The sequence below is a fragment of the Sphaeramia orbicularis genome, chromosome 22 (genome assembly GCF_902148855.1).
Source record: "Sphaeramia orbicularis chromosome 22, fSphaOr1.1, whole genome shotgun sequence".
Lineage (NCBI taxonomy): Eukaryota > Metazoa > Chordata > Actinopteri > Kurtiformes > Apogonidae > Sphaeramia > Sphaeramia orbicularis.
In genome coordinates this window covers 50817424-51065589 of record NC_043978.1, presented here as the reverse complement: position 1 = coordinate 51065589, position 248166 = coordinate 50817424, and the positions used below count along the sequence as shown (strand labels likewise).

Here is a 248166-nt window from a genome sequence, read left to right as displayed (position 1 = left end):
CATCTGTAACCCTGAAATATTGCTTGTCTCACTGGGGTGTGGGTAAGGCAGGTTACAATGGTATCCTTGGTGTTGATATGTTTGGCTATCTTCCATGCTAATAATCACCAAACAGCAGGACAGTTTCTGCAAGCTTTATTGCCAGCAGCTCAGGACAACATACGCTGCCTGCGCTCCACCATGGACTAACTCTTGTGTCACGCCAAAACAGGTCGTACCACAAACAATAGGCAGGAACCAAAATATTAAGAAAAGCAAGAAGAAACATAATTAAAGAATATATAATAATACAAATTGACTAAATAATTAATGAAATAATATGTAAATTACAACATAAACAAATGTCAAAATAATAAAAATTAATAATTTGGAAATAAAATAATATTCAAATTAAATGTTACACATCACAGGTTCCTCATGCCTCCTACTGCAGCTACTTACTTAGTAGTGATGGGACTTTGGGCTCTTTGAAGGGAGCCGTTCACTGAAAAGAGCCGTTCAAAAGACTGGCTCTTTTATGTTTTTTACATTATTTTGAAACACCAATGTTTTAATGACTAAATAGGCTACATGTGATGACTGACATTACATTTTAAAGGTGTTTAATTGGCGCTGCAGTAAATACTATTTTACCGTAAAAAAGAATAGTTTGTTCAAATGTGTGGAATAAATCCATGACTTGAGAGGTGACATTAGGCAAATGATGGAATTTGACAAAAAACATCGCGTCACATTATGTGGACTAGTCTGTAGGCTAAAATGAAGTAGAAAATAAAACATTTTCTCATGAAATAACATTTTATTCTCCTCAAAACAAGAACAATAAATGTGTGTAAACATACGGGAAAAAATTGCACAAAACAACAGTGATTAATCGCTGCAGTTACTTAAATACCTGAACTATAGTGCAATTCTCAGAACAAGAACAGTATGTTGGTAAACATGCAGAAAAAAATGCACAGAAGACAAAAGCGATTTATTATTGCAATTACTTAAATACCTTAACAACTGTAGTGCATTTTCCCTCAGAACAAGAACAATAAATGTGTGTAAACATACGGAAAGAACTGCACAAAACACAACAGTGATTAATCACTGTTATTAATAAAAAAAAAAAAAAAAACAAAGAAAAAGAAAAAGAAAAATGAACGGCTCTTTACAAATAAAGATAAAACAAATATCAAACATGATTCAGTTTTAAAAAAGATATAAAAAATTATTCTTGAGAGGTACACTATTTAATATTGACAATAAGGACTGTTTGTTAATGGATGATGTTGTATTGATAAATCTGCTGGAATTATTGAAGAAAATGGTTGAATTGTTGAGTCTACTTGTATGACTGGACTGCCATGATCATATTGTTGGGTGTAATTCAGTTACTGCATTATGTATTTGTTGTGGTTTGATGTTAAAATTTGAGAAATATTATTGTTTGACTCTTGTATCAAGTCAGCGATAAAGGTGTAAAAGCACTGAGGGGTAGGATTAAATAAGTTCATACTTCTTCCAACTCCTTTTCGACCATGCAAAATTCAGACTTGTATGTGCTTGGAGATAGATTCTGTCCATTTGAATGTTTTATTTTGTTTTTATTTTTATTTTTTTGCATGTTCGAAATAAATCAATCAAATCAAATCAAATCAAAGACTCAGTTTCCATCGTTCATTTCAAAGAGCCGTTCAAAATATTCGATTCGTTCGTGAACGTCACATCACTATTACTTAGTCCTCAGTCGTTAGCCTCATAGCATCAGAATTCATTTTTCATCAGTGGTTATGAGGCTGACAATCCAACATTGATTACCAGGCAACAACTGAGAACTGAGGAGTTTAGGAGATGGAAATAGGGAACTGGGAAGAGCCTCTGGTCACTATAGTTACTTAACATTTCCAGTGCATGGTGCAGGAGGTAGAGCAGGTCTCACATTGTGCTGGAACTGTACGGTTGGCAGTCATCTCCTTCTTTGTATCTTTGGGGAAGACGCTCAACCTCACGTTGCTCATGGTGGCTATTCCTGCTGGTGTGTGAGTGCATGGGTGAAAAAGGCCCAGTGTAAAGCATGTTGATGAGTAACATTCTTGTTTTTCACCTGTCCCAGGGCCACCACAAACTGATTACACCTTATGTATTCATCATAAAGTACTCCATGTGCCCCCCCCCATCCCCCATCCCCCAGTCTCTCTATATCTCTATCGCTCTCTCTTTTCTCCTCCTTTACTCTCTCTCTTTAACCCCAACTGGTCGAGGCAGACGGCCATCCTCCAGGAGTCTGGGTCTGCTCCAGGTTTCTGCTGTTAAAGGGAAGTTTTTCCTTCCACTCTCACCAATCACAAGTGTTTGCTCCTGGAGGATTCTGTTGGGTCTCTGTAAACTTGATTTGATTCTGATTTGACTTGATAAAGCACTTTGTGACTGTCTGTGAAAAGTGCTCTATAAATAAAATTTACTTACTTTCTGACTTACTTATAAACTGTAAATCTATTCATTCATTTTCTGAACCCGCTTTACCCGCTTTTGCTTCGTGTGCGTGCATGTGTGTTTGTTTGTTAGCAAGATAACTCAAAAAGTTATGGACGGATTTTCATGAAATTTTCAGGAAATGTTGATACTGCCACAAGGAACAAATGATTAAAGCTCTACCGTATGATGTGGCATTTTTACACTTTTCTTTTGTCATCTTAAAATGCTCCTAATAAGCGTGTGTCAAACTAAAATATAAAAGGAGGTTTTGAAACTCAAAAATGTTTAATTCTCATATATTGCTCATATTTGTGATAAAATTCTGACCAATCATTTTATTCGGTCCGAATGAAATAACTGGTTGAACCTGACTGAGCCTCCTGTCAATCATCCATTACGGCCGTCCAGCATCCGATATGGGTACCTCTGAATCTGACGCTTCACTCGCGCTGCTTCTCCGTAATTATTATTACGATTGTGGGGATTTATTATGTTTGTGGGACAGTAAAAATCTTCAGTTCCCAAAACTGTAATAACTTCCCACAAATGTAATAAATTAGTACATCACATACATTTAAGTCTTGCATGCATGAATATTTACTCATCTTTCTTTTTCTTCCATTTATTCCTGTGCTTTGGATACTTGCTTTTTTAGAATGATCAAATTTTGCAGTTACACCACATGGTACTAATTCCAGATTATTCATTCATTCATTCATTCATTCATTCATTTTCTGAACCTGCTTTATCCTGACTAGGGTCACGGGGGTCGCTTGGAGCCTATTCCAGCTACATAGGGGTGAACGTGGGGTACACCCTGGACAAGTCGCCAGTTCATCGCAGGGCTGAACATATGGAGACAAACAATCACTCTCACATTCACACCTATGGGCAATTTAGATTAACCAATTAACCTATCAGTGCATGTGTTTGGATGGTGGGAGGAAGCCGGAGTACCCAGAGAGAACCCACGCAGACACGGGGAGAACATGCAAACTCCACACAGAAAGGTCGACTGGTGTTGGAATCGAACCCAGGACCTTCTTGCTGTGAGGCACGAGTACTAACCACTGCACCACCGTGTCGCCCTGCAAATCTATTTTTAACTCAAAATATATTGTGAATGTTGGACTTTTGTGACTTCAAGTGATGAAATGCAAGTCACTCCAAGTTACTCTGTTATGGAAAAATAATACTCTACTAATTCGTCTTCAATAAAGAAGGATAAGTTCAAACGTTCAGTGTCAAAGAAATCACTTTATTTGGAGCTCTATAGAAAGAGTTATCACTCCGACAAAAGACTGAGATGGTCTGAACCCAAAAATACAAATCATAATGTAGTCTTCTGTCTCCCATGAGAAAATTATGATGTGTAGAAAGTGTTTTGGCCAGTGTCAGGACCCCTGTGAGAAATCTTCTCTATGCTACTCAGGTGTTGGCCTGACCTTCTACTCTGGACACAACACAGAAGAAGTCACACTATCTGAAATAAAGTTACAAACCTATATGATATATGAAATACATGAATATATAAATGAATATATATGGATATAAGTAATTTTGCCATTACAACTCCAAGTCACTGAGGTCAGGCATCTGTTTTATGAATGGGAGGAGCTGAAGGCAGCTATAATATCTCCTAATGAGCTATGAATGGGGGAGCTAATCTGTGCTGATGTTTAGCCTCTTTACGCCACAGTGACAGTAGAGAAGCACTGGACATCAGGATAATCCTTTTACCAGGAATCAGTTAGTCAACTTCCTCTCTCTCTCTCTCTCTCTCTCTCTCGCTCTCTCTTTGACTTTTCACTGTCAGAGTGTGGTGACATTTGATCAGATCCACCGGTGACTTTGCCACACATCAGACCTTGAGGAAAAACATATACCTCACTCAGCAGGAGAATCCACTGGATATTTATCTTTGATTATTCTGGGGAGGGGGGGGCTCTGGCCACAGATTTAGAGACTCAAGATGGAGAAGTTGAAGAATTCATTGAAGAGTATGGTTTCGATAAAAATCAGGGTATACGTAAAGGACTACTGCAAGAGGAACGGCCTGTTGACCCTCTCCGTCTTTGCTGTAGTGACCGGATGTGTGCTGGGGTTTGTCCTCAGGTCATTTAACCTGTCCACACAGGTAAGGCTGAGAAATGAATGAATTTTTAACAAAAACATAATTATGATTGGACTTAGTTTCATCACTTCATTAACTTTGGAGGGAATTATCATTTTAACCCTTTCATGCATACTGGTCACTCCAGTGGACAGTTCTTCTCCAGCTGTTCTCTTGTATATTCATGGGTTTTGTTGTTTTAGTTCCATATCAGCCGACACACTGGACGATTATGCATCATCCCATAATACACTGCAATTCATTCCATTACTGTAACTTTGCTGTTCTAGATAAACCTGATCTGCACTAACATGTTTGAGTGTAAAAATGTTATTGTTATTAGATTGCAATGAACAACCAAAAGTTTGGGTTTTTTTTTTTTGCATATTATCTCCATAAATTGAGTAATAACTAGTATTAGAGTATGTTAAAATGTGACAAAACATCCAATTAGCAACGTTAAAAAAATAAAAATAAAAATTGGATATATTTCATAGTTTTCACACAGTATATCAGTAAATACATGGTTCTATGCTTCAAAAACTAAATGCATGGTAACCAGCTGAGTGGACATTTTTGCAATTCCATGAAAAATAGGTTAATAAAAAAAATTTCAGTCACGTTGTTTTTTCGAGATTTTTTTCCCCCCGAGTGTTTTTATTCCTCTTTAGGCATGAAAAAAGCACTCAGGAAAAAAATCTCGATAAAGGTTCTCATAAGTCATGTATGACAGGGTTAAACAAAGTATTGTGGTTACAGTTAAAACCAGTTATGTAAAAGGACAAGGGATATAAATACAAGTACAAACTCAGAGCATGCACAGCTTTGGTAAAGAATGTCTATTTAAAATGACTACAGACTAGAATGAATAAAAACACATCTACACTTAAATATATGAGTCATAATGTGGTTTGTAGAGTGGAATGAGACTGAGATTGTTTTCAATAAGACAGTGGTTTCTGCTGAACTATGTGCACAAGTATGTTTGATAATACCGCTGGCAGCCACTACATATATGCTGGCTTCCAAAGACTTACACAGAATTTCTCTATAAAAATTGTAAGCCTTTAATTTTTTCGGAATCAGTCTGGTCTCATTAATTTTATTGCGACTTTCTAATAACACTGGTCTACAATTTTTTAGAAATGATTTGCTTCAGAGATTAAATGTGCTAAATGTTACGTATTTTATTAAGATTAGTTGGAAAATAAATGACAAAAGTGCCGGTTTGCTGATGTTTTCAAGGTATATGATTAAGTGTTATTACACATATATATTGGTTTATGTACATTTATATAATAGTTTTATAAATCTTCCACTAAACAGAACCTGTAAAGTGAATGTATTCTAATGTGCAGACAGTGTTTTGAAGTAGATCTTGTAGCTCTGAGACAAATATTCCTTTTGAGTCAAACCCATTCTCTCGTTAATTCTTGAATTTCACATTTTGACCCAAGGCTGTATCTTGGAAAGTTCAGCCAACCAGCATTTTTGACTTGTTTTTTCTTTATCAGTGACTCTCATGCAGTAAAATTTCATTACTTTTATTCTGGAAGCATTTTCCTTGTAGACCAGTGTAAGTGTTCTGGTGGGCCATGGTTAAATCATTTCTTCTGCTGGTGATTTTAGTTGAAAAAGAAGACTTGATATGTTAGTATAAAGGTTCACTCACATGTTGAGCCTGATTAAAGAGTGATTGAAAAGACAGAGAGCTCAGCTGTAGTTGCAGTTATTACAGTAGCATTGCCATCAAAGGATTCTGTAACTCCTCATGACATTCACTGTTTTATTAATTTAGCCCTATCAGCCCGCCTGCAGGCCGAAAAAATTATATTAATATTCATCTACTATAAAATATAATAAATCAGGACAATTAATTGTTTTTTTCAACTTTTGCTCAAAGTTTAGACCCTAATGTTAATAAAAGTACATCAAAAGTGTATTTTAGTGCAAACTTTAATGTTCAAACATGATTTTTAATCTTTGTGGGGTGAAATATACGCTATTAAAAATCTCAAACATGAACAATTAATTTATGCATATCATCGTCAATCCAGCCAAAAAAAAAAAAAACAGGCGAGGATAAAAAAATTCCAATTTCTCTTTTAGTTTGTTACAGTTTACTCAGGCATAGGAATAGATACAATATTTTAGACAATGGGAATAGATTCTGTGAGGTCTGTAAATGTCCACAGACACCAAGAACATCCATATGAACCTTATTATTGTGAAGTAATTCTTCATTTACTTTGGGTATGTCTGTTTAGGCGTTTTTCCCCTGAAAATATGGTCAGGGTTTAACAGGTTAAGTTAGTAACAGAGTAGCATTTAGTATCAGTGCATCCATCATCCCTTGCACTTCTCTAGCTCTGCCAAGAATTTAGCATGAGGCAAGACAGCAACACTTAAAATGGAAAGTCCTGGTTTCAAAACAAAAGTCCAAAAACCAATGGAAGACATCATGGTGGCTCCATCCACACTACATTTCTGGACTTCAAATTCTTCAAATATACGTACTGTAGAAATGTTCTTTTATTTCGATTTATCTAGTGCATCTCACCCATTTAACTGATGGTTCAACTGATAAATTAATCAAATCTCTGGATCGTTAAGTCTGTTATGGTTTTCAGTAGCGGAGGTGAGGCATAGGTGTTAGGTTTAAGATAGGTTTTAATAGTTTTATAATGTTATTTACTTGGTGTCTGGGATTAACTCGTTGACGGCTTATCAGTGTTTTTTTTTTCACAAATCTGTTTTCTTTCATACATCACTGTATTTGTATCTGCTCGTTTGTGTCTTACTGGACTCAACTGAAATAGAAAAGAGGTTTTATAAGTTGTTAATTACATATAAATGTTTCATCAAACATTTAGTTGCTATCACTATTCCTCAGCTACAGGTTCTCCTGACACTGGGCTCCTGTGATGTAAGATGCTCTAAAAGGATCAAGTAGCATGTGCTCTTTGGCAGTCGAACAATTAATTAGTGTAATAAGTAATGCACATAAGCTGGCAAGTTACATTACATTATGTTCTATTTAGCAAAGAAAAAAATATCTGTAACAACCAAAAGCATTAATAATGAAAGGCATGCAAAACATCATGCAGAAAATAAATAAATAAATAAATAAATAAATAAATAAATAAATAAATAATAATAATAATAATAATAATAATAATAATAATAATACATCGGTTTTATATAGCGCTTTTCTAAGTACTCAAAGACGCTTTACAATAAACAACCAAGGGACAAACATACATCAAACGGGTAGACAGATACAGAGTTAATACTAAATGGTAACACTGGGTTACAAAAAAATGTTTTTTGCAAGTTGTCTAGGTTTTTTCAACTGAATTAGGACCATTTTGCACCGCTAAATCCAAAAATGACATCTGTTTTTCTCAATCAGGTCAGGTTTTTTTGCTAATTTGATTTAGAAAAATTTGATCTTCTCACAAAATTGATTACGTTTTTGTGACTTTATCAGTTGATTTTTTATATAGTTCTCACCCAAAATAGGTTTTAAGAGAAAAAAAATCATTTTCTAACAGGATGTATTTATTATTTATTATGTATTCACCGCAGATGTAGCAGAATACGTCAGGCTTATTTTTGCAAGATCTTCTAGTTGAAGCCATTTCATTCACCTGTAATATTAAAAAAACATTAATCATAAATTGGCAAAAGTAAAATCTTCAGAACTTGTTTATTGCAAGAAATATGAAAGAATTTTGTATCATATGATGTGAAAATGCCCAGAAATGTAAGCAAAAATGTTAAAAAGCCAATATGTAGCATAGTTCAGAAAGTTGACCTGATTGAGCAAAATTAATGTGATTTTTGGATTCAGCACACCAAAATTATCCTAAATCAGCTCAAAAAACTGAAACAATAAATTTGTTGTTGACCAGTGTAATCAAAGAACAAATACAGAGACAAATACGGACAAAAGAAAGCACACAAGAGAAGGTAGATGAGAGTGGATGAGATTGAACAGGCAGTCCTTTTCTTATGCTCAGGGTCATTATATCGAAGATGTTACAGAGTAATAGTAAATCCCTGTTGAACATACACTGAAATAGAGCTTGTTTCATGTGTTTCTCTGTCTCTCGTAGGCAAAGATTTACTTCTCCTTCCCGGGAGAACTTCTGATGAGGATGTTAAAGATGTTGATCCTGCCTCTCATCACCTCCAGGTATGAAGACTCATGTACAGCCCAGCGTCTGTTTGATTAAATCTGCGATCTTTTATGATGCTCTCAACAAAGCTATAGGATCAGAGAACCATGATAACATATCCCATGACTGAGTAACATCCTTAAACTGAAGACAATTAGAGATATATCATTCATAAATCATACTATTATGTTTGATTTATTCCATACACTCACACCCACAGTTTGTTTTCAGTTTGTACATTTTCTCACTTGAAGTTCTTCCTGAAAAAAGGTGCAAAAACGTCATTTTCTGTAGTTCTTACTTTTTCCATAAGTTAGAGAAATAATTATTTTTATTTGATCAAATTTTTCCGATTTTGATTTTCTTCCAGTTTTTGATTGAAGAAAAGAGACTTTTAATAACATTTTTATTTTTATTTTTATTTTTCTGCCCTTGAGGATTATGAGCTATGCAACAACTGGGACCCTTTAAAGGACTCAAAAGACTGAACTGATGGGATGAGGGTGAACAACCGGGATGTGATAGGAGTAAGAAGTTAGAGGAAGTTTAGTTTTAGATTCAGAGCTTCAGTTTATAGATTTATTATTGATTGAAAGATAATTCATGCATATGCTTTGCTTTGCTAAAATTGCCTACATTAAATTTATAAAAAGTAAATTCTAAATTCTCCTTGAATTATTCCCAATGTGTTATATTATGTTGGTGAATGTAAAACATTAGGTTTATGTGTGCATAACATCTAAAGGTCCTAAAGGTATCTTAACCTTAGTCCACCTACCATTTATGTGTCCCTAGGGCCTTCCATTCCTGGCCTTTAAATTACCTGTCGTGTAACAAGTGCACTAAATCCATGTGAAACAGCTACCACAACCAACTGGGCTGGTATTATTACTGACCACAGAGTGGGTTTCTCCTGGCAGTTCTGGTACCAAAGTTAGCAGGGCAGAGGTTGGAATTAAAGGTAGTTAGAAGACAGGCGAGTGTTTCAAAATTTGTTCAGCTAAGTAGTATCTGTACGGGTTAGTGCGTGAGGGTAAGACCCCAGTTTAGCTACGTGAGATCAGGACCCTATTTAAACGGAGAGCTGAACCACAGTAGTACCGAGGATTTAACAACTTGAATTGCAAAAACAACACAGAGAAATTTGGCTTGTTATTATGGTAGTCTTCGAAAGGTTAGAGCCATCCCTGCACAGACTGCAGTGTTAACATGTAAGTCATGAAGATGAGAAGAAAAGCCGGCTGATGACTTGACTCAGCCTATTCCAGTGTTTGTGACGGTATAAAGCCCCAAATGTGCCTGTATTTTAACATGTCCTGGTACATTTTAAGCTGTAATAGCTCAGTAACAGGTGATTTTTCTATTTATTCTCTAACTGTTTGGTATGAATGATATGTCAAAGAGCTAATCTGCTTCTTAAAGTCAAGTATTCCTTCTTGTTAGTCAAGGCTTTCCTTCAAAACCCCTGAAATAGTGTATCCAAGAACAGACCAGTTTCGTGAACATGCATGCTGTGTCACTGATCCCACTGCCTATTTCATTATTAACCCTTTCATGCATAGTGGTCACTACAGTGGACAGCTAGACTACAGCTGTTCTCTTGTATATTCATGGATTTTTTTTTTTTTAATTAATTTTTTTTTTTTTTTTACACATATCTTTATTAAAGTTTTAAGACACTACATATCTTTTCTGACATGAATTGGTAACATTATGTAGATCTCTCCTGAGCATAAACCCCAAGAATCACAACCCCTCCCCAGAGTTTTCACACAATTTATCAGTAAATACATGTTTCTGTGCATCAAAAATTAAACGTGTGGTGTCCAGCTGAGTGGACGTTTTTGCAACTTCGTGAAAAATAGGTTCATTAGATGTTTTTTTTTTTTCATTATTATTTTTTAATGTATTTTTTATTTATTTATTTAGTTAGTTAGTTATTTTTATTATTTATTTATTTTTAATTTTTTTTTCTGAAGAAAATTTTCAATCGCACTGTTTTTTTCATGCCTAAAGAGGAATAAAAACACTCAGGAAAAAAAAAAAGTGATTAAGGTTCTCATAATTCGTGCATGAAAGGGTTAAACAACGCCTACATTTAACTATCAGTGCCTCACAAACTGAATCAGATAATGTAATGAATTACTATAAAGTCACAGTGACAGGATTTAGGATTGATAAAAGTGATGTAGTGTTTTCGTTTTTATATCCAGGTTGTAGTTCTATTTTCATGTACATATGATTTCAAATTTGTGCAAACACAGTATAAATCTGACTTAATTCTTATTATAAGTCTTATGTGTCCTTTCCTTCTCTTTTACTATGATTTCATGTCCTCTGTACTTTCTTTTCTTTATTTCTATCCTTTCTTATTCAAGCACTTGGTATAAATTTTCCTCCATTTAATCACAAAGAAGCACATTGGATTTACGTTGTGTACAATATGTGCTATTTTCCATAAATAAACTTGTCAGACCAAATAACACACCATGGTTATATTTAAGGGCACATTGCACAGTGGGATAGGTTGACTTGTTGTCATTTAGTAGGACTTTTAAAATATGTGTGTATATAATTCTGGGTGCTTAAAAAATAGTGAAGTGGATTTGTAAAAGCGTCCATCAAAATTCTCTGAGTGATGTGCTCAGTAGGATCCTTGACATTGGAATCATCCTTCAGCAAAATTTGATGATGCACCTTTATATAAATGAAGCTTTTATGGATTCTTCCGTGACTTAGAGAAATGTCCTCTGACTAAAAATGAAGTCCAAACCCCACAGTTATAACAGCTACCATGTTGCCTGTGTGACACAATTTGAGTCTGAATTTGCAGATGCAAAGGGATGGATGGAATCTGGACCGAGATTTGTCTTTATAGCTGTCGTAATCACCTGTTTTTTTGAACATCAAATAACTTATTGAAACCAAATCTGATCAGAAGGAGGATGATCTGGATACAAATGAGTCTCATGAAACGTACCTTAAAATCTGAAATAATCTTTTACAAGTTTTTAGTTTAAGTTAAAGTGTTGTAGAGGATAGGAGGGAGGATGTCTGACCTGTTCTGGAGCTATGAGTCACCATGAGAGGGTTTTGCGTCCATTTTTATGTAGAATCTATGTTCAAACAATAAACATGTGAATCAAAAGTTTTAATATTTCTCAGCAGCAGATGTAAAAATGAAATGTTTTAATCTAAACAAATGAAAATAAAACTCTCTATAAAAAGTCCATTTTAATTGACTTATACAATGACTGAACTGATTGAATCCAAATGTTATTCCTCTCCTGTTCTCTCATCCAGTCTCATGTCTGGCCTGTCAGCCATGGACACAAAGGCAAGTGGTCGACTCGGAGTGCTGACCGTCACCTACTACCTGTGGACGACCTTCATAGCTGTCATTGTCGGCATTGTGCTGGTGCTCATCATTCATCCAGGAACCGGCTCTGAGAAGGAGGGACACCATTCAAGCTCAGGGCCTGTGATGACGTCCGCCGACGCGCTACTGGACCTCATCAGGTACGACGCTCACACAAGTACTGCAAAGCTAGTACAGGAAATGTGAAATTTACCTCCTTAAAATGCCCAAGGACTCTGAGTCTGACCCCACGGCAGCCGATATATTACGTCTATATCTGACCTCTGACCTTGAAACAAAATGAATTAAGACGTCATCCTCTGAAAAGAACAGTAGAGTCCGACAGCTTTTTTCCCCTTCTTCAATTTGCTACATGTGTCCCAGGGGATTTCCACTCAAGTTGCATCACTGAGGTCTTCAACCATTCTTGGAAAAGTATTTTATACCTACAGTTTTGGGTAGGATGGCTTTGGGAGATTACAGATTTTCAACTTTATCTTCTTAGTGTTGTTTTTCATGACTAGGATTTACTTTGTAAGACCCTTTCAAATCCAACTAAAACCAGCACAGACCTTTTAAAACCAGAGTATCAGGTCAGACCTAATGACCTCTGGTTTCACTGGAACAGGAAAGAACAGGATGGAAGTACACTGATTACATTTACATGCAGTAATACATGCATGGCATATATATATATATATATATATATATATATATATATATATATATATATATATATATATATATATATATATATATATATATATATATATGTAGAGAGAGAGAGAGAGAGAGAGAGAGAGAGAGAGAGAGAGAGAGAGAGACAAAAGAGTCCCAGTTGAAAAGTTTCAGAGTGTTTCCACTGGAGTCCACTGTGTGAATAAGCTTGCCACTTTCATTTCTTCAAAAAATCTTCTAGAAAAAGTTAGCTTTTCCATATTTGCTCAAACCCACCACCACCACCCTGTATCCAGTGTCATAATCTTTAAAAGCAAGTGTTCTTCTGATTGGATTTTTATTTTGACGTACATCTCTGTATCTACACCTACAATAAAACCCATAAATGAGATATTCCCAATGCACCGAAGAATCCTCTTAAAATAGAATATTACACATGTGCTAGTTGGAAAAAGGACTAAGTCAAAATATGCAAACAGAATACACTTAGTTCAGCATACTGTATTTGGGTAATTCAGAATAAAAGTTGAATATTATTGTGCAAGTGAACACACTGAATGTAAATAACTCAGAGTACCCGTAAACACTTCACAAATGCAGCCCATATTACTCCATTAACACCACAACATGTCAGTTTTAATTATCTCCTTAACATAGAAGACCCATATTTAGTCATGTCTTACATATTCTCCCTTCTCTCTGTAAAACTAGGGGAAGATCTACCCCAGCTTTCTTTTTTTAGACAGGTAATGATAAAGAAAGTACAGGAAGACAAATCAGGCTCAGGTCACAGAGATCAAGATCAGGGTCTCTGCTATTATTAGAAAAGACCCAGTGCCTGGGAAAAACATTTTCCACACAAACCTGTGTAAGAATTTTGCAGGAAGGCAGCAGGGGATTACAGATTTCCCCTCTTTATCTTGTTAGTGTTGTTTTTCATAAACTGGATTTACACAGTAACATCCTCTATAAGCTGAGGAAAACCGGTGCAGACCAATTAAAACCAGTAAAAATCCAGTTCAGACTTGTTCAAACCCGAAGTATAGACTGATTTAAAATGTTTCATAACTTTTGAACCACTAATCCTATCGACACATGTATATAATACAGGTAAGATGCAATTTCTCAGCTTTTCAGCGCCTTCAGATGTGTATTATTTGGATGTTTAGAGGCTCCATAGTGAACATGGAAACACTGTCATCTTCTACAGCATTGATTCACTACTAAAACCAATGTACATGTTGAATTGATGATAAATTTTGCTGAAAAGGAATTTTTTCGGTAACACTTTACTTGAAGGTCTAGCTTATAATGCATGAAGCGTACATTCATAAGACATTATAATGCATTTATAATACTTTATAAAAGTCATTACAACAGTTTATGATCATGTATGAAAACTATACCAAGGTTAATAAAGTATTATAAGTGTAGGCCTAATGTATTATAAATTCAGCTTTCATAATGTTTTCTACATCCATACCGAAGTGACAAGTGTTTGTGGGAAGAATCTCCAGTCCTGGGTTACAAAATACATTCTAACCATCATAAATCTAGCCAGTTATAAAGACACAGAGAACTGCTGTGACATGTAGTTTCTGAAACTGAATAATGCTTTATAAAAATCAATAATAAGTTACAGGAGGACTGATGATATTATAACACAAGTATGATGACTTATGAGCAGTGTCTGCTGGTTCTAAGTAAAGTGTAAGTCCAAAATTACACATCGAAGTGTTCTGAATAACTATTTTGCAAAAACAAAACACTAAAAGAACAGAGTAAATAGAAGTGTTACATGTTGCTTTGTACATAAATAAAAAATAATGTGGCAGTTCTAAATCTTTGTAAATTCAAACACATACTTTTTTTTTTTTTTTTTTTTTTTTTTTTAAATAAATATGAAATCCCTAAAATAGATGGGTATAGAGACCAGTGACAAAACCTAATGAAAGTTCCCCACCTAAAAAAATAAATTCCTTCACACTGCTTTGGTGTGGATGTATAAAACATTATGAAAGCTGAATTTATAATACTTTATGCCTACACTTATAATACTTTATTAACCTTGGTATAAGTTGTTGTACATGATCATAAACTGTTGTAATGACTTTTATAAAGCATTATAAATGCATTATAATGTCTTATGAATGTGCGCTTAATGTCACATGTCATCCTTTCCCTCTGACTGCGCACCTTCAAACTCACATGTGACAGACAGACAGACAGACAGACAGACAGACAGACAGACAGACAGACAGACAGACAGACAGACAGACAGACAGACAGACAGACAGACAGATAGATAGATAGATAGATAGATAGATAGATAGATAGATAGATAGATAGATAGATAGATAGATAGATAGATAGATAGATAGATAGATAGATAGATAGATAGATAGATAGATAGATAGATAGATAGATAGATAGATAGATAAGCTTTATTTCAGACTCATGGTCCACATTAAAAAACAAACAGATAAATACAAACACAATTTAAAAAAAAAACCTCTATACTTTCACGAGGCAGTCGTACCAGTGTTTCCAGGGAAGGTGTTCGGCCCAAATCCCAGAGTGCAGCGTCACTCTTACAGCAGCAGGTCAGCTAAGAATAGAGTTGTCAATTAAGTGTGATCAGTTAATCCTGTATTTCCTCCGTGGTCCCTGTACACAGAGGCTGCTCTGCGTCTGCTCTGTGGACTCTGGCTTACCTCAGCACCATTCATGTCAGAGGTCCGCTAATACCCTCAACTTAAATCTGATTATTTTGGAGATCCACACACTGATGTTGGTGTGTCTCTGCTGCTGTGAGCCAAAGGTCAGGTGTATATTACAGTCCTCTTACGTGGTTTTGCACAGTGGGTTTAGCTTCACTGCTGGTGCACTCTATAAATAACATCCTTCCCTCTGACTGCGCACCTTCAAACTCACATTAACATATGAGCATCTGTTTCTGATTCATCCACAGCAGACCTCAGATTTTATCAGGTTGCCATTCCTCTTCTGAGTGTCAACCAGTGGCGATTTCTCACAGACTGCAAGGGAAGCTCGGCTTCCCCTAAAATTACGAAAATTAAATGGTTAAATATCTAGACCTAAAAAAACTTCAATGCATTTCAGCTTCAAGCCTTCATCAGGAAGTCAAAACCTAGGTCTAGATATGACCATACCATGATAATAAAGGCATTTTAATGTTGAAAGAGAGTGCCTTGGATTTTTCTTCCAGTGGGATACATACTTCAACTTAAGTTGTGGAAAAAAATGCCATATTTATTTATTTTCTCTCCCTCCCTCCATGAGTCTATTACAGTGTGGCAACTCTACTGAACAATTTTGAAAACTGCACATTTCTTTCAGCTACAAACAATGCTTCATTTACGCATCGGTAAATGCTGGCAAAATCAAGGCATTATTTTATCGGTTTTAATGATAGGCAAAAAAAAACGATAACGATATTCACCGATACTACATTTTTACGCCAATATCGGGTCATCCCTAATTAATAGAATAAGAGACTAAAAGACAGAAATAAAAATTACCGACTAGTGTTGCACAGGAATAAACATTCTTCAAATAACATCTATAAAATATTAAAAAGAAGCTAATATAATAAAACATACACAACAAAACCTAAAGAGTATTATCAATATTAAAATATGCTTATATTCTTTTTAACCAAAGTTTTACAATCTAATATTTTGTCTTACAGGAATATGATCCCATCAAATCTAATAGAGGCAACTTTTCAGCAGGTAAGTTATCAAAGTGATGACACAAGCTGCATCTTAAAAGCATCAAACTTCTAAACCGTACAATTATTTTGATAAAAAACAAAAGTCAGTCTATAATAATCCATCTCTGTGTTGTTCTTTCTGTTCCCGATGTAGTATCGAACAGACCTGGTACCCATTGTGCAGAACGGTAACGGACAAGACTCTCAGGCCAACTATGTGTATGTCATGCCTGACTACCACAACCCCCGTCTGGGCCACCCGGTCTTCCTGGAGATCACCCCTGCACCGGACATCAAGTACAAGATCGTCCCCAGCACCAGCAAAGGCATGAACGTACTGGGGATAGTCATCTTCTCAGCCACTATGGGTGAGACAGCTGCAGCGGTTATCTATCTATCTATCTATCTATCTATCTATCTATCTATCTATCTATCTATCTATCTATCTATCTATCTATCTATCTATCTATCTATCTATCTATCTATCTATCTATCCATCTATCCATCCATCCATCCATCCATCCATCCATCCATCCATCCATCCATCCATCCATCCATCCATTCATTTATGGAACATTAGAGAAAATTACTTAATTACATTCTCTGTAACTCTTATTTAACTGGCAAAACTACAAAGGAAGTATTTTCAGTGTTTGTACCAGTCATTAAACAAATTTAGATCTTGATGTGTGCAACGCACTCAAAAGGCAGTAGGGACAGAGAAACAATCAGACCAAAAAGTTTTTAGGATATACAAGCAACACTGTTCTGTCAAACTCCACCAACAGCAGGATGATTTGTAACAGATGAATGGATCATGATTTGACACAAAAGCATCGTTTACCAAAAGCTGAATCTTTAACAAAGTTGAACTGTGCCTCAGTACTTTGTGACACACGTCATGAGGGATTTGCAGTCACTTCAAAAAGAATATTTCTCACCTCAAAAATGTCAAGAATTTTAATTTTTCATCATCTACTGTACATACTATTATGAAAAAATTCAGAGTCTCAGACAGTCTGAGAAAAGGTAATATGATGTGATGTAAGACACATCTTTCACACAACTTTTTTGAGTCTTGTTCAGGCCTTAAAGTGTGAATTTCTTCCATAATACAATGAAGTTGGTCAGTAAAACTTTGAAAATATCATCACTGCATTGCATGTTCCTATAGGGTTTGTAATTGTTTGATGCTAATTGGCTTCATTAACAGTGTACATGACATACTGTTGAATATGATGCTTTCAGGTCTGCTGCTGGGGAAAATGGGAGAACGTGGAGCGCCACTAGTCAACGTGTGCCAGTGCATCAACGAATGCGTCATGAAGATCATTAACGCAGCCATGTGGTGAGTAAAATGTGCACCTTCGAAAACATTCTACTGTGCCACATACGTAAGTCTGATGTTCCCGACGTCCAGGCAGATTATATCTAAAAATACACGTCACAGTAGTACACTGTCACTGCTGGTGTGGTGTCCTCACTCCTCGACATGAGAGCTGATTAAGACAGGAAGACGAGTTGACTGTGGGATTACACTTGTGTGAATGGAGCACTGAGGCACTTCTACAAATGAGATTAGTTAGAGATGATCTGATCTGCAAACACTGCTGGTGGGGAGGTTTCCTGTATTATTTTTGCCACCACCTTCATGAGAAACCTGTACTGATGGTGTTGATGCCACTAAAATGGAGTGTGTTTTATGAATTCCAAGTCGTCCTCCCATTGGACATGACATGTGACTGTTGATGTCCTGAATACTCAAGATGCTAAGAAAAGTCAGAGTACATTTTGCGCCACATTTTCACACATTTGGATGTGTGATTTGTATCTCAGCTGAGGGACATGTTACGTGTTGACATTTGTAACTTAGAAGAAAGAGATGCAGAAGGATGAAAAACCAGTTGAATATGAATGTGTTTGCTTTTACTTTCAGACAGGTGCATAATCATATCTGAGACATAAGTGTGTTAGCTCTTTTACCCAGCTGTATCTGCTATGGGATGGTTTAGAGCAGGGGTCACCATCCCTGTCATCCATATGTACTATCCTGCATGTTTTAGATGTTTCCCTCTTCCAGCATACCTGACGGTCTCTATCAGGCTTCTGCAGAGCTGGATGATAGGCTCATCATTTGAATCAGGTGTTTTGGAAGAGGGATACATGGTCGGTGGCCCCTGGTTCCGAACATGGATGTCAAACCCACTTTAGTTTAGGAACCACATACAGCCCAATTTGACCAAAAATACTAGTATAACTAGAAGCACTCAGAGAGTGCAGACCTCCGCCAAGGCAGATCAGTGTTCCAGATTTGGAGGAAAATTTCAGGAAATGTTGATACTGGGACAAGGAACAAATGATTCAATTGATTCAATTTTGGTGGTGATGGGGGGGGCACTAATCTGCCTTGGCGGAGGTCTGCGCTGTCTTTTCTAGAAAAGCACTCATAGGGCGCAGACCTCCACCAAAGCAGATCAGTGGTCCCCCCCACCCCCACCCCCGATCACCACCAAAATTTAATCATTTGTTCCTTGTGCCAGTGTCAACATTTCCTGAAATTTTCATCCAAATCCGTCCATAACTTTTTGAGTTATCTTGCACACAGACAAACAGACAAACCAACGCCGACAAAAACAGAACCTCCTTGGTGGAGGTAATAACTTATAAATGATGACACACCAACTTTTTCTCTTTGTTTTAGTGCAAAACAAGTAAAGTTGCAGCATGAAAATATTTATATTTATAAATTATCCTTTTGTGAATAACCGGAACATCCATGAACAGCCTGAAATTTCTTAAGAAACTAAGCTCAGTTTTAAAAAATATTATGCCTCAGTTTATCACTTACATATGTGCATAACAACAAATCACAGCAGATCTACAAAGACATAAAACACTTAGTAGCAGGCATCTGGAACTGAAAATATAGCATTTGCCTGTAGAATCAAAACAAGATGACAAGACTCAGTGTCTTCTGTGTGATCTTTGGACTTTATAAATTCATCCTGTGGGCTGGATTTGAAGTCTTTGAAGACTTGGTTCTGACCCGCAGGCCATATGTTTGACACACCTGGTTTAGAGGGAAAAGATGTTTGCACATCTGAAGGAAAGGCTGTTATAATATTAGGGCTGTGTCAATTCAAAGTGTATGACTTAACAATGAACGAATAAGGAAAACCTGTGACTTAACATCTACACTGTATTGTAGAGGATCTTATTCCAAAGCAAAAACATGAGGGTTCAAAACTTCACCATTCCAACCTGATTTGAAAGTCAAACCTATTTCCATGCCTTTCTTCTCTGCTTCTTCATTCAGGTACTTCCCATTTGGCATTGTGTTCCTGGTGGCAGGGAAGATCCTGGATATGCACGACCCGGCCCACCTGGGAGAGAAGCTGGGCATGTACTTCATCACAGTCCTGTCCGGTCTGTTTGTGCATGGCCTCATCCTGCTGCCAGCCTTCTTCTTCTTCTTCACCCGCAAAAACCCCTTCGCCTATATCAGAGGATTGCTTCAGGCTCTGGTCATTGCTTTGGCCACTTCATCCAGGTAAAACACATCAACAGTAAACATTATACTTCATGAATGCAGGTTGAATTAGCCTCCTTCAAAGTGGGTTCCATTTTCTTGTAAATATGAGCTATAAGCTTAGACATATATCAGTACTTTCTACCCCTACATTGTAAAAACAGGTTTATTACTTGTAGGTTTTGTTGCTTGTTAGTTTGCATTTGAGCAGAATTATCAATATACCGCCTCAAAATAGACAATTTCAAGCAAATGGAGCCAAATGAAGGGAACAATAATACACAGAAAATATGATCCTGTGGTGTATATGACAAGAGAAAAACACAGTACAAGACATAACATGATGAAAACAATAAAATGGGGGAAAAAAAGGATGTCAGTCACAAAAAGAAGGATGCAAAAAGATAATTATGATGTAAAAAGAAGACAGTGTAACAAGACAAAGATGAAAAGTTATTGTCAGAATCGTCTTCACTTTATATGAACATAGTAAGTAGTTCAGTTAACTTTTCACTTAACTAGCCGGTAAAAACGTACTTTTATTGACACTGTGCTCCATTTCACAGCCTGTACTTTTTCACTTTCACAGTAGTCCATTACCTCTTCTTACTGTCTGTATTTCTTCTGGAGTAAAGAATGTGTATATGTCGAGGCCCAAAACGGAATCTGGCCCGATTCAGAATTGGGCCGGCCCAGAATGGAATTCCATTCTAGGCCGGTCTAGAATGGAATCCTGCTGCTATAATGTTATTTTTATACCATGTTTAGTGCAAATGATCTAAATTATTACAAAAATCAATACATGGAATTTGCAAATATGTGAAAAAAAAATGAAACAAACAACATTTTAATTGTAAACTATAATACACTTTATTTACAAATAGAACCTAGTGGTACTCCCCACCAATATATGGTACAGTGAAATCGACTGAAATTGACAATAGTTACTCAAGGTATGTAAGACTGAAAATGTAAAATTACGACAAATTATGGAATTATGGATCATTTGCATTAAACATGGTATAAAAATAACATTATAGCAGCAGGATTCCATTCTAGGCCGGCCTAGAATAGAATTCCATTCTGGGCCGGCCCGATTCTGAATCGGGCCAGATTCCGTTTTGGGCCTCGACATATATATTTGTTGCCTCCAAACATCATTTGCTGAGTATCCTGTCCGCTTATGTCCTTTTCCTCTGCAGCTCTGCCACTCTGCCCATCACCATGAAGTGTCTCTTGGAGAACTGTGGCGTGGACCGGCAGATCGCTCGTTTCGTGCTGCCGGTGGGAGCGACCATAAACATGGACGGGACTGCTCTGTATGAGGCAGTTGCAGCCATTTTTATCGCTCAGGTCAATGAATATGACTTGGACTTTGGCCAGTTGGTCACGATTAGGTGAGAATAAAGTCTGCTGCTCACTCCCATCCTGCTCCTTCGATGACTTTTGTGATCTAATGGTAATTTTTTTTTTCTTTGTTTTAATCAGTATTACAGCAACAGCTGCCAGCATTGGTGCTGCTGGAATCCCTCAAGCTGGTCTGGTTACCATGGTGATTGTCCTGACATCTGTGGGGTTACCGCCTGCTGATATTTCACTAATTGTGGCCATTGACTGGGTTCTGTAAGTCCCACTTTAATTATTCTGGCATTATTTAGTCCCTCCATAAGCTGCAACTGGTCCACAACTCTGCCCCCTGCATTATCACCAAAACCCCCTCCTACCACCACATCACCCCGATCCTCCAGGAACTACACTGGCTCCCAATCAAACAGAGAACTGAATTCAAACTCCTCCCGTACACATTTAAATCCATCCACAATCTCGCTCCTCAGTACCTGTCAGACCTCCTCCATGTCGCCACTCCAGTCCGTTCCCTCAGGTCCTCCTCCTCTATCCACCTCACCGTACCCCTGTCCGCCTCAGCACCATGGGAGGCCGAGCCTTCAGCCGCTCTGCTCCTCAGCTCTGGAACTCCCTCCCACCATCCATCCATAACTGTGATTCTCTCCCCACATTCAAATCCAGACTCAAAACTCACCTTTTCAGAATAGCCGACCCCCCATAAGCTCTACTCTCCATTCTACAACTTCATTTCTATATATAGTAATTATTTGTTTTAATCTGTTTATTTCCTTGTATTTTATGGATTGTTTGTTTTATCTTGTTGTACAGTGTCCTTGGGTGTCTTGAAAGGCGCTTATAAATAAAATGTATTATTATTATTATTATTATTATTATTATTATTTAGACATCTGTACGCTGGAAGATCTATTTAATTTATCATACTTTTCCTGTTTTATTATTAGTGATCGGTTCCGGACGATGATCAACGTTCTCGGTGATGCCTTAGCTGCTGGGATCATGGCTCATGTTTGTAGGAAGGATTTTGAGCGAGCAGCTAATTCTGCAACCACCGCCAATGCAGCCAGCAACGGAGGGGGTCCCAAACGGGTACGATCTGCATTTATTCACATTGTGGTACACATTGGTGGACACGTTCACACGAAAACCATAAAACATGTTTCAGTAAAAGTGGTGGTTCATAACATGTCTCCAGAACAGCTTCAGTATACTTTGGCAATGATTCTACAAATCTGTGAACCGTATGGAAAAAAGAATACCATTCTAGTAACAGATATTCCCTCATTTGATGATGATCTTTAACAGAAGTGAACCTGGTTTAAGATCTGATGACTATGAAGGCCAGATTATAGTGTATGATTTAGATAATGTTCACCTTTATTAAACAGTTCAATGACCTCTTAAGATTTATGGATGGATCATTTAGATAGATAGATAGATAGATAGATAGATAGATAGATAGATAGATAGATAGATAGATAGATAGATAGATAGATAGATAGATAGATAGATAGATAGATAGATAGATAGATAGATAGATAGATAGATAGATAGATAGATAGATAGATAGATAGATAGATAGATAGATAGATAGATAGATAGATAGATAGATAGATAGATAGATAGATACTTTATTCATCCCATAGGGAAATTGACTTGCTAAATCCAAAAATGACATCTGTTTTTCTCAATCAGGTCAGGTTTTTTTGTTAATTTGATTTTGAAAAATTTGATCTTCTCACAAAATTGATTACATTTTTGTAACTTTATCAGTTGATTTTTTTTTATATAGTTCTCACCCAAAATAGGTTTTAAGAGAAAAAAAAAATCATTTTCTAACGCCATGTATTTATTAAGTGTTACAAACTGTAGCAGAATACATCAGGCTTATTTTTGCTAGATCTTCTAGTCGAAGCCATTTCATTCACCTGTAATATTAAAAAAACCATTAATCATAAATTGGCAAAAGTAAAATCTTCAGAACTCGTTTATTGCAAGAAATATGAAAGAATTTTGTATCATATGATGTGAAAATGCCCATAAATGTAAGCAGAAATGTTAAAAAGCCAATATGTAGCATAGTTCAGAAAGTTGACCTGACTGAGCAAAATGAATGTGATTTTTAGATTCAGCACACCAAAATTATCCTAAAGCAGCTCAAAAAACTTAAACAATAAATTTCTTGTTGACCAGTGTAATCATATCAAATAATAAAGATTTATGAATTCATAAAATAATCCAGTAACTCATATCAAACATAAATACAGCTGGGATGGGTGTTATTTTTTACCTAATCACTTTTTTTTTTAAACATTCTGGCCCTAAACCTCTGTTCAGTTGATCCTGCAGTGTTCAAAATCTCAAAGTTTTCTGTTGTTTTTTTTCTTCCACAGAGAGACACAGTTATCTCCTTCGGCAATCAGAGTGTGGCGCTGTCCGAGGCTCCTCTGATGAGTCACCGCTGCGACTTTGTGTTTGAGGTGGATGGAGACAATGTAACGGAGCGACCTGTGGCCTCTTACAACCTCTGCCAAGTCTGACAGGACAACTGCCTTCTACAGCGCACAAAAAAATCCACCTCTTGACCGACAAATCCAGTCTGACTGAAAGTTGTTGAGATGACAGGGGTTGGCGGCTAAACTGGACTTCTGCTTGTGCCATGGCCAAAACCTGCATTACTTGATATTTACTGCATGTCTCCATCTAGATTTGACAAGCGTTTCACATAAATCCACACTGATTATGGTCTCAATGTAAACACAGCCACAATAATGTGACACAATTATGCCCAAAAGATTAATGTTTATCAGTGGAACTTGATGAAGATTAATACATGTTTAGATTTCAGTCAAGGTTTTGAGTTGCCTTAACACAATCGCAGATTTTGACAGCAATGCTTGAAAGCTTGAAAAGACTTGAAAATCACATAAGCATGTAGAGAGCAAATAATATGTGTTAAAAGAATATGCATCAGATGAGGTACTGTATTTATCAATAGTAGCATTATGATATTTATTTTATCTTTGTGCAGGTGTTATAGGATGGTTCTTCATGTGAGTGTGTACTTTTTTTTTTTATAACCAATAATGTCATGTTCTGTTCATGTTTTCTAATAAAATCCTGATATTTTCAAAGTTTGGTCAATAAGTGGTTTTCTTTTAGGCTTCATCAGACAAAAGATGAAGCAGATCCATCTGTTTGTAGCCACAGTAATCTGCCTGATGATGAGCTCAATGATAAAACATCATGCTTGGAAGTCTTCAGGGTGGAGGCATTTTTCATACACTCCATTTGGTGTTGGTCCACTGGTGGTTCTGGGAAGTGTCCCGTTGCTTTGCTCTGGGGTAGCAAAAGGTGTTAGCAGGGTGGCATGGGACAACAGTTCATGGGAATCTCACATTTATGTTAACTCTTTCGGTGCCAGACAGCTGAGGGGCTAATAAGCCTTAAAAGTGCCACAGAATTTGGCCGTTTTTCAGTATTTCGCATTGTTTTTATAATCGAAGTCTGAATCATCATCAGAACTCATTTTCTAGCAGATGGGACTGTTTTGACAGATCGCTGTGTTTACGATATTACTACAAAATGGCCATCTAATTTGCATATGATTTCATTCATAAATTCATTCATAAAATTTCCCAAGCAGAAAACGAAATGCGAGCTCTTCCTTGGTCAAAAACCGCTCGGTAACATCCGACCGATTGCTACTTAGATTCAAAACGCACCGGACGCAGCCGATTCATTATTGATCGTAATTTGCAAGAAGATTTGAAAGAATGTCATCGAAATGTGAGAAAGAAATGGGGGTGGATGGTTTGTTTGTACACAAATATGGCGTGTTCTCCAAAGCCGATCTGATCGGCCCGTGGCACTTTAAAGGTTGTATTCGTAAAGCCGATTTAATCGGCCCATGGCACTGAAAGAGTTAAAGGATTCAACAGAAGATCAACAAAACTACTTTTAAAGTTTTTATTTTGCATCGCGAACATAATAAAACACAAACATAATACCACATTTCCCACAAACGTAATTATTATTATGTTTGTGGGAAATGTGGTATTATGCTTGTGTTTTATTACCTCCACCAGGAGGTATTGTGATCTCTTTGCTTCGTGTGCGTGCGTGCATGTGTGTTTGTTTGTTAGCAAGATAACTCAAAAAGTTATGGACGGATTTTCATGAAATTTTCAGGAAATGTTGATACTGCCACAAGGAACAAATGATTAAAGCTCTACCGTATGATGTGGCATTTTTACACTTTTCTTTTGTCATCTTCAAATGCTCCTAATAAGCGTGTGTCAAACTAAAATATAAAAGGAGGTTTTGAAACTCAAAAATGTTTAATTCTCATATATTGCTCATATTTGTGATAAAATTCTGACCAATCATTTTATTCGGTCCGAATGAAATAATTGGTCGAACCTGACTGAGCCTCCTGTCAATCATCCATTACGGCCGTCCAGCATCCGATATGGGTACCTCTGAATCTGACGCTTCACTCGCGCTGCTTCTCCGTAATTATTATTACGATTGTGGGGATTTATTATGTTTGTGGGACAGTAAAAATCTTCAGTTCCCAAAACTGTAATAACTTCCCACAAATGTAATAAATTAGTACATCACATACATTTAAGTCTTGCATGCATGAATATTTACTCATCTTTCTTTTTCTTCCATTTATTCTTGTCCTTTGGATAGTTGCTTTTTAGAATGATCAAATTTTGCAGTTACACCACATGGTACTAATTCCAGATTATTCATTCATTCATTCATTTTCTGAACCCGCTTTATCCTCACTAGGGTCACGGGGGTCGCTTGGAGCCTATCCCAGCTACACAGGGGCGAAGGTGAGGTTCACCCTGGACAAGTCGCCAGTTCATCGCAGGGCTGAACATATAGAGACAAACAATCACTCTCACATTCACACCTATGGGCAATTTAGATTAACCAATTAACCTATCAGTGCATGTGTTTGGATGGTGGGAGGAAGCTGGAGTACGCAGACACGGAGAGAACATGCAAACTCCACACAGAAAGGTCCCACCCCCTGTCGACTGGTGTTGGAATCGAACCCAGGACCTTCTGTCTGTGAGGCACGAGTGCTAACCACTGCACCACCGTGTCGCCCAATTCCAGATTAATAGGTGTTTAATTACAAATACAAGAGGAGGAAGAAAACAGAACGGGCAGAATATAAAGTGTGCACATCATCCTATTTACAGTAACAGCAGAAGTAGAGTTTGACCATGTTCTTCTTTGATCCATCTGCTGAAATTATTTCATTTCTTGAATTTGTTTCTAATGTACAGGGTGGGGAAGCAAAATTTACAATAAACATTTAGTTGTTTTTTTCTCAGCAGGCACTATGTCAATAGTTTTGAAACCAAACATATATTGATGTCATAATCATACCTAACACTATTATCCATACCTTTTCACAAACTTTTGCCCATATGAGTAATCAGGAAAGCAAACGTCAAAGAGTGTGTGATTTGCTGAATGCACTCGTCACACCAAAGGAGATTTCAAAAATAGTTGGAGTGTCCATAAAGACTGTTTATAATGGAAAGAAGAGAATGACTATGAGCAAAACTATTACCAGAAAGTCTGGAAGATACTATTAAAGAAGAATGGGAGAAGTTGTCACCCCAATATTTGAGGAACACTTGCGCAAGTTTCAGGAAGCGTGTGAAGGCAGTTATTGAGAAAGAAGGAGGACACATAGAATAAAAACATTTTCTATTATGTACATTTTCTTGTGGCAAATAAATTCTCAGGACTTTCAATAAACTAATTGGTCATACACTGTCTTTCAATCCCTGCCTCAAAATATTGTAAATTTTGCTTCCCCAGCCTGTACATGTCTCCTTTAGACACCTGAGGACTTCACTGAGGACGACTCAGTATATTTCAGTCATACACCAAATGGTGGGTTGGCACAGTAGTGACACTTAGTGGTGACGTTGCAGACTGCACTACCCTCACACTGATCTAAAATGGCCAAATAACCTGCTTGACTCTTTCTTCATAGCAAGTGTTTTGTCCATTCTGAGCTTTTTAGTGGACGGATATCAACTCTGTTCCACACGATGTAATCCACAAATACAGCAGATGACTGTAATACAAGACACATGAGGTCCAGGTGATGAAGAACCCCAAATAAAATTCTTATTTTAACCCTTTCATGCACAAATTATGAGAAACTTAATCAAAATTTTTTCCTGAGTGTTTTTATTCCTCTTTAGGCATGAAAAAAAAAAAGTGATTGAAAATTTTCTTCTGAAAAATAAAAAAAAGAAATAAATAAAATAAAAATAATTTTAAAAATTTTAAAAATACATTAAAAAAATAATAATGAAAAAAAAAAAATTCCAATGAACCTATTTTTCATGAAGTTGCAAAAATGTTCACTCAGCTGGACACCACACGTTTAATTTTTGACACAGAAACATGTATATACTGATAAACAGTGAAAACTATGGGGAGGGCTTGTGATCCTGGGGGTTTATGCTCAGGAGAGATCTACATAATGTTACCAATTCATGTCAGAAAAGATATGTAGTGTCTTAAAACTTTAATAAAGATATGTGTAAAAAAAATAACAAAAAAATAAATAAATAAATAAATAAAAAACAAAAAGAACAACAAAACCCATGAATATATAAGAGAACAGCTCTAGAATAGCTGTCCACTGTAGTGACCAGCATGCATGAAAGGGATAAAGTAATGAAAAGACTGGGTTACTTTTTTTCAGGTGATTACAATTACTGAAAACCTAAGTTTACCTTTCACCTATAAGTAGATCCCCCTAAATTTAAGTAAACTTTACTCTTACCTTAATGTGAAGACACTTGCATTGTATTGTTTGATGTTAAAGTACAGGGTGACCACAAAGTCTCCTTTATGATTTAAAAAAACTTATTACTAAAGCAATTGATGAGATGTGTTAATCAGATTTGTTCTATGTACTCAGTGGTAATCAAAGTTTTTAATTACACTATGGGATCATGTGCAATCGAATCATTGGTCCATTTTTCTTCAATGAGAAATCAATTACAGCAAATGTTTACCTTCACCTTTTGACTGAATACACTGGTCGACAAGGAAAATGCTTCCAGAATAAAAGTAATGACATTTTACCACGAGAGTCACTGATAAAGAAAAATCCAGTCAAAAATGCTGGTTGGCTGAACTTTCCAAGATACAGCCTTGGGTCAAAATGTGAAATTCAAGAATTAACGAGAGAATGGGTTTGACTCAAAAGGAATATTTGTCTCAGAGCTACAAGATCTACTTCAAAACACTGTCTGTACATTAGAATACATTCACTTTACAGGTTCTGTTTAGTGGAAGATTTATAAAACTATTATATAAATGTACATAAACCAATATACAGGGTGGGGAAGCAAAATTTACAATGAACATTTAGTTGTTTTTTCTCAGCAGGCACTACGTCAATTGTTTTGATTGATGTCATAATCATACCTAACACTATTATCCATACCTTTTCAGAAACTTTTGCCCATATGAGTAATCAGGAAAGCAAACGTCAAAGAGTGTGTGATTTGCTGAATGCACTCGTCACACCAAAGGAGATTTCAAAAATAGTCGGAGTGTCCATAAAGACTGTTTATAATGGAAAGAAGAGAATGACTATGAGCAAAACTATTAGGAGAAAGTCTGGAAGATACTATTAAAGAAGAATGGGAGAAGTTGTCACCCCAATATTTGAGGAACACTTGCGCAAGTTTCAGGAAGCGTGTGAAGGCAGTTATTGAGAAAGAAGGAGGACACATAGAATAAAAACATTTTCTATTATGGACATTTTCTTGTGGCAAATAAATTCTCATGACTTTCAATAAACTAATTGGTCATACACTGTCTTTCAATCTCTGCCTCAAAATATTGTAAATTTTGCTTCCCCACCCTGTATATGTGTAATAACACTTAATCATATACCTTGAAAACATCAGCAAACCAACACTTTTGTCATTTACTTTCCAATTAATCTTATTAAAATACGCAACATTTAGCACATTTAATCTCCGAAGCAAATCATTTCTAAAAAATTGTAGATCAGTGATGTGTGTCACCACAACTGGATGACCTTCAACCATCATGTTCCAGGTAGATGGTGCACCACCACATTGAGAACTGCATGTTGGTGGGTTCCTAAATCAAACATTTCCAGACCCGTGGATTGGAAAGGATGGCCCAATTCCCTGGACACCTCGTTCACCAGATGTCACTCCCCTGGATTTCTTTCTATGGGTTTATGTTAAAGATATTGTGAAACTAACAAAGATACGGAACATCAACGACCTGACGCAGAAGATCACTGATGCCATTAATGAGGCCAACATGGCAAGAAATCCAGTACCGTCTAATAGAGATGTATTAAATGAAGCAAAAAACCTTTTCATTTTGTAATAATTTCCAGATTTGTCTTTTCATTTGCATTTGTAATAAATTTGTTATATTGTACAGAGACTTTATGGACACCCTGTACATTTGTAACATCTACATATATAAACACAGAATGCATATTTAGCTTTGGATGCAATATTAAGACAAAAATGAAAACTGGAGAAATTAGGCCTTTAATACTTTACTGTCCCTACCATTTCTGAAGTGTTACATCTGCATTTTCTTTAAGTTTATGGCACTTTTAAAATTAGCTGGCTTCCTAAAGGCAGTAAATTTCAAACAATGTCTCAGACAAATGCACCCTACATTGAAAAATATGTGGGTAAAGTTGTTGATAAAAGCAGCAATCAGGTCCTGAAAAGACATATCATTCGATTTTAAATATTCACCATGTTTTTATTGAAATGATCCAATGTTAAAAGACATTTCACGGATTTCAACTTAGTGCCTGTTCAAAACCAAGAACACAAAACTTGAGAATCCATTTTAAACACTCCATTAAGTAACAAGCATGAACACGTACATTACCAAATAAATACTAAATACTAGTTCGTCCGCCAACTTCTCAGATAAATTAAGGCAGAATGCAGTTTATCCTGACTGCCCTTTAAAAACACCTCGCAACTTTCTATGCGACTGGTTTTCTGAGGGAAAATTCACCAGCAACATATAACATCAGTAGAAAAACGAAATTATAAAAATGACAGACTAAAACAAATTTATCTGCTTGTTTAAGTTATTATGAAATATTGCACAAAGTTAAGGATTGTGACAAAAACAAGGAATCCAAAAACAAAACAAAACAAAAAAAAAAAGCACTTAAAAACTGGAATCTGAAGCTTGTGATGGGAATATTCCTTTAAGAGTGGAGACACTTGTTTAATAAGCATGTCACGACGCATCAGAAAAATTATTGCTGGGGGAGGGGGAGACATGTACTGTTCCCACACATCACTTGCTTCGATACAAAGAGGTCGCAGATTTCTCTGTAGATGAGATAAAAAGGGAAGGATTTCAGTGTAAATGTTGACGTTTCAGTTTAACCACCTCACAGGATAAGCAGTTATTCAGCACTAGAACAAAAAGCTGTGATATACTGATGATTGTGTTTCAAAGAGCAAAGCTGGGACAAAGCTACATTTACACCTTTAACATCCTCATCGGTTTAAGTAATCCCCCCTCAAATACCACAAGAGATCTAGGTCTAAAAAGCTTTAACATGGAATCAGCTGCAGTGTTGGAACGTTAAACATGGCTGATTCTGAATAAATCTGGCACCACTCTGCACAGCTACACACAACACTGTCAATAAAGTCAGTCTAAATGTAATAATGCTCCAGAATTAAGCAGACTTATTTAAGAACCTGATAAATAATCCCCACAAAGATGCAAGTCAAGTATCTCTATAAAAGGTTAAACACTCTTACCTCAACTAACATTGGTCCATACTTTCATTTCTCAAACTGCTGTGATCTATGCTAAAAAGCTTTTTTTTTGTAAGAGCCTGTTTTCTATTTAAGGAGGTCCACCCAGGGTTGTTTTATCTGGACTGATGATTTGCTGCGAGGGGGAAAAAAACAAAATAACAAAACTCCAAATCAAATCTAAGGAAAGGAAAAAAGGAAACAAACCAAACAAAATTTTGATCAAAATGAAATAAAATTTAATGGTTTATGGTCAAAGTGAAAACAACCAAAAACAAAAGAAAGGAAAACTATAGTGAAATCAATAACAAAGGCAATTAATTTATTTTTTCCAAACTTGAGATAAGCACTCAAAACAAGTTTGTAACTTACACTGGAACAAATAAAAGCCTAAGCCTCTAGTAAGAAAGAAAAAAAAAGAACTCAAAATGAAACAAAAACAAAACAGCAAACTGAGCCAGAGTGAAATTGCTCTCAGTCAATGTCAGATAGAACTTGAGTACCTCTACAAAAAAAAAAAAAGAAATACCATCTCTTCCGGGTTACTGGATCAAAATTCTCCCTGCCTTTGGTCCATCTCAACTCTCTACTCACTGTCTGGGGTCACCCTCCTCTGCAACAACTTTTGTCAATAAAAAAACAAGAAGAAAAAACACTTTACACAGGGGTGACAGTTTCCCTTCGGAGGTTACGGTTTTAAACTGGGAACCTGGTAGAAGGGTGAGTAACGTCACAGATTCACATCAAAAAGACTGATATTCATATTTAGTGAAAACACACTTATTAAAAGTGTTTACTCTAAGATTGACTCGAGACAGCATGTGGTAATGTAGGTCTGTTTCTAAATGATAATTTAAGGCATCTACTTCTACGTGAAAAGGATCCTTGACCAAGTGTTCGTAATTTAAGTTCCCATAAAATATCTGACTTTAAAAACATTTCACATCTGTCTTTACAGTGCACCAAGATGCATTTGCCAGCCAAAACTGCTCACTCTTGTTTGTATGCATTTTGATTTTATCTTAATTTCACAAAAAAAGTTTGCTTGGAATTATATTGGGGTTCTTGCCCTCTCCATTCCCTCTCTAATAAAAATGAAAACTACTGAGTGTCCTCAAGCCCCACGCATAGGAAAACAGAAAAAAAAAAAAAAAACAATTACAAAAAAGATTGTGTCTATACACGTTTTTAGACAAGTACAAAGGTGCAGAAGATTGAACATCTCATTGAACTCATAACACATTAAACCCAAACTGATAGCGCTGCACTTTGCAAACTTCTACTTCTGCAATCAAAGCCCAGCGCTGGTTGTTTCCCCACCATTTAACACTTGATTGTCCAGATGTCATTACTTGTGGCCCTTGCTGGTCTTGAAGGACACTTGCAGTATCTTGTCTCCAAGCCTGTAGCCGTTAAGGCTCGCGATAGCCATGGCCGCCTCCTCGTAGTTTGTCATGGTGACGAAGCCGAAGCCCTTGCACTTGTTTGTGTTGAAGTCGCGTATCACCTTGACGTTTGTGACGGCACCGAATGGCCCAAACATTTGCCAGAGGACACTCTCATCTGCGTCTTGGCCCAGGTTGTAGATGAAGATACACCAGCCAGAGGTGGAGTTCCCAGGGACGCCGACTCCTCCCATTCCACCCATGTGATCAACACCCATGGGAGAGAACCTGCAAATGACAAACTCTGACTTAAACCAATTCATATTTGAGGTAAGGCCATGAATTTTGACCCTCACATGAATTTTCCATGATCAGATCCAAAATGGCCACTCTACTGCCAAGTGTCAAGATGCACTGAAATCAGATCACCATGACCACATGTGTAGGTGGTCCGGGACACTGAAGCAATGCACATAAATGTGTCCCAGGACACAGTAAAGGATAACCTACTGAGCTGACAGTGTCACATTCAAGTGTTGTAACTATAGGTTGACTGGTAGTGGATTTTTGAAAAACAGATATTATAGTTTCTTCCGTAAGTACGAAAAATCCTGTTAAACCCAGGTCTGACTGGGATCGTGTACAAAACTAGATGGGAGCGTCCCTCACCTGAACCGCTGGGCCTGGTGGTGTAAAGGTCCTCCGAAGCGCCTGGACTGGTTGTGGTACAGTTGTGAAATGAGCTGCGTGTTCTTCACCTGGTTGGGATTTGCAGCAAACTTCACCGTGATTGGCTCTGAGGCTCCAGGGGGTTTGTGGCCGTTCAGGTTTTTGACAGCTTCCTCCGCCTCAGCCCTCTTGTCAAAGCGGATAAAAGCAACTCCACGAGACGCACCTAGATATGATGAAGCAAATGGTGAGAACCTTGACTTACATGCACAAGAACTGCTGCTGGTATTTGTATCCAGGTAGCAAATGACGAATTTGTCTGGTTATTTTGAAAGTAAGGAAGCAATTTACCTGTCGTACCTGTACCCTGATCAACAAGTACTCGAGAATTAATGATGCGTCCATAACGTGAGAACATGTCTTCCACATCCTTTTGGGTCATAGACTTAGGCAGGCCGCTGATATAAAGGTTGGCATCCTTTATTGTATCAGAGCTGGGCCGTGCGTATGAAACCTGGACAAGAACCAACAACAGTGTAAGAAACACTAGTATGATACATTGGTGATAAAACTTTGAACAACTGGAACTATCAAAATGAGGACATTTAACGATATCTGTGATGCGCAAAGGAAAATCTCAGGATTAACTTCATCCATTTTAATATTTGTCATTGTCATAAACACAAATTTTAAAGGCCATTAAATGCTCTGTGTGTGTGTTTTTCTTCTATACAAAACAGACAAGTGTGGTCTAGATATTACATCTTCAATCTCAGCAAAAATGAGTGGAGTCAGAAGCATAAGGAACATTACAGCAACAAAAAATAAAATTAAAACTGATCAGAAGATAATTTCTGGGAATTAAATACATGGAGTACATTGAAAACAACAGAATGTGTCAAATAAAATAAGTAAAATTAAAGTCAAACTCAACAGACATGTCAGATAGGGCATAAGTGAGCTGTGAAAGCAGTATCACTTCCTCGGGCTGACATACACTAGCTAGTTAGCGGACAGCACAGGAGCCACAGGAGAAGTTATATGACATGACATCTTTGCTTTGAGAATTGTAGAACACCTTATTGCACATTACCTTGATAGTTTTGGACTGTAGCCTTAGTCCATTCAGTGTATTGATAGCTCTGTCTGCATCACTAGGGTTAAGATAGTTAACAAATCCGTACCCTAAACTGTGGCCTAGAGAAAAAAAGGAAAACAATAAAATAAAACAAAAAAACGTTGTATAGTTAAAAAAAATCTGCAAACAAATAAATACTTTAAAACAAAAACAAATCTCAACATTGCATGCTACTCTAAACAAACAAAGAAGCTATCGACAGTCAAATAGGGTTGAGCTGGTTGGAATAAACAAAACAAGTCTATTGGGATAAAAGCTTTTAGAAAAACTAACTCAAGCACAAAACTCTCTTGGGATACATTTAAAATAAAAATTGTTGTAAAGTCAGTAAGGACAAAGGACCCAGATAGAGGTCCACATGTAGATATCCTGCTATTTAAGATGAAGTTGTTTTTACTCAAATTACGAAGTCACAAAGTTGGCCCATTAAGTGCCACCTTATGATTCCTTTTCCATTAAAACAAAGTCTTGTGTTTAAGCGTCCATCTGGCTTGTCACAGTCATTGCTTCAGAATGTGGCCTACCTGCGACTTTGTCTCGGATCAGCTTGGCCGATTCCACCTCCCCGATGCTGCTGAAGAGGCTCCGCAGCTCATCCTGCGTCATGCTCTGAGGCAGGTAGTTCACAATCAGGTTGGTTTTGGCATCCTTCCCCTCATCCCCTCCCATGTGGTCTTCATAACCGTTTGACATGTCAAACACCTCCTGTTGGTCGGCCAGGTGAGCCGAAAAACAACAACAGATAAGCACATCGAGTATAAACAGAACAACGGCCATTACTACTTACAACTCTGTGCATTCTAGAAGCCAAAATGTGTACTGTGCCCATCCTGACAATGTGATACTTTTCCATTTTTATACCACAATAAACAAAATATTTTGACCCCTGTTAATCAGATTAAACAAATTAAAAATGGAAAATTATAAAGAGTATTAATTCATTCGTGAAGGTTGAGGAGGATATGAAGGATATGCCTTTTTTTTCCCCCATCCTGTACTTAAGTGATGCTAAAAACAAAAGACAGGAAAGTAATTTAGAGTCTTTACTAGCCTCAGATATGTGTAATTGATCTACAGGCTATTAATCTGTCTGCTTAAAATCAACAACTAGCCAAAACAACCTGCTACAAGCATTTTCCACTAGTTAGGACACTGCAAGACAGCATCAAGAAGAGTTACATTTGATTAACATTTCCTTCCAATCAGCTACATTCAGCATCTCAATTTTTGTAATGACAAGTTTCATCCATTCAAGACTATTAACTCAAGACTTCAACAGGCAACTATAAAATCATTAGGATACTTTAATACATCCTGTACCAAATTAAACTGGATAATTTGTAATAAATACCATTGCTAAAGCTAGTGATGTCCCAATCTGGATTTTTTGCTTCCGATCCGATTTTTTTTTTAGAATTAGTTTTGCTGATACCAAAACCAACTTTTTGCCACTGCTGTAGCCGGTCTATGGACAGGTCCATCCAGGTATTATATGGGGGTGCGTTCTGCATTGTACACTAGTGATGCACACATTCGTGGGTTATTCGCGGAGTGGGTTGAGTCAGGTTCAAAAGAATGTCAGTTTATTTGCGGGGCGGGTGGGGTCGGGTCAAATAATTCCACAAAAGCCCCGCAGGTTGAAAAAAACCCGACTCACACATCACTACTGGACCTTAAAGTAAAAGTGCAACCTGTAGACGTTTTACTAATTCCTCTAAGCCTCCCGCTGTCGTGCAGTTAATTTTCCTTTTCCCTACCTTCAGAAGTTTTAATTTGAGCAAGCAAGATGTGTGTTTACCCCCCACCCCAGAACCAGATCTGCATCAGCCCAATCTTGTGAGTAAATCCAATCCTATCTGGTCTTCTAAAAAATTGCCAGATCGGCAGTCGATACCAATCTATAGATCAGATCATCCCTAGTTAAAGCTGTCCATGCTCCACTGACCTCATCTCTACCTTGTTACCTCAACCAATCAATTATGTCACTCAAATGAACAAAGTGAAATAATTAAAACATGTAGATTTACAGAAATACATCTAATCATGCCATCTGAAAATCCAACTTCTTTACCCTGGGCTTCAGGTGGTTGTTTTTTTTCCCCCCTTTCTTTAACTGGGAAATTTCCCAAAATGTTAAACTCATGCAATAGTCAGTATATACACAAACATGTGATGCTACTTAATTTGTAAATTGATCTCTGGTGACTTACAAAACTATTTTAGACCATATTATATATTACAAAGCAGGTAAATAACTAATTTGTTTTACATTGTAGTCCCCGTCACATGCTGGTCTGCAGTCTGATTTGATAACAAGAGTCAAGGGTCTGAAGTTTCAACAACGCAAGGTTTAAACAAAAAAGTTGTATTTCATGTTTTTTGTTTGCCGTTTTGCTGAGATTGTTTTGCTACCACAGCGTTACTAGTGGCTGAAATAGGATCCGTCTTGGAAGGGGGAACAGTCCAGCAGTCAACCTGACAGGCTTCCATTCATGCAAAAGAAGGGTTCTGATTGTGTATTCTGGAGGGTTAGATGCACAGTCACAGAGAATGAATGAGAGTCCTGTATTAAACCAGCAAGCATGGGCAAAATCTTGTGAGAGTAGCTATGTGTGTTCTTCATTCTCCTTTGTGCCATTTATCTATTAAATATTAATTAATAAATGTAGCCTAATATGTATATATGCGTCACATTTTCAAATTAGCACATTTTATTAAATGAAAGTTGGTTTATTGGGTAAGGTCTGAGCAACACCTCAGGCAGACATATCTTAAGGCAGAGACAACTGTGATTAGCATCATGTGACTGGAACAGAGTATTCACTTCACTACTAACATCCTGAATGGGGGCTTGGCAATGTAACAGTCTTAAAAATGGGACTGACTGAAAAAAAAGCTTTGGACATTTATTTGACATGAATAACCAAAAGGCCATCATACAAGACTGCTGAGTGCCTACTGTATTTGGTTTGATTTACCAACTTGTTTCTTTTCCTGCAGCTGTCATTGCGTGACAGATGCGCAGGACTGGAGATGCATTCAGTCCTCTTCGTAAAGTCTAAAATTTACTACACATAGTGGTCTCACAACCCTGAGAGAAAATATATTAATATTTATAATTTTAAGTTTTGGCACCAAACATGCTGTCTTCAACTTCCAGACATTAACCATGATACACTTCATATGAGTTCTGTCAAATTGTGTAAGACAACAAATTTCCACATTGTTCCATGTAAGGAAAGAGTCACGATCTTATTTTCTGCAGTTGCACCCAGCACTTCTCTAAATACTAAGACCATGTTCATTCTGTCATAACTAGATTGACATCACAAGTTGAAAGTCAGAGCTAGGATCTCATACTCACTTTCATGTACTTTGAGTGTCCTCTACGAACTGCCATGAAGACACTTCACTGCTCCGAAGCTGAAGGGGAATAAACCATAAGTCAATCAAGTTGGGTAGTGTGGCCCAGTAAATATAGCATTAAGAAAATGTAGGGTCCGACTTTTACAAAGTATATATCTGACAAAGATGTGGCAAATTAGTTGTTTAAGTATTATTAATGAGTAAACCTTTCAAAGCGGGCATGCTGCCATGCAGGTAAAATTGCATGAAGGGCTCTTCCATGTAAATCAAGTCTGACAATCAGTCAATTTACAAAACAAAGTGGACACATAGTATTAGGCTGCACTGACACACCATAATTTAAAACTTCTGTAAACATCGTTTACAACGGAAAACATCTCCAAACTCAGAATGCCCTGATAGTTGTTTCATAAGTAGGCTTCACCTTTTTGATTTTTCCAGTTCTAATTAAAAGATGGTCAGCCTTTTACAGTGGTCGAAGTTAATTAAAACTGCTTGTCTTTTGGAAAAGCTGAACACAACAGCTTTGCTGAGTATATTTAGCTATCTAGTCTGAAGGCCACATTAAACCTTGCTGCTCTAAGTACAGCGTGATCTTAGTAAACAAAAATGGTGGAAATTTGTATGTATTGTGTGCCACAGACAACGCGAGAGCGCAGCCACCAAGACTAGCATTCTTCTAACAAGATACATACTTGTTCCATTAACCCTGTATGAATGATGTAAAACGTGTGACGCTGAAGTATGATGGACGTATGATTGAGAAGCAAGACATAAATACGTGTTTACAAGTAAAGCACCTTTCTCGGGACAAAGGACGACTGTCTGGCATCTTTCATTAGAAGCTCAACAATGTAAACAGCATTACAGAGTAGCCATTTGTCACATTAACGGCGAAAACGAGCAAATTCGCCTTGGCGGTGGTTCCACAGTATCGTCGTAACATGGCCGTCGACGATAAACTATTTAACATTTACCGTTTCTGGGCCAGCAGCTCGATCACAGCATTAAAATGATGATCTAATTTCTATTAGATTTTGATTTCAGTCACCAGTACAAATCAACATATATCAATCGTCGGGAACAACCTCTAAACGGAAACGTGCAGAGGCCTACTTACCACTGCTAGCATTAGCCAGCTAACCAGCTACGGCTACTTCAATTCCCTCCGCGGTAAACGACTATTCAGTGAAATTTGAACGAAACAGTGAAAGCAGTTTGCATTGAGAAATTAAATACAAAGCGACACACACAATCACAGTTACGTGAAACAAACAAGGTCGCGTGAGGACCGAGTCGTGCAGGTTAGCTAACGGTAAGTCCTGTGGCCCAGTTCTGGAGCGCGTCATATCAATGCAGTTTTGTCCACGCGCCTAAACCACTGCGGCCTGTTAATAGGCCTACGCAGGCTAACGTTAGCCGCCGCTAGCTAAGCCGCGACTCGAAGGGCCGCATGGCCTTTTCTCATTCAACCGAGAAAATAATTTTAACTACGAACACTTTTCAGCACAGATTAGTCGAAAGTCTTACCAGCTGTTTTTGATGGTAGTTGCTGTTTTTGCGGTCTTCTGCTTTTTCACTCTCTCGGAGACGTAACAGGTAACGACGGTTACTTACCTCCAAGACGGCCTTACGTAGTCAAGACACCGACGAGGGCGACGTGACCGTACGCGCCACGCCCACAGCCACTCCGCCACGCCTCTGCAGAGGACACGGTGGTTTAGTGGTATCCACAGTCTGCTGTTCAGAGCTCCATTCTTCCTACTCATCGTCTTTGAAGTAAAACCAAATTTAAAAAAAAAAAAAAATTTCAGAAATATTATAGAGATGCCACAGCCTACAGATCAAAACAAACACACTATGGAATCTAATGGTTTATTGTACTGTCATTATCATTTGTTCTTTTAGCAATCCCAAATACAGACAAGTAAAAATGATACATAGAGTAAAAAAGGGTTGTGTATACAATGATAACACAGTAAGACTTGATAATTACGTTACACTAAGAGTGTAACGCAAGGTGTAATCACACACACACACACACAATCCATCATATCACAGAACTTGTCTTGTACATTCTACTCAAAATACAGTGACTTGAAAGAGTGATCAGTAGAGGAATAAAATAAACACAATAAAAATGTGCAAATGTAATTCAATAACTGTAAGAATAACTGAGATCATTCAAACATAAAAATACAAAGCAAATTACTTGACTTAAAGGAAATGTGATAGAATAAAGCTCCACTAACCTTAAAACAAAGTGAGTTTAAGATGATTTTGTAGTCTTGAGTGAAAAAAAAAAGTCAGGTATATGGGCCCAGGTTTTCTATTCAGTATTATTAAAGATACAGCAGATGGCAGTACCAACAATTCACACTCAGAGGATGTAAAACTAAGGTTTGTGTCATATTTCACATATTGCGCCACAAAGTGCAAAATCTGGTAAAATTCAAAATTTGGTTAAAGAAAAAAAAATAATTTAATTTCAGTAGATCTCAAAAACAATAACAATACAACTGCATTATACACTTTATTAGATGTAGTGCTCTGGAGGGAAACTCTTAACTCCATCCATCCATCCGCCAGAGCCTATTATGGCTGCCTATGTCCAAAGGCTGGTAAACCCTGGTTGTGTTCCGGTTCATTGCAGGGCTCCTGTTTTAACTCACACAACTAAATGAAACTATGCAACTGTCCTAAGGGCAATTATAATGATTATTTGGTTCATGTATTGACATTACAATATTGCTGCAGTATTACTGTATCTACCAGTCTGTCCTGTCTGTCAACATTGTCTTTAGTGTTTGTCCAGTCTTTGATAATCCATAAAGACTCGGTTCTTCATCAGCTGGAACACTGTTAACAGCACAAATAACTGCATGACAGGAGGGAGAAAGAAGAAAAAAAAAAGAAAAGATTTTGGTTAACAGCTAATGCCTGAACTTTTCAAGAATAATTTCACACCATTGTGAAGTGTTCAGTTAGAAATGTGTTATAATAGACAGCCCTGTATAAACGCACACAAACCAAATAGATGGTTTGCTGTTTTATTTTACTTTACTCATGTATTTTCAGTTATACATTACAGTTCCATGAAAGAAGAAGAGGGACGCCATCTTTTACACGCTGTTTCAACTTTTACATAGTTTTTGTACCTTTTATGTAGTTTTCATCATGTTACATCTGTTTTAAAGCAATAAATAATATATAATCTAATTAATATAAGATTAATATAACTAAATTTGCCAAAATTCTGATAACTGATAACATTTTCAGCCGTATTATCCAGTTTTACTATAAACTACAGGAGACGACAGACAGACAAACAGACAGACAATTGTTGATTAGTGGTATTTATCAAGAATACATTTCAACAGCATACTTAATATGAGCAGTTTTACAGCTTTTAGCAGTTCAAGAATTTGAAAGAGTTCATTTTAGGGTTAATGTCACTGTTCACAGCCTTTATCTGGTTTTCATACTATGGTCAATGCTGTGTGTGCACTGTGATCAAAAATCCGGATGAAGACTTGCCTACCTCAGTCATAAATACTAATGGGCATCCCCAAATGATTGCATTCAGCACAGACTGTAAGGCCTTCTCAAGCTTCACCTGGCAGCCCTGAGAAAGAGACAGGAAGTTAGAGGATCAGAAGGTAATCAGACATCCAGATGTATGCTTGTTCTGCATTTGTATGAACCTCTGGATAAAGCGTCCGTGGCAAATTGCCAGGACAATAGGGGAACGTGGTGTTGCAGCAGCTGCGGGGGACAGCGTGTCTTCCAGTAAGGTTAAACCAGGGGGTTGTCAACCAGTCCTTGTAGTCATGTACACCACAGCACTTGAACTAGAAACATCAGAAGACAATAAAGGCTTAGCATTAATATTACAGTCACAAAGATAGATGTAGAAAAAAAAGAGCTCAGTCCATATGAGACTAAGCTGAGGCTTCAGGAATGTAAATATTTTTTATATATTTAATATAAATATATTTTATTTACGTTAGTGTTGGCAGGAATTTGATTTAGTTTTTTCTGTAAAGCCATCTGACTTTTCTAAATGCAAATTTACCTTTTCTTGTGTAGCATCCACAGCTCGAGACCTGGAGTCCGTGCTGTTTCCTGTGTATTCATAAAACGCAGTACTAAGAGGTGCCATCTCTGAATCAAGCTGAGCGGAGAAGAAAATAAATAAATAAATAAATAAATACATAAATAAATGATCTACAGTGTAACAAAAACACAACTGTTGAGTTCAGGTATATTTTGGCATATTTTATATACCTTAATGGAGTGGTAATAAGCCAACGCTGAAGTCGTGCTTTCCAGACAAAAGATCACAACTAACAAATAAACAAACTGGAACAGAAAACATTTATTAATGTGTATGGTACATGTATATGGTACTTATACAGATACTTATACTGTTCATATAGATGCCTACCAGTCCCTGAAGGAAGACTGAATCCCTACAGCTCAAGTAGGAACCGAGGCACCCGCTGACCACCAGAAAGGCAGCACTGACAAAAGCGACGATGGCTATCAGGGTGATGTAGCTGTGAGAATAAAATAAGATGCTCTCTCTGATCGTCATCAGCAGGTAGCGTCCACACAGGCCAACCATCACACCCAGTATCTGGTGATGTAAAAAGAAAGGGAAAGACTTCTGCTATACATGCACAAATGGTGCTCATAAAGCTTATGAGTCTGTAACCTAACAGCCTCTCATCTAAGAATTGGTTTGCTTTTTTGAGGGGGCTTTTATATAAAGTTGTAACTTTGATCTGATAGATGATTCTGCTTTGATCTATGGTATAGAGTAGTATAGCCACATCTGATATAATCATAACAGCAGCTGATAATTACAGTTCAGCAATTTATTTTACCTCAAATCTGACTGAATATGAAATCTATGATGAGAGGTTTTTACAACTCCACAGAGTTGTCCACTTATTTTTTACACCCTGAAAACAGAGTCCAGAGAAAGATGTTGGTTTCTTATCTCCTCTTAGACCACTAGAATTACATTTTACTGAAAGGCAATCGTTGAATTATTTGACTCAAAACCTACTCAGCACTGCAGCTTTATGGTCCATTAGCATGTGTTACTTGAAGGCCAATAGTGGTAAGTGGATAATCTCGGACTTCTAAAAGGAAATATTGGCTTTGAGGGGAAAGTAATACCTCAAAAGATAAAACATGACTCCACTTTTTTTTTTTTGTTAGTTCGATGTTCAGTTCCACATCATTGATTAACTGATATTGACTGATAAGATAAGATAAGATAAGATAAGATAAGATAAGATAAGATAAGATAAGATAAGATAAGATAAGATAAGACTTTATTCATCATCCCACCATGCGAAAATTACAGTTAACAGCAGCGAACACAAAAATAAAGTGCAGGGAGGACAGAAAATATACACTTGTAAAACAACAAATATAAAGGTGAAAAAAGAAAATCTACTATTTATATAAACATTGATAAGAATATTGATTTAAATGTAAATATTGTATATATATTTGCAATATATTTGGATGTTGTTAAGATGAGATTGTCTGTTTCTTTCTTTCTTATTGAGGTATGTATTTCTTCGTTTAGTTCAGCAGGTAGCTGGTTTCTGATAGACAAACATAATGTATTTTCACTGTCAGCTTTTTTGGGAGAGACGTGGGGATCATACTATTATTATTGAACTGGCCCTTATTTTTAGGATATTATGTACTCTCTGGTAATTGTATTTGTTTACATTCTGATCTCTTATCGCTTAATCCCTTTGTTTTTGTTTTCCTCAGAATGTTGTCTTATAGCCTTGCGGTGAACTGGTCATGGTTCCAGGGCGTACCCGGCCTTTGCCCGTTGGTAGGCTCCAGCATACTCACAATCCCTTCAGAGAATGAATGAACTAGAAGCACTCGGAGAGCGCAGACCTCCACCAAGGCTGATCAGTGGCCCCCCCCGTGGGCCCCCCCACCCCCGATCACCACCAAAATTTAATCATTTCTTCCTTATCCCATTTCTAACAAACCCTGAAAATTTAATCCAAATCTGTCCATAACTTTTTGAGTTATGTTGCACACTAACGGACAGACAAACAAACAAACAAACAAACAAACAAACAAACCCTGGCAAAAACATAACCTCCTTGGCGGAGGTAATAAATAGTCTTTTATTTGTGTAACGCACAAAGACTTACCTTGTGAAGAACAATTTAAATAAACTTGCCTTGCCATTAAAAATCCACTCAGTGGTCTTTTTCTGTGACTATTTGTGAACATATTAAATGCTTTATTACCTCCGCCAAGGAGGTTATGTTTTTGCCAGGGTTTGTTTGTCTGTCTGTTTGTTTGTTTGTTTGTCTGTCTGTCTGTTAGTGTGCAACATAATTCAAAAAGTTATGGACAGATTTGGATGAAATTTTCAGGGTTTGTTGGAAATGGGATAAGGAAGAAATGATTACATTTTGGTGGTGATCGGGGGTGGGGGGGCCCACGGGGGGACCCATTTCCAACAAATCCTGAAAATTTCATCAAAATCTGTCCATAACTTTTTGAGTTATGTTACACACTAATGGAGAGACAAACAGACAGACAAACAAACAAACAAACAAACCCTGGCAAAAACATAACCTCATTGGTGTGGGGGGGCCCACGGGGGGGGCCCTGATCAGCCTTGGCGGAGGTCTGCGCTCTCCGAGTGCTTCTAGTTGTTCTTGTTTTGAGGAGAATAAAAATAAAATGTTATTTCATAAGAAAATGTTTTATTTTCTTCTTCACTTTTAGGCTACAGACTAGTCCACATAATGTACTGTGACATTTCTTGTCAAATTCCAGCATTTGCCTAATGTCACCTCTCATGTCATGTATTTAGCCCACACATTTGAATTAACTATTATTTTTTATGGTAAGATAATATTTACTGCCGCGCCAATTAAACACCTTTAAAATGTAATGTCAATCATCACATGTAGCCTATTTAGTCATTAAAACATTGGTGTTTCAAAATAATGCAAAAAACAAAAAAGAGCCAGTCTTTTGAACGGCTCTTTTCAGTGAACGACTCCCTTCAAAGAGCCAAAAGTCCCATCACTACTTTTAATCCTTCTCCCATCAGGCAGGAGACTACGGCACATCCAAGCTCGGACCACCAGACTCTGAAACAGCTTTTAACCAGAGGCAGTTAGAATGACGAACTCCTGCTGAACTTGAGCCCAGAATGCACTTTAAATTGGCACTTTACTGCTGTGCACTTTATAAATAAAACTTTTTTAGTTATTTATAAGTAATTTTTAGGGGGGCTGTTATTGTTATTGTTACTGTTATTGCTATTTTTATATCAGTATTTTATTATTTTTATTATTTTATCAGTAATTTTATACTATTTTACTAATGCTGCTGACAGTTGGGGACCTGAGTACAATATTTCGTTTCTGTGTATTTTTTATAAGCTGGAATGACAAATAAACTTGAATCTTGAATCTAAATCTGTGATGTTTGATAGTGATAAACACAACTGAACTCACAAATCTAAAGATGATGATGTTTGTACAACTAAAAGTGAGCACTTGTTCAAAAAGGACCCAATTCAGGAGTTACATATAAATATATTTAAGAGGGCGTAAGTGAATGTGTTTTTACTGTCACAGGTAAAACCCTGAATGGAGAAGACCAGTGTAAACCGACACTTCTCAAGTTACAACCTCTAGGAAATTACTATATGAGGTAAATCAAAACCCTGCTTCTTGCTGACAGAGGTTTTTTTTTTTTTCATTGTTATGACCCTATCAAAATCTCTGTTAACACACCTGAGGTCCTAACTCATATACACTGAAAGAAATAAACCTAATTTAAATCCAAAATCTCATAAGCTAAATAAAATACATGCAACACCTATCCAATACAGTGGATATGGTTTGAGTACAGTTCACAGCCACTTCCTCTGCTAACATGCGCATACATCCTGGACGAGAAGTCACGTGATCCAAGTGAAACTCAGTAATAGTCTACACAGATTGTAGAACCTAATGAACGGAAATACAGTTTAAAATATATGTAAATATATATTAAAAAATGTTTATTCTGTTTTGCTCATTTTATATTAAGTCCGTCATTAACTCTTATGAAGGTCATTATAGGTAATTTCATTAATAGATGTAACATTACAACACAATAGACGAAGATTATTCTACAAAGGAGAGTAACTGGTTGGAAATATAATGCAGTAAGATGTTAAATATGAAAAGACTAAAAACAAAAACTCCTACCTACCCACAGGAATTGACACGTCACCCGAAGGATTGTTTTTAAAGCTGTTCTCTGATCGTTCATGTTTTTTTTTATCCACTTCACAAACTGCGAGGAACACGAGTGCAAATGTGACGCAGTCAGCGCCTGTAGACGCACTGAGAGCCAAAGAAAAAGAAAGAAACAACTCAAAGTAAAACAAACTGTATGTGGTAAGGAGATAAAAATATATTATTTACATATTTATATAGATATTTTTTTAAGCGGCGGTGAAATATCAAATGAAAGCTTCCTCTCCGTAAGAGCCGTGGGCAACTTCTCCAAAAAAAAAACGCGGAAACCTCCTGGTGCTCAGTGTAATTACAGAGCCAACTATTGCGATATCATCTTGACTGGAGAAGAATACGACAAATATGACGCCATTGAAATATATAACAACAACATGGAATGTAATGTTACTGAGCGGATTTATATCTGTAAAATGAATTAAAAAGTAACATATTGTAAAAACTTCATCAAATGTGATGATAAATGCTCAGATCTATTTTTATGCTGACTTCATCATCATTTTTTTCCCCCCTATACCTTTCTTAACTGTTTATTAAAATATTTTCCTCTATCTTTGGAATGTTTTCAGTGAAAATTATTTTCCTATATTTAATTTACTGATTATAAAGATATTCAGAAAAGTGCGGACTAAATTCTAATGTTATTATATCAAATTGGAGAAAACCCAAGAAAAGGTTTTTTTTTGTTGTTGTTGTTGTTTTTTTTTTTTTTTTTTAGCGAATTATACCATTAAGAAAACTGTCACAGTCTAACAACAATTAGCAAATGATTTACACTAAAGCATGTTAGTGCAGATCAGGTTTATCAAGAACAGCAAAGTTACAGTAATGATGTGAATTATAGTGTATGTGATGATGCACAAGTGTCCACTGTGTTGGCTGATATGGAACTAAAACAACAAAATCCATGAATAATGAATATGCAAGAGAACAGCTGTCCACTGTAGTGACCACTGTGCATGAAAGGGTTAATACTTATACTCTAGATCAGGGGTGTCAAACATGTGGGCCGGGGGCCAAATCCGGCCGCCAAAGGGTTCAATCCAGCCCGTGGGATGAATTTGTGAAATCCAAAAATTACACTGCAAATATTAACAATCAAGCATGTTAAAATAATTTTTGGTCAATTAATTCTAAAGTGGATCAGAACAGTAAAATACTATCATAATACACTATAAATAATGAAAACTGCAAATTTTTCCCTTTGTGTCAGTGTAAAAAATGTAAAATTACACAAAAATGTTCACATTTACAGACTAGTCTTTTACAAAAAAATGTGAATATCCGAAATGTCTTAAGAGAAGTATGTGAAATTTTAATAATATTCTCCCTGTTATTTAATGTTTGGTGTATTTGTAGATCCACTGTGATCTCTAAGTTGTGATGTGTAAGTGATAAACTAAGGCATAATATTGTTAACATTGCACTTATTTTACTAAAGAATTTTCAGGTTGTTCATATTTGTTCATGTTATGTTCAAGTACAATTTGTAGATGCAAACATTTTAATTATGGAATTTTAAGTGTATTTTTGTGTGTGTTGTAGGATATTTAGGCATATTTAAGTGTATTTTTGTGTGTATTGTAGGATTTTTGAGCATATTTAAGTGTATTTTTGTGTGTATTGTAGGATTTTTGAGCATATTTAAGTGTATTTTTGTGTGTATTGTAGGATTTTTGAGCATATTTAAGTGTATTTTTGTGTGTATTGTAGGATTTTTGAGCATATTTAAGTGTATTTTTGCGTCTATTGTAGGATATTTAAGCATATTTAAGTGTATTTTTTATTTTACGGAATTTACTTTTTTTCACTCAAAAGTTCTTATCCTATTGTTTATATTACTTTACTGGTCCGGGCCAATTTATATCAAATTAGGCTGGATGTAGCCCCTGAACTAAAATGAGTTTGACACCCCTGTTCTAGATACTGTAAGTAATATGTATAATCGTACTGTATTTATATGCTGTGATCCTTTTAGATATCTTCATAGTAAGTTTATACATGAACCTGCAGGATGCTCTGTTAAGAGCTTTACACTTTTAACACAGTCAACATCTGGGACATCTGGGTGTAAAGTCTTCCTCAGCACATCCCAAACTTTCTCGATGTGGTTCAGGCCTGGACTCTGTGGTGGCCAATCCATGTGTGAAAATGACATCTCATGTATTTGGCTGGAGTAAGACAAGGTTCCCTTGGGCGGCAGAGGTCAGATCTGTCTTTGCAGAAGCACAACTTCAATATGTATTTCACAACAACCTTTCATGTAGTATTAATAAGATCAGAGCTAACCTAATGTCTGCTTTAGAAGAAAAATGGATGAGTGGGATCTTGACTAAATCGAAGCTGCGGACATACATTCAACTAAAAAACACATCTAAAACAATTTTATGTCAGCGCAAATTTGACCAGGAACCAAAGGTCCCTAATTGCTCAGTTGCGAACAGGAATCCTTCCCTTGGCCTTAGAAACTGGGAGATTGACCCAAACCCCAGAAGAAAACAGACTTTGTGGACTGTGTGATTTGGGGGAAGTGGAAAATGAACCACATTTTCTTTTGTATTGCCCTCTATATGATGAACTGAGAGCCCCTTTGTTTGATGACATGTGTATCCAAAATCCTGATTTGTTCTGGAGCACTGATGATGACAAGATGAAATGGTTGTTTAGTTCTAATGTGTATAAATTAGCATTATTTGTTTGTAAAGCTTGGAAAAAGCAGCAGATGTGTTTGTTTAAATAGGTCAGTATTTTGTTTTGTTCATATCTATTGTGCCTATTGTCTGGTGTTTGATTTTTGGTTTGTATTTTTGGTGTCTTATAAGCCCATGTAAGGGCTGGGCATGTTTTTTATGCAAGACACAATAATAAAAACAAACAACAACAACAACAACAACAACAACAACATGCTCCCTGAACCACTCATTCACAATTTGAGCTTGATGAATTCTGGTAACGTCATCTTGGAATAAGCCAGTGATGTTCAAACCTGGTCATCTGTCACCAGAAAATAACCAGTGATCTGAGAAGTTTGTGGAAGTAGTGGCAGTTTATTCTGACAAGTAATACTGGTGCCTTTTTAACATTCAGTAGGCTATTCAGCTTGGAACAACTTACAGAAGTAAAACTAGTGTCATCAGCACATTTAGAAAAGTATACATGACGACACAGCAGAAACACTCCTGTCAGTGGTGTATGTTTAACTTTTCGTTAATCTTTACTTAACATGGAAGTTGTTAAGTAATGTTTTTGGAAGATAACCTGGTCAAGAAGGCACACCAGTCCATATGAAGATGACAAAGAGGTCTAGAATAACTGATAAGAGCAACAGGTAAAAGCAAGGATGAGATAAAAGAGAAAAAAGTACATAAGGAAAGGCCATTATATGTACATTATTATTACTGTGCATTATTACTGTACAACTCTTCACTCGGGGGGGGGGGGGGGAAGGAGATAGGACAAGGAGGACAATATTAGGCTGAGGAAGAGCAAAGGTCTGTTGCTCCATATATGATATATATTGTTGTTAAGAATATTACTAATGTTGTCACTTTATCACTTTTATCTACTCTCTCTCTCTCTTCTCTCTCTCTCTCTCTCTCTCTCTCTCTCTCTCTCTCTCTCTCTCTCTCTCTCTCTCTCTCTCTCTCTCTAAAAGGCCAGCTTCCACAGACTGACAATGGCATACAATGATGCTCTAAGACTATTATTGAAAAAGCCCAGATGAACCAGCACCAGTGAATTGTTTATGTCTAATCATGTAAATTCATTGCGTGCTGTGCTGAGAAATCTGATGTTCACATTTACGTGTCGCCTGAATCACTCGGAAAATACTGTAATTTTATTGCTGACAAATCTTGCATATAGTGCTGTACGTTACGCATCTGTTCTGGAAACACTGTTATGACTGCCTCTGGAAAGTATAGAGGGTTTTTTTGTAATGTTTTTTTAGTGTTTTTTATTGTGTTTGTATTTATCTGTTTGCTTTTTAATGTGGACCATGAGTCTGTAATAAAGCCTATCTATCTATCTATCTATCTATCTATCTATCTATCTATCTATCTATCTATCTATCTATCTATCTATCTATCTATCTATCTATCTATCTATCTATCTATCTATCTATCTATCTATCTATCTATCTATCTATCTATTTATCTATATTTACTGAGGTCAGTGTTGTCCATAAATCTGCCAGCACTACAGTTGAGGAGGAGCTGTAGTAATATTTGGAAGCTCCTCCACTGTCTCTGTCAGAGAACCCCCTCTGCTGGTGGAGGACCCATGAGGCAGATTTCCCTCTCTTGGCCAGATAGGCTAAACATTACTTGTGTATCCTTGGTACTAGTGTTGGAGCTGACAGAGTATTCTCCACTGCTGGGGATATAGTGACAGCTCAGCGAAGCAGTCTTACACCAGAGCATTTGGACCAGCCTCTTTTCCTACAAAAGAACCTGGATGTTGCACCTGCAAATGATCAGTGATCTTAGACACAGTTCATGTCCAGTTTTCTTCCATGATTTGTTGAAAATCACAGAATCAGTTGCACAGTTGTGGACAGTTCTGTTGTTGCAAGAAGCACTGTCATGAAAAATTCAGAGGCAGGTGTCTTCCAGTTACTGTTTTTCTTTTTCTTTTTTCTTCTTTTTTCAGCACTTTTTTACTTTCATAACTTGTTTATCTTAAAGCTACTGATCAAGAGTTTTGTGCCTCTGCCACAAAAGGATCCATACTGCCCTCTAGTGTCAAACAATGACACCAGAGTTACATCTCAGTAGTTCATATTGGAACAGGTTCAACTTAAAGGCAGTGATGTGCAGTGAGGTTCATGGCCGGTGAGGCACTGACTCTTTCAGAGTCAGATCTACAAATATATGAACCCATAAAAGTATCTTATTCACCGTTTGATTGGCAACTGTTAACAGGTTATGTTTCCTATCTCGAATCAGCATTCTTTACACATACATATGTGACACATATTTCATTTAACCCATAAAAACCCAAATATCCACTGGTGACCAAAAGCATATACTGATCTAAACTGTTTAATACCTGTTGATCCAATGATCCTATCAATCCATGTAAATTATTGGTGTAAAATACAGTTTGTCATCTGTTCATGGTCATCAGATATGACTCATTTGGGCATTCAGAGGCTCTGTAGTGAACATGGAAAGACCGTTATCTTCTACAACATTGATTCACCAGTAAAACTCATGGAGCTGGATCAGTGACAGAGGATGGACACACTTGTTTTTACATTCAGTTATTCATATATTTTCTGAAAAATTAACTTTTTCCTCAATTTTCTCTGTTTTGATTATAATGACCTTTGAATTTACCCCGAGTTTTCATGAATAGCTATATTTAATGTAGAAAATTAAATGTAGGGAAATAAAAGATTTACAGTAAAAACTGCTAAATACAGAGGATGTTACAATAAATTGGGTTTAAATCACTTACGAAAAGGTTAAACAGAGAAAAATTCATTTGAGAACTGCTAATAAAGTAACACTGGGTCCTCATGGGTTAAGTTCAAAATTGAATTTTAAATCAAAGTATGTTGGATATGTACAGTAGTCTTCTGTTTTGAGATTAAGGCGGGGTGAGAAGGAAGAATAAATGAATCGCTGCACTTGACTTGCTAATTGTAACCATACATGTAACCATACCTGTGAGCCTTCTGCCATGAGGGAGGAGTGCAAAGCTTACAGCTGCATTAAAAAAAAGAAGCATGAACACGTGCTTTCCACTCAATCTCTCTCACTGACTGCTGCTTGTTTACTCACACTCCATCAACTGGAATCAACAAGGGTACGTCACTTACATCCAGCAACAGCTGCTCCCAATAGGTTCTGCCCCCTGCCCATAATTCAAATAATAAAAGGTCCAGTGTAGTGCATTTATGGTAAGTTTTTACCAAATTTGCGCTTCTCTTGCTTGTACGTAATACACAAAGCACAATTAATGTCGTAAATATGACCAGTACAGGTCCACTTTAAGACACCTATGATAATCATTTACAAAGTCCAAATCCACACTGTATGATGTTTAAAGTTATTTATTTCCATTAATGAACAAACCCATTTTCAGTATCTCAGGAATGTGTGATCAGAAAGCCTCACAATAATATATTCCAGCTTGTCAAAAGTATTTCAAATACTCAGTTTTGTTGAATTCCTTATTCTTATACGTACTTATTTGTATCATTCTGCTAAATGCAAACTCATTCCAGACTGTCTAAAGTTCCTAACAAATGAGGTAAGTTCATATTTTAGGCAAGCATCCTATGCCAAGGCAGGTTAAAAACTGGGTTTCATTTCTACATACTCCCTTGCATGAGAATCTTTGGCTTTTCAACACAATTCATGGCTTGGTGTCAACAATTGCACAGTTTAAGAGAGATGATGATTGGACATCAGAAATATGTTGGGAAAAAAAATTAGACATCAACTGTCAACTGTTGTGTTAGTTACAAATATAAAACAATGATATACAGACTCTTCAAAAAGCTGTTTAAAAATACAGGACATCACCGATACATAATATACATAGGATGTTGATCCAGTTTGACACATACAGGCAATTTCGTACAGTATTTGTGTACTCACACCGACACACTGACAGTAAGGCAGGAAGGAGGAGAAAACAGAACACGCTTTTTGGCAAACAAGGTTTTAAGGCAATTTTTTAAGCATCTGTCAACATAAATACTGAGTTGGACTTGTATAGTTTGTAAGAGAGACTGTGGTTGGTGAGAATGTGTTTTGGTACCTGGTAACACACAGCACTGCCACCAGAAGGTTAAAAAGCTGGATGACTGGATTGAATAAATTAAAGTTTCATGTATAAACACACACACACACACACACACACACACACACACACTGGGAGATGTTCACCACTGTACTGTACAGTTCATTTTAAAGGTTCAATGTGTGGTATTTAGTGACATCTAGTGGTGAAGTTGCAGATTTTAACCCTTCACCCTAAGAGACATTAAGTATGTTCCACCCTTAGATATTACTCCACCTTCACATTGAATGCAACCCAGAAAAAAAAACAAAAAAACAAAACAAAACATGAAGTCCATTCCAGGTAAGCAGAGAAGTAAAGAGGTGAAAGCCCAACATTGCAGAGGTGTAGCTACACACTGAACTCAAAATTTAGTTTCAAAGTTTTTAGTTTGCAAAGTGGACAGACAAAAACATTTTAAATGGATGGAAAAATAAGAAATCCTGGTGCTTTTAGTCCAAAATAATACACACTCACTGGCCACATTATTAGGTACACCTATTTTGCACATTACAAATGCCACAATTACCACCAACTCTAATAATACTCTCAATTACCAGCTCTAATAGGCAAATCACATAGGCAGCAACTGACTGCATAAAGACATGGTCAAGAAGAGCTCCTGAAGATGAAACCCAGCATTAGAATGGGGAAGAAAGGTGATTTGAGTGACTTGAATAGCTCATAAACTGCTAATTGGGTTTTTCACGCACGATTATCTCTGAGGTTTACAGAGAATGGTCTAAATCTTGAATCTGGAGAAATAAATCCAGTGAGTGGTAGACATCTGCTTGAAAATTCCTAGTTGATGCTAGAAGTCGGAGAAGGGACTAACTGGTCTGAGGTGATAGCAAGGCAACAGTAACTCAAATAATCACAACCAAGGTATGAAGAAAAGCATCCCTGAACGCACAAGAGATCGAGTCTGAAGCACCTGGGCTACAACAGCAGCATACGCACTCACTGACCACCGCCTGGTGTACTTAATAAAGTGGCCGGTGAGTGTCAAATCTTTGGTGCTGCTGTAAAAAACGTGGAGTTGAAATACAGTAGACTCATTCACTACAGCTCATTCTAAGGTCATAAAAAATAGATGATTGTCATTTTAGCGTGATTATACACTATACACTAATGAATACTTTGTTGTGACTATTATATTCTGTTTATGCAAATTGATCCTGCCAAGTCTTTCTCATCAGACCTTTAAGTGTTCTCGTGCTAAATTAATGCACATCTGTAGATTTTACATTCGTATGGTGATTACCTGCAAATGTTCCAGTCTCTTTACACACCAAGAGCCAGTTTGCAGAGGTGATGTAATATAAATGTAATGCAGGTTACAATTAATAGGGACTGACTGATTAGCTACAGAACCCAGTCAGGGACACCTCCTAACCTGTGGCACCAAGTAATGCACGACCAAAAGAGGAGTGAGGGAGTATTGGCAGCCTCCACCCACTGCTTATAACATCTTTGACTTCTAAATCTATCCTTTTTGTACTGTTACACTATTGACTGAATTTTCCCTTTAAAATCTTCTTGCAGCTGTTCAGTTCCTCCAGCTGCACTGAACAGATTTCCCCCCAGTTTTCAGAGATCTCAGTTTTCATATCGAATATCCTGCTGGTGCTGTGAAACTCAAATACCCACACGTTTCCCTATTCACAAACATTCTAAGGCGCCAAGAACCTAGCTACTACCTTGCACAAATGGTCGTTAATGGTCCAAATAATTTAAACAGTGGAATTCCTCAGCCCTTTAGGAAAATTTTGATCTCACTGGCTTTGAGAACAAGACTATGGACATTCAGCTACTTCCACTCTAATATGTGTTCATATTAGAACTGTGTTTTAAAACGAAAATGATACCTGTCCACAGGATTTTAGTGAAATTTCAGAAATAATCTCTGAACGTTCTAACAACCTTTACACACCCATCATGCACACAGGGGCTAATAACACCAGTGGACATGCCAATTGTCAGAAACTGCTCAAATAACATCTCGTCTGCTGTGAATGTAGTCAGTAGTATCATGGAAAAAATGCAGAATTCAACAGCTGCAGAGACAACAGGAACAGAAACAGCTGTTATTCAGTGTCCATGTTGAGCTGGTTTTGGTGATGTGTTGTTTTCTTCTGGGAAGTGTCACATGAAAAGGCTCGACAAATCAGGGAAGGATACAAAAGTACTTATAAGACCCAATCGATCAACAAACAAGGGTGTCAACATCATCATTTTCCACAGTTTCTGTGTTTGTCTACACTGCATAAAAGGCCCAGTGAATCCAAACTGAAACACAATCAGCAGCTTTTCAGAAAGTCTTAAAAACACTAGAGTAGTGTGGACACATGCAAAGGAAAGTCATACGTTTCAAACAAAACCGCTTTAGTGTGGACGTGGCCTAAGTTTAAAAAATTCAAGGATTTCAAGTGATAACATCAGAATGTGTATGAATTTGTGAATTTGGTTTTTAGCGTGCAGAGAGTCCTGAAACGATCCCATAATTCAGATTACATAGTATCCAGTGGCTGCAAAAAGATAAAAGAGCACCTTAAGGCTTTAAAAACAAGGCACAGAGGTAAAAGAAATCTTGCATCAGTACAAAAACACTGGGCAAAGGAAAGAGGCATTTTCAAAGGGCACAAACTCTCAGCGTGTTGCTGATGATCATCATACGCAGACGGTAAAAGAGTCTTTAAGGACTGGAATTAGCGGTTGCTCCTCATGGCTTCCTTGGCTGCCAGGATGAGGGGGGTGAGACTGGACAACGGCTTGGCCAGCTTCAGGAATGGATGCTATAGACAAAACACGGACAAACAAGTCCACATGTGAGAAATAATAAACCTTGTCATCTTAAGCTTTTATAAATATCTACAAATACTGAGTAGAAAAGAAAATGACTTTAAATGTCTATTATATGCCACACATTCAGCTTTTTTGTCTCATGTACTAATACGTTTTATATATTTAGATCATTGGTGAGACAAAATAAATAATTTGAGAACATTTGCGATAAAATCTGGTTGATATTCTTGAAGTATTTTTATATCCATAAGTCGTTTCATTCCAAAGCATATATATTTTTCTCATTTATAAAATAAGTCAAAAAGGATCAGAAAGGGGAGTAAAAGAATAAAGGTCAGATTTACACAAATATATTTAGAGCTCAGTCTCTTGTCCAGATTAAATATCTACTATAGGGGTGTCAGACTCATTTTAGTTCAGGGGCCACATTTAGCTAAATTAGATCTGCAGTGGGCCGAACCAGTAAAATAATAACATAATAATATATAAATAATGTCAACTCCAAATTTTTCTCTATGTTTTAGAGCAAAAAAAGTAAATTTACATTATGAAAAGGTTTACATCTGCAAACTATTCAAAAGATGTGAATAACATGAACAAACTGAAAAAATTAAGTGTAATATTAACAATATTCTGCCTCAGTTTATCATTTACACATGTTTATGTTTATGTTTGTGTTTATGCATTTTGCAGATGCTTTTTTCCAAAGCGACTTACAGGGGAAAACCAATCAAATCACTCAATCAATCAAATTTTATTTATATAGCGCCAGATCGCAACAAAAAAGTTATCTCATGACACTTTATACACACACACACATATATATATATATATATATATATATATATACATACATGTACATTATAGCTTACAGATCACAGTGGATCTACAAACACACAAAAACATTGAATAACAGGGAGTATATTATTAAAATTGTACTTACTTTTCTTAAAACATATCAGGTTATTCACATTCTTTGCAAAATTATACTTTGTTTTAGTGTAAATACATGAAAATATTTACATTTACAAGGAGAAAAGTTTGGAGTTGTCATTATTTATATGTTTTTATGATAGTATTTTCTGGTCCTGCCCACTTGAGATTGAATTGGTCTGAATGTGGAACCTGAACTTAAAGGATTGTTAATATCTTAGTGTAATTTTTGCATTTCACAAATTCATCCCAAGGGCCGGACTGGAGCCTTTGGCGGGCCGGATTTGGCCCCCGGGCCGCATGTTTGACACCTGTGATCTACTATGTCATCCTCATTTGCAGCCCTTCAGTTGTTGTTCAAGGCATTAGTAGTTTGAGGTAATATACGGTAAATATAAACTGTAGGCCTGTTCTACCTGCAGCAGTTCTCTGCCTGATCCTCGTTTCTCCACGTCCATCTCCAGACAGCGGGACAGGAAATTTCTGAAGACCGGAGACAGCTTCTCTGGACTCTGCAGCTCAGGGGTTCCGTTGGTGGCGATTAAATACAACGCCTAAGACCAACACAACAGCACAATAAGAAGAGAAACAGCTTAATACAACCTGCTCACTGTTATACTGAGTAAATACAACCTAGTGCCATCTACAAGCATGCCATCTGACCTTTATGTTATTATTATCATACAACTAATCAAATGTATAAAACTAAACTGGGGACGTTTCTTAGATATCATCATTATGGTTATTTTGACCAGTCTAAATCAAATGTTTCTTGCATTGTCTAAACGAAGTTGTCAGTCAACAGGAAATTTATCACAGAAAAGTTTTGCAATGATGGGATTTGTATTGGCTGTCTTTAGGTGGTTTTGTACTGTTTGAGGGACATACTAGCACAACATAAAACAAACCACAATCAGAACTTACATTTCATGACAATTTCATCCATGCCTCATTTGATCTGGACTTCAAGACTTTTCAGTCGGATTCAAACAAAATGTGCACATGTGAAACCTCTCTCAGATCAAGATGTGGATCAAAAATCAAGCTGACCTAAGATCTGAGCCATTCATGTGATGTCGGCCAGATTAAACTGAACTGTGTTTTGGTTCATTTACAGTTTGAAAAAAACTTCAAGAACAGTTCAGAAATACAAAAATTACAAGTAGTTACACATTCTGTTTACTCATGAACAAAATGAACTGTACCAAATGCAAACATCAAAAGAAAAAAACAAGAGGCTTGCTTTGGCATTTAGTCTGTGATCATGTCCAAAATCTCTGGCTTTTTATTTTTCTTTGCAGTCAACACTCACCCTGAGGGGGTTCTCGTTGAGATATGGAGGCTCTCCCTCCACCATCTCTATGGCCATGATCCCCAGAGACCAAATGTCCACTTTGGGTCCGTAGGCTTTCCTGGTCACCACCTCTGGAGCCATCCAGTACGGAGTCCCCACCATGGTGCTACGTTTGCTCTGCTCAGGAGTAATCTGAGCACAGAATCCGAAGTCAGCTGTAAAGAGAGGAACAAATACTTATGTTAATGATCAAAGATAAGAAACAAACAACAAATGCAGCTAATAAACAGTGTGTTATTCAATCACATATCGTTAACCTCATTGCATAACTGACCAAGTCAATGGTTCCCAACCTTTTTTGTCTCGTAACTCCATTTTAACATCACAACTTTCTGGTGAGTCCAAACATTCAAGACAAGACTTTTTTTTTTTTTTTTTTTCTAAAATTAATTTGTTTTTAGTTTGCTATACTATGTAGCAGATAAACATTAATTTTAGACAACATTTAGTCTACATAATGTATATTATTCTGGACGGAGGTAGAAAAGCCAGGTGTAGATTACTGCACAAAATGAGAATTTTATTTTCCTTGGTCAGGATATGTACAGTCAGTCCAGTTTGGATTTACAAGGCTGACAATTAATACTGAACAAATAAGAACTCAAACTATGAATTATGAAAGAGCTGCAGCATCTGAAACTGACCTTAATGAACATTTGACAGATAAACAGAACCACAGTGCTTCAGTTTCAGCTTCACAGTTTGTCATGTCTTTTATGTATTGTGATTGTTTCAGTCAACTCAACATATATTTTTCATTAGTAAGTTTTTTTTTTATCAATTACAAGAAATTTCAGGTGACCCCATTTGAATTCCAGGTGACCCCATGCGGGGTCCCGACCCCAAGGTTGAAAAACACTGGCCTAAGTCATAGACTATATGGACAGAAATATTTGGACACGTTGAATTCAGGTGTTTCTTTTCTAACAGGGGTCTGGGATACGAAACAATAATGACAAATGCCATAATATAGATTTATACTGGGATAAATGTCATATTGACTATTAATATTAAAGTATATATCTAAAATCAGCATGAACAGGACATCTTATGAGCTATAGCCATGATGTGTCCCAACATTTTTGTCCATATAGTTTAAAAACATCAATATTTCCTCAAAGTTTAGTGAAATATGTTTATGTGAAGAAAGTATATGCTTAGTTGTGATAGAACATTATTATTTACAGTCAGAATACAAAAAATATTTTAGAAATTTAGAGGTAGAGCATTTTAAAACCATAGTAATTGATAAAATCAATGTTGAGAGAAATTAAGTAAAAACCATCTCTGAGGCATTTTGGAAGCAAAGATAATACATTTAAACAAAACTAATCAATGCAATGTAATGATATTTATTACAACACAAAACTATATTATGACATTTGTCATTACTGTTTTATATCCCAGACCTTTGTAGAAAAGAAACACCTGAATTCAACGTGTCCCAATACTTTTGTCCATGTAGCGTATGACTTAGACAATTATGCTATGAGGCTAACGGTATGTAAATGAGTGTAACTATGGATCTGTGCAGCTGTGAGTGTGTGTTTCCTCACTGAGTTTGACTGAGCCGTCCATCCCCAGTAGTACATTGTCACTCTTGATGTCTCTGTGGATGACTTGGTTGGCATGAAGAAACTCTAGAGCTTGGAGGACCTAGAAGGAAGAAGATCAACATTCCCAAAGGTCAGGTACTGTACACAGAACATGACTATAACTCCAGTTTTATTTAACTACATAGATTCAGGAATGAATGCAAGAGATAGACGACTGAGTAGGATCGGAAGAAAATGGACCTCTCTGCAGACGGCTGCAATCTGAGCCTCATCCATGCACGTCTCTGTCACGACATCAGTTAGAGATCCACCAGCCAGGTACTCCATCACCACAAAGAGCTCATCTCCCACAAGGAAACTAAAAAACACACACAATGAGCTCACACATGTTTCTCTGAATACTGACCGAATGTTTGCCTGTACAGCAGGGGTGTTAAACATATGGCCTGTGGACCAAAACTGGCCTGTGGGAGGAATTTGTGAAACGCAAAAATTCAACAGTCATGGGATGTCAAACTCATTTTAGTTCAGGAACCACACACAGCTCAATTTGATCTAAAGTGGGTTTGAACAGTAAAATTATCCTCAACTTATCACTTATCCTCAACTGCCTCCATGTGTCTCCCCCTACCCCCCCCTTCTCCCCCTCTCCCCCAGTCTCCATCTCTATCGCTCTCTCTTTTTCTCTCTCTTTACTCTCTCTCTTTAACCCCAACTGGTCAAGGCAGACGGCCATCCTCCAGGAGTCTGGGTCTGCTCCAGGTTTCTGCTGTTAAAGGGAAGTTTTTCCTTCCACTGTCACCAGTCACAAGTGTTTGCTCCTGGAGGATTCTGTTGGGTTTCTGTAAATTGGCTTAGAGTCTGGTTTGGACCAACTCTATATATAAAGTGTCATGAGATAACTTTTTTGCTGTGATCTGGCACTATATAAATAAATTTTGATTGATTGAGTGATTTGATTGGTTTTCCCCTGTAAGTCGCTTTGGAAAAAAGCGTCTGCTAAATGCATAAACATAAAATAACAGCATAATAACCTATAAATAATGGCAACAAATGTTTCTATTGTTTTAGTGTAAAAAAGTAAAATTACATGAAAATGTTTGCATTTACAAATTATCCTTTCACACAAACTGAGAATAACCTGAGCAAACATGAACAACCTGAAATGTCTTTAGAAAAATAAGTCCAGTTAAAAAAAAATAAAAAATAAAAAAATAAGTCCAGTTTTAACAATATTATCCCTGTTATTAAATGTTTTGTGTCTTCGTAGATCCACTGTGATCTGTAAGTTGGAACGTACATGTGTAAATGATAAACTGAGACAGAATATTGTTAAAATTGCATTCAAAGGTGGGGTCCGAGATCTTAGAAAAACGGTTCAAGCAAGCTACATTTTGAAAATATTCAGTTTAAAAGTCCAAACCCCTTTCTTCAGACATCCCCCCGAAGCCACGCCTCCAGAGTACTGGCACGTGCAATGCTTGTTCCCGAGGATTCACGAGCACTGCACAGCAACAATTCACCAGCTGAGGCTCTGCTCCGTCCCCATACGGTCCCAACTTGGGCTTCGACACCGGTTACAGCCCCGACCCCAGCTGAGGCTCTGTCCCCGGCTCAGGCTCCGACGCCGGCTACAGCCTCACCCTCAGCTCCGACCCCGGCTGAGGCTCCGGCTCGCATATCCATGCATACCTCCAACCCCTCTGCTCTTACAGAACAGCCCAAGTTCAAACCTATATGACTAACGTTATATTTCCAACTGATTTATGTTAGTGACAAAACAGTTTACTGGTGAACTTTCCATCCTAATATAACTAATATAGCCAAGCTCTGGCTACGTTTTCTGTACAAGCGCTTTCAGCCTCTGAGAATGCACGATTCATGCTCGAAGAGGGGTACGAACAGAAGGGGGAGGGGCAAATGACAGCTGAGTTTGATAGACATAACACCGTTCAATCATTTCGAGTGGGCACTCAAAATGATTGGGTGGTGTTTTTTCAGTCCTGTCTGTTCCACAGGTGACTAAATTTTTTTATTTTTGTGTTAGAGCATTTAATTAATTAGTTGTAATCAGGATGTAAAGGGGATTTTTAGCAATATAGTAAAAAATGCTCCAGGAAAACATCTCAGACCCCACCTTTAGGAAAGTTCAAGTTGTTCACGGTTGTTCATGTTACTCACATTTTTTAAGGATAGTTTGTAGATATAAACATTTTCGTTATGATATTGTCATTATGTTATTATTTTAATGATCACTTGAGATCAAATTGAGCTGAATGTGGCCCCTTAACTAAAATGAGTTCGACACCCCTGCTGGTCAGCATGTGTCAGGTCAGCGTTACCTGTCTAAGAAGTTGACAATGTTTGGGTTCTTCAGCTCCTTCATGACCAAGATCTCATTGATGATTAACTCCTTCTTCGGCTGCTTCTGCAAATTAATCTGCTTGATAGCCACCTGTGGACCACAACATCCTGTAAATGCAGCACCACAATCTATGCAGAAAAACCCACAATTCAAGTTGTAACCTTGCAGTGCTATCAGTATCACCAGGACTTTACAACTGATGCAAAATTCATAAGTAACTGAAATGATACAGTAGATGTAAGTTAACTATTTGTTGTCAATGAATTATGGTTTTAATCTATTTTGTCACATACTGACTATAATATCTTGTGTATGGTCTATGATCTACATGTGAACTGAGTGATAAATTGGGTTTTAAATTTCATTTGTTAAAAATTAATGTGTCATATTCCTGATATTACTGCTTTTTACTTTGCAACACAATCATGTGACAAGGAGAAAATGATGAACTATAATGAGACTTTTGCAGCAACGGATATATAAATGAATAAAGGGAACTTACCTCTTGTCCTGTGGCAACATCTATAGCTGTGTAAACTGTTCCAGATGCCCTAAAAGTAAAAAAAAAAAAAAAAAAAAAAAAAAAATCACATTTACGGTAGTGATATGTTTGGTTCTCTCAGTTTTAATGTCCATCCTGTGTTGGTCTGGACAGGGATTAGTATAACCTGTGGACCACCGCTGATTTGGAAATCAACCCCCGTGTTTGTGTTTAATAGGATGCATTCACATGGGATAAGTGACATCTGTTTTTAACTGGAATTTGTGTTTCTGATGTCAAGGGCAGGCTCACCACTTACAGACAACTGTTGAAAGATTAAAAAAAAAGAAGTTCCTACCAAGGTTATAATAGTTTTGGATTTTTCATTATAGTTTAGTTTTATTTAGTTTTGACCCTGTTTTTTTCTCGAATTCAGTTAGTTTTAATTAGTTTTTAGAGCAGGTTTGCTGCTTTTTATTCGTTTTCGTTTTTTCTAAATGCTTAGTTTTAGTTTTTTCATATCTTTTATCTTCCTCGCCGTCGTATTCAAATGAATCCCAAACAGGACTCTGCTGCTTTAGTCTCCATGTTTCCAGGTAGAGTGGGGACCAGACGCTGACTCTAAACGACAAGTGACCAGAAGCGACGGATCGTCAAGTTCCGCACGATGCCACCAGCTACAATTGTTCAAGTGAAATAAATCTATTTCATATCAATCCGACATCGACAAAGACGAAAACGAAGGGAATTTTATCCATAATTTTTATATGTTTTAGTTAGTTTTGTAAGCACACAATACAGTTTCAGGTAGTTATAATTTTTTCTTTTAATTATAGTTTTTATTTATTTCAGTTTGCGAAAATGCTGCACGATATTGGAAAAAACTGACATTGCAATTTTTCTAACCCTGTGACATATATTGCAATATGGAAAACTACTCAGAAGGATATAATAGCTGTGTGGTGCGGACGTAAATGGTCTAACTAATTACCTCTGCCAGGGGGTATTGTGATCACTTTGCTTTGTGTGTTTGCGTGTGTGCGTGTTTGTTTGTTTGTTAGCAAGATAACTCAAAAAGTTATGGATGGATTTTCACGAAATTTTCAGGAAATGTTGATACTGGCACAAGGAAGAAATGATTAAATTTTGGTGGTGATCGGGGGGGGGGGGGGGGGGCGGTGATCTGTCTTGGCGGAGGTCTGCGCTCTCCGAGGGCTTTTCTTATTTATTTATTTTATTCTTTAACTTATCCATGCTGCTATACTGATGAATGGTGGAACACTGAGCACTTTTTGTCTTTTCGTCCTGTTTGTAAGCGTGATCAAGCACCTGTCTTACATGTTCAGTGTATGTACTGTTGTAATACCAAAGCAATCACCTAGACTGCAAAACAAATCTGCCTACGGGTACAAATAAAGTAACCTTGACCTTTCTTGTTAGTTGTGTTTCCTTTCGTTGTGTCGACAGGTGTAAGGCACTGTCGACACAGAACACATCCTTCTTGTAGCTGAAATAATTCTAGGTAACTCTAAGTACGTCTTCAAGTCTACATTTTCTGTGAGTTTCTCTTGTTCGTTGCTCATTTTTCAGTGTCGTTACCAGCGACTCACTCCATGTGCAGGGGCGTGGTCTGCTTTGGCAAACTGATTAAGAATGAATGTGATTGGTGGATCGCCATGTGCAGTGTGTGTCAGGTACCCAGGTTGAAATTACACTGGTCTACAAGGAAAATGCTTCCAGAACAAAAGTAATGAAATTTTACCACATGAGAGTCACTGATAAAGAAAAATCAAGTCAAAAATGCTGGTTGGCTGAACTTTCCAAGATACAGCCTTGGGTCAAAATGTGAAATTCAAGAATTAACGAGAGAATGGGTTTGACTCAAAAGGAATATTTGTCTCAGAGCTACAAGATCTACTTCAAAACACTGTCTGCACATTAGAATACATTCACTTTACAGGTTCTATTTAGTGGAAGATTTATAAAACTATTATATAAATGTACATAAACCAATATATATGTGTAATAACACTTAATCATATACCTTGAACACATCAGCAAACCAGCACTTTTGTCATTTATTTTCCAGTTAATCTTATTCAAATATGTAACATTTAGCACATTTAATCTCTGAAGCAAATCATTTCTAAAAAACTGTAGACCAGTGTTAGATGAGAACACTTCGAGTTCATTTGCCTCCTACATTGCAGGACCTGCGATGTGACTATTGCACACACATACATTGCAATGACGATGCTCAAACGATATATTGTGCAGCTCTAGTTTAAAAAGTTAAACACCTCCACTGAGGGGAGTAACTCATCCCCACCCTACTGTGACTATCTCACAGTTTAATTGTCATCCCAGCCACTTTACACTGCAAACCACCTCTGTGCAACCTGTCAGTCACAGTACAATGAACCGATCCTTGCTGTGCCTAATGTTGTACCATCCAAATCGTGAACAGAATCCGTGACAAAGAACAGTCCTGAAACAGTCATCAAACAAATACCAAACCAATCTCTGGATCAAAGCGTCAGAGGAACCTTGCTCTTCTCCTTGTGGTCTTCAAAGCTGCCACTCTCTTAACATTTTCCATTAAATTTCTGTTGTTAGCTCATGAGCTATTGTGAAGGTGCTGTGCCTGGCGTTGTTTTCACCGTCGTCGTCTTCGTTAGCAATTTCTTCAATATCTTCTCTGATTAAATTTCTGGTCAGATTCATTTCACAGTTTTGACATATTTAGATTTTTGAATTTTGATGAATTTTTGAAATATAAAAATGTTGCCTTTTTTTTATAATGTGCCATATTTTGATAGCTTATGACATGGAAATGGTTACAGATATCAATATCAATGTAGTTACAGTAATCACTGATAGGAAGTCATATATGGACTTTCATTTAATTAGTTGAGTTCTCCTCCAGTGAAAGCACCATCCACTTCTATTGGGAGATTTATCTCCTGCATCAAGACCACAGGACTCTAACAGCAACAGAACCTGACATCCTCACAAATTCAACTTATTGAGTCTTGATAGAACATGATGGTGACAATCAGGGACACTGGTCCTATTTTTTTTTTCAGTGTAAAAATTGTGACTCACCCCTGACCGATCTTTTCATAGCGGGTGTATTTCTTCTTAGGATCGCCAATACTGACAATAGTTCCTATGACATAAAGAGAGCAATAAGTAAATAAGCTTTACCTTAGATAGAGCCTTGTATGTGTAATTTACAGAGTGTGTATTTGTGTGTTTGACGCACTAAGCTTCTCCATGATCTCCTCATCAGTCATCTTGCCTCCCTTCTTCTTCTGCTTATCAGCGGCCCTTGAGGCTGCGTCTCCATCTGGAGCTGGGATTGGGTCGATCACTGACCTGGTGTACATCTGCCAAAGCACAAGAAAAGAAGTGTATTTTTTTGACTTGCTGTTCTTTTATTGTTTTCCGTGGAATACTGAACTTCACTAACATTGCCCTTCTGTAGTTGCATGTACAAATTGCAATGGTTTTTAAGGGGCTCACTGATTTTGTGTGCTCTGGCCGCGGTGCCACAACAGGAGGTGGTGTATCATCATCGTCGTCATCGTCTCCATCCTTGGCGCTCGTTGGGGTGGTGGCCATACCTGGCTTGCCTGGCTGAAATATGAAACATGAAAACTTAAATTTAGGAATTACTAACCATATTTAATGTAATGTTGTGGAAAAAAAAGACCAGTGAGTCACTCACCGATTGCGAGTCCTTATCTAAAAGAGACAAAATAGACAAAGAGAAAGCGTTAGGACAAAAGAATGAGGCTGCACTCTGACAAAGTTTAAATGATCTGTTTGAACTGACCAGAAGCGGAAAAACTGAGGTATTTCTGTTTTCCACTGGTGGAGTCATAGAACTTGAGAATGTCGAGGACAGCCTGAGGATTTTGTTTCTGCTCTGATTTGCTGATGTTTGAGGTTTGGAGGAGACGGGCCCACTGCTCTGGCATTCCCTACACAAACACACAGACACACACAGACATTCTGACAAATGCAGTACACACAGCTAACAGTAAAAGCACTTAATGTGGCCAAATCTTGAGCTTGGGCAGCCTGGTGTCAGTTCTGTCCAGTTGGATAGCTTCCATGGAGTCTTACTGTCCATCCAAACTCAATGGTTTCCAACCTTTTTTCCCTTGGAGCCCCCACCACTGCATCTAAGAACTACTGAGCCCCCAGTCTGCATGCATATATCAAACCAGTCACAGTTCCAGATCTTTACTGGAAAATTAAGGCAAGGCAAGTTTATTTGTATCGCACATTTCAGCAACAAGGCAATTCAAGGTGCTTCACACAGGACATTGAAATACAACGACAAGGGAAAAAGAAACATATTTAAAATATTATAAAAGAAACATGTAAAAGGTGATTAAAAACAGCAAGTCAGAAAACAACACATAAAACCCAAAAATATAAAAACACATACATATTAAAGTAACAGTTGCAGTGCAGAGTTTCGAAAGAGAATATAAAATTTAAAAAGTAAAAAGTCTTTTAGTCAGCGGCAGCAGTGAACAGGTGAGTCTGTAACCTTGACTTAAAAGAACTCAGACTCTCAGATATCAGACCTGATATTTTCTGGTAGTTTGTTCCAGATATACGGAGCATGGAAACTGAACGCTGATTCTCCATGTTTAGTTCTGACTTCTGGAACACAGAGCAGACCTGCACCAGACGACCTGAGTGGTCTGGATGGTTCATACTGGACTAGAGGGTCTATGCATTTTGGGCCTAAACTATTCAGTGCTTTATATGCTAGCAAGAGAATTTTAAAGTCTATTCTCTGAGCCAATTGCCAATTATGGTTTTCCTTTCCTTTTCTTTTTGACTTGTCCCAGTTATCTTTGATTAGGTACGACTCCATCAAAAGTTTGCTCCCTGCTGTTGTTGCGTTTAGCTTCATACCATCTCTAGCTGGAGTGTCACTGTAGATGACACATTCTGCCTGAATCCAGTCCAGTTCTCCGGTAAATTCAGATTTACAGTAAATTTTGACATACATACTTACATACTTCTTTTTAAATACTATAGATGAGTCATCAACACTTTTAAGTTTCTCAGAAGAGACATGTGGATCAGTTGGAGATTGCAAAAAATATCGGTTTTTGCATAATTTTGTGGCAAAAATTGCCAAAAGAGCACTGATCTGCTGGAGGTCTGCGCTCATCGAGTGCTTTTCTAGTTTATTAACTGTTTTTTTCTCTATATTGTATAACCTTGTTTTTACTTCTAGCCCCCCCACAACCCACCACCCACCCCTCAAGGAGCCACTGCTCTTTGATCAGGCTGCATTTGAAAATAAGAATCTCTTCTTAATTGCTTACCAGGGTAAATAAAGGTTAAATAAAATAAATAAACTAGAAAAGCACTCAGAGAGCGCAGACCTCCGCCAAGGTAGATCAGTGCCCCCACCCCACCCCCATCCCCACCCCGATCACCACCAAAATTTAATCATTTGTTCCTTGTGCCAGTATCAACATTTCCTGAAAATTTCATCCAAATCCGTCCATAAGTTTTTGAGGTATCTTGCACACGGACAGACAGACAGACAAACCATCACTGGCAAAAACATCACCTCCTTGGCGAAGGTAATAAAATACACAGTGGAACATCTGCATTTGTAAAAGGGGCAAGTGTGAAAAATATCAACTTTTGCTAATCTCTTTCAGATCTGACTCTCAGAAAGCCCTGCTTCATGAAATGTCAGTATTTACTAGGTGAAATAGCCCTTTAGGAGAAGATACTTACAGTGAACTCTCCTGTGACAGCATCAAAGCCCACGTGAATGGTGTGCTCAAAATCTGAGGGGGAGGAGATCTCAGGTCTGTCCTTATCCCGGTCCTTCTTCCTCCCTCCTGCAGGTGAATACATACGTAATGTCATCTGAGCTCTCACTACATGTGTATTCAAACTGTATGTACATAATGTGTGTATTCAGTGCATCTCTCACCTTTTTCAGAAGCAAACATAGAGATGATCTTGTTCCTAGATTTCCTCTCCTCTGGTACAGACGGCAGCGGTCGAGAGTTGTGATTGGCTGACTGGGGGTCCTTGGCTCCTCCTCCTTGGCTGCTCATCCTGACAGGGGGGGCGGGGGGCTTGTCCTCACACACTCCACTGTCACACATCTACACACACGTAGACCTACACAGCCAGGATGACACACACAAAAGTAAATGCATATTGTTGGTCTGTGTCACTTCTTCCTGTTTTCTTTTGATTCACAATGCCTGTCAAAGCATCGTACGTTAACCTAAAAACACACAATGAAATGCGTGTTTCCCCTTAACAAAAGAGTAAAGCATAACCTGCATTTTACAGATGACAAAACAAGAAACACTCACACAGATTTAGCTAATCCATCCATTCCAGTCTGTCGATCAGCACTGAGTGTTGGACGAAAGGAACAGAGAGTGTGAACAGGAAGTAGAGCTCAGTGGCAGAAATGACGTGTTGAGTCTCGTTCATGATTACAACACGAACAAGGAAGAAAAGAAATCAGAAAGTCAGAGAGAGGAGTCTGAGAGCAAGTGCACGGCTGAGAATAGTGTGAAACAAAAAGGAATTAAGAAGAGTAGAGCTAATAAAAAGTAGTATGAATCCCCAGAAAACATGATGCATGTTCTGTAAATATGATCTGTTGTCCTTATATGGTGAAAACTGAGATTGTCGACACGTGCCACACACACTCACACAACTTAAACCACAGTCGCATCTCAACTCTAATGTTACAGTGCAAGCAGTTCAATCAAAGCCGGTGTTTCAGGCGACGTCACAGACAGGAAACAGGAAGCAAACAAAGGTTTCCTCGCTTCTTGTGTCTTACCACCAGTGACATAGCGCTAATTAACATATGAAGCCCATTGTCGGGGTCAGGTTTGTCTGTCTCTGACCTCGTAACATACACACACACCCTCCCCCTTCAGCAGCAAGTGGTGGAATTTAACTCAGTACTCTACTGAATTTCAAAGGAAAATAATGTATTTTCCAATCTATTCCATTAGAGATATAACAATATGAAAATTTCATATCACGGTTATTGTGACCAAAATTATTACTGTTATCATTGTTGTTGAAATGTGCTCAAAATGTTCAAAAACTACTTATACAACCACTGAAGTAATTTAATCAAGTTTTATTTTGAAAAAACAAAAACAAATAAAATAACACGCACAACGCACTTTCTGTTGGCATAAACATTAAAAATATTAACATGTAAACATCAAACATACAAACATGCATTGAAGATGGCACCGTATGGCCATAAGAGGTAACTGCGCTTTGTGCAAATTCTAGATAAGAACCAAGAATACTTTTCTTTACATTTAGTGCTGGAGACTAGATCTAGTCTTACAGAATTCAGAACTGGTACAGAAAAAACACTTTCACTGTTTCATGTACCTTCCCCTGTAAGTCGCTTTGGAAAAAAGCTTCTGCCAAATGCATAAATGTAAATGTAAATCTACAAATCAAATGTGCATATTAAAGCAACACGACCATTTGTGTGTGAAGTGTTGCCCCCCTTCGCAGAGACTTTTTTTCTGCATTTTCTGGAGACAGGTTGACCCTCTTCAATTAGTTTCCCCTCAGCGTCCTCTAAAAAACCAAAGTACATCCAGATTTCTAACTTTGTCCTTTTAGGGGGGAAAAATCTCTGGAGCGCTGTCCGTGCGAGCAGAGTTCTGCACCAGGTCAGGTAGGGTAACCCCCAAAAACATGCTGGGACGGGCTAAAAAAAAAAAAAGACAAGAAGTTTCGCTGGTACAGGCACGAGTAAAATTAAACAAAATACGGACAGGTAGAGGGCAATGAAGTTAAAAAATAGGAGAAGATTCAAGGATGAAAATCATTTGCAGGACATTTAATGATGATGATCATCTAATTTCACTGTGGTTGATCCACAACTGATTTGTTTTATTTCGAAGTGAGCTTCACATTTGTTTACATCCGCCCACAGACGTCACTGAGCAGCACATACTAGAGATGTATTCATGGCGTGTGTTTTAGCCAAAAATAAAGCCCTTAAAAGTGAGTTACCGTGTAGACAATGAGTTTAATCACAGGTCTGGTCGGGTTGTGGGTCTAATGTAGACAGGTACAGGTGAGTATGGATTGGACATGAAACAAAATGCGGGTAGTGGGTCGGGTTGTGGTACTCAGCTTTGTGGGTATGGGCGGGTGTGGGTTTGGAAAAGTGGACCCATGCAGGACTCTGCGTGTGGGCAAACTGCACATGTGCGCCTGGAGGGCTGCTGCTTCTCCAGGAAATGAGCAGTATCACAGTGAGTTTTTCAAAGTGCGGTAATTAAACACGTTTTTAATGATTATTAGAATTTGACACAGTAATACTAACCGTCGGGAATTTTACCAAGGTTCATCATTATACTGGTAATCGTTACATCCCCACATTCCATCAATGTTGGACAGCTTTAGTTACTTTTAAGATGACAAATATTAACATATTGCTAAAAATTAAACCAACCATCCATCCAACCTTTGAGGCCTCTGACAAAATATCCAGGAACAGTTCTCTGAAGGAAATTTCAGCTTTTCACCATAAATGATTTTTCCTCATTTGTAGAGTGTAAGATTTCCAATAGTTTCTTTATCCACCAATAGTACACTTAACTGGCACTGAACAGTGGACTACTAACATAAAACTATAGTTGGGCTGGTGTAACATCTCTGAACCCAGTTTCATGTCATCGAACTCCAGACTAAACCAGTATGCCAGATTTTACCATCAGATGTTGCACTTGCACTGAATAAAAGAGAAGAAATGAGACTACTAAAGCCCATGACTGATGACCACTTCACTAATGATGATGATGAGATGAACTACAGGAGTGAGGTGAGCCACCTGGCCACGTGGCGCACAGACAACAATATCTCTTGGAATGTGGACAAGACAAAAGAGATTGTTGTGGACTTCAGGAGAGCGCACACCCAGCGTGCTGCTCTGACCATCGACGGTGCAGCTGTGGTGAGGTGAGCAGCACCAAGTTCCTGGGTGTGCACGTCATGGAGGACCTCTCCTGGACTAACAACACAGCAGCACTGGCCAAGAAGGCTAGACAACATCTGTACTTCCTCTGCAAGCTGAGAAGAGCCAGAGCCCCAGCCCCCATCATGTGCACCTTCTACAGAGGCCCCATGGAGAGCATCCTGACCTGCACCGCATCCTGCACAAAGACCCCCAGTGCATAGTGAGAGCAGCTAAGAAGATCGCTGGTGCCTCTCTCCCCTCCCTTCAGGAAATTTACAGCACCTGTCTCACCCGAAAAGCCCTCCACATTGAAAGTGACCCCACCCGGCCGTCTCACAGCTTCTTCAGTCGGCTGCCAACAGGGAGGAGACTGCCGAGTCTCCAGGCCAGGACCAGCAGACTGAGGGACAGTTACATCCACCAGGCTGTCAGGAAGTCAGGAAGCTGAACTCCCTCCCTGCTTTGTCCCGCCTTCTAACCCTCACAGACTCAAACCCTGGACTTTGACAACCCCCCCCCCCCACACACACACACACACACACACACACACACATACACACACACACAGATCTCAGGGACTGCTCCAGCTACATGCCACTTTATTCCATATTGCCAGTGTTGGGAAAATTACTTTTAAAAAGTAATTAGTTATCGCTACTAGTTACTTTCCCAAAAAAAGTAATTGAATTAGTAATGGAATTACTCCTTCATGAATGTAATTAGTTACCAGGGAAAGTAATTATTGTGTTACTTTTTTGAAAAAACCTTCAAATATGTAAAAAGAAATTGATTTGTGAGTGGGTTTCACGGAACAGTTTCATAGAGTAGAACAGCAGACAGGTACTGAATACCATGACTGTGGTGAGGCTGGGGTCCACCTGGGCCCGGCTTTTCCAGCACAGAAGTACATATCTACATTTATAGGAAGGAGATGCTCCTCCAGTTAATCACACATCTCTTTTTTCAGTTGCTCCTCCCTGATCCAGCAGTAAATGTCCCCAGTCCAGTCACTGATAAGTCCTCCCCTAAATTAGCTGAGCACGTAGCTGCGTTCAAGTGGCTGTGCTGGGACAACTCAAACTTGGACATGTCACTAGTCGTTCAGGTGACGGCAGTGTGGACAACTCAGACTCATGGGCACAGAGGTGAAGTATGAAGGCAGTGTGGGTAATCTGAATAGAAGAACGGCTCGCAAACAAACGGCTCACAACGAATCAGTTCTTATTGTTCACTGAAAAGAGCCGTTCAAAAGACTCGACTCGTCCACGCATGTCACACCTCTCGTGCCTGGCTGAGCGAGCCAGGACGGATAACAGCTGTTAGATATCAGTGCATAGTAACATGCCACATTTCACTGCTGGTAACGGTAACAGCGTTGTAACGTTTCAAATAGTAATTCATTAGATTACCCATTACTGGAAAACAATAACGGCATTAGTAACACCGCTATTTTTAACGCTGTTATTCCCAACACTGCATATTGCACACTGCATATGTCACTTTAAATCAATAACCTTAACATTTAACAATACCTCATCAGTTTAACTTCACTGTTTGCACCTCTATTGTCTATTTATTGTCTCCTCAAACCCCTGCTGTTTATTGTTGTATTCTATGTCTATAGTTATATTGTTTAGTGTTTATAGGTTATAGTTATATTCTATTCTAGTGATGTGACATTCATGAACGAATTGAATCTTTTGAACGGCTCTTTGAAATTAACGATGGGAACCGAGTCTTTGTAAAGAGCCGTTCATTTTTTTTTTTTTTAATTAATAACAGTGATTAATCACCGTTATGTTTTGTGCAGTTCTTTCCGTATGTTTACACACATTTATTGTTCTTGTTCTGAGGGAAAATGCACTACAGTTGTTTAAGGTATTTAAGTAATTGCAATAATAAATCACTTTTGTCTTTTGTGCATTTTTTTCTGTATGTTTACCAACATACTGTTCTTGTTCTGAGAATTGCACTATAGTTCAGGTATTTAAGTAATTGCAGCGATTTATCACTGTTGTGTTTTGTGCAATTTTTTCCGTATGTTTACACACATTTATTGTTCTTGTTTTGTCATAAGAAAATGTTTTATTTTCTTCTTCACTTTTAGGCTACAGACTAGTCCACATAATGTACCGTGATGTTTTTGGTCAAATTCCATCATTTGCCTAATGTCACCTCTCATGTCATGGATTTAGCCCACACATTTGAACTAACTATTCTTTTTTATGGTAAGATAATATTTACTGCCGCGCCAATTAAACACCTTTAAAATGTAATGTCAATCATCACATGTAGCCTATCTAGTCATTAAAACATTGGTGTTTCAAAATAATGCAAAAAAACATAACAGAGCCAGTCTTTTGAACGGCTCTTTTCAGTGAACGGCTCCTGATTGAACGGCTCCCTTCAAAGAGCCAAAAGTCCCATCACTATTCTATTCTATTTTTTGATATTTTTTTTCTATTATGTTCACTTTGCACCATGGGGCCTTAGAGTTTTGTAATTTCAGTTTTCTGTATGCGTTTTTGTATGTCATCAGGTTTGTGATATCTTTTTTCCTTCCGTGTATACATGTCGTGCCATTTGTCCCTTTTGGCTCATCTCTATTGTCTGCATCAAATCCTGTACCAATATGTTGCCAAATCTTTGCAGTTTTAGTCTCACATGAACTTATAGTAAAAGAACATGACACATATCATGCACATTTTCCCCTTTCTTCTGCTGAAATGTGATTTTCTTTTTTATCGCTGGCTTCGGCTCGGCAGTAAATCACTTATGGTTCATCAGACACTAAAGACTCTTACAAACATAATACTATGTTCATCTCATTGTCATGTTACTTCTTACTAACAGGTTGGATTTAGCACAGTGATGCCCTCTGCACAAGTCTGCTGGTGTAGAACATATTTTACTTTGTCACAGCCCGTCATAATGATAAATGTCCACTGAGAATAAATCAAACTGGTCTCAGCTTCTACACCAGACCACAACCACATAGAAATCCACCCAATGCAAAGGTAAAAGGTACAACACGCATTTTTTTTTCCTTTGGGACTTTGGAAACAAAAACTGCACACAGTATTTAACATTTCCAAATAAGACAAAGAAGTTACAGATAATGAAAACAGGTACTAATAGACAGGAAGTGACCTGAGATGAAGTGGCACAACAAGATGATGTAAAAGGGCGCCATTCAAACCTCAAGTCATGGAAAAGGAAGCGGAAAGAGTGATGAAACATGACATTTCTGTTAGTTTCACCCAGTTGTTCTGATATAGCTGAATGGAGCCGATTATCACGGCTCGGCTCGAATTAGAAGATGACTATGTAAGAACTATGACAGGCCCTGTACAGCTCACAGTTCAGATTTATAAAAAAAATACTTCAACACTGGTATTTCTCACATACTTTTCATGCATTTTCATGAGGCTGTGGATTTTTCAAGACTTTTACATGTTGTTGAGTATTTTTACATAGCTGTGTTGGCAATTGCAAGTGTCTGAATACTTCTTAGAGCACCGTTGGCAGCTCTGTTCGTCTCCAAATTAGCCTTCATCCACAAAAACACAAATGAAAAGACATCTCCTACACACAATCTGAGACTGAGGTTAACAAAAAAAAAAGCCATTTTAGCCGACCTGATTTGTCTTCGGTAATCACAGACTGGCTAAAAGATAATAGCCAAGCCCTCAGACCACAAACAGGGGACACGTCAGCACTATCCTGAGTCAGGGCTAAATTATTACTCTCAGTATAAGTTCAGAAATGCTCACTGTACTGTCCTGTCCTGTCCTGTCTCACTGAGGGTCCACACTGAACCCAGTCCCGTGCTACTTATTCCTCATCTCTAAGCTGGAGTCAAAGTTCGGCCGAGTGCTGCCTGTGACGGCTGACCTTAAACTTGACACTTCATACATGCAACATGACAGTCACATCATTATCAAAACATGACCCAATGAGCCCGTCCACCTACAGAAAATGTGGACACTCCCCTAGCTCTCTTTACGCCTCCAAACTATTTTCCATGCCTTCACCCACTCTTTCATCTAAACCACTGAGTACTCACCCCTTGTGTTGCCTCTTCTGTGTCTTACAGAAGATCTTGTAAACAATAAAAACTGTTCTTTTCCCACTAAGGATGTGCACGTTCCTCCCTAATGCTCATTTATTCTCGCTTTATCTCTCTCTGTGTCCTTACCCCTCTTTCTCTCTTTTCACCCGTCTTGGGGCAGGTCTAAGCAGGCTGTCTCATTCCTCTTTAGTCTTGGGTCGGACAAGTGTATTCTTGCCTTGGCTGGATAAAATTAGACCCAGTCCAGCCTTAATGTGCATTTTCAAAGCCTGTGTGTATATGTGTGTGTGTGTGTATATGTGTGTGTGTGTGTGTGTGTGTGTGTGTGTGTGCGTGTGTGTGCGTGCATGTGTGTTGCACTGAATGCAGGGTGCAGGCTGGTCAGGTTTAGACAAGTTGTCTCTCTGCAGGAATTTCATAGCTTCAGGGCTGCTGGGGTTGGGCGTTTTCTCCTGTTCATTGCATGTACGCGCACACGCACACACACACACACGCACACACACACACACACACACACACACACACACACACACACACACGTAAGGCTCCTCCTCATGTAAGCCCTGTCTCTCACACACACCCTGCCCTTAAACACATCACACTCCCCTTTGCCAACAGGAGCGCTATTGTGAACATCTTTCATAGCTTCCAGCTAGGAAAAAAATGTCAAGGGGAGCAGGTGCATACTTCAGCCCTGCATGGTACAAGTTTTGTCTTCATATATCTGCATATTCCTTATCACTGCTGGAGTGATTCATGTATGAATGTATGTTTTTTGCTGCAGGCTTTTAAACCCTGACCATATTTTCAGGGGAAAAACGCCTAAAGAGACATACCCAAAGTAAATGAAGAATTCCTTCACAATAATAAGGTTCATATGGATGTTCTTGGTGTCTGTGGACATTTAGAGACCTCACAGAATCTATTCCCATTGTCTAAAATATTGTATCTATTACTATGCCTGAGTAAACTGTAACAAACTAAAAGAGAAATTAAAATTTTTTATCCTCGCCTGTTTTTTTTTTTCGGCTGGATTGACGATGATATGCATAAATTAATTGTCTGTGTCGGAGATTTTTAATAGCGTATATTTCACCCCACAGAGATTAAAAATCATGTTTGAACATTAAAGTTTGCACTAAAATACACTTTTGATGTAATTTTATTAACATTAGGGTCTAAACTTTGAGCAAAAGTTGAAAAAAACATTCATTCTCGTGATTTATTATGTTTTTATAGTAGATGAATATTAATATTATTTTTTTGGCCTTTCATGCATGAATTATGAAAACCTTAGTCAAGATGTTTTTTTCCTGACTGTTTTTATTCCTCTTTAGGCATGGAAAAAAACAATGTGATTGAATTTTTTTTTTTTTTTAATGAACCTTTTTTTTAAAGAGTTACAAAAATGTCCACTCAGCTGGACACCATTGTCTTTAATTTCTAAAGCAAAGAAACATGTATTTAAAACGCAATATCAGAAAGTGATATACTGTGTGAAAACTATGAAATAAAAACATTTTTAATGCAGCGAATCTGATGTTTTTTTCACATTTTATCATACTCTAATACTAGTTATTACTCACTTCATGGGGATAATATGCAAAAAAAAAACTTTTTGTTTAAGAAAACTGTTAATTACAGTCTAATAACAACTAGCAATTCATTAACACTCCAACATGTTAGTGCCGATCAGGTTTATCAAGAACAGCAAAGTTACAGTAATGATATGAATTACTGTGTTTGGGATGATGCATAAGCATCCATTGTTTTGGCTGATATGGAACTAAAACTACCAAACCCATGAATATACAAGAGAACAGCTGGAGAAGAACTGTCCACTGGAGTGACCACTGTGCATGAAAGGGTTAAGTATAAGACAGCAGTGCTTCCCTACCTTTGCCAAGACTGCATCATACAAACTTCACATCCATTTTATTTGAGCCTTAACTTAACTGTTAAAAGCACAACATTTTTCTATGATTGAATTCAACACAAACAACTGCAGTTAGAGTTTGATGCCTGCAACACATTCAGAAGATTGCTGCTGTTTCCAAAACCTTGAGCAGCTTAACAGTCCATGGTGGCTGCTATCTGATTCTCCTCTTCATGACATCCATACATTTTCAGTAGAAGCCACGTAATATCATGACTCGCGTAAATATACTTGCCACTTTTAATTGTCGCGTTATCTGTACGCATTATAAGCTTTGTATGTTGTAAGCATATGTTAACAATGTTATAGCCTCCTGTCCAACCTGAGTCGATGCATCAAAAATAGGACCAATAGCCCTGTAGCTTACCGGCCAATTTAAAAGCTTTGGGAAATGTATCTAGATGCCATTTATTATCACCCAGTTCTGTGTATTTATTATATTATAGAAATAGCCCATGTTTTGGTCATATTCCAATCAGATCTGTAAAAAATTCAAATTCCAACTTGATATCATTGATACTGATTTACTGGATCAATCCACTTCCTATCTCTTATAATGGGAACATTTTTCAAAATCGCACCAAATCCAGAATCAGATCTGGATCTAAATAATTTCAATACCTTGTGTTGACATCATCATACAGAAGCTGTATACCAAGTTTGAAGTCAATCAGAACTGGAGTTTCGGAGAAGATGACGATTGAAATTTTTTCCCCATAAGAGCCCATGTTAAATTTCCCGTAAGTTCCCGGATCCAGAGGAAGATCCTGATCAGCATGTGGCCATTATGTTTTGGTCATCTCCCCATCAGGGCTGGACTGTACAAATTTCAACTTGATATAATTTATGTTTACTGAGTTATTGCATCGATCCACTTCCAATCTCTTATAATGGGGACATTTTTCAAAGTCGCACTAAATCCAGAATCAGATCTGGATCCAAATAATTTCACTAATTTTTGTTGACATCATCATAAAGAAGCTGTATACCAAGTTTGAAGTCAATCGGTATTGTAGTTTCAGAGAAGAAGACGATTGAAATTTTGTAATGGACATGATGACAATAGCTTACAGCCTCTCGGCCGGTAAGCTAAAAACCACGCAATGAGGGTTAAGGTAACGGTTAGAGTTAGGGGTATGTGAACCGGAGATCTTGGCATTAATTGACATGCGATCAAATGGCGTTGAATAACACGCAAAAGGTCGATAATGCGTAGATATAGCACGCCAAATGCCATAAGAACTGCCGTGACATACAACGCCATTAATTGAGATCAGTGTGATAGAAGACAGATGTTGACTAGACGGTCCAGTGTACGCTCTGTTGAAATAACCGCAGACTCCAGCAACATGTTGCAACGTAGGCTATGTCAGTAAAATTCCAATCAATGCCTTCACATACATGCAGGTCAACCATGTGGACGCTGATGCAGCCCCAGACCATCACAGATGCTGCTTTCAGTTCTCCTGAGCTCCTGTATCTATATTCATCACAGTGGCGTGATAGTTTCCCATGCCTGAGGGTCAAAGGTCACAAACATTCAACTGTGGTTTCTACCCTTGGCCTTTAGGCTACACAAAGATTTCCCAAGGATCCCCCAAATTTTTGAACATTATTATGTACTAGTAGTTGTAGTTCATCCAAGGCACAAAGTCTTTGTATTTTTGCACTGAGAGATAAACTTGGATCTGAATGAATTAATGAATGAATGAATTCTTACAAAGTGTTAAGACACAACTAACCACAGGTGAGTGGATTACTCACCTGTTACCACCTAACCTATTAATTGTGGAATCTGACCGAATAATGTTATTTGTGTATTTTACAAGTATTTCAGTCTCTTTTTGTCTCTGTCCCAGACTTCCTGTAAATGTGTACAGCTATCACAATGTAAACAAACTTTATAAATATAAAAGTCAGGCCCTGTCGTTCAGGGGTTAGAGCACTGGTCTTGTTAAACTGGGGGATGTGAGTTCAATTCTCACTGGGGCCTGATGGTCTTTCCTTTACCTGCAATGAACTGACAACAGGTCCAGGGTTAGGGGTGTTAGAAAATATCGGTTCAGCAATATATCAAGATATTTCATTTCACAAAACTGTATCAATATTAAAAAGTACTGTATGGATATTTTTAGGTATTTATTCAAATGCAGATATTGTGGAGGTTCATTTTTGTTTTTTTGTTTTACTTTTTGTTTATATTTTATTTATTATCATTTAAAACTCGCTTATTAAAGAATGTTAGTTCCTTTGTTGGGATTGCACAAAAATAATGTTATGTTAGTTATGAACGAGTAGAATATGAACATTTGAACAGGATCTTTAACTGTCATGTCTGTAAAACATAATTTCAGTTTGAACACAGGAACATTTTGTGATATAGCATTAGATCCTGTTCTGATCAAATAAAAATGTGTTAAGTATTTGTGCAGATTTCTGGTGCAATTCAATTCTTCTAGGAAATAATCATTAAAAAAAAAAAGAAACAAACAAAAAATTGCCTTTTTAACAGTATCATGATATATCGTGATATATCGTATTGTGATCTTAGTATTGTGATTTGTATTGTATCGCCACTTTCTTGCCGATACACACCCCTATCCAGGGTGTACCCCGCCTTCACCCAAAACTTTGCTAGGATAGGCTCCAGCACCCCGCCAACCCTCTTGAGAGTTAAGCGGTTCAGGAGATGAATGAATTTATATTTAGAAAATCCAATCAACTTGGTCCTTGAGAACCAGAACTTTTCTTTGTGCCTTTGTCAGTTAAAATATTCAAGCGAATGATGAATCTGTATCCTCTTCTGTCAGTGTCTGCATGCTTCAGTTCCAAACTGTTTTCCACCCAAAAGGCCTCCAGCTCTGTCTTCCCTTCTCCTTTCATAGAAACTGTGTTCTCATTATTGCTGAGTCTCACTGTTCTTCATATTTTCTATTCCCCATTCTTCAGTCTGTGGCTGCATCAGAGCACTTTCTACTCCCTGTGGTTGGCTACCATCAAGGGAAGCCCACTTCCTCATCCTGGAACTCCCCGAGCCCCAGAGGGTCACAGGACCAGTTTGACCAACCAGAACACAGCAAGCGCAGCCACCGAGCTGTTTACAGGAAGTGGACAACAAGTCTTTTGTGTTTGGCTTCTATAAAAGGAAATTCTGTGGAGGACTTCCTGGAAGGAGTGATGAAGCCGACACACACACACACACACACACACACACACACACACTCTAAAGCAGCCAACCTCCACCCCTTTCATTCAGAGAACCAAACAGATTCACACACAGAGACAAGAAAACAAACACATACACACTATATATTTACACATGGTCTGAGTTCATCACCTCCTACGGTCACCTCAGTGATTACAGGTCTGCCAGTGAACGCAGAGTAAACATGGTGCCCAGCTGCACGCCCACAGTGACTGAACACCTTATCCTGTTTTTCAAAGAGCTGCCTCACCTCTGTGTCAACATTTCAACGAGTCAAACCTGGCAATCCAAGTTGCTGACATAACTTGACTATGAAATGAAACTAAGTTTGTTAGCTTCATGGTAGAGTGCATGAATGCCTGGTTCAGTGTACCTGCAGGATATCCAGTCTGAACCATTTCCTTTAAGCGAGTAAATCACAGTCACTTACTTCATTTGCAGAGGCACAGCTTTTTAGAAAGGCTGAGGTTATGAATAGGGCCTGGCAACACATTACATGTCAATGTATTGCAACTTGTTCTATGTGGGATGAGCTAAATGGCCCAATTATAAACATTGAGTACGACTATAGACTTGCTTTGTTGTTTTATTTTTCTCATCATTTTATTACTCAACCACTTTCTGCCTCGCATAGACACATAAATGTAAATGAGTATTAGTTTAGTCTGTGGCATTGATGTTGCTGGGCTGGCAAATGCAAACTCTGTAATAAGGAAGGAGCCACAGCTATTGGAGGTCAAAGAGTTTTTACTAGTCACCATGTTGACTATTTGGAGGCAGAAGTGACCATATTTGGACAGAAGGCTGGAGCTGGGGGTAATGTGTACAGCGATGGGTGAGTAAATTCTGAATGCTAGCTCACTCACACAGTAAACTTCATCAAATTGTTGAATACCAACGTTAATAAAACAGTCTTGTTAGTGTAACTTATTAACCACAACTACAGTCGAACTGTCAGGAAAAATGATTTATTCAATAAACAGGAAACTTAGAAAGTCTGACTCAGCAGGTGAGCACACCTCAAACACACCTGTCAATCCAACAGGTCAACACGGCAGTAGGGCTGGGTATCACGGCCAATTTCCATAATCGATTTGATTTCAGTTCATAAGGTTGTGAATCGATTAATCACGATTCAATTCAATCCAATATCGATTCGATTCAGTATTAATTGATTGATTCAGATTAATTTAGTGATATCAAAATACAATTTTGAGTTGTAACCTGATTATTTGAGTACCGCAGTCATGCAACACATCAATACTGGTATCAATATTGATATTAAGGAATAATAAAGGAAATAAATTTAACATTTCAGCAGGAAGTAGATGAATCTGTTCTTAGATAATGAATGGGACAGAAACAGTACCATGTTTCTACAGTGGATCAGAACGGACTTCTTCGTCATCTTTATTTTTTTTTTATGACTGGTGGCTTCTACTCACGGTGGGGGGGGGGCTCCATGATTGTTGGTCGGGGAGTGAGGGGGGTGGGTGGTAGCGTAGCGGTCGGACATTGTGGCTTTCCTCTTCCTCTAACTCCATACTCAGCCATAGGTGATAGTATGGATCCAAGTTATTATTCCAAGAACGACCGGCTTCCACAAGTCGCCTCGGAAAACCTCCGGGTGCCCAGTTCCTTCACACTGCGGGTTGGAGTTTGAGCCAGGAGGACCTCCAGTGGAGGGGTTTTCCCCACCCTTTCTCCGCGTCTTTTCCACGCCAGAGCCATCACGAGCGACATCGAGGGGGTTCCCCAGGGGTTCGCAAGACAGAGCCACCCACGCTTCCACGGACTCCCGATCCCACTCTGAAAAATCGATCTCATCCACTATTAATCGATTCCGCAAAATTAAAATGAAATCGATCTAAAATCGATTAAATCGATTTTTTTACCCAGTCCTACATGACAGACATCAAATAAGCAAAGTTATTTAAAGATAGACCACCAGGACACTCGTAGGAGGGTATTTTGTGTTTGTGACTCAGTATTTTTAGTGAGCAATAAATATGGGAGCCAGGCCTTTTTGGAGCCAACGTCTACTGGCAGTCAATGGTCTTACACTTTAAGATATATATTCACTGATTTAACTGTAGGGCTGAGGCCCTTGCCCTTTATGAGTTAGCATATTAACACTTAAACTTATTCTTTAAAATCTGTCATCACTAAAACTGTTGAGTGACTTCACTTTAAACTGCAGGAGTTTACTGCTACAGTAAAAAAAAAAAAAACAGCATGTTTTTGTGGCCTTGGGTTACAAGAGAAAATGTAAACCACTTCAAAAACAAGAGCTAAATATAGGCCTATATTGTCATTAAAGCCAAATATGCTGTGTTATATTTGAGTCATACTGGCTGATTCTACTCACATATAATCACTTAAGACACAGGTGTTGAACATGCGGCCCGTGGGCCAAAACCGGCCCTCCAAAAGTTCCTATGTGGCCCGCGGCGCAAAAATTCCACTGAAGATACTAACAGTCCAGGGTGTTCAGCTGGTTTTAGTTCAGGGGCCACATTCAGCCCAATGTGATCTCAAGTAAAAGAATAAAATAAACAATAAAATGTAAACCTGAAAATGAAGTACAATTTTAACAATATTTGAGTAATTGTTTTGCGCATTTTTAGATCAGATCTGTAAGTTGTTAATAATCTGACACATGATATTGTAGAAATCATTCATTTTTAAGGTCCAAATTCCAAACTTGAAAATGTTAACAACATTCTGCCTGTTACCAAAATATTTGTGTAACATTGTGTGTAATGCACATGTACAAATGATAAGTTGAGGCATAATATTGTTAAAATTATACTGATTTTTCTTCAGAAATGTCAGTTTTTCTGGTTATTCACATCTTTTTTGTGAAAGGGCAGTTCATAAATGTAAATATTTTCCTAATTTTGTGTTTTTTATTGCACAAAAACAAAGAGAAAAACTTGGAGTGGTCATTATTTATAGGTTATTATGCAGTTATTTTAATGGTTTGGCCCACTTCAGATCAAAGTGGGCTGAATGTGGCCCCTGAACTAAAATAAGTTCGACACCCCTGACTTAAGGAGTATAAACCTCCTGCTGTTTCTGTTAATTTTGATTGTATTTCATCCAGAACTACTTTTAAAATACCTTTTGTGCCTACATTTTTGTGTAACTGCAGAATTTTGGCTCCTCAATGAGACGTTAAAATGTAAGACTGCAGAGAAACAGAAGATGCAAACTCATCCCTGATCAGTGCTACATTACAACCGTATTACCCAACTTTTTATGAGTTTAACACATGTGCAGACACATGTTCTGACCTGATAAATGGGATTTTAGAAGATGATTGGGATGAGGTTATAACAGTAATCACTTCCCACCAGAGGTTTATCCATTAAACCACAAAGAAACCATAACCAGCCGCAACTTTAACATATGTAACACTATTTGTACACTGTATGTTGTTGTATACCAGACCTGGGCAATGTAAGGCCCAAGGGCCACATGTGGCCCAACAGCAGACCCTGACTGGCCCACATGAGGTCACTGGCAAATTATAAGTCAATGCAAATATATATCACTGTAATAGATGCAACCAATACAATGACACTGCTTTAATTTGGAAGGATCTGCTAAATTAATTTAGCATAAGGCTAATGCACTGATCGGTCTGTTAGTCAGTTTCAGCCCATGAAGATGTCAGCTATCACAAAAAAAACCAAACAAACAAACAACTGATTCAGAAGCAGAGTTTTTAACAAGACATAGACTTCTAAGTATTTCTTCACTGAAGTCAGAGGTAAAGAAAATGAAAAGGAACTGAGTTATGCAAACAAACAAAGCTGGATACATTTATTGTTTTTCATGTAATGTCAATGTGGAGCTGGTTTTGCACATTTTCAAAAATGTTTTTTTGAATATTCATTAACCCTTTCATGCATAGTGGTCACTCCAGTGGACAGTTACTCTACAGCTTTACTCTTGTATATTCATGGGTTTTGTTATTTTAGTTCCATATCAACCAACACAGTGGACACTTATGCATCATCTCATAAACTGCAATTCATGCCATTACTGTAACTTTGCTGTTCTTGATTGGTACTTGAGTGGAAATCAATTGTTAATATTTATTTTTTTAATATTATCTCCATGAAGTGAGTAATAACTAGCATTAGAATATGTTAAAATGTGAGAAAACATCAGATTAGCAGCATTAAACATGGTTTCATTTCACTGTTTTCATATCACTTTATGATGATGGGTTTTAAATACATGTTTCTTTGCTTCAAGAATAAAATTCATGGTGTAGCTGAGTGGACATTTTTGTAACTCCATGAAAAACAGGTTGATTAAAAAAAAAAAAAAAAAAAAAAAAAAAAAAATCACATTGGTTTTTTTTTTCATGCCTAAAGAAGAATAAAAACACTCAGGAAAAACAAAATCTTGATTAAGGTTCTCATAATTCATGCATGAAAGGGTTAAATATTTGTATTCAGTACTCCACAGTTTAATTGTATTGTTTCATTTGCTGTTTTATAGATATATATATATAGAGAGAGAGAGCAGAGCTGTGAATGTATAAATCTGGCACTTAACAACTGTCAAAGTTTCTCATGTGGCCCCATAAGAAAATTAATTGCCCCCCCGTTGTATACAAAAGGATATAACCTGAAGAGACAGTGTATTTGGTTTCATTCACTCAACTGCTTCATTGCTTGTTAGATGTTTTAGTCTCATTCAGGTCATGAATGTCAGATGTTCCTGTTTTCACACAGATTTTGTGTTTTTGTCATGTTCTTTTATTACTACAGAGCTTTGTACTAGAACACTGTCATTATTTTCACTTAAATTAAAAAGAAAGCACACCACAGATTCCACCAACATCAGGACCTACATGTTTTAGTTGCTGTTCTTTATTTTTATCCTCTTAAAGGCAGAAGAAGTGTTTCCGTTTCCTAGAATATGTTCAAATTACTCAGAGGGAATGTTTCCTCTGCTAAAGACGCAGAATTATGACCACATCTGCAGTATGTGTGTATGTATACATGCATGGATGGGAGCAGTGACTGTACATGAGTGAATAAAAACTTACCAGTTACTGTCACCCGCAAAAAAATCCAAAACACTCCGAGGATGTAGACGCAGTTAAAGGCGCAGATCTGAAGCTGAGATTTGACAGAAGTTCAGCTGAACTGTCTGCTTCTGTCCCGGACTACTTTCACCCTGACTGTCTGCTTGGACCGGGGAGGAACCTGGCGAAGAGGAAGCGGAACGTCGTAGCAGAAACAACCCGAGCGATTGGAACATCCCGGCCTCCGTAGCTCTTCGCACAACCGGCGGGTAAAAGGCGGTTGTAGAGTCTGCTGTTCTGTCAAGTAACCGAAGGCCCCAGTGGAGTTTATTTTCAGAATAAAGCTCTATTTCAAGTAGCGGTCTGTTAGAAGTATATAATTAGATTTTTCTTACATAGTATTTTTCCTGGAAAAAAAAGAAGAAAATTTTACATATACATATATATATATATATATATATATATATATATATATTTTTTTTTTTTTTTTTTTTTTTTTTTAATTAATTAATTTATTTATTTATTTATTTATTTAAAAAATACGACACATTAACATGTCAAAACAAAAGTAATAAGATTTTCCATCCACATACTAAAAAAAAAAAAAGCAAAAAACAAAACTTATACGTTTATGCTTATTATAACCTTACTGGATAATGTACGGAAGCGTATTGCATTCACACAAAAAATAAAATTCGGCTCTGTTTTTCCAAATTAACAAGATAATTATCTCATAATTACGAGAAAAAATAAGTTTTAAAAAAATTCGTCTCTGTTTTTCTGAATGAATGAGATACTGTTTTCTGAAAAAAATAAAAATTTGGCTCTGTTTTTACAAGATAATTATTTCGTTAATTCAGAAATTCAGAAAAACAGAGCCAATTTTTTTTTTGTTTTACTTATTTTTTCTCGTAATTACGAGATAATTATCTCGTTAATTTGGAAAAACAGAGCTGAATTTTATTTTTTCATCTGAATACAATACGCTTCTGTAATAATGTCACATCTTAAAAGCTAAAATATTTTTACTGATGACATGCTTAAAAAAAGTGGTTGTTAGTCATTAGTGCACAAGTATTTTGATTGAGCAGATATTCACTTTGAGCATTTCACTGCTAATAGATACATACATACATACATACATACATACATACATACTTAAAGATCATATAGATTAGACAAGCTACTGAAGCTGGTTGATTTTTCTTAAGAATGTTTTTATCTTTAAAATGTTTTCTCTCTCTCTGTAAAAGGAATTCTAGTCTGCTTTAACAGAAAAAAAAGAAAAAAGAAGAAAGGAGATTTTTAAGTTGCTCTTTTTCTGTGACAGTAAACTAAATATCTTTGGCCAAGCAATACATTTGAGGACATCATGTTGGCTTTGGAAAACAATGATTCATGTTTTCACCATATTACAGATCAAACAACTACTCAACTGACAGAGACTAATTGAATAGTTTAATTAATAGTCTAAAAACGCTCTTTACTTACATTCAAAAATATGATCAAAAGATATATAAGATGCAATAGTTGTTGTGGAAAGGACAATTATTCTGAAAAGCTTTGTTTTAGTTGCAGTAACAGTTGTAATAGCAGTAGTAGTTATGATTGTACAGTTTGTAAAATTGAATGAACTGTCGCATCTTTTATTTTGAAGGTCACGGGCGGATGTTTCTTAGTTCCGTCATCTGACTTGCTACTTCCGGATTAGCTTTTTGAAATACGTATCCTTGCCAAAGTACATACGTGGATTGAATCAATCAAACAAACAAACAGGTAAGATCTTTCTCCTGGATCATTATTACAGTGAATAAAATGTGTCAGGTGTAAACAGCTGTAACTGATGCTGTGAGTAGGAGTTCATTTCTTAAACATCTGGTGGTATGTGTGCAGACCTGCTCTAAGGCTGTGGAAACGACCTGAACTGTGTCTGAAAAGCAAACAACAAAGCAGATTACTGAAACTGTTAACGGTATTAGCCCTTTCATGCATACTGGTCACTAGAGTGGACAGCTATTCAAAGCTGTTTTCTTCTACACTGCTCAAAAAAAATTAGAGGAACACTTTTTAATCAGAGTATAGCAACCTATCAGTCAAACTTCTGGGATATTGATCTGGTCAGTTAAGTAGCAGAGGGGGTTGTTAATCAGTTTCAGCTGCTTTGTTGTTAATGAAATCAACAACAGGTGAATCAGAGGGGCAACAATGAGACAGCCCCCAAAACAGGAATGGTTTTCCAGGTTGAGGCCACTGATACTTTTTTTCCCTCCTCATCTCTTTTGGCTGATTTTTTACTGACTGACTTTCTACTGCTGTAGTTTTTCATTTGGCTTGGATCAACATCTCTGTTGATAGCATGGTGCGGTACCTGGACGCTACAGAGGTTGCACAAGTAGTCCAACTCCTCCAGGATGGCACATCAATACGTGCCGTTGCAAGAAGGTTTGCTGTGTCTCCCAGCACAGTCTCAAGAGCATGGAGGAGATTCCAGGAGACAGGTAGTTACTCCAGGAGAGCTGAACAGGGCCGTAGAAGGTCCTTAAACCCTGAGCAGGATCGCTATCTGCTCCTTTGTGCAAGGAGGAACAGGATGAGCACTGCCAGAGCCCTACAAAATGACCTCCAGCAGGCCACTGGTGTGAATGTTTCTGAGCAAACAATCAGAAACAGGCTCCATGAGGGTGGCCTGAGGGCCCGACGTCCTGTAGTGGGCCCTGTGCTCACTGCCCAGCACTGTAGAGCTCGATTGGCATTTGCCATAGACCACCAGAATTGGCAACTACCCCACTGGCGCCCTGTGCTCTTCACCGATGAGAGCAGGTTCAACCTGAGCACATGCGACAGACGTGAAAGGGTCTGGGGACGCTGTGGAGAACGTTATGCTGCCTGCAACATCATTCAGCATGACCGGTTTGGTGGTGGGTCAGTGATGGTCTGGGGAGGCATATCCCTGGAAGGACGCACAGACCTCTACAGGTTAGATAATGGCACCCTGACTACTATTAGGTATCAGGATGAAATCCTTGGACCCATTGTCAGAACCTACGCTGGTGCAGTGGGACCTGGGTTCCTCCTGGTCCACGACAATGCCCGACCTCATGTGGCTAGAGTATGCAGGCAGTTCCTGGAGGATGAAGGAATTGATACCAATGACTGGCCCCCACGTTCACCTGACCTAAACCCAATAGAACACCTCTGGGACATTATGTTTAGGTCCATCCGGCGCTGCCAGGTTGCTCCTCAGACTGTCCAGGAGCTCAGTGATGCCCTGGTCCAGATCTGGGAGGAGATCCCCCAGGACACCATCCGTCGTCTCATTAGGACATGCCCCGACGTTGTCAGGCATGCGTACAAACACATGGGGGCCACACAAACTACTGAGAATCATTTTGAGTTGCTACAATGACATTTTGGCAGAATGGACCAGTCTGCTGCATCATTTTTTCACTTTCATTTTTGAGGTGTCTTTGATTTCCCCCCTCTATAGGGTGATCATTTTCATTTCTGTCAAATTATGTGGCATCATTTTGTTACTAATACATCACCTACTTATTATCAGGAAAGATATTCAAGATCATTTTTCCCCCTGTTTAGATCTGATGTGTTTTCGAAGTGTTCCTCTAATTTTTTTGAGCAGTGTATATTCATGGATTTTATTGTTTTAGTTCCATATCAGCCAACACAGTGGACGCCTCTGCATCATCCCATACACTGACATTCAGACCATTACTGTAACTTTACTGTTCTTGATAAACCTGATCTGCACTAACATGTTTGAGTGTAAATCAATTTGTTGTTGTTGATATTAGACTGTAATTAACAGTTTTTCTTAAACAGAAAGTTTTTTTTTTTTTTGCATCTTATTTCCGTAAAGTGAGTAATAACTAATATTAGAGTATGTTAAAATGTGACAAAACATCAGATTAGCAGCACTAAAAAAATGTATTGTATTGTATGTGAATACATGTTTCTTTGCTTCAAAAATTAAATGCATGGTGTCCAGCCGAGTGGACATTTTTACACCCCCATGAAAAATAGGTTCATAAAAAAGAAAAGAAAATTCAATCACATTGGGTTTTTTTTGTTTGTTTGTTTGTTTGGTTTTTTTCATGCCTAAAGAGGAAAAAAATCTTGATTAAGGTTCTTATAATTCATGCATGAAAGGGTTAAATGGGCAAACAGCTGTCCAGTACTTGATAAAATCTTAGAAGGATGGAGGTACAAGGAAGGAATGTGGTGGGTTTGAAGCTAAAGGTGGTGGCATCACAACAGATAACAAAATCAGAAATAGAATTCTGAGTCTAGAATAAGAGTGAATGTGCAAACGGATAAATGACACACTTTGTAACCATTTATTCTCACAGGCATAGGATAACGTAAAGAATAACAAACAAATTCACCTGAAATCCATTTAAGACGCAATTGTGTTTGATGCTATCCCTTCAGGTTTAAAAATTTTGATATCTTCTACTATTAGTCCTTCAACAACCATTACCCCTTAAATTGCGCAGTCAGAATTATACATTTGGTTGTTTTGTTTTGTTTTTTTTTGTGTTTTTTTTAAACCATTTTTCTTCCTGTTTTACTGTTCTATGCACTGTTGTGGTGATTTTCCCTTTTTTTTTTTTTTTTTTTTTTTTTTACTGTATTTTTACCAAGTTTTGACCATGTAACTGCTTTTTGGAGTTCAGCCAGGTACCAAAAAGCAGCTGGACTGATTTACAAAAAAAAAGAAGAGAGAGAGAGACCCAAAACAAAAACTACTGGGCCAAAATTCAAATCCTTGTTGTTCAATGTGTTCCAGTTCACAGTTCATGTTCAACATCCTGAATCTCTTATTGATGTACATTCTGAGTGCTTCGTTTAGTAAAAACTTGTCAAACTTCAATTCCTCTCTTTGTCTTTTTCTGTTATTCCACTCTGTTTTGACCCTAAAACACACAGTAAAACAAAACCACTGAAGAAAAGGAACACCAGCACATACTCACAGCGGCTTTTATGACACCGACGGACAGACGCAAATTCAGTTGTTTCATTGAAATAATGTGTCAGGGGTTAAAGGGTTTTTAAAGTAAACTACCTCAACTCTTAAATGTCAAGCTTAACCTGCATCACTCCTGTGTGTTTTACATGTGTTGCCCTATATTTTCAGGTGTCATGTTCTTCAACAGATGGATGTCCTCTTGGGCCAGGGCCAGTGAGGACCTCTTCACAGATCGCAATGAGATCAATTCAGAGACTCTCTCCCAGGCCATCAGGGCTGCAGCATCTGAGGAGCCGGACGCAGACGGCAGTGTGCTGTTCGGCCAGCTGCAGGGCACTGTGGTGGGCCTCAGATATTACACAGGGGTGGTAAGCATCACTGAGCCTTACATGTGTTCCTCTAGTGCACAAAAGGTCCCATAAATGGTGTAATTTCCCTGTTTGGGATCAGTAATGTTTGTCTATCTATCTATCAATCTGGTAACAATGGTGGTTGAGTGTTCAAATGTGGTACCATACCCTTAAATCAGTGGTTCCCAACCGTTTTTGGCTTGTGACCCCATTTTAACATCACAAATTTTTGGCGACCCAAGATATTCTAAACAGAGACTTTCTTTCTTTTTTTTTTTTTTTTTTGCTAAAATTAATTTGGTTTTGATCATGTAGTAGTTTGCTATACTATGTTGCAAATAAACATTCTTTTTAGACGACATTCAGTCAATATAATGTATATTATTATGGACGGAGGCAGAAAAGCCAGATTGAGGTATTTACAAGGCTGCAAATTAAAACTGAACAAACAAGAACTCAAACTATGAATTATGAAAGAGCTGCAGCATCTGAAACTGACCACAATGAACATTTGACAGATAAACAGAACCACAGTGCTTGAGTTTCAGCTTCATAGTTTCTCATGTTTTTTATGTATGTGATTGTCTCTTTCAACTCACCATATATTTTTTATTAGTATGTTTTTGTTTTTTTTGTTTGTTTGTTTGTTTTATCAATTACTACAAATTTCAGGTGACCCCATTTGAATTCCACGCGCCCCCACATGGGGTCCTGACCCCAAGGTTGAAAAACACTGCCTTGAATCTTTTAGGTTGAACCTTTAAGTCTTATATTTTTCCTCAAGTGCATAAATAGTGCTTATTGGTGGTTGAATTATTCAGATCCATTATGAGTCCAGAGCAAGTTCTTCATGGAGAATCCCTCAGAAGTTAAAGCAGATAAGCATTAGGAGCAAAATCTGGTGCAGTCCCCCTAAATTTTACTCAGTGGACTTGGATAGTTTTTTTTTTTACCTTTATTTTACCACTCGAGATGATTTATTTATGTAGCATAATATCACAAATGAGAAGTTCAGTTCAAAGCATGTTACAGTCTGTAGAATATACAACACTTTCTGTGCTTTAACCATTGGTTTGAGTGAAAACTGATCTGTAACCTGGAAGACATGGACTTGACTTGAAGAACAGCTTCTTACTCATAATGTCAGTTTGCTGTGTTGGCTGTAAAATGGTCCTCTGAAATGAAAGAAAGTGGTTCCTGAAACTGTTAAATAAGTAAATGTAGTGGAATAGACGGTACAATACATCGATTGTACAAAATCGCATAGAATGGAAAGAGTCAAATAAAGTATAAGTTCTGCAGAATCATCCAGTACTTGAATTTATGAACTGTGTTATGTTCCACCACTGCAAAAAATGCCAGGATTTTATTTTGTCTCCCTCTCTGTGCAGGTGAACCAAGGGGAAATGGTCGGTTTAGTGAGGGAACCCCAGAATCCATACGATCGTAACGCAGTGATGGTTGCCAACATTTATGGCAACCAGGTAGGACACATAAAGCGAGAGCTGGCAGCGGCTATGGCGTACGTCATGGACAACAAGTTGGCTAAAGTAGAAGGGTGAGTTACTGGCCTTTCAGTGTCTTCAGGAGACGTGTAGGAATCCAGATTAAGATTTTATTTGGATTGTTTGGGAATAGATGGTTCTCATTGTTGAGTTATGCTATGATTACTAGGGGTGTGAGAAAATATTGGCTCTGCAATATATCATGATATTTCATTTCACAATACTGTATCAATATTAATAAGTACTGTATCAATATTTTTTTTGTTTCATATTTTTATTGATGAGCATACAAGAAAACCAACCAAACAATACAATGAAAGGAATACTAAGACATTGTCTGGATAAAATAATGAAACTAGTGACATAAACATAAGAAAATAAATAAATAAATCACTAAATAAATAAATAAGTAATAAAGAAAAAAAAAAGAGGGCGGGGGAAGGGAATTACATTGTTTCAAAAAAATCCATAAACGCTTGCCATTTATTATAGAATTTGTTCAAGTTTCCTCGCTTCGAATATCTAATTTTCTCTACTTTTAAAAAAGACATTACCTCATTAATTCATTGTGTACTGGAAGGGGCTATTGTAGATTTCCAATTAAATATTTTAAGGTATTTATTCAAATGCAGATATTGTGGAGACTTATTTTTGTTTATTTATATTTTATGTATTATTATTTAATACTCTTTTATTAAATAATGTTAGTTCCTTTATTGGGATTGCACAAAAATAATGTTATGATGTTAGTTCTGAACTGATAGAATAAGAACATTTGAACAGAATCTTAAACTGTAATGTCTGTAAAACATAAATTAAGTTTTAATAGAGGAACATTTTGTGATATAACATTAGATCCTGTTCTGATCAAATAAAAATGTGTTTAGTATTTGTGCATATTTCTGGTATAAATCAATTCTTCAAGAAAATAATCATTTAAATTGTATTCTTGCCGATACACACCCTTAATGATTACTTAAAAATAACTGTTATATTCGTGTGTTTGTTTATTTCAGGGTGGTGCACTATGGAACAAAAAATAAGTTCAACATGCCTGTGATGTTGTCCTTCTGGGGGAAAGAAGAAAACAAAAACACTGTAGTTGAAAGCATGTTACGTCGTGGATACAAACTCAACACAGGTGGAATCAAATCAGCAGGTACTTACATACTGTTAGGAATGTAATAGTACAAGATACTGTAACTTCAATGGCTGTCATTAATCTATTTTGTTTATTTCCTGTGTAAATGCATGTATATAATTTCAGGTGCTTATCAGACAACATACAGCAGTTCAGGTGCTCGTGCATTTCCAACCAAAAAAGGTGTGACCATCCCACTTACTGCAGAGGAGGTAAACTACGATTAGATCACAGTGTCTTCTTTTAAATGTTGTTTATCTCAATTAAAGCTGCAGTGATCAATAGATTAACTGGGCAAGGCATTTTTAAGCACAGTATTAAAGGCTTGCAAAAAAAAATAACTGAACTGACTGGCTTCTGAAGGCAAATGACAAACATTCACCATTTGTTGAATGTGTAATCATATCCAAAAGATCGATGCAGTAAATCTCATTATCTACCTCAAAGTGTTGAAAAGGTATTAATTCCAATTCAAGTTCCACTGAATTAGTGAATTATAGGCCTGTAACGGTACACCAAATTTTCGGTTTGGTACGTTTTCGGGTTTTCAAAGCCACGGTTCGTTTTTTTTTCGGTTCGGTACGGGAAGAAAGAAAACCCCTCAAAATGACTATTAATGTATTTATTAATTTTTTAACGTTTTTCCCCCAACTTTGGAGACAATAGAATATAGAAAAACAGGAATAATGTAATTCTGCTGCTACAAATCAAATAGAAAATAAAATAAATTATTAATATTACTAAATGTATTTTAAACATTAGTATTGCACTTTTCCCTGAAAGGTAGTTTCGAACAAACAAGACAAATCTGATCACAGTTCTGTCAGTTCACATTCTGCATAAAAATACCAAAAAATTCCACATGAAGTGCAAAGTTAACAAGAGGGTAAACTGGTGTTCTGTTTAAACAAACTGAAGAGAAACACTGACAACACAATGAACCAAATTATTTATTTTAGGACAGAGAACAAACTGTTTAGGACACTGTGTGTATTTGTGTGAGCCTGTGTGCACGGGGGATTTTTTTTTTTTTTTTTTTTTGTCGGAGCCAGGGGGTAGGGGGGGGCGCGCAGCTATATACCTGGGGGTGCGGTCCATAACTAACGTAACGAACGCTGTCGTGAAACGAAAGTGAAACTTTACATACTTTCAACGTTCTATTTATTCCTCTATTATACAGCGTGCGTGATAGACAGACAGAAAGACACACAGAGAGACAGACAGACAGACAGACAGACAGACAGACGGAGCTAGTGTCAGTGTTTTAGAACTACCGTAGTTCCCAGGGGCCAAACAACGTCCGTCTTATTAACGTCTCTTTCCTCGTTGTTGTCTTTCACCTGAACCTGAACTGATCCAAACTGGACTGGACTGATGGTGGAGGGTCTGCAGTCTCTTCCTTCCAGGTTCACATCATATTTGTTGTTTTTTTTAACCTTATATCAACTGCTATTTCATATTTTGGGTCAATGTGTGCGTCCTTCCATATGTCCGTGTGAAACTTGCGCGGATTTAAAGTTCCGCATCGAACGATGTCTTTCGTTCCTTTTTCTTTTTCTCATCATACTGTGCCGTTTCGGTACAGTTGTGTACCGAACCGAACTGGTGTGTACCGAAACGGTTCGGTACGTGTACCGTTACAGGCCTAGTGAATAAAGGTCACATCTTCTCTGTGTTTTGTAAACTTTCAGTTGTCGTTGGCCATTATTGGACCAAATGTCTAATATTGAGCTTCTAAACTGGAGTTATTAACTTTGAGGGGAAATAGGAGTTAAAACCATTTAAATTCACATCTAGAATTAACTATTAACTGTCAGTTTGTTTGATATTCAGTTTTAGCTTCATGGTTGAATTGCCTTGACATTCATGGTAACTGATAGAGATTGATTTATTTAGTCAGTACATTGATTGATTGATTGATTGATTTGATATCTTTGTTTCAACCATGTAAATGACAATTTAAAAACAGAAATACAAATAAATGATAATCAAGAGAATGAGAACAAAACAAAACGGTAACTTAAAACTGCAATGTCTTAAACCTCAAAATTTCCATGAGCGAAAAGGAGTAGGAAGAAGTATAAACTTACCTAATCTTACCCCTTCAAACTTTTCCATGCTTACTGAAAACAACGCTGTCCCAAATTTATCAGCAATTTTGAAACATGTACATTTAGTCACTCATCCGTATTACAACACATTCACCGACACAAATAACAAACAAACATCTTATGGAGTTTATTTATCAATGTACCTCTGGAAAATCATTTCTCTATGCTTCTTTTTAAACACAATTATACTGGCAATTTGTTTTAGTTCTGCACTCAATCTATTCCACAGTTTAACTTGATGCCTGGTTCAGAAGTTTGGTTTCAGCATTACTGTACAGTTATGTTCTAGATATAGTAACTAAAGAAGCTTTTCTTTGCTTCCAGCTGAAAAATGCATTCGATAATCTGTTTGAAGGGTTAATGGAGAGTAAAGATGGGGAGAAAGAAGCTGCCAAGGTATGTATGTGTTTGTTATCATCTCTGTTCTGTCTTACTGCAAACTTTACAGTCAGATTTCATCATTAAGTCTGCTAAAAAGGAAAACTGCTTTGTGTTATCCACATCGGACACTTTGCATAACATCAGCAGCACAGTGTCACAAGTAGATTTTATAAATTGCACTCTGCTGACCCCTAGTGGCCACATGAAAGGTTAAATAAAAAGTTCTCCTTTTAATATGCCATAGCAATACTGTGTCATATATTTAGAACTGCACTTATTATTTAATAATCTATTAATATATCGATAATTTCCTTTGATTCCTAGAAATAATTATTTGAATAGGCAAAAAAAATTTGTCTGAAAATGACAATTTGTCCTTTTTTCCAGAACCAGCTGAAATAGTAACCACAAAAACTATAAAAGGAAAAGATATATAAAAAATATCTATATAGAAATAACAGTATAAATACTTATAGATATAAATGACAAAGTCAAACGACATCTATAAACAATATATGCACTTCAGTCTTCAACACATTTGGATCCAACTTAAAAACAATTTAAATGAAAGTAACATACAAGTGAAAAAAATAAAGACAAATATTTTATAATGTTTGTGTTAATAATAATAATAATACATTTTATTTATAGGCGCCTTTCTTGGCACTCAAGGACACCGTACAGTAAAACAGGAGAGTTAAAAACAAACAATAAAGCAGAGTAAAAATAAAAGGCAGGTTAAAAATTTGGACAGGTTAAAAAGTTGGACAGTGCAATTGTGTTCACAAAGAGAAAGAGGTCCTAAACAGATGGGTTTTGAGTCTGGATTTGAAGAGAGGAAGTGAAGTGGTGTTTCTGAGATCCGGTGGCAAGGAGTTCCAGAGCTGGGGAGCAGAGCGGCTGAATGCTCTGCTCCACATGGTGGTGAGACGGGCAGAGGGAACAGTGAGGTGGATGGAGGAGGAAGATCTGAGGGTACGAGAGGGAGTGGCAACATTAAGTAAGTCAGACAGATATGTGTTAAAGTTTAAAGGGGTCATATTTTGCTAAACCCACTTTTATTAGTCTTTGGTTCATTTATTTGTGTGTTTGTGGACCCGAACAGTTCAAACAATTTGAATTTGAACCCTCCAGGTGCTGCAAAGTTATCTTTATATTCATTTTGGTAAAAATCGAGTGGATTTCTGCAACCTGTTTTAATTCCTGCTTAATTTATTACGTCTATAACTGGTTACATCACAACATTTGCACATATAAGGTCAAGACTTCCGATGAACATTTCCCCGCGTATGACATAATTGTTTTTCAGCAGCAGCGGTTGTAGTCCATACTGAAAATATGTCCAAACTTTGAGCGGATAACCTAAAATGTTCAGTTGTTGGTGGAATGGAACAGAGCAGCACAGTAAACAACCTGGAGGGGGTGGGGCCTGAAGTGGCTCATGTGCATTTAAAGGGCCAGCGCTCAAAACAACCTTTCTGGTGTCATTACTCAGAAATAGGGTTGAAGATGGACCTGTGGAGTTGAGTTAATAAAGAATTCAGACCCAAGCAGAGCATTTACAGTTTATGTAGACCACAGGGAAATGTTTTAAAATGCATAATTCCATTTAAAAAAAAGCAAAATATCACTCCCTTAAAACTTTAACCTCCTCAGACCCAGCTATGGGTTTTCTGTCCAGGTTTGTGGATGAGAGTTTCACCACTTTATACAAAAAAAAGAAAAGAAAACTGTCCACCACAAAGGACATTCCATAAGTTTTAAAAACTGCATCTGAAAAAACTGTTGCATCATGATGTTTCCAATATAGGCACTTATTTAATAAAAAACAAAAAAAGCTTGTACTTTGCTGACATTTCCTGGGTCTCAGGAGGTTAAAGGAGTAAATGATGTTTCCAGTGTAGAAAAGTGAACATGTAATATTTTCTGCCTTTTTTTCCTTGTCTCCATGTTGTTTGTGTTGATTCTGGCGTCATGTGTGTCACAATAAGTGTGCGGTGAAACACAACAGTGGAACCAATGTTTAGTGACAGCAAAATTAAGGAAATGAAGAGTCAATTCAGGAAAATTGTAATTGAATAATTTTTAGAATCGGTTCAAGTTGATTAATCGATTAGTAGTTTCAGCTCTAACGTTACCAGTATTGTTTTGGGTTTTTTTTAAAAGATTTTCTCACCCCTGCAGTGTACACATTTACTTCTCCTGACCCGTGTATTTGTTTAATCCATGTGGTAGTCTAATGCACAGGTGTCAAACATGCGGCCCAGGGGCCAAACCTGGCCCGCCAAAGGTTCCATTCCGGCCCGTGGGATTAAAGTGCAAAAATGAACCTGAACAGTCCAGGTTGTCATCATTTAGGTTCAGGTTCCACATACAGACCAATGTGATCTACAGTAAAAATAACAACACAACAACCCATAAATAATGAAAACAACAAATTTTCTTTGTGAAAAATTATGTGGAAAAAATTGAAGTGAAAAAAATAAGACTACACTGTGAAAATATTTACATTTACAAAACTATTCTTTCACAATAAAATGCAAATAAATACATAAATAAAACCAAAGATGAACAACCCAAAATGTGCAATTTGAACAATATTCTGCCTGTTCCTAAATGTTTTGTGCATTTATGGATCCACTGTGATCTGTAGTTGTGTTAATAATAAGAGATGGAATATTGTAGAAATTGTTCAAATTTTAGTTCCAAACTCCAAAATTTTAACAATATTCTGCCTGTTACCAGATGTTTATGTAACATTGTGTGTAAATGTACATGTATAAATAATAAGTCAAGGCATAATATTGTGAAAATTGCACAAATTTTCCAAATGAAATTTCTGTTTTTTCAGGTTATTCACATCTTTTTTTGTAAACTGTAAACATTTTCATAATTTAATTGGGGTTTTTTTTGTACTAAAACAAAAAGAAAAACTTGGATTTGTCATTATGCGGAATCAGTAACATCTTTTAAATCACTTCTTAAAACACATTTTTATAGACTTGCTTTTATGTGATGTCTGTCCCCTTTTTAACCTTAACTTTTTAATTTCAATTTTTAAATTGGATCCTGTTTGATAATCAACTTGTTCATACATTTCTAACTGTGTTGCTTCTGTTTTAGTGTTTTTACTTGCTTCGTGTATCCTGCTGTTGTGCCCTCTGACAAAGCACTTTTTAAACTTTGTTTTTAAAGGTGCTATACAAATAAAGTTAATATTATAAAATAAAGTTATTATTATTATTTATAGGTTATTATGTCATTATTTTACTGGTCTGGCCCACTTGAGATCAAATTGGGCTAAATATGGCCCCTGAACCAAAATGAGTTTGACAGCCCTGCTCTAATGTTTCTTCTGTCTCTGTAGTCTGTAGCTACTCCTCTCCTGCTCCACCAGAAACAGGCTCTGTCCTGGATGTGCAGTCGAGAAAACAAGTGCACTCTTCCACCCTTCTGGGAGAAGAGAGGTGATCTGTACTACAACACCCTCACACATTTCTCTGCTAGAGAAGTACCGGAGAGGGTGCGTGGAGGGATACTGGCAGACGATATGGGACTGGTGAGCAGCAGCAAATATGCTCAGTATTTTATATAAGGAGGTATTTGACGTCATCATACAAAAAACATTGTTAGTACCAGGCGATTCAGTGGGTTAAAAAACACAAACTATGGACGTGAATAAAACAATCAGGGGCTCATTAAAGAGAGGACAGCGATAAAATAGTTTTCTAGTCAATTAATGAATATTCATGTTTTTGTTTTGTTTTTTCACATAGTTGATTTCACCTGCATCACCCTGTCAGTGTCTAATGACCAACTAATTGTAAAAATGACGTTAACCTTTTATCTTATTCCATATTTAGGGTGTCAGGCTATAAATAAACAGCTATTTTCTGTGTGTTTCTGTTAAATAAACTGATTCTAGATATTAGATTAGATTAGACTTTATTGATCCCACAATGGGGAAATTCCCTGGTCAAAGCAGCAACAGAAAAATAGAGTGCAAGAAAAAATGTGGCCCAAATACACAGTCGTACAAAAGACATATTATACAAAAATAATGATAAGAGTAGTAAGTAATGAAACTCTGTAGGGACACCCAGAATTACACAAAAACAAAGTAAATAAATAAAGGTTTTTATATTTATTAAAATTTACTGTGTCTACATTTATTGCAAAGAAGACTGGTGTAAAAAAAATTACTTTTTTGTCTTTTTCAGGGAAAAACTCTGACAACTATTGCGCTAATCCTCACTAACTTCCACAATGGGAAGCCTCTGCCCGTGGAGATGAGTGTAAGTGTGAACAATATGAAACAGTGTAAATGTGGTGAATACACTAATCAGAATGCTGTATGAGTGACGTATCGGTTATTTCATATAAGCAGAAGTATTATTTATTTTTATATATATATATATATATATATATATATATATATATATATATATATATATATATATATATGTATATATATATCGTGCGAGCAGTTATTAGGCAAATGAGTATTTTGACCATATCATTATATTTATGCATGTTTTCCAACTCCAAAGTGATATAAATTACATTTCTTGTAGGAATGAATTATTCTCAGGTGATATACTGTATATGTGTATACTAAGAGAAAGTATGGCCTGAAATGTTAACACCTTATATTAAGGTGTGCAGAATTATTAGGCAGCTTCTTTACTCTGGAAAAAGTGGATAAAAAAAAGGGATTTATCTAACAGTGAAAAGCCAAAAATGCTCAAATTTCCTTCAGACAAATGAAACAACCTTGAAACAGCTTAACTATTGAAGCATGAGCACATGATTATCATGTGTTTTATAGCAAATAGTCAACAGGGTCACAAAATATGCAAAGAGAAGAAAACACTCAAATTAAAGCTATACCATATGATGTGGCATTTATGCACTTTTCTTTTGTCGTCTTAAAAATGCTCCTAATAAGCATGTGTCAAACTAAAATGTAAAAGAAATCCACCAGGTACTGAAATTGAAAAATATTTAATTCTCATATACAAGGGCCGTTCAATAAGTTCATGGCCTCACTCAGAAATACTGGTTGTTATAATACAGGATGTTACATTCTTTCGTGATGGGATAGTGATGCTTGAACATCGATGGACCAAGTGCATTGCTGTAAATGGAGATTATGTTGAAAGATAAAATATAAATTATCAGTCTGTGTTGTTCTGTTCTGGGTGAGGCCATGAACTTATTGAACGGCCCTCGTATTGCTCATAGTTCTGATAAAATTCTGACCAATCATTTTATTTTGTCCGTATCCAGTAAAGTCTTTAAAGGACAAATAATGACAGGGCCGCCTTCCTCATCTAAACCTAAAACCCTGTTGAGATCTTGTCCTCCCTTCTTAAACAGGAGAGTTATGGTGAAGATGAACAGTTCACTTCTCTGAACAGAGTCTGAGAGGATGTGGTTGTTGTTGCACAAAAAGTTGATTGTCAACAAGTCCAGAATCTGACAGACTCAGTGAAAGGAAGACTTATGACTGAAAAAAAAAAACAAAGTGTTTTTTATTACATATTGAGTCACAAAAAATATAATACAGTCATAGTTTTTTGTTTTGTTTTGTTTTTAAACCCAAAGCCATGAACATTCCCACCCTGTTGCACCAAAAAAACGATAATTGACAATAAGAATAATAAATAAATTTGGAATACAGATATTAAGTAAGTAAGTAAATTTTATTTATAGAGCACTTTTCACAGACAGAGTCACAAAGTGCTTTACCAATTCAAATCATAATCAATCAATATTAGTCACAGACTTGTATTAATAAGACTATTGTGGAATAAGTGAGGGATCTACCTTTTTTATGTGATTCAGAACAGCTTGCCAGGTACTGAAAAACTTATTGGCACATCCTCTTGTAGAATATCCGATTTTTTCCAATGTTAAATGATATAAAAGATCTACAAACCAAGATTTAAATGTTGGAGGTTGTTTATCTTTCCATTTTCGTAGTATTAGTCTACGAGCTAGAAGAGTTGTGAAGGCAAATAGATTTTTAGATTTTTGGGTAAAATGAAAAGAATGTGATGTAATGCCAAATATTGCAATTGTTGCCTCAGGTTCAATATGAGACCCTGTTACATCAGAAAGAAATTTAAACATAGACTGACTTATGACTGTTTTTGAATGGGAAGCTGACTATATTGGTCAGTTTTTTTTTGTTTGGTTTTTTTTTTTTTTGTAAATTTAGAGTTGGTTGTTCAGTATTTTCCCTTTAACAAATGAAAATAAACAAGTGAGATGGGAAAATATTTGTTTTTCATTTAGTTGCCTAATAATTCTGCACACCGATATTTGCCAAATGATTGTGCACACTGAAGAATTCTCTCAAGAAAGACAAAACCTGACTTTTACTTTCTTAGATATTCAAGTTTGAGTATTATGAACATTTTGGATTGAACGAGAGCGCTATAGTTCTTAAATAATAAAATGAATCCTCAAAAATACAACTCGCCTAATAATTGTGCACACGGTGTACATTAGTGAGTTCTGCATTTGTTTGTTTGCAGGATGGGCAGTCTTCTTCTAATAAAGCCAAAGTTAAACCACAGACCTTTAAACCTGAAGGTACACAGATCATTCAGTCAATTTGCTGCTCCAGTTTTCTGTTGTCAGTCAACCATGTGTGTGTAAATGTGCAAACGCTCTCATGCATGAACAGAAAACACATTAACAGGAGAAATGTCTTTTCAGAGAAGAGCAGTGGAACAGCGGCGAGTGAGACAACAGTTAAATCTGTACTGTCAGACCCAGAGTAAGTGTGTTTTATTTAATGTAATCATATTAGAAATTATATGTTTTAGTTTATTATGGCACTGTTTTTATGGTTGCATTGAAAAGACAAAAAAAAAAAACAATCTCCTATTGCAGGTGCATAGTTTATTCATGTAGAAGGGGACAAATACATATTTCCACCTGAGGATTTGCGGAGAGTATATCTACACTACAAACTAAAAGTTAAGGATATTTTTAATTTTTGAGCTTTTTTTTTCAGTTGGGATTCTTGCACAACGCTTTTTACTTTTTTCTTTGTGAATTGAATTGAAACATTTTTTTAATGACCGGACATAGTTGTATTTACAAATGGCAAAAATGACCCCAAAAAAATTAAATATCCTTAACTTTTTGTTTGTAGTGTATATATGATGCTTGACTCACACACACATTTCAGCTATAGGGGCTGTTTCAGTACAAATATGATACCTATTATTAGTGATTAATAAGGGTGTAAGAAAATATCGGTTCTGCAATATATCGCAATATTTCATTTCACAATACTATATCGATATTAAAAAGTACTGTATCGATATTTTTAGTTATTTATTCAAATGCAGATATTGTGGAGGTTCATTTTTGTTTTTTGATTTTCTTTTTTGTTTATATTTTATTTGTTATTATCTAACACTCTTGTATTAAATAATGTTAGTTCCTTTGTTGGGATCACACAAAAATAATGTTCTGATGTTAGTTATGAACTAGTAGAATATGAACATTTGAGCAGGATCTTAATCTGTAATGTTTGTCAAACAGAATTTAAGTTTTAACAGAGGAAAATTTTGTGTTATTGCATTCGATCCTGTTGTGATCAAATAAAAATGTGTTTAGTATTTGTGCATTTTTCGGGTGTAATTCAATTCTTCAAGGAAATAATCATTTAAAAAAAAAAGAAACAAAAAATTGCCTTTTTAACAGTATCATGATATATCGTGATATATTGTATCGTGATCCTAGTATTGTGATTTGTATCGTATCACCAGATTCTTGCCAGTACACACCCCTAGTGATTAATGCAACAAATAACTGATGTTTGGAACCACTATACATGTGCAATAAATCTTGGTGCCAAATTTTAGAATAATATGAACTGTTACTGACAAAAGTACAAAATTTCATCAACATGTATGACTTTTCACCTAAGGCCGATGGGATTATAAATAATAATAATCACTGTTAAATAGCTGATTACACTGGGTTACAAAAAAATGTTTTTTGCAAGTTGTCTCGGTTTTTTCAACTGAATTAGGACCATTTTGCACCGCTAAATCCAAAAATGACATCTGTTTTTCTCAATCAGGTCAGGTTTTTTTGCTAATTTGATTTTGAAAAATTTGATCTTCTCACAAAATATAATAATTAATACCAAAATCAGATTGGTAAGCACACTTTATGAAACTTGTGACTTGATTCCTGTTAGGTACAATGGTGTATTCACCGCAGATGTAGCAGAATACGTCAGGCTTATTTTTGCAAGATCTTCTAGTCGAAGCCATTTCATTCACCTGTAATATTAAAAAAAACATTAATCATAAATTGGCAAAAGTAAAATCTTCAGAACTCATTTATTGCAAGAAATATGAAAGAATTTTGTATCATATGATGTGAAAATGCCCATAAATGTAAGCAACAATGTTAAAAAGCCAGTATGTAGCATAGTTCAGAAAGTTGACCTGATTGAGCAAAATTAATGTGATTTTTGGATTCAGCACACCAAAATTATCCTAAATCAGCTCAAAAAACTAAAAACAATAAATTTGTTGTTGACCAGTATTATTCTTGTCTCACATCACTGTCAGTCGTATATTACTTGTGACACGTAACCAGACTGTGGTCTTGTGTCATATCCTGGTCACACACACAGTGACCACAGACACAGAATGAATGTGTCTTAATGGACAGAAATAGATTTTAACAAAAAAATAAATAAGAATATTAGCAGTGATAATTGGACATGCTGGATTATCACTCCCCTCCAACCTTTGTTTCATTGGTTGTTATTTATTTTTATCATTATTATTTGTTTGGGTTGTTTTTTTGTCTCTTCTATTCTTATGAGCTGATCTTTCAACATCAATCAGTAAATTTCGATTTCGGATTTTACTGTAAAGCACTTTGAATTCTTTCTGTGATAAATGCTATGTAAATAAACTTTATTATTATTACTATTATTTTTAACTTGTTCCTGTGTTCATCCAGCCCACAGATGGAGGTCAGGAGCGATACAGATATAGTTGTGGTCACAGACAAGTCAGAGAAAAGTAAGATACAATGACCTCTATATACTATGTAACTCTGTTTGTTAGATTATAATGCAGATTAAGACATTTGTATATTTTACAGATGCGGGCAAAGGAAAGGCAAAAGCCACCAAGCGCAAGTCAAAAGGTGCAGTAGTCTTTGTGTGTTATAATGTGAGCATGTCTAGCAAATCTAAACTTTAAGGAGAAGCCTCATTTATGTAACTCAGTACTTTAACAGTAATGACAGTTTAATTTCAAGTATACTGTTTGAGAGTAATCTATGTAATTTTTCATTTTGTTTTTATTTATTTTGATCATTTACAAAATACATGCAAATTCAAAATTCCAAAATCATGCATCTACACTCGAAAAGGAGTGGAAAGAAGAAAAACTTATTTAATCCCACCCCCATTAGGGCATCCCATTTTTGGGACTTCTTTTCCGATCAAGCTCTTAATTTGACCAGTTAATCTCTTATATATTAGTAACTCCCAAAAAAAAATTTCAGCCCAATCCGTAAAGTTTTAGACCCCCCCCCGCCATCTTTAGGGTGCCCATCAGCCAAGTGCAGAAAACCCATTTTTCAATGGAAAATCATGCATTTTTTTGATTAGTTCTGCCATATTTGCTCATGCAAATGTCATATTAGAGGTTTTGGGGGATGCTACTGTCGTTTATGAAGGTCTGAAATCATGTACAGGTCAAGGTCACATGATTTTAGACAAGATCAAGGTCATTTGACTCTGAAAAATGGGTAAAATCACACGTTTTTGCTGATTTCTTTATTGCCTAGTTTTATTTCAAAGATCTGTGCTCAAGGCTTTCACTGGAGAACATTTTATCCGCGATTACCCATCTGGTACCCTCCCTTTTCTTCAGTTCAGCAGGTACGTAGGTTCGTGTAATTTTACCCATTTTTCAGTGTCAAATGACCTTGACTTTGTCTAAAATCATGTGACCTTGACCTGTACATGATTTGAGACCTTCATAAACGACAGTAGCTAGTGATGTGACGTTCACGAACGAATTGAATCTTTTGAACGGCTCTTTGAAATGAACGATAGGAACCGAGTCTTTGTAAAGTGCCGTTCATTTTCTTTTTATTCTTTTTTACGGTAAGATAATATTTACTGCCGCGCCAATTAAACACCTTTAAAATGTAATGTCAATCATCACATGTAGCCTATTTAGTCATTAAAACATTGGTGTTTCAAAATAATGCAAAAAACATAAAAGAGCCAGTCTTTTGAATGGCTCTTTACAGTGAACGGCTCCTGATTGAACGGCTCACTTCAAAGAGCCAAAAGTCCCATCACTAACAGTAGCATACCCCAAAACCTCTAATATGACATTTACATGAGCAAATATGGCTTAACTAACCAACAAATGCATGATTTTCCATTGAGAAATGGGTTTTCTGCTCTCAGCTGATGGGCACCCTAAAAATGACAGTGGAGGAGGGGGTCTGAAACTTTATGGATTGGGCCAAAATTTTTGGGGGGAGTTTCTAATATATAAGAGATTAACTGGTCAAATTAAGAGCTTGATCAGAAAAGAAGTCCCAAAAATGGGATGCCCTAACCCCCATTCTCCTCATTAAATAACTTAACATAATATCTTAAATACTCACTCTCATCCTTAGACTTCAAGCCAGAACAATGAACAAAATAGTAATAGTAATCTATGTAATCTGTGTCCTTATGATGCAGAGAGCACAGTACTGCTGGAGGATTTGGATTTTGCTGCAGCACTGAGTGGTTCAACATCAGATGCAGGTTTCAAGAAGAAGAAAACTAACAAAAGTGCCTCTTCCTCTAAAAGTGAGTGTATTTACAACAGATTTATTGAACACTGCACTTGTGAGATTCTCTTAATTCATTATGTGGTGATACTGGTGGACCATCATGTGTGCAGGTGGAGAGTCCTCCATCACTGAAAGCCCAGAAGACTTATCAGCGAGAACAACACTTATCATCTGCCCTCTGTCTGTGCTCAGCAACTGGCTGGTAGGCATATATTCTCACACACTCAATGAGACATTTTGTCACACTGCTGTTTCTGTGCCCTGTGAAATATTAACTAATGACCAACTTGTTAATAATATTGAGTCGTTGAGGGTGTAAGGAGTAATTTATTAGTTGTTGTGTTATTTCAGTGTAATGCAATGTTTGATATATCCTCCTGAGACCCAGGAAAGTGAACATTTTAACTTTTTTATATTAAACAATTGTGTTGATTGGAAACTGCATAATGCAACAGTTTGTTTCATATACATTTTTTAAATTATTATTATTATTTATTTATTTATTTTTTAATGGAATGTCCTTTGCAGTGGACAGCATTTTTGAAGTACAACTGTCAAAGTTTCGTCCCCTACAGAGGACAAAAAATGCATTGCTGGATCTCAAGAGGATATTGCAGCATAATCATTCACAATACATCATGATGCTTATGTATTGTATTTATTTGTTGCAATTAGGGATGAAACGATATGAAAATTTCATAACACGGTTATTGTGACCAAAATTATCACTGTTATCATTATTATCGCGATATTCTTGAAATATGCTCAAAATGTTCAAAAAGTACTTATACACACACTAAAATAATGTAACCAAGTTGTATTTTGAAAAAAACTAATAAAATAACATGCACAATGTACTTTCTGTGGCAGAAACATTCAAATATTAACATGTAAACATCGAACATACAAATGTGCATTAAAGATGGCACCTTACGGCCAGAGATATCTGCACCAGGGGTGGGAATTGGTAGGATTTTATCAATATTAATGCCATTGTCGATTCTGTTTACCAATCCAATTCCTTACACTGGTCTACAATTTTTTAGAAATGATTTGCTTCAGAGATTAAATGTGCTAAATGTTACGTATTTTAGTAAGATTAATTGGAAAATAAATGACAAAAGTGCCGGTTTGCTGATGTTTTCAAGGTATATGATAAAGTGTTATTACACATATATATAGGTTTATGTACATTTATGTAATAGTTTTATAAATCTTCCACTAAATAGAACCTTTAAAGTGAATGTATTCTAATGTGCAGACAGTGTTTTGAAGTAGATCTCGTAGCTCTGAGACAAATATTCCTTTTGAGTCAAACCCATTCTCTCGTTAATTCTTGAATTTCACATTTTGATCCAAGGCTGTATCTTGGAAAGTTCAGCCAACCAGCATTTTTTACTTGATTTTTCTTTATCAGTGACTCTCATGTGGTAAAATTTTTTTAAATTTTCCTTGTAGACCAGTGTTATCAATTCTCCTATTGATTCCTGAGTGGTTTTTGAGTGGGAAAAAAAGGAGTTGGACAGGTCATAGTGGAGCTTGTTTGATCATTTACATATCAAGTTTTCTTAGTGCGGTAATTGAACGCGGTTATCATGATAATTAGAATTTAAACGGTAATACTAACCGTCAGAAATTTTACTGCAGTTTGTCGTTATACTGGTAATCATTACATCCCTAGTTGCAATGTGGTGTAATTTGCACGTAATTTGAAAACTGACATGAAACAATGTGCCGAAAAGTTCATTCAGTCTGGGCCAGAGTTGATAAATACCTGAAAACAGACCTTCTCCATTTGCTGATACCATGCTTGAATGACTGTCTGCTTCTTCTGTCCTCTGTGAATCTGCAGGACCAGTTTGAACAGCACGTCCATGCTAACGTGAAGCTCAATGTGTATCTCTATTACGGATCTGAGCGTAACAGGAGCAAGAAGTTTCTGTCATCTCAGGATGTGGTGATCACCACCTACAACGTCCTCTCCGCTGACTTTGAGGTGAGCAGAGGCAGGCCACATTTAGATCAATATCTGTGAAGAAAGTCAAGGATTTTACTCAGAAAACGAACACGGCGAACAAAATGTCATTCAATCTGACTGCATATTTAGCCTTGACATTTACAGCTAATTACAACGAGGAAACCCACACTTTACTGTTCAACAAGAATTATAGCTTGTTCTTTTTCCCTTGCAGAATAAAAGTCCTCTACATGGGATCCACTGGCTGAGGGTGGTGCTGGATGAAGGACACACTATAAGAAACCCAAATGCACAGATGAGCAAGGCCGTTCTGCAACTGAAAGCGCAGCGACGCTGGATTCTTTCAGGTATAATCTAATCTTAAACACAAGAGTCTGACACAAAGAAGAATGAGACTGGAAAATCAGGTGTTAATATTTTGACTCCCACAGGTACTCCCATCCAGAACAGTGTGAAGGACCTGTGGACGCTGCTGGCCTTTCTGCGTCTGAAGCCGTTCGATGTCAGAGAGTGGTGGAACAGAGTGATCCAGAGACCTGCCATGCAAGGAGACAGAGCTGGCCTGCAGTGAGTAATACACATTCAGGCCGAAATCTACAAAGATGCAGTTCTGGAAAAACAGGGAGCACTGGTTTTAGTTCTGTTCAGTTCACATTTTATTTACAAGTCATTTAAAATATGTATGCAACTTGTATTCATAATTTACAGTAGCGGTTCTCAATCTTTTTCTGTCGGGCCCCCCTTTGGAGGACAAAAAATCTCCAGCCCCCCCCTCCCAACCCTAGCAACATTGTAACAGTGGTGCGATTATAATTGATTATAATTTTTATTGAAAGAAACGCTACATTTAACCCAAAGGTGTCAAACATGCGGCCCAGGGGCCAAATCCAGCCCCTGGGATGAATTTGTGAAATGCAAAAATTACACTAAAATATGAACAATCCTTTTAGTTCAGGTTCCACATCAGAACAATTTAATCTCAAGTGGGTGGGACCAGTAAAATACTACCACAATAATATATAAATAATGACAACTTCAAATGTTTCTCTTTGTAAATGTAAATATTTTCATGTATTTACACTAAAACAAAATATAATTTTGCAAAAAAATGTGAATAACCTGAAATGTCTTAAGAGAAGTAAGTGCAATTTTAACAATATTCTGCCTGTAATTAAATGTTTTGTGTGTTTGTAGATCCACTGTGATCTGTAAGTTGTAATGTACATGTGTAAATGATAAACTGAAATATTGTTAAAATTACACTTATTTTTTCAGTTTGTCCATGTTATTCACATCTTTTGAAAGGATAGTTTGTAGATGTAAACCTTTTCATAATGTAAATTAACTTTTTTCACTCTAAAACATAGAGAAAAGTTTGGAGTTGACATTATTTATGTATTATTATGTTTTGTTTTACTGGTTCGGCCCACTGCAGATCAAATTTAGCTGAATCTGGCCCCTGAACTAAAATGAGTTTGACAGCCCTGATTTAACCCCTCCTCCCTCCCATCTCCATCTGCCTCACAATATTCTTCCTCTCTTCCTGTCGCCCTCCCACAACCGAACCCATTGAAAAAGTTCCATCACATGACCACGTGTACTGTGTTTATAATGTCTGATGTCTTATGTATGTGCTTGCATTATCTTCACTGTAATTTTTTTGAAAAAGGAGGTTGTGGCGGCGCACTAGGTTTGTAGCGGCCTGATGCCTGACTTACATCGAACGTATTTCGTTTGACTGTACGGTGCTGTCAAATGACAATAAATGCTATTCTATTCTATGTTGGTCACAGGAACCTTCAGACCCTGGTGAAGTGCATCACCCTGAGGCGGACTAAGACCAGTGAGGTCAATGGACGTCCACTTGTGTCTCTCCCTGAGAAGATGGTCTGTGTGGAGCAGGTCGAACTAAACCAGCAGGAAAGGGAGGAGTATGAGCTGGCGCGCAACGAAGGACGAAGTACCATTGGAAGGTGTGTGGTTGTAAGACTGATTGGACAAATCATAAATGATGAAAATGGGCATTGACTTAAGGAGAATGAGTTGTGTGAAAATAATACTGATTGTAGTGGCTGTACCTTTAGCTACTACAACGGTGTGGAAGGGTTCAACCTGTTGTATTTTCGACACGTGAATGAATGAATGTCCGGCTGGGTTTCTTTGTGTTTGGACATGCCAATCTATTTATTTTCCAGTGTAAAGTCCAAGAGTTCATCACAGTTCACAATTGTCTTTCCAAATACTCTCCACATATAAACAAAATAGGCTTCTTAATACAAAAGAAAACATTCCAAACGCCGACCAACTCAATCTCTCACTTTCACGGTCTGAAAATTGTTTGGGGCTGTCCTCACACACACCTCACCCACCTCACACAGCAGGTATATGCAAGTTTGCCACACCCAAGATGAGTTGCACCTGTACCAATCATCACAGCCACACCCACTAAACAATTATTAAATTAAGGTCAAAACAAAAAAGAGAAATAAACAAACAAAACTGTATTTTGGCTCCAACACTGATAACTGACCAAATGTGGATCAAATGAAGTCCTCCCCCTTCCACTGTCCTCTATGGGACCTCACTTCAGAATGAATATGAATGGTGGTTGTTACACCCCCCCATATAGAGATGTCAAGGAGAGGGAGGGGTGTCACACCTCTTCCGTCTCCAAAAGCATCAGACAAAAGGTTTCTTAATAAAGCCGATTTATTCAAGGGCTGCTTTTCTTTAGCAAGATATTTACAAAAAGAAAACAAAGTAATCAAGGTGAGTAAAGTTGAACAAAAGGTGGTACCAGAATACATCAAAGAACTCAGCAAACCAAAACCAAACTGACTGGTGACCCCTGTACTAACAAAAGAAACTGGTGGGACAAAATAAAACGTCTATCTCCTTACTCATCCCAAAATAAAAATACAGTGAGTGGCACCAACCGACTAATCCAGTGTACATAACATAAAACAATACTAAGTGCAATGTATGAGGTACCCCGTCTTAACTAGATCCAACTCAACTCACCACAGATGAACAAAAGTAGGACACAAAAGAGCAAAATGGCTCTGATACTGCATGAGCAGAAGCATGAGCAGCAGCAGAGAGGTAGGGGTGGATTTAAAGTCTGTGGCCAGTCAGGATTGGTCTGCTCATCCTTCCATCACCTGAGCCGGCCCCTTCAGGTACAGCCCTGGAGGAGGTCCTGGAACCACGCCCACACCTTGATGACTAGACCATCCTTGACCTGGTGAAGCAGAAGGGGAGGAGAAACACACACACATATACATACACATGCCCTCAGGCATGTAACAGTGGTCAGTGGAGGGACTCAAATCATTTTTTGATACTATTTATCCCATAAAGATCCAGTGCTACCTTTGTGGCACTTCTAAAATATTTTTTCACCATATTTAACTTTTTTTTTTAACCTTCTGTTTATTGGTTTTTGTTATTTTTTACATATAAAAAAAAAAAGAGAACATAGTTCTGACACATCCCCTCAAATCACAGGAAAGATAAAAATAAACAAATAAATAAACAGTAAATAAAATACAAAATAGAGGTACAAAATTTCCACTTTAAATGTTACAGAAAAACAAAACAAAACAAAAAAAAACTGTATATCAAAATACTCAGTCAAGAGAAACACGACAGATTGCACTGTTAACATAGATCAGAAAAGGAGTCCATGTCTTTTCAAAAGTGTTCGAGGCTCCAGCTAATGTCAAACGAATGTTTTCCAGTTTGAGAAAATAAAGTACTTCCTTGATCCATTTTGAGAAAGCTGGTGGAGATGAGGATTACCACTTTAACAATATAAGCCTCCTGGCCAATAAAGATGTAAATGCAACTTTTCTTAAGCAACTGATTACCATTTATTTTAATATTATCCTTTGTATTTTGTGGTTTTTCAGTGAAAATCAGGTATTTTCCTATATTTAATTGAACATGTAGATGTTCATTAAAGCTCAGATTAAAGTTGATGGTTATTACATCAGACAGAGAAAACTGAAGAAAAAGTGACTTTTTTTGTGAAGATATCAATAACTGAACATAAATCCAGTGTGTCCATCCACTGTCACTGATCAAACTCCATGGGTTTTACTGTTGTACAATGTTGTAGAAGATGACAGTATTTCCATGTTCACTACAGACCCTCTGAACATCCAAATGGGTCATATCTGATGACCATGAAAAGATGACAAACTGTATTTTACACCAATGTTTTCAATGTATTGATAGGTTTAGTGGTTCAGAAGTTCTTAAACATTTTAGATCAGTAGATGCTTTAGGTTGCTGGTGACTGTTTGGGTCTTTGTGGGTTAAATTGTCTCCATTTACACACACATTGCTTGTCAATTTAAGAGATAATTTACATCAAGATAAAGATAGTAAACAAACATCTAGTTTTATGTGGAAACAGCTCAATGGACTGCATCTCTTGTTACACATGATCCATATCACCAACACCCAAAGGGCTGCTGCCTTGGCACATTTTATCTTAATCATCAAAAGCGAGGTGAAAAAGCTTTAAAGCAGGTGAAAATCACATTTCAGTCATGCTGAAACTGCAGAGACATCTTCAGCAAAACTGGGCATGCTTCAGCTCTCAGTAGTATCCATCGAATGTCTTTAAGCTTTCACAGTTTGAGCATCATCTGAAAGAATAATCCTCTGGTGTGTTGGTGTAGATATGTAGCTGAGGGAACAGTTCTGAGGAATTACGCTGATGTTCTGGCCATTCTGATGAGACTCCGACAACACTGCTGCCACCCTGATCTGCTGGCAAAGATATCCTCAGATTTAGGTAAAACCTTCACTCTCTTATGATAGTAATGGGATTTATATGATGTGACTGATACCTGGTTCTCTTTTAGTACATGTTCTGATCCATCACAGAAGATTTAGACCTCATTTTCTCTGCTAGCTGAATATAATGACTCTGTTTTCATTAGTGTAAAATCAAACACAGAAAAATGAAAGTCATTGTTTTGTGTCACCTTAGAATGAGTTGTTTATATCTACAGATGGAGTGGGTCATCCACCATGTGGTTTCAGTGGCTCAGAACAGACTTACTCTTCTTCTTTTTATCTCACCAGCTGATAGGCCACGAGCTGTTGTGAAAGTGCTGCGTCCAGCTCTAGAAATTTCTTCAAATATCTACTCTGACAAAACTACTGGTCGGATTCATTTCAAACTGTTCACAGTTTGAGATTTTTTGATGAATTTTTGAAATAATAAAATTTGCTTTTTGCTCATAATGGGTCATATTTTGATAGCTTATACCACGGAAATGTTTTGAGATATCGCTATAGTTACTATTGAGCACTGATTGGAGGTCTTATGGGCTTTTATTTAATTAGTTGTTCTCCTCCAGTGAAAGTACCACCAACTTCTATTGGGAGATTGATCTCCTGCATCAAGACCACAGGACTCTAACATAGCGGCAGAACCTGACAACCTCACAAATTCAACTTGCTGTTGATTCTTGATAGAACATGCCAATAAGATACAGGGACATTGGTCCTATTTTTTTCCTTTTTACACCAGGTGATGTCTCATATTAATGTGCATTACCATCACCTATTGTATCTGAGTGTGGACCAGAGTTAATATCCCCTTAACTAAAAAGCCCAGAACAGCTAGAACACCGGGTCCTTATTAAAGCGTACTATGTAGATAAGGCTAATGATGTTCATTTTGTCTTCTGTTTATGTAGTTATACTTTTCTTTTTTCTTTTGTTCAGACAAGGTATAGGTTTTAGATGTTACCTTCTCGACAGTTTCGACTGTGACTCCAGTCTTCCTCAGACGCGTCATCCAACGTGCTGCTGACGTGTCATTTATCAACTGGTCGGCTCGACAGACCAATCAGAGCCCGTCGAACCGACCACGCCGACCAGACGCTTCTGAGGAAGACTGGAGTCACAGTCGAAACTGTCAAGCAGGTAACATCTAAAACCTATACCTTGTCTGAACAAAAGAAAAAAGAAAAGTATAACTATACTATGTAGATGTTGTTGATTTTGAGGTTGGCAACTGATCAGTGCATGTTGAACGTCCTTAATGCACATAGGTGCTGCAGCCACACCTGCAGAGCTGAGGGAGCGTCTGGTGGAAAAGCTGCGCCTGGTACTGGCTAGCGGCTCTGATGAGGAATGCTCTGTGTGTTTGGACTCGGTGTGTCTACCCGTGATCACACACTGTGCCCACGTTTACTGTCGGCCCTGCATCGCCAAGGTCATCAGCACTCAACAGGTACACATGATGCCCTCGGCAGGATACAACTGAGGAGTTATTTGCTGGTGCTCATTAATAAATCCACCTTTCCCCTTCACTCTGTGGGGGTGCATTTATGAATAGGGGACGGCCCGCTGTCCTCTGTGTCGCAGCGACATTAAGGAAACTGAACTGGTGGAGGTTCCACTGGAGGAAATGGAGGATGAGAGCAGTACACACGCTAAGAAATGGAGGACAAGCTCAAAGGTGGAATACTTAAAGCAGTGAAATTAACTGAGGGATAAAAACTCTGAAATCAGTGAAAAATGCAATGAACATTAAATGCAAATGTTTTTTGCAGGTGCAGGCACTGATGGGAAACCTGCTCAGGCTGCAGAGTGAGGACCGCAGCATTAAATGTTTGGTCGTCTCTCAGTTTACACGCTTCCTCTCCATCCTTGAGACTCCACTCAGGTAACAGAGGCAGGGTTTTGAGTGGGTTACACTGTAGTTGCTTTGTTTAATTTTTGATTTATGTTGTCTTTGCCTTCATTAGAGAACATGGGTTTAGTTTTGTCCGTTTGGACGGCACCATGAGCCAAAAGAAGCGGGCTCAGGTCATCCAGGATTTCCAGAGCTCTGCAGCCAATAGCCCATCCATCATGCTGCTGTCACTCAAAGCCGGGGGCGTGGGGCTTAACTTGACCGCTGCCTCTCATGTTTTCCTCATGGACCCTGTAAGTACAGCTTTCAGAAGGAGCCAGGTACAGAAACTTCTGAGGCGTGGCCACATACTTTATGATAAATAGTATTAGCGCTTAAAAATACAAAGTATAAAAGAAGTCTAACAGAGTGACCAAAAGTAAAAAATGTCGCTTAAATGTGTGTGTGGACTCGTCACAGGCGTGGAATCCAGCCACTGAGGAGCAGTGCATCGACCGCTGCCACCGCCTGGGCCAGAAGAGGAAGGTTGTTGTTACTAAGGTCAGTGAACTTGTCTACACACAGGCTCATTTGTATTGAAGGCTACAACTGTGCATGACGTCACATTCGCCCAAAATCACTCACTGAGCAACATCATTCAGCTTTAGTGACGTAAATACGGAAAAAAACACAACAAACACAATGAAGAGCTGTTGTGTGATTGAATGGAAACACATGCTTGATCTGCCATGTGACTGAATTTACCTCTACATATTCGTGCCAATAAAACAGTTAGTATAAGTGTATTTTTATGTACTGTAAACCATTATTTAATAAATAAATATAGTAGCAGCTGAACCAGACAGTTCAGTTATAGGGGATCTTTAGCTGCACACCACCCTCGACTGTATTGATATAGGTGTGATGTAGCTCAAATTAATTTCAGTAATAATAATAATAATAATGGATTAGATTTATATAGCGCTTTTCTATGAATGCACACTCAAAGCACGTACAGTGGATCCATTATTCATTCGCTCACACATTCACTTTCTGGCGATGGTAAACTACATACACTACAAACAAAAAGTCAAGGATATCTTTAATTTTTGGGATATTTTTTTTTTCATTTGGGATTCTTGCACAGCGCTTGTAACTTTTTTGCGTGTGAAGTGAATTGAAACGCATTTTTTTAATGACCAGACATAGTTTTATTTCCAAATGTGCAAGCGTGCACTTTGTACAAGCTCAGTTTTTGTACAATCAAGCTAATAGCTAGCAGTCAGATACTTAGGGTAATTAATGTTCTGAGTCTAATACTTTGAAGTTAAAATGCTATTCATTAACTACTGATAAAAGATAATGTAATATATTAATATTAATACTGTCGCAAATAACATAACTTATATTGACCAAGACTTATGCATAAGGTGTAGGGCATAATGCATTTTGAGTGAAAATTTAACTGTTTACGCCCCAACCCTCTGGAACTCCCTACCCATTCACATCCGGAACTCCGACATACTCGCCTCATTCAAAAGCCAACTCAAATCCCACCTCTTCAGATCATCATTCGAAAACTGACTGCCTGTTCCACCTCATCCACTCTCATCTGCCTTCTCTTGTGTGATTTTTTTTTTTTCTGTCCGTATTTGTCTCTGTATTTGTTCTTTGATTATCATTTAGTATTAACTCCGTATCTTTTTACCTGTTTGATGTATGTCTGTCCCTTGGCTGTTTATTGTAAAGCGTCTTTGAGTACTTAGAATAGTGCTATATAAAACCGATTTATTATGATTATTATTATTATTATTATTATTGTGGAGAAAAGTATAAAACATCAACTTCTATGCTTTCAGACTTCGCTTAGTGTATTTCTATGACACTGAAAACAGGCAGCTACAGCTAAATGTCAGGAAACCTACGTCCTGTCACATGTCAGTGGCCCTGACTCACTGGTTCTTGTTAAAGCTGTTATGATCACCATCAAGTCTTGCTGCTTTCATTAAAGCAGAGAATTGTTTATTTTACTACCTGTTTCATAGTTTTTCTTGTTCAAACTGAGGTGTGTTCAGGTTGGTCCAGACCTTCTATTGATATCAGAATGTCCTTCTTTGCAGACTTGACTGAAAAATTTTACTTTGTTGCTAAAAAAAGACATCTTAGTTAACATATATAGCTTTGTATATAAAGCTTCCATTGTAGTTATTTGTCCAAAGGGGTGAAATAAATACACATTAAGTTTCACTGATCTGATACTTCTCCCTTCTGGTCAAGCTATTGCCGCGTTTCCACTACATGGAACCAGCTCGACTTGGGTACCAGGTCCTATTCCTGAAGACCGTTTCCATGACAGGCTACTACCGACTTTACAGTATCTGGTCGTCATAGTGATGCGGTGCGTTACTTCTGTGTTGTCTGCTCAGAGTTGCTGATAAACTCGCTCGTTACGTGTTCTCTCATCAAGCTCACGCTGAATTTTTACATCTGAACCTCCTCCACAAACCATGGTGTAGTTTTACAGACTGTCATCATGTGGATTAACCTACCGCTATATTTACTGTAAACTACCGCATCTGTTTTTTGTAAAACGGCGGGTCACAGATACAACTGTCTGACCAATCAGTGGTCTGCAGTGTTTACACATCACATTTTACTATCTGTTCCCCAGTCCTGGAACCTTGGTGGAGGTGATACAAAACCAGATTTCAGGACCTTTTTCGTAATGAAAACGCAAAAAGGCCGAGTCGAGTCAAGTCGAGCCAATACCACGTAGTCGAAACGCGGCATACGACACGTTCCTCCTGGTCAGGATTCATCATTAGATCTCAAAGGTTCTGTGTTCAGTTGTCTGTCATTCTGTCCATGTTTGGATTTGTGAGTGTATGTGTGTTGTTTCAGTTTATTGTGAAGGATTCAGTGGAGGAGAACATGGTGAGAATCCAGAGGAAGAAGCAGGACCTGGTGGAGAAGGCGTTCGGCTCTGCAAACACCGATAAGAAAACATCTCGCATTGATGACATCAAAGCCTTGTTGGAGCTGTAGACGTCAGAAAATGGACTCATCTGAGTGATTTGTTCACATGGAAAAAAACAGTTGCACCTAGTTGTGTTGAGTTATCTGTTCTTTTTTGGAGTCAGACACTGGACGTCAGCAGCCTTCAGTTACATTTGCACTTGTTAACATTTCATGCTTTTTTGCAGCAAATAATTAATCTTGAAATGTAATTTTAATGTCTGTTGCCTTGTAAATGTTACATTTCAGTACTGATTCAGTCACAAGAGACACCGCTTCCAAAGCTGAAGAATGACATTGGACATAAGACTTCCATTGGGTTTAGTGTATTTCACTAACAGAGATGCAAGTAACAAAAAAAAATATATGCCAGTATTGTACTTCACCCAAGTATACATACTCATTACATTTTTAAAACCAGGTCATTACTTTGGCTTTGATGCATTTAAGAGGAATTGTCCATTATTTGTCTTCCCTAACTTACACGAAAAGATGGCAAAATATATAAAAGATGAAAATGGTATGAAAGGTGAAAACCCCATCCTGTAATTTCAGATTTTGTTATTTAGGACTTAGTGCTGTACGTAGAGAAAGTACAAGATGCCTTTTGCAACAGTAAAATAAAACTACTGCCATCTGAGTTCCCATTCAAGATGGAGATGACATAATAGACAAATGGGTTGAAGATGCAACAAGACTAAAATAATGTACATTTTGTGTATCTAAATGAAAACGTAAGACCAAATCTACATAAAAGATGTAACTCCATGATATAAATGACCAAACAGTCGACGGGTTCTGGATCCTGTAGAATAGGATCCACTGTTTGACACTGAAAAATGAGGAGTGAAGTTAATGTTCAGTATTTTCAGTCTATTTGAAATTTGACCATGAACAGTTTGCAACATGTTCAGTTCACATTGCGTGTAAAGCGGTAGTGAAGTAGAAACGTCTCTAAAGGCCTGGTTTTTACTGTTACACTTTGAGTTTCAGCACTTGTACATAATCATTCTCACTGCAGTTCGGAAGCTGAATCAGTACTTCAACCACTCTTTTTTTAAGTGTCTGTACTTCTGCTTCTGTAAATAAAATATGTATATTTGCCACCTCTACACTAATTTAATTACTCTTTGAAAACCGCACATCTGCACATAATGAATGACAATAAACCATGGATAGCATATGATAGTAAATTTATGCCATCTAAAATTGACCAAAACTATAAATATTGGGTAACCAAGGGAGTTACATCCTGGTGTGTCCTGGAAAATAATGGGAGGATGGAGAGTTTCCAAACTTTGGCACAAAAATATCAATTTGAGAAACATGATTTTTTCCGTTATCTTCAAATGAGAGACTATTCTAGAGGGGAAATACAGGTGGGAGCCTCCATGGAAGAGAGCGATGTGGTTCAAATCATGACTAAAGCATGTAAAGATAGTAAAATTAGGATAATGTCAGCATTATATAAAGCCTTAATAAATCTCGATAAGCAAACAACTTACTATGTAAAAGTGAAATGGGAAAGAGAATTTGACATAGAAATTGATGATATAGATTGGCTAATCATGTGGAAATTACATCATACAACTACTAGCTCTCGGACATGGAGGGAATTTGCCTGGAGAAACCTTATAAGATTTTTTTATTCCACCCAAGTTTAAAAGTAAACAGTTCCAGAGGCATCAGGAATGTTGGAGAGAATGCGGGGAGATGGATGTTGACCATTCTCATGTTTTTTGGAAATGTTCAAAACTTTCGGAATATTGGGAAATGATCTGCAATGTCCTATGTCAAGTATTAGGATACACAACTCTGAAGAAACCTGAAATTCTTTATTTATGCAACTTTGGTGATGGCACTATACATGAATACCATAAATATTTGGTAAAGGTGACGTTGATAGCTGCAAAAAAAATGTATAACAAGGAATTGGGGGAAGATGAACGTACCATCAAAGGATCAATGGATAACTACGATCGAGGACATATTTCTAATGGAAAAAATAACACGCAGATTGAGACTACAAGAACCACAAATCAACAAAAAGTGGAAAAAATGGACATTATATAAGCAAAATAATTGATAAGATTGTGCTACCCAGACTTATTTATGTTGTTGTGTTTTCTTTTTGTTGTTCTTTTAAAACTAATAAAATATGTTACAAAAAAAAAAAAAAAAAAAAAAAAAAGAATGACAATAAACCCCATAAGGGGAAGGAGAAATGAAACACATTTTTTCATCAGTTTTTTTTATTAGCTCTTAGTCAGGGATGTACAGTTAATAGATGAGCAGGACAGATCTGAATTAATTTGATACCACAACATTATATTCCACGTTCACACTCATGCATTTGTAGGATTTTGCAAACTGTCAAGGTCAGAAATCACATGACTTCCTTTAAACCTTGGCGGCTTATTGCAAAGGAGGAGTGTGTTTGCAGTAATTAAGGAGTACATGCTATTGTTAGGAGCTGTACAGTTAAGGTCACACATTTGGAGTGAAATGCTAGAGGTATTGGCTATAGCGAAGGAGGAATTGATCATAGTTTTGTGCTACTAGCAGCGGTTACAGTGAGGTTTTGTAAACAGTGAACGGCAATAAGGCAGCTGGTTACACACTACAGACGGGAAGTGATGAAACGAAGGTTATGATGGCACAGGTGCGCTGAGGGCGTGGGTCTGGTAGGGTGTTCACATGCAGGACACGGGTACAGATGTTTGGGGAGCGTACACAATAAAACTACCCACATCACTTCATCATGAAAACAGTTACTGACCCACATTTTTAACTGTGCCGTGCAAATACAACACAACTGGCGTAGACTCGTAACACAATACCAGACATTACGAAGCGGAAGTTAACGGGGAGCTGGTGAGAGTTAAGAGGCACAGGCGGGGATGGTTCTTCTGATGAGGTGAACACAGTGTCAGATTAAAGCGAGATTGTCATAACTGGCTAAAACGAGAAGAGGGAAGAGCCAGTTGCTGCATATCTCCTTCAAAGTGGTTCAGAGACTTATTGCAGGATAGGAGTTGTTTTGAAATCCAGAAACAACCACAAAACACATTTACTTAAGGTTTCAGTCGCCGCTGATTCTGAAATTTCCACAGGTTTAGGAAGACCATGAATCCATCTCTATTTAAAACACACACTCAACCAAAAAGATAATAACAGCAGTTCAACATTTGGGAAAATACAGCTGCACTTCATGTGGGATCGTCCTGATAGTTAGGAGAAAAGATTTTTACCCCTAAGTTAACCTGCTAAACTCCTGAAAACTTCATAATTATACAGGGTGACACAAAAAAACGGGAACTTTTTAACAATCCAATAAAACCAAGAGTGATGGAAGAAAAATATTTTATTCATAGTAATTGAAACCTTAAAACAAGCCATTTAAGAAACAATGATGGAATTTTCATTTTTTTTAAATTACAGGGTGACCCAAAAAAATGGGAATTTTTGAAGTTTGTATTGGCAGACATGTGCAAGTGGCAGCACTATGAGACAGTGACCTTGAGCAAGTAAACACACCCCCATTTTAGTAACCATTGGCGGCTGTGCGAGAATTGTTCGGTAACCGTGTGATCTCAAAATTCCGTAACGTTCCCTGGCCCCCGAGATCGCCAGATTTGTCCGTTTGTGATTTTTTCTCGTGGGGCTATCTCAAGAGTAAAGTGTACACGACTCGACCAAGAACTGTGGATGAGTTAAAACAGAGAATTCAGGATGAAATTCACAGTATCCCAGCTGAGATGTTGTAGCGGTCAATGAGGAATCTCAACAGCAGATTTCAAGAATGCATTCGTACAGGAGGACGCCATCTACAGGAAGTCATTTTTAAAAAATGAAAATTCCATCATTGTTTCTTAAATGGCATGATTTAAGGTTTCAATTACTATGAATAAAATATTTTTCTTCCATCACTCTTGGTTTTATTGGATTGTTAAAAAGTTCCCGTTTTTTTGTGTCACCCTGTATATCGTTAGCCTCGTAGCATAATTGCCTCAGTCATATTTTCAGCCAAATTGTAATATGTGCTCAACAGTTGGCCAAAATGCTATGAGGCTAACGACAGGTAGAGAAGACTGGGTATGGTTGTAACAATAATAATTCTGACGTCCTTTGGTAAAATGTAACATGTATTTCTCCTATTTTCTAATCCCTGCACATACAGTTTAACAGTGGCTGGTGAGATGGATGGTAACACATGCTGAAAAAACAATACAATAATCTCTGTGCAGATTTCTACACATGTAGACATATGCCACAGGTGTCAAATATGCGGCCCGTGGGCCAAAACTGGCCCTCCAAAGGTTCCAATCTGGCCCGCGGCATGATTTTATGGAGTGCAAAAACTACACTGAAGACATTAACAGTCAAAGGTGTTGAACTGGTTTTAGCCCAATGTGATCTAAAGGAAAAATAATAACATAATAACCCTTACAATAAAATGTGAACAACCTGAAAATTAAGTACAATTTCAACAATATTGTCTGTTACAAAATGTTTTGTGGATTTGCAAGTTGTGACAGATAATATTGTAGGAATTCTTATTTTAGTTCCACATTCCAAACTTCAAAACTTCAACAATATTATGTTTGTGTAAAATTGTGTGTAATGCACATGTAGAGGTGATAAGTTGAGGCATAATATTGTTAAAATTCAGCTTATTTTTCTTAAGAAATTAAATTTTTTTCTGGTTATTCACATCTTTTTTGTGAAAACATAGTTTGTAAATGTAAACATTTTCATAATTTAATGTTTTTTATTGCACTAAAACAAAGAGAAAAACTTGGAATTGTCATTATTTATAGGTTTTTATGCTATAATTTTAATGGTTTGGCACGCTTGAGATCGAATTGGGCTGAATGTGGCCCCTGAACCCCTGACATATGCAAACAATACTGCCAAATGTGTTTTTCTAGTCGGAGGTAAAATGTCACCACATGAAATTATGGTTTGCAAATGAAGCGCTGCAGAGCTACAGAGATGCTCCAGCCTACAAATAATGCTCTGTATCTTAGGGAACATGCAATATAAATGACAACATCATTTTTATATATTTTTGAGTGAAAGTCAACTGCAAAAATTATCATTCACACTAGAACTGCTACTCATCACAACCTTTTGAACAGCACTCAGCCCTTGTTGCAACAGTATTTAAGTATTTATTAAAAGGCAGTTTGATCTAGAACATCAATGCGCTTCTTTTTGAGGCATATCACAGTGTTGCATTTTTGCTTAATATTTATTCAACTGTTACAATCTACCCATGCACTCCGGTTAGTTAGTTGTACCAAAGGAATACTATGCATTTCAGATGAACTCATAAGGTCTGTGAAATTGCTGTAGAAGTTTGCATTAGTGCCACTTGTCACTGCAAAAGTAAATCAAGGATGAAGCGTAACAGCCATACCCAGTTTCTACATCCACGACTCGTAGCTACTGTCAACAACCAGATAGGCTAGTGTAGTACAAAGTTCAGAAATGGGGTGAATGACCGCCCAGACTCTGCCTTTCAGCAGCCTATTTTTAACACAAGTTAATTCATTAGCCAGTGTGACAAATCAATACTAGTTAAACTGCAGCGTACTGATGAAAGTCTATTGGGATTGTTCCTTAGCATTAACGGCTACTTCTTTGCCATGAGCAGCTGCCGGACAACCAGCAGAACATCAGAGAAGTTGGATTTAGAATCCAGTAACAGAGAAGTTGTTGAACAGATTAATTACACTCAATAGTACGCTTTAGGTTTATTTTGTTACTTTTACATAGAACCACATCATTGGATATATCTCCCTATTTAAGTGTTTCTCCTGGACTATGTTATATAACCTCAGCTACATCCAGAGTGCAGCCAAAACTGTCCCAGATCGGATTTTTTTTCCCCCCTGATGTAACAATGTGATACAGTGAGAAGAGCACCAATCACATAAAATCTGATCTTTTCAATTCACAACTGATTTTTCACACTGCAACTCTCATCCAAAACAGTCATGTCAGAAATCATGTGACTTTTATGCCACTTCAGATTGACATTCATCACAATGCTAGACTAGCAGAGTGTCACTGAGGAAAAAAAAAATTGGCTGTGGTTTTCTTCCTCATGCACATCTTTGCAGTCATCTGAACACAAATACGCAGGTTTTTGCTGCAGCTTGAATTATAAATGAAGCTAAACCGTGACGTCGTGTTTATTTTAGTAGTACAGTGACGTTGCTGCATGTGATGTCTTTGCTATTGTTTTTTTTTTTTTTTTTTGCACAGGTTGATTCAAGACCGTGACCAGTTCACATGGGAACCTGATACTGGTCATGGGTCAAGGGTCAAGCATCACACTACAACTGGCAGAATAAATGTAGCTATGGTGGCTGTTGCAGCAGACAAATCAGCAGTAAAAATCTTCCCAACCTCACCTCAGCAAGAAAATGAAAAAAAAAAAAAAATTACTTTTTCCTTAAGTATCAACCTTGTTTTAAACTTCTTTTAAGGGACAAATATTTTGTGGTGAGAGCAGACGGGAATTGTGTCGCATGTATAGTCTGTCATTGATACACAGTGACAGGATGAAGAGAGTGAAGCTCAAACTCGCAGTGGCCTTCATTTACACACCTGCTAGTCAAAGCCTGTGATTGGCTGAGTGTTGGATTACTCCCCACAGACACGGAGCTTCGAGTGGCGCTCTCTTGTGTCGTTGTGGCCCGCTGCTACTTTAAGAAGGAGTCCAGTTTGCGCTCAATGTTAGCAAATGAATCATCACCCATGTAGTCAATTTGGCCAGCCTCCCAGCGCTGTTTCCTCTCCGCTGATGAAATCTTTTGAGGTGGAGGAGCACAGGGCGCCGGCTGATCCCTCTTGTCTTCATGAAACGTACTCTGCATGACAGACGACGGGAGAATGAATGAATCATTAATACAGCAGTGGAGACATACTTTATATGGGCTGGTTTCTCCTGAGCACCCAGACCCGACTGTTTCTCTGCTGGAATTTCCTCACAGGAATTTGTTCTTTTTTTACCCTTGAGACACACACAGTATGCGCTGGAGTTTCGTCACAAGAGACAAAAGGAGATTTTGTAACACTTGCAGCTGATAAGAGTTGAGTATGTATGTCGTTTAAAAGAACAGAGAGCTAGCGTTTACTGTAACATTGGATATGATGTAAAGTAGAAAGCCCATTTGGAGAAAAGTTGGGACATTCTAAAATACAAAAAAATAAAATAAAATCGGACATGTTCATTTGCTTCAAGCTTTAACTGCTAAAAATGAGGCTCTACAGGGTGTCCCATAAGTCTCCATACATAGGAGACATAATACATTCCATACATATATGGTTCTAACATGTATTTCTTTATATTTCTTCTGTATAGTTCTTCAGCAGTGGAGGATAACACACTGAAATGTGTTCCTGACAAAATGGCAGTCATATAGAGCATATTATATAAATAAAAATGGTTTATGTCAAGAAACGTTTATTTTTCTTATGTATGGAGACTTATGGGACACCCTGTTTAAGTAACACTGTGTCAGATTACACAATTATCAGGAAATAGATGCATGGATCATCATTGGACCAAAAAGGAGAATCAACCAAAGAACTAGTCTTTACAAAGATGGGTCATGACTCAATACTTTGTACCAAACTTCATGAGAGACTCGTCTATCAGGTTACAAAGGATTATGAAAAAAAAAAAAAAAAAACAGACACTGGGTTCTTTGTTTCACAAATTTAAAAAAAAGACCATCCAGACTGTTATTAGTGAAAGGTGCAAAAGGAGCATCTGTGATGGTCTGGGGCTGCATTGGTGTCCACATGTCTGACCTGCATGTGTGTGAAGGCACAGATTAGAATTGTACAGACGCATATGCTGTCATCAAGTTGATATCTTTTGCCTAAAGTCTGTGGTTATTTCAGCAGCATTGCAAGACCTCATTGTCCTGCTGAAATAGAACTGTTGAGCAGCTCAAGTCTTAGAAAGAAAAAACTAAATAAGGCAAGGCAACAAACAATTAACACCAGGTTCAGACTATTACAGTACAAATGGTTATTTAGAACATATGTCACCCCTGTAAAACTACACCGTTTTAATCCTAACATTCCTCACATTTGTACTGAGTGTAATAAGGAAATAGGCACTTTGTTTCATTGTATGTGGACCTGTGAGAAACTTCAGAATTTTTGGAAAGAGATTCTTAACTTAATTTATAGATTTACAGAATGTGTTATTCCTGTGGATCCAAAATGTTGTATTTTGCAAATCTTCCCTGAGCAGTTTCAAGTAATGGGAGGAAAAAGAAAACTTTTAAATTTTGTTTATTACAAGCCAAATGAGCCATTTCTTTGAGATGGAAAGATATTCAAGGACCCACAACGAACCAATGGATTAAAGAAATGTCTTCTAACCTGGCAATGGAAAAGCTGACGTACCAGGCTAAAGGAAAGATCAAAGACTTTTATGAGATTTGGACACCTTTTTTGCAATTTTTAAAGGACCTGTCTGTATAGTCAGTTAAGTTGTGTCTGTCAAGTATGTTTTGTTGCACTGAGAGTGGATGCTATTGTGTGGGTGGGGGGTGGTAGGGATTGTTTTGATGTGATTTTTTTTTTGTTTGTTTGTTCTTATAAAACAATGAGAATGGACAATAAATATTCATTCATTTATTCATTTTCTGAACCCGCTTTATCCTCACTAGGGTCACGGGGGTCGCTTGGAGTCTATCCCAGCTGCATAGGGGCGAAGGCGGGGTACACCCTGGACAAGTTGGCGGTTCATCGCAGGGCTGAACATATAGAGACAAACAATCACTCTCACATTCACACCTATGGGCAATTTAGATTAACCAATTAACCTATTAGATATTTATGAAAAAAAAACTAAGGCAAGGCAAGTTTATTTCTATAGCACATTTCATGTACAAGACAATTCAAAGTGCTTAACATAAAACATTAAAAGCATTACAGCAGAAGCAATAAAAAGTATAGGCATGAGAAAAACAAACAAAAAAATCAGATAAATAGATGAACATAAAACAGACAGGCAGATAAAACAGATAAAAACTTTTAGCTTAAAAGGAACAGTGCAGATCTGAACTGATGAATACAAACTCTACTCAAATGCAGCTGAGAACAGGTGGGTTTTTAACCTGGATTTAAATAAACTGAGTGTTTCAGCTGATCTGAGGTTTTCTGGGAGTTTGTTCCAGACATGTGGAGCATAGAAGCTGAACACAGCTCCTCCGTGTCTGGTTCTGACTCTGGAACTGATAACAGACCGGATCCAGATGACCTGAGGGGTCTGGTGGGTTCATACTGGGTCAGGAGGTCACTGATGTATTTTGGTCCTAAACCATTCAGAGCTTCAAAGACCAGCAACAGAACTGTAAAGTCTATCCTCTGACGGACAGGCAGCCAGTGGAAGGACCTCAGAGTTGGACTAATGTGGTCCGCTTTTCTGGTCTTAGTGAGGACTCTAGCAGCAGAGTTCTGAATGAGCTGCAGTTGTCTAATGGATTTTTTAGGTCGACCTGTAAAAACACTGTTCCAATAATCGAGCCGACTGAAGATGAACTAAGTGCATCCCTTTTGTCTTCAGTTCACAAATGATAAAATAACCTTCTACAAATGAACGGAAATGCAACACAGTGTTAAATATGTCTTTGTCCTAACTTTTTTGATCTTATAAGAATCAAATCTGCTGGCTGATATATTCAAATTAGAATTTAACTGATCAGTGAAAACATTGAGAATCTTCTCTTTGAACTTCTGGCAGTTTAATAAAGGTTCAAATAAAATAAGACATCGTGGATCTTAGTTTTTCCTTAGAAATTGCACCAGTTTTTCTGGAGACAAGTTGGATTTGATGGTGACACTTTATTCACAACGGCCCGAATGAGGTCACAGCACTTTAACAGAGAATCTGACCAAGGGGCTAAATTAAAAACATCATTCATTTTTTTAGCAGAAGAGCAAACCTGCGTTGAACCTATAGTTCTTTTAAGGGGCTCATATTTTGCTGAACCCACTTTTCTTAGTCTATGGTACCTTTATTTGTGTATTTGGACCCTACTAGTTCATACAGTTTGAATTTGAACCGTCCAGGGGCCTCATGTATAAAGACTTGCGTGGATTTCATACTGAAACCTGCCGTACGCCCAAATCCAGAAAAGTCCGAACGCACAAAAAAATCCAGATGTATAAAACTGAGCGTACGCCCGAATCCAAGTACACTTCCTTTATTCATCCCAATCAGCGTGGAATTGAGCGCATATGTTGGAGTACCTGACTCCTCCCTCTCCACGCCCACATTTAAATACGCAAATTAGTATAAACGGGGTCTGCAGGTGGGATTCACCTGTCTGCGTGATCAGACAATGACGTCAAGATGGATGCGAAGCGGAGGCCAAAAAAGGGGAAGAAGAAAAGAGACGAACTCAGACTGTTTGAGCAGAAAGTTGATGATATTGTGGGTGACACTTTTCTCACAGGGCTGACGCAGATCACCCCCAAGGTAAATATATATTTAGTATTAGTGTAAGTCACACATTAGTTCATTCTACGGGTCATACACAGTCTGATCACAGCCAAACAAGATAAAGGTTCATGCATAATCATGTCAGAATATCAAAGAGGAAATCAAAGCCTTTGACTCATGGTTAATCACTCAAATTATTATTTTCCAACAATGAGACAGAAGACGGTGAGACCCAGTATCATCCTCCTGTCACAGAGGCTTCCTGTTGACTCCCCGGCATTAGCCGGTCCTCCAGTCCGCCACAGCCCACTGCTGATGCCTGTCCGACCGGCATGGGTCTGTGCTGACCCAAGCCACAACAGGACATCGTGAGGACAATTGGCGGAGTCAATGAGCGACTGGACCGACTAATAAATGTTCTCACAGACATGAACAGTACATTAAATGCATTTATCAGCCAATGAATTTTGGGTCCTTGTCTCTTTATATGGTTGTTGCTCAATGTCCACCCGGGCAGGACTGGCACTGATGGATGCAGGGTCTAATTGGTTCTGGTTCTGGTGGTGGATGTGCTGCTCTGACAGTAGGATGACGTGTCTGTGTGTTCATTGTTCATCTGTGTATCTCTGATGTGCCCATCAATCGGAGGAATGACCTTTGTTACATTATTAACAGTTTCTCAGTGTCACCTCTAAGTGTCGCCAAAGGTTCCAAAGCACTAGAAACGTGCGTACGCCAGCTATGGACTTGGCGTGAAGGACCGCACATTTCCACGATCATTTCAGTCTTTATACATCTGAACGTGAGCGTGGAAAAGGGCGTACGCCAGGTTTTTGTGCGTACGCACGCACGCTTTATACATGAGGCCCCAGGTGCTGCAAAACTATCTTTATATTCATTCCAGCAAAATCGAGTGGATTTCTACAACCCGTGTCAATTCCTGCTTAATTTGTTACATCTATAACTAGTTATGTCACGACATTTGCACATATAAGGTCAAGACTTCCGACGAACATTTCTCCATAATTGTTTTTCAGCAGCAGCGGTTGTAGTAAAAACAGAAAACATGGCCAAACTTCGAGCCAATTACTTAAAATGTTCAGTTGTCGGTTGTACTAATGAACACAAGTGGCTGAACAGAACAGAGCAGCATGGTCAACAACCTGGAGGGGGCGGGGCCTGAAGTGGCTCATTTGCATTTAAAGGGCCAGCGCTCAAAACGACCTTTCTGGTGTCATCACTCAGAAATAGGTTTGAAGATGGACCTGTGGAGTTGAATGAATGAAGAATTCAGACCCAAGTAAAGCATTTATAGTTTATGTAGACCACAGGGAAATGTTTTAAAATCCATAATTCCATTTAAAAAAGCAAAATATCACTCCCTTAAGTTAAATACACTTCCAAACTGAAACCCGCGCTGGATTATAAACAGTACCATTTCTGCCTGAGTCAGTGAAGAAACTGTTCTGGCCTGTTTCAACTTGTTGTTGTGGCACAGTTTCAGACATAGGCAGCAGGTTTGGCAGTACCTTTAATGGTTGCACAGCTGTCTCTTTTGTGACATGGTGACTATTTCACTGTTGCCCTGTTACAACATATGGGATCGCAACTTCCTCCCAGCCTGTGAAGTAGTTGGTGGGGGCATACTTTGCTGACAACAACAAGCAATTCATGAAATCATGACACCGCTGAGAAGACTGGCAAGTGTGTAATGTGTTTGCCTCGTAGGGTACCATCAGCTTTGGCCAACAAACATAATCAGGAATGTGGAACCACTAAATGTTTTCTTTTAATTCTAAAGGGAGGAGGTTTGTGATGCATGTAATAAATGATTTCAACACTTTGAATATGTCAGTGAAAGGAGAGCTCACCTAGCAAATAAATGGTTGCCACATAGACGGGAAATGATCATTGAGTAACATGATTCAACAGATAAAGATGCTCTGACACACACACACAGTTCCCAGAAAACTGTCGAACACACTCATACCCATCACACCAACAGGAAAACACTGACACCGCAAATGATAAACGTATACGGGAATCCATACGAATTTAATGATTCCGATTCCATTATCGATTTTGCTTATCGATCCGATTCCTTATCGATTCTCTTATCAATTCTCATTGGGTAAGGGAATAAAAGAGTACAAACGGGTGTGTTTGCATTAACTGTCTTTTATATTTCCATCTGCACAGAAAATATACCATATACAGTATGTACAAATAATAACAAGAGATGACGCTGGGCCCGGTTCGGGGGGTGGGGGTGGGCAGTGAAAGTAAAACTTAAGATGCTTTACTAATTCCTCTATTGCCACATTTCCACTACGTCGAACCGGTTCGCCTCTGCTCATCTCCCGTTGTTGTGCACCTCATTTCCTTTCCCCTACCTTCGGAAACTTGTATTTGAGGGGGTATGACGTTTGTTGCCCGCACCAGAATCGGAACTGGGCCCGGCGTTCACTCTGCCGCTACATTCACAAGCGTTGCTAAGTAGCGAATCAAATACGTGACATTCCTGTAAATGAATCACATGCTGTGGACAAATGTTTGAGCAGATTGGAGCCATTCCACCCTTTAGAAGAAATGGAAGCTCTGACAGTGTTCCAGTGGACCTGGTGTCGTCTGTTTGGACCATTTCTGCCTCAACACCATGTTGGCTACGTTCAGACCAAAACAATGCAGTGTACGTGTGACGTCATCGCGAATGCACAACGAAGGCGGAATCGATAAGCAGAATCGTTAAGCAGGCAGGCAAACGATTCCAAGGAATCAAGCAACTGGGATCCGGTTCTCAAAAAGAACCAGTTCTTGATTCCCATCCCTAATCGCTGCTTACCTCAGCAAAGCCGCTGTCGAAGGGAGCATCACCGTACGCTTTCTGCAGTAAAGGTAGCACAGATTTGGCGTAGATCTGCCACCACATGAGCAGGTAGTCCGGGTGCAGCTGATCTTGGGATAGAGAGTGGCCTTTGACCTCACCTCTCTGAGCGTTGTAGGAGTAGCTCCAGGGCTTCACTTTGCCCAGAAAGTGCACTACCTTGGCATCACGGCCGTACCTGTGCAACAAGATCATGACAAGTGAACACATCAGGATTTAAGGTGTCCAGAGTATACATACAGCACCGGTTTAACTATTTATAGGCATGTTTTTGAGTAAAATATAAAATGTTAATTCATCACACTACAGACAATTCTCCCACATTTCAGGTAAAAAATATTATCACGTAGAGCGTTTATTTGCAGAAAATGACAACTGGTGAAAACAACAAAAAAATGCATTTTTTCAGACCAGCACCAATAAACAGTATCAGTAAACAAATTAATGTTCATTATGAAGTAAAACAGTACTAGTGTTTTAATACTATTGTTACATGTAGTCAAGGTAAATCCTGATTAGAAATATGAGTATTTACAAGAAATAGTATAGAAGATAGGTGAAAAAGATGTGAAACGCTTTTCTAGGAACATACAATTATGATTATTATTATTTTTTTTTTAATCAATACAACTTTTTGACAGTAGCAGAGACTAAAGACACAGAAATTAGAGGAAAACCAGGAAACTGTGGTGTTTTATGAGTATCAGTGTCATCCAAAATGGCTGAAAATTGGCTCTATGCTGTGCAATTGTGCTGCAAATGGAACAAGTTTATTGTTTATAGTCAGTAATTTACAATCCTAGTTTCTGTTGATTTATGTTTAAACATTGCATTTGCCTGTGTGTGATCAGACAAGTCATATTAAACAGTACACAAAGGACAGGCAGCAGATTTCCAGTATGGACCATGAAAATATGCAAACATTTATTTCTATTCTCATCTATACTCATTTTCAAATGTCATTTTAGACTGAATCAGATTGACAGTCATGCAGAGCAACTATGTGATGATACTTTAATTCAATACCAGTTGGTTGATGGTTCATAGGTTGAAAGTACATTTTCTAGTGTAAAAAACTAGAGTACATGGCCCTGACTTTCAACAACAGCTTCAATATGTCCTGCTCCTGTTGCAAATCTGCTTTGTTTAATGACTCTGATGATGTCCATCTTCCACTTGATCACTTTATAAACTCTTTTACTAGGATATTGAGTGTCTGTACTATCATGTCTTTAATGTATTTGTCCATCTACACGACAACACAACCCTGGGGTTTCTGACTTACAACAGGGTCATCAGTGTTTCCAAGAGGTTGAAACAGTGTAATGACTAGGTGTAAATGCATCAAAAGTTTTGCATATTGATGTGGATGTAGCCTCAGGTCAGTATATTTAGATAATGTAGATCATCTAATTCAGTGGTTCCCAAACTTTTTTGGCTCGTGACCCCATTTTAACATCACACATTTCTGGTGACCCCAGACATTCAAAACTGAGACTTTTTTTTTTTGCTAAAATGAATTTGTTTTTGATCATGTAATAGTTTGCTATACTATGTTGCAAATAAATGTTAATTTTAGAGGACATTTAGTCTATATAATGTATATTATTATGGACAGAGGCAGTAAATCCAGGTGTAGATTACTGCACAAAGTGAGAATTTTATTTTCCTTGGTCAGAATATGTACAGTCAGTCCAGCTGTGATTTACAAGGCTGACAATTAATACTGAACAAACAAGAACTCAAACTATGAATTATGAAAGAGCTGCAGCATCTGAAACTGACCACAATGAACATTTGACACATAAACAGAACCACAGTGCTGCAGTTTCAGCTTCAGAGTTTGTCATGTCTTTTATGGATTGGGATTGTCTCTCAACTCACCATATATTTTTTATTACTAAATTTTTAAAATTATTTTTATCAATAAGTAGAAATTTCAGGTGACCCCATTTGAATTCCGACCCCACATGGGGTCCCGACCCCAAGGATGAAAGACACTGATCTAGTTTGTGGTTGTTTGCAACAGAAATAGAATTATATCTGAAGTTTCAGTAATATCATCTACAGTCATTTAGCACAATCCTACCCCGACATATAACCATGAAACCAAACTGGATGATGTTTATGCCTCTGCACAAACATAAACGCACTGAAAACAAATTGTAAAAATCACAGAATGAGGGCAATAAAGAAGTATGAAAGGAAACCCCAGCTATGAGTGTGTTTGTTTGAGTGTGTTAGTTATGAAATCCAAAACTGCCACTGAAAACGTGCAATTGATCTGTCATGTTAACGGTGCATGGTGGTTAAAGACAAAGTAAATAAACAGCTTTTGTATTAAGTATTTGATGTTTAGCTTCTTTCATTCTACCTTTTTCAGCTTCTTAAATCAAGACTTTTGTCATAATACTAATGAAAATTGACACAAACTGTAAAACGTAAAAAAAAAAAAACAAGTAATATAAAAACTAATCAGTTCCTTAAAGCAGCACATGATTTTCACCACAAATTATTTTCCAAATTTATAAAACCCAAGTGATAGTCTAATTATCACTAATCCATTAGTCTTTCTGTGCTTACACACAAATCACTTCCCTCACGGTCAAAAACTTCGAGGATGACTCCATCATAAACACAGTCCACTTGTTTACATAACAAACTGAAACGTCACTTGGGCCTTTTCAGAAATTTTGTCGCAAAGTGCATTGTGGGAAGTGAAAGCGGTTTCTCACAGATTCTGCAAGAAAACAAGACAGATCGCTACAACGTAAAATTCTCCAGTCCACCAGGGCTGTTTTAAAGAATGAGTCTAGTCTGTGGATGGAGGTAAAGGCCACATTCAGGTTCAGCACTCACCAACAGACAGCCAAACTGCTACTGCGTGGAATTCCCATTCCCACAATGCACTTCGTGACAAAATTTCTGGAAAGGCCCAAGTGACGTTTCGGTTTGTTATGTAAACAAACAACTGTGTTTATGATGGAGTCATCTTTGACGTTGTCCACCGTCAGGGAAGTCGCACAGATGTGAAAGTGCAGAAAGACTAATGGATTAGTGATAATTAGGCTCTCACTGGGGTTTTACAAATTAGGAAAAAAAATTGTGATTAATCATATGCTACTTTAAAGTAAAACCAAAAGTAATACTGAAACAAAAATAAAAACTCAACTTATACTGGACACTTACTATTGTAAAAGTAAAACTACATTGAAACATGTACTTGTAAAAGTAACTGCAAGACACAGAGTAAAACCTTGTGTGTGTTTGTACTGACTGTTTAAATGCTGGCAGGTATGAGTAGATGGCGATACTGCTGAGGTTGTAGATAAAGGGAAGGTGTTTGGAAATGTCTGCTGTCGCCCAGGTGTTAAAGAAACTATTGAGAACCCCCTGGTCTCCACCTGCAGTCGAACACAAAAAAAAGACTTCAGAGTCAACTCTTTAGGCAAACAGTGAGTTCTGGTACATGTGTAGGAAAACATCAACATCATCAATAACACTGGTCAACAACAAATTTATTGTTTAAGTTTTTTGAGCTGATTTAGGATCATTTTGGTGTGCTGAATCCAAAAATCACATTAATTTTGCTCAATCAGGTCAACTTTCTGAACTATGCTACATATTGGCTTTTTAACATTTTGGCTTACATTTATGGGCATTTTCACATCATACGATACAAAATTCTTTCATATTTCTTGCAATAAACAAGTTCTGAAGATTTTACTTTGGCCAATTTATGATTAATGTTTTTTTTTAATATTACAGGTGAATGAAATGGCTTCGACTAGAAGATCTTGCAAAAATAAGCCTGACGTATTCTGCTACATCTGCGGTGAATACATAATAAATAATAAATACATCCTGTTAGAAAATGATTTTTTTTCTCTTAAAACCTATTTTGGGTGAGAACTATATAAAAAATCAACTGACAAAGTCACAAAAATGTAATCAATTTTGTGAGAAGATCAAATTTTTCAAAATCAAATTAGCAAAAAAAACCCTGACCTGATTGAGAAAAACAGATGTCATTTTTGGATTTAGCGGTGCAAAATGGTCCTAATTCAGTTGAAAAAACCTAGACAACTTGCAAAAAACATTTTTTTGTAACCCAGTGTTATCACACAACAGGGAAAGGACAAAAATGAAAAAAGGCTAACATCCTCACCGTCGAAGCTGCCGTTTTCCTCACAGAATGTAAGTAATTTCTCGTGTGTTTCGTTGGACGGCCTGAAGACAAACACCCCAGAATTGAAACAGTCCGGCCAACCAGGATCTGGCGCCGCAGATAGCTCCTCCCTCTCAAAGAGTTCATCTACGTTTGACAGCACCTGAACACATCACAACCATGTTCCTGTTAGACCACAGGTGTCAAACATGCAGTCCAGGGGCCAAATCTGGACCTCCAAAGGTTCCATTCCGGCCCACGGGATGAAAGTGCAAAAATGAACCTGAACAGTCCAGGTTGTCAAAAATCATTTAGGTTGAGGTTCCACATACAGACCAATGTGATCTACAGTAAAAATAACAACACAATAAACCCAGAAATAATGACAACGAATTTTCTTTGTGAAAAGGTTAAGTGAAAAAAATGACATTACACTGTGAAAATATTTACATTTACAAAACTATTTTTTCACAATAAAATGCAAATAAATACATATATAAAAACAAAGATGCACAACCCAAAATGTGCAATTTTAACACTATTCTGCCTGTTACTAAATGTTTTGTGCATTTATGGATCCACTGTGATATGTAGCTGTGTTAATAATAAGAGATGGAATATTGTAAAAATTGTTCAAATTTTAGTTCCAAATGCCAAAATTTTGACAATATTCTGCCTGTTACCAAATGTTTATGGAACACTGTGTGTAAATGTACATGTATAAGTGTATAAGTCTAGGCAGAATATTGTTAAAATTGCACTAATTTTTCAAATGAAATTTCTGTTTTTTCAGGTTATTCACATCTTTTTTTTGTAAAATGTAAATATTTTAATAATTTAATTGGGTTTTTTTGTACTAAAACAAAAAGAAAAACTTGGATTTGTCATTATTATAGGTTATTAAGTCATTATTTTACTGGTCTGGCCCGCTTGAGATCAAATTGGGCTAAATATGGAACTGAACCAAAATGAGTTTGGCACTCCTGTGTTCGACTGAAAAGATAAGATTTCATTTTCTGATTATTTTCTCTGTGATCGTGGTGTTTCTCACCAGTGTGTCTGCATCCATGAACACACACTTGCTGTACTGTGTGAGAGTCCAGCAGTGCAGCTTGGTGAACGTCACCCCCAGGTCTGGACGTTTCATCAGGGCCAGATGAGCCGAATCACCGGAGTCCATGACATCAACAACACACACCTCATCAAAAATAGAGTGCAGTACATCTCTAGAACACACAGTGTGATTCATGTAAGTACCGGATGTACTGAAGGAAAGACACAGACAAAAACAAACTAATGAAGAAAAAAATGGAGTTTCACCTGCAGCGTTCTGTAACATGTGGTCCTACGAGGGCGACCAGTTTCCTGGTGGTGTTGTGGTTTCGTAACGACTGGCCAAGAACCATCGCTCCTTTGGCATAGTTGTCATTTGTGGCCAGTGTCACAAAAGCTTCGTCTGCATAAACACAAACACACAACAATCAACAGCCGTATGAATATGTTTCACACTTCGCTTTTTCATTCCTATACACGTTCCCTGTTCTCTTGCACACAGCTTTAACACCTCTGTCCAATGGCACGGATGGAACACCTATTGATAAATGATTTTTTTTTTTTTTCTTAGAACATAATACCTGTTTTTGATGAACAAAACCAATATTGAGTGTAGAAAAATTCCACTGTTGGTATATGACAATTTAAAGTGTAACATACTTTTTTTTTTCTTGAATTTATACATGATGTAAAATAGGAACAGTTAATGAATAAATATCTGTCCAAAAGTTACAAGTATTCATAAATATAAAAAAATTCTGAGGAAACAGTCTGTATTCGGCACTGATCTTAAAAATATTTTTTTCTAAGATGTGTCAAAGGTCAGAGAAGTGACTTGTTTCTCTGAACTGCTGAGTAAACACAGGAGTAAACAAAGTAAAAAGGGCTGTAAACCTCATCAGATTTAAGCAACAGATTATTTCTTGCTGACTTTGCTAACATATATCACTGGAGCTAAGACTGAGACACTGAAAATCACACAACCCTGTTATTTTATTTCCAGTTTGGGGTTTGGATTTTGATTTTTTTTTTTTTGGACCATCACAAACTCCTCTTCCCTCCCTGCTCGCTGTCTAACATCCACCAAACTGTACAGTTACACAGCATGGAGTTACACTTTACTTTCTATTTGAGTAAATGTAAATACTTTCATTAGTATTTTTACTAGTGAATTTGCACAACACAGTGAAAACATTGTTAGCTAAAGGTGTCCACTCACCTGCTCAGCTCTGCTTTTTTCATTACATCATAAATCCGTTTCCTATTTATCACACTTATTTCTCTTAATCGTTGTCTGCTTCAAGACTGGTTGATACAACAGGTTCAAAATTATTAGCCTCAGAGCATAATTATCTGAGTCATATTTTGGCTTTACTCTACTTACACTGCTGCCTCATTTTATGCAGATCTGACAATTTGGCCAAAAATATGACTAAGGCAATTATGCAATGAGGCCAACGAAATAACAAGGCCAAGATCTGCTGTAAGTATAAATTTATATTTTCAGTCTCCTTGTTGTCAAACATAGCATTGCATATATAATTTACTCTAAAATATGCGCTAGGTTGTTGACTTAACATAACTGGACCTGAACTTCACCCGTATTGCTTAAGAATCTAGCAGGAAACGTCAAAACAGTAAAATTGTACAAATAAAACATCAACCAAAAATAACCAGAAAATTAATTTTACTTTGTTCACTTGACAACAAACTAGCTCACATTAGCCCATTAATTGTAAGTGTCAGTCAACTTGTGAACAATAGTTTAGTTAGTGGGCGAAGTGATGTTTGATTTTAGTCTTTTTACCGCTGCCGAGGAGGTTCTGTTTTTGCCGGCGTTGGTTTGGCTGGCTGGCTGGCTGTGTGTGTGCAAGATAACTCAAAAAGTTATGGATGGATTTGGATGAAAATTTCAGGAAATGTTGACACTGGCACAAGGAACAAATGATTACATTTTGGTGGTGATTGGGGGTGGGGTGGGGGGCACTGATCTGCCTTGGTGGAGGTCTGCGCTCTCAGAGTGCGTTTCTAGTTATTCATACTATTTTATTAAACTTACACTGTCATCTTGTATTTATTGTTATTTGGTATTTGTTATTTACTCACACTGGGCAGAGAGAGTACCAGGGTAAAATGTATTTCATTGCATATGCTATTGTGTACTTGTGTGGATGACAAACAAATAAACTTGAAAGATATTGTAAAGTGTATACTTTAAGAGTTGGCCAGCGTTTTTCTAATCTTTCTGTCAGTTTCAGAAGTCAGCTATCTTTCTCAATAATTATATTAGCTGTAACATGCTAACTTGCTAGTTGTCTGAGTTGGGGATAGGGTGATGTTGAGTGTGTGTGTGTGTGTGTGTGTGTGTGTGTGTGTGTGTGTGTGTGTGTGTGTGTGTGTGTGTGTGGGAGGGGGTAAACGGTACTTGATTTTTTTATTTTTTTTTTTTTACTGGAAGAAAATAAAACTCAACATGCTGGCTTAAAACTAGCTGATATAACTAGGTTTAACCCAGATGTTTTTAGCATGTTACAATGTTTGTTGGGTATTAAAATAAGTATCCTTCAGTAAACTTGGATCATTTGGATGCTCTTATCTAAATTCCTGCATAGCTATTTGACATTTTTTCTGAAACTTCTGGAAATGCAGTCTAAACAGTTTGGTCCCCTGGTGCACGATGTGAAGTCGGGTGTACAGTCTGGGTGATAAGCTCCTCTTCTATACATCAGAGACAACAGAGACCACGCTGTGTTACTCCTTCAGTGAAAATAGGACCAGATCCAGCAGATTGTATTCATCAAAGCTGAATGTGTGTGTTGTCTTGGTTTCTTGGAAACCTGATCGGTGAGACGGGGCTGTACGGTTGCTAGGGTGTGATTAAAGGAACTATAAAACGACTATCAAAAGAAGGTCAGGTCTGTTAGAGCGGCCCACAGGAAGCATGTGTTTAGTTCCCACAGGGTTATCTATGGTTACATGATGTACATCAGAGTCTGTAAGACGAAAAAAAAAAAGAAAAGAAAAAAATGATATGTATAGACACTACTGGTGGGCTATAATTGTTCTAAAAGCAAGGATATGGATGAAGTTATATCAATTTGAATGACTAAAGTTATATTTTAATGTCTAGCTCATCAGTGAATGGAAATACATCTACTTATATTATATTTCTGTACTTTTTAAAACCTTATATAAGTTATATTTCATATTAATTACTTGTTTAAAATCACATTAACAATGACAGGCTGCAGAGTTAACATAGGCCTCATACTGTATATGTTTCTAAAGAGGAAAAAAAAAACTTCAAGGCCACACACCATGGCGCACGTCCGCACTCACAAACTACTGTCAAGTGAATTAAAGAGAACGCATTAACCCTGGAAGTTCATCCATTATTCTTTCAAAAATAAAAGTGCACGCTAACAATAAGAGACTCAAAGACAGCACTGTTCAGAATGGGGAAAATGTTCACTTATCTTCAGAAGGTGCACAGAGACTTTTTTTCTGCAGGTGTGCACTAGATCAATACTGAACAGTAAAAATATGCTCATATTTCATAACATGAGCAGAAGATCAACCTCAGGGGTCCAAGGGGCAGAAATGAGGAGATGACCATGGGAACATTCTGTTCATTCTGTCCTCAATTTCAGATAATAATTTATCATACTAAATTATAATATATTTTCCCTAAGGCGGGTAAGGAACTAACAGTCCATAAGCTTAAAATGTCCATTCACTATTTCTGGAGGCTCATAAAACTACAAACAAAGATATTTTTTTTTTATTCTTGTAACAAATAAGCAATTGATTTAACATTAATTCAAGTTTGATCTGAAACTTCAGGGCAAATTCAACTAAAATGCCAACCTTTTCATAATATTCTACACTTTACCATAAGAGGCTTCAAGATTGTGTAATAATAGTGACAGTATTACCTTCAGGCAACTGTTATGCCACAGCAAATTTTCCTGGTTACACACACAATAGACCTATTACACAACTCTGCAAGATAATCAATTTACAGCTGTTCAATTGCAACACTTTAACTGTAAAATCTTTGGATCATGTGCTTTTTTTTTTTTTAAGGGTATTCGGTATTGTCAGTAATGTAATATGCACACTTATACTTAGAACGTGTCACTGAAATTACCTACTGCTTGTGTGTTTTATTTTGTTTTTTGTTGTTGTTGTTGTTTTTTTTTACTTTTTATTTAGATTTTTGCACAATATAAAACAGAACAAAACATCTGAGACAAGACATAAATTTAAAAAAAATACACCACATGGCATTATTATTGTTACAAATATTATACTACATCTATAGATACATTGCCAAATATCGAAATATTCATATATTTGTATACATACGCACACATCTATATAAATACAAAACACCTCATGTCAGGGCTTATAAGAACAATTCTTTTTTTTTTTTTAAATTATTATAAACCACTGTCTTTTTATTCTGAGGTGTTAAACTTTGAAAATCCAAACCGGAAGTGGTTCTGCTGACTGTCTGTACCTTCACTGTGGTCCAAACCGCCGCAGTAACTGTCATCAGATGAAATTTATCACGACCTGTTCAAAGAATCTCATCCCTCAGTGTAAACTCTGAACCATTTCCAGCCGACCCCTCATCTGTGTGCACAAACCCCACATGGAAGAGCGGAGCTGGTCTGTTTGGTGCGTTTGGCACAAAACGAAAATCGCGATATTTTGGGAGAATAGCAGCGCTCGCGCAGCTCCGGTCCGGTCCCGGTCCGGTCCCGGTGACAGTGTAGAGGCTAACACTGAGGATAAAGCCCCCCGGAGACTCACCTGACATGGTGTGCAGAGGGGGGTCTGGGGTCCTGATGGAGGAGGCGGAGGGTTTGCACTGCGAAGGGCAGAAGCTCAGCAGCTGGGAGCAGTTCAGCACAGGAATTAAGCCCCACATTTTCCGGGTCATGTGACCACTGACAGCTGACACGCCCCCTTTTTTTAATATCTCTTTATATTCAGTCTATGGTTATAATGATGGAGAGGAAAATTATAAAATTAACCCTTTCATGCATAGTGGTCACTACAGTGGACAGTTATTCTACAGCTGTTCTCTTGTATATTCATGGATTTTATTGTTTTAGTTCCATATCAGCCAACACAGTGGACTATCCCATACACTGACATTCAGACCATTACTGTAACTTTACTGTTCTTGATAAACCTCATCTGCACTAACATGCTTTACTGTAAATCAATTGCTTGTTATTATTATTAGACTGTATTTGACAGTTGTTGTTTTTTTAACAAAAAGTTGTTTTTTTGCGTACTATCTCCATAAAGTGATTAATAACTAGTATTAGTGTATGTTAAAATGTGACATCAGAAAACATCAGATTAGCAGAATTAAAAAAAAAAGTATGCCAGTAAATACATGTTTCTTTGTTTCAAAAATTAAACACATGGTGTCCAGCTGAGTGGAGATATTTGCAACTCCATGAAAAATAGGTTCATAAAAAAAAAAAAAAAGTTGAATCGCACTGTTTTTCTCATGCCTAAAGAAGAATAAAAACACTTAGGAAAAAATTTTGATCAGGTTCTCATAATTCATGCATGAAAGGGTTAACAAATTGGCTAAAATTTGCTTAGAGGTTTTATTTCTGTCTTTGTGCAAAAGAAATCAATCTAAGTGAATCCCCAAAGGAACTTTGTGTTGGTAAATGCAAGTTCTGCAAATGGACAGGATTTCAGTTCTGTTCAACATGTTGATGCTCATATGAACTATGTTTCAGCTCAAAAATGTCCAATTTCAGCACAATTAATGCTATATTTTCATGTCACAAATGGCCAAGTTATATTTGAACTGAATTTACCTGAAAAACAAATCTTCTATTCTTTTAGATTCCCCAATTTTTCTTCCCAGATTCTCTCCTACATGTCACATGTTTTATTTTTACAGGTTCAATCTGGAGTATGGTGCTGATCCATCCTGTTTATGTTACGCCAATACATACATGAAGAATGTCACACGTCACTTTTTAAATCAACAGTTTTCTAATAATAAGCATTTTTATAAAGAAATAACAATTCTATATTGTTATGTCCTCTTTAGTCTGATGATAAACTATCCAATAAATAATAGTGCTCCTAGTTTTTGCACAGGGATCATTAGTGTAAACGCTGACATGGCTGCAGAGCATCAGTATGATGGGATCCACAACAACCATGTCACATCCGTCCACTGACACATTTAGTGTTTTTGTGTCAGCTGTTATTGTTTTAGATCCACAATACTAACATTTATGAATAAGAGGAGAATTAGCAATAGTAAGTCTATAAGTTTATTCCTAATAAAGTACTGGTACTGACCAGAGCATCATGGGTAATGTCACGTCCGTCCACCAGCAAAAGTTTTCACATACACGTGCTATTCCAAATCCAATATTTCTGGAAATATAGCTTCCACTGTCAAATAATATCAGTAGTCTGTGCACAAATGGATTAGCATTATTTCAACACAGTTCTATGCATTTCTTACAGCTTTTTTTTTTTTGACAAAAATGGCCACTCATTTGACCCCCTGAGTAAATTTTAGCCAATTTATATTCAGTCTATGGTTATAATGATCATTGATGGAGAGGAAAATTATAAAATGAACAAATACAATACTGTGTAAAAGTCTTAGCCTTTGCAGGTGTATTTAATTCTAACAAGAAATATATAGGAAACATGTGCTGTTCAGGGGTAGTGATTTTGATTCTGTGATGTGCTGTGTCATTTGTGATTCTGTTGTATTTTTGTAGTTTTTCTGTTCTCTTCTGTGTGGGGGTGTGTGTTCTGTCTTTCTCTTCCTAACAGACAGAGGTTGATTGAGGATGAGCTGCAGGTGTGGTGCTGGACTGCTGCTGCTGCTGCTGCTGATTGGTTCCTCGGAGATGAGCAGGGAAATTTAAAGTAAGATCACCATACCTCCTAAGAGACTCCTCTCTTCCCATCCCCCACTTTTGTGACCAGCCTTCTTTAGTTTTTGTTGGAGAGCTTTGTATAGACCAGGGGTCAGCAACCCTGGTCCTGGAGAGCCACTATCCTGCATGTTTTAGATATGTCCTTCTTCCAACACACCTGATTCAAATGATAAGCCTATCATCAAGCTCTGCAGAAGCCTGATAACGACTATCTGGTGTGTTGAAAGAGGGAGACATCTGAAACATGCAGGATAGTGGCTCTCCAGGAGCAGGGTTGCTGACCCCTGGTATAGACAGATGCAAAAGGAGGGAATCTTTTTCTTTTAAGTTCTTTAAGTTTTCTCCTGTTTTTCTGTTAGGAGTTTAGGTAAGATTGATGTATTTTGGTTTCCTTGGTTTGTGTTTGTAGGTCAGCGTAGTGAGCTTGGAATATGATTCTGTTTGTTATGTTTGTTATTTTGATTCCCTGCCTGATTTAATTTCCTTTTTTTGTAAATAAATAACTCAAATTGCAGTTGCGTGATTGCTGGTGATTTGTTGTTTTTTTTTAGCTTGCTCCTGTTTGTTAAGGGACACGGAGGGAGGGGAGTCTCACACCATGTTGCATCTTGGTAACCTCTAGACCGAGCGTAACATGTGCACAGTACTGAAACACACACACACACACAATCAGAACTAAACAGCTTCTGCAGGTAAAGTCAATATTTAGTGTGACCTCCATTTGGATTTAGTAAACATTTAACTCTCTTGGGACAACTTATGGATGTTTTTTTTTTTAAAATTCAGAACTGAAGAACTGTAGAATTTCAGAATGTCATAGAGGCTTTCATGGTCTTTTATCCGTTTCTCCGTCCAGATGATCCCATATTGCTTTTACAATATTCAGACTTTTTATTAAATGCATGGCCACTTATATGCATTTCTCTGTCACTGAAGAAATATATGTACAACTAGAATCTACAGCAAATATAGAAACACTTTTTTTTTAATTCAGAAAAATTAAAAAAAAAAAAAAAAAAAAAAAAAAGGAATATTGTAGAATCTATATGGAATCATCTGGACAGAGAAAGGATAAAAAAACCATGAAGTATCCGGGACATTCCGAAGGTGTGTAACATTACAAAAAAATATTTAACCCTTTCATGCATAGTGGTCATTCCAGTGGACAGTTATTCTCCAGCTGTTCTCTTCTATATTCATGGGTTTTGTTGTTTTAGTTCCATATCAGCCAACACAGTGCACCATCCCATACACTGACATTCAGACCATTACTGTAACTTTCCTGTTCTTTTATCTAAATCAATCGCTAATTGTTATTAGACTGTAATTTACAGAGTTTTTTTTTTTTTTTTTTTTTTGCATATTATCTGAGTGAGTAATAACTAGTATTATAGTATGTTCAAATGTGAGAAAACATCAGATTGAAAGCATTAACCTCCTGAGGCCAGGAAAGTGAAAATTTTTGCTTTTTTTCCCATTAAACAATTGTCTTGATTGGAAACTGCATAATGCAACAGGGTTTTGTTTTGGGTTTTTTTTTTTTTTTTCCAAATAATTATTTATTTATTTATTTATTTATCCATTTAATTTTTTAATGTAATGTCCTTTGCTGGGTCTCAGGAGGATAAAATGTTTTTATTTGATAGTTTTCACACAGTATGTCAGTAAATGCATGTTTCTTTACTTCAAAAATTAAACACATGGTTTTCAGCTGAGTGGACATTTTTGTAGTGCCATGAAAGATAAGTTCATAAAAAAAAAATAATAATAAAATAAAATAAAAAAAAAAACCCAACAACAATCACATTGGGTTTTTTTTATGCCTAAAGAGGAATAAAAACACTCAGGAAAAAATCTTGATTAAGGTTCTCATAATTCATGCATGAAAGGGTTAAGAAAACATCCAGACAGTCAACCCAAGAGAGTTTTTTTTTTTTTTTTTTTTTTTACTGAATCCATATCACAGTAATACTGAATTTACCAGCGGTTTAATTCTGATTTTGTGTGTGTGTTTGTATGTGTGTTTCAGTGCATATTCTCTACATATATCTTCTAACAAATAAATACACACACATTAAACAACCCTGCAAAAATAACGCTAAAAGCTGCCTTCGACTTTTGCACAGAACTGTATGTCCAATAGAAATAACACAAGCATATATAAGGATATATATAATATTGTTGTAATCAGTTGTTTTTGTGACTGGCCTGCACTTTCCTTATCCTCCTTCCATTATGTACCTTTCCTGTTCAAAGCAATGAATGGCTCTGTCAGCTTCTGTTAGTAACAAAAGAAGGAAGTGTGCTCCATTTGAGCATCATTATTTAAAGACAAAGAAGTCAAATAAAAGCACAACTATGTGGTCTTTGCACATAACCCCTTTGGTAACACCTTATTTTACGTATTGAATTTATTTGATTCAAATTTTCTGTTTTATTTCACATGTCTTCCAAATTTAGATTTTAGATGTTGACCTTTTAAATAATCAAACAGCAAAATCTTGTTTCATCCTCTTACAACTTCACAGAGATTTGACATTTTTTAAGCCTGCACCCTGATCAATGTGCAAAATACTGAAAAAAAAAACAAAAAAAAAACAAAAAACAAAAAACTTATCTTATGTTGCCTTGAATCCCACAAGTGTTTACCGTATGAGATGTAAGTTGCTATGGAAGCAAAAGCACTTTGTTTTGTATTATTGTGCCCACACCAGCACGTCTGTTGTCACTCAAACTGAACAAAGAGTCTTCTCTATGGCCTTAGCTTAACATCAGATCACAGCTCAGAAGGCAGTACAGCCTCTCAGTGGTCATTTCTTAATATTACATCTGAATGAAGCATAAAAATTATCAAACATAAACACGGGAATGGATGTAGGAACCAGATCTGTCACATTTTACACCCATCTTCCACTGCAATGAAATCAAAACAAATGTTAATGAAATGTTGTGTGCCATCAACAAAATATTTTGCTTTACCTAAATCATGATTCAATCCTTTTCACTGTGACACACTACATAGAAATCTGCACATAAAAACCTTTTGAATGCTACTATCCTTCTATTCCCAATGACCAGGCCTATGTGGAGTCACCAAATAAACTCACATTTCATGTGTTTTGTAAATTTGTAAAGATCCACTGTATTAGATTCAGGGAGATTTAGGAGGATCTAGTTCCAGAAAAGGGAACATACATTTATAATTATGCTTTTAGTGTATAAACATATGGGATTGAGACTGACAAGTTTTATTTGCCTTCTATTAACATGAATGTATATTTGAGTGTGGACCAGAGTTAATATCCCTATAGCTAAAGAACAGAAAAGAGATTTCACCACCAGATATGATTAAATACTACACACTGAACTTTTTTTTTGTTTGTTTCATATTTTTATTGATGTGCATACAAGAAAACAAAAGGTACATGCCAACACCATGGCACACTGATGTCAACATTAACCAGGTTTGTAAACACCATTACTTCCAGATTTGCATTTTTTTTGTTTTTTTGTTTTTTTTAAGTAACAAATAACAATGAAACCAGACAAACAACACAATGAAAAGAATACTAAGACATAGTCTGGATAAAATAATTAAACTGGTGACATAAACATAAGAAAATGAATAAATAAGTAACAAAGAAAGAGAGAAAAAAAAAAAAGGGAGGGGGAAGGGAATTACATTGTCTCAAAAAAAAATCCATAAACGGTTACCATTTATTGTAGAATTTGTTCAGTTTTCCTCGCTTTGAATATCTCATTTTCTCTACTTTAAAAAAAAAAAAAAAAAAACATTACCTCATTAATCCATTGTGTACTGGAAGGGGCTATTGTAGATTTCCAATTAAGGAGGAGGTGGCATTTAGCAATCAGGGAGGTAAAAGCTATTACTTCAAATTCTTTTGCAGAGTATTGGGTATACTTATCCGGGAGACCAAAAATAGCAATGTGTGGTGAAATGTCAATAGTTTTAGAAAATCCCTTGGACATGGTGTTGAAATAAATTAACCAAAAATTTGTCAGGGCTGGACAAGAAAAAAACATGTGTGTGAGATTGCAGGGTGAGCGTCCACATCTGTCACAGACATCGACCATATTTGGGAAAATCTGAGCCGGCCTTGTCTTTGAATAGTGACATCGAAATACAACTTTAAACTGGATCAAGGTCAAACCGTCACAAATAGATGTTTATGAATGACCTTCAACTCAGATTCCCACCAATGTTCCTCAAAAACCAGTCCTAATTCACGCTCCCAAGTTTCTTTTGTGTTGGAGGTTAAACAACCATCGTATGACTGAATAGTGTTATAAATTTTGGAAATTAAAGACCTATGTAAAGGATTAAGTTGCAAAAGTTCACCTCATGGCTGCTCAGGTGGAGGGCGGGGGAAGTTGGAGAATAGAGATTTTGCATACACACTGAACATTTAACTTGTTTTAGTAACACATGCATAAAATACAAAACAAGTGAATATATCAAAACATATTGTATTTCTCTTTAAAATTAATAGTTGATATTTTCAACATAATGTTGTGAGTTGTGCAGAAATGGCAGTAAACAAGGTCAGGAACTTCATTCATAGAAAGATCTACCGTGAACTGGGGCACAATGATTTATCCATTTTTAAAAAGTGGGGAAACAGTGATAATTAAAGCTGCTGGTAGCTGTGACAGGGTTGTTTTACTGTTTCACACCACAGTTAAAGGGCTTTGTTGCGAGCAGGTGGATGTCCTCAAGGCCTGTCCTATCAGATGTTGCTCTAAGGACTTAAATATCACTTCCTGTGTCCACTGTGTAGCACGAGACAAATGCCTGTATTAGTTTACACTGAAAGCACAGAAGGAAATTACAAAAATTAGACAAATAATGCACCTTCAAACCAAAATGGTGGATCTGGAGGTGAATGTGGTATTTTTATGCATGTATATTTATTTACCTACCGAATTAAGTACATCTAAAAAGTATTGTAAAATGTATTGTGAGGAAAATTGATTTCTGATAAGACACTGGTAAGAAATTTTACATTTTGCTACGACCACACCCTGCAAAGAAAAATCAGCAATTTGATAACTTTTTATATGGTTTTTAAATGAAAGGGAAGCATTTTATATTTATGATGATTTACATAAATTTAGCGTCTATGTCTAAGATAATTTTTATGCGAGTTTTCAACAATAGTTAGTCCCTCAAAAATGTAATTACACTCCCAGCCCAGACTTTGTGTTTACTAAAATGCTTTAATTACAATGTACTTAAATGATTTAAGTTTTATTACATTACTATCAAATGTTAAGTATATTTTACTAATTTGTAGACATGGTCAAAAGTACAAAAAAGTTCAAGTTGAATGGATTTAAATCACTAAGTTTTAGTCATGACCACACCTTTTTATTTCCTCATTGCATTGTGGGTATTGGGCCTGTTGTTGAAAATGTGTTCTTTTTCTGTGCAGGGGTTCAGCAGGGTTGTGGTGTTAGTGTTTGTTAATTTGGACTGAATGTGTGTATGTCAGTGTTTATTGGATTTTTTGTGTTTGTTTTTGTATTTTTGTAGCGCTGCACCATGAGTCAGAGCCATAGGAAGAACAATGGCTTTACTGTTCAACTTAAATTGAGCTTGGTCAATGTAAATCTTCATACCTTGCCAAAATGAAAGCATATTCTGTCCTGGCAAATTGCATTGAGTTCACTTCCTGCCTAACTTCCATCCATATTACAGTATATTAGGCTTAATAATTATACAAAGCAATTTATATTGCAAAAGATTTTTAATTTAAACCAGCTTGGAATTGTGTACAATGAAGTGATAATATTAAGTTAATGATTAAACAAAGCAATTGACATTACAACAAATGTTAAGTTAAATTAACCTGGGATTTAGTATGTTGTACTTAAAATAGTAATTCCATTCAAATCAAGCCTTTAAGTTTAATACACTCAAGTTGTCATTACTCATTACTTAAATTTTTTAAGGTAACCGGTTTACTCAAATTTTTTAAGTAAACTCAACTTATTCGGTCTCACAGTATACTTTGGAAAAAGAAGAATTAGTTTCTAGAGGACCTTTGCACTGGCTTGTGAGATTAGTAATACTTTTGGATATTAGGTTAAAATATCAGGGAAATGGTTTTACTTTTACAGTATTTTACACCTTGAATATGTTGCATATATATTCAGATCATTAGGGCTGTTTGTCTTTCTATGTCCATGCTTTGTTTGTGTATTTGAGTGCGTGGATTTCCCTCTTTTCTGCGCATGTGCCTCGAGATCCCAGTAAATTATGCAGGAGGCTTATGAGAAAGTCTCTGGCCGGTTGTCACACTTTTACACCATAACTGATCCCGGCTCAGGGACCGCAGCGAATCTACAGTCGACACATCGGCTACTTGTGGTGAGGAGCTTGCCTGAGGCCGGTGCTTTTGAGGTGAGAGTAACCGGAGAGCACCTCAGGGCCACAGAGTGAAACTGGGCTGATCAAGTGTCAGCTGAAGAAAAGACCTGAGCTGGACACACGGAAAGATGGGAAACCTGGGCTGCGTGGATTCAGAGGGAAGATGTAGATATGACTGCGAGGTAAACAGGTATGGAAACCTATTTACTGTGTTTTACTTTTGATGTAGTTTTTGTGTCTTTGTTTTGAGTGTGTGTGGATCTTTGCGTAGAGATACAGAGGTGAAAGATGCTGAATAGGTCAGATAAAAAAGGTAAAAAGAGAAAAGGAAGTTACTATGAAAGACATGGAGAGTAAAACTATGGGATCATGGAATAAAGGGGCCCAAAACCAGTGGAAGCAAGCTGCTTTTCTACTTTGTACTGGTCCTTCTGACACCTCAATCCTGATCTAGACTCTAAGCCCTTCAGCCTGCATGAATGAAAATAAGCTTTGTTTGTTCTTTACATGCACTGTATTCCAATTATTCTTTCAAATGGAGGTAAATGTTGCTCCACAGTGAACTAAACGACAGAACTACAGAGCAATTATACTAAAAATTACACATCAGAATTCTGTTTCCTGATTTTAGAATATACATCAGATGACACTGATTTAAGAGTAGTTATGTTGAAGGTGGACAGAAGAGGAAACATGGAGAAGAATGATAGAAGAATATGGTTAAGCTTTACTACATACAAGACTAACAAGCAGATGCAGCAGTACTTTAGTAAAGTGGTAGTGTTGTTGTGAAGTGGGGCAGTTTCATCTAAGTCAGGGGTGTCAAACTCATTTTAGTTCAGGGGCCACATTCAACTAAATTTGATCTGAAGTGGGCTGGACCAGTAAAATGTATATATTATTATGTTATTATATGTCAACCCCAAACTTGTCTCTATGTTTTAGAGTGAAAAAAGTAAATTTACATTATGAAAAGGTTTACATCTACAGACTATCCTTTCAAAAGATGTGAATAACATGAACAAACTGAAAAAAAATAAGTGTAATTTTAACAATATTAAGCCTCAGTTTATCATTTACACATCTACATTATAACTTTCAGATCACAGTGGATCAACAAATACACAAAACATTTAGTAACAGGCAGAATCGTGTTAAAATTGTACTTGCTTCTCTTAAGACATTTCAGGTTGTTCATATTTTTATTAGGTTATTCACAGTTTTTGCAAAATTAATCTTTGTTTTAAATACATGAAAATATTTATATTTACAAAGAGAAACATTTGGAGTTGTCATTATTTATGTTATTATGATAGTATTTGACTGGTCCTGCCCACTTAAGATTGAATTGATCTGTATGTGGAACCTGAACTAAAAGGATTGTTAGTATCTTAGTGTAATTTTTGCATTTCACAAATTCATCCCAAGGGCTGGACTGGACCCTTTGGTGGGCCGGATTTGGCCCCCGGGCCGCGTGTTTGACACCTGTGATCTAAGTGATGCCATTGGCTCCATGCCTCAGGTTACAGGGCTTTGTGTGGCAGTGAGGCAACCTGTGGAGGCAAACACGGGACTCATGTTTTAAACATGTGCAACACAGACTTTTGAAAAACAGTAGAAACAGGGACTATACAAGCAGTCCAGGGTCAGTGCTGTTTGCCCTGAAAATGACACACCAGGCTGTGCAGTTTAGCACTGTTTATATAGTATGTCTGCTATACGTGAAAGCCCAAGCAGATACATGTTAATATCTGTTTCTTCTTTATCTTCTGTTCTATGAATGAACTGATTAAATTTTTACTGTCCAAGAAAAAGTCCAGAAAAATGTGAAAAATATCTTACTTTTCAATGAGAAGACATGAAAATGATTGAAGCTACATTACTCCATCATACTTTAACATTGAAGCATGCACTGTAAAAAATGACTGTAGAATTAACACCAAAAAAGTTGTAAAATTATTTTCCCAGTTTCCACTAAATTAGGTAAGGGCTGATCTGAACCATGTTTCAGTCACAGTGAGACTTGACTGTATAGTTTTTATAGAATAGAATAGAATAGAATAGAATAGAATAGAATAGAATAGAATAGAATAGAATAGAATAGATCTTCATTGTCACTGTTACAGGAACAATGAAAACCAGTTTAGCAGCTCTGATTCTTATTTAGCAGCAAAAACACTTAAAGTGCAAAGAGCCTGTATAAAAATATCATACAGAATTATACTGAAAATATATACTGAAAATACTGACAATATACAAAAACTACAAAGAAATACTAAAATATACAGAAAGTCATAATATAGGATATGTACAAGGTAAAATTAAAAAACAACGTGCATGGACTGTGAGGTAGGGTGAGTATTGCTATGTCATGTCATGTCATGTCATGTCATGTCATGTCATGTCATGTTATGTTATGTTATGTTGTGCATAACAGGACATCCAGGAGAACTATTCAAATGACTCTTAAACTGTTAAAGTGAATGAAACTATGAATATATATGTATGATACAGGAGCAAATCTGCAGTAAAATTAAAAACAAGGTGCATGGGCTGTGAGGTAGGGTGAGTATTGTACTGTACTGTTATGTCATGTCATGTCATGTTATGTTATGTTATGTTATGTTATGTTATGTTATGTTTTTTATGTCATGTTATGTTACGTTATGTTACGTTACATTACGTTATGTTATGTCATGTCATGTGATGTTGTGCATAACAGGACATTCAGGAGAACCATTTAAATGACTCTTAAACTGTTAAAGTGAATGAAACTATGAATATATATGTATGATACAGGAGCAAATCTGCAGTCAGGACGTATCTCCTTTGTAAGCATCAACATTTTATTAGTGTCTGTAGTAGGCTACATGTTTTTTCCCTTTAACTGTAACAGATTATTATTTTCAAATCATCTGTGTGTCAGGAACAAATAGATGATTGTCTTGCAGTAGACACTAAGATGATGACACAGCTGAGGTGTTAAATGTTAACAGTCAGACTACGCCTGTCCACAGGGTCCAGGCAGGCCAAAGGTCTTCTCCGTGCGTCTCCTGAGTAACTCCTCCTATAAGCAGCTCTGCAGCCTCGGAGGGATCCAGCTCCTACCCCTTCACTGTACCAGTCTCTAGTCTTTGGTGAACTCGACTCCTGTAGCCAGGTGAGCACCCACGTCTCAGGATCTGCAGCGAGGGGCTTAATACCTGGAAGACGACAGAACCGACTGGAAGTACACAGCCTCGTATGAAGGTACTGTAACGCTCCTGTTCTGCTTTAACTCTGCCTCCAGATCGAGTTCAGCTTAGCTCGAACAAAGGATCAAAGCGACACTTTTATTGGAAAATACTAAGACCTCAGGGGTTTCATGAGTAAATGTGAGCTTGTGTTTGTGTGAGACGTTGGTTTCAGGGCTGAGAAATGTCACAAGGCAACCCTGGACAAATTCCAATATAAAACCTAATACTTTTTCATTGTTTATCTGCTTTTATCTACAATCTTTTTAGTTAGTGAGGGAATTAGTGAGATTTCTGAGGCTGAAGGGTTTTAAGTCTCTTTGTCTTGGTAAATATTTATATTTTCTGTATCATATTAATAAAAGAATCCCCCCTTAACACATATTATATTCTCTGAAAACCAGCTTTCAGTTTATGTCCTAAAACATGTATATTTGTGTGCATATTCCAGGGACACACCAGAGGCCATGGAGAGTCACGTCACTCAGATTTCCCGAGAGGATCTGGAAGATCTCAAAGACGCATTTAATAAAATTGGTCAGTGTCACACCCACTCACACACACACACACACACACACCACACACACACACACACACACACACACCACACACACACACACACACACACACACACACACACACACACAGACACACCTTCAACTCCACTGACCAAAGTAAGAGCTTTACAGCATGTCATAAAGTATGGACTTTATATAAGTTTTTTTATTGCCTGGGGTGTGAGTGTGTATACTTTGCTTGCTAGGTATTTTTTACCTTTAATAAAAAATAATTATCACATTTTATCACTTTACCATCATAAAGAAATAATTACACCAAGGCAGACATTGGTTCTATAAACTTAACTTATCAGCTGCCATATAATAGCTGTGTAATAGCTAAACAATTACACTTCATGTAACAGATCAGTACCGTGGAATGAATGCAATATTTTCTTTTTCCTTGTTTTATGGCTTAAATTTTTTCGATGATATAGTTTTTTTTAAGGCTGGATAACCTTTTTGTGACTAATTTTCTTCAATTCCTACTTGATTTTTGTGAAAATAAGCTAAATATACCCCCTCTATGTCTGTAAAAATGGTTCAATCCATAAAAATAATTACACATCTGGGTTGATTTGTTATTTTCAATTATAAATTAACCCTTTCATGCATAGTGGTCACTCCAGTGGACAGTTACTCTACAGCTTTACTCTTGTATATTCATGGGTTTTGTTGTTTTAGTTCCATATCAACCAACACAGTGGACACTTATGCATCATCTCATAAACTGCAATTCATACCATTATTGTAACTTTGCGGTTCTTGATTGGTTCTTGAGTGCATATTATCTCCATGAAGTGAGTAATAACTAATATTAGAATATGTTAAAATGTGAGAAAACCTCAGATTAGCTGCATTAAACATGGTTTCATTCCACTGTTTTCATATCACTTTATGATATTGGGTTTTAAATACAGGTTTCTTTGCTTCAGGGATAAAATTCATGGTGTAGCTGAGTGGACATTTTTGTAACTCCATGAAAAACAGGTTGATTTAAAAAACAAAAATTCAATCACATTGGGGCTTTTTTTCATGCCTAAAGAGGAATAAAAATACTCAGGAAAAAAAATCTTGATTAAGGTTCTCATAATTCATGCATGAAAGGGTTAATTATGTACAAGTGTTTACTTAGACTTATCTTGCAAATGTATAAATTTAGCAAATTATAATTCTGTGTGACTCCAAACTAATCACAGCATGACCCTCAGGAATCATCCATGTAGAAATGATGACAATATTACACATTGACTGTGTTTTGACAATAAATATTAGGCTGACCGGTTTCACATTCATGTTTGTGCAGCTAATTGATTGCCTGTATCTGTGTGTGTATTTCTGTGCATGTCTGTTTGTGTTCAGATATCGATAACAGCGGCTATGTCAGTGACTTTGAGCTGCAGGAGCTGTTCAGAGAAGCCAGTCTGTCTCTGCCTGGATACAAGGTGCGAGAAATTATCGAGACCTTCATGGCCGGAGACACCAACAAAGATGAGAAGATCAGCTTTGAGGAATTTGTGTCTGTAAGTTCTGATAAACGCTGAAAAAAAAAAGCACACCCACTGGTTACTAGTAGTAACTAGTAACCAGTAATATTACTTTAATGCCAATAAAGTAATATTATTGAGTCAATTTGATGTTGTATAATATTCTGTAATATGAAAAAAACAAAACCTAATACAATATAACCGAATTATTTTCACAAGAGAAGTAGACTGAACTTTTTTGATCAGTATTTTTTTGATATTCAGTTAGATTTACTAGATATTACACATAAAATATATATAGATTGTGTTTGATAAGCTCTGGGTTAAATTTAGTTAGATTTACTTAACAAAAATGTGATTAAATTATCAGGCACAGTTCCATATATGGTGTCAGCACCACATAATAAATGAATGCATCGTATTGAAACCATGTGTTACACAGTCTGTGCAGTGAGTTTCGCTGAGTTTCATTAACTTGTCAAATATAAGAAAATATTCAGGTGAAATTTTTACACATCACTTATCATGTTAATGAACGTAAAACCAACCAGTTTTGTACTCTTTCATTATTTCTCATTATTTTGTGGTTTACCTTTTTTGGATTAAATTTAAAAATGAATACTTTAAATATGCTGAGGCAGCAAAGTAATAGTGAATATTAAAGTAATAGTACACTGCTGCAAGTAAAAGTAACCATACACCAGTATTACTACTACTACTGATAATAATAATAATAATAATAATAATAATAATAATAATAAGAAGAAGAAGAAGAAGAAGAAGAAGAAGAAGAAGAAGAATCATCATCATCATCATCTAATAATAATAATAATAATAATATTCATCATCATCATCATCAAATAATAATATAATAATAATAATAATAATAATAATAATAATAATAATAATAATAATATTCATCATCAGCATCATCAGCATCATCAGCATCAAATAATAATATAATAATAATAATAATAATAATAATAATAATAATAATAATAATAATAATAATAATAATAATTATGTATTGTTTCTATTGGTATTGTTGAAATTGCTTAAACGATAAATCTTAGATCTAAATGTCTATGATTACACTGAAACTTAAAACTACTATAGGTGATTTTATTAAATGCATATCACATTTGCTATTATTTCAACCTAGTCTGACTCTACAGTGCAGAGTGTGAGCAAACCCATGAATCTGCATTTGCACTGGTCTGATGCACACGAATAATGAATAGACTTCCACTAACACAGCAGTCTGTCCGTGTGTAGATCTATCAAGAGCTAAAGAGCAAGCAGTTCAGTGAGACATTTAAAAAAGCCGTTTCCAGGAGGGATGGTATTCGCTCCTTCGGAGGGACGTCAGGAATTTCCAGCGAGGGAACACAGCACTCCTACTCTGGTACAAGAAAGCTCCACTTTCATACATACATGTGTGTTAGTCTGATGTGTGTCATACTGCACATATGTCCATAGCTATTGCATCTGTTACTGAAGCTTGTGCACATGATCTTACATTTTTCATGTGTGTAGATGAAGAGAAGGTGGCATTTGTCAACTGGATAAATAAAGCCCTGGCTAACGATCCAGACTGTGAGCATCTACTGCCCATGAATCCTGACAATGAGAGCCTCTTCGCTTCTGTCCGAGATGGAATCCTGTTATGGTAACACATGCACATGTAGACACGCTTTAGATCAATGTGTTTATACATTTGTTGGATGAGCAGGTTCATAGTTTTATATAATGTTCCTCCACTTATCGAGTATTTATCACCTTATGATCAACTCTATACATTTCATCTAGGTTAGGGAATGAAGTGAATGGTCAAAAAAAGAGATATTAACCCTTTGATGCATGAATTATGAGAACCTTAGTCAAGATTTTTTTCCTGAGTGTTTTTTATTCCTTTTTAGGCATGAAAAAAACAATGAGACTGAATTTAAAAAAAAAAAAAAAAAAAAAAGCCTGTTTTTCATGGAGTTACAAAGATGTCCACTCATTTGGACACCATGCGTTTAATTTTTGAAGCAACGACACATGTATTTAACCCTTTCATGCACGAATTATAAAAACCTTAGTCGAGATTTTTCTCCTGAGTGTTTTTATTCCTCTTTAAGGCATAAAAAAAACAATGCAATTGATTTTTTTTTTTTTTTTTTTATGAACCTGTTTTTCATGGAGTTACAAACACGTCCACTCAACTGGACACCATGCATTTAATTTTCGAGGCAAAGAAACATGTATTTAAAACCCATCATCAGAACGTCATATACTGTATGAAAACTGTTCATTCATTAATTATTTTTGTTTATTTCGAGCATTTACAGAATACATGCAAATTCAAAATTCCAAAATCATTCATCTACACTCGAAAAGGAGTTGGAAGAAGAAAAACTATGAAACAAAAATATTTTTCATGCAAATAATCTGGTGTTTTCTCACATTTTAACATACTCCAATACTAGTTATTACTGACTTCATGGAGATAATATGCAAAAAAAAAAAAAAATAAATAAAAAAAAAACTTTTTGATTACGAAAACTGTCAATCATAGTCTAATAACAATTAGCAACTGATTTAAAGCATGTTACTACAGATCAGGTTTATCAAGAACAGCAAAATTACAGCAACAGTATGAATGTCAGTGTATGGGATGAAGCCTAAGTGTCCACTGTGTTGTCTGATAAGGAACTAAAACAACATAACCTATGAATATACAAGAGAACAGCTGGAGAATAGCTGTCCACTGGAGTGACCACTATGCATGAAAGGGTTAAAATGCAATATCAGAAAGTGCTAAACTCTGTGAAAACTATGAAACAAAAGCATTTTTGATGCAGCTCTTCTGATGTTTTCTCACCTTTTATCATACTCTAATACTAGTTCTTACTCACTTCAAGGAGATAATATTAAAAAAAAGCCTTTTTGTTTAAGAAAACTGTTAATTACAGTCTAATAATAATTAGCAATTGATTTACACTCAGTCATGTTACTGCAGATCAGTATCAAGAGCAGATCAAGAACATAAAGTTACAGTAATGGTATGAATTGCATTTTATGGGATGGTGCATAAGTGTCCACTGTGTTGGCTGATATGGAACTAAAACAACAAAACCCATGAATATACAAGAGAACAGCTGGAGAAGAACTGTCCACTGGAGTGACCAGTATCCATGAAAGGGTTAATTAACTTGGGCTTCTTGTTCTCTTTCAGCAAAATGATCAACCTGTCTCAGCCTGACACAATTGATGAAAGAGTCATCAATACTAAGAAACTTACCACCTTCAGAATGACAGTGAGTAAGAAAAACTTCAAATACAGTAAATATACTACATCCATTAAAAGTCCAGTGTGTAAGATTTAGGAGGATCTAGTGCAGGGGTGTCAAACTCATTTTCTTCCGGGGGCCACATTCAGCCCGATTTAACCTGAAGTGGGCCGGACCAGTACAATAATAGCACAATAGTCAATAAATAATGACAACTCCAAATTGTTTTAGTGCAAAAAATAACATTCAATTATGCCAATATTTACATTTATTAATAATAATAATAATAATAATAATAATAATAATAATAATAATAATAATAATAATAATAATAATAATAAATAATAATAACAACAATACGTCGGTTTTATATAGCATTTTTCTAAGTACTCAAAGATGCTTTACAATAAACAGCCAAGGTACGAACACACATCAAACGTGTAAACAGATATGAAGTTAATACTAAATGGCAATCAAAGAACAAATACAGAGAAAACTACAGAAAGAAAAAAAACACACATAAGACATTTACAAACTATCCAAACAAAAAAGATGTGAATAACCTGAAAAATGAAATTTGTTAAGAAATGTAAATACAATTTTATCAGTATTATGCCTCGACTTATCATTTATACATGTGCATTACAGATTGGATCTACAAAGACACAAAACATTTAGTAACAGGCAAAATATTGTTAAAATTGCACTTAATTCTCTTTAGACATTTCAGGTTGTTCATGTTTGTTCAGGTTATTCACATTTTATTGTTACAGGATAGTTTCTTAATGTAAATATTTTCATAATTTAATGTTTTTTGCACTAAAACAAAGAGAAAAAATGGTGTTGTCATTATTTATAGGTTATTATGATATTATTTTTGAGTTTGATGCCCTAACTTGCACTTTGCAAATTCATCCCGCAGGCTGGACTGGAAACTTTGGCGGGCCGGTTTTGGCCCCCAGGCCACATGTTTGACACCTGTGGTTTAAGGTTTACAGTGTGGTATTTGGTGACATGTAGTGAAGTTGGAGATTACAACCAAGTGAATACCCCCATCCTCACCCTCCTCTATGATGGCCACAAAACATGTGGAAGTCTCTCATTACAGTCTGAGTTTATTTTCTTCATTGTGGGTGGGGGATAGTGGGTCATACAATCTTTAACTTCTCCACTACATGTGTCTTAATAGCCAGGATGCCGTAAACATTTAAAGGTCATGAGACAAACCTTGACGGTCCAAGACTGCTCCACCTGATATGTTTTTTCCCCCATTACAACGCATATACCATATAACTGTGTTTATATTTTTTGGAAATATGAGATCTGCTAATGTTCTAAGTTAAATATTAGGTCATGTATAGAGCTGCAGTGAAATAGTTACACATTGTGATGGAAAAACTGCACTAGGGACATGAGTTTGACTGGAAGTTCATTCAAGAGACACCAATAATTTAACCCTTTCATGCATGAATTATGAGAACCTTAATCAAGGTTTTTTTCCAGAGTGTTTTTATTACTCTTTAGGCATGAAAAATAAAACAATGCAATGGATTTTTTATGAGTCTATTTAATCATGGAGTAACAAAAATGTTCAGCTGGACACCATGCGTTTAATTTTAGAAGCAAAGAAACATGTATTTACTGATATACTACGTGAAAACTATGAAATATAAACATTTTTAATGGTGCTAATCTGATGTTTTCTCACATTTTAACATACCTGCATGGAGATAATATACAAAAAAACAAACAACTTTTTGTTTAGAAAAAAAAACAAAACTGTTTATTACAGTCTAGTAACAATTAGCAATTTTTTACACTCAAACATGTGAGTGCAGATCAGGTTTATCCAGTACAGCAAAGTTACAGTAATGGTATGAACTGCAGTGTATGGGATGATGCACAAAACAACAAATCCATAAATATATAAGAAAACACCTTTGATCAGCTGTCCACTGTAGTGATCACTATGCATGAAAGGGTTAAACTTAGTCTAAATTTAGTCTAGACTCATGTATAAAAAACTAACGACTAAAAAATATCACTTTCACCATCTGTGCATTTTATTGTTATGTATCAGAGCGGTGTGTGCATGACTCTAAACTTTCCTATATTGAGTTAATCATTTTCACAGCAGGGTGAAATGTTATTCCCTGTGTCTTTATCTTAACATTTCTATCTATAAAACATCCAAATGCAAAGTCTGTCACTTTAGATCGTGTTTCTCTTTTGGTTTCTGCAGGGTTTAGGTGCAGGGTAGTTTTCCTCCCTCTGTTGTTTTTCAACTATACACTAAGATTTTATCATTAATCTGGGCTCATATCATTGTAATACTTGGACAGTTTGTTTGTGAGCATCAAATAGACTGAGGTGAAATGATCTTGGCTACTCTTGGCTATAATCACAGAGTGCAAAACAATGGGTTTTGAAATTAATTCTAGGAAGAAAATATCACATTCACATGTCTCTAAGTGCACTCGAACAGGGGCAAAAACAATGAATCAAATGTGAACGAAGTATCGCAAACAGGCAAGAATCTTCAGATTTAATCAAATTAATTGCTTCCAGAAACTGACAAAAACAATTCCTCGTTGAATCTACGGCCGAACCATCAAATTACACATCTTTCTACATGTTCACAACAGATATGAAGATAAAGTTATTTTAAAAACCTGAAAAAATTATTAAAATCTTTCAAGAAAATATTATTGGCGTGAACCCCAGATGACTCACCTGTATCACACACTGAACCTTTAACAGTAAATACAAAGAAATTTGCTATAATCCATGTTAGAAAGATAAATAATTTTTCACTTTTCTTCAAACTAAATTCACAAGTTACACTTTTTAAAAGACTTTTAAAAACCAGCAAAATCAATACAGGAAAAATCTGTGTTGCATATGTTGCTGCAGCTACTTTGAGCATTAATTTTATGTGGCCCTAACCCTAATTTAAATAATCTTTGACCGTAACTATAAAAAGTCTTAACATGAAATACAAAAGATTCTCCAATAACAGTTTGTAACACATTAACCTTTTACTGCATGGGTGTTTATCTCATGTTCCTGTAATTGTTTCACCTACGAAGAAAAAATATTTTTATATGGATAAGTTCAAAGAGCTGCATTTCATCTGCGAAACAAAATGATTTTTTTTTTTTATAACTCGGATTTTTTTTTTTTTTTTTTTTTTGCTGAACAGTATACTGTAAATATGTCATCAGAAAATGTATTTGCATTTGTAGGAGAATCTGGTCCTGGCCTTGAACTCGGCCTCTGCCATCGGCTGTACGGTGGTGAGCATCGATGCCCATGATCTGATGGCTGGGAAACCCCACTTGGTTCTTGGACTGCTCTGGCAGGTCATCAAGGTTGGCCTGTTTGCTGATATAGAACTGAGCAGGAACGAAGGTCAGTACACACAAACACATTAAGTGGGCAGTGGTGTTATTAATCTGGGAATTTAGTTTGAAACATTCTTGTCCTTATCTGTAAATGTAGAGGTTTAAAACTGATGATGACTTATCAGTAGAGTCAATTAAATGCGATGATAGTGACTGTTACAATAGTGATATGAGAGTAATAAAAGATCTGATGCAACGTTCACTTTTGCCTAGATGGAATTGTTTTTGTCTTCATTTCTGCACAAGGATAACACAGATATTTATAATTTTTGTCCTCTTTGTTTGTTATTTGAATATGTACCTTTTCTATGTGTACAGAGTAGACAAGACATGAGCGGAAATACAGGCTCAGATTAGGACTTCAAATGTTAAACTGTATTACAGAGGAGTTTTATATTGATTTTTAACGAATGCACATGTAACGAAATATGAGTTTGGATTGATTTGTGATAAAAGTGATATGTAAATAATACAGGAGGAGTTGTAATGTTTATGTGATCAGTAAGTTATATGTAAGATCTTTTGCTTTTAAGACTGGCGTAACATATTCCAATTATTGTGTAGCAGAGGTGGATATGCACATGTTCTACAAAACCTCATTTCCAAAATACTGAGACATTTTCTACAACACAATAAAAACTAAAATCAGTGATTTGTTTATTTGCTTACAAAGATCTTTTCACTGATAAATGTAATTTTATTTTGCACTGTAGACATATTTAGATTTTTTTTGCCTGTGACACAGATAGAGACAAATTAAGACTGAAATGTTTGTAGAATAAAATAAAACTGTTCTGTAACCTTTCACATTTTGCAGGTTAATTTGTAACAGGTGAGTTGATCATGATAGGTCATAAAAGGAGAGAGAAACTGCCATGATGCAAGGATCAATATAATAATAATAATAATAATGATAATAAATTTTATTTGTATAGCACCTTTCATACAGAAATTGTAGCCCAAAGTGCTTCACATTGATTGAAAAAATACAATATTAAAATACATTAAGATTTGATTAGAAATACAATAAATAAAAATAAATATAAAAACAGCGCACATTATGCATAGAATTTTTGAAGTGCAAGAAATAAGATGAAATTTGAGAGAAATACAATAAAATAAAAATAAAAATAAAAGCAGCGCACATTAAAATATTTGATTATGCATAGAATTTTTGAAGTGCAAGAAATAAGATGAAATTTGAGAGAAATACAATAAAATAAAAATAAAAATAAAAGCAGCGCACATTAAAATATTTGATTATGCATAGAATTTTTGAAGTGCAAGAAATAAGATGAAATTTGAAATACAATAAAATAAAAAATAAAAACAGAAATACAATAAAATAAAATAAAAATAAAAACCACACATTCCTGGTTCCTGAATTGTGACCCCATTTTTATCTCCTTTCAAAGGCTAATGAGAATAAAAATGTTTTTAATTTGTTTTTAAATATATTCAGTGAACTGGCTTCTCTAATGTCTTTTGGAATTGTATTCCATAACTTTGGTGCATAGTTAGTAAAGGCTGCGTCCCCCATTTTCTTTGTAATATTTCTGGGAGTCGCTAGTAACCCTGCGTTTGATGACCTCAGTGTTCTAGTTTGTACATAATTGATCAGTGAGTTTGCAATGTAACTTGGTCCGGTTCCATTTAGAGCTTTATACGTGAGGAGTAGTATCTTAAAATCAATTCTGTAGGTTACCGGTAGCCAGTGCAGGGAAACCAACACTGGAGTAATGTGCTCTCTCTTCTTGGTTTTGGTTCATAACCTAGCTGCAGAGTTCTGAATCAGCTGAAGTCTGTCTGTGCTGCTTTTTGGGAGACCTGTAAGGAGTGCATTACAGTAGTCCAGTCTGCTGGAGATAAAAGCATGGACCAGTTTTTCAGCATCCTTTCGATTTATAACCGGCATTACTTTGGCTATGTTTCTGAGGTGGAAGAATGGACACATGTATAGACACACAATATAGACACATGGGCTCAGGAAGAAACTGAAATACAACCTGATACTGTATTATGCAAGGAGGAACAACTCCATCAATTTTATCCATTGCTAACTTCTTTGGACCTGAGTTCAGATGGACAGAAAGACAGTGTAAACATGTGCTGTGGTCGTGTTGCAGCTTGTTTTCAGGAAAAAACAAATGTCAAAGATGAAAAAGACAAACTGTTATCAGTGAGAGGTGTAAAAAAGCAGCATCTGTGATGGTCTGGGGCTGCATCAGCGTCCACATGTCTGACCTGGATCTGTTTGAAGACATAGATCGGAATTTACAGAAACATATCCTGCCGTCAAGTCGACATCTTTTCCCTGAAGTCCATGGTTATTTCATCAGGACAATGCCAGGCCTCATTCTGCACCAGGTCCACAGTGTATCTTCACAGACACAGAGTCCCAGTGTTGGACTGTCATGTCCTGTTGTCCACATCTGTCTCCTGTGGACATTGCATGGAAAACCTGAGGAGGAGAATCAGACCACAGCCATCACAGACTGTAGAGCAGCTTAAGTGATGGAAATGGCAAGAATGGACACAAATTCAACCTGAAACTAGAAGCACTCGGAGAGCACAGACCTCCGCCAAGGCAGATCAATGGGCCCCCGTGCCCCCCCCCCATCCCCAATCACCACCAGAATTTAATCATTTGTTCCTTGTGCCAGTATCAACATTTCCTGAAATTTTCATCCAAATCCGTCCATAACTTTTTGAGTTATCTTGCACACGGACAGACAGGCAAATCAACGCTGACAAAAACATAACCTCCTTGGTGGATTTAATTTAATAAAAAGAAAAATAAATGTAACACATTGATTAAGATGTCTGTCCAAACAAAGATGTGTCACAATTAGAATTTCCTTAACTTCACAAAATGCAGTTACACTGGTCAGTGGAACCATTGTTCTTTTTTCAGTTAAATGACAGCTCAAACGAATTCACAAATCACAGGTTTAAAGTTTTGTAATAGAAATAGTCATATTTTAATGCAAATGTGGTAAAATACAAGCAAATATGTTTGTGGAGTGCTGTGATTGATGTCCACGAACTAAAACACTGGCTGTCTCTGTACTATATGTAGGTCTCATAGCCCTTCTGGCAGACGGAGAGCAGCTGGACCACCTAATGTCTCTATCCCCTGAGGAGTTGCTGCTCCGCTGGGTCAACTATCATCTACGCAATGCAGGAACAAAGACAATCAGCAACTTCAGTGACGATATCAAGGTGATATCCCAGATCAAAGACACACACATACAAAGAAACACAAGACCCCGTACACAGTGTGTAACTGCTCCTTGTGTTATACCTGTGTAGGACTCCCGAGCTTATTTCTACCTGATGGACCAGATCGCTCCCCAAGGAGAGCGCGACTACACACTGCGTGTCAACATTGACATGAGTGGCCTCAACGTGAGTTATTCCCTTTGCATTAAACTTTCAAATTTCACATGAGAATTGAAGGAAAGACAGTTTTGTTTTCATTTTTAGATGAGATTCTTTTGTCTTTCCCTATTAGATTATTTTTTATTCCTCCATTTGTTTCCTTCACTGTAAAAAAAAATCTGTAATTTAACAGAATTTTCGCTGTTTATTTTACAGATTTTTCCTATATTTTCAAGATACAGGAAAATATCAGTGAAATTACAAAAACAGACTGTGATTTTACATGTCAAATGTAAAATAACATGAAAAAACTGTAACTGTGAATAACCATAAAATTTCCATTTTTTAAAACAATTTTATTCTTTTTTCACAGAAAAATACAGTTAAAATACATTTGCAAATGCATTGTAGTTTCACAAATATTTCTCTTCTATTTATGAGATTACACTGTTAATTTAAAGTTTAATACTTTAAAAAAAAAATAATAATAAAATGAGATAAAATTACTGACAATTAACCATAAAAGAAGTATTTGTTCTGTAAGTTTAACAAGACTTGTTTGTTCATTGACAAATATCTTGTATAGTTACAGGAGGTTTCAAAACAAAAATGTTGAATAAATGTATTTTTGTGAATGTATAACATGAAAACTAAATATATGTGTGTGTGTGTGTGTGTGTGTGTGTGTATATATATTTATTTATTTATATTTATAGGTAATTTGATTGTTTTACTACATGAAAATATTCTTTATTAAACATTAAAAAATAAAAAAAAAAAGCAAAATCTCATGTAAAGTTCGGGCAAAAAACTGTATTTAATTATGGAAAATTACTGTATTTGTATGAGATGGTTATTTTCCCTTATTTTACAGTATTTTTTTGGCAATGCTGCTGCCAGAATATTACTGTTTTTTATGTTTTTTTTTGTTTTTTTTTTTTTTACAGTGTTGTTTTATTTGGTAGGTATAGATCATAAAATTACACAAATAATAATATCATAATATTGTGTGTGTACATGTGTGTGTTTTATGGTGAATCTAGGAGCCTAACTGGGATCGTAGGGCAGAGCTGATGCTGCAGCAGGCGGCCCGGCTGGACTGCAGACAGTTTGTTTCCCCTCACGACGTCACATCTGGAAACAGCAAACTGAACCTGGCGTTTGTAGCCAACCTTTTCAACATGCACCCTGGTCTGCAGAGAGGCCATGTTAATAGCAACTTTGAAGCACATATAGAAGGTGACCTGAATACATGCCTTTTTTTTTGTTTTAATAATAATAATAATAATAATAATAATAATAATAATAATAATAATAACAATAATAATAATAATGGATTAGATTTCTATCACGCTTTTAAAGGCACCCAAAGCCCTTTACATTATTACTAACATTATTCTCCTGAGACGTTTCTGTGTTCAGTGTGTCAACTTTAAATCATGAAAATTTGACAGTTATTTCAGTTTTATGTCACAAAATGTAAATATACAGTGTGTATATGCAGGCCCAGTATAAGGTTGAACAAAAAGGAACTTGTCTGCATGTAATGTTATGGTGGTCATAAATCTTTTTTACTTGCTACATATCAGTTATATTGAACCCAAAGCATTTCTATCAGGTGACAGATATGGGAACAGCTGAAGAGTTTGTAATTATATTTATGTCTTTACAGGAGAGACCAGAGAAGAGAAAACATTTCGCAACTGGATCAATTCCCTGGGCGTCTCTCCATACGTCAACCACCTGTACTGGTATGTAGTTTTACATGGAAGTCCTGAACAAAGGCAATAAGCTATAGTTATATAAATAACACACTTTTTATTTGTCATCAAATATATTTGCATTACACAGAGTAAAATCCTTTACCTAAAAGCAGTAACACATTATCTTCTCCTGATTGTGAGAAATGAAAATCTTTTACTTAACCGACTCCTTTTTTTAATATAGCCAACACTAGAACCATGACGACGAACACTGTTGTAATGATACACAAAGAAGTTATTTTACGTACTTAATAAGTGTTATCACATACAGATGTCTGTGTTAGTCATGCCAACTTTATATAATGTACAAACACATTAATTAGCACTAGCTGGCCTAATTAGGAGCCTAGTTGACACAGCATATATGTACATGTGGAGTGTGTGACTGATTATCCTCATGTTGTATCTGTGTGTGTCTTCTACAGGGACTTGTGTGACGGTTTAGTGATTCTGCAGCTTTTTGAAAAGGTTAACATTCGTGTAAACTGGAAAAAAGTGAACAACCCACCTTATCCTGTCCTGGGAGCCAACATGAAGAAGGTGTGTGTGCACTGAAAGAAATTAAAAGACATCTTATAATACTGTCTAATAATGAAATATTACATGGAAATGATGTTGTGTGCCATTACATTTTCTAGCTTGAGAACTGTAATTATGCTGTGGAGCTGGGCAGGGACGTAGCTCATTTCTCTCTGGTCGGCATTGGAGGAGAAAACCTAAACCAGGGGAGCCCCATGCACACACTGGCCTTGGTCTGGCAACTCATGAGGAGGTACATGCATGGTGGAAATATCACTAACTTTAGCGTATTATTTGGAGAGAAAACCTCTGTGATGTCACCCTTTAGTTTAGACCAGAGGTGTCAAACATGCGTCCCGCCAAAGGTTCCAATCCAGCCTGTGGGATGAATTTACAAAGTGCAAAAATTCCACAGTCAAGGCATTTTAGTGCAGGTTCCACATACAGACCAATATGATCTACAGTAAAATAATAACATAATAACCGACCAAAAATAATGACTGTATTTTCTTCTCGGTTTGATGTGAAAATAATATTACATTATGTCTATAAATAATGACAACTTCAAATATTTGTCTTTGTTTTAGTGCAAAAAATAACATTAAATTATGAAAGTATTTACATTTACAAACTATCCTGTAACAATAAAATATGAATAACCTGAACAAATATGAACAACCTGAAATGTATAAAGAAAATTAAGTACAATTTTAATTATTTTCTGCCTGTTACTAACTGTTTAGTGTCTTTGTAGATCTGATCCATAATGCACATGTACAAATGATAAGTGGAGGCATAATATTGTTAAAATTGCACTTATTTTTTCTTAAGAAATTTCACTTCTTTCAGGTTATTCACATCTTTTTGTTTGGATAGTTTATAAAAGGAAGTATTTTCATAGTTAAAGGTTTGTTTGTTTTTTTACACTAATAACAAAGACAAAAATTTGGAGTTGTCATTATTTATAGGTTATTATGCTATTATTTTACTGGTCTAGAGATCAAATCGGGCTGAATGTGGCCCCTGAAAGAAAATGAGTTTGAGAGCACTGGTTTAGACTGTTTTTTTCAGTCCTTGAGATCATGACATGGCCATCATGATTTTTTGAAGATAAGTGCCCATAAGAGTGTGTATCTGAGGAAGAATGAGTAGTGAAACTCTCCAAGCTAATGCTCACTTACTGAAAACACCAAACACTTTGACTAACAGTGTCAAGTTAAACACCACAAAGTGATTTAAGACACTCAATAAAGATTGATATGTACTGTTGTTTTTGCTAACAGCAATGTCAACTTCCATAAAATAAACACACTGATTACCATTAGCTGGTCTAACTTATGATAGTTGGCAGTATTATTATTATTATTATTATTATTATTATTATTATTATTATTAATAATGCTAACATTAGCTAAAGCATCTAAGGTACACTAAAAAGTTGGGATTTGTAGTCAAGTCCCACTGACAGAATCTTCTGATGCTTCTGATGTTAGTATCGTATCGCAGTAAGTAACAGTGATATATGAGAAACAGATTACTGTACTGCTCTGACATGATAATTGTCCTTTTACTCAATAACATAATTGTTGGAACACCTAAAATATTTTGCATGGAAACAGTATTTGAGCTAGTTGAAGGTACATTGCACTTGACTGGGATGGAACCACCTGTGCATCATTTTGCACCAGAAAAACTCTGTCCAGTTTGTAATTATTTTCTGTTCTTCTGGATTGTCCTTCAGGTACACAGTGCTGGTTTTGTCAGATCTGGGTGATGGAGAGAGGATCGGGGATCAAATAATCCTCAACTGGGTTAACTCCACCCTGAGCCAGAAACGCAAGGACACACAGATCAGCAGCTTCAAGGTGTGTGTGTGTGTGTGAGTGTGTGTGCGTGCATGTGTGTGTGTGCACAGAGGTAGTTTTCATTTTGCATTTAGACAAATTCAGGCACATGTTGATCCATTTTCCCATGTTCTGCAGGACAAGCTGATCAGCACCAGTCTGCCAGTGATCGACCTGATTGACGTCATTGCTCCTGGTACAGTTAAGTGGGAAATGGTGGAGAGAGGACATAGAGGAGCGCTGAAGAAAGAAGATAAACTCAACAATGCCAAGTAAAGATTTGCAGATGATATTTCATGAATACATTTCTACAACTGTTACTTCATTATTATCATTACTCCTGTTTTTATCATTTGTCTTCCAGGTATGCAATCTCTCTGGCTCGTAAGATAGGAGCTCGAGTCTATGCGCTGCCTGATGATTTAGTGGAAGTCAATCCTAAGATGGTCCTGACACTGTTTGCCTGCCTCATGGGCCATGGTTTGAAAAAGGCCAACCGTTGAAACATATGGACATTTAGTGGAAAAACATCCGCAATTATACATTTGGTTCTCTCTGCTATTGCTTCATGTTTCCATCCTTTTCTCATTATTCTGATTTTTTAGCTTAAACTTATGCTTACATTGCAAAAAAATCTTTCACTCTTTGTCATTTTTTTTTCATAACATAAAAAACCTGACATGAAACTTGCATATTCCTGAAGATAGAAATCATCTCTTACACTGAAATTACTAAATTACTTTTTGTGATTTCATAGAAGAAGCGTCTGTTTTTCTTGCCTATATCGTATTTAATACCAAGTCAGACATCTATTGAATTCATATTCTCATGAACATTAAGAAAATACATACTAAGGAATGCAGAATTATACAAACACTGCTTATTTTGTCAATGTTTATGTAAATGTTGTGCATTAAATATTGCTATTTAATTATTCATAAAAACTCTATAAAATGCACCAGTTTTATTTGTGTGTGTTGTGTCCACAAATTGACAATTGTTGTACAGCCTATCTATCTATCTATCTATCTATCTATCTATCTATCTATCTATCTATCTATCTATCTATCTATTATAAACGCCAAGTGAACTCTTCTGTGTGTGCATTGCATGTGTGTGTGTCTCGGGAATCACGCAAAATCCAGAAAGAGTTGACTGCTGCAGTTTGGCATGCACATGTATTTTTGGCCAAGGAAGACAGTAGTGAAAATGGCAAGTTAATAGGACCAATATTTTGGGAGATATTAGTAATTTTTGAATACAATAGCCTTACAATGACATTGCTACGCCCAGAGTACTTTAGCGGTGACTGCTGGACAAATGCGGTAAAGCATGCACAAATACACAACAGCATAAAAACTACCACATCTAGAACCTGTGGATCCACATGGGTCATAGCACTAGTTTTTATTGATACATTAATTAACATACAGATCAATATTCATCAATTATATTAGAAGAAAACATGAAAAACTTTACCTTGGATACATTTTAGATGAGTTCAAGGGTAGAAAGTGAACTTTAAAGGGGTAAATAATTTATATTGTAACCTACCTAAATATTTGGTGGCCGAAATCTACAATAAGTAAACACTGGGCTAAGGGGGAGCAGTACGCGTTTGAGTTTTTCTCGTTTATAGTCCCTCGCGGCTTTCCGTACCAAAATAAAAACGTCATTTTGGAGCGAAAGTTTTGGAAAGACATGTCATGATGGAGACAACATGTCCCCGTGTCCTGATTAAAATAAACCCTAACACCCTTTAACAAGAAGTTGTTTTAAACCTGACACCACATATTTGCCGTAAAAATGGAGGGTTTGGAGATGTCAGCGATGATACCGGCTCTCCAGGAGCTAACTAGGTGAGCAACACCGGCTAAAGATGGCTAAGCTAACCTCCTTCATATTAGACATTCGGCGTGAATCAAACGTCTCCTACATGTTACACTTGGCTGTTACGCGCATACTATGTTGTTATATGAAGTGATATAAGATCATGTTGGTGTTTGCAGTGCCAGCGCGGCTGAATATGACCAAGCGGTCCAGAAACCTCGTCAGATCCTCTGTCAGTTTATTGACAGGATACTGACGGATGTGGATGTAGGTGAGTCTGTCAGAAATATGACAGTTTAACACACAAGACGTCAAAACAACACATTCAACATATGAATACATAAGATAATGTGATACAAGCATAAAACTGTAGTGTCTAGTTTGTGCAGCAGCTCTTTGTTGGATTGAAAGGTTTTACTGACACTGTGATGAACTTAAAACTATCCCTTGTTTTCAGTCCTTGGTTATGATTTGAGGAAGACTTACCTGAATCTTTAAATAACTAAGCTATACCACTCTGTCAAATTAGTCCATCACTGGGTAAAGTTGTACATTTCAATTAAAATAATGAAAATATTCAATATATTAAATATCAACAAAATATATAAAGTAGGCGATGAGTAGTGAAATGGTTCATAAAAGTGTTTCACTGCTGTGTATGTTTTTGGATTCATTATTGTTCTTTCAGCATCCGTGTGCATGTTGTATGGTAGATAAATTAACTGAACTCATTTGAACTACTGTATAAACTGCTTTGTACGGTAATTTAATCTACAGCAATGCATCTCATCATATCATATCATCCTGTTTGTGGCCGTCTTTTCCCATTTCAATTAAATATTTGAGTCAGTTGGATTTGATTCAATATTGATTTGGTTCAGGATATTTTTCAGTTACAGTACATTTTCTGCTTCAATATGAAAGAGATCTTCACAGAACTTGTACTTCAAATTTTTTTATCATGACCTCAAAATAGTTACATTTTGATATGTTTGATTTTCCTTTTGTTTAATGTAGAAAAATAAGTGTTAGCCAGTGTTTTCTTTAGTGCAAGGGCTGTATTCGTCAGTGGAAAAAGGCATTTATTAAAAACCTGATCTCAGGATTTTAATGATGTCATATGATTCACATTAAGACAGACTTTTTTGAGCTTTGTGACAATGTATTTCACAGCTAAACCCATATGATATATATTAGAGGTTTGTTTATCTGAATTCTTCAGCCTTCAGTTCGTCACATACATTAATTTTATGCAGAGATTTGTATTTTTTTCCTGCACATTTTCATTTATGTTTTATTGCTCTTGCATTCTGCTGGAAGGTGCTCTGACCTCCATGTTGATAAGCTCTGGCTTATTGTAATATATGACTTGTTTTCTTTTAAGTTGCTCTGGGTTTAAGTAAAAAGTCAAGTTCGGAGCCGGCCTGTGTGATGCTTCTGGACTTTGTGCAGCATATAATCAAATCCTCATCTCTGATGTTTGCTAATCCTGCCTGCCAGCCTGCGGAATACCCCGACACCACTCAGAGCTGTACAGGTAGGTGCACTTCTACTTAAAAACAACTTCAACCAGGGTTGTCATGAGACAAGTATTTATCATGCAGGTAATTACAGTTACTAATAGTGTTTTTTCTGGTTATGCAACCACTGCAGTATGTCTAATGTTTAATCATGCACATATACATTTTGAAGAAAAAAGTAATCATGGTTTGCTCAAAAAATCGTGATTAAATTATTCCTGTGACAGATGTACCTTTAATGACACATTTTTTAGATTAACTATTCAAAAAAACCCGTGTTGAGTACATTTCCATTTGTCTGTCCTCTGATTTGTCTCCTCAGACTTCAGCAAATGGGTGGCTGTGCGACTGTTACGCGTGGCAGCGTCTCCAGACTGTGATGTCATTCACGGGAGGGTTTCCGCCGTCCTGTGTTCTTTACTCCACACTTTAAGAGTCAGAGCCCCGTTCATCTTCAGCTGTGTCGCTGAGGACCTTATTACCTTGGCCAAGGACCTCAGCAACATCCTTTACAACCATATTGCCACACTCACAGGACAGGGACATGTTCTAGGACTTCAGACACAAAGCCAATGGCCCGTAACACTTACTTGCATCAGCATATCCCCTGGCTGTGCTTCTTTCTACCTCACACCTTCTCCTCTCCAGCTCTCGTGCCCAGCTGCCCTCGAGTCGCTGACTGCAGTGACAGTCGGCGTCATAACTGACGCTCTGAGGGGAGTGGTCTCCCATCATCACCTGAGTGTGGCCTGGGAAGCAGCTTGTTCCATTCTGGCTAATGGAAACCCTAAGCTGAGGAAGATCTCCATGGTCATGCTGAGGCAGCTGGTGGAGCTGGGAGGGTTTCCTGAAATGAAAAGTCACGAGTTCTTCATGGCCTACCTAGATTTGTTGGAAACACACTCATCAGACTTAGATGAGCCACAGCCCTATGAAGGAGAGCTGTTGAACCTGACCCGCTGTGTGTTTCAGTCATCTGGCATTTCTCACACACACTTTGAGCCCATGTACCTCTCACAGATGTTTGAGTGTGTTTGTACACTTGGAGGAGCAGATATGAAGTTGGGAACAGAAGTTAAGGAATCACTCTGTTTCCTGTTTAGATTTTTATTGTCTGTAGCCCCAGTTTATGAAAGTGCTGCATCCTTAAGGAGGCAGAGAGTGACAGAGGTCTGCAGGACATTAGCATGCACCGTTGGAACAGTGAATCAAGCAGAAGTATGACATTGTTTTTTGTAAGGGTGCTCCAATCAGTTAGCTACCGATATTTATTCTAAACAGTTTTATCAGATGACACAAAGTTCTTGAGACAATTCTGAAACTGGCTTCACTGGCCTCAACAGCTCTAGAAAAAAGAATAGTTAAATAAATAATACTACATCACAAGAGGACAGCTTTATATTTACTCAAAAATCTAAAAATCAGTGATCGACTCCAAAAATCCTGATTGGAGCACTCTTATTTTCCATGTTTCCAATCTCTACACTGTCTGCTACTGATGCTTCTGTCCCTGATCTGTGGTGGTTGTGATTTGCAGTGTGCAGAGGGTTTTCTCCAAGTCGCTCTGAAGGCTGAGACTGCTGTGGTGATACAGGAGAAAATAGACGGAGCAACACCTGCCAAAAAATCCTGCAAGTCTGCAGCTAAAACAGTCAAGAAAGTAACAAAAATGTCACCAGGGTAAGTTCTTAAAAAATTACTAAAACTGTCTGTTCTATGAATATGTCAGAAGTTATAGAGATGTAAAACACACCTCACTGTATCATATACAGTAACAGTGGATGCTTCCCTACTGCATTTAATTTAAGATGATGTAAATTAGAATTTATGTTTTTTCAATCTTACAGATTAGACAAAGATTAGATTACAGATTATTCGTACTAAAAAATAAAGTTGTTGTCCTACCAGTACCATTGCACCCCTAATTATTTGTGTGTGTGTGTGTGTGTGTCTGTGTCCAGAGAGGTGGACATGTGTGTCCGCAGTGAGGTTTGGTCTGTAGTAAACAGTCGACTGCAGGAGCTGCTGAACCTCCTGAACTCAGACTCCAATGAACCTGAGACCCCACAGACCCTCTCTGCCATGAAGGGTCTGACTTTTATTCTCCGCCTGGCAGCGCTCTGCTCTTCACCCACCAAGTAATTTATACATAAATGATTTCATCTCTCAAACCAAAATGCAGCGTCTCATATTGTTTCTTTTTCACCACCGGTTTTGTGTTCTGTTTTCTACAGAGTTTAATGGACATTTATTTTCTCCCATTGTTTTTTTTTGTTTTTTTTTTTTTGGGGGGGGGGGGGGGGGTTCTGTCCCTGTCAGCACGTCTCCTCTCCTGTGGGTGTCCCCTGAGACTTTGAGCCGGGTCCTGAAGACCTGTCAGTCAGTGTTAGAGGGCAGTGATCAACCTGTGTCACACCAGGACCACTTTGAGTCTGTTCTCCAGTCAACCATCGGGATCCTCGACTCTATCCTCTTCTTGACAAGTAACTAAACACACTCACCAAAACACACCCGAAGTGACAGATTTCTCCATTTGTTTCAGTTTGACTCATGTCTACAATATCACCATTAAAATCTGGGAATCCACATGTGCACAGGATTTCTGGTTTCTGTTGAATATTAAAAGATGATATACAATAACAATCCAAAACTGAAAAATTTAGATGATAATAACAAAAAAAAGAAATCCTTTAATATATGAAAAGAAGTGCACTAGTAGACTTTGACATTTTTCATTTTTCCACCCAGATGTAATAAAAACACCCACTTGAGTGAATAAAATATGACAGTAGATCAAGAACATTAGCGCCGCCGTCTGTCTCTTATTTAAACATTAACATATTTCATGTCGTCTTCTTTTAACTGAAATCAAATCTGTCACAAACCACACAAGACCTGCCTTATACTGTTGTTTCTTTTGTTTGCTATATTGTTCATTTACATGATGTTAAAATTAAAACTTATCTTTATTTAATTTATTTTTATTTTACATTTATTTAACCAGGAAGTCCCATTGAGATTAGGAATCTCTATTGCAAGGATGACCTGGCCAAGGTAGCAGCCATACAATGTCCAAAAAACATAAAACACATACATGATACACAAGGAACAATAAAACACAATAACAACTATTCAACCATAATGGCGTCAAGAAAAACAGTGACATTCCTCCATCACTGCATTCTCCATGATACTTTTAAAATCATTAATTGAAATAAATGTATGCAGTTTTACGGTTATTTGAAGATTATTCCACTACCATGGTGTATGGTAGGAAAATGCTTTTTTTGCAAAGTCTGTCAGAACTCTTATGGATGTATTTCCCATAACTAAGGGTAAAAGCAACATTACTCCAAAGTATATTGTAAGTTCAACCCCAAAGTGCATTCTTTTGAAAAAATTACCCATAACCAACCTGTCTTTGCTGTCTCTGTCTGTCTGTGCATAGTGAGCAGTCAGAGCGGGGACGGCCTCCAGAGGCGTGTGTGTGCTCTGTTATCCCTCCCTTGGGTGTCTGAGAACATGTCTGCCTCAGCCTATAAGAGCTCAGGATTCCCCTCGTGGGTGCCCGCATTGGCTCAGAGACTCAGCTTTTGTTACTGTGAGTATCCCTCCCACATGACAACACAATAGACCTTTTACGGACAAAGGTCAATCCAAAACTGTAATAAAAGTGTGTACTCAGCCTTCATTCAAGATTCAAGAACATTTATTGTCATTATGTGTACACACAATGAAATGTAAGTAGTTCTTGGTGCCAACTTAAATACTCAGATATATTTAATGAGAAAAGAAAGACACAACATGAGCACACAATATAAAACACCGTAAGAATATGTACAACATATGTAAAAAAAAAAAAAAATTAATTAATAAAATTAGAAACAGTATGTACAGTGGAATGGAATACTATGTGCAAGTGAATACCAGCAGAGATGTCTGAAAGAGCAGCTCAGTGGAAGTCACAGTACATACATTGTATATTAGTGGTAAAGTCAAGGGGTAGTCAGTAGATGTCTGCTGTTGGGGGAACAAAGTACTAGACTAATTTATATATTATTATTATTATTATTATTATTGTTGTATTATTGAAAATGGATGGATCTGTGTTCTATTGTGAATACAGTGTGGTCTTATGACATTGGACATTTTTTGCTTTCTGTTTATTTACATTTAAACATTTGGGTCACAGAAGAACACAGAACAATGCAAAAGTAGACACAACAACCACTGTAGTGTCCTGCTTACTACTGCTGACTGTGTCACTTCGTGTGTAAGACAGGTGTATGTTCTGAAGTTTTATTTTAAGATGAACTTTGGAAATTTTGATAATAGCTCCATGATTTTCTGCAAAAGTTTATTACTATTCCCCTGGTCTTATTTGTATTCAGCTGGAGCCAGTTCTTTTCTCCTCCTGTATCCACCTTCATCATCGTCATCTGAGAGGTTTCACAGACAGACAGCTATGTCACTGTCTGTCTGTGAAGGCGGTCACTGCAGGTGTGTTTAAAGACAGCAGTGTATAGTGCAGAAAGGATGGAGACATGTAGCACTGGGTCCCTGCAGTGCAAGTCAAAAAGAAAAAAAGACAGAAAAAAGTCTTTAGTTAGTTAGTATTTTAAATAAAACTTGTATTAAACTAAAGTGCATCTGTCCACATTGGTAATGAAAGTGCTTTAATCAGATCATAATTTTGTCTGTTTTTCTTTGTTTTTTGTTCTTTCCAGCTCCTCAGATCCGTGTAGACTGTGTGTCCCTACTGGCCTTTGTGCCTCACGGTGTGTGTGAGACGTGGCGTGTGTGTGTGTTTTCCAAGGCACTGCAGAGTCAGGATGAGGCGGTGAGAGCAGCAGCGGTCAGGGCCTTTCCTGTCCTTCTTCACCACCTGGGAAACGCATACCACAACCTCATCAACACCACTCTGCTGTATGTACATCTGTAAACCACATGTCACCATGGAAACGTTGCCTCAGTTTGCTTCATTGTTTCATAATCGGCTAAAATTTGCTTAGAGGTCTTATTTATGTCTTTGTGCATAAGAAATCAATATAAGTGAATCCTCAAAGGAACTTTGTGTTGGTAAATACAAGTTCTGCAAATGTACAGGATTTCAGTTCTGTTCAACATGTTGATGGTCATGAACTATGTTTTCAGCTCAAAAATGTCCAATTTCATCACAATTAATGCTATATTTTCATGTCACAAATGGCCAAGTTATATTTGAACTGAAATGACCTGAAAAGCAAATATTCTATTCTTTCAGATTCCACAATTTTTCTTACAAGATTCTATACTACATATGACATGTTATATTTTTACAAGTTGCAATATGGAGTATGGTGCTGATCCATCCTGCTTATGTTGCGCCAATACATACATGAAGAATGTCACACATCACTTTTTAAATCAACAGTTTTCTAATAATAAGCATTTTTATAAAGAAATAACAGTTCTATATTGTTATTTACTCTTTAGTATGATGATAAACTATACAATAAATAATTGTGATCCTAGTTTTTGCACAGGGATCATTAGTGTAAATGGTGGCATGGCTGCCGAGCATCAGTATGATGGGATCCACAACAACCATGTCACATCCGTCCACTGACACATTTAGTGTTTTTGTGTCAGCTGGTATTGTTTTAGATCCACAATACATTTATGAATAAGAGGAGAATTAGCAATAGTAAGTCTATAAGTTTATTCCTAATAAAGTACTGGTACTGACCAGAGCATCATGGGTAATGTCACGTCCGTCCACCAGCAAAAGTTTTCACATACACATGCTATTCAAAATCCAATATTTCTGAAAATACAGCTTCCACTGTCAAATAATATCAGTAGTCTGTGCACAAATGTATTAGTATTATTTCGACACAGTTCTATGCATTTCTTACAACTTTTTTTTTTTTGACAAAAATGGCCACTCATTTGACCCCCTAAGTAAATTTTAGCCGCTATGAATTGAGTGGTTTCATGGTCATCATGTATGTTGGGTATTTGCAGTCTCAGGTTGGAGGACAGTTCAGAGCAGGTGATGAAGGAGCTCGCCAGGATCGTGGGTCAGCTGAGTTGTGTCCAATCAGAAGTCTCTCAGCTCAGTGACACACAATCAGAGACCCCCTGTCCTCCTGTCCTCGTCTGCCATCGACTGTGCCTCACCTCAAAGCATGCACAGAACACAGCAGCGTTTTTGAAGGCGTCTGTTGTCCGACCCTTCCTGCTGCTGCTCAGACCACAAGCTCCAAGTAGTGTTAAGCAAGGTAACTCAGTCAAAATGTAGACTTTTAGACCAATTTTAGTTTTCAATTCCAAAGTTTGAGTCGAATTTCACATGGTATGTACATCCTGAGCCTCAACCACTGTATATTTTTCACTGGATTGTGTTGAAATTTGACTAAACATTTAGGAAGTCCTACAGATTATTTGCAATATGTATTGAAGTAAATCACAAAAATAAAATTTGCTTTAGTCAAATGATGAATTGTTTATTTTAAAATCCCCAGTTTATATTTTCAAATTTTCATTCTGTGTTGTAATAAAATAGTTTCATGAAATCCAGGAAGTTAATTGGTCTAGAATGGAAAACTGACTTCCACTGATCTTTAATACTGAGCTGAAAAAAACACATTTGACTTAAAATTTACCAAGGTTTTACTGTAATGTCCTTAAAATATTTTATGGATAGAAACTGAAATCTAGTGGAGATCCATCCTTAAAAAGCTAAACTATTTGTAGCTGGTGTGGATACTTTTGTTTGTTTTTTTGGAATTACTTTAACTTCAGATTTACATATATATATATATATATATATATATATATATATATATATATATATATATATATATATATATATATATATATATATATATAGTAATGCATTATTGTGATTAAAATGATAATAAGAGCATGGTCGTAACAGTGTAAAAACGTGGTAATAATATACATGAAATCTAAAAAGCAATAGATATTAGTGACAGCAAATGAAAATGGGTAGGTTAGTGTGTAAGTTGTAAGTTTAGTATGAAGAAAAAACCAAAACTGAAAACCATAACTTCTTTTTAATTTTTCAAATAAAAGCTCAGGATATATTTCTACATAGTTTGTAATAGGGAACACAATGAAGAAACCTAATCTACAATCTGAAGCACAACTGTTATCCAAATTAAAAGAAAGAAAAATATTGATCACCAATATTGTCAGAATCAATCATCGTGATTTATTTATTAGTATTTTTCCACTAGATTCTGTGATAAAGCCAACAGAAATTGCTGTTTCACTGTCTGTTTCACTGTCGTAGCTTTTCTAGAAGCTCTGCCGCATCTCTGTCAACATGTGAACGTGGCTGATGGAGACAGTGACTCCCGGGCTGTCCTCTGTGCTCTGATCAGCCTCATCGAGGACTCAGATCCAGCGGTCAGAATTCGGTTCAGCCAGTCAGTGTGTTTCCTGCTGATGGAGAATGTCAGAAACTCAGAGCAGGGCTCACTGAATGAGGTAAGAAAAGAAAAAAAGAGATAGATAGATAGATAGATAGATAGATAGATAGATAGATAGATAGATAGATAGATAGATAGATAGATAGATAGATAGATAGATAGATAGATAGATAGATAGATAGATAGATAGATAGATAGATAGATAGATAGATTTGTCATTTGTGCACATTGGGGTACATAGGAATTATTACACAAACAAACATTCAGACCTCTTAACGTTTAACTGGGGTAACAATAGCCATTTAATGTAATAATGTTCAACCCATTAAGCCTCGTGTATTATTTTTAAACTGTCTTCCAAAACCTGAGAGTTTTCTAAAAAAATTTGAACATAATGATTAATAATCTTAAAAGTAAAAACATGCAAACATTGTAATCACTTTTGAGCAAAAAACACATTTTTTACACAGTGGTAAAATGTCACACCTGGTTAAAAATACAGAAGCATCTCACAGCTATTGTATGAGGACAAAAATTATTTTATGTAAAATAAGGAGTTTGATGATGTATGTTTCCTTTTGCTCTCCCAGCTCCTTGTTGCTCGTCTTAAGGAAGCGTTCAACAATGCCAAAGTAAACAGAGATGACGACCTGCGTAACACTCTGATCCTCACCACTGGAGAAATCGGCAGGTACGGATGCTGTTTCTTGCACTTTTAGTTTGTTGTACATCCCCAGATGAACTCATTTCCAACAGAGTTTGTTTCCTGTTTCATTTCGTTTATGCTGATGCATTCATTTTGATAATACGCAGTTTCTATATTTCAGGCTCTATTTCTTCATAGATCCTGGACTTCTTAAAGCTCAGTCTTGTTAAGTCTGTTCTTCCTTTTCCAGAGCGTCTCAGGGTAGTTTGGTGTCCTTCTCTTTGCTTCGGCTGCTCCACTGCCTGTTGTCCAAGTCATCTCCAGTGTCTGTCGCTGCGTACGCTCAAATCAGAGCGCTGGCCGCCGCCAAAGGCCTGAAACTACAGACGCTTTTCAGCCAGTATAAGAACCCTATTTGCCAGGTAAAAACAATAAGCTGTAATTCAGAGCAAAGTGCTCCTTGGACCTTGTTTTTCTTTATCTGTTTTTCTATCTATTTTACTTAACATTTTTTTCCTTTTCTTCTCACCTCATTGAACTGTATCATTCTTTACACTGTGGTAATCAAAGTCAGTTTTGTCATGTGTACATCGCATAAAGAAAATTGAAATTACAAAATGCCCCACAGTGCAAAATGAACATAGTCAAAAAAAAATACTAAAAAATAGAAAACAAAGGATAGAATATAACTATAAATATAGAATAAAACTATAAACAGCAGGGAGTTGAGGAAACAATAAATAGACCATAAAGGTGTTATTGGTAATAGATGAGTTATTGATTTAAAGTGACATATGCAATATGTGCAATATGCAATAAAGTGACAAGTGACTCGAGACTAAAGTGACAAGTGACTGGAGACTGGAGACTGGAGACTGAGATCAGTGTGTGTGTCTGGGGGGAGGGTTTAATACTCTTCACCTGATATCGATGCCTGTAGCAGTGTTTCTATTGAATTTCCATAAAAGCAAATTTGAAGCAAAGTTAAGCTGCAGTAACATAGGAAAATGCTAATTATGTACATTTCCGTAAGCTCATTTGGAGCAAACAATCTAGGCTGCATGTCGTCAGAAGGTGGCTGTATATGCTACATTATGTATGACTGCAACAGAAAGAGGCAAAGAAACATCAAGTGGTGTTCAGCTTCAGACTGTATAAACTGGATCACATTAACAGTTGCTTGAAGGGAAGTGTCATCCATTGTTTTGTCCTCCTTGGGGTTTGTCACAATTTCATTTCTGGAGCAGGAAGAAAAAACATCAGTGATTTTCCAGTAAATCAGTCGAGAACATACTTGACTCCTCTGCAACTGTTTGGCAACCTCGAAGGAAAACAAGTATCACTTAGAGATGCAAATTATCAATTAATCCATGAATCATTAGTTGGTTGACTTTATCGATCTATTAACGATTAACTGATAAGCGGCGATTTTCCTGAGAACCTGAATTTCTCTTTCAATAGGGTCTGTAAGAATAAAAACTAAATATTCTTTATATACTTCATGAAAAATGCATGTCATATTCTTTAATGATTGATTTCTTGTACCATCGGATATAGAACAGGCAATGACATTTATGGAGTAGAACTAAATAAATTCTGCAGAGAAATTCAGCGAAATAAATGGATCTGAAGAGGGGCAGTTTAGAAGAAATGGGCATTTCTGACTTTGCATCAATACCTGACATGATGAAGTGAGATTTCAGCGGGGATGCGGACAGGTGTGGACAGGTGGATAGGGTGACTCCCCAATTATTCAACGTCAGCAATGAAGCCTAGTTTAGGTAGTGGCGCCCCCTACTGTTGACACCTCAAATCCCACCATGGAAAAGGGCAATTAACTGACAATTGATTTAATCGAGCAAATTCTTATTGATAATTAATTGATAGTCGATTAATTGTTTACATCCTTAGTATCTCTTCATGTTTTTTGTGCAGGCTGGGAAATATACCATCATGTGATGTCTCTAGATGAGTAAACTAACACACCTCTTGCCACTACTTGCCTTAAATACACATATGTCATTGGTCAACTGCAATGTTCTCTAAATGGATTAGATAGAGGCATAATTTAGTTTCCTCATCAGTCTAATAAGCTGTTGCTACGACAGGCTGTGAATAAATTGTGGAAAAAGCACAACTGTGTTTTGCTAATTTTTTCTTTTTTCCAGACACTTTCTGATGCAGTCCTTAAAAAATGTTAAAACCATGTTTACTTTAAGGTGTAATTAATTGAGATATTGACTTTTGAATGAATACTCATGTATGACTCCAAGGTCTCATCTCTCTTAACATTAAGTTTGTGTTTTCTCCCTCAGTTCCTGGTGGAGTCGCTGCATTCACGTCATGCCTCAGCCTTACGGAGCACACCAGACCAAGGCGGAGAATCAGCCAATCAGAGAGAGCTGGCCCTGGACATCCTGGCTCAAATCGCACACGCTTTTGACTTCCCCGACCTCCACCGCTTTCTTACTGTACGCACATTCACATACTCAGACAAAACAAGGATACAGCATTGCACAGACAACATATTTATGTTTCTGAGCATTTCTAATTCCACATTTGTTCATGCAGCGGACCCTCCAGGTGCTCCTTCCCTACCTGGCAGCCAAGGCGAGCTCCACAGGCTCCTCCCTCATCCGAACTCTGGCCAATGAGCTAAAAGCAAACAGGAGAGAGATCCTGATCAGCAACTTCAAATACATCTTCAGCCACTTGGTTTGTTCCTGCACCAAGGAGGAGCTGGAGAGGGCTTTCCACTACTTACAGGTTTTCATTACACTACCTAACATTTAATTAAAACTCCATTCATGACAGATACCAGCCTTAATGGAAAGTGTCAGCCAAATATCGAAAATATAATTTAATACACAAGTGGACGCCGCTGAAACAAAGCAATCCTCTTGGAAAGATAAATGTTCATTGTGGGAAATTGGCCAAAATTTTGGCCAAAATTTTGACTATTAATCAAATATAGAATCTCTTAGAAGACCAGGCAAAACCGAGTTCTCTGACAGATGACGACAAGGGCATTACTCTCGAAATGAATGATGATGATTAACTTTTAGAATTGAATTATAATAAACTGATGTAACATAATTTGTAATAATGTAAAGTGGGGTTCTTAGATAAATAAAGCAGTGAACCTGAAACCACTGTTCCTACTCTAAACTATATACATATATATATATATATATATATATATACACACACACACACACACACACAGTATGTGTGTGTGTGTTTGTATATGTTTCTTTTCCTGTTGTATTTATAATTTCTTTCCTGATACTTTTTATTTTACTTGAATGGAATGACTGTAACACCCAATAATTTCCCACTGGGATTAATAAAGTATTCTAATTCTGAAACTGATTTATTTTTGTAATTCTCTTAATATTCTTCCAGAGTGAGACAGAGATTGAACTGGGTTCGCTGCTACGACAGGACTTCCAGGGCCTTCACAATGAGCTGCTGCTTCGCCTCGGAGAGCACTATCAACAGGTCTAAGAACACACCACACCTCATGTCTACATACTTATGTTTGAAAACTGCATGAAACTCAATATTTGACTCATTATATCAATAGTATACTCGTTACATATTTGAAAGGTTCCTCAATTTTTTTTTGTTTTTGTTTTTTTTTTATTCTGTCTTCCATTTAGTTTAAATGTTGTATCAGTTTAGTATGAGCTTATTTTAAGGAATTAACCATTTTTACTTACATTTTACTGTTAGTTTTCATAGTCTGTCATGAAAGACTCATTTAGAAAACAAAAAAAACTTAAGATGGAAGAATACATGACATTAAAAACCATTGTTTATTAAAGATCCCATGTTCAGAGCATTTTTATTTATGTTCAACGTGGCATAAATCTAAGAGGAGAGGAGACTAACTTTATGAATAGGTAACCACATAGTAACAAACTCCAACTCTGTTTTTTTTTCTGTATGTACAGATTTTGGAAACTGTCGTTGCTTATCCAAAATGTTTTTTCACTGGTCTCACTTAGTTGAAGCCTTAGTTTTCATTAACTACAACAGTAATACTCAAAGCGTGGTCTGCGAGCCACCAGTGGTCTGTGAGAGGATGTCATAAAAAAGTCAAATTATTTATCAGTGTTTCTCAAATCACCCTCATCTGACTTCCAAAACAAAGTTATGAATACAGATAATTGTTTTCTAAATTAAAAGCGAATCAAATGTAGCCTAAATAAACCTAAGAGTAGACTTTTATTGAATTTGTCTATGCAAACCCAAGTTTTGTGTCACCATCTCTATACAGCTAGGTTACCTAGGTTGCCTATTGTCATATCAAAGACCTCACGTGACTTGTAAATTGTGGTGGAAATGAAGTAGAATAGCTAACTAATCAGAAACGAAGAGTGAAACGAAACAAAACAAAGTGTGACATGAACAGTTCTAAAATACGACAATGGCAAAATACGACTGAAGAGAGAAGCTGGAGAAACGACGACCAGTGTTGGCAACAAGATGCAAAGACATTCTGTTAGCATCAAGCTGTTAGCACCATTTGTAATATACTGCAGACTTAAAATATAATAATATTGTAATATAGGCTGTTTAAACATTTTTTTTTTTTTTTTAGGGTGGGAGTGAGAAACTGGCCAGCTGGTTATGTGATCCATGATTTTTTTTTTTTTTTTAATGATGAAGTGGTCCCTGGTGTGTAAAAGTTTGAGAACCCCTGAACTAGAATAACCCTGGTTTGCTACATCTTTTATTTTCCTTTTCTGATGTTTCTTTTACAGGTATTTAATGGCCTGGCAATCCTAGCCTCCTTTGCCTCCAACGATGACCCATATCAGGGCCCCCGAGACATCACGACCCCAGAACGAATGGTATATATCAGACTCAAAATTCTGTTAACCCTTAAGTTATCGCTTTGAGATCTGATAAACTTCAACGTGCATTTGACATCATTTTCACATTTTTATAATTTAAATAATATATTGACAATATAAAAACATGATTCAAAATGAATGAAAGCCTCATGCATATCATTGTTTTTTTGTTTTTGCACAAACACATTACAGGTGGATAGGGTTTAAAGTCTTACATTTTCCTGCTTTTACTACATCAACGTTTCTTCCTTCTATTACAGGCTGATTATCTGCAGCCAAAACTCCTGGGAATTCTGGCCTTCTTCAACATGCAGCTGCTCAGCTCCAGTGCTGGAGAGAAAGACCGAAAGAAGCTGGTGAGTTTTCTAGTACAGAGGGAGCTTATGATGTCATCACTAATAATAATCTATGTGTTTGTTCAGAATGTTTACAGTATTGGTTTAAAGCAGGGGTAGCCAACCCTGGTCCTGGAGAGCCACTATCCTGCATGTTTTAGATGTGTCCCTCTTCCAACACACCTGATTCAAATGATAAGCCTACGTTCAAGCTCTGCAGAAGCGTGATAACGACCGTCAGGAGTGGTGGAAGAGGGTAACATCTGAACCATGCAGGATAGTGGCTCTCCAGGACCAAGGTTGGCCACGCCTGGTTTAAAGGGTACCTGCAATGCAAAAATCAAAATCTTACCAAATGTATTTTTCTCATATCTAGTCAAAATATCTCATCACATTTAAATTAAGACATAATCACTTAAAGAGTAACTTGTAAGAAGAGATATAAGAACTTATTTTTAGACAATAGATTTTGAAAATCTTATTTCAAGAAATCTTCCCAAGATCATTTTTACTTGTTCCATTGGCAGATTTTTTGGCTTAATTCAATATTTATTTTGCTTAATTAAAGCACAAACAAAAAAAAATAAAATAAAAAAAAAATAGATGACACATTATTGGCCATTGCTGGGTCGCGGCTCTAGGACAGTGGTGGAGTGTAAAGCTTACAGCTGCACACACAACAAGCGCTAACACATGGTTTCCACTCAATCTCACTCACTGACTGCTGCTTGTTTACTTGCACTCCATCACCTGGAAACAACAACGGTACATCCCTCCTGCCCGGCAATGGCTGCTCCCGTAGGTTCTGCCCCTGCCCGTAATTCATGTAATAAGAAGGTCCAGTGTGGTGCATTTATGGCAAATTCGTTTTTTACTAAATTTACACCTCTTTTGCTAATAAGTAACACACAAAGCACACTTAATGCTGTAAGCATGACCAGTAAAGGTCCACTTTATTGAGTGTCAGCCTTAGTCTTGACTAAAACACTGTATTGTAAGTTGCTGTTATGCATGCCGGTTGAAGTCTAATGCTGTCTTTCTACTTAATTTCTCCTTAGTTTAGTCCTTTTTCAGAGGAGCTCATGTACTTGTTTACTCTTCTTTGTGCAGGCTCTGACCAGTGTCATGGCTCTAATGCGTCTGATGGGCTCCAAACACATCAGTTCAGTCAGAGTAAAAATGATGACGACACTCCGCACAGGCCTGCGATACAGAGAGGACTTCCCTCTGCTCTGCTGCCAGTCAGTACAAACACTACCAAACTAATCTGATACGTCACACGGTGGAAACACCCCTGTCTGTTACCTGACTCTGAGTTTGTCTTCCTACTTCCTGTGTGGACAAGGACATGGGAGTGTTTTGTCCGGAGCGTGGAGTCTGCACATCTGGGTCCTCTCCTGAGTCATGTGATCGTTGCCCTCCTCCCCCTGATCCCTCTGCAGCCGAAAGAAACTGCTGCTATCATCCGATTTCTTATACTGGAAAACAGGTAACACACAGATATAGAAAAGAATACATAAATACAACAATGCAGAAAAGCTAAACAGTGTTTAATACTGAATCAGACAAATTGGGATGATGTGGAAAATGTGTGTGAAAAATAAAAAAACAGATGTCTAAAGGCATTTGTGGTGGCCGAGAATACATGTTCTCTCTATGATGGTCCATCAGAAGCACCTCCAAAGCCAAAGAGGACAAATTAAAACTCAGTATAATAGATATGGAATAGTGTCCCATAGGTGGAGACCAAGTGTATGGACAGATGTCCTTCCTAGAGATCCTCAGCCCATCTTTGTTCCTGAATGTCTGTGCATTTCCTAGATACTCCTTTTAAATCATGTAAAAAAAAAAGTCCTTACAACAGCCTTAGAAACTGCTGCTTTTTATTTTCGTGTGAATCTTCCATATCGTTCAAACTTTTAATTACCAAACATTGTATTTCCCTTACTTTCCACACATTAGTTAAAGTTGTCTCTGCTTTTTTCTTGAAAACAGTGATTAATGTAGGCGTAATTGCGATTTTCAGGGAAGAAGTCAATGACTATCTGCACGAGATTTACTTTCTTCCAGACCATCCTGAGCTCAAAGACATCCACACTGTTCTGCAGAACTACAAGAAGGTCAGTTAGAAGAGTTGCAATGATGACGGTGATAAAAATCCAATTAAATTTGTAGATAATGACAAAGACATGTCCAAAAAGTCACTGTGTTTGGTTTGGCTTTCAGCTGACTGCCAGCAGCAGTGATCTGGCTGCGGCGCTGCAGCTCTCTATGAGGGCCGTCCAACATGAAAACGTTGACGTCAGGATCCATGCACTGACCAGCCTCAGGGACATGATGCACAGCAACCAGGTGTGTATACAAACCCACACACTCGCATGTTCTCAGATGAGCTAAGGTGAACTGGATACAATGCCTTAAAGCTGTAATATCAAACATTTCCTCATTAAACACCTGAAAACAACTATGTCTATGTTTTATATTTGTGGACAGGAGTGCTTATTTACATTTTATCATATTTCCAACAGTGTTCAAATTCAGACAAATAAAAACTGGATAAAAACTTCAAGTTTAATATAAATAATATAGAATAAGTAATGATAGAAATGCCGCAATATTTGACAGTCAGTGCAGCACAGCAGCACCAAGAAACAAGAGCTAATTTCTTCATATATTTCAATATCGATCCAACTTGGTGCAATGCTAAAGTACATGGTAAAGAAATATGTAATAGCTTTTTGTTAAATGTTTGTTAAATGTTTCACACCTAGTCAGATGCAGGGACCACACACACTAATTGTTCTTTACTTGCGACTTTAGTCAGAGTGAACAATTGACTTCAGTATCAGCATCAGCATTTACACTCTTTTCACTGTAAAACACGTAGATGGACAAGTGAAACTTCATTTCTGTATAATGCATATTTTTCAGAGTGGCACTTCTGCTGTTTTAAACTGAAATTTGTTTTCAAAAAAGCACCAGATTTTCATCTCCGTGCTCCTATACTCTGATCTTAACATGAATAGAATAATCTTCATCGTCTCTATTACAGGAACAATGAAAATCAGTTAGCAGCTCTCTTCCGTTTAGCAGCAGGTTCTTAAAGTGTAACAACATGTAAAAAAAAAAAAAAAAAAAAACCCAACATATTATTGCATTAGGTAATGCTACTCAGAATGAAATGACATAATGAATAACAAGTGGTAGCAGTCACAACAAATCCTGCCCCTTGCACGTATTGTAGCTTATTTTGGCAATGATCCAGTTGGTCATGTCTATGTATGTGCTGATGTCAGCATAGACATAGACAGCATAGAAAAATTTTGGCCATTATAAGTAAATGGGGAAAAAAGAAGATTTAAAAAATTTCTTTAAAAAATGTGAACTTTGTCTTACTTTTCCCAAAATGTAATCACATCTATTCTGGATCACTGACGAGCTATAAACCCAATTTGGTTTGAATTCAACCAATAGTTTTGATGTTACAGACATGTGAAATTTTGCCCATTATAAGTAAATGGGAAAAAAAAGATTTTAAAAATTCATAAGACATTTGAACTTTGATCTACTGTTCCCAAAATGTAATCAGATGTATTCTGGGCCACTGGCAAACTGTAAACCCAATTTGGTATGAATTCAACCAATGGTTTTGCTGCTAGAGTGTTAATAAACAAAAAAAGCAACAAACCGAACCAAAAACAATACCCCTGGCCTCCCCTTCGAGGTAAAAATGTTAGTACATTAACTCTTCAAATCATGGCTGATATGTTTTCAGCAATGGAGGTGAAAACAAGAATTCCCATGATCCTACACTACATTCCAATGTTATCATACTACATCTTTTGTTTTTGTCTTGACCCTTAGCAGCAGAAATTTCATGATAGTCAAATCTCAGTGTGTTAAACTGCTGTGGTTCATCTCCAGTTGTTTATATATCTACCAAATACATGTTTATTTCGTTTCCAACCTCCACACCGCCCACAGTGCTGACACTGTTTTACTGTGTGTGTGTGCGTGTGTGTGTGTGTGTGTGTGTGTGTGTGTGTGTGTGTGTGTAATTGTACTGTACTGTGTGGACTACAGGAGTGGCTGCTGAGGCAGGTTTGTGCGAGTGAGGCGGTGGAGCCCGTTATCTCCAGTTTGGTGGCAGTGCTGCTGAAGGGCTGCCAGGACTCGTCTCCAGAGGCCAGGCTCCTCTGTGGGGAGTGTCTGGGGGAGCTGGGGGCGGTGGATCCCGGACGACTGGACCTGTCACACACACACACTAATGGGGACCGCAACACCTTTGTGGTAGGCTGGACTTAACCATGTGCATTATGAAATATATACACAATGAGCCTCATTTATTTTTCAGATGTAACTGTTGAGCTGATGTAATGACAACGACAAAGGCATAACATGCACTAACAGAACAAATAAGAATAAGTTAAAATGAGGAGAATAATACATAATCCATCATGCCCACTGCCGTTAGAGTCTACAACACTGCAGTCTGATGGCTCAAGGAATGATGATTATTCATTCATTTATTCTGTTTTTGTGTGATTTTATCTCTTTATTTATATTGAGCTGCTGAAAAAAATACATTTCCCCATGGATTCAATAAAGTTAATCTGTATCTGTATAAAACAAAGAAAATTTCAGGGTACAAACAGACACTTGCATGTCTTTTAACCATGACTTTAAATTAATTTTAAATGAACAATATGTGTCACAATCTCAAATAAGCATGTGTGAGTAGCTCTTACTGGCAATACTAACTTATAACATAATAAATCATAACATGACAACATCAAAAAAAAATAAAATGTAGGATTTACTAGTTTTTTTGTGCAGGCGGTCCATAAAGCATCTTTACAATTTAACAAATTTATTACAAAAGCAAATGAATAGACAAATCTGTGGAAATTATTACAAGATGAAAAGTAGATAATGAAGTTTTTTTTGCCTCATTTAACACACCTCTTTATGGGACCATTAGACGATACTGGATTTGTTTCCATGTTGGCTGTATCATAGCCACATCAATGGTGTCAATGGCATCAGCGATCTTTTGCTTCAGGTCATTGTTGTCCCGTATCTTTGTTCGATACATGAGATCTTTAACATAACCCCATAAACAGAAATCCAGGGCAGTGACATCTGGTGAATAAGGTGTTCAGAGAATTGGGGAGTCCCTTCCAATTCACCAGTCTTAAAATATTTGATTTAGGAACACAACCAACATGCAGTCCCCAGTGTGGTGGTGCACCATGAACCTGGAACATGATGGTTGGTTGAAGGTCATCCAGTTGTGGTGTCACATATTCAGTCAAAAGGTCAAAGATAAACATTTGCAGTAATTGATCTCTTGTTGAAGAAAATTGGACCAGTGATTCGATTGCACATGATCCCACAATGTGATTAAAAAACTTAACTTGATAACCACTGAGTACATAGAACAAATTTGATTAACATATCTCATCAATTGCTTTGGTAATAAATGTTTTCAATTTTAAAGAGACCTTGTGGACACCCTGTATATTCTACAGAGCCTAACTGAAATTTTTGTCGAATGAATGAATGAATGAATTGCTATTTATTGTCATTTGACAGCACAGAGTACATCAAACGAGATTGCTATCGATGATTAGGGACATCGGGCTGCCGCAACTGGTGCACTGCCACAGAACCCTTTTCTTCGAAATTTGCAGTGAAGAACACAGGATAATGCAAAGCACAATTATAAGACCTCATACAGTTTTCACACATTACATGTGGACACATGCTGGTATGTTTTCATGGATTTGATAGGATTCGGGGGATAGGGTAAAAAAAAAAAAAACAGAGTTTGAGAGCAGACAAGAGTTGGAGTTGGGGCAGGGGAGAATGTGTGTGCGTATCGAGTTTAAGTCTTGTCTATTTACCACCAAACAGATAACCCTGTGAATACGTTTATTTTTTAATTATTCTGATAAGATTGGTGAGTACTCTAACAATTTCCGAAAAAAAAGAAAACATTTATTTGTATTTGTGACAGAGTGGTGTTGATGATCCTAATTTTGCCTACGACCTCTTGACGGAACTGATTCGAACGTTTTTGGCCTATGCTGATGACGTCAGAGCACAGGACTCTGCTGCTTATGCAATTCAGGTACCACTGCACATATATACACTTTTATACATATATTTTTAACCCTTTTGAGTGTAAAAATCCTAACTGCGTGTTGCACATGTTGCGTAGGAGCTGCTGTCCATTTTTGAGTGTAGAGAGGGTCGAAGTGACTCACCTGGCCGCCGTCTGTGGAGAAGATTCCCAGAGCAAATGCAAGAAATACTTGAACCTCACCTCAGCAGCAGGTATTTATGTGACTGAGATATAGGCATCAGTTTTCTGCCAGTTTGTCTGATAAACTGTTAAAGCTGTAAAGCAAAAGTGAAATGTCCTCTTCACCTTTTCCCCTCTTCGTTCAATTCATTTTTCACTTTTTCTTGATTTCACCTGAATCTTTCTTCCCATCATCTCCATTTGTACTTGCAGATATAAGAGCAGTCAGAAGGAGGTGAACTGGTCAAAACTGAAGAAGCCGGTCTATCTAAGCAGCAGAGGCAGTAAATTTTCTGATTGGTCAGCCACATGGGCCGGATATCTTATCAGCAAGGTCAGCTACCATCTCCTGCTCTGCTCATTTTTTAGTTGATGCATGAATGGATAAGGTGCAGGGATGGTGTTCTCTGATTGGCTGTTAGGCTGTTAGCTGCTATGGCATTAACAGCTAAGATTATGCCTATATGTATTAGACATGTTTGAGAGAGTAGTTGTTTTCTACCACTCTCAACATATTTGAATCAAACACTAGCAAAATGAAGCATCATTCACATGTTAAATACGACACAATTTGTGTCACTAGATTTTAGTGAGTTACATTTTTACCTCATTCCATTTATCTGACAGGTGTAATGAAGCTTATATTGTATGAGCTTTACTTTAGATTTAAGATTAAAATGTGAATATCAGTAGAGGTGAAACGCTGGGCTGACTAACCAAAACATTCACCAGAAAATTTGAAAATGGTTTGAGTGAAGTACACTAATTTCATGAATTTGACATGAATTTGTGAAATGTAAAATTTACACTGAAGTTATTAACAATCAATGGTGTCAAAATCATTTTCATTCAGGTGTCACATACAACCCAATTCAATCTCATGTGGGTTGGACCAGTAAAATCGTAATTTAGTAAAAAAAAAAAAAAAGTTAAATTACATGAAAATGTTTGCATTTACAAACTATCGTTTCACAGAAAAATATGAATAATCTGAATAAATACGAACAACCTTAAGAGAAGTAAGTTCAATTTTAACAATATTGTGTCTGTCATTGAATATTTTATGTATTTATAGATCCACTGTGATCTGTAACTTGTAATGTACATCTGTAAATGATCACCTGAGGCATAATATTGTTGACATTGCACTTGTTTTTCTTAATTAATTTCAGCTTGTTTGTGGTTGTTCATGTTATTCACATTTTTTGAATGATAGTTTGTAGACATTTTCATGATGTAATTTTGCTTTTTGCACTCTAAAACATAGAAAAATGTTTGGAGTTGACATTATTTATAGGTTATTAAGTTATTATTTCACTGGTCTGGCCCACTTGAGATCATATTGGGCTGAAAGTAGCCCCTGAACTAAAATGAGTTTAATTGAGAAGATCACGCTTTTCTGTAGTGGTGTCACTTTTACGTCTGAGATTATTTGTGAAATCTGATAACTCATCCCATGATAAAGAAACCTGTGATTTATGCTTTCAGTAGAAGTCACACTTGGTTAGTGCAGTTCATTTGGACTACCTGTCAGCAGCAAAGTCAAGTCTCAAGTCCAAAACTGACCTCTGTGTTAACATCATATAGACTTTTAGGTAGTGATTTCAGCTAATAATTTTATAAACAGCTAACAGATGTAGTGTGTGTGTCTCTTTATAGTCTGTGTCTTTATCATCTGTGTGGTGTATTTTGTTCTACTTCATCAACATGTGTAAAAGAGCGATGTTAAGTATGTTTAGAATTTGCAAGATTAGGATATATTTCAGTTTGGTAGTATTTAATAAACCCGTCACAGCTGCAGAAACTACCGAACAGAGTAGAGCGTCCATCCAGGCATTCGAACATCAACTGTAATTTTTAGTCATTTATTGAATTGTCCTTTCACAGACTGCTTTCTGAAAATTGATTGTCTTGATTTGTCAAACGTGGTTTAATGTTTTCCAGGTGAGACATGAGCTGGCCAGTAAGGTGTTCACATGCTGTAGTTTTATCATCAAACATGACTATAAGGTCACCATCTACCTGCTGCCTCACATTCTGCTGTACATGCTGCTGGGCTGCACCCCTGCAGAGCAGCAGGAGGTAAGAACACGCCCCCAACACCCAGGAGACAAATGACAGGACGGACAGCAGACGAATACAACAACATAACCACACGTGTCTTCTGCAGGTTACAGAGGAAATGCTGGCCGTGTTGACGGAGGGTGATGGACGAGGAGTTGGGCGGGGTCAGGAGACTGCCTCCAGCCTATCACAGCTCAGCACTCAGACTGTGTTCAGTATGTTGTCTCACCTCACACAGTGGAGCCGCCATGTCCTCTACTCAAAGCCAAAACATAACGGTAAGTGGACATTTCAGGTTTAAGGGTAACAATTATTCATCAGTAGCTGTAGGATGAACCTGACAACAGCGTGGACAAGAAGTTAACTGTGGGTTATATGTCATGTTTTTAATTACAACCACAGTTCAAGTGTGATTTTGGTTTTTGGAATGGACTAGAGAGCACAAAGAGAACAGGCAGCTGATGAAGTTTGCTTTTTGTGCATTTAACACACAGTATTGCCTTGAAAATAACACTAGATCCATATTTTGGTATTTTAATTTCATTAGTTATTTGAGTTAGATTAAACATTAATTAACTAAAGATGAATTATGTGGTTAGATTAAAGATCAAATAAAGTTTTGTAATAGGCAGTGAATGCCAACTTTATAATAACACTTAAAATTCAAATGTTTAAATCAGCATTTCAACATCCAGTTGTGAAGTTTACAAATTCTGACTCTTGATTTCCCAGCAGTCTTCTGTCATCATGTTCTCTTAACTTAAAGGCAGCTGATGGAAGTACTGGGAAAGTCTCAAATCTGGCATGACGTATTGGAGAGTTGTTTTTTTGTTTAAGCTGTAGCAATTCATCAACTAATTGATTACCAGACATCACTTAATTGGTTTGATTTTTTTGTTTTGTTTTGTTTTGTTTTTTGTGCCAACATTTTTGTGATTCCAGCGTCTTAAATTAGAGTATTTTCAGGCTTTTTACCTATCAGAACAAATAAGCCATTTGCAGGTATCATTCTGGACTTTGAGAAGCACCATTTAATGTTTTTCACCATTTTCTGAGATTTCATTGACCAAACAACCACTTGATTTACTGAGAAAACAATCATCAGACACACGACAAAGAAATCATGTTTATCCGCAAAAGTTTAATATCGTTTCAGCCTTTCGCCCACATGACACTGGCGTTTCGGTGCCCTGAAACGATGTTTTTGGAAAACGGGTCCCAGAGCGAAAAAATCTCCCAACACCACCCTCATGTTGCTGTATGGATAGACAAAACACCACTTTTTGGAAACGATGACACCATGGTACCATGTGATCAGAAGAAGAAAACCTTGGACATAATCTCATGTACATGCTCACTGCATTCTTCTGTGATTTTAAAGCATCCTGTGGCTCTGTCTGTGTTTGTGTACAGTGCCATATATAGTTGAGGCATACATATTATTCCATTTTAACCCAGTTTTCCTGTTTCCTGCTGGACACAGATATTTCTTGAAACGATACGTGTATGGAGGCGGAACTTTTAGAATACGCAAAAGAAAAATACCATGAGCGTTGTCGTCTGGACGTAGCCTAACTGTTAGTGAAAACAATCATCACTCCTACTTCTAGTTCTGAATAAGTTAAAAGTGACTGGTTGAAATTAGAGACTGTGGACATGTGTAAAATCTATCACAATAACCTACTCCATAAAGCCACTGATTAGCTCAGAGTCACACCTCAGTTTCATTAACCAGTGTATTAATATTTTTGTCTGTTCGTTTCCAGAGCCATTTATTTATGTTTAATTGAATGTCTATGATGTTCCCTGCAGAGAGTGGGGAGTATCAGCGTGTGGTGGCCTTCCTAAAGGGTATCCCACAAGATGTTCTGGCCAAAGCGTCTCTGCGATCTAAAGCCTACACTCGAGCTGTCATGCACTTTGAAGCGTACATCCTAGAAAACAAGGAGAACATTCAGGACCATCTCACTTTCCTGCAGGTAAATGTATTTACTTTTGCTCATGTTCAGAGACAAACCAGTTGTTAAATTCTCAGCTCATCATTTAGTTTTTTGTTCACTTTCTGTAGACACTGTATGCCGCGATGCATGAACCTGATGGAGTGAGGGGAGTCAATGCCTTGAGGAGGGAGGAGCCGTCGTTACGGGAACAGATACTTGAGCATGAGAGTATCGGTCTCCTCCGGGATGCAACTGCCTGCTACGACCGAGCCATACAGCTGGAGTCAGACCAGGTACATGTACACGTAGTCCACATACAGTACAGTATACGTACACACTTAGATTAGGCTCCAGGTCAAGGTAATGCTGTGCTTTGGTGTTTTTTTTCCACAGATCGGTCATTATCATGGGGTGATGACCTCTATGCTTGGCCTGGGGCAGCTCTCCACAGTCATCACCCAAGTTAACGGAGTCTTGGCCAATAAGTAAGACACACACACGGGAAAACAACTCACCAAGGCCCTCTCAGTTCACATCATTGATTTAAAAAAGTATAAAAACTTCTACTAAATTCATTGGTTGAGCTCTTGTGTAAATACTTTATAATAACAAATTAGTTAAGTTTGATCCTTTTTATCATTTTTTTCATAATTTTTTCTTTTCACTGGTCTGAGTCAAAATTTCACATCCAAGAAAGACTAAGGATCATGTCCTTGTTTTATTCTTTTAAGTAGCTGTTGCTGGATATTTACAGGAATAAACAGCTGCACTTTATCTTCTGTGCTGATGTTTAATACACATTTCACTTCAGTCTGGTGGAAAAATAATTAGGAAAAACGTTCACATTTACAAAAAAATATCATAATTAATCCAGTGTTTTGACCAGAGCTTTAGGATTTTGCCCATGAATTTAACTGGAATTTTTACATGAATTTTGTCAAAAAAAATCAAAAACAAAAAAAACACACACCATGAATTGAGAAAAGCTTTGAAATTTAGGTGATTTCGGATGGAATGGTGCTCAAAATCAACAAATACACACTGGTCACTTTATTAGGTACACCATACTGGTACTTGGTCTACCTCATAAAGTGGCTGGTCAGTGTATGTTCTGCTGCTGAGGTGCTGTTGACTTCCTATTAACGCAAACCACTCTGACTATTCTCACCTGACCTTTGGCATCTGTCATTCCCTGGACATTTACTCTTTTTTAAACAAGACTCTGTTAATGGCAGAGATGGTTGTGTGTTAAAATCCCATTAGATCAGCAGTTTCTGAAATGCTAAATAAAATTACTTCAATATACTTTATTGAACAGAACAGTTCATTTTCATTTCTAAATATGATTGGCTTATTAGCTATTTGTGCTAATGTTGAGTTTACCAGGTGTACCTAATACAGTGGCAAGTTAATACATGATTATAATAGTTGAACTGAATGGATTAATTGAAGTTTTTTCATGGTAATATTGTACACTCACCACTTAACTAACAGTCAATATGCATTTACTAGCTTGTTTAATCTATATATTATCCTCAAAACATACACTTAACTGGACTTGAACTGTTCTTGTCAATGAACATAACAGACATTTGTATACTACTTCATTCAGGCCCCAGTGGAAGTCAGAGCTGAACACCTACAGAGTGGAAGCAGCCTGGAAGCTTGGACAGTGGGACCTGCTTGAGGATTATTTAAGTTCAGGTGAGAAAGCCCCTGTATACATCAACAAATGTGTCATATTTAACATCAATCAATCAAATTTTATTTATATGGGGCCACATCATAACAAACGTTATTTCATGACACTTTACATTAAGAGCTGGTCTAAACTAGAGTCAAAGGGCCTGATTTACTAAAGGTTTGCGCGTGTAAAAATATGCACAAACTTGACTGCGTAAGCAAAAACATGTTGAAGCTTATCTACTAACAGGGTGCATCGAGGTTTGTGCCTCTCAAATGGGCAAAACAGCTTGCGCAATCCATTTAGCGTGTTTGCCCTGATGAATATGCAATATGGGTGTTTCTGCCAGAATGCACAAAATTACTGGGAGGAGTAAATGAAAATATTTATTTAGCGCGTGTAATGTGATTTACTAAACCTGAAACTGATTGCGGTGGCTGATTTTGCGTCTATATTTAGCGCGTCTGAAAGGCAGGTTTGAACTTCGCGCAAAACTGGCTGCAGTAGTTGTGGTGAGGAGGAGGCATAGGCACAACGCAGAGAACCAATCTGTTCTGATCACATCAACATTTTTGGAATGACGGAAGAAAAACAAATAATAATTTGAGACATATGGCCCCCACTTTATGGGCCTGCCCCCCACGCCCGGTTCCACCAGTGGGACATCACCATTAGGCTAGGACCGACTACTGAGAGACGACTCGGGGATGGGACGGGTTCTAGCACTGCACAACACACATGCACACACACAGACACACACACAGCGATGTCCACGGTGTTGTGACTGGGCTCCTGAACCTTCTATATAAGCACTGATGTGGAGGGTTTTCTCTCATGCCCATGGACTTAAAAGTTTTCGTTCACCATGCAGAGCGACATAAAGAGAGAAGGTATTTATTTCACTAATAACACACTTCACCACTGATAAACAACAACAGAGAAATACCTATTCACCCCTCTGTGTGGAAAAAGAGCACCTTCATATTTATGAGTGCTGGCATATCCCAGAGGAGTTTTTACAGCGGACTGTCTCCATGACGACAACCAGTAGCGCACGCAAAATCCTCATTTAATTAGGGCGGCCTCCAAGACTTTGCACCTGGGGTCATTTGCACAAGCAATCTTAGTTGATCACCTCTGACACGCAAATAAATAGCACGCACATATTTTAGCACGAGCAAGCACATTTGCGCCCGTTATTTGTGATCGTAGTGAATCAGGCCCTTAATGAGCCAATTGACAGACACCAACAGAATCCTCCAGGATCAAACACGTGATGACAGTGGCAAGGAAAGCTACCTTTAAAAGGCAGAAACCTGGAGGATGGTTGTCTGCCTTGACCAGTTGGAATTAAAGAAGCAACAAAGAATAAAAAGTTCAACTTGGGCCAAACTGACTGTCCTGTACCAATGCTTAGCTATAAGCTTGTTATCCTTACTCACTCAACTAGTCCTTTGCACTGCTACTTCATTTCCAGATTGTCTGTCCAGTAACTGGGGCATACGACTCAGTCAGTTGCTGCTCGCTGCTAAAAAGCAGGACACTGACACATTTTATGAGAAGCTGAAAGTGGTGAGGAAGGAGCAGGTGGTTCCTCTGTCAGCTGCCAGCTACGAGTGTGGAACCTACCAGAGAGGATACGAGTACATCATCAGGTACAGTCCAGTGGTTATATGGTATTTATCATAATTAGTAGGAATTGTGTTAATGCAAAATGCTTGCCTGTGCTCAGGCTCCATATGCTCAGTGAGTTGGAGCATACCTTCACTGAACTGCAGAAGCAGAAGCAGGGTTTGGCCCCCAGCCTCAGCCAACAGCCTCTACACTGGTCCGAGAGACTAGAGATGACCCAGAATTCTTTCAGGGCTAAAGAGCCAATCCTGGCTCTCCGTCGTGCCTTGCTCAGCCTGGGATCACAGTAAGAATGCCACTGCTCAGTACAAGAAAAATTGATCATATCTCAATTTTATCAGACTGGTCATGACTTTTGGGAAAAGGTTTGTAGTTTTGATTATACAGGGACAAATCTACAAAACAAAATCTACATAGAGCCAATAATTCAAACTGCAGTAGATTTTATCAAAGCACACCCACCTTGAGTTTCAACTTGACATGTAGTCTCTCCTATCACAAAACAGGCAATTATAGAAGTAATAATTTACAACTGTTTATTATTAAGTTACTTTGATCAAATACAGGCAAGAGCAAGTGATCAGTGATTAATAATTACAGCTGTCAATCATGTCCTTAACCCTCCTATGTCTCTGAAAACACCTGTGATTAAAAAAAAAGCTGCATAAATGGGATAGATTTTCTACAGCCTTAAACACAGGCAAAGAGTAGATGCATTAGCTTCATGTCATCTCAGACCACTTGTACTTCAATGTGCTGAAAGAACTGTGGAATTTTTGCCCAATGACATAAAAAAACTTTTAGTGCCACTTTAATTAAAGGTAAATCAAAGCATGATCAGTGTTGACCATCATCATGTTAATCATCATCGTTGTCCAGACCATATCATAAATCCTAGTTTTGTATTTGCTGTGGAGGCCTGTGTTTCAGGAGCTGGTGGGGGAGTGCTGGTTACAGAGTGCGCGGGTGGCCAGAAAAGCAGGACACCACCAGACGGCCTTTAATGCTCTACTGAACGCAGAGAACACTCATCTTGCTGAGCTGGTCACTGAGAAAGCCAAGTGGCTCTGGTCCAAGGTACAGAAGTAACTTTTATATTAACTTGAAATTATTCTGAAAAAATGCATACAGTACAATGAAAAAGTGTTATGATAGCATTAGGTTTGTTGATTTACCAGTGTTATAATGACTATACATACAGATAAAGTTGATTATCCACAGAGGGAAATTCAATGTCCAGCAGCATGAGAAAATGAAAGAAAGCAAAATAAAATAACTATGGAACTATTTACAGAACATTTAATCGCCTGTCTATAGTCTGTATTTTCAGTTTGGTCTCCAATCTATCTTACACATCTTTTTGTCTTTTGTTTCTGTATCAGAATCAACTACAACGTACATGTAAAGAGTATTATAAATAAACAACTTGGAAAGAAAGTGGCAAATAGAGCGTGAGACCCATTTACACTCTGCATGGTGTGAACTCTTTTGGGCAGATCATGAGATTACTGAGGAAGTCTTAAAGACAACTGACCCAAAAAAGTCCAAGATGTACTAATTCCAAACAAGTTATCTCACCAGCCAGTAGGCTATGAGCTGTTATGAAGGTGCTGTGTCTAGTGTCATCCTTGTCTTTGTCGTCATCTTTGTTAGCAATTTCTTCAAACAACGTGGATTCATTTCAGAATTTTATATGTAGATTCCTTGAGATAATTTCTACAAAGTCTGATCACAGTTTTGAGAAATTTTGATTAAAAATTTTTGACAAATTTTTTTAAGTATTAAAAATTTGCCTTTCCTTATAATGGGCCATATTTTAATGTTGTATAACATGGAAATGGTTAGAGATATCAATATAGTTACTACTGAGCACTGATAGGAAGTCATATATGGACTTTCATCTAATTCGTTCAGTTCTCCTTCTGTGAAAGTACCACCCACTTCTATTGGGAAATTGATCTCCTGCATCAAGACCACAAGACTCTAACACAGCGGCAGAATCTGACAACCTCGCAAATTCAGCTTGTCATTGATTCTTGATAAAACGTACCGGTGAGATACAGAGACATTGGTCCTATTTTTATAACATGTCTAACACCATAACGACCCTCTGTGTGGATCAGGGCGACGTGCACCAGTCTCTGATCGTCCTGCAGAAGGGCGTGGCCCAGTGTTTCCCTGACGACCAGCCCATAACAGACCCACGCCGTCTGCAGACCAAGGGGAAGGCCATGCTGCTGGTGGGACGCTTTATGGAGGAGACAGCCAACTTTGAGTCTAATGCCATCATGAAGGCGTACAAGGTACCAACTCTTATAATTCAGCCTCCAAATGACAAATGTGTAAGGTTCTTTATGTCACACAAATACAATAAAGAAATATTACAGTACCAGTTAGTGTTTCCACCATTTGGTAAAACTAAAGGAATGGCTGTGTTTGTGTTTTTCAGGATGTGACTAATCTTCTGCCTGAATGGGAGGATGGCAACTTCTACCTCGCCAAGTATTACGACAAAGTAATGCCAATGGTGACTGATAACAAACTGGAGAAACAGGGCAACCTCATCCGCTACATCGTCACATACTTTGGAAAGTAAGAAGAATGAGATAGTTTACAACATATGCCCAGTTATTTAATCAGTTATCATGTAACTTCAACAAATGTTGTACAAGTGCCTGGAAAACTGGTCAATACTTTACTCCAGTGTATACATACTGTAATTTATGAGAGTTTTAGGGCCACACTAAGCAGAAATATGTGATATCATTACAATAAATATATATATTTTTAGAAACAAAAACATTGAAAAAAACATGAAAATTATGAGAATGAAATCATCATAATTATTCATTCAATTTGCAATTGTCTGGAGGATTTCAATATAAACAACAGCCTTAAAAACAAATTAGCTTTATCAGACATCATGGAAGTGGTTCACCCGGGGTGAGGCTCCGATGACACACTCTGGTTTGACAACTGCATCATTTCTGGAAGTGGAGGACTGCTTTCTCACTCTCCCTGATTTTATTTTTCTGCAAATTTCTCTGTCAGGGGATGAATGAGGGATTATCTTATCTTGTCTTAAAATGGAGCAAAATACAGAGAAATGGGCCAACAGGGAAATCTAGGCTTTATTGAGCCGATATTTACAACAGGATTTAGATGCATTAAAGTGAAATACTGAATTCTGCTTTTCCTTTCAACTTAATGAGGTTACGTATCCTCCACAGCATGAAGCAATTCAAAAAAGAAGCTTGAACAAAACTACAAAAAAAATAAAAGATCACAACAACCAAAGTGGATTAAATTGGAAAAAAAACAGTGGTATATATTATTACAAAGGAGTCAGTATTTATGATGGGGTCATACTTATCAAGAAATTATTTATAATATGAAAAAAAAGAAAATACAATTATGAGAAGAAATTGAAAATAATTTAATGTAATAATATGATAATGATGCTATTACAAGATAATTCTTAATAGAAATTCAGGAAATCATATACTGTCATAGAACATAATGAAACAGTAAATCTGTGGTCAGACTGTATTCAACAAATACAAACAGCAGTTTATTTTATTTAACCTTTATTTAACCAAGAAATCCCTTGAGGTTAAAATCTCTTTTTTGAGGGAGACGTGGCCAAGACAGCTCACCATTACAAAGTTACAAAAATTCTAAATTAAAACACCTTAAAAACAAAGGACAGCAGACACATTCAACAAAATCCATCTTAGGAAAAGCAACTGCACTCTTCAGTAACAGTTTTTTATCAGAGCTTTGAACTCTCCCAGGGGGACCAAATCATTAAGCTGTAATGTGTTCTGAAGATTGTTCCATGACCGTGGCACAAAATAGGAGAAAGCTACTCTACCAAGTTCTGTGCAAATCATGGGTACCTGGTAGAGCAGCCATCTAGTGGAACGAAAGTTATAACAGCTGTGTGTGAGTGATAGTAGAACTCAGAACATTCAGTATTGAGCTCAGCAGGGAACTTTGGCAATTCTCATATCATTTAAACCTTTTTCTTGAAGAAAACCTCTTTCTAATTCTTGCAGTGTTTTGATGTTTTCTCAAAAGATATATATATATATTTTTTTTTTTCAAAGTAATTACCATACTTTCCGGGCTATAAGGCGCACCGGAATATAAGCCGCACCTGACTATAAGCCGCAGGTGTCCACGTTGTGACATGAGATATTTACACAGAAAGATGGTAAACAGAAAGATTACTTAAATATTTATTTCCGTACCTTAACTGCTTTTTTCTAAACAGTGCCTGTAATAAGGCAGTAAAACAGCAGGTTAAAAAACCCAGAAAAGTCCTTGATCTGTATCTTCATCTTCCTTCTGCTCATTAAACCACTGCAGTCGTCTTCTTCAGTGTTGAACAGCCTCAGAAAGGTTCTGTCACACACCTTCTACATCTCTCCTCTGTTGTTGCTCAATGGCACTTCCGTGCTGCAGCTCTATTTCCTTCTTAGACAGACGCATCGATTGCTTTTAACTTAAAAGCCGCAAAATATGCATTTCTTCGTGTGTTTTCCATGATGAGGGTTTGTGCATGACACGCAAAATGATTGTTAAAAGTTAAGATTAAAACTTCTCTTCACATCACCTCTTCCACCTGTCTGTCTCACTTTTGCGCTTCCTGCTAGAGCGCCCCCTGGTGGCTGTTAGCCGTATAAATCTATACTCGAGCTGCATCGCTGTATAAGCCACAGGGTTCAAAATGAGAAAAAAGTAGTGGCTTATAGTCCGGAAAGTGCTGTACTATTCTTCAAATATTGACTTAATTCTTGTAATATGACTTTTTCTGAAAATATCATTGTATCATCAAATCATATCAAATTTTATTTATATAGCGCCAGATCATAACAAAAGTTATCTCATGACACTTTTGGTCGAATCCAGACTCTAAGCCAATTTACAGAAACCCAAAAGAATCCTTCAGGAGCAAACACTAGTGACTGGTGACAGTGGCGAGGAAAAACTTCCCTTTAACAGCAGAAACCTGGAGCAGACCCAGACTCCTGGAGGATGGACGTCTGCCTAGACCAGTTTGGGTTAAAGAGAGAGAGTAAAGGAGGAGAAAAAGAGAGCGATAGCGATAGAGAGAGACTGGGGGAGAAGGGGGGAAGTAGGGGGAGACACATGGATGCTGTTGATGCACAGATAACTGAACTAGAACATCTATGGACCTATATAATAAACACTATCATAAATATATGGAAAAGTGAGTGATGACGATGAAGGCACATATGATTGATCTACTTTCCAACCCTCTCCACTTCGTCCCAGAGCATTGCAGTTTGGAAACCAGTACATCTACCAGGCGATGCCTCGCATGCTGTCTCTCTGGTTGGATTTTGGAGCCAAAGTTTGTGAGTGTGAGAAAGGTATGAATGCACTGCCCTGTCAGCTCAATGAAAATAAAACACATGTGATGTAGTTGAATCCATCGTGTGATTAACATGTTACTGAATCCACTAAAAAGGCCTGTGTTGACTGTTCAACCACAGCTGGCCGAGCAGACAGGCAGATGCGACAGGAGTTGGCTAAAATTAACATGGCGGTGAGCGAGCACTGTTCCAACCTGGCCCCGTACCAGTTCCTGACCGCCTTCTCTCAGCTCATCTCCAGAGTCTGCCACTCCAGCGATGAGGTCTTCTCTGTCCTCATGACCATCGTGGCTAAAGTGTTCCTAGCGTACCCCCAGCAGGCCATGTGGTTGATGACCGCTGTGTCCAAGGTGTGTGTTTCAGTCTTCATTAGCTTATGGAATCAGTCACTGCAGTTTACCCAGGATGCATCAGTATTTTAGCAAAATAACGCAGGTGTCTTCCAATATCTGCTTTAGTGATTCGCATCATATGATATTCACCAGTGACATTAGTTGATTTTTGTTGTGTTGAGAATAAAATGAAAAACCAAAAAACCCAAAAACATCAGGGTTCTGGCCATATTGATATTTTAAAAATCACTACAAGAATCTTATTTGAATTTCATCAAACTCCTATAGTTTATTTACAACCTGGCCAAGAACAGCAGCTGCTGCATAATGATGGTACTCAAATTTTGACAGACACCAACAAATTTGATGTTATTGCTCCTGAGCCAGCCAACTTACACTGTCTGCCTATTTCATTCTGTGTTGATTTAGACATTTTCTGGATCACGTTTAAAGCCTGGAACGGCCTCACTCTGAATTACATTAATTATATACTGATTCCTCTTTGTGCCTGGTTGTTCTCTGAGATCTCTGCCAGATCCCGTTGTACATCATTAGCATCATTTAAAGGAAAGGTGTGTAAGATTCACAGGGATTTAGGAGGATCTGCAGAAATAGAGCATAGTATTCATAACCATACTATCATTAGTGTATATTCATCTAGATCATTTGTATCATCTATACCTGGAATGTCAAACTCATTTTCTTTCAGGGGCCACATACAGCCCAAGTATTTTTTTTTTTTTAACCTTTATTTAACCAGGAAGTCTTTTAAGATGAAATCTCTTTTTCGAGGGAGTACAATACAAATGAACTAACAGAGTATAAAGCTACATACAATTAAGACAAACATAAAATGACTAGAAACATAAAAGCTAAAAACCAGTTTAAGAATAGCAGTTACACACTTCTGTTAGACAGTTTGACAGAAGAGATTTGACTTCACCCAAGGTAATGAAATGCTGAAGCTGAAGTGAGTTTTGCAAATTGTTCCATGAACAAGGTCCATCGTAGGAAACGGCTGTTTTACCAAGTTCAGAGTGGACTCTGGGGACTCTAAGGATAATCTCCAGTAATTCGGACCAATAAAATAAAAGCATAATAGCGTATAAATAATGACAACTCCAAGTTTTTCCTTTGTTGTAGTGCAGAAAAATAACATTAAATTATGAAAAATGTACAAACTAAACAAAACAGATGTGAATAATCTGAAAAATTCTTAAGAAAAATAACTCCAATTTTAACATTATACCTCAACGAGTCATTCACACATGTACATTACAGATCAGATCTACAAAGGCACAAAACATTTAGTAACAGGCAGAATATTGTTAAAATTGCAATTAATTTTCTTTTGACTTTTCAGGTTGTTCATATTTCTTCAGGTTATTTGCATTTTATTGTTAAAGGATAGTTTGTTAATGTAAATATGTTCATAATGTAATGTTATTTTTTTGACCTAAAACAGAAAAATTTGGAGTTGTCATTTTTAATAGGCATAGTGTAATATTTTTTTCACATTAAACCAAGGAGAAAATTTGGACTCATTATTTATAGGTTAATATTGCTGTTGTAGCTTTTTTTTACTTGAGATCATATTGGTCTGAACGTGGAACCTGAACTAAAACCAGTTCAACATCCTTGACTGTTAATATCTTCAGTGTAATTTTTGCACTTTTCAAATTCATCCCGCCGGATTGAAACCTTTAGCGGGCTGATTTTGGGCCAGGGGCTGCATGTTTGACACCCCTGATCTATAGTAAGTGAACAGTGAAGGTATTTTGTATTTTATCTGTTTTATCTGCTGTTGTCTGTTTTGGTTTTACCTCTAATGTTGTTTGCTGTTCTTAGTTTTTTTCCTGTATGATGTAGCATAACCTTGTTAAGAAAAGTGCTACATAATGCAATTTCATACTTTAACATAACTTAATATCGTTATTCCTAACTTCATTTTTGTTCTGTTTGACTAGTCATCCTACCCGATGCGTATGAACCGCTGTAATCAGATCCTTAAAAAAGCCATCAGTCTTAAACAGTCCCTGGAGAAATTCATCGGAGACGCGAACAGACTGACGGACAAACTACTGGAACTGTGCAATAAGCCGGTAAACGTACATCTACATCAGTGTTTTTCAACCTTGGGGTCGGGACCCCGCGTGGGGTCGCCTGGAATTCAAATTGGGTCGCCTGAAATGTCTGGTAATTGATAAAAAATTAAGAAAAACGTACTAGTGAAACAATATATGGTGAAGTGACAGAGACAATCACAATACATGAAAGACATGACAAACTGAGTGTGAAACTGCAGCACTGTGGTTCTGTTTATCTGTCAAATGTTAATTGTGGTCGGTTTCAGATGCTGCAGCTTTTTCATAATTCATATTTTGAGTTATTGTTTGTTCAGTATTAATTGTCAGCCTTGTAAAAATAAGCTGGACTAACTGTGCATATCCTGATCAAGGAAAATAAAATTTTCACTTTGTGCAGTAATCTACACCTGGCTTTACTGCCTCCGTCCATAATAATATACATTATATAGACTAAATGTCCTCTAAAATTAACGTTTATTTGCAATATAGTATAGCAAATTATTACATGATGAAAAAAAAATTCACTTTAGCAAAAAATGTCTCCGTTCTGGGGTCGCTACAAATTTGTGATGTTAAAATGGGGTCACGAGCCAAAAAAGGTTGGGAACCACTGATCTACAGCATCCACAGGGCGAAGCATACATCATAGTACTGTAAATGCAGAGTTAACAGTCAGTGTGTGTTTGTTCAGGTGGACGGTAACAGCACCACCCTCAGTATGAGCGTTCACTTCAAGCAGCTGAAACGTCTGGTGGAAGAGCCGACCTTCAGCCAGATCCTCATCCCACTGCAGTCGGTCCTGATCCCTACGCTGCCCTCTACTGGTGGGGCTAACACGCAACATGACGCCTTCCCCGGACACTGGGCCTACCTGGATGGCTTCGAGGACTCTGTAAGACACCTGTGGAGGCATCTATGCAGGGTTTCTGCACAGTTCAGCTCAACAATGTAAAGGCTATTTATCATAGTTAAAGACCTAAAGGCATTGAATTAAGCAAAACAAATCTGCCAGTGGAAATTGTCTTGGTAAGATTTCTTGAAATAAGATTTTTAAGATCTGTTGTCTAAAAATAAGTTCTTGTATCTCACTGAAAAGTTACTCTTTAGATGATTATGTCTTATTTTAAGTGTGACGAGATAATTTGACTAGAAATGAGAAAAATAAACTTGGTAAGATTTTGATTTTTGCGGTGTAAGACTGACAACGATGTTTAACAAACTCAAACTGAGGATAAAGGTGATTTCAATGACACATTAAACAAAAAAAATATTAAAAAAGAACAGCAGCCTCGTTTAATCTAATGGTCTGATTAGAGGTCATTTAGCCTAATTAGAATGCTTGATGCTGTACACATTTAATTTAATGTAAGCAGTATATCAGATGAAAAGGATAGGCAAAAAATAAGCTTTTGCTTCTAGCCTTTTCCTTTTTTTTGTTTTTTATGTTTATTATAATTATTGTACTAAGTGCAATGATTAATGTACACACCAAAAATAAATTCATTCATTCATAATGTTTGGCAGCGTTAAAGAATGTTTTAGGTTTTTGTCATTTCATGGTTCATACGTCTGGGAGAAGTTGATTATAACAGTGAGGACATGGTAACATTGAACGCATTGATAAATACATGGGTCGTTTTAGATTAAATATGAATCAGGTATTTATGATTTTCTAACTTTCATATTTTTATACTCAAAATTACCCGCATTAGATAAAAGTAATGTTACAGATGTTACCTTCGTAATCTCTTCATGTCCATTTCATACAAGGACAGGACTTTTGAAGGACCTTTAGAACCTTCTGTGTTTTCAAAATGGGAAGGATTGTGTCCCATCAGCCGTGTTACCAGTCTCTGTTTGTGTTTAGGTGGAGATCCTGGCCTCTTTACAAAAGCCTAAGAAGATAAGTTTGAAGGCTTCAGATGGACGGAGTTATACCATGATGTGTAAACCTAAAGACGACCTGAGAAAAGACTGTCGGCTCATGGAGTTCAACTGCCTCATCAACAAGGTGTGTGTGCACTGTGTGACTACATGAAACACACGGAAAACTAAATACAAACACAACCAACAATGTAACCTTATGAACAGTGGGGAAAACTGTTGAGACACACACAACACACACTTTAAGACAAACTAGGTACAGAGAAAAGCAGATTCATAGTATGCGTATTCAAGGACAGGTGATAAAACAATGATATAGTTTCAGATTATGATAAATATCGTGGTGACAAGCTTTTCCTCTGACTTTAGGGTCTATTTTGTTAACATTGTAGATGGTAGAAGTTCATATTGTATGTTTTGAGCGTATGCAGGTTTTAGCAACATGAAATAAATGTAACAATTAAAATGTTTTTGTCTTATTACATCATTTACATAATTTTTTTCTTGTGTCTCTTACAGTCTTTTTGTTTTGTGTCTTTTCTGCCATTTTTGTCACATTGTGTCTCTTACATGTTTTGTTTTTTGTCTCATTTTGTTGTTTATGTTTTTGTCTTGTGGCCTATATGACATTTTTGTTGTGTGTCTTCTGTTTTTAAACCTGATACATTTCATATGTCGTTTAAATCTTGTTATAAAATCACAAAAAAATCAACCAAATTTATCAACCAAAAGTCAGTGTAAACTGGAAATAAATATTTTTAAAAGTAATTTAAGTTCACTTTTATTGTCCCTCTACGTTACACTAGGTAGGTAGATTTGACATTTGTTGTGATAGGTAATGACTGACATAATTTTTTCATTTATTTTGATGACGTGTTTTGCCCACCTCTGTGTGTATTGGCTTTTTTGTGTATTTAGTGCCTGCGTAAAGATGCCGAGTCAAGACGGAGGGAGCTCCATATCCGTACCTACGCTGTGATTCCCCTCAATGAAGAGTGTGGCATCATCGAATGGGTCAACAACACCGGCGGACTACGACATATACTCACCAAGCTCTACAAGGAGAGAGGTATCCTCGCTTTGAGTCACATTTTAATGAACTAATCATAGGCATAGAAGCCTAGTGATCTAATAACATCTGATCGTGTAACTTTGTCTTTTCTAGGCATCTACTTGTCAGGTAAAGAACTCAGGAAGCTTATTCTGCCTAAGACAGCTCCGTTTGAGGAGAAACTACGAATCCACAAGGAGGTGCTATGTGCTCGACATCCCCCTGTTTTCTACGAATGGTTTCTCCGGACCTTTCCTGACCCCACATCATGGTATGACCTACTTTACAAGAACCATCAGTTCCATCAGCAGTGTAGAAAACCATATATTAATGTGTTAGTGTCTAATCACATGTAAGTTTGCAGTTCAGGATTTTTATTTTCTGTATTATATGTTAGAAAAGGGATAAAATTACTATCAATAATAATATACATATACTTGCTTAAATTTTCCCATTTTTATGAAACTAAAACAATAGACATTAAGGCAAAGTCAGGGTATTTTAGAAGAGAATTTCTGTTCTTGTCAGATACAGCCCTAAGACCATTCAGTTACTGTTGGTGCACTAAAATAAAATAATATTCTCAAAAAGAAAAAAAGAAAGGAAACACACATATCAGACAGATCATTTCATGTTCAGACAAGATTTCCAGTTTTTCTTGTGCGTTTAATATTTTTTGCCATGTCTCAGTGGATAAAGTGGAAAAAGTCAGTTGTTCTATGATATAGTTTGCAATGGACTCTATGCACAGCCTCACTACTTCCTGAATGTCAGGTAGGTCCTTTATTTCCTGTCTTTCATTATTGGACACACCGATTAATCCAGGTGTGTCTAATTAATCAGTAGTCACAACAAGAAGTAGCAGACACACCTGGATTAATCAATGTGTCCAATAATGAAAGACAGGAAATAAAAGGCCCCCCTGAAGTCAGAGACGATTTCTCATAGACTGCAAGGGAAGGTCGGCTTCCCCTAAAATTACGAAAATTAAATGTTTAAATATGTTCAGTTGTGTTGACATTTCATTGACTCCAAATGTGTTAGAACACGTTCATCTCACAGACCAGTTCGTTCAGAATCAGCTTTATCACAAATCATTGGACTCGATGTTGTTCACTTCTCCTCCATTCCATGTCTCTGTTTTCTCATTCGATCTCTGCTCAGTGCATTTGTCCGTAGATGCTCAGCGTCCATGCACTTCAATGGGACTGAGTGGAACAGTTTTTTTTCATTGCTTCAAAACTGGACGGTAATTGGATAAATGCCACCATGTTGTCCCGCCCCTGGACGCTCGGCGTCTCTGGGGGTGAATGGAGCTGTGGGCGGAGCTTGGCCGGGCTGGACGCCGGGCTTCCTCGAGCTGATTGGAGGATCAGTCAAAAGGCTGAATCCCATTTGATTGACAGCTGTTTTCAGATCTACTCCTTCACTGACATAGTTCAGTTTAATACCATCGCACATTCTGCTGTGAAATCGAGAAGCCACTACGAAATGACTTGTTCATTTCTTGCACTGTAAATAAAACACACTCATTGTATTTCCTTGTTTCAATTTAACATAATTTCAACGTTTTCTTGTTTACTTGGTACGATAAGGTCACTGACCATTTTCTTAAAAAGGAACGGAGGGACGGATTTATGTTTAAATAAGTTGACTTTTTTTTCTTAATGTAAGGCGACAGTGAGCTTCCCCTCTCTGAAAGACGAGCAGCTGCCACTGCCTGAAGTTCAGAAAGTAGTGGGGCTGTGCATAGAGTCCGTAAGCAGTATTTTTTTCATCCTGGGTGCCACATTTCCTAAGTCAATAACACTGAAGGATAATCCAGCTCCAGGGCAATTACTGATCAGAACTCTGCTCTCTTTCCACATGTACCCAGTACAAAACTGTTTTTGGGCACTCACAGATAAAACCTGTAGACTTTTAAAATTGTTTCTCCATATAAATTCCTGACACAAACCAGAGCTAGCAGCTGTATGTGTTTTTCAGGTACAGTAGTCGCTCTGCGTACTGTCGCTCCACTGCTGTCATGTCCATGGTGGGCTACATCCTGGGTCTGGGGGATCGCCACGGAGAAAACATCCTGTTTGACTCTTTCACTGGAGAATGTGTTCATGTTGACTTCAACTGCCTTTTCAACAAGGTTTGTTCTACGACTGCTGAAAATTATTGTCTTGTTTAATGTTTTACTTATCCTTTCACGCGCCTCTTCTCTGCTTCTCCACTAGGGGGAGACATTTGATGTGCCTGAGGTGGTTCCTTTCCGTCTAACCCAAAACATGGTCCATGCCATGGGACCCATGGGCACTGAGGGTCTCTTCAGACAGGCCTGTGAGGTCACCCTGAGACTGATGAGGGACCAGAGGGAGCCGCTCACAAGGTACACACACAAAAAAAGTGAAAATAGTGTGTATTTTTAGATGCTTCACACATATCTGGATGAAGGATTGCCTGTTGGCCAGTCTCCATTTCACTACAAAAACAGGAACAGGGAGGGAGAATATCTTCACATTTGGACTCAAAGAGGAATTGTAGAGATGCTGGTGGATAAAAGTAAAAGATCAAGGTTGATGTTTAATTGTAATTGAGAGAACTGTGAGCATACAAGGACGGGGGATGAATCTGATTAAAGTTAGTGCCTCCTGTTATTCATTCTGCATTAGTTCATTAATATAGAAAAGTCAGTGACAATGTGTGAACAATAGCATTATTATGGAGCATCAGCTACACCATCCTGCCCTCAGCACTATCCAAAGACCTCTATTCCAGAATGGTAGTGGAGGGACTCAGACCGATCTACAGCACTGGTGTAGATCTGCAAGACTAGAAGTGAACGTAGAAGTCAAAGTAATTAATGTCTAAATAGAGCAATTTTAATATTTCATGCTATTTCCACTAAAGATCAGGATATTTAATGTAACATTTTTAACTTTATTTTATGTTTCCTGTGTAGGTTTATTTGTGTCATCTGCTACTGTCTGTTTTAGTTTATCTTCTTTTTTTTCTGCATGACACTGTAATTTTGTTAAGAAACCTTTTACATAATGCAGTTTCTTGTAAGTCATTTTAAATGGGATTCCTGACTACATTTTTGTTTTGTTTGATTCTTGTCATGCAGTCCAATGTGCATGAACCGTAATCAGATTAGATTATCAAGGTAATCAGATTAAATGATCACGGTTAATGAAAATAACGAATAAAACTACACATGAAAGAATATTTTTGAATATAGTAAGGATAAACACTAACAAATGAGCATCAATAATAAGTAGAAACAACAGTCAACCAAACAACAAACTAAAACAGAGTAAAAATGTGTAAAAATCTGTTTTGCTTTCATTTCCTTCCTTGGTTTGCACTATTTTGCTGAATAACATTGCCCAAATAAAAACTGATAATACATTGACAGAATAGCACAGGTTGTTTTTTTTTTTTTTTTTTTTTTTTTAAATTGTGGGTTTTTTTTTCTTTTTTTATTCAATAGCATGCATTCTTTCACCCTACCTGTTATCATCTTACAATACCTGAAAAACATAAAAAAAAATAAAGGAAAACTAAACCAAAACTAGTCAATTCAACTACTTGTGCATTCAGAAAATGACAAAAACAAAATCCAGTGAAAAGAATAAAATTTGAGACACACTGGAATTGAGTCCCTTCTTTCTTTCTTTCTTCTTCCTAAATAAGTGTGCTGAAGACTTTCCTTCATGACCCACTGGTGGAGTGGAGCAAACAAGCAAAAGGACTTTCCAAAGCTCAGGCCAATGAGACAGGAGAGATTGTCAACGAAAAGGTGCGTGTTCATGTGGTTTTGTTGTCTGTTTTTCGGTGTTTTATACTCATCACAGCGTCTTTATTACTCTGTTGCTGTCTCTCTGCTCCATCAGGCCAAAACCCATGTTTGTGACATTGAGCAACGTCTACAGGGAGTGATAAAGAGCAGGAATAAAGTGCTGGGTCTACCTCTGTCCATCGAAGGCCACGTCCACTACCTCATACAGGAAGCCACAGATGACAAACTGCTGTGTCAGATGTACCTGGGCTGGGGGCCGTATCTGTAAAAAAAAAAAAAAAAAAAATACACACTGACAGGAAACACATGTGGAAAACAGTTCAGCTGATTTGGATGTCTTCTAGGATTAAATGAGGACTTAAAACAGACTCATGCTACATTCACAAAAGTACATTTTTGTTTTAGAACGCATTTGTTTTGCAACATTTACGTCTAGCATCCACAGTTCTCCAAGAATTTTGTTAATGATCCTGTATTGGTTTGTAAACTCAAGGGATGCTTTGTAATGGGGACGGACAGAAGTGTATACTTTTGGAAAAACTGATGCAGACCAAGTTTATTATCGTTAACGAAAACTAACGATATGACGAAAACTAGAATTGTAAAACCATTTTCGTTAACTGAAATAAATAAAAACTAGAATTAAAAGAAAAAAACGATAACTAACTGAAACTGTTTTGTGTGCTTACAAAACTAACTAAAACGTATAAAAATTATGGATAAAATTCCCTTCGTTTTCATCTTTGTCAATGTCGGATTGATATGAAATCGATTTATTTCCCTCAAGCAATGTTAGCTGCTGGCACCATATGATATTTAACGGTCTGTCACTTCTTGTTACTTGTCATTTAGAGTCGTCTTTTCGTCCCCACTCTACCTGGAAACATGGAGACTAAAGTTCGGAGAAAGCAGCAGAGTCTTGTCTGGGATTTATTTGAATTCGACGGTGAAGAAGACAAAAGATATAAAGAAACTTAAACTAAAACTAAGCATTTAGAAAATAACAAAAACTAAGAAAAACTAGCAAACCTGCTCTAAAAACTAATTAAAACTAACTGAATTAGAGAAAAAAAAAAGTCAAAACTAAATAAAACTAAACTATGATGAAAAATCCAAAACTATTATAACCTTGATGCAGACACCTGCTTTCATCACCCCTGATTTGTCACACCCCTGTCACATGATCATTTAAAGACATCAGCCTCAACAACCAGCTGTGAACATCAATACTAAATTAGAGCTCTTTCTGTTCTTGTCTCTGTTAGCAGCCATTTAGCTATTAAATGCATCTTTCTATTGCACTGATCTCACAACATTCATGGCAGGAAAGCTGTTTTTTGCTCCAATTCCCAAGTTCAGCATCATTATCAGCTTCATGTCGTGTATAACACTGGTGTTAGAACAGGCCAGTTAATTCTATGCCAAAATTACTGTGTGGACAGATATCAGATTCATGTTAAAATGAAAATGTATGTGGGGATGTTAAATCTTTCAAATGGAAGGAAATAATTGCACAGATATATAAAAGTGTTCCTTGCGTGGGTAAAAGTTTAAAATAATGTTGATTTGTTCAGTGTTTACAGTTTCCTGTTTTATGGAAATATGTTTTTCTACCATTGGTTTCCATTCTGTTGTAATAAAGAGCGAATTTTGCAAATCTGTTTTTCTTGTTGAACCTGTCTGTAAGAAGTGTGTCGACCTAATCTCCTTAGGTTCACTGAAGTGGCCACGCTGTCAGATGGTTGCTTTAATCCTCTCTCTCAGTTTCTCTTCCTCGTTCATCCCCAGCAGTCCAATCGGCTCACATTTTCATGCACAAGCACCACTTACAGCCAAGCATGAGTCTGTGAAAGCCCCGAAAAGACACAGCGAGAAGAGGAGTGTGAAGTGCTGAGGTCATGTGGAGCATGACTTGTATTATCCAGTCATGAGCTCAAACACGCAGCAAGTCACTGTATTTCTGATCATAACTTTGCTCCTTTTCATCAATGCCTGGCTGCTGCTACAGGTTGTTTTTGGATAAGAGGAGGAGGTGAGTTAGTGTCTGTTATTATATTTTCCTGCACATGGGTATGCATATGGCTCATATTTATCATATTTATCTTAAGATTTTTCAGCTTGGCAAGATCATATTCCCACTGTGGAGCATCTGTGCAGAAATAGAGTAGAAACATGAGCACTGAAGAATGCTCTTAATTTGAAAATCTTTCTGTATCATATCACATCATGTGTATGTGCAATCACACTGTAAATATGTAAATATCTTTAAACTTTATAGTTAAATGTTTATAATTTTAAGAACGTTTATTTCTACCTGCCTTTTGTTGCACTGGTGTATATTGCTGTTGTAAACTCTTAAATTTCCCCATGGTGGGATCAATAAAATCTTATCTTACTTTGAGTTTAATTATATTTTGCTTATTCGTTATAATTTACATATTTTAAAGCTATTCTTATCAAAACTCTTATAGCCAAATAAAACTGCACGGAAACATGGTATTATACTTTTAAATATTAAGTCGTTCAGTGATTTGTGTGTATAAAAACAAGGCTTTTATTCTGAAAATCATAACCGGATGTTTGCAATCTGTTGGCATTTCAATTTAGTCGTTAATTGAATTATCCATATTACTCTAAATTATACGGTTTTGACTGAAATTAAATATTGCGATGGAAGAATAGCGTTAAAGTAACAAAATTATGCTTCATGGTGTAAAAATTGTGAGGAGGTATATGTAAAGCAGTGCTAATGCTAACTAGCCGAGTAGTGACATCAGTGAAGTTAGCATCTCTACCGGAAGTACCGGCAGCAGGTGTCCGCACTTGCGCCGTCCTCTTCAGATCTGCAGGTCGGTAAAGTGGACTGTAATGTGACCAACAGAGGAGAGGAGTCGGCGGTAGAGGCCATGGCCGGGTCAGCTGCTTGTTGTCCGGTGCTAGCCACGTCTTTTCAGAGCTAATGCTTACTTAGCCGTCGACCGTCAGCATCCCGTCGGACCACCGCGGACGGCGCACCGCGACCTTGGGGGCGTTGTCATGGATCTGACCCGGTTGGCTGTGGATGCTGGACAGTTCATCAACCGGGCAGTTCAGGTAAAAAAAAAAAAAAAAAAGAACCGCTTCAGATTAAATCATTGCAAGTCAGTATACTGTAGAATGAGCTAATAAATGATCGGTAGCTGTGGGACTAAGGGCTGAGGTCAGAGACATGAAGCTGAACTAGTACATGAAGAAAATGTCAATAATGTGGTCCGATCATTTGTTTATTTCAAGTGATCGACTATAAATGTTCTTCTGTTTAGTACACGGAGGAGACTCTAGGCCAGGCTGACAGAACAGAGCTGGACCCGGGTCTGGAGGAGCTCCTCAACAGGGCAGATGCCACCAAGACGTGGACGGACCAGATCATCAGCCAGACAGAAGTTTTACTGCAGCCCAACGCAGGTGAGAGCCCCAGAACTGGGCCACACGACCCCAGAACTGGGCTAAATGACCCCACGACCCCAGAACTGGGCTAAATGACCCCAGAACTGGGCTACACGACCCCAGAACTGGGCTACACGACCCCAGAACTGGGCTACACGACCCCAGAACTGGGCCACACGACCCCAGAACTGGGCTAAATGACCACACGACCCCAGAACTGGGCTACACGACCCCAGAACTGGGCCACACGACCCCAGAACTGGGCCACACGACCCCAGAACTGGGCTAAATGACCACACGACCCCAGAACTGGGCTACACGACCCCAGAACTGGGCTACACGACCCCAGAACTGGGCTACACGACCCCAGAACTGGGCTACACGACCCCAGAACTGGGCTAAATGACCACACGACCCCAGAACTGGGCTAAATGACCCCAGAACTGGGCTACACGACCCCAGAACTGGGCCACACGACCCCAGAACTGGGCTAAATGACCACACGACCCCAGAACTGGGCTAAATGACCCCAGAACTGGGCTACACGACCCCAGAACTGGGCCACACGACCCCAGAACTGGGCCACACGACCCCAGAACTGGGCCACACGACCCCAGAACTGGGCCACACGACCCCAGAACTGGGCTAAATGACCCCAGAACTGGGCCACACGACCCCAGAACTGGGCTAAATGACCCCAGAACTGGGCTAAATGACCCCAGAACTGGGCCACACGACCCCAGAACTGGGCTACACGACCCCAGAACTGGGCTACACGACCCCAGAACTGGGCTACACAACTCCAGAACTGGGCTACAGGATCCTAGAACTGGGCTAAATGACTCTAGGCTACATGACCCCAGAACTGGGCTAAATGACTCCAGGCTACATGACCCCAGAACTGGTCTACATGACCCCAGAACTGGTCTACACGACCTCAGAACTGGTCTACACGACCTCAGAACTGGTCTACACGACCTCAGAACTGGTCTACATGACCTCCATCTGTGTGTCCAAGTGTTCAAGGAATGGATTTCACTCAGAATTTACCAAAATAAATGATTTCAGCTCAATCCATTAGATGATTTAGACCACAGGTGTCAAGCATGCGGCCAGGGGACAAATCCGGCCCGCCAAAGGGTCCAGTCCGGCCCTTGGGATGAATTTGTGAAATGCAAAAATTACACTGAAGATATTAACAACCATTTTAGTTCAGGTTCCACATTCAGACCAATTCAATCTCAAGTGGGTCAGACCAGTAAAATACTATTATAATTACATATAAATAATGACAACTCCACATTTTTCTTTTTGTAAATGTAAATATTTTCATGTATTTCCACTAAAACAAAGAATAATTTTGCAAAAAATGTGAATAACCTGAACAAATATGAACAACCTGAAATGTCTTAAGAGAAGTAAGTACAATTTTAACAAGATTCTGTCTGTTATTTTAAATGTTTTGTGTATTTGTTGATCCACTGTGATCTGAACATTATAATGTACATATGTAAAATGATAAACTGAGGCAGAATATTGTTAAAAATTACATTCATTTTTTTCAGTTTGTTCATGTTATTCACAATGTTTGAAAGGATAGTTTGTAGATATAAACCTTTTCATAATGTAAATTTACTTTTTTCGCTCTAAAACATAGAGAAAAGTTCGGAGATGACATTATTTATATATTATGTTATTATTTTACTGGTCTGGCCCACTTCAGATCAAATTTAGCTGAATGTGGAACTGAACTAAAATGAGTTTGACACCCCTGATTTAGACGATAAATAGGATAAGACCGTTTATTTGCCATTTGTGCACATTCAGGTACATAGGCCTTATTGTGCTGAGGTTTCTCAGAGTACAAGTATAAAAAAAAATTAAAACATACAATCAGAATAAAGGTTCGAAAATATAGGCAGTATAAAAACAATGAAAAGACAATAACACCCTGACTTGCAATAAATATCTAAAAAAATCTAAAAATACATACTCTCCACAACAGATAGTAACCATGAACTTTTATTCAAGTGTAAGTACAGATTTGAGGTACATTATATGGACAAAAGTATTGGGACATGTTGAATTCAGGTGTTTCTTTTCTAACAGGGGTCTGGGATACAAAACAATAATGACAAATGACATAATAGTTATATTGTGATAAATATCATTGCACTGGTTAGTTTTGTTTAAATTGTTATCTTTGCTTCCAAAAATGCCCCAGTGATGGTTTTTACTTAATTTCTCTTAACACTGATTTAGTTTTTGTTGTTTTTTAGTATCCACGACCATAATTTGTGACTATGATATTTCAAATCATCATGAACAGGACATCTTACAGCTGTAGCCATGATGTGTCCCAATATTCTTGTCCTTATAGTTTATAAACATCAGTATTTCCTTAAAGTTTAATGGGACATTTTTCTCCCTAAGTGAGATGTGAAGGAAGTAGATGGTTAGTTGTGGTAGAAAAATATTTACACTTAGAGCACGAAAAATAGTTTAGAAATTTTGAGGTAGAAAATCATAGTTATGGATAAAAAAAAAAAATTAAATCATTGTTGTAATCATTGTAAGTAAAAACCATCTCTGAGGCATTTTGGAAGTCAAGATAACATCCATATCCATATGGTGTACTTTCCTGGAGTATTTCCATTCATCTCAGCAGCAAATGTTGCTACTAGTTCTGGCAGCTTCAGTTATTTTCCACATGACAATTTTTCATGCTTCTAATTTCTGGTGATAACCATCTCAGATTGTGTTTACTGTGAATGATGGTGATGATCTGAATGATTAAGTGGGTTTACATAATTCTCATCCTTCTTAAACTACATAAATTCTCTAAAGCCCCTCTTGGATTCTCCTGAAAATGCATTGTCACACAGCTGAAAAAATGCCTGTTCTGAGCTCATGAAAAGTTGAGTTGTAATAGATCTGTGGTTCTCACTGAGCAAAATGCTACATTTCTGATGATCGTATAGAATATGATGCATTACAATAAACCACCTAACAGTATATAAAGTCATTCAAGTGAGTTCAACCTAAATGTGTTCAGCAGTAAAATACAACATACTATTATTAGAGAGAAGTCCTGTACCAGAACGCTGTCTCTGCCTTTAACCCTACATCTCCATGAGTAAACATATAACATCTGAATCTTGTTGTTTACACACATCTGTATTATATACCATTGAGTTTTCTCCTTCAACTCAAAAATTCAGTCTGTCACAATGACATTGTGTCTTTGAAATTCCACATGCTACATCAGCTGATGGTTTGCGTTATAGCTGTTAGCTTAGCTCCGTTTCAGACAAAAACAGCCACAGTAAAACCACTAATCACTCAGCAGCTCCACTAAACATCTGTTTTGAATTGTCCAAAGGTCAGAACTGTCCTGTCCTGAACTGAACCTGAACTGTACTCAAGGTTAAAATGACAAAGATAGCAACCATAATAACAGAACGTAGTATCTTTATACCTTCATAACAAAACTCACCACCATTTCAACATCAAACTTCATTCATTTCTTTCTTTTTTTTTTATCCTTGCAGCACTTTCTTTGACACTTAAAGTTTTTTCTCACTAGTTCTCATCTCACCTGGGCCTTGGTGTCAGAGACCAGCAGACTCGAGGCCACAGTAACTCACTTTCCCTTCTAGTGGTCATCTACGTTTGTCAGTGACGTCGGCCTGTGGGTCTGGAATACAATACACCGACATCTTTGACATAACGTCAGAGCTCTTTATTCTAAACACTCTAAAGATACATTTAATCATTATTGTATAGTTTAAGGTAGAAATACTATATATCGCTCCTTTAATGCAGCAGTAACATGAATCTAGAAACATCATATACAATAGTGAAAACACCATTGATGTTTGTGCTAACCCATAGCCCTTTACAGGGACCAGGAAGTGTCTGTTGGCCATAGTGGTTTATTTAAACCCACGAAATGATGACGTTAGCTGAGGGACATCGTAGCTCTGCTTGTTTGCCCTTGTTCTACAGCGTCTCCCATGTGGCCCTCTGTCCCTTTGACTATAATTGGTCTGTAAAGATGAATAAGATCGGGGATTCTTATGCCTGTTTGAATCCAGTTACCTCAGTGAATCCAATTATACGTGGACGTGGTCTGCAGTTTATCAAATAAGGAAACCATTCAGATGACAGAAATAATAACCCTTTATAAAGAGGCACATCCAGCATCAGCATGTACCTTTAAATCATGCCTCGGTTCTCTCACAAACAAGGGCTATATATTATATTAAGAGCATGCTTTAACTATGACAAGTAAACTTGCACTTCCCCATGTCTTTACTACTTGTTTCAAGGTTAAACAGTGGTTTGTGAGTTGTTTCTTTTTGTACATTTGTCATAGCATTTTTTACAGCTTTCTTATAATTTTGTGATTGCCTGGGCACTATTCCAACTATGGGCTATTGTAAAACTCTACACAATAGCCAAAAACCTTGCACAAAACCAGAAAAACATGATATGATACATGTCTTGGAAATGCAAACAATTCTTGCTCATCAAAAAAAAAAAAAAAATCTATGCGGCAATAGAGTGCACGCAAACATAAGACTTGTACAAATGAAAAACACCTGTGGCTTTTGCTTTTAGTCTGTGCAGTTTGCAATAAGGTCTTTGATCCATGGAAACACACATTCAAAAAGTTTGTTAAAAAAGGTAGTTGGAAAAAACAGTTTAAGTTATGTTTATTTTTCAACATATGCTCCATCGAGGTCAGTCGACTTCTGCAAGCGTTGATACCAGCCTTTAAGTCTATCCAAGTAAAACTGAGAGCCATGCGATTTAAACCACGTCAAAGCTATGTTCGTTTTCCACAAACTTTTTGAAGCTCCCTCGTACAGCTGTGTGAAGTATGGATGTGTATTCCTAAAACAATTTTTTTACGAAAAAAAAAACAAAACAAAAACACTCCACAAGCAGCAAAACTGTTGAAGAAGTAAAAAAAAACAAACCATTTCTTCCAGGCAAAGATGAGGATAAATGTCGTCTACCCTGCCTCCACTCCAGACCTCGTACTCTCTGTCCAGTTTTGGCCCCACTGGTGTGTAATTATGATTACCTAAAAGCATTTTAGCATTTATCAGTGTGGAAAAGCAATAACTGACAAAAATAGTAAAGCAGTATATAGATTAAAATGGCAACTTTTAGTGTAAAGCAGAGACGTTCATTCAGTTTTTCACGTATAGACAGTGTTACAGTCTCCAGACAATAAGAACGTAAGTCATCTCAAAAAGAAAAGAGACCCCAACATACAGAAAGGACTCTATAAAAATGAAATGATTTTAAGGATTTTATTAATCCAAGTTAAACAAAATTAACCCAGTAAATCAACACTGAAGTCATTTAAGAAAATAACTCAAAAGGCAATACATACCAAAAATGAACTCAATGAACCAAAAAGACCTGGACGTGCCGGCAAAAATAAATAAAATGGAGGGGGAAAGCAGGCCACCCCCTATAGGGACATAGAAGCTGCTCCCCCTCCCTAACCAAAAGAACTTGTTGAACTAAATCTAAAACAAAAAGTCTGACCACCAGCCACTCCCAGGCCAAACTAAAAGAAATTAACTTAAATGTTAACTAAAAAGAAATAAGCTTCCAGGCCTAAAGCTCAGCTGGGTTTGGAGTGGTTTGGATCTGACTGGCTTTTGTGGCAGGCTGACAATCAGGGTGGCTGGTTCATCTGATTATCAGCAGGTGTGAGAACTGACTGAAAAAGCCACAGACAGGGTTAGACAGCACATGTCATGGCCCCACATGACAACAGAGTGTCTAGAACAGTGTTTTTCAACCTTGGGGTTGGGACCCCACGTAGGGTCGTCTGGAATTCAAATGGGGTCACCTGAAATTTCTAGTAATTGATTTTTTTTTTTTAAATCACTAATAAAAAATATATGGTGAGTTGAGAGAGACAATCACAATACATAAAAGACATGACAAACTGTGAAGCTGAAACTGAAGCACTGTGGTTCTGTTTATCTGTCAAATGTTCATTGTGGTCAGTTTCAGATGCTGCAGCTCTTTCATAATTCATAGTTTGAGTTCTTGTTTGTTCAGTATTAATTGTCAGCCTTGTAAATCCAAGCTGGACTGACTGTACATATCCTGACCAAGGAAAATAAAATTCTCCCTTTGTGCAGTAATCTATCTGGATTTACTGCCTCCATCCATAATAATATACATTATATAGACTAAATGTCATCTAAAATTTATGTTTATGTGCAACATAGTATAGCAAACAATTATGATCAAAAACAAATTAATTTTAACAAAAAAATATGTCTCCGTTTTGAATGTCTGGGGTCGCCAGAAATTTGTGATGTTAAAATAGGGTCCCAAGTCAAAAAAGGTCGGGAAGCACTGATCTAGAATGACTTCTAAGTATTCAGAATAAAAACAGTGGTATTGACAATCTGACATGGGTAACTGTTCTGTAATGCCCAGGAGCCCGTTTGGAGGACCGGCTGTACGAGCAACTGGACTGGCATGTCCCACCTCGGCCCCGCACCCACGAAGTACTGGGAGAGCAGCTGACCCACGCTGGGCTGGAACTGGGCTCCACCACACCTTATGGTGAGTTCACACACATTCAGTGGGTATTTTTAACCAAAGTCGTGTGTTTTTCATGTCATTAATGCGGTTAATAATTACTTTTTTAAATTAAGAACTCTTTTTTTAATTAGAGGGTCTGTCTGTGTAAAAATGCGAACTCTCATTAACTGAACTGTCCAGACATTGTGTCTAAAGGTCAAGGCTGGGGTGAACTGGCCTCCTGTACTTCAGAAACAAGATTTTTGACCATAACTGGATGAGGAAAACTTAACACAAATATGTTAGAATAATAGGATGTGATGACGTTTTCTGTCAAAAAGACCAAAGATCAGCTTCACTGATATTTGTGAACGTCAGAGGTTCACCTTAGGAGATGTTTTTCATACTTGGCTCAAACATTCATTTGGATTTATGTATGTGTATTTTCCATTTTGGAGGTCAAGGGTCAAAGTCACAGTGACCTCACATAACATGTTTTTGTCCTAACTGCTTATTACTGAGTGAACTTTATGAACAGATTACTGTGTGATGAGATATATATTTGCAATAATTTCATTTATACACACTTCTGTTTATGTTTTAATTATTAGTCTTCATTTTAATTTTAGATTAAATTATTTTGTATGTGTAAGTTAGGGAACTGCATTGTTGGTATTTTTTCTCATTGTTAGGGGAATAATCATTGAAAAGAAAAAGGATGTTCCATAGTTCTTCTTTGGAAAGGAATAGAAGAATGTTGGATGTGGGTCAGCTTGTCCCATGCTGTGTTTTTACCCACAACCGTCATTTAGTTTCCATAGCACAGGTTGGCCTCCAACTGAGCCAAAAGCATTAGTGTTGCGTTACAATGCGAGGACAGTGGACACATGTGATTGTACTTACAGATCTTGCGACATAGTCCTGCTGAAATGTTGTTGAACTGTAGTGTTTTTCATTTGTTTTAGGATCTGCACTGATCAGGTGTGGAGAGGTTCAGAAGCAGCTGGGTGAGGCAGAGAGAAAGTTTGTGCAAAGCACTAACATCCACTTTCTTACCCCTCTGCGGAGTTTCACTGAGGGCCAGTACAGAGCCATACAGGTCACACATTCTCATACATTGCTTTGCTAGATTTTCTGTTTAGTCTGGTTTTTATGTTCAGCATTTTTTTAACATCATATGCATCTATTTGTGTGTTTGTTAACAGGATGAGCGCAAGACGTTGGTTAATAAGCGTTTGGACTTGGACATAGCAAAAAGCAGGCTGAGGAAAGCCCACGAGGCCGACAGAGAGTCCAGAGTGAGTTCCACTGGTGTTGTTAAAGGGTGCCTGTAGTGGATTTTTATTGCTAGCTATTTCAAAAGATCACGTATAATACCAGCGGTTTCGTCCAGTAACTTATGTTGTAGCCCGTTTTCAAGTACATGTGAGTACTAAGTCACTGCTCCGTCAGTCATGCATGGTCAGAGACATGTTGCCTCCTTCACTGGTAGGGACTCGTATTATCCGATTACCTGGGCTGCGATGGACTGGTCACACCCCCCATGCAGCAGACGCCAGTCTATGACACATTAGATGGATGGACATATTTATACGGACGGACTTTATTTATCCCAAAGTGGTAAATTACAGTGTAGCAGCAGCATGACATTAATACAATTCAAACAGAATACGACAGCAAACATGAGTAAAAAAGACACACACAGGAGCAAACACTATGTATAATAAATTAGAAGTATGAAAAGAGCAAAGTAGAATCTGGATCATAACTGTAATGTGCTCAAATAGATCTGTAAGGTGCAAAACAAGCTGGAATATTTAGAATGAAATCGTCCAGTGCTGGGTCGTGTCTCTAGGACACAGGTGTCAAACGTGGCCCAGGGGCCAAATCCGGCCCACCAAAGGGTCCAGTCTGGCCCCTGGGATGAATTTGTGAAATGCAAAAATTACACTGAAAATATTAACAATCCTTTTAGTTCAGGTTCCACATTCAGAACAATTCAATCTCAAGTGGGCAGGATTCAGTAAAATACTATCATAATTACATAGAAATAAATGTAAATATAAATATTTTCATGTATTTACACTAAAACAAAGTATAATTTCACCAAAAAATGTGAATAACCTGAACAAATATGAACAACCTGAAATGTCTTAAGTAAGTGCAATTTTGACAATATTCCACCTGTTACTAAATGTTTTGTGTATTTGTAGATCCACTATGATCTGTAAGTCATAATGTACAAGGTTTTTCCTCGAAAAAAATTTGTAAGAGGGAGCACAGGTAGGCGAGGGAGTGAACCGATGGTGCAGGGGATGGTGCATGGTCTGAAAAGACACCAATTCGTGTCGTTTTGAACCGTCAGATGGTCTACCTACTATGTTTACGATAATTTTGGAATAATTATATCATTTTTGATGACCAGGCACATTGTCATGTGTTGTTACTGTGGTAGTTTCGCTGGGAAAAGATCGTTTTTGGAAAGATTGCATGTTGTGTAAGTACTGTGTTGCATGTAACTATAAGTGTACGATGTAACTGTGAGCTTCGGGGTAAAAAAAACCCCAAAAAACGGAATTTTGGTAAGGGGGCGCTAGCCGAAAGTATGAGGGCGCAGCACCCCTGTTCCCCGGTTAAGAAAAACCCTTTATGTACATGTGTAAATGATAAACTGAGGCAGAATATTGTTAAAATTACACTTCATTTTTCAGTTTGTTCATGTTATTCACATTGTCTGAAAGGATAGTTTGTAGATGTAAACCTTTTCATAATGTAATTTGACTTTTTTTGCTCTAAAACATAGAAAAAAGTTTGGAGTTGACATTATTTATATATTATTCTGTTATTATTTTACTGGTTCGGCCCACTGCAGATCAAATTTAGATGAATGGGGAACTGAACTAAAATGAGTTTGACACCCCTGCTCTAGGACAATGGCAGAGTGCAAAGCTTACAGCTGCACAAACGACGAGCGTGAACTCGTGCTTTAACTCAGTCTCGCTCACTGACTTCTGCTTGTTTACGTCACTTCTGTCCAACAATGGCTGCTCCCCACAAGTTCTGCCCCCAGCTTTAATTCATGTAATAAAAAGGTCCAGTGTGGTGCATTTATGGCAATGTTCTTTTTTTTTACTGAATTTGCGTCTCTCTTGCTTATAAGTAATACACAAAGCACAATTAGGCCTTGTCCATATGAAAACGGTTGCGGTTGTTTCTGCAAAAGTTTTGTATCAGATAGGTCTTTTGTCCACACGAAACCGGCATTTTCAGTCACTGAAACCGCTACTTTTTGAAATCAGGTTCCAGAGTGGATAACTCTGAAATTGCTGGTTTCGCATCTTTGTCTGTATGACCAAACTGCAACTTTTATGACACAATAGCCCCGCCTCTCTAACCTTTCATCCCGGAAGCAAGATGCCACTTCAAAACAACAACAATAACAATGGCAGACTACAGAGTAGTGCTCGTGCTACAACAGCTTTTGAGCTTTTTGGAAATATTGAATCAAAATCTTCGGCTACTCTTTCATTTCAATGAGCAACCAACAACCATAGCTAACAATGCTTTTGGATCTACTGTGAAGAGGGGCAACCAGAAGGGCAACCGGAAGGAAATATCGGATCAGACCCTGTAGAACCAAGTACGCTTTATGTGTACGCTCCACATCTTCTTTTCCGTTTTTTGCAAGAGCATTACAATGCCACATACAGGCCTGGCATTTGTACTACATCATTTTCAGGCGTTTTCAGTGCTTTCGTGTGGACACAGATATTTCCTGAAATGACTCAAGTGTTTGCGGAGCACTTTTTTAAAAACGCCAAGAAAAACATCAGATAGGAAAAGATGTGGTTTCATGTGGACATGGCCTTAATGTTGTATGCATGACCAGTACAGGTACACTTTAAACACACGTTGCCTTTTGGTAATTTAGAACCATAATGTTTACTGTCCTGATCATGGAGAAAATCCCCCCCCTTACCCCTCCCTTTTTTTCTGTACTTTTCTGTTCCTTTGTCAGAATCTAAATGTCAACCCATTGCAGGACGACTACGTGGCTCACGTCTCCTACATGTTCAGCTTCTTACGTGTTAAATGGCTCAAGGTCAGTGTTGGTCTCATAGGGTGTAAACATCAGCGGAGACACTTGGGTTTTTTGTCCTCATTGTCCTCATCTGTCTCTCTCTTATCAGATGTGGGCTCAGGAAATCTGCCAGGTGAGTGCATGCTTATCTCTAAGTCCACACAGCGTCATAAATTCAGCTGGAGCTCTAAGTCTAATGGACCAAAACAGTGTTTTACTGTCAGCAGTTATAGAATTTATTATCAATATGTTTACAGTCTTAATAGTTTTCTTTCTATTGTTTTATTGTTTAGTTCATTTTGGGGGATTTGGTGTGGGATTGTGTTTCTGCTAATGGGAAATTTTCAGAAACAATGCTGGTAATATGAAGGCAGATTCAAAGACAATATAAATATTGTATTTGTGTGTGTGTGCGTGTGTGTGTGTGTTTGTAGGCAGAGATGGAGCTGAGAATCTGTCAGAGCCTGTTTGATCGACAGTCAGAAATAACAAAACAGCTTCTGGACGGACTCAGCAACACACACGTGAGTCTAGAAACACATAAATATCAAATCAATACAATATTCTGTTACATAATATTCAAGTTTGGTGTGAGGAGCATGTTTGAACATCTTACAAAAATAGATTGCAGATTACATGGATCTGTTTTTTCTTCTCTCATCTGTGTTTCAGACCAACCACATGCGCAGCCTGGTGGACTTCGTGGAGGCTCAGGCCTGTTACTTTGCCCAGTGTAACCAACACGCTCAGGAGCTGCAGAAACAGCTGGCCAGGTCTGTACAGTCTGTTTATTCTATCAAAACAGCTAAATCAGACACCTGGGATTTTTTTAGCAATATAATGTTGGATTTTTTTTTTTTTTATTTATATGTTTTAAATTGAGCATTAAGGGCCAGATCTACTAAAGATTTGCATGTATAAAAATGTGTGCAAACTCATTACACACGCAAAAAAATGTACAAACTGATGTACTAACAGTTGCGTCTTTCAAAGGTGCAAAATAACATGTCTGCATCCAGTTAGTACGTTTGCCACAATGAATATGGAATATGGGACGTTTACACGCAATTGTGTTTGTGCTGGGAGGAGAAAATGTAAATATATTAATTTAGCACACGCAAAGTAATTTATTGAACCCGAAAGCAATTTTGCTGATAGAAACTGCGTCTATATTTAACACTTCTCAAAGGGAGGTGCACATGGTTTGGATGCATAATTGCGCACACATGGAAGTGGTTATTGTCACAAAAAGGAGACACAGAAATGATGAAACAAGACGTAGAGCAGAGGTCGCGTTAACCGAAAATATTCCGTCATTGACAGATTTTTTTTAAAAATGACGGAAAATTCTGAAGGCCGTCCGTCATTTTGACAGATTCAACTACTGAGGGTAATCTACTGTTAACCTCTCCTGCTCAGTTCGTCCGACCGAAGTCAGCGAGCACAGGGCAGATTTCCTCCAGGGCCGATGTCGGGTTAACTCCCTTGCTGGTAGTGGAAGACAGCAGCTTTTATTTATGCTCAGTATATCGATGTTTGTACACTTTTTCCTTCTGTCCTCTGATACACTCATACTCAAAACTGCCGCTCCCTCACCTTGCTCGACCACTCACACCATACGCACACGCACGCGCCACACACCGCTCTCGCACTTAAAGGAACACACACACACACACACCAGTCTCATACTACCAAAGAAAGTTTTCACACAACACTGTGAACAGAACCTGTTTGCAGAATCGCTGGTCTGTCTGTCTCTTAACAAGGCATCAAACATTCCAGAACAGCCTCCACCTGTATAGAACCAACAGCACCACTGTTCACAACTACACTGAATACAACAGCGGTACTGCAGTCACATGACTCACCCTTAGTTCACCTGTAGTAGACCCCCTGTCCAGTTAGTCCACCTGTAGTAGACCCCCTGTCCAGTTAGTCCACCTGTAGTAGACCCCCTGTCCAGTTAGTCCACCAGTAGTAGACCCCCTGTCCAGTTAGTTCACCTGTAGTAGACCCCCTGTCCAGTTAGTCCACCAGTAGTAGACCCCCTGTCCAGTTAGTCCACCAGTAGTAGACCCCCTGTCCAGTTAGTCCACCTGTAGTAGACCCCCTGTCCAGTTAGTTCACCTGTAGTAGACCCCCTGTCCAATTGGTGCCAGTGTGAACATTAATCAGTCAGTGTCCAGTCTTGGGTCATTGTTTAGCTGACTTTAGCCAAAATTAGATGCTACTTTGCTAGCACAAACTGTGAAGACAGCCAAGTCTCCTTAGTTATTTTAGAAAGCCCAGTTAAATCCGATGTCATTAATAAACGCAGTGAAAAAAGAGGGACGGATGCGGTGGAGGATGACGGAAAAGCAAGGAATACGCCAGTGGCATTTGGTGTGCTATATGTACGCATTTTCTACCTTTCATGTGTTATTTGATGGCATGTCAATTTGTGCGTAGATCTCTGGTTCATATAACCTGAACCCTAACCCTCAGTGCATAACACACCAATTAAAAGTGGCGTATATAATTATGCGAGTCGTGATATCACGTTGGTTTATCAGCCAGCAGCAACTACAGTTGCTGCATCATTGAAATGTTTTTGAACATTAAATACTACTAAATATATCTCTTTATCATTAAAAAATAAAAATTTGAAATGACGGATAATAATATGTTATGACGGAATTTTTACGACCCTGTCCGTCAAAATGACGGACAATAAAAATGTCTAGCGCAACCTCTGACGTAGAGAACACATTTTTCACCTACGTGTGAACATTTTTGGAATGATTCTTTTCCACTTGATCTGACGATTGTGATTAAAAATACGCACTGACATTAGGCCATAGTGTGACAAAATTATGTGCGCCTGTCAGTCAAACCAACAACCCCACCCCCCATCTCTAAAATGAAAAATAAATTAATGAATGAGTCGTGCAATACCTTCTATGACAAAACTCCTTTATCATTACATTTCCTTGCATCTGGATCATTTCAGTGCACTGTTACCGTTAATGCTGGTGTATCCCAGAGCAGTTTTTCCAGCATATTGTCTCCAATCCTCATTTCAATAGGGCGGTCTCCAAGACTTTGCACCTTTTGTAATTTGTGCAAGCAATCTTTATAAATCACCTGCAAACCGCAGTTCAGTCCCACACGCAAAACTGTAGATTGCACACACAAATTAGTACACGCAAATTGGGACCTTAATGGATCTGGCCCTGAACATGTTAGTTAAAAACAAAATAAAAATGATGAGGAATTATATTTAAAAGCATTTCATTCTTATTTAAAGCTAATCAGAGCTAAGCTAACAGAGGAAAACTGGTCAGGGAGCTGTTTTGGGTCACCATTTGGCTGAGGAAAATATATCGCAGTAATATGATGTGTGGAGTCATTTTCTTAATTAAATTAGAAGAACAGATAAATGTTGACCCTAACAAAGGTGTTTGAAATGCAGGAGAAACCTCAGTAAAACGTTGAGCAGGATTAAAAAGATGTAAAAAAGACACAAAACTAAACTAGAAAAGCACTCGGCGGGTGCAGACCTCCGCCAAGGCAGATCAGTGCCCTCCCCCCAGTCACCAACAAAATTTAATCATTTGTTCCTTGTGCCAGTATCGACATTTCCTGAAATTTTCATCCAAATCTGTCCATACCTTTTTGAGTTATCTTGCAAAGGACAGACACAGACAGACAGACAAACAAACAAACCAACGCCGGCAAAAACATAACCTCCTTGGCAGAGGTAATAACAAGACACATGATGTGAAAAACCAAAAAAATCATAAAGATTTTTTTGAGACAGTGGAAAAGTCTTTTCTAAGGTGAAGTCCTGCAAAGACACCAAGTTCTTCTATCGTGTATTGAAGTGAAACAGGGTGAGAACCACTGCTTTAGATGAATCACACTTGTCTTCGGTGACACTGACTGCAGGATCCATCGACAGTGTCTTTACAAATCTGTTACAAGTTGAAGTGGTTTCAGTGCAACCTTTGTACGTGAGGAAGCGAGAGGCAATAAACTGACTAAATCCCCACAAAAAAGTCAAATCAAAAGACGTTGCTTAAAGTATTTGAAGTATTATTTAAGTATGAATAGAACAAGCAGATTCTGTATTTTCTTACTGCTTACATATACAAACTCTAAATATGAACAACTCATTCAGAGATACCAAAAACACAACTCTTATTTTTCACATTATTATAGTGTTTAATTTCTTCACTTAAATCCACCAAATTCTACGCCACACTTGACAATAATTATCTAAGCAAAATATGTCCGATGTTACCACAGATGAAAACACTTAGAATGTTTGGCTTGTTGGGAAAATGTCCAGGTGTAAAACTAATCTACATAAATTTACATACACCAACTAATTTAACCCTTTCATGCATGAATTATTAGAACCTTAGTCAAGACTTTTTTTTCTGGAGTGTTTTTACACCTCCTTAGGCATAAGAAAAAAATGCAATTGAGTTTTTTTTTTTTTTTCATGGGGTTACAAAAATGTCCATGCATTTAATTTTTTAAGTAAAGAAATATGTATTTAAAACCCAGTATCAGAAAGTAAAATGAAAACAAGGAAATAAAAACAATTTTAAGGCTGCTAATTTGATGTTTTCTCACATTTTAACATACTCTAATGCTAGTTATTACCTCATATAATATGCAAAAAAACAACTCTTTTTGTCTAACAAATAACAACTGATTTACACTTACAAATGTTACTGCAGATCAGGTTTATCAAGAACAGCAAAGTTATAGTAATGGTATGAATTGCAGTGTATTATGGGATGTTGCATAAGTGTCCACTGTCTTGGCTCATATGGAACAAAAACAACAAAACCTAAGAATATACAAGAGAACAGCTGGAGAAGAACTGTCCACTGGAGAGACCACAATGCATGAAAGGGTTAAATAAACTTACATAATGATTTTTTCTTTTCTTTGTAGTATTCCATCTGTCCTCTGCTCCAATAACTGGCAGTCTGGAATTACTAATGCACTTAATCAGCCATCCACAAGTGACGGTGTCGTCGACGAGCCCATCAGGTTAGATCAGGTCCGTCCAGCTCCCGTTGTCCTTCATCGACTTCCAGACTTCGACCAAGACTCATGGACTGCACATCCTCCGACTGGAAAAGACACGGCACTGGAGTCCTCTGCAAACACATCACCGCCTGACAACACAAATACCAACAATAACAATAACACCTGCTCTGCTGAAAGCCACTGTTCATCAGCCGACAGCCACTCTGCAGCCAAGGAAACGTCCAGTCACATCTGTACATCGGACTCAGACAGTCCACCCACAGATCAGCTCTCAGCCAGTACACGGATGACAACGGAAACAGGTTCAGCTGAGGGGCACCATGAAGCAGCATTAGGAGGTGTAGGCAGCAGTCACACCTTAGAGCTCAGGGGAGCCACAGTTCAACCTCAGAGGGAAAATACAGTAGATAATGAGGAGACAGGGACGTCTAATGACACGGCTGCAGAGCCTCTAACTAGCGATGACAACAGTGGGCGAGATGCCCACCAGCAGTGACAAAGATGTCCAGAAGACTTCATCAGTCACACAGGACATTCAGAGACAAGAGTAGACCGAGAAATATATTCATGCAGGGTTTTTTTTTATTTGAACAACACAAAAAGGAAAACAGAGCTGTTTTTTTGTGGTTTTATTGTCTAGAAAATGAAATTCAATAATTCATTCATTCATTCATTCATAATCTGAACGCGCTTTATCCTCACTGGGGTCATGGGGGTCGCTTGGAGCCTTTCCCAGCTACTTACGGGTGAAGGCGGGGTTCACCCTGGACATGTTGGCAGTTCATCGCAGGGCTGAACATATAGAGACAAACAATCACTTTCATATTCACACCTATGGGCAATTTAGATTAACCAATTAACCTATCAGTGCATGTGTTTGGATGGTGGGAGGAGCCAGAGTACCCGGAGAGAACCCACGCAGACACGAGGAGAACATGCAAACTCCACACAGAAAGGTCCCACCCCCGTCGACTGGTGTTGGAATCAAACCCAAGACCTTCTTGCTGTGAGACACCAGTGCTAACCACCGCACCACCGTGTCGCCCCCAAATTCAATAATCAGTCTTTTTTTTCTGAGATGAAAAAGAGTGACAAACTTTATGCAAATGCAGAATTTGTGCCAGAGTAATGATAGAGGAGACAGAAGGAAGCACTCAGAGAACACACACCTCCAACACAGTGACTAAATTAAGAACAATAAGGTCGACTGTGACCTTGACCTTTAACCTTTCAAACATTTTGTGGCACTAAAGCTTCACACTCTACATGTATGTGGTAAATTAGAATCAGATGAATTTTAACGATTACACTGGTCAACAACAAATTTATTGTTTAAGTTTTTTGAGCTGATTTAGGATCATTTTGGTGTGCTGAATCCAAAAATCACATTCATTTTGCTCAATCAGGTCAACTTTCTGAACTATTCTACATATTGGCTTTTTAACATTTCTGCTTACATTTATGGGCATTTTCACATCATATGATACAAAATTCTTTCATATTTCTTGCAATAAACGAGTTCTGAAGATTTTACTTTTGCCAATTTATGATTAATGTTTTTTTTAATATTACAGGTGAATGAAATGGCTTCGACTAGAAGATCTTGCAAAAATAAGCCTGACGTATTCTGCTACATCTGCGGTGAATACACCATTGTACCTAACAGGAATCCTGTTAGAAAAGGATTTTTTTTCTCTTAAAACCTATTTTGGGTGAGAACTATATAAAAAATCAACTGATAAAGTCACAAAAATGTAATCAATTTTGTGAGAAGATCAAATTTTTCAAAATCAAATTAGCAAAAAAAACCTGACCTGATTGAGAAAAACAGATGTCATTTTTGGATTTAGCGGTGCACAATGGTCCTAATTCAGTTGAAAAAACCTAGACAACTTGCAAAAACATTTTTTTGTAACCCAGTGTTATATGAGATTTGGGGAAGTTTGGACAGTTTTTCCAGACGTTTGACTCAGAATGGTAGTCTGCAGTAACTTTAATCAGGAATTCAAAACAAGAAAAAGAAATCGTCATGTGTGTAAAACTGTGGATGCCACTACACAAACAGCAGTAAAACATTTATTCCTCAGCCAAAGTAGTGAATAAGTAAATAAACTAGAAAAGCATGTGGAGATCACCACCGATCACCACCAAAATTTAATCATTTGTTACTTGTGCCAGCATCAACATTTCCTTAAATTTTCATCCAAATCCGTCCATAACTTTTTGATTTATCTTGCACACGGACAGACAGACAAACAAACAAACCAACGCCGGCAAAAACATAACCTCCTTGGCAGAGGTAACAAACTGCCTGAATGCATTTGGTCCAGTGTCATACCAGACCAAAGCCATGTCGTAGTGGATGAACTTTAAAGGAAGCCTGGAGCTGAAACAGTCTGAGCAGTGACCACTAGTTGGCGTCACAGATGTGAGAATACAGCATCTATTATAAGGAAATGCAGATTCACAATCATTATAATGTGTCTTAATCCCATAGGGAACATAATGTGACGTGGTTCTACTTGTAAATGCAGTATAGTGCCACTATGATTTTAGCCATATTTGTATTTTATAGATGTGTGTGGCTGTAAGTAGATAGTTTTTAATGTAGACAAATAGCATAATTAATCAAGTTGTGTGCCAATTCTGTGTCCATAATTGTTGATGTGAAATAGACATGCAACAATTAATCGATTAGTTGGCAAGCAGAGATGAACCAGGTAGTGATGGGAAATATTAAAACTCAGTATCAGCAAAAGTGCTTTCCTTTTGTTTCTAAAGGCTAATATGAGGATTTTCAACTTCAAATGGTTGACTGTGAGGGAAAATAGCTCAAAAAATAGCATTTGCCTAGATTTCTTTACAGTTAAATGTTCAGTTCCAGATTTGTTGATTAATTACTTTAAATGTGATTTTCAATTATTCAGATTGTTTATGTAGTTAAGTATGTATCATTAGACAGAGGGTTCATTTTGGATTTTTTTTTCTTCTAATTGTTATTATGTTATTATAATTGCCTTTAAAAATCCATTACAGGTCACCCTCTATTTTCAGATATTAACCCTTTCATGCATGAATTATGAGAACCTTAGTCAAGATTTTTTTCCTGAGTGTTTTTATTCCTCTTTAGGCATGAAAAAAACAATGTGATTTTTTTTTTTTTTTTTTTTTCATGAACCTATTTTTCATGGGGCTACAGAAATGTCCAGCCAGCTGGACACCATGCATTCACTGACATACTGTGTGAAAACTATGAAATACATGTTTTTAATGCTGTTAATCTGTTCTCACATTTTAACATTCTATGACCTCCTGAGACCCAGCAATGCATTTTTATCCTCTGTAGGGGACAAGAATTGTATAGCTTTAAAAAAAAGAAAAAAAGCTGTCCACTGCAAAGGACATTCCATACACATATATATATATATATATATATATATATATATATATATATATATATATATATATATACATTTATTTATTTATTTATTTATTTATTTTTAATCTATCTGAAAAAACTGTTGCATCATACTGTTTCCAAACAAGACAATTATTAAATGTAAAAAAGCCAAAACTTTTCCTTTCCTGGGTCTCTAGTTATTACTCAGATATGCCAAAAAAAAAGTTGTTTAAAAAAAAGCCCTGTTAATTACAGTCTAATAAGCATTAACAGTTGATTTACACTCAAATATGTTACTGCAGATCAGGTTGATCAAGAACAGCAAAGCTACAGTAATGGTATGAATTGTATTGTATGGGATGATGCTTAAGCGTCCACTGTGTTGGTTAATATGGAAGTAAAACAACCAAATCTATGAATATACAAGAGACCAACTTTGAATAGCTGTCCACTGTAGTGACCACTATGCATGAAAGGGTTAAATGCATTGTCAGCTATTTTTATTTAACAGTTTCAAGCACTGTCCACTCCAGTGGACAGTTCTTCTCCAGCTGTTCTCTTGTATATTAATGGGTTTTGCTGTTTTAGTTCCATATCAGCCGACACAGTGGACACTGATGCGCCATCCCATACACTGTAATTCAGACCATTACTGTAACTTTGCCGTTCTTGATAAACCTGATCTGCAGTAACATGTTTGAGTGTAAATCAAGTGTTATTTGTTAGACAAGAAGGGGTTTTTTTGCATATTATCTCCATGAAGTGAGTAATTACTAGCATTAGAGTATATTAAAATGTGAGAAGACATCAGATTAGCTGCATTAAAAATGTTTTTATTTCATTGTTTTCATATCACTTTCTGATATTGGGTTTTAAATACATGTTTCTTTACTTCAAAAATTAAATGCATGGATATTTTTGTAACTCCATAGAAAAAAAACCTTGATCGCATTGTTTTTTTCATGCCTAAGGAGGAATAAAAACACTGAAGAAAAAAATCTTGACTCAGGTTCTCACAATTCATGCATGAAAGGGTTAAAAGTATTTTTAAAGAAACATTGATTCCAGCTTCTAATATTCAGTATTTCCTGGTTTCCTGGACTGGTTGAAGGCATTTGAGTTCATCATCTGTAGGAAACAATGATGGACAGTTTGTGGTTCAACTAATAGATGAATTGAGGAAATAATTAACAGATTGATTGAATAAGGTGGTTGTAGCCTCAGTGTGAATACATGTGTAAACGTTGCTGTGTGTTTATCAGTGTCTGTTAGTGAGCGGTGTGTGTTTACAACTGGCCTACAGCTGTGACACCTTCTAAAGGAGCCGTGTGTGCATCCATGTGAACCCACCACCTCCTGACTCTGGTTTTTTTCCTCCAGGCTGAGGTCATTTTCCATATGAGACACAGCACCACTTGTGTGTGCTTATGTCGAGGAACCCAACAAGGTGACAAACGCAGCGGTTTTCAACCAGACCTTTATGTTTTTGCAAAATACACTGTCACATACACACTCTTGGTGTTTCCCTCCACACATCCCACACTCATACGAACACTCAAATCCCACATTTACTTTTTTTACCCCTTTTTTTTACCCCCTTAAAGCCCCACTTGGTGAAACGGGTAGAAGTTTCCATGTCCAGCTGTTGTTCATTTTCAGTATAAGGGCAGCCCACTCTACTGCGGTGTGGGTCCACTCTGGGGACCCTCGATGGAAACATTAATGTAGCGCTGGACCTACTGATGTAATCAAACACCGACTCAATGCTCTTGTCCCAGTGTGTGTGTGTGTGTGTTCAGATGGCTATGTGCAGTAATGACTCAGTCACATGTTACACATCGAGTTGATGTCAGTGTGATGTTGCGATTCATCCGAAAATGTGGAAATAAATATGCAAACAGTGATGTCATCTGCAAATAGTGCTTGGATTCTTTGTCGTTGTCATTAAAATCTTCTGCTCAGCATTTACTGGCTTTATCACAGGGGGTACTTCTGCAGTTGGCTGAGGTATTTGAAAAGACGTTTGGATAAATATATAAATTCACTGTCATTTGTGCGGAGGGAAAACAGCCTAATGTGATTACAAACTGATGTCATTGTGGTTTTTCTCTAAATATGTAGTAACTAGTGAGCTGACTGTCGACATGAGTCAGTTGAAGTCTTTACCACCACACGCTGCAGTTGGGAGTCTGTAAAAACTAATTAGCCACCAGGATACCAAAGTATTATATAATGGTTGGAACATCTGAAATGCTAAACCCACACTGACAAAAAAAAACAAAAAAACAGAAGGAATAAACATTACACAAATTCCAATTCAATGACTTATATGGACTGGTATTTGAAAAAATTTTGAGAGCATCAGAGACTAAACAGAAACTACAAACCGTTTCCACAAAATTTGGGGTATTGTAAAATACAGGGGAAACAGACAAGACTACAAAGAAAACATGTACATTATTTTCACTGAACAAATGGAAGTGTAATTGTAAATTTCAAATGTGATACTTGCTGTTATGACCACACAAGGCTTGGACCCAAATGCACGAGACAGAGACGAAATGAACGTAGTTTGAGTATTTATTACTCAAAATATTAAAGCAACAAAAATATCTTCACAGCAGTAGAATCAAAAACTTAACACAAAAATCTTCTCAATCAAGGTTTCAAAAATTTTAACAAAAAGATCTTCACAAATGTGGTATCAAAAAATTGACAAAAAGTTCTTCTGCCATTGAAAACGTGGTTCAACGTAAACATCCGTTTGACACATTGTTCCCAAATTTTCTGCAGCATACCAGGGAGCAGAGCAAAATCTGACTAGTTGTGCATATTTAGTCCTAATAATACTGAAAGAACAGGCTCCCATTCTATTATTCCAATTAAAGGGCTGTAAAAGAAGGGTTTGCACAACAAAATGGTTGATTGTCTTAATACTGAAAATAAGAATTGATAACACTGGTCAACAACAAATTTATTGTTTAAGTTTTTTGAGCTGATTTAGGATCATTTTGGTGTGCTGAATCCAAAAATCACATTCATTTTGCTCAATCAGGTCAACTTTCTGAACTATGCTACATATTGGCTTTTTAACATTTTTGCTTACATTTATGGGCATTTTCACATCATATGTTACAAAATTCTTTCATATTTCTTGCAATAAACGAGTTCTGAAGATTTTGCTTTTGCCAATTTATGATTAATGGTTTTTTTAATATTACAGGTGAATGAAATGGCTTCGACTAGAAGATCTTGCAAAAATAAGCCTGACGTGTTCTGCTACATCTGCGCTGAATACACCATTGGACCTAACAGGAACCAAGTGATCAAATGATTTTTTTTCTCTTAAAACCTATTTTGGGTGAGAACTATATAAAAAAATCAACTGATAAAGTCACAAAAATGTCATCAATTTTGTGAGAAGATCAAATTTTTCAAAATCAAATAAGCAAAAAAAACCTGACCTGATTGAGAAAAACAGATGTCATTTTTGGATCTAGCGGTGCAAAATGGTCCTAATTCAGTTGAAAAAAACCTAGACAACTTGCAAAAAACATTTTTTTGTAACCCAGTGTAATGGATCAATAATGTAAAGCGCTTTGGGTGTCTAGAAAAGCGCTATATAAATCCAATCCATCATTATTATTATTATTATTATTATTATTATTATTATTATTATTATTATTATTATTGTTATTATTATTATTATTATTGTTGTTGTTGTTGTTGTTTTGTTTGTTTTTTTATTAAATTTTAAGTAAGTAAAGTAAATTTTATTTATAGAGCACTTTTCACAGACAGAGTCACAAAGTGCTTTATCAATTCAAATCAGAATCAAATTAAGTTTACAGAAACCCAACAGAATCCTTCAGGAGCAAACACTTGTGATTGGTGACAGTGGAAGGAAAAACTTCCCTTTAACAGCAGAAACCTGGAGCAGACCCAGACTCCTGAAGGATGGACGTCTGCCTTGACCAGTTTGGGTTAAAGAGAGAGAGAGAGAGAGTAAAGGAGGAGAAAAGAGAGAGCGATAGAGATATAGAGAGACTGGGGGGGGGGGGGGGGGGGGGGGATGACACATGGAGTATGTTATGATGAATACATAGAGTGTAATCAGTCTGTGGTGGTCCTGGGTCAGGTGGGAGACTAAAAAGCCTTTTTGAACAGGAGGGTTTTGAGGTGTTTCTTAAAGCTCTCTACAGAGTCCATGGACCGTAGGTGTAGAGGCAGGTCATTCCATAGACGTGGTGCCACAGCTTTAAAAGACCTGTCACCGCGTGTGCTAAAACAGGTCCGTGGAACCATCAGCAGGTGCTGTCCTGAAGACCTCAAGCTGCGAGTTGAGCTGTAGGGCTGGATCAGGGAAGCAATGTATGCAGGGGCCTGGCCATGTAGGGCCCGGAAAGTTAGCACCAGAATTTTGAAATGAAGACGATATAGAACAGGGAGCCAGTGGAGAGATTTAAGGATGGGAGTGATGTGGGTTCTCCTGTTTGTGCGGGTCAGGAGCCTGGCAGCAGAGTTCTGGACAAACTGTAGACGGGCCAGCTCCTTCTTGTTTAAGCATGTAAACAGGCTGTTGCAGTAGTCTAAGCGAGAAGATACAAAAGTGTGAACGATCATCTCGAGCTCATTTGTGGACACCATAGATCTGAGTTTGGAGATGTTGCGTAGTTGGAAGAAACAGTTTTTGACTAGGTGTTTGGAGTAGAATTCTAAAGACATGTCCTGGTCAAAGATGACACCCAGATTCCTCAGTTTGGTCTTTACAGAGGAACTCAGGTCTCCTCTATTACAGGGTGGGGAAGCAAAATTTACAATATTTTGAGGCAGGGATTGAAAGACAGTGTATGACCATTTAGTTTATTGAAAGTCATGAGAATTTATTTGCCACAAGAAAATGTACACAATAGAAAATGTTTTTATTCTATGTGTCCTCCTTCTTTCTCAATAACTGCCTTCACACGCTTCCTGAAACTTGCGCAAGTGTTCCTCAAATATTCGGGTGACAGCTTCTCCCATTCTTCTTTAATAGTATCTTCCAGACTTTCTCCTAATAGTTTTGCTCATAGTCATTCTCTTCTTTCCATTATAAACAGTCTTTATGGACACTCCAACTATTTTTGAAATCTCCTTTGGTGTGACGAGTGCATTCAGCAAATCACACACTCTTTGACGTTTGCTTTCCTGATTACTCATATGGGCAAAAGTTTCTGAAAAGGTATGGATAATAGTGTTAGGTATGATTATGACATTAATATATGTTTGGTTTCAAAACAATTGACGCTGTGCCTGCTGAGAAAAAACAACTAAATGTTCATTGTAAATTTTGCTTCCCCACCCTGTACATGTCATATTTGAATGTCAGTCAGAATAAGCCCAGTTGTGAACCACTGCTTTCTCATCGCAGTAAAACCTCCTGTATTTACTGATACACAACCCATCCCCAGTTGAGGTCAAGATCCCACTCTCCAGGCCAGGATTATTAATATTTCACCTCAGTGTAATTAAAATAATCTGACAGGCTCTCAGCCCACGGTTCAGCTCCACTTGCTTTACTGATTGCCTTATTATTAATCGTACTAACCTCATAACAGGATAATAAAGTCGGGTGGTGAATGAAACATACCACAACCCCACTGACTGAAAAAAGGATGTTTTTTTTCTCCCTTCTTCACCTCTTTCCTGTTCTTTGCTGTTCAGACAGATTAGGTTGATGAAGCACAGGTTGTGCTTATTGATCTGAGAACAGTCAGGAGGCCTGGGCTTCAATAACAGAATAAAGACTTATATCAGCGCACTACATCAGCTTTACATTCAGCACTTAAACACAGATCAGGTAGTGTTTCATCCCTGCAACTTTTCCAATGACTCAGCCAAACCAGAATAAATTGTCCCCAATCTATCCCCCAGTCGCTCATGACGGTGCTGCCCTGGTACACTTATTTTGGGCTTATTTTTTACATTTGCTGTGAGTGCAGCGTCCATCAGCAGAATCTGCAGCTTCTCCCTTTGTCACTTTGTCTCTGGTTTTCACTTGGTGCTCTTCTGTGCAGGAAGGAAGAGGGGAAGCAGAAACACTGTTCTGCACGTCTGGATGAGATGAGTGAGTTATAGGAGCAGAACAAAAGGGTTGTCATGTTGCTAATTATATTTAGTTCCATCTTTTTATCTACCCAGTCCTGGAAGGAGCAGTCAGAGCTGTCACCTAAGTACAAACTGGTAGATAGTCTCCATTAATAAGAAAAGTCCTGGGTTAAAAATCCCACTCATGTACAAATAGTAGCAGCAAAATCTAATTAAAGTAGTGGTTTGTTCCCTGTGACTGATTTATATGTGATATGACATTATTTGATTTGATTTTTGATTTTATTTATTTATTTATTTATTTTGAACATGCAAAGAAAATGAAACAAAACAAAATAAAACATTTAAATGGACAGAATCTATCTTCAAGCACATACAAGTCTGAATTTTGCATGGTCAAAAAGGAGTAGGAAGAAGTAGAAAGTGATTTAATCCAACCCCTCAGTGCTTTTACACCTTTATCACTAACTTGATACAAGAATCAAACAATACTAATTTCCTAATTTTCGCTTCGAACCACAACAAATACATAATGCAACAACAACAATATGATCATGGCAGTTAGGGTGGTCCAAAATAAATGTTTTTAAGATTCTTTGGATTAGAACCCTGCATTTGGTTCCATATCTGGCCAAATTACTTCAGTCCAAATTTTCTGCAAATTAACCCTTTCATGCACTAATCATGAGAACCTTAGTTAAGATTTTTCTCTTTAGTGTTTTTATTCCTCCATAGGCATGAAAAAAAACAGTGTGATCAAGTTGTTTTTTTTCATGGAGTTACAAAAATGTCCATGCATTTAATTTTTGAAGTAAAGAAACGTGTTTAAAACCCAATATCAGAAATTGATATTAAAATAATGAAATAAAATCTGACATCTCACATTTTAATCTCACATTTTAACATATTCTAATGCTAATTATTACTCTTTTCATGGAGAAAATATGCACAAAAAAAAAATAAAAATACTTTTTTCCCTAACAACAGTTGATTTACATTGAAACGTGTTAGTGCAGATCAGGTTGATGAAGAACAGCCAAGTTACAGTAATGTTATGAATTACAGTGTATGGGATGATGCATAAGCGTCCACTGTGTTGGCTGATATGGAACTAAAATAACAAAACCCATGAATATACAAGAGAACAGCTGGAGAAGAACTGTCCACTGGAGTGACCACTGTGCATGAAAGGGTTAATTAATATTTAGAGGTTGCACAAGACAGGTGCAGATTGCTCTATATACGATAATAGAACTAGCCAAATGAATAAGGCAGATTAGAATAATTTGTAATTTTATTCTCAAAATCAAACTGCAACTCGCATAAAGATGTTACTTAGAAAGTCCAGCAACCACTGTTGCTTTATTGAAATGACAAAAAATGTTCCTGTGTTCTTTGACAACTTGGAGCCAGTACTGTTTGTGATCTGTATTTGTTGTTCGGCTACAGTTGAAGTCTTGAATAAGCTCCACCCCTCTTTCAGCAACATCACTGACATCTTTTGTGGAATGCAGAGTTTTCTCCTCCTTCTGAAAGTCTGCATCATCAGCCCAGTCTTCTGGAGGAATTCTGAAGAATGTTTGTGGCAGATCCAGAGTTTCAAACAAACGCATGGTGCCGGTGGTGACAAAATCACTGATCTGCTTCCCTTCAGAATCTGATGGATTAAGGGCATCCCAACGCTTTAGTGCACAGGTGTCAAACATGTGGCCTGGGGGCCAAATCCGGCCCACCAAAGGGTCCAGTCCGGCCCTTTGGATGAATGTGTGAAATGCAAAAATTACACAAAGATATTAACAATCATTTTAGTTCAGGTTCCACATTCAGACCAATATGATCTAAAGTGGATCAGATCAATAAAATACTATTGTAATAACCTATAAATACTCATTCATTCATTCATTTTCTGAACCCACTTAATCCTCACTGGGGGCATGGGGGTCACTGGAGCCTATCCCAGCTACTTATGGGCAATTCCAAATTTTTCTCTTTGTAAATGTAAACATTTTCATAAATGTACACTAAAACAAAGTATAATTTTGCAAAAACTGTGAATAACGTGAACAAATACAAACAACATGAAACATCTTAAGAGAAGTAAGTGTAATTTTAACCAGATTCTGTCTGTAAATGATAAACTGAGACATAATATTATTAAAATTGCACTTATTTATTCAGTTTGTTCATGTTATTCACATTTTTTGAAGGATAGTTTGTAGATGTAAACATTTTCATAATGTAATTTTACTTTTTTTACACTAAAACATAGAGGAAAGTTTGGAGTTGACATTATTTATATATTATTATGTTATTGTTTTACTGGTTTGGCCCACTTCAGTTCAAATTTAGCTGAATGTGGAACTGAACTAAAATGAGTTTGACAGCCCTGCTTTAGTGGAACCTCTGAACCTTCATTTTCCATCATGTTGTGAACCATCAGCTGCTTCTGCTCTGGTGTCACACTGGAGTCACAGAATGCCAGGACAACCAGTTCTTCACTCCAGTACCACAGATGTGGGCCCAAAGCTGTTCAGGCTGCTTTATGACAACTGAATTTTCATCCTGTGTCAGCTTTTGAAGGAATGCCAAATCATTTGAAGGGACTTTCGCTGGTGATGGAGCTTCAAACCATGCTCTGATGTAGAGGCTTTGTGCAACCTCTAAAACATCTGTGGTGGAAAATTTACTTTTTATATTTACTTCTCTTACTTTACTTTTTATATTTACTTTTATATTGTTGTACATCTTCTTTTAATGCTGAGTCATTCTTCATGCATATGCTTATGTGTGATGTTTACCACTCTGTAACACCCCCGACCCAGGAACGGAGTTCTTGCCTTGAGTTAAAACCCAAACACCTAAATGTCTGAATGTGTAGATAGAGGATGGCGCCTGCACTCCAGATAGGATCCTGCCGACAACGCCAATTTGTTGTGGAAATGTTCAACTGGTTCAACTGATAACCCACACAAAGAGGAGGAGAGAACGTTAGAGTTAAAATAATAAATGCATTTATTGAGACTTCACTTACAGAGTTTCTCTGTGATTGACTTCTCAATAAATGCATTTATTATTTTAACTCTAACGTTCTCTCCTCCTCTTTGTGTGGGTTATCAGTTGAACCAGTTGAACATTTCCACAACACATCTCCTTTTTCTTCCATATTTTTTTCCTAAATCATCTTTTGAATGCCAAAACCTAATGCAGGGTTCTAATTGGGGTTATCTGAAACTATATTTTTTACCATGGTTGTTAGACCACCCTAAGGGCAGTACAATCATACAAACAGACTCAACAATTCAACCATTTTCTTCAATAATTACAGCAGATTTATCAGTACAACATCCATAAACAAACAGCATTAATACTGAAGGATCAGACACAGAGCGTTGTGTTACTGTTGGAGTGACTGGATGGGCTGGGTTGAACTGTTTTACTTCCACATTTATCCATAGAGACATCGGATAAATCTGAAGACTCATCATATGATTAATGTGAGGGGACAAAAGAATAAATAAAGCGCTGATCATAGACTATAGAAAAAGTGGATGGAGCTACCAGGATGCTCATCAGTTTTTGGACTGAAGGGAAAAAAATACAAACTTATATTGTATAAAAATGGTTGTGTTTTATAGCAATCAGGCTGCTTTTCACATGATCGTTAACATCTCATCCATAATAAGGATAAACCAGGTCATTAAAAGCAGCTTTATGGTCTATAAGGTCTGATGACTCTTTTCATTTTGATATCATTGTAAATACTTTATTGCACAGGTGTCAAACATGTGGCCCGGGGGCCAAATCTGGCCCGCCAAAGCCCGTGGGACGAATTTGTGAAATGCAAAAATTACACTTAAGATATTAACAGTTAATCGTTTTACTTTAGGACCCATATAAAGCCCTACTTTAGTCTCAAGTGGGTCAGATCAGTAAATTATTACCATAAAAACCTACAAATAATGACAATTCCAAATTTTTCCTCTGTTTTAGTGTTAAAAAAAAAAGTGAAATTACATGAAAATTTATACATTTACAAACTAGCCTTTCACAAAAAATATGAAAAACTGGAAATGTGTTAAGAGAAGTAAGTGCAATTTTACTAATATTCTGCCAGTTACTAAAATATTTTGTGTATTTGCAGATCCATTGTGATCTGTAAGTTGTAATGCACATTTACAAATGATAAGCAGAGGCAAAATATAGTTAAAATTGCATTTATTTTTCTTAATAAATGTTAGTTTTTTCATGATTGTTCATGTTATTCACATTTTTAAAAGGACAGTTTATAGGTGTAAACGTTTCCATAATGTAAGTTTACTGTTTTCACTATAAAACACATTAAAATATTTGGAGTTGACATTATTTATATATTATTATGTTATTAATTCACTGGTCCGGCCCACTTCAGATCACATTGGGAGGATTTAGCCCCTGAACTAAAATGAGTTTGACACCCCTGCTTTATTGTATTGTAAATACTATAAGCAGCCAAATTTCATAAACATATTACAAATGTCTTCTGTGACAGCCAAGTAATTTACTCTGCTGAACCACAAGACTTAAGTGATGTTGTGGGTGATATCAGAGAAGTGAAAGGCAACAACCTCAGATCCAAAATGAAGCCAATGCATCAGTTTTGTTCAGATGAAAATAAATGCTGATGGCTGCTGGGGTTGGCTCCAAAAAGCCCTGGCAACAATACACTT

General features: G+C 37.2%; 9 protein-coding genes across 16 annotated transcripts; 5 read left to right on the top strand and 4 right to left on the bottom strand.

Moving 5' to 3' along the window:
• The first annotated feature begins 4272 nt into the window (after positions 1–4272).
• slc1a8b (solute carrier family 1 member 8b) lies at positions 4273–24340 on the top strand. The gene is made up of 11 exons (XM_030127137.1): positions 4273–4600; positions 8695–8774; positions 12061–12276; positions 16506–16548; positions 16684–16897; positions 17778–17877; positions 19846–20079; positions 21261–21455; positions 21547–21681; positions 22368–22512; positions 23817–24340. Exons 1-11 carry the CDS (start codon positions 4436–4438, stop codon positions 23961–23963), a joined length of 1674 nt encoding a protein of 557 aa, XP_029982997.1. The 5' UTR covers positions 4273–4435; the 3' UTR covers positions 23964–24340.
• Positions 24341–30223: 5883 nt separating this feature from the next.
• On the bottom strand, positions 30224–39516 carry elavl1a (ELAV like RNA binding protein 1a). 3 transcript variants are annotated; one of them, XM_030126229.1, is made up of 7 exons: positions 39363–39516; positions 37831–37889; positions 34991–35183; positions 34422–34525; positions 33680–33842; positions 33329–33554; positions 30224–32947 (listed from the first exon to the last, which is right to left on the bottom strand). In XM_030126229.1, exons 2-7 carry the CDS (start codon positions 37864–37866, stop codon positions 32623–32625), a joined length of 1047 nt encoding a protein of 348 aa, XP_029982089.1. In that variant the 5' UTR covers positions 37867–37889; positions 39363–39516; the 3' UTR covers positions 30224–32622. The 3 variants fall into 3 exon arrangements, with proteins under 3 accessions (XP_029982089.1, XP_029982090.1, XP_029982092.1); XM_030126230.1 differs by having other exon boundaries at positions 34991–35171; XM_030126232.1 differs by lacking the exons at positions 34422–34525; positions 37831–37889; positions 39363–39516 and having other exon boundaries at positions 34991–35124.
• Positions 39517–39693: 177 nt separating this feature from the next.
• On the bottom strand, positions 39694–46401 carry tspan37 (tetraspanin 37). The gene is made up of 7 exons (XM_030126233.1): positions 46104–46401; positions 42280–42471; positions 42120–42194; positions 41908–42006; positions 41537–41683; positions 41374–41457; positions 39694–40710 (listed from the first exon to the last, which is right to left on the bottom strand). Exons 1-7 carry the CDS (start codon positions 46161–46163, stop codon positions 40633–40635), a joined length of 735 nt encoding a protein of 244 aa, XP_029982093.1. The 5' UTR covers positions 46164–46401; the 3' UTR covers positions 39694–40632.
• A 5788-nt stretch (positions 46402–52189) lies between these two features.
• LOC115414390 (serine/threonine-protein kinase PAK 2-like) lies at positions 52190–85887 on the bottom strand. Of its 3 annotated transcripts, none has more exons than XM_030127717.1 (15): positions 85734–85887; positions 68417–68610; positions 68215–68321; positions 66272–66419; positions 66164–66180; positions 65959–66072; positions 65699–65822; positions 65539–65602; positions 62455–62503; positions 61930–62042; positions 59828–59945; positions 59588–59687; positions 57990–58186; positions 57094–57231; positions 52190–55734 (listed from the first exon to the last, which is right to left on the bottom strand). In XM_030127717.1, exons 2-15 carry the CDS (start codon positions 68592–68594, stop codon positions 55648–55650), a joined length of 1554 nt encoding a protein of 517 aa, XP_029983577.1. In that variant the 5' UTR covers positions 68595–68610; positions 85734–85887; the 3' UTR covers positions 52190–55647. The 3 variants fall into 3 exon arrangements, with proteins under 3 accessions (XP_029983577.1, XP_029983578.1, XP_029983579.1); XM_030127718.1 differs by lacking the exon at positions 85734–85887 and adding an exon at positions 75519–75647; XM_030127719.1 differs by lacking the exon at positions 85734–85887 and adding an exon at positions 68811–68911.
• Positions 85888–87428: 1541 nt separating this feature from the next.
• hltf (helicase-like transcription factor) lies at positions 87429–119783 on the top strand. Its single transcript, XM_030127715.1, has 25 exons — positions 87429–87488; positions 90865–91064; positions 92438–92604; positions 93568–93710; positions 93819–93904; positions 96128–96199; positions 99552–99743; positions 100405–100479; positions 102727–102784; positions 102911–102971; positions 105191–105252; positions 105329–105379; positions 106944–107054; positions 107149–107240; positions 108891–109034; positions 109231–109363; positions 109448–109583; positions 110810–110989; positions 113705–113820; positions 115091–115272; positions 115378–115500; positions 115595–115707; positions 115790–115970; positions 116137–116217; positions 118558–119783. Exons 2-25 carry the CDS (start codon positions 90870–90872, stop codon positions 118699–118701), a joined length of 2898 nt encoding a protein of 965 aa, XP_029983575.1. The 5' UTR covers positions 87429–87488; positions 90865–90869; the 3' UTR covers positions 118702–119783.
• Positions 119784–124646: 4863 nt separating this feature from the next.
• On the bottom strand, positions 124647–142201 carry LOC115414391 (glycogenin-1-like). The gene is made up of 7 exons (XM_030127720.1): positions 142072–142201; positions 137521–137656; positions 137252–137426; positions 136201–136363; positions 135310–135436; positions 131991–132210; positions 124647–125552 (listed from the first exon to the last, which is right to left on the bottom strand). The coding sequence occupies exons 1-7, from the start codon at positions 142199–142201 to the stop codon at positions 125385–125387; spliced, it is 1119 nt and encodes a 372-aa protein (XP_029983580.1). The 3' UTR covers positions 124647–125384.
• An 8344-nt stretch (positions 142202–150545) lies between these two features.
• On the top strand, positions 150546–170709 carry pls1 (plastin 1 (I isoform)). The gene is made up of 17 exons (XM_030127716.1): positions 150546–150778; positions 153606–153837; positions 154273–154358; positions 155741–155901; positions 157141–157270; positions 157402–157534; positions 159086–159167; positions 162386–162551; positions 165624–165766; positions 165857–165952; positions 166969–167164; positions 167598–167676; positions 168114–168228; positions 168327–168460; positions 169949–170072; positions 170190–170323; positions 170416–170709. Exons 3-17 carry the CDS (start codon positions 154289–154291, stop codon positions 170552–170554), a joined length of 1902 nt encoding a protein of 633 aa, XP_029983576.1. The 5' UTR covers positions 150546–150778; positions 153606–153837; positions 154273–154288; the 3' UTR covers positions 170555–170709.
• A 1022-nt stretch (positions 170710–171731) lies between these two features.
• atr (ATR checkpoint kinase) lies at positions 171732–215142 on the top strand. Its single transcript, XM_030126462.1, has 48 exons — positions 171732–171910; positions 172061–172152; positions 173266–173418; positions 173724–174619; positions 174939–175081; positions 175363–175539; positions 175721–175884; positions 176850–177002; positions 178129–178327; positions 179408–179664; positions 180702–180898; positions 181431–181531; positions 181737–181908; positions 183802–183957; positions 184058–184252; positions 184892–184987; positions 186256–186345; positions 186609–186704; positions 187794–187924; positions 188029–188172; positions 188710–188803; positions 188910–189035; positions 190767–190973; positions 192703–192816; positions 192907–193022; positions 193204–193324; positions 194935–195072; positions 195161–195332; positions 196867–197033; positions 197123–197287; positions 197388–197479; positions 198607–198698; positions 200156–200333; positions 200411–200596; positions 201228–201387; positions 202434–202613; positions 202760–202902; positions 205612–205709; positions 205833–206062; positions 208012–208146; positions 208823–209023; positions 209999–210142; positions 210934–211084; positions 211181–211337; positions 213053–213206; positions 213292–213443; positions 214751–214856; positions 214951–215142. The coding sequence occupies exons 1-48, from the start codon at positions 171858–171860 to the stop codon at positions 215122–215124; spliced, it is 7818 nt and encodes a 2605-aa protein (XP_029982322.1). The 5' UTR covers positions 171732–171857; the 3' UTR covers positions 215125–215142.
• An 847-nt stretch (positions 215143–215989) lies between these two features.
• On the top strand, positions 215990–234569 carry LOC115413545 (endophilin-B1-like). Of its 4 annotated transcripts, none has more exons than XM_030126465.1 (11): positions 215990–216888; positions 217738–217949; positions 218159–218300; positions 224760–224888; positions 225812–225945; positions 226052–226144; positions 228865–228948; positions 229037–229060; positions 229362–229451; positions 229600–229700; positions 233875–234569. In XM_030126465.1, exons 2-11 carry the CDS (start codon positions 217893–217895, stop codon positions 234467–234469), a joined length of 1449 nt encoding a protein of 482 aa, XP_029982325.1. In that variant the 5' UTR covers positions 215990–216888; positions 217738–217892; the 3' UTR covers positions 234470–234569. The 4 variants fall into 4 exon arrangements, with proteins under 4 accessions (XP_029982325.1, XP_029982326.1, XP_029982323.1 ...); XM_030126466.1 differs by having other exon boundaries at positions 217698–217949; positions 228889–228948; XM_030126463.1 differs by having other exon boundaries at positions 217698–217949.
• The last annotated feature ends 13597 nt before the right edge of the window (positions 234570–248166 follow it).

Excerpts from the sequence above, each read along its gene's own strand:
- slc1a8b (XM_030127137.1), top strand. The coding sequence starts at position 4,436 with ATGGAGAAGTTGAAGAATTCATTGAAGAGTATGGTTTCGATAAAAATC. Across the intron at positions 21,682-22,367 it reads GTGGCCATTGACTGGGTTCT|TGATCGGTTCCGGACGATGA; the intron begins GTAAGTCCCACT and ends TTTTATTATTAG. Across the intron at positions 22,513-23,816 it reads ACGGAGGGGGTCCCAAACGG|AGAGACACAGTTATCTCCTT; the intron begins GTACGATCTGCA and ends TTTCTTCCACAG.
- elavl1a (XM_030126229.1), bottom strand. The coding sequence starts at position 37,866 with ATGGCAGTTCGTAGAGGACACTCAAAGTACATGAAA. Across the intron at positions 33,843-34,421 it reads TACAGTCCAAAACTATCAAG|GTTTCATACGCACGGCCCAG; the intron begins GTAATGTGCAAT and ends GTTCTTGTCCAG. Across the intron at positions 32,948-33,328 it reads CACCAGGCCCAGCGGTTCAG|GTTCTCTCCCATGGGTGTTG; the intron begins GTGAGGGACGCT and ends TGTCATTTGCAG.
- tspan37 (XM_030126233.1), bottom strand. The coding sequence starts at position 46,163 with ATGAACGATCAGAGAACAGCTTTAAAAACAATCCTTCGGGTGACGTGT. Across the intron at positions 42,472-46,103 it reads TGACGTGTCAATTCCTGTGG|ATACTGGGTGTGATGGTTGG; the intron begins GTAGGTAGGAGT and ends TTACATCACCAG. Across the intron at positions 40,711-41,373 it reads CATTAGTATTTATGACTGAG|TTATTTGTGCTGTTAACAGT; the intron begins GTAGGCAAGTCT and ends CCTGTCATGCAG.
- LOC115414390 (XM_030127717.1), bottom strand. The coding sequence starts at position 68,594 with ATGTGTGACAGTGGAGTGTGTGAGGACAAGCCCCCCGCCCCCCCTGTC. Across the intron at positions 65,823-65,958 it reads GGCCAGAGCACACAAAATCA|ATGTACACCAGGTCAGTGAT; the intron begins GTGAGCCCCTTA and ends GTGCTTTGGCAG. Across the intron at positions 62,043-62,454 it reads ATGTTGCCACAGGACAAGAG|GTGGCTATCAAGCAGATTAA; the intron begins GTAAGTTCCCTT and ends TGTGGTCCACAG.
- hltf (XM_030127715.1), top strand. The coding sequence starts at position 90,870 with ATGTTCTTCAACAGATGGATGTCCTCTTGGGCCAGGGCCAGTGAGGAC. Across the intron at positions 105,380-106,943 it reads CACCAAGCGCAAGTCAAAAG|AGAGCACAGTACTGCTGGAG; the intron begins GTGCAGTAGTCT and ends CTTATGATGCAG. Across the intron at positions 116,218-118,557 it reads GGAAGGTTGTTGTTACTAAG|TTTATTGTGAAGGATTCAGT; the intron begins GTCAGTGAACTT and ends GTGTTGTTTCAG.
- LOC115414391 (XM_030127720.1), bottom strand. The coding sequence starts at position 142,201 with ATGACCCGGAAAATGTGGGGCTTAATTCCTGTGCTGAACTGCTCCCAG. Across the intron at positions 137,427-137,520 it reads CATGTTACAGAACGCTGCAG|AGATGTACTGCACTCTATTT; the intron begins GTGAAACTCCAT and ends TGTGTGTTCTAG. Across the intron at positions 136,364-137,251 it reads TCATGGATGCAGACACACTG|GTGCTGTCAAACGTAGATGA; the intron begins GTGAGAAACACC and ends TGATGTGTTCAG.
- pls1 (XM_030127716.1), top strand. The coding sequence starts at position 154,289 with ATGGAGAGTCACGTCACTCAGATTTCCCGAGAGGATCTGGAAGATCTC. Across the intron at positions 165,767-165,856 it reads ACTTCAGTGACGATATCAAG|GACTCCCGAGCTTATTTCTA; the intron begins GTGATATCCCAG and ends ATACCTGTGTAG. Across the intron at positions 167,165-167,597 it reads CTTTGAAGCACATATAGAAG|GAGAGACCAGAGAAGAGAAA; the intron begins GTGACCTGAATA and ends ATGTCTTTACAG.
- atr (XM_030126462.1), top strand. The coding sequence starts at position 171,858 with ATGGAGGGTTTGGAGATGTCAGCGATGATACCGGCTCTCCAGGAGCTA. Across the intron at positions 193,325-194,934 it reads CCGGATATCTTATCAGCAAG|GTGAGACATGAGCTGGCCAG; the intron begins GTCAGCTACCAT and ends AATGTTTTCCAG. Across the intron at positions 211,338-213,052 it reads TTTCCTGACCCCACATCATG|GTACAGTAGTCGCTCTGCGT; the intron begins GTATGACCTACT and ends TGTGTTTTTCAG.
- LOC115413545 (XM_030126465.1), top strand. The coding sequence starts at position 217,893 with ATGGATCTGACCCGGTTGGCTGTGGATGCTGGACAGTTCATCAACCGG. Across the intron at positions 217,950-218,158 it reads TCATCAACCGGGCAGTTCAG|TACACGGAGGAGACTCTAGG; the intron begins GTAAAAAAAAAA and ends TCTTCTGTTTAG. Across the intron at positions 229,061-229,361 it reads GGGCTCAGGAAATCTGCCAG|GCAGAGATGGAGCTGAGAAT; the intron begins GTGAGTGCATGC and ends GTGTGTTTGTAG.